At 46.3% G+C, this 235,104-nt stretch overlaps 5 protein-coding genes, 2 non-coding genes and 1 pseudogene across 7 annotated transcripts; 4 read left to right on the forward strand and 4 right to left on the reverse strand.

Annotated features, from left to right (window-relative positions):
* Positions 1–7,140: 7,140 nt before the first annotated feature.
* On the reverse strand, positions 7,141–16,885 carry LOC120850711. The gene is made up of 4 exons (XM_042289698.1): positions 16,540–16,885; positions 15,309–15,407; positions 13,436–13,609; positions 7,141–7,289 (listed from the first exon to the last, which is right to left on the reverse strand). Exons 1-4 carry the CDS (start codon positions 16,883–16,885, stop codon positions 7,141–7,143), a joined length of 768 nt encoding a protein of 255 aa, XP_042145632.1.
* A 39,469-nt stretch (positions 16,886–56,354) lies between these two features.
* LOC8031154 lies at positions 56,355–63,630 on the reverse strand. The gene is made up of 6 exons (XM_040223323.1): positions 63,602–63,630; positions 63,390–63,477; positions 61,631–61,733; positions 61,165–61,250; positions 58,175–58,282; positions 56,355–56,426 (listed from the first exon to the last, which is right to left on the reverse strand). The coding sequence occupies exons 1-6, from the start codon at positions 63,628–63,630 to the stop codon at positions 56,355–56,357; spliced, it is 486 nt and encodes a 161-aa protein (XP_040079257.1).
* A 22,075-nt stretch (positions 63,631–85,705) lies between these two features.
* Trnaw-cca lies at positions 85,706–85,777 on the forward strand. The gene has a single exon. It is a non-coding gene; the product is annotated as a tRNA-Trp (tRNA).
* Positions 85,778–86,087: 310 nt separating this feature from the next.
* LOC8031153 (kxDL motif-containing protein 1) lies at positions 86,088–90,517 on the forward strand. The gene is made up of 4 exons (XM_002404477.4): positions 86,088–86,230; positions 86,723–86,875; positions 88,890–88,936; positions 89,552–90,517. The coding sequence occupies exons 1-4, from the start codon at positions 86,118–86,120 to the stop codon at positions 89,743–89,745; spliced, it is 507 nt and encodes a 168-aa protein (XP_002404521.3). The 5' UTR covers positions 86,088–86,117; the 3' UTR covers positions 89,746–90,517.
* A 1,725-nt stretch (positions 90,518–92,242) lies between these two features.
* LOC8042779 (alpha-1,3-mannosyl-glycoprotein 4-beta-N-acetylglucosaminyltransferase B) lies at positions 92,243–221,395 on the forward strand. Its single transcript, XM_029984268.3, has 12 exons — positions 92,243–92,708; positions 197,783–198,037; positions 199,201–199,334; positions 203,911–203,957; positions 204,356–204,469; positions 206,852–206,927; positions 210,464–210,584; positions 211,235–211,365; positions 213,914–214,021; positions 214,931–215,124; positions 216,063–216,315; positions 218,024–221,395. Exons 1-12 carry the CDS (start codon positions 92,618–92,620, stop codon positions 218,087–218,089), a joined length of 1,590 nt encoding a protein of 529 aa, XP_029840128.1. The 5' UTR covers positions 92,243–92,617; the 3' UTR covers positions 218,090–221,395.
* On the reverse strand, positions 143,010–143,091 carry Trnas-aga. Its single transcript has one exon. It is a non-coding gene; the product is annotated as a tRNA-Ser (tRNA).
* LOC8035849 lies at positions 167,465–182,322 on the reverse strand. Its single transcript, XM_029984269.4, has 6 exons — positions 182,068–182,322; positions 179,703–179,849; positions 174,674–174,925; positions 171,798–172,079; positions 170,076–170,152; positions 167,465–168,980 (listed from the first exon to the last, which is right to left on the reverse strand). Exons 2-6 carry the CDS (start codon positions 179,838–179,840, stop codon positions 168,824–168,826), a joined length of 906 nt encoding a protein of 301 aa, XP_029840129.2. The 5' UTR covers positions 179,841–179,849; positions 182,068–182,322; the 3' UTR covers positions 167,465–168,823.
* Positions 221,396–225,857: 4,462 nt separating the features above from the next.
* On the forward strand, positions 225,858–229,531 carry LOC115323873 (annotated as a pseudogene).
* Positions 229,532–235,104: the final 5,573 nt, after the last annotated feature.

Below are 235,104 nucleotides of genomic sequence, written 5' to 3' on the forward strand. Positions count from 1 at the left end.
GATTACACTAAAGGGAACGAAAGAAGACGGCTCGAGCTTGCTCGCGCATATAATAGACCGATCTCACCAGCCAGTTTAATGACGCCACCGCTGCCGCAATGCATCGAGGGAACTTTAGCCTGGTTCAGACAGTTGCGTTTGACTTCGTTTGACTGTGTTGCGTCAAGAACCGAAAGCGAGTCACCGGCACATGTGTGCTTCGTATGAAGCGTGCAATCCAATTCAAGGAATTATCTTGGCACGCGATATAAGCAGCAGAGATGTCCTGGTTTCTCGCTGCCGCAACGCACTCAAACGCAGTCAAACGCAACTGTCTGAACCAGGCCTGAACCAGGCCGCTGCAGAACCCAGGGATCCTGGGTTCAATCCCCACCCCTGCCCGTTTCGATCTGGATGAGCATCGTACCGGCGTGCGGTCGTGTATCACTACTGCGTGGTGCACGTTAAAGACCCCAGGCTAGCGGTTGTACTGCACTGGCTAAATTGCTCATCTACAGCTGAGAGACTCGTCGCCCCTGTGAGGCAGACCAAGTTCTAGGCTGTATAAACATACACACAACCCACTATTTTTCTGAACAAGGCTTTAGTCTTTCTGCACGTGCTACAACCGCGCTGGAGCTCTGCGCGTGTGGAGCACGATACAGCGCGAGCCCTCTCATGTCCGCGTGCGTGCGCCAAACGCTTAGTGAGATCTGTCTGTTGCTGACGTTATTTTGTCAGCTCTTGTTTTTATAAACGGTTTTTCTTTTTTAAAAGATCGTGTATTGGCGGGTCGGCCGCCTGTCAACAAGTGCCGCTTGCCAACAAGTCAACATTTCCGATACTGAAGTTCGGTATAGGAAATTTGGGTTCATCTTAGAATTACAGGTCATTTAGTGGAAATTTACATTTTAGCAGCTTTCCTACACGAGGGCTGTGTACTTATTCACATAATAGATGGAGCAAAGTTGTATAATAATGGCCAACCTAATTTGTCAGTTTTCTGCAAATCGCGATCCAGAAAAAAAAACACGACCGGATGAGATTAACTTTTATAAAATTCCACCTGTGCCCGGTGGTGTGAATAATGATTCAGCTACTAAGCGACGTATATAAGTATCAATTCGTATCAACATTGTCGAAGTCAAGATATAAAGGTCAGTTAAATGCACAGCCTTTGAAGTTTGTGCCCAGTGCAAATTCTTGCCGAATATTGCACTCAATATCTTAATTACAGGTAACAAAAAAAAAAGAAAAAAGAAAAAAATGACGCTTTTTATTGTCTTTTTTTTGCTACTTCAAATAGGAACCGAAATCCCATGGATAAAGTCGGGAGAAGCGGGGCGGTATTTTGAGTCACGCTGGACTTATGAGCTTTCCTGAGCTCAAGAGTCACGCTAAATCTTCAGGTCTTTCCCGACCAATTTAGCCTCCTATCCGTCTTCGCCTTGCTTGAGACCGCATTAAATTGACCGTTTTCACTTTTCTAAAGAAAAAAAAAATAGTCGAAGTGTAGTACCACTCTTGCGGTAAACTACACGAACTCTGTCTGTCTGTCTGTCTGTCTGTGTGTTGTGCGTGTGTGTGTGCGCGTGCGTGTGTGTGTGTGCGCGTGCGTGTGTGTGTGTGTGTGTGTGTGTGCGCGTGTGCGTGTGCGTGCGTGCGTGCGTGCGTGTGTGTGTGTAAAAGGGTTGATAACTGGGCTAGTTGGTAGTTAGACATATTAACGGCATTAGCGCACACGTATGAGGAAGAGAGAAGGGACAGAAAAGAGCGCTACTCACAACTGTATTTACAAGCTGTAGACTGTGCCATTGTATTTACAAGCTGTAGACTGGGAGCTGTAGACTGTGCCATTGTATTTACAAGCTGTAGACTGGGAGCTGTAGACTGTGCCATTGAAAGGGAGCTTGGAAGTCGAGGAGTTAACAAGGTCGCCCGCTATGTAAATGACTTCCTGGTTGTTCTTCAAGATAACACCGATGTGCACACACAGGTGACCAATATTTTGGCGACCTTCACTGAGTATGGAGGGGGCCTCAGGTTCACGTATGAGGTCCCTCAAGAAAACGTTCTCCAGTTTTTAGACCTTTCGCTTCACTTAGGTGATACGCATGTGTGCTGGACGTACTCTCCACGCTCCAAGAAATGAATTTTGGATTTCAGTTCGGCTCACTCTAAGATCGTCAAGAGGGGCATTGCTCTGGCATGTTTGGGATCCGCGCTCAAGAAATCATGTTGCCACACAATGGAAGCCAGCTTCTCGATGCAGGTTGAAAGACTCAGAAAAGCCAGCTATCCGTTACCACTACTGGCTAATGTAGCGGACACCCTGTTGAAAAGGGCAAAAGGCCTCCAAGCCAACAAACAAGATGTAGGAAAGACAAGACCGGTGGTAATCCCGTACCTTCACAAGACGTCACACAATTTAAAGAACGTGGCAAGTCGGTATGGGGTCCGAGTGGTATTTTCAGCCCCGCAAAAAATGAGCAAAATTTGCTCCATAGTCAACTCGCAAGCCGAAGGTGCCACAAGACACAGGTGCACAAAAAAACATGCTAAACCTTTTGTTCCGTGCACTTCAGGCGTGGTATACCAGATTCCACTCTCGTGCGGCAAGATCTACGTAGGTGAAACAGGCAGGTGTCTTAATGACCGACTTCGCGAGCATGATTATTCTTTGAGAGCCACAGTGGGAGGCCATCTTGCAACACATTGCAAAGAGTGGAATTGTAATCCGCTGTTCGGGGAAACAATAACCCTAGAGAGGCACAAGGATAAAATGACCCGCGAGGTGGTAGAAGCCTTCTACATCATATCCGCAGCTACTAAATGCATTAGTGTTGCATCGGTGGCCTTAACACGCAAGGAGACAGCCTTTTTAACACGGACAATGCAGAACTCGCATGAGTCACGGGTGCCGCGAGACATCAGACACGACGACCCTGCGGCAGCCGACCATGAATGATGTGTTCGTCTTCCCCTCTGACACGGGTGACCAGGCGCGAGCGAAGAGTGATGCAAAGGCACCCTGCACCACGACAACGAAGGCACAGCCAACAAAGGTTTTAGGGTTTAATCAAAGAACCAGTGTATCAAGCCTGTGCGCGCGAGGGTACACCCGACTTTGTGCTTTACATTCCTGTTTTATATTTCCGCTTCCTCTTCTACCTTTTTCATGTTTATGGGGAGCTGGACGATGTTCTTTCTTTTCTTCATCTTTGTAAACACAGTTGTGAGTAGCGCTCTTTTCTGTCCCTTCTCTCTTCCTCATACGTGTGCGCTAATGCCGTTAATATGTGTGTGTGTGTGCGTGTGCGTGTGCGTGTGTGTGTGTGTGTGACAAATGCGGGACAAATCTTCGAAATGTCCCGCATTTGGCACTGTCGTAAAATTCACTCCGCAACTCATGGTTCCGCCGAACAACGGGGAAGCACGGAGGTCGCTAGTAATCGTGTGGATCGAAATGGTACGCCATTTTTTTATCGAAGCATAGCGGGAAGCGACCGTCGTTCTTGCAGAAGTTCCGACGCGCATGCGCCATTGTGCCTTTTCCCTTGGTGGCAAAATATTGTAAGAAAAATTGCTGGTCAAATGTTTAAATATAAAATATTGTAATTATTTTCAAATTGCTCTGTCGATGCGAAAGGGTTTGCTGTGGATTTCTTTTTGGTGAAAACAACGGTCGAAAAAGAACGTAATGTTAAAAATTTGGGTATGACCAAGTTGTAAGCGTTTACAGGAAACATTAGCGCGAAAAAAGTTTTACTATTTTTTTTTTTTATTTTCCTTTGATGCATCGAGTTCTGATACAGTCGATTTTTAAGTTTTCAACTTCGAAACATTTAATAACATATTTGGCATAAAACAAATATATCACTGGGAGTGAAAATTATTTGAACTTAATTGCTGCGATAGAATTAGCAGGTGTATAAACAGCGCAGGATAATAAATGTGTTAACAGAGCCTCGGTTCGTTGTGTGCGTCTTGATAAAATTCCTCTTCCTCTCCGCTCCCCGGCGCCCACGAGTTGATCATGAGCCTTGATTCTTTCGATTCCCGATTCAGCGCACGCGCGAAGTGTTATAAAATCAAGGTCTGTGAGGAAACTTTTAATGGACATTCCATACGAGACGTCATGGCGTCGGTTAAATCCATCGGTGGTCACAGCACAGGATCCACGTGTCTGAATGCACTCGAAAGAGAAAGGGGAAAGAAGAAAAGAAAAAAAATCTATGTTGCCTGGAAAAATGTAGCTGAGAACGCCAGCTTCGCTCAATGTAGCGTAGAACCTCGTGTGAGTTGACGACTAGAACGCAGTAACCGAGCAAACTTTCGCGGAGATATAGTTCTGATGGCGGCAAGCTGGCCATCATGGGGGAGCGCATTAGCTCTGAACCAGGTCAGCGCATGTAACATCTCGTGTGCTAACACGTAAAAAAAAAAAAAAAAAAAAAAAAAATGATGGCGCTTGCGAGAAAATTGTAGAACGAACGTTCCACTCTGTACCTCCAGCTTGTTTAATGATTCTAGCCTCAGGTAGTCTGGTATGTCTGTCTCAATGCGTTGCTGTAGCATGCTACAAGAATAAAAAAAAAAAAAAAAATGGAAAAAGAAAAGTGTATTTACCGCCAAAAACAATTTCTCCAAAAACGTGTTTTTTTTTTTGTTTGCAGTAGGTATTTTAATTGTAGTGGGTCACTTCAAATCCTCGTGCCAGCCCCGAACAGCCACACATCAAGTAAGGACATCCTCGAAAGCTGCCACAGGGCCTGAAAGTCCGAACACCCGGATAGAAAGCCGTAGTGGTGTCTTTCCTGCGTCACCAAATGAGGGCCAACCCGAGTCCCAGATTGCACTCGAGTGCTATCGTCAGCGTTCGGGTGGGACTTGTGTTCAGTCAGTCAGAACAAGAGTACCGGCCGTGCTCCGTGCTGCGCATGCGCGAGGAGCTGTGACGTCACACGGCGCACAGCTGGCGCGCCGAAGCCGCCGCCGCGCGCGCTCCGCCGCCGCCGCGCCCGCCTCGACCGGTCTGCGCATTCCAGAGAAGTGACGTCATAGCCGCGGCAGACGCACTGGCGCCGTCGCGTGCCCAGCTGTGCGCCTCCGTTGCGCAGTAGCCAAGTCTGACGCTGCACCGGAGCCGCTTGATAGCGCCTCTCATTTTGTGCCCATAAGCTCACGCTACGTATATCCTGGCATAGCCGAGCTAAGCTACCACAATTTTTTCACAAATGTTCCGCAACACTTCTTTTTATTCCTCATACGTCCATATTATGGTAGTCCTTGTAAAAATAAAATATTGTATTTAAGAGAAAGAGTGTAGGTGCAGTCCGTTCATCTGTAAGCTGACAAGCCACCGAGGGCTGTAACCACACCCGCCATCCCGCTAGCTTACGGCTTTCGGAAATCATCCCTCGAATAGTGCAGACAAATGTGGCGGTGCGCATGCTCAGTAGCAGCGTCGACCTCTGCCACGGGATGCGGAGCTAAGGAAGTGATCTACTAAAGCACCCCTTTGACTCGGGTGTTTCGCCTGTTATTCACAAGAAACGAAAAACTTGATTCTAACACTACAATGTGTAGCCAATGGAGAAGGCAGGTGTCCCAGCTTACCCTGATGTGCTTTTGTAGATTAGAGTCTTTTGTAGATTAGAGTCTGTAGATTAGAGTCTGTAGATTAGAGTCAATGCCTGTGTGTGTGTGTGTGTGTGTGTGTGTGTGTGTGTGTGTGTGTGTGTGTGTGTGTGTGTGTGTGTGCGTGCGTGCGCGTGCGTGCGTGCGTGCGTGCGTGCGTGCGTGCGTGCGTGCGTGCGTGCGTGCGTGCGTGTGTGCGTGCGTGTGTGTGTGTGTGTGTGTGTGTGTTTGGCAAGCAAAGTACAATTGAAGCTCTAGGTTTCCGTTCACCTTTATGCCATGAATTTTGAACATCTCATTAAGAGATGGCCATGAAGACGGCGGACACTCCATGAACGAAAACTCGACTAGTCGGAGAAAAAGTGGAGGTTACGGGTTATCAATCGTTCATCGGTTCTCACTTTCATGTCAATATTCGTGGAGGCCAGGGGAGGGGAAGACATAGAGAGCGAGAGAAGCGGTGGCCGTCCGTCTCCCAAAACAATAGAAAATCGCACCACTTTTACGCGTTCTCTCCCTCCATCTGAGTCAATTCCTCGCGTGACACACAGAGAGGTGGCGGATACTGACCGGTTGATGATTCTTGTCTCTGGTGTCGTCGATCACCACGGGTCGTCGCCCGGTGTCACGAGGAGTAGTGAAGTGAGCTATGCGATCGAATAATGGCAACAAAACTAATCGCGGTATTACCTGATTAGCAAAGGGTCGACGTACCCCGGGAGTTCTCTAATGGAACGGCACGTTGAAACAGTATGGGGCGTGTTCTTGCCACGCGATGGAACGTACGGGATGTTGTATTTCTTTGCTTCTTTTATTCTTTTTTCTAGGATATTGCACATTATATATGCTTCAAAGGCGCACTTTAATTAAACAACTGCGCGTGAAAAAAAAAAAAAGGCAACATCGTATAAAATAACATTGTTATTGGTCCTCTCGAGGTTTCTGAGAAATGTGTGCGCGACTGCAGAGCAGCACATCTGGCCACCGCCATGCTTTTCTGCTTGTGTGGCCAAACACGCGCAATTCGAAACCCGCTAAAGGTAGGTGTTTGCGCACGTGGGGCACTTTGGAGCTACTAAAGATGCCGTGCTTCAGAGTAACCACCCCCCGCCATCTTAGTGCTTAGAGTCATGATTGCCTGGTGTCTGAAGTTTTATCCGAAATCCAAAAAAACGCTTTTGCGTCCTTCAGAGTCCGGGACGGAGCAAAGCGATATCTACTGTGCCGCCTGGTATCAAACCTAAAATCCAGGGGGTCACATGGCCAGTTGTGCTCGCTCTTCACCTGGCAAGTGTCGATACTCGAAGCTTTTTTTTGGGTCTATGTAAAACAAAGTGTTTTTTTTTTTGTTTTTTTTTTTTAAGTTTGGGGATTGCCGCTGCTGTCTCAATTTATTCCGTGGATGCTAGGAGATAGCTTTATTTTCACATAGGCTAATCTATCGCAACATGATCCCCGATGATTATGTTCTTGTGTAGACGTCCCAGTTCGATCCGACAGGCCTTCCGGTGTGCCAGCTGTTCACTTGCCATATCGCTTTTCAATCTTGCTGTATATTTCGAGGACTTCGACGAACTCCGAAGGCAGCACGTCCCTGTGGTATCCCAGATCCCTGTTGAGAGACAGACAGACGCCGGAATCATCGCGCCAATCGGTTTCTTTGTAAAAACCTGTCATAAACGCCAGGCATTTATAGAGCCAGCTCTTGAGAATTTCCTCTCCGCAGCCGTAGCCTCGATGACGTCACGGCATCCCGTGACGTCATCCGAAAAGGGGCTCTAGATGCGTAGTATTTATACGTCTTACGCGAAGTCACTGACATCGTGACGTCACGCGAGTCTGGCGTCATATGATAATGCTATGACGGTACACGAAACGTCACGTGACACAAGGGCATCACAGTGTTGCTTGACGTCATCCCAAAGTCGCTCTAAGTAATAGTATTTATAGGTCTTATGTACCGTCACGTGATTGTGCCGCCATAGGGTCACATGACGTGACCTGACGCCACGCCATGTGACCTAATGAGGCACCTTGCCGTTCTCATTCTGTTAGTGATCACAGGAAGGTGATTTTAGTGGACGGTTGGTGAAGAATGTTAAGCAAGCTGCTGCTTGTACGGGCGCCCAAACACACTCAAGCTGTCTAGGCCAGCATTTTTCGTCTGGGGGAGGCCCCCAACACTATGCTGGAAGTAAAATTGAATCGGAGGGAATTAACGCAACAGCATTATGGTTTGTAGTTGTAAACATACTCCCTCATAAAGGCAACATCTTTGGCATATTTTGGAACGAAAGGTGATGAACCGATGTGCTCTCATCTTTCAAATGACAACAACAACAAAGAAAAAAAAATCGACTTTAGTTACATTCATTCTTGCTTAAAAACTATTCAATTAGATTAGTACTTGATTACTCGAGACAAAAAGTAATTGGACGTTACTTGAAAAAGTAACAGTTACTTCTCCGGTTACTTCAGATTTTCAGAAGGACACAGTGTTTACGTCCGGTTTGAAAACGGGTGTTTCATACTGTTCATTACTATATTAGAATCATTGAACTGTGAACTACTTATCTTCTTAATTCGCCAATTTTGGTAAGATACTCCTGTTAGATTTGGTTCGATGATTTCGTGGCGGAAAACTTGTACAAACAAAGGTTGCCATTAAAACAGGAGGGAAATATAGTTACGGTTACAAGTAATATTAATATTTCTTAAAGTAATCAGATTACTGCTTCATAATAAATGTAATCAAGTTGTTAGAAGATAACTTTAAAAAGTAATCGATTACAAGTAATTTGCTTCCTTGTAATGAGTGCCGTACAAATCTGTTATGAAGAAATATCCTTTATTTCGAAATGTTCTCCACGTCCTCAACTGTAATGGAATGCAGCGAGCCATGTTGCACAAAATTCACCTAAATATTTCTCAATGTGCACATTTTTTTTAAAGGATTTCTGGCCACAGAATTAGAGGACGAACAACAAAAATTTATGAGCGGTTTCAGAACTGCCTCGAGTAAGTAGATTGTTAGAATTCCATTTCAAAGGAATGACGACCGTTCAGGTAAAGGTGTGACGGGAGCACTATTTGTTTACTTGACCTTTCATTTATTCACACAGGTAATTATTGTACAGTGTACCTGTATACCTTAGATTAAATACTTCGTTTTGTTTTAGAACAGCTATATAAAAATGGAAGGAGATCCAACACTCGGGTATTGGCTCACTGATTCGAAAATAAGGAACGTATGTTCAGAGCGAAACCCACGTTTGCTCACCACAACCCAGGGCTGTGTTCCAAAAGTCACCCAAACCTAGTTAAAAGTAGAGGTTTGCAGCCTTCGCATCCTGAAACCTACCCGTGCCCTGCCTCGCTCGAAATACGTACTTTGCTAGGGAGAATACATACCACTCCGCTGATTTGCATTAGACAGTGCGCCTACAGCGCCAAATACTTCCCCTAGCGGTCACCTCGTGTCCAACAGAACGCATCCGCATCGGGCTGTCCAGGACTATCGCGCAGTCACTGGACGCCGAGGGAGAGGGAAGTCGCTGGCGCACCGAGATACCGGGTTTGCCGAGAAAGCAGAGACGGCTGTCTCGACTGGCTCTCATGATGCCCACGGCGATAGATGGCGGCAGCTACCACTCCCAATTCAAAAGGGAAAACTCAAAGGCTGTGGCACATCCTGCCGTTCCAACTACTCAAAAACCTCTTCCACACAAGACCATTGGATTTGCGCAAAGTGGGACGAATTTCCTCACTAAAACATTTACTTGCTCCATCAGTGTTGTCACGCGATAAGACCCGATAGAGTAAAACGTTTTCTTTCTCTATCAGTGTTGTCACGTGATTAAACCCGGTAAAGTAACTCGTACCTACTCGGGTAACATATAGAACACAACTAGGGGTGTCGCGAACCGGCCGAGGTTCGAGTTCGACTTGTTCGACTTTTTCGAACCTTTAGTGGAAAATTTGACGAACCTTGTATTGAGGTTCGACTCGTGTGCGCATGCGCGACAGGCTTGCCAGTTGGCTTTGAATTGGATGGTGATGGCTAAGGGAGAATTAAGGGCAGCGCTGATTGGTTATTTCAGTTAATGCAGTACAAGAAGATTAAGTTATTAACTTCTTCAGTGATTAGAATTGGTTTCTTTTATTTTCAACTGTTCATAAAATAAAATAACCCTTTGCATAAAAACAAATTCTCCAAACCTAGACATGCTTGTATCAAGGTCTGGCCACAATGTCCACAAAGTCGAACCGGTCGAATCCGGGGAAAAGTTCGAAGGTTCGTCGAACCGGTTCGACTCAGTCGAACCCCGAAAGTTCGACCTAAAAATCTGGTTCGACAAAAGTTCGCGACACCCCTAAACACAACCCTAGCGTATACGCACTGCGCGTGTGCGGGAACCAGTTTGCAAGACGCAAAGCGTTTGGTCACGTGCCGTGGCATAAGCAGCGCCGTTGCTGGCGCATAAAATGAACTGCGTCCTACTTACAGAATCTCGCTGTGATTAACGTGCCACGGGGGGTATCCAAGGAGGGCGTTGGAATTGCCGAAACGGAAGATAATTTCTGGATCCGGCATGCCGTTCGCTTGATCTGCATGGTCAGAAACAAATAAAATATGAAGTACTTAGCGTCCCATTGACAATTGGACTATATGATTCTGTTTTGTAACATCCGCCAGGCCGAAACCTGGAGGAGCATGCAGCAAATATGGAACATGTATGGACGTAACTTATATTTCAGAAGTTTTGTTAAGTGTCGATGTGGCGTCTATGGCTTTCCCTTTTAAGACGTGAAGTTTTGTTTATAGTTTGATACGAAATGTCGACAATTGATGTCACGAATAATTCAGACGTGCACTGGATGTTATTATATGAGGCGTTATGACAAGGTTGAGTTCGCTTTACGTCGTGATTATATCATATATACCACTTACGAAATTCAGTCTGGCCACTTTGATCACTATCATTATTTGAGGAATGGCATATATGTTTCGTACTCATTGGCGGTTTTCTGTTTACTGATGACGTAAGAAGTTGAAGATGCTCCGAAGCAGATGATGCGAGGCCATATACGTTCGAGACGTTAGTGTGATGCGACGCAGGAACTGAATACAAGAACTGCTTAAGCGTTCATTGTTAACTCGGGATCAGTCAGTGTGTAGGCGGTACTTAATTTGCTTCACAGCCTCTTGATGCATATTATTTTATCACGGCTTCAATGTGGGCCGATGCTTCGTCCTTACCGGTTGTATATTTGTCAACATCGAAACCCGAGAGATCCAGAAAGATAAAAACACACTTTCTTGACTGCCGTCGACTAGCGAAAGGGACGGTGTCCGGCAGAACACTACAGAGTGCAGGCCGATTACTGTCATTAGTACAGTAGAAGGTAAACCGCTATTTAAGCCACCAGATTGCAGTGAATTTCGAAAAGGGTCTATTATGTAAGCGTCGAATAATTTTGCATGAACGCTGAACACTTCTAGCGTCTAAAGGACCTTACATCACAACCTTTCAAGTTCCTTTCGGTACGTGGTCACTGAAGTTTCAAGGTATACGGGATGCCTGGATGGCTGCGAACGGGTTTGACAAGAACAGATCTAGCGACAGGTAAGTATTCGTTTTCTGACGGACCCGATCGACACAGCGACAGTGAGCCTATTTCGATATTGGCACCAGGAGACCAGCAAGCGAAACGTCAAGACACGGAAGAGCAAGTCTGCGGTTCACCTGGGTAAGGGCCCGTTCACACTCTTGCGACCTCTTAAAACTGGGTTCCTTAAAACCTCTTACAACGAGAGGACCCACTGGCGCCATCTATTGGGTAGCAGTGTAAACTTGGCGGTCCGGCATATTTTCTATTTCTCTCCCGCATTATCCTTTTTTTTTCTTGGCTCGAAAAACTTTTGTGAACGCTATAAACGAGCCTTTCTTATAGGTATTACGCACATTTGGCCTCGGAAATCCCGCAAAATCTTCGCTCTTGTGAAATGCAGTTCCAGGGTCACCGCATAGATGGCGCCAGCGTGCCAGTGGGGTCTCGTCCTAAGATTTCAAGAGGTTTTAACAAGTCTCGTCTCTCTCGGTCGTGCTCGGTTGCAAGAGTGTGAACGAGCCTTTACCGTCAGACTTAGAGGTCTGCATAAACCGAAACAACACTAATTCATCATCAGACGCAACTGTCACGCGATCACCCACAACGCGACGGTTGTCGCGCTCCACAAAGAGAGCACCTGTTGGCGATGTGCGCGATCGAAAGCATCGCTGTGGTCGGCCTTGCACGATTGGCCAAATGCTGACTATGACGTCAGCAAAGGATTTCTCATCTACGGAAATTAGAGAAATGGAAGAACTTCCATTTTAAGAGCACAATGATTTCAAGCTTCCACCATGCTCCTTACAAACATCATCGAACCATCGAACTTGTGGTTCGCAAGGTAATGACGTCCCGAAAGGTAACCATAGGAGAGCGCCACTAAAACACCTCGCCGCTAATATAGCGCTTCAGTTTTCAGAGACTGGATGCTGAGAGTCAGGGATGTTTCTGAAGGTAGAAAAAACATTTTAAATTTCTTCTTATATATATATATATATATATATATATATATGAACGAATATGTGCAGATGAATGAACCGTACTTAATTTAATGAATCAAAGAATCAAAGAATCAAAAACTGGCTCCGCCAATTTTTGGCTTTCGGCGGGTTCCTGGAAACTTCGATTCTTTGATTCATTAAATTAAGTACGGTTCATTCATCTGCACATATTCGTTCATATCCTCCTCGGAGACCACGTACGATGACGTGAAGTGCCCGTGTTGTATATATATATATATATATATATAAATAAATAAATATATAAAAAAAAAATATATATATATATATATATTTTTTTTAGATCTACGAGGCAGTAGAGGTCCGTCAGCCCTTTTTAGAGCGCAGCTCTTAGGGGCCCGTTCCCGGCTTGAGCGGCGTCGGCGTCGCCGTCGGCGTAACCAAGGTCATCCCAAGGTCACGTGACCCCCAAGGTCACGGGACCCCTCCCAAGGTCATCTCAAGGTCACGTGGGGTCATCTTGGGATCACGTGATCCCCAAGGTCACGTGACCCCTCGAGGTCACGCGACCCCACCCAAGGTCATCTCAGGGTCACGTGACCCTTTGAAGGTCACGTGACCCCCAAGGTCACGTGCCCCCCAAGTCACGTGACGCCTCTGAGGTCACGTGACCCCCGAGGTCACGTGACCCCTCCGAAGGTCATCTCAAGGTCACGTGACCCCAAGGTGACCCCCACGTGACCCCCCAGGTCACGTGACCCCTCTCCCCTCTGAGGTCACGTGACCCCTTTCCTCAGGGAGGGTGTCACGTGACCCCCTCCCCGAAGTCACGTGACACCCCCCCCCCCCCGAGGTCACGTGACCCCCCCCCCCCGGAGCATATTAAAGAATGAGGGGAGGAGGAGGAGAAGGAGGAGGGGTCTACCCTCCCCTCAGTACCCTTCCCTCCCCCTCCTCAAGAGCTGCGCTCCAATTCGGCGTTACAGGGATTTGTAAACGGCTTTCACTTTTTTAGTCATTAACAGCTGAAAAAAAACAGCTAGTACGTGGGGAGGAGCCCTGCGAAACTTAATATCACTGCGCAACCAACGAGATCGATAAACATGCCGAAGAACGTAGCATGAAGTAAGAAGTGTGATCACAGTGACAGCTCCGACAGCTCAAGAACTGCAAGGCCTGCGTTTCTTGAGCTGTCGGAGACCATAGACGTGTCGCGCGTTCAAAGCCCACGCAGAGTCGCTTACTCTTGATGTACTTGTCGACGGTGTCCTGGGTGACGTCTTCGTCCTTGAGCAGTCCGCGCTTGTAGTCCTCGCAGAGTGTTCCGAGCGCGGTGGCTAGACCAGCCCTGCCTGCTTCGGGACCGATGACGTACAGTTTGACCTCGGCTGTGCCGTTTATGTTCTTAGCGTCATCACCTAGAAAAGAAAAAAAAGTGAGTCTGTGGTTATTTTTCTCGCAATTTGCGTACAGTGCCATCCACTATACCGGCATTTATCATCTAGGCAACAAAATATGCCGCGTCACTGGTATGTGGACGCGTGCGCGGCGTCCGATGTTCGACAGCAGAGACCAACTGCGCATGCTCTGAAGACGGTCTACAGCCCACTGGACAAAGATGGCGGCGCGCAGAAGGCGGCGATTGATATTGTATCGACCAACACACTCGCGTTTGCCCACAGAGGATGTGGGGCAATGCGCGTGTGCAGAAACCAGATTCGCCTGATGCCAGAGTTGGATGGATGGATGAATGCTAACGGCTGTACCCTTTATAACGGATGGTAGCTTGCGCCACCTAGCCCCGCGAAACATCTGAGCATGCGCAGTGTCGACAGCTGCGCCACCGCAGTAACGTGAAGCAATGGAAGCGTGACGCAAAACGTCACGTTTGCATTGCTTAATGTTACAACTTAGACTGCGTTTTTTTTTTTATCTAAACACATGTTTCGGCTTCGTGATTCGCTGAGCTGTCTCCGTAGGTTGCGGTGATTGGCTCTCCGAGTGTTGTGCGGGAAAGTAGACGCACGGGCTTTTGTTAGAGTGAGGATCATGCTAACGGATTTCCCAAGAATCCACCAGTAGAACTTCCTGTCATTTCTTTCACCGCTTTTTTGTATTCTGCCTGTCAGAGTACGTCGACCCGCTTGGATACGGTCATCCTTAAAACGAGCGCTCTAATGCTAACGCATTAAAACATTGTTTTATTCTAACGTAAGAAAAATCTTTGAGTGCGCCAGTGTTCTGTGGGACCCAAACGAGCGCTATCGGATCAACAAACTAGAGAAAGCGCAGAGTAGACCAGCCCGATTCGTTACGAGAAATTATAACTACAGAGAAAGTGCAATTCAATTAGACTGGGAACCCTCGTGCACGAGAAGGCGACGTCCGCGGCTGAAATTTCTCCATGCAAAATACCATGATCGCACCGGGATTAGTTAACCGAATTTCATTCAACCACATAACTTCGTCTCTCGCAGATTGGACTCCTCAAAGAAAATGAGAGAATAGGCCTCCCTGGACCAACATTTTTAAATATTTTGTTTCCCTAACACCATAAAAAAGCGGAACGGACTGCCTGACGACACTGTTCCCATCTTATCAGATTCCATCTTTTACAACAGAGAGTTGGGCAGGTTGTCATGACCAATGATAATGATGTCTTGCGTGTGTTCGTCTTTTGTTAAACAAGGTGGTTGCTGCGAGAAATGAGGCTTGTTCTTTTTTTTTCTGTGACACGGTTTTGCTGATGTTTAGCAAGTATTCACCTGTGAGCTTGCGTTTTAGCTTATCTGTGCGTTGTATATGAAACTACACTCTTAGCTTTCATGTAACTTTACTAACCCCCCCCCTTTTTTTTTTGTTGCAATAATGACTCTGGCGTTGCGTGGTAACCTGAAATAAATAAGTGAATAAATAAAGAACCGATTAATGCGGTCGCTTCGAAAGGCCAACGGTTCACTTGACGCACCCTGTAACTGAGTAATACTGCATATTTGAGACGGCGTCTGAAATAAATTGTTTCGTCAAAGAGCAGCTCTGGCGAGTGGAGAAGAGTTCGTATTGTTCAGAGACGGACGCATGGACATGCAGTATAGTTTTTACGTTCAAAATTCTTACTGTTTTGGACGAACTGCACGGCATCCTTGGGACAGCGGGCATCTTGAAGAGCGTCCTTCATGACCGTCTTGAACTGCTCGACCTTTTCCAACACGCTTCCTGCAGTTGCCCGTTCGGCAGCCTTTATCATCGCCGCTAACCCGTAGGAAGTTTAATAATTCAAATGTAATCGGCGATTACGCGCGTACATACGTTAGTGAAAGTCAACTATCTAAATGATATATAATAAAAAATAGAGCCAAACAAAACAAGCTTCTTTGCAGACTTCGATGATATTGTCCGCTCTTGCAGCTATCGAAATTACACCGCTATAAAGTCTAAGATCTCGAAGTCACATGCAAAAAGTACTCGGACAATGTTATTCTGTGTTTCGTACCTACCGAAAATGTTTTGATGCCCGGCTTTAGATACATGACTGAGTTGTTTCGCATTATTTCGTCGAAAGAAGTCGGTATTTCAACGTTCGCATCGTAGCTTAGCGCGAAACTTTCACGTAACTGCTCATTAAAAAACAACTACAACAGCAACTGTACAGTCCCACACACACAAAAAGAAAAACAGTTTTGGCGTGTCCTTCAGATGCCCTACCTTTAGCACGCGCACTTTTATGATTTCCGTTCGTGACGTCAGGACCAAAATTTACCTCGCCGTGACGTCATGAGTTGTATAACATTGACTACTCATCATCATCAGTTGCAAACTGTTACACAAGTTACATGGTATGTGTGTAAAAACAACAGCGAAAGCTCGGAGTCGTCGTATCCTTAAACCAACATCGTCACAATGTACACAATGACATAGCGCCGATTTCCATTGACGAAAAACAAAACAAAAAACGAATGCAAATAAAGCGTTTTGACCAATCGCGAATGCGGAAAGCAAGTTCGTCTGCTTCTTGCACACGGGTTACGATGATGCCAGAACGCCAAGCTTTTATTGGCTAATTGAAAAAAAAACACAAAAAAAAACAGAAAAAACAAAAAAACAGTGGGTAGATTTCAAGGCAAGTCGAACCGAGCTCGCGCCGAACAGTAACGCGACCCCCCCCCCCCCCCCCCCCCCCCTCCCCCCCATCCCCCCCCCCCCCCCCCCCCTCCGCGTCCAACACACGCTCGGGGTGTATATACCCAAACAATGGCGGACTTGGAAACTTGGCGCCCCATCTACTAGATGGCGCTGACTTCTGAAAAGGCTCTATTCAGCCGATAAAACACGAATGATGGACACTTACCGTTGATGTCGTACACCGCGAGAGTCTTGATGCCCACCGCCATGCACCATAGGATGAACCTGGCGACGGCGTGGAGGTCCACCGTCTCCTCGAGAACGGCCATCCCGGCGTCCTTGGGCACTTGTTTCACGTGCCGCACGCACTCCCTGAGCGTCAACAGTCCCGAGTAACCCGTACCACTGTTGAGGTGCGGAAACGTCAGCTTGTGCTTCATCTTCTTGGCGGCCCTGCGGAACGCCAGGAGTGCCAGGAGACCGTACTGCAGGAAGATTAAGATGGCGTAGCCGAACACGGAGGCTACGGCCATGAAGACGGTGCGGAGGACACCGTTGTCTCGGAGCAGCATCTTGCGAGTCGGCAAGGCTGTCTGTCGACTGTCGGGTGAAAGATTCCTTCGGCACGCACTACGGCTCCTCCTCAAAAAACTCACACAAAGGAAAGAGAACGAAAAGCGATGAAGTTTGCCAGTCGCGTTTCCTCCTTCCAGCGATCGAGGAGGCAAATGTCAAACCGTGGAGGATGTGGGTAGGGGTTTGAGAAGGAAATATTTATTTTGCAACGAAGTCGAGCTTTACATGTTGCCTGGTGGGTAGTATATAAGCGTTCGGCCACAGGTGAAACAGGCTGGTTGAGACGAAAAGGCAAGTGAAAGCGTGTTGCCGAGAGATGTCGAGGGAGGCGCGTCCATTGCTGTAATCCGTTTATCCCCAAGCTGACAATACGATGGGAGCTATACGTGTAGGTATGGGTAAGAGAATCGTGATCACCTGGCGACATAAAGGCGCATGATTGCTTAAACGAGCACCTATAGCTTCCGGCGTACCCAGGAACGGAGTACGGGGTGTCGATCTTGAATACCGATCAAACGAGAAGAGCAAGACGCGATGCCCGGTAAACTTGTTTTCCTTGACCTTTTTTTTTATTTTTTTTATTTTTTTTGCGGCACGAGGACGCCGACTGATGCAGCTCGTGTGTAAAGGCTATTTCTCCAAGGATAAAGATTCTTGCGGTCGGGCGAGCTTGGTGTATTTGGTACACTTTACGCGCAATCAACGCCCGGCAGAAGGCGGCTGGCGCGTTTCGTAGGCGCACCGTCTTTTGAGGTGTCCGTGCGTCTTTGTTAAAGTCACAGTGGTTGAAACCGCTAAAAGTTGTAGAAGCGTAGAAATCTTGGCGAGTTGGTGATGCATCCGAATGAAAAAACAGCGCAAACAAAACGACGGACCAGTAAAAGGGTATACACCTTGTCCCTTGTCCCCCCCCCCCCCCTCCCTTGTCTGTGTGTATACTCTTCTACTGGTCCGTCGTTTTGTTTGCGCTGTTTTGTCATTCCGCTGAAAGTTGATTTCGCGTGCAGGGAATGGAAAAAAAAAAAAGGATACCATCCGTGATACCGTACGTTCACATGTAAATTTTGTTGCTCGATGCTTGGAGACGTATACGTTACTGGCGTTGCCGCTGAGCCATTAGCAGTATAGCGAAATTCTTGTCAGACATAGGTATGGAGTTTGCTTTACTGTAATTTCTTTTTTCACAAAAGCATTTTTTTGTGTTTCTTTCACATAAATCCGGTGATGCTCCATTGTGCAATGAACACGTATTGAGAGTAGGATATTAATCTGCTGCGCGTAAACAAAATACACAGGGCTTTACTGCAGTGTGTGGACGCGTCGTTTTGAAGCCTCTCGGATAGGCTGTTACTACAGTGGCCTAGAGAGTTGTAGTGGGCTCACCGGACGGCTCGGCCTGATGCGTTTGATGTCGACGCGGCGGTGGCGCTGTAAGCGTTTCCTCCTGAAACTTTCCAGCGCGCATTGGCCAGACCAGGTCGGCTAGGCGGCTCTTATCGCTCATATCAATCGCGGGCAACGGGCGAGAGAAGTTTCAGGAGGAATCTACTGCAGCGCCTCCGTGGTTTTCGACATCGGCCGCTTCAGCGCAATACACAGGGTAGATAGGGCGGTGAGCCCACTCTAGGGCACTGTTACAAAATGTAGATGTGAGAACGGCAGGGAGGTCCTTCTGGTTTTCCCGTCCCTAGCGCAAGCTTCCTATCGTAACGTTTTGGCGTCTTGTGAGCCTGGACCCTCCATCGTGCACGCGCAGTCAAAGCACGCCGGAAGGCAACCAGCTCGTGCTGAAGGCCGTACATCCGAAAGATACTCTGACATTTTGCCGTTACCGTGCTTGACATTTTTAATCTAACTAATGTTTATACAAAAAAAAAAATATTAAAGGAAACTGAAAAAAAAAAAAGCTTTAATATTAAAAGTTTTGAATGGCGCTTTTATCTTGTAAGTAGGATTGTTTTGAAGCTTTTTATAGATCCGCGTGGGTTTGGAACGCTATCTTAGAAAGATATTTTGTTTTTTGCTTAATTTTTGCATTAAATGTCGGAACAATTAAGATCTCTGTGATTTTCGAGGTGTATCAAACACTTGTCTTCCCTCTCTCAAGTTCTCCTTACATAACCATCTTTTCTTTTTCTTTTTTTCGTTTACGTTACAATTTGCAACTGTTTTCTCTCCGGCTGTGTGTGCCGGAATCAAAATTGATACAAGACATTAAATATCTAAGTTTCTTTCTTCTTGTTTTAATTGATTGTCTTTGAAGCTTGGGCCGGACTCGGCTATAACGAACAGGGCTGTCGCATATACGTCCTTTTTTTTTTTTTTCTTTTCAGCATCCAACGGGTGATGGTTGCCTACAAAGAAAACGTGAAGCACGCAGTCATCAGTGACTTATGCAAAACAGCGGATACCATTCAGCAGCGTCGGGACGCACTAAAGAGACAGACAACAAACACTGCTCGCCAACTTGCAAAAAAAAACTTTTCTATTAACTTTTTTTTTTTTTTTTTAATGTTCGTCCCTTTTAGATTAAGTTGTCAACCGACAACGAAGGACAATGGTTTTGAGCCACCAAACCTGGTTGCGGTGAATAACCACTTTTCACAAGTCCACGAAGCAACACTGCCGCCCGCCATTATTTTGATCATATCCGAACAGGAAGGGTCGTTTAACTGTCTCTCTTTCTCTCTCGTCGATCACGGCAATCTCGAGTGCTCGCGTCCGCCAACCCGCCAATCAGCGCTGACTCTGTTCTACGCTTGCCACGGGACTTTAAAGGGCTGGCAGACGACGCTTCACTTCCTAGTTCGACTTTCCCTTTTTAGCAGCGCTCTGCTATGTGCGGCTCAAACGCTCTTTAAAAAACGTAAAGAAGAAAACAGTGTCGGCGGTAACGAGTTCCCACTAATGGCGTTAACTGTAAAGTGTAAAATTTTTTCCGTAACACAGTAACGTACCCGTTACATATTTTTAAAACATCAACAGATAACGTGCTTGCAGTACGTCATCAGTTACTGTAGTGACATCATTGCCCGTTACCATTAATAAAAGATCTTCCCAAAACTTGAAAGAAAAGCACTTCAAATTTTTTTTTCGTGTTTCTAGGTGACAAGTTATATATGTAAATTATTGCACTCCTACCACATGACGCCAAAATTGTATACCTCTTTTTTCCTCACGCAAACAGTCCTACTTTAGAAAAAACACCGACGCACACGCCCTTTGTCCTGGTGAAAACAGTAAAACGCTCTAACGAATAGATAAGAAGTAACGCAGAAGTAAGGCGCGTTACTTTTGATCCGTAACCATAACGCGTTCCTTTTCTTCTGAAGTAACGTATGTCGGTAACGCGTTCCTTTTATTTGCAAGTAGCGACTAACGTTTTCCTTTGCTTTTTTTCATTTCCGTAACGCCTACTACAATGGAGGAAAATGGCGTGTTGCAGACCGCAGTAAGGGACGCGAAGGACAACCAGAACGTCTTGGTATGTCTACGACTATAATATAGCTGTATTCCCAGCTGTTACCAAGTTCGTTCAAGGACAAAAGTCACCGAACCTGTTTTTCTTTTTTGGCCGATGGCCAGTACTGAGTTTGACCGGTGCGTTGCGAAACATTGATTTGTTAGTTAGGACGGGCGATTGTTTGGAAATGTTCCGTGTCATTAGTCAAACCTAATTTCCAAAAGTCTCACGCAGCAGGCGAAAGACTCGAGATATCTGGTATGTATAATTTCTTACCGGGAGTTTCCGAGGCGCTTGATCCGGGATTTAATGGCGGCCCGTAATCTGGCTCGTAGTCATTTCTTTTTTCCTGCAGGTACGAAGAGCCGATAACGCTCCACGTGCGTGATGAACGCACCTCTCGGAATGTAGAGGGATGCGATAAAATGGGCCATGAGTAAACCGGCGCCATTTAGTTTTATAGCAGGCAGTAACTTTCTAATGTTTGATCAAATCAAGCGGACGGTAACACAACTCGGTTTTTGTAAAGAAAAAGCGATCTTATTCTTTTTTCTCTGTAATCTGACTTGTTTTTTCTGTATATCCCGGGAGCATGCTCTTAATGACATAATATTGTTTTCTTATTACATACATTCACCTAGGGGTTAAATAGATAGGTGTTTGATCGTTGCCCATTCTTGGCCATTTTTTTCTTTAAATTGTTTACTAGTTTTACAAACACGAATGTTAAACCCTTCTGTAATACCCTTCCTGAGGGGATCTTGAAGGTCAATTGAAATAAGTAAATAAATAAATTATGACGCAGACTTCATCCACGTGTTTACGAAAGCACTAAAAGACCCCAAAAAGTTTCAAGGCCAGAGAAGAGAAAAACAAAAAGAGGAAATTGTCTGTGCCCTTTTTTTTCTTTTTTTTTTTGCCTTTTTATTGTTTTAAGTTTAAGCTTCCACAGCCTCAAGGCCCGTTCACACTCTTGCGACCGAGTAAGACCGAGAGAGACCAGACCGGCTTTTAAGCCTCTTGCGATCTCTTAGGACCAGCTCCGATGCCTCGCATCTGGTCCTAAGAAGTTGCAAAAAGCTTGAAAACCGGTCTGGTCGCTCTCAGTCTTACTCGGTCGCAAGAGTGTGAACGGGCCTTTACCATGTAAGCTCATGAAACACCAGCTCGCCTTGTAAAGAAATCGGGCAACGTCGTTCAGAAGTCTAACTTCGTCGAATTTTGCCAAAACCTGTGGGAAGGTTCGGTGTCGAACTTTAGGTTCGGGAAGAGTTGCGTGATATCCCCGATAGGGGACCCTTTTCAAAACCCCATCGAGCAACACTGGCGGTCGCCATTTTTTGTGGCACGAAACATATGATTGGATACGAGTCCTCGCCGAAGGATGACGCAGCACTCGTGTCTAATACATCTATGCCTAGAGTGCGTAGCGAAACAATGGCAGACTCCGGTAATTCGCGCTGCAGCAGGTAGACAGCGCGTGCTCTTCTGAAAAGGGATATTGAAATTCTATTGCTCAGATGCTAGACAGCTATAAAAGGTACAAAATAACGGCAAGTCGCTCCGAAACCGCCTAATGAACGATCAATGCGCGACTATAATTAGCCCCCCCCCCCCCCCCCCCCCCCCCCCCAAATTCCGGTTTGTTTTAACAGGCACTAGATTGAATTAACGTTACAATAAAACTTCATTACTTTTTCAAAGGTGCAAAGTAAATATCTTACCTCCAGATTTCCTGGCTGCAAATTTGACGCAAATTCATTAATAAAATTCTAGTAGTCATTAGCGGTAACGTGTTTTTTTTTTGTACATTTTATTATAACTAACGCGCTTTATATTCGTATAGTGCGTGCAACACATACAACACGAATTCTTGAATGGCTCGTTAATTTCTATCGGTCTATAATATTGTTGATTTTATTTCGAAGAAATGTGTATACCTTTGCGGATTAGTATACGACTTGGAATGGATTTCGGCAACCCTATTTAACGGACTCGAGTGCATTTTGGTTAGTTGAAAATGCCTCATGTATGTTCGCCATTGCTTTTTATCGCTTCTAATATCTAAACTCAAATTCAGCGAAGAAAGTTTTCCGTCAAATTTAGTGAGGCAATTGTTACATTAAGGAGTTTTCGTAAACCGCGTTTTCCCTCTGCGAAGCCCTCCGCAACGAAGAAGCCGCTGCTAGACAACTACATAGTAGACCGTACGCTAAACCTTTGCGTACGCAAAAAGTTGCGGGTCGGCAGTGCTCTAAACGCAATAGAAGGGCTAGCGTATTGCGTACGCACGCACCGCTGGGGATTTTGCGCTGCAGACGACTGGGCTTCGCGGGAAGCTCTCGAGAGATCTCGGGCCCAGCGAGAGCATCAGTTTCAAGATGGCGGTTACCTCGACTGGCGCAGCATGGGCGACGTGGTGTTCGCCAAGTTCAGTGTTACGTGAAATTACGTGGTGTTTAACTCGGCAATTCTTTCCGGGACCTACCGCAATCGAGTCAGATCGCCGTGCGGCTGAGGGAGTGCATAGTGAAAATGTCCACACCTCGCAATGTGCATGAACGCCGCAATCAGCTCAACGCTAAGCCTTTTTGAGCAGTTCATCGCTGACGGACCAACGACTCTTCAGAAAATCGCCCAAGTTATCGCCGTGGACATCAGTAGGTCATGGACACTGATCTCCATGACAATTGCTGGATCGCGTTTGCCCGCTCCGCGAATGCGGCCACTGGCGGCCATCTTTTTCGTAGAGTTATATTACCTCGTACAGCTGCTGCAGCCACTATCATCTATCCATGGCATACAGCGTCAGGGCAGTTGTTGTGGTAGGCTGCCATCAAAATAGCGTGGCTAATATTTCGTGCCTGATTGAAATTATTTGACGAAACATATTTTTGAAACCCGGTTTGAACGGTAGCCTGATCTTTGAGGACCCGGTGAAAGTTTCACGAAATCGCAGCACCGGAGAAAAGCAGCACGGCACTCATCGAAAGTCGCATCGAAAGTCGCATCGAAAGAAGCATCGAAAGCAGACGCCGGTACTGAGTCTGTTTTCGATGCGAGCTGCGCTGCTTTCCCCCGGTGCTGCGCTTTCGTGGAACTTTCGCCGGGTCCTCAAAGATGAGGCTACCGTTCACGCCGGGTTTCAAGAATCTGCTTCGTCGAACAACTTCAATCAAGCACGAAATATCACCCACGGTACAGTGTATTAGATCGACGGCTATTTTATGGCAGCCTGCCGCCATTGCGCTGTCCGCCATATTACTATGATGGCTAGAGATAATATAACTCTACCAAAAAGGTAACCGACCGCGGCCGCACTCCTCTCCATAGGCGGAGCTGGTCAAACGCGATCCAGCAAAGAGACATAGAGATCAGTGGTCATGGGTCTCTTCCCGTGATAGCATTCATAAAAGGTGCCGCTTTCAAGGGACAATTGACAGAGGCTGCATGGTCGAATTTGGCTACGCACTCGTACTCATAGCCTCCATACCCTGCAGAAAGTGCACTTGACCAGGCAGCTGTGGTTTGGCTTAATAATTTGAAATAGAATGCTTAACATTTTAGTTTTTAATATTTCTTTTGTGGAGCATGGTGACACTGTAAGCACGCAGAATCTTACGGCTCTGGCGAATTGAATCAACAAGTTCATGCGAGACGCTAACTCGACAACTTTTACTGAACGCACAACGAAAATCGTTCCTAGCGAGTAGTTTTAGCGTATGCTATACTATTGCGTATTGCGTACGTAAGGGCCAGCAACGTTATACCTAAGCTGTCTACTGCGCCTTCGCGCCGAAGACCTTGACTGCAGAGGTCCGGGTATCGTAGCGGGTTGCGGGAAGCGTTGCGGAACGGCGAAAGCGATCTGCAAAAACTCCCTAATAGGGAGTTTTCGCAGATCGCGAAACTCCCCCCTACTCCGCTACGCTGTCCGCAACGAAGACGCCGCTAGTGCGCGTGCGCGTCGATAGCCTTGACTGTAGAGTACCGGATATCGTAGCGTGTTGCGGAGAGCGTTGCGGGACGGAAGAAACGATCTACGAAAGCTCCCCATCACGTCATGCTTTGACGTCACGGTTTCATGTGACGCTACGATTCCCCGCTAAACCTGGTCAAGAATCTTTTCCCGTTAAATTTTAGCAGTTAAAAATTTCAGCCAAGTTTAGCGGGACACGACGGACGTGACAAACGAACCCCGGGATCCGCCGCGAAGCCTCACCGATAAGGAGTTTTAGTAGCTCGTTCCGATAACGCCGATAACGATACCCGATATATAAGGGAGTTTTAGTAGACTGTGTTTCCCGCTGCGCTAGCCCTCCGCTACGAAGAAACCGCCACTGCGCCTGCGCGCCGATGGCCTTGGCTGTAGAGTTCCGGGAAGCGGAGGGGCTTGGGAAACACGGTCTACTAAAACTCGCTATACTCCGCCGAAACCTTTGCGCGTGCATCGTGTCGTAATCGGGAACCGCTGTCGTGGTTATCGGACTGACCTATACTAAAACTCCCTAATAACGGCTCTCGTCGTTAAAATTCCAGCACTGCACCCCGTCAACGTATGCCTCTAGTGCGCCTAGTGCGCCTCCGACTGCTCGATCGGAGTCAATTGTTTTATTGGCCGCGTCTGCGATACGAGTTGCGAGGAGGTGACGACAGCGTCGGTCGTCCGCAAGCCTCTTCGCTTCTCTGCCCGTTTTCCCCCTCGCCACAAGATAAATCAACGCGTGCGCACTTGCAACCAATCGGTCCAGGAGGCATCCGCTACGCGGAGAGCAAGTCGTCTGCTTCTTGCCCAGGAGTTCCGGTGACGTCAGAGCTCTGATTGGCTTTGATTGTAAGGGTAGCGGGTAGACCTCAATGCTAAATGCCTTGAAATCTACCCGTTTTTTTTTTTTAATTAGTCAATAAGAGTTCGGTGTTCTGTCATCATCGCAACCCCTGTGCAGGAAGCAGACGAAATTGCGCTCCGAAATACTTTAGGAACGCTCTCGATATATTGAGTTTCTCGCTCCCTCTTTAAAACCTAAAGGCTCCCTGTACCTACCTCCGCTTGGCCCAGCGCTGCCGATGGCTGAAAGCGATGATGAATGAAACATAAACACCAGACTTGGTGGGTACCCGACACGGTCGTGCTATTAAATTTGGGATTTTTCCGTATTGATCTAGTCTAGGTTACAAATATTTTTAGCAGATCGTACGCTGCGGAAAGCGGGCCCAGTGGGCGCGTGTTCAATGTGTGCTTCGAAGGAACAGCATGCTCTTCGTTGCGGGGATCGGTGGCCGAGCGGAGCACGTGGAACGAGAGCTCCACGTTGCATTACCCGGGGATCCTGGGTTCCATCCCCACACCCCTGCCCGTTTCGATCTGGACGAGCATTGTACCGGTGTGTCTCTACTGCGTGGTGCACGTTAAAAGACCCCCCCAGGCTGGCAGTGGTACAGCACTGGCTGAATTTCTCATCTACAGCTGAGACACCAGACGCCCACTGAGGCTGAGTAACTTCCGGCTCTCTTAACATACGAACAACACGATTATTCTTACTCTTAGGGCTGATTCACACTGCCCCATTTTCTTACGTTAAGTTACGTGACGAAATGTTACGTTGAAGTGACTGTGACCTCTGTGCTTCATATTAAGCGAGGCTACCAGTTCAAGGAGAAAGCATGATAAACATGTTGAATAACCTGAGACTGGGGCAGAAGTGAACAAATAAGTCAAAGGAACAGAAAAGGTCAGGATGACGTCTCAAACTCAGCTGAGCTGAAAGTAAGCTGAGTTTGAGACGTCGTCCTGTCCTTTTCTGTTCCTTTGACTTATTTGTTCACTTCTGCCCCAGTCTCAGGTTATTCAACATGGTTAACATTCACCAGATCGCCTGCACCCTTACTATATTATCTGAGAAAGCATGACACGCGACAATCGAGACGCGTATGTTTCGGTGATTTATGATTAATGTAAGTTAACGTAAGAACATGGGGCAATGTGAATGAGCCTTTATGCGTTGCCGTTTTCTGCGAACAGAAGACAGAGTGACAATGGAAATATTAGAACATACCGGGAGTCTTAGGACCTTTGCTAGAGGGACCCTTTTTGCTTCCTGTAAATAAAGAGACACATTCGAACAAGATATTAACCTTAATTTATTCTGAAATAATCTCATCAATTTAAGGGGTAGGTTCTTTTGCTGTACCCCATCATCCTTCTGCATGTACGGTTCATGAAATGTTTCGTTAGTTACGGCGATGTGGCGACTGCGAAAGTTTCACCACCATGAGCGGCCATTGTGGTGGTCTTGCTGTGGAGGGCATACCTTTTGCAACATGCATTTTCACCGTTCAGTTCGTTGTTTTGCAAGAGCGTGTGGATGTCACCATCAGCAGGATGCTATAACGTCACGTGCAAGGCATGTATAGACGTGTGCAAGCAATTACGATAGTCTGGCCATCGTGGATGTAAAATGATTTGTTCTTGTGCCAGTCTGGCAATCGTGGGCATGTTTTAAGGAGGCTGGACTTTTAAGGAGCAAAATGGCTGGACACAGAAGCCATACTTGCACTCTTCTATACTAGAGTCACTAAATAAGATACGCTTTAGTGTAACGACACTTCAGCCATTGGGGCTAAAAATCATTGTTGCCAGTTATTTGAAGCTTTAGCTGAAATAAAACAGTTAGCGACATAGCAAAACGATATCACGGGAGCTCCCTAATACCGTATCTAAAACTGAAGAAGTCGCAGTTCTTTCAGTTTTTGATGATCGACAGTAGCGTCTGCCCTGAACTAAGCACCAAGATGGCGGCGCCCACAAGAAAATTGGGGAATGAGCCAAACTGGTTTTCGCAACTCACCCTTTTTGGCCGTCTGGGTTAGGTTCCCAGTTCGCATCATCGTGTACTCGCCTTCTTTCTTGGATTCTGCGAATTAAGTTTCGTCAGTTATCAGCATTGTCGTCGTCATCATCAGGGCTGCCAGACGTTTGCAGACACGTTTGCCAGCAGCCAGGCTTCGAAAGCTTGTCTGGCCACCGTGGTTGGAAGAGGCTTGGTTGGGGCGCCAGTCTGACAACCATGGGCACGCCTTGACCGACACTTTCTAGATAACAAAGCCGAAGTAATGAATTGGACTGGGCACGAGTGCCGCGTTAGGCTTGGACTCGTGTTCTATGCTCGCCGATTGGTCACGATTCCCAGCCAAACGTCGACGTAGCACGCGTGCCCAATCAGCGCTCCGCGTTGACTTTCTTTAGGTGATGCCGACAAATCAGCAGTAATCGAGCCCTCTTCGCTTTTTTTTTTTTTTTTTTTTGAGCACACGAAATAAAGTGGTGTCAATGATGATAATGAACGTGGAGGCGCCCGGAATTCGTACTTGTAAACGTGTAAAAGCAAAGCGTACTAGAGAGGGAAATTTTCTTGACAACGGCCTGGTTCCTATATCAAGCACTGCTTAACTGCGCGTGTAAAAAAATATAATAATAATGTGGCGCCATTGTTGTAGAGTTGTGTTGGCTCAATAACAACAATGCTGTGGATAAAAAAAAAAAACGACTTTGTGTATTGAATTTTTAGCAAATACTCGTTGAAAATGAAAAATGGCAAACAAAAAGCGGTAAAAAAAAATCCACTTGTGTTTCGATTTGGTCCCTTCTATGGAATTTGGAATACATTTTAGCGCTCAAAAAACAGGGACAAAGAGGCGAGAAACAGACAGCACAGTGCGCTACTAACAACTGATTTTATTACGTGAAACAACACTTTTATACCATCCGAGTTTTTGATTTTGCTCCACCACTAGCCAACCCGGTGCCAGGCCGCGTCATTGAGGAACGCACGCTCCTTGTCCAGTAAATCAATTGAGGCCACGCTGACACATGCTGCACCACCCTTCCTAATCTCATCTGCCTCGATTATCTCCCTCACAGTTTTTTCCTTGTGCCGTGCCAGAATCTTGCTCTCGGAAAACAACGGCATACACTTGCACTTTTCACAATGATCAGACAGATGACCGTCCCGATAATTTCCTACTTTAAGTTTGTGCTCCCTCAGCCTATCATTAACACACCTACCTGTCTGACCTATATACTTGTTTCCGCATGATAAGGGGATCTGATATACTACTCCCTCCGCACATTCAACGAAGGGATCCCTGTGTCACTGTGCTGTCTGTTTCTCGCCTCTTTGTCCCTGTTTTTTGAGCGCTAAAATGTATTCCAAATTCCAAAACCAACTAGCCCAACAATCGACTCTACGTTCTATGGAATATGTCCGTTCTCATGCCGATACAGAAGGTGGCGTCGCGGTCGTCTTGTTCGTAAGACGACCGAGGCAAGCTTATCGGAGGAACTCTGGGCGCACTTTCCGCCTATTTTAGTGCGATGATATCATCGCTATAATCGTATGAAAGAAACGCGTTCTTACTGGTTTTCTTGCCGCCCTTGGATGTTGTCCTTGTGGATACGCCTCCTCTCGTCACACGTCTGGTTAGCTCGGCTGCGATCACGTTGTTAAAATATGGTGCCTCGCATAATTAGAAGCCCTCGGCAGATACATTATAGTGACTGACACCTTAAGAAACCCAGGGCGTTGCTTATAGCTGTGGAGCTATAATAAGATGCACGGGCTCTGCCACGCCTCGAGTGTCTTAATTTGTAAGTAACTACTAAATAAACCAGATTTTATTTATCTTTTTGGTTTTAAGTCCACCCGACAGGTGAAGTGGCATTCGCGGTGAAAGTGACTTCGCTGCCCAATTTTACTGCGAGATCATGGTACCACGCACCCAGGTACGAATTTCATTAATGTACATGGGGACGCAATGCCCACTGTACTTACCTTGCATGTTCTCTGGAAAAGATTAAATATATGTGTCACTCTAACTTCTGGCTGGAACCGTACGAGTTGAGGTCGGTCAAAACCAGCCCGTGCCCCGGATAGCAGAAATAGCAGTTTTTTCTTCTTTTTTCTTTCTTTCGTGGTTTCCGCTATTTGTTGTGAGAGGAAATTTTGCGGTAAGCACAGCGAGCTGGCGACGGCCTACTCTGTGGTATGCTCGCTGTTGCTGTGTCTATCTAGAGATGGCGCCACAAGTTAAAGACGTCGCTCACTTGGTCGTCTGCGAACACGACATCTTTTGACCCTAATTGGTAAGATATATTTTTTGTTCTCATTTCTCAGAGGACGGGAGCTGTACAGTTTGCAATTTCACCAAGTGAAATGCAACACTTAAACACAGATTCGGTGAAATTCAGAGCTTCCTATATGTAAGCACCGACTCTTCCGGCTCGTTTTACAGCGATAAAATTAATTGTACACACGCTATGCTGCACGGATGTCATTCGGTCTGCCATGCTTGTGATCTCTCGTCACAATGCGAAAGATATAACAGTGAGCTTATCGTTAACATATATTGCATAATTTGCACTTTGGTCTCATCAGCGGCCATTGCGAAGGACCTTGCTGAAGCGCGCATACTTTCCGCAGCATGCGTTACATGCCGGATTCGATTCTCTCGGCAAGGGCAAGTAGAAATTATCATTGTTATGGTGTGATGATGTCAGGAGCAAGCCTGACGTCATCATACATCTTCTTCGCTACACATTATTCTAGAAACTGTTCAAGGAAGGTAGGTCTCACCTTCATCTTCGTCCGACATGCCGATACCTCCGGAATTTCTCGCCTCGATTCTTGACAATGGCAACAAGGAGTAATCAGTTTCGGGCAATGAAGTTCAGTCCGAAAGGTGCCACCGCTGTCTAGATTTAAGCTGTGCAAGAATTGTCATCGGAAATGGTCGTGCAGGTCCACCGGGAGTTGCGGCCAAAGCACGGTCATGGCATCCCGAAAAAAGAATTTTGAAGAGGACCCTGCTCACGGCTAAGGATCTGGGGGTCCTTGGCCCCGATCGGCCGGATTCGAGTCGTGCGCTTCCTCTTTCTTCTCTTTTTATTGTTGCAATATCCCGCTGAAGTTACCTTCCCGTGCATTCTTTACGCGCTTGCACGCGTGGGGCATGGCACCAGCTGGCGAGGAGATCGAACCTGTTTTCCCCGGCGTTTCTGCGTTTACCAACTCAAGGCATGCGCACTGGATTCATTACTTTATCGTTCTCGACTGAGCGTAGAGCAAAGATTGGTCATGACCTGTGCCCAAGTTTGCTTTTTTCCGGGCTCAGTCGAAAAAGATGAAGTAAACTGCGTACGCGTTCTCCCTCACTGATTGAACACGAGCCTCAGCCGAACGCCGGCGAAACGTTGGGGTATACATGGACCTACATGGACCGACCGCTGCGCCGAAACACAAACTGTTCATCTATATTGTTGTTGTCCCCATCATGGCCTCCGAGATCCTTGGCGGGCAAAACCCAGCCAAAAACCTCGGAGGCCACGTCCCCATCGGCGTACTACTCAATTTAGCCAGCAGGGGCGCCACGGTTGGATCTCCTTAATACGCCGTTTTAACGTTTACAAAGTCCAGTTTGAAAAATAAAATAAAAAAAAGAACATCGGCAGAGACATTTAAGACTGCTTACGAGTAGGAATGCGAAAGCCTTCCTGCACGCAGCTATCGTACAAGCTGCGCGTTACGTCTTCCTTTTTTCACACGCCGCTCCGGCAGTGACGTCACGCTCCCCAACTGCGCAGGCGCGGCGAACCCCGCGGGCTCCACGGCTTCCGCGACGATGCATCTGCGTTGCTGCGCTTTTCTTTGTGTTTTATTTCGGGGACGCGTCTCCTTTCACCTCGAGCGGCCTCGTCTGCTTCCGTGACGATGCATCTGATATGACGCGTTGCAGCCAATGGGACTTTAGGTGCCGTTTTTCGCTGCTACAGACAACGGCAACAGACGCTGTCGACTTCGCTCCATAAAACAGTTCATACTTTCGTAATAAAAAAAAAAATTAGCCCAGCACAGACATGTCTGTCGCTTCGAAGAGCGCGACCAAAGCGTGTACTATACAATACTCGCGAACGCTAAAAATGACATCGGCCAATAGTTCATAAATATGCGTTGTTTTATACTCGCGCACCACCTTATGTGGTTAAGAAGCAAAGAGATCACTTGACTATAGCTTTTTGGCCCTCACGTTTTGTGTGCTGTCTCAGTTGGGCGTCTGATGTCTCCGCTCTTCGTGAAGGATCATCCTTCGCGGTAAGTGCAATGCAGAGTGACGACAGACGACCTTGGAGTAGCTGCCCCGTTGTACTGGCCGAATCGCCAATCGGAAATACCGGACGACGGACGTCCTTGCTCAGCCAGAACGCCATGCTTACAATTACGGTATTTTCCGGACTCTATGTCCGCACTCGATGGATACACCGCAGGGGAATATTTAGGGTCAGAAAGAGAAGTTTTCGCTTAGATACCCAGTGCATAGCCCGAGCAGTTTGCACCCGGTGCCTACTCTGCACGTAAAAGTTGTTTTTTCTCCAGCACAGCACACGTTGACAAATGCCCTGTTTACTAGAGGATACCAGGAAGCTAGACCCTTCCCGGAATTCAGTGCCATCTGGTGACTCAAACGGCAGTTTATCTTTTACTATACTAATATTCTCATAATTCATTACGCGTCGTCATAAAGAATGATCTAGATAAAAATATAATTGCATATTCCGCAGTTGAAGATATTCCGCGCAAACTTGCACATTTCAAACATGTATATATAGTCCTCGGACTATATCTATCTCTCTATCTATCTATCTATATATATATATATATATATATATATATATATATATATATTCGTTTGAGCTGCTAGCCTGGGGTTCTTCGACGTGCATCACGCAGTGTAGTGACACGCCACCGCACGCAGATATACGAACTTACATCGAAACGAGGGAAAGGGGGATTTAACGAATTCCGCAGCGCAAGCTTACCAACTAAAGCCCCTTTCTGTTTCAAAAGTAGCGCAAGGTGCGTCGATGCACGATGCACGTGCAACGTGCAGCCCTTGGGAAGAGCATGGCGGCACAGCGCAGCACTAACCGCTCATTCACACTGGAAGCGGATCCGCGTTCGCAAAGCGGTTGCAAACGCGGTTGTATAAAGATCTGGTACAATGGCACGCACACTCTCTGACTTCAAGTGCGCGTGCAATTGCACAGGATCTTTATACAACCGCTTTCGCAACCGCTTTGCGAACGCGGATCCGGTTCCAGTGTGAATGAGCGGTAAGCGGGATTTCAGACTCCATGTTCTTCACAAAAGTGGCGCGCGGCACGTTCCTCGAGCATTCCCACAACAATGAATGGCGCCACTTTTTCCAGGATAGAGGGGCTCTATTGCCAACGCCTGGCTCGACTCTTGATAGAGAAAAAAAAAGAAGCGGCAAAATTGGGCATCCATTGATGCGAGAAAGGTTCAGCAACCTTGTCGTGTGAGGTTCGGTCGGTGTAACAGCGATGCTGCGCATGGCGTCGTTAGGGCCAGCATGATCTCTCGTCGATCGTCTGCTGCTGACAACAGCTCGGCCCTACAAGAGCAACATGATTGTCGTAAGGCTGTTTACCTCATTTTTCGCCTGTGCAATATTATGGAGCTTTTTTCTTACGTCTCAATTACATTGGACTCGGCTGTTTTTTCACGCCGACTCTCGCGTAAATACGACCCCCCCCCCCCCTCCCCACCCACCCAAGAAAAAAAAATATTGTTAAAATAAATTACGCGTCACCGAGCGTTCATTCTCCGCCCAAATGCAGAACCAGCGGTCTGAAGCAGATGCCAAAGTTCCAACACTAACCGTCATTTTATTTAAAAAGTTATAAGTTACAACTTTTCAATAAAATGACAGTTAGTTTATATGTGAGTTTCCGAAATTTTCGATGGAAAAATGGCGACCGACAGAGTTCTTAGATAACTGGAGCTCTATGGTGCCAGTTACCAAAAAACGGGCAAACATTTTTCTCATCTTCCCCATTGAAATGTTCAGAAAATCTCTTATAGCTTTGGCACGTGCTTGAGACGGCTAGTGCTATACATTTGGGTGGAGAATGAGCGTTCGGCGATACATAATTTATTTTTGCGGTGAAACATACTCTGTAAATAATATTTTAGACACGCTACACATGGAATTTTTTTAATTTATTTATTACATATAATGAAGACCAACAGGTAGTAGCCCAAGCACAAAAGACAAACTAAGAAAAAGAAATACTGCAAGGCCCATACAAGATGCTAGTTTATGATTTCTAATGAGCTTTCATACCATCAGGAAGCGAACTGAATTTAGCTTCATACTAGGAACTTCAGTGACTTCTAAGAAAATATTATTCTCGTAACTCGGGAAATTGAAGTTTGCTTCAAGACAACACGAACAACAGTGTTAGCACGAGACGCGGACTGATGAAAGCACTGCACGACCAAACATTTCGAGAGTACTATGACAGCATCCGGGTTCGATTGCTATCTGATGACCATGGCTGCAGTTGAACTATACACAGCAAAATACATTTCGACACCTGTATATATGGCTTGGGTTTTATATTAGTCACATATGTTTCTTTTCTTTTTAGTAAGTGCTTCAAAAATTAGTTGGACCCCGATCTTGGTTGGTGTACTAATCTTGTACACACGTGGACAGGCACAATTTGCGCGATGCTAAACCACCACATATTTACTAATCACCCGTAGCAGAGAAGGAAATCGTCTGCTAAGAACAATTAATTGGACGTATACGGATAGATCGACGGATGGTCAGACATATCTACACCCTTTTATTAACGCGGCAGCTTGCACCACCTAGGCGTTAAATGCGACGTCCCGCGACGAATTCACGAATCTTTTGTGGAGGCTAGGTGCCCCGAGTATATGCACCAAAGCACTGCTTTACAAACGAGCCCGCGTTTGCCCACATTGCGTGGGAGAAGTGCGCGTATGCAGAAACCAGATTCGTGTGAGAAGAAGCTTTTGCGCATGCGCAGTGGCGGTAGCAGCTCTACCGCAGGTCCGTGACGTCAGAGAGTTGATTTAGTGTATGCGAAGCGCAAGTTCGTCTGCTGCTTTTGCAGGGGTTGCGAGCCCAGCTTGCTTTGAGGTCTACCCACTATCCTTCAATCAGAGAGATTAGACCTTGGCATTCTGACGTCACCACAACCCATGCAAAAGAAGCAGACGAACTTGCGTTCCGCATTGCATTCCCAGCTACACTACGAAGTAACATTATCTGAATCATGTGAAAGTATTTCAAGGCGGAATTTTCTTTCTACCCTCAAACTCAGACCACATAAAAAAAAATTATGCCTTCCGCTATTTTTTACAAAGTACATGGCTTAGCCAATCAATGCTTAGAGACAAAAAAAAAATGCGGTGGCTTAGCTTGGCTATGCCAGGATATACGTAGCGTGAGCTTATGCGCACAAAATGAGAGGCGCTATCAAGCGGCTCCGGTGCAGCGTCAGACTTGGCTACTGCGCAACGGAGGCGCACAGCTGGGCACGCGATGGCGCCAGTGCGTCTGCCGAGGCTATGACGTCACTCCTCTGGAATGCGCAGACCGGCGAGGCGCGCGCGGCGGTGGCGGAGCGCGCGGCGGCGGCGGCTCCGGCGCGCCAGCTGTGCGCCGTGTGACGTCACTGCTCCTCGCGCTTGCGCGGTACGGCTCTTTGACAGCCACGCGAAACTGCTCAACCTCGGCCAGTGTAGCTCACGCTATAGAAAAGAAAATCTGTCTGCCTTGTGACACTGAGTATGAGGTAAGCGCGTGAAACGTCGTGCTTGTAGTGTCACATCGCGGACAGGTTTTTTGGGGGTTCCAAACGGCTTCGTTATTCCGTTATTCGTCAGCGAGCACCTCTCCAAAGATTGCAGCGCTCAGCTGTCCTAAGCGCACCGCTGGAAAGTATAGGCGCACAGATATCTTAGAGAGCACCTGTACTGTGTGTCTGCGCAGCAAGAAAAAAACAAAAAGCGAAAAAAAAAAAGAATTGACATTATACGCATTTTCTGGCCACTTGGTGCAAACTTTGTGGAAGATCGAAAAGCACACCTGTCGATAGACGTAGAAATCGAGAGATTTACAGGCGATTCTACGTCTCAGGACGGGCAATATCGTTGTAGCGCGTTTTACTTGCTTGCTTGCATTCTAACGTCGGTCCGTGCGTGAAGATTCGCCTTCCGCTTTCTCAGGTACCGATCATCTGCGGGCCTCTACCGACGGACTGGATCAAGCAGCTAGTGGGATTTTGTTTGGTGAGCCTGCGCAAGGTGGCAGTTATTCATATCAGTCTCGACGTTAACATTCAAGGCGTTTCCGATCGCTGTTCGGGAGTCAAAACAATTCGCATAACTATTCACCAAAAGAACGAGTTCAATGAAACTTCTTCACAAAGGTGCATTTCGAGATTTCCTTTATCATACTTGATATGTGTAGGTTTCAAAGAACAAAAACTGAAACCAATTTTTTTTTGTTTGTTATGCACGCGGAGGAAAATGGTAAAAACCGCCTGCTGCTGCTCCCAAATAGCACCACATAAAGCAAAGGCTTCAAAGCTTCTTTGCTATGAACCCCGAAAAAAGAAAAAGTTTCGTCTTAACTTTTTTTTTTTATGATACCTACAGCTATGACATTTTAATATAATGAATGCACCATTTAAAAAAGAAACACCTATATAAAAGAGAAGTGAAGTTTCAGTGTGTTCCGCTCACTTTTTCGATGCCTGCCGGATGAGCGAGATAGAGAGGTCACCTCCGTAAAAATAAAGGGGTAGAGGGCGTGGATGGAGGGAGCAACTCAAACCATAGATGGCGTCCTCAATGTAATGGCGGACGCATCCTGCGCGGAGTGGCTGACAGTGCGTTTGCGTGCGTTGTTGAACGACGAGGTGGATAAACGGGGGCGGGGTGGGGTGGGGGAGGAGGGAGGGAGGGAGGGAGGGAGGAAGAGGGGGAGGAGAGGAGAGAGAGGCGAAGTGAGGCGGAGGCACTTGCAGTCGATAGACGCTTTCGACCCCTCCTTAGAGCTTGTATCGCAATCACGGTCCATAAACCACGTAATCTCGATCGAGCGGTTGGGAATACTCTGAATACTAGGCTCACAGTAGTGGGAGCTTACGGTAGAGACAAGAACCAGCAAGCCTGTGTTTCATAGAGAGAGAGGCTAAACGGTTTTCTTGAAGATTTGTCCCTTGTCCGGGTATACTCTTGGCTTGCAATGTTGAGGAGCTTTTGGGGGGTTTTCTTGATACGTCGAAGTAGGGTTCCTCGGTAGACGTCCCGTGGTTCGGGTGGAAGAACGAGTCACTCCTTCCAGGAAGATGCAAGGGGGGGGGGGGGGGGGGGGGGCGATTATACTACAGAGAGGTTCCAACTGCTCGATTGGGTCACGTGGTTTATGGGCCGCATTTGCAATGCGGATCGCAAGTTCATCCGCTTCTTGCACTCGGGTTGCGATGATGTCAGAACGCCGAACTCTTATTGGCTGTTTGAAAAAAAAAAAAGAAAAAAATAGTGGGTAGACTTCGAGGCATCTAGCGTCGAGGTCTGCCCATACTACCCTTTCAATCAAAGCCAATCAGAGCTCAGCGTCATTCTGACGTCACCACAACTCCTGCCAACTTTTGCACAAGACCAAGCAGACGATTGCTCTCCGCATACGAGCTGCGTGGAGGTGCCGAAAACGTTGATCGTCTGCAAACGTCTCCGCCTTTCCGCCTGCTTTCCTCCTCACCATGCAAAAAACGCGGCGCATGCGCACTTGCGACCAATCTCCGTTGGAGGTGCCCGCATAAAATTGCAGACGCTCCCCATAGCAGACGACTTGCTCTTCGCATGGGTTCTCTAGTTCTCGTCTGCCGCTAAACATTTTTTTTTTTTTTTTTTTTTACGGTGGTCAGACGATGTATCTTACGATGAATTGCCAGGCTTTTCTTCGTATAAAGAAGGCTGTGGTTTAACATCGAGACTGATAACAACGGCTCTGAGTTTGACGAGTTCTGTACCGAGTTTCAGATCCATAACCTCATCGTCGTTCTCGAGTGTGTCTACTATCTGGCCGCGGACAGGAATTTCATCGTCCAATTAAAGCCCTTCGCTGCGCCATCCCATGAGGCAGGTAACGAATTTGTTTTGTCTTCATTTTATATATTAAAGTTTGCGCTTTGTTTCGAGCAGTCCGTAATTCGTCCCTTCGTTTTGTTTGATTTTTGTTGTGAATGTTGTTACGAGTCACGGGCACGTTTTAGCGGATGCTAGCGCGTGTCGTACATATAAAAAAAAAAAAAAAGTGGAAGCTGTTTACAATTTCCTGTAACGCCGAATTAGAGCGCAGCTCTTGAGTAGGAGGAGGAGGGAGGGGTACTGAGGAGGGGGTCACGTGACCTCGAGGAGAGAGAGAGAGAGGGCGGGGGGTCACGTGACCTGGGGGTCGCGTGACCCTTCCAGGTCACGTGACCCCCCAGAAAAATGTTTCCGCTAGATTTAGTGGGCAAATTTTTCCGCTAGATTTAGCGGGGAAATTTTTCCGCTAAATCTAGAGGGGGAAATTTTCTGCCAAATTTAGTGTAAAAAATTTTCCGCTAGATTTAGCGGGGAAATTTTTCCGCTAGACTTAGCGGGGAAATTTACCCATAATGCACCGCGCGGTTACGCCGACGGCGACGCCGACGCCGCTCAAGCCGGAAACGGGCGCCTAAGAGCTGCGCTCTAAAATATTACGTGAATTGATGTATGCGAGTAAGTGGTGTCGTTATACTCAATTTCACCCGAAGATAGGCCGAAGCGAACCTTGAAAGCCATCGGTGTCAATGAAGCTCTCGCCTCTAAGATTAAGAGGTTGTGGTTGGACGCGGTGAGCATGAAGTAAGGCGATATGTTCTTAGCGCTGGACTGGCAGAGATGACTTGTAATATCGGTTTCATGAGAACCACAAGGTTCAGTCAAACTAACACGAACCATGGACGCAAACCGAAAAACGTACCAACATACGAGGTCTGAGACACAGCGCTTTGAGACGTTGTATATATCTTGTCCTGTTTCTGCCCTCAGACTTGGAGTTCCGTTCATTATTTTTAAGTTTTCACAACCTCGTTTGCGCGCTTCCATTTAGAAGGCTTAACCATCTTCAGAGTTTCGTTAATTAATTTATTTATCTAAAGTGTGACGTTATTTTTTTTTTTATTTATACAGTAACATTGACATTTGGTAGCTTGAATGTTTACACATGTGTTTCTCATTTTCATTATCGCGATTCCTGGGGGAGTACGAAACCTCTTGGTAACCTTAGAGCGCCAGCCACCATTTCGCCAAGAAACACAGTTTTAGAAATGCACCACCATAGAAATTATCAACCATGTTCGTCTCGAGAATTCCTTAATCGAGAATGAAAGCATTTCTTCTGAAAGACATCCTGACAACATTCGACAACCGACCATTTAGCCAAAAAAACTTGAATCACGGTCCTCAAAGTCCAATGCTGCCAAGGCCTCAAGGGCTCTCTTACGTTTTCTCAAGAGTAGGGGACAGGGGGGCTATGCTGCGCTTTGTGCACTCCCAGGAGACTAGGGAGAAGGAAGTGACGTCAACGACTCAGCAAATGCAGATTGGATGTTGATTTTGTTTTCTTCTGTCAACACCCAATCTGCGTTTGCTCTAGTCGTTGACGTCACTTCCTTCTTCCAAGTCTCCTGGGAGTGCAAAAAGCGCAACATAGCACCCCAGACATCACGACTTTGAATAAAACCCCCCCAGAGTGACCAAAAGTGAAATACAAACTTCTTCCTCTCCTTTACATCCCTGTTCCCCTAACCCAAGTACGGAGTAGCCCGCTTAAGCAACTGGTCCGGGAAAACCTCTTCATTTTTCCTATCACCAGATGTTTGAGATCTGAAGAAAGTACGACCCGATCGACGTGAAGGTAGCGGTTTATCAGAATGAGAACATGACGGGTTTCTTCTGCGCGTGACCCCGTTGCCCACTTCGTCGTCCCGTGTCCATCTTTCAACAATCTAGCTATCACTGCCAGTTTCGCAAAGACTAATTTTTCGAAAAAGCTGTTACTCGAAACGTGAGGCCTTAGTGGTCACTACAGAGTACCTGAAGACGAAGCTGCTGACACTGCGACAGAATTCATCCTCATTACTCGAGTGATAGCTGTATGCCGTGCACGTGGACTGCTGCAAATGCTCTTGTCCATCATGTTAGCAAATTACTTCCATAAAACTCAACTCTTAAAAAAAAAAAAAAAAGAACTTGGCTCGCTTATTTGTTTGTTTGTTTTCACCCTACTTGCGGCTCGCGGTCGGGACTTTCGGGGCGACAGCAATCAATTGTGCATTGCCTGTTAGGGGTACATACCCCAAAATTCCATCCTGTTATCAGCATCACAGACCTCGTGGACTGTATTAGTCATCCCGTGGGTCAGTAGAACAGCTAGACACCGTGTGAGTGCCCGAAATATTACGATGAACGCTATGTTCTACAAGGCACATTAAGACAAAAGAAGTACGACCGCTTAAGGTTTCAAAAGTGTTTGGAACTTGAAACTCAATGCACCAATCTACAAAGACATATAGGTGTCCCGTACTGTCCTACGCTTTCTTGCATCATCCCGCCATCTATTTTATTGTTGTCGCAATCCTTTGATCTCTCTCTTTCATGATGCATTTCTTTTGCCCCTGCCGCTTAACCTTAGCGCAGAGTAACCGGCTTGGACAAGCGTCACAGCTAACCTAGGGTTTTCTTTAGGAAACACCAATCAACAAATAAACCATGTCAATTAATGAATAGTTCAAAGATGCATTCACTAAACTTGTCGCTCTGCGGTTTTCGGGTGGTTTCATTTTAGCTCTTCCGACCAGCATCACACTTTTTGCACACTTCGCAACAGTTTGCGCGAACGAGCCATCGCCGGTTTTCTTGGCTTTTCTGTCGGTGTTGAAGGACTGTCATTAAAACTACTATAGTTTTGGGAAGTTCTCAGTTGGGATACTAACCCAAGTTGTAGAAGTAAACTGCGAAAAATCGCCGAACTGATGTTCGCGTTAACAGTGTCATACAGTGTACTACCTTGTTTAAAGTGTGATATGAGATGTGTCTTCCCGCCACCAACCCGAAATATATTTCCATAATCACGCTTTTCCGTTCCTCTCTTTATCTCTTCCCAATTTGTTTAAATTTTATTTTAATTTGTGTGTGCCCGTGTGAGCGCATGTGTTTGTCTTTCTCTGTGTGTGTGCGTGTCTGTGTCTGTGTGTTAGTTTTCTTTTTTTTTTTTTAGTTTTCCGTAAGATGGGCCTCATACCGTCTTCTTGCTGCAGGGGCTGGGCTCCTGACACCTCTTGTGATTGGCTACCTTGTCTTGATCTGCCTAACGGTTCTCAGCGACGTGTTTTTGCTCTCAAAAATCGACACCGTGAGTTCATCCGATTCGCCCATCCTCGTGTGCATTTCTCTTTGTCTTCATCCCTTGTCCCTCCCCTTCCTCCCCCCCCCCCCCCCCCCCCCATTTCCCCCCCAGAAAAGAATATCAGAACAAGACAAAACCCTCGCATGCAGTTCCTCGCACTAGCGTTGTGTGCAGCCTGTTCTTTTAGCGGCTGGTTAGGGACGCTCAAGCGAAGTTACTATTGGGAAGGCGATCCAACCGTCGTGCCCCTAGTGGCTAAATTAAGAACTGCGCCGATGGGGACAACAACAGCATAATTTATTTGTTTGTGTTTTGACGCATTGCTCCACCCACGCAGCCGACCCTCGCGTCAGCGATCGGCTGCGGCTCGTGTTCAGTCAGCAAAACCGAACGCAGTCGCGGCAAACAACTAAGCAGCGAGTCGGTACCCAATGTTTCCTCCGCGCTCGAATGAGAAAGATGAAGTAAAGCATCCGGTGGACGTGCCTTCTGTTGGTAAACACCAACATTGGTAAACACGGAACTCGAGGGGACAAGTCTACGCGCCATTGCAAGCTTGCCAAAGCTATGTTCCCGCGCACGCTACACACGCTTGCACGCGTCTGGCACCAGTAAGGCGCCATGCTTGCAATTGTCTATGAGGAGAACAAGTCGTCTGTCTGCGTGGACCGTTTGCGCATGCGCCGTGCCGATAGCAGCGCCGCCGCAACGGCGTGACGTCAGGGCCGCGTATTGGTGTATGCGGAGTGCAAGTTCGTCTGATTCTTGCACACTGGTTACGGTGACGTCAGAACGACGCCGAGCTCTGATTGGCTTTGATTATAAAAGCTAGTGGGTAGACCTCAATACTAGCTGCCTCCAGGTCTACCCATTATTTTTTTTTTTTCAATCAGCCAATGAGAGCTCGGCTTTCTGACGTCATCGTAACCAGTGTGCAAGAATCAGACCAACTTGCGCTCCGCATACACCAATACGCGGCCCTGACGTCACGCCGTTGCGGCGGCGCTGCTATCGGCAGGGCGCATGCGCAAACGGTCCACGCGTTCTCGGTCATGTGGGTTTCGTGTCTGGTATGCGGAACGAAAAAAAAAATAATAAAACATTTTGACCTGGAATATGCGAGAAAATGTAAGGGATGCAAAACAAGAATGTGTGGCAACCGCGCACTTTTCCGTAAACATCTTCTAGCGGCGTGGAGAGATCGAAACGTTGTTTTACCGCATACCGGAAGTGACGACATTCAAGGTGACTTCGCCCTTGTGGAAAATGTGTATAGGCAGTATTCACTGGTGGCCATGGCTGTGTGGTCGACTGCTGAGCTTTTGCTGACGGCGGTCTTCCACGGTTCTTTCGCGACGTGCATTTCGCACCATCAAAAGTGCCGGTCTTAGCAGCCTATTAATGTGAGCTCGTTCCGAGCAAGCGCTCTATGAGAGCTAGCGGCGAGATGTTTCGGTGGCGCCCTCGTTCGGTTACCTTTCGGGACGTCATTATTTTGTGAGCAACAAGTTCGATGGTGTTTGCAATGAGCATGGGGAAAACTTGAAATCATGGCGCTCTCAAAGCAACACTGCCGAAACTGTCAAAAATGAAGTTCTTACATTCCTCTTATTTCCGTCGATGAGACATCCTTTGCTGACGTCATAGTTAGCATTCGGCCAATGGTGATGGGCCGACCACAGCGACGCATAGCTGTGTGCGCGAATGCTGAGCGCGTGCTGATGCCGAGCTTCCATAGTTCTTTTGCAAAGTGCATTTCGCATTATCAAGAGTGGCGGTCTTAGCAGCCTATTGATGTGAGCTCGTTCTGAGCATGCGCTCTAAACAGCACCCACAAATATAGCGTCCAGTGAATACTCCCTTTACATCTCCCTCAAATGTGACGTCCAGTAAATACCCTCTAAAGTTCGATCTTCTGCCAATAGACACCGAAAACTCAAGAAACGCGAGGCTTGTCGAGTTCAGAGCATTTTATTATCGCTTCCCAAGCGTTCCTTTAATTGGCATGAAAGAATTTTTCCCCGAGTGCCTTTTTCATGACAAAAACTCAGTCTACGCTAGCCGTCCTAAAAGAAGTCTCAAATTACGATACGATATTAAAAACGCGATCAAAAATTATGTCACGCCTATTTTTTCTGACAAAAACAAAATTTCTGAAAAAAAAAAAAAAAAAAAAAAAAACATTGTGGGTTGCGATCTTTGATCCCCTTTTTAATAGATAAGTTAGACCCTGCATGATTGTAATTTTAGGCTATTTCGAATGTTCAATCGTCGTAGATTGTGTTATCACTATTAGGAAAACGACGAAATCAAAAGCCGCTTAAATATACCCCTGCCAGACAGACAAATTTAGTGTCACTTGAGGCGAGTACACTTCGCCCCTAGTGCCACTCGTGCGGTGCCACGCGGTAGGGTCGCTCACTGAAGAACGCACTCGACATCGATTGTGTTCTGTGAACTCACAACGCTCGATCCAGGAGGCCGAGTGTGTAGCCTCGATAGCACTGTTTCAGGAGAAAAGAGAGTTCCTCGTAGAAAACAATGCATCTGCATAAAAAGCATATTTTTTAGAGAAGTACTACTGGATACGCACTTGTTCTATGCCAACAAGAAGTAATGTATCACGAAAAAACAAACGGCCTACCTAGCATTCAGCCCTTTAGACTTACACATGGCACTTGATTGCGCAACAACGCTCGGCGCCCATTTTTGTTTTTCAAAGACAAGCCGGACATGTTAAGCGCGAAACCGCGAGGAACTTTGGATTGTAGCATAAAGCTTCACTCAGCACCGCGAACCCCAAGTCGCCCGCGGTCCCAATCACGAGACCTTTGCTGTGATGAGACTGTAGGAAAACCCCCTGGAAGTCTTCCGTAGCACGGGTCTTTCAGGTCCGGATATGATATCAGCTTCGTACTTGTCTCGTCTTGTGATGACTCAGTCTATTCATCAAATTGGCGTAAAATAACGGAACAATGCCTGGTAAACTGCTTTTAATAAGGATATAAAAAACTGTTATTGAGAAATCTGGGCGTATATTTTAGTTATTTGCATGATTTTTTACGTTGCCCATTGCCATTGACATCATTTCCGAGTGACACTAAATTTTGCCGTGTAGTACGAGAGAACTTCAAGTGGCATTCGGTGCGGTGAAGTCCACTCACTTGAAGGAACGCTAAATGAGTCCGTGTGACTGGCTACGCGAAAATTCGCCTAAGCCCGACGATTGCTGAAAAAAAAAAAGTGCACTTTAAAAAACAAAAAAAAAAAGAAGAAGAAAGAAAGGTGTAAGTTTAATATTTGTAAATTGCGGAGCTAAAGAATCACAACGAACACTATAATGATTCTAACGAATGACGAAGCTCAAAATGCGATTATAAACAAAATCATACAAGCTTGCTCACAAGGACTGGCAAGCGCAGAATCTGTGATAGGCCTTCTAGGGATGAAGAGAAGGACGTCTGAACGGGACCGCCTGCTGAAGATTCGCTCTCGTCTCTGTCAAAGGCCGTGAACTGACGCACTGTATGACAGGAAACGCCACGAAGCAGACGACCGCGCCTGCTTCGTGGCGTTTCCTGTCATGATTTTTTTTTTTTTTAATTCTGGATTTTTTTATTTTTGATAGCTCAGTCAATGAAAAAAAAATACCCTCGATAATTTAGTTAGCAAAGCACTTTGCTCACAATCTCAATTTAGTAACCGGGGGAACTGATCTTTTTATATGGTTCTCTATGGGCGTAACGCTTTCGGTCTGTTTTTCGTTACAGCCGGGTGTTACAGCTAGCGTTACAGCCAGCTGTTGCAGCTAAACGTTGCAGAACTCCATGCAAATCATCTAATAAAAACATTGTGTTAAAAAAAAAGAAAGCGACGTGCGTGGGGAGAATGCGCATGACGTTCTATTCGCCCACTGTCCTGGCGCACATTGCATTCTTTTAGTTCTAGTCGTATTCTAAGGCGCATAATTGGCTGGGATCCATTACTGTTCTCAGGGATCGGCTGTTTCCGTGTTCTGCGGAAAAGTGAATTCACAAACCCCTTTTCAGAGCGCCGTCACTATCGTGACGCAATGCTCGACGACTACATACTTCACCGCACAAAGCTAACAGGAAAACGAGCTGCTCGAGGAAATTCCTCGTTTACCCGCAGTGACACCCAGGACGTTGACAAATAAAGCCGAGGTTTCGAGCGAAGAGCAAACCACGCGGCCCTCTTCTAAAATAAATAGTGAGGCAAACGGCAGCATAGCTTTGTGTTATTTTTGCTTTAGTATTACTGTATTCATATTATATCGGTGCAAACGACTTGGCGAATTTCTTGTTTAATGGACAGTGTTTGATATTACGTGAAATCTTTAGGACTTAATTAAAAAAAAACTAATTTATGTGGGTTTTTTTTTGTGTGTTTTGTTAGCAAACCGGTCATCTATTTGGTTGTGATTATTTCAAAAAAGAAATGCAAGGGTCCTTGCCGTGTCCTGGATATTAAGTGCGGCCGAGGCACCCCACAACACCATGCAGCGCACAAACTGCACACAATCACATTTCTCACAACCATGACGTCGTGTAACGTCATAGCGTCGCGTGACTTCACAGTGAGACGTGAGATCCTGTTATTATGTGACGTAATAATATCATGTGCGGTGACGTCACAGAGTGTCACTTGAGGGCTGGTACATCACGTGACGCTGTGACCTCATGACATGTACACCAAACACGTCACGGTTTTTGTTTGTTTTTTTTTCTCTCGAAAATTGTGCTTGGCGCTGGGGTCCCACGCACGTGCAGTAAAGAACGCACACACTCTTGCAACATTACACATGTGTCCCATTGCGTACCGTACCCATCTTCTTATGCTCATGATCTGCGTAGCGTAGCGCCTACGAAAAGAAATAGGATAATGTTATGGCTTCCAAACTTGTTGGCATTGTAGACACCCTGACCGTCTGTTCCAGGCACCGCGGACCACCTTAAAACTCTTCCTCACGTGGAATCTGTTCTACATGTTGGCCGATTTCGGCATCGCCCTATTTTTCCTCAATTTGTTCATTCGAAAGGTGAGGACTTTCGGGTTGCGCCCATTGGTTGAGTCGGTCTCACAACTTGACAACGGGAACTGCTTGTCATGCCTTTTTTGTACTAATTAACTTGTTCCTCAGAAAAAAAAAAGGGAGGGGGAGCGAAAAGGGGGGGGGGGGGGGGGGGGGGGGGCAGACGAGAGCTGTGAGCATTCAGTTCTAAAACTGTGTTTCTTCTGCGAAAGACGACCGATGTTGAGTAGCTAATATATGTTCTTATTCCGAATGTCCTCGCACCAGATAGGAATCTAGGCCTCTTAACAGGACGTTTCAACTACCTTGCTCCAATAATTCAAAGAAATTACGCGGGTAGAATTATAGTCCTATTGTGTAAGTCAATATATTATTTTTGCCGTATGCCAAACTGGCGAACTAACACGAATTTAGCTAACTTCTTAAATTCTTTCAGTGCCAACCCTCCTGTGCAAAAGTTGGAGAGCGTGTTCTCATGTATCGTGAGCCTTCGTGCGTCTAATTGTTAATTAATAATAAAAAAAAAAAAAAGATCTTACGTAAAATAAGGACACTCACAACCAGTATCGAAGGCGTTACCGAAAAAACAATAAGGAATTACGTTACTCGTTACTTGCAAAATGAAGGGACGCGTTACAGACCTACGTTACCTCTAAGTAAAAGTAACGCGTTACCGTTACTGCAAAAAAGTAACGCACGTTACTCTCGCGTTACTTTTTATTTATTAATTGACGGTAACAACGTGTTTTTGTTTCTTTTGCGACAACGTTTTTTTGTTTTTCTTTTGCGACTGCGTTTTTTGACACCGGGTCAAAGGGCGTGGGCGTTAAGGTTTTTCTAAAGTGTGACCTTCTGCGTGGAGAGAAGATAGGCAAACTGTTTTAATTATTTTATTCTTCATCCATAACTATGTTACCCGTTACTTGAAATAAGTAATACCGTTCCTTGTAACGCGTTACCGTCAACAGTGCTTACACAACGCAGTTCGTGTGGTCACGTGAGATCTTGTTTTCTTTTTTTTTTTTTTTTTAATCTCGCGCTCATTTTGTCTAAGTCTCGAAACAGTTAGACACACGAAGCTTTCTACCTGAATGGCAACGACAATGTTTGTACTGCAAGATTTGCGCTCAAGTTCATATTTAAGAAGCTAGCTAATTACTGCGCGTTAATTAGTCAGTTTGATAAATAAAAAGACATGTCGCAACTTGCTCAATAGACGCTCTTCCAAAGTCCCGTGCCAATTATGAGACGGTCGGAACCACTGCACGATGGGGGAACAGATGACATCGTGGAACGTGCAACTCATTCCATAAAGTGCGACCAATGGTAGAAGCCGACGTGCCAATCAAACAGAGTCCAAAGTGCAACGTCACTGCGCTCATTGCCTTTTCCTGTGGGTGTGTTTTTGCCTTCTCATCCAACCAAATAACGCAAAACGTGCGCCGTGAAGTTGCGGCTTTATTCCGCCATTGTGCAGGGACTCCACAGCTGCCAACAGAGGGTGGTCTTTTGAAAGGGGTCTATAGACCTTAGCAAAAATCGCCTTCTGCGCGCTTCCATCTTTGTCTCCTGGACTGTAGAAGGCCTTCTTAGCATGCGCTGTTGCTCTGCTGTGACGGTATATCAGGCGCTGCGCCTGCCTTCCACGGCTTAGTGACTCAGCATTTTTCGCTTGGGTGATAAGCGATGCAAAGGTCTATAGGACCGTGACCAAGGGCGCTAATCTGGACACTTGGAGAAGAAGTCGGCGAGAAACCTGGCGACCGTGATTGGCCAACTCCGCACTTGACCTTGGCGCCTGCCAGTCAGAGGCGCTGGATTTCTCGCTTTCTTTTTCGCCAAGTGTCCAGGTTAGGGCCCCAATACTGCGTTGTTTGAACACGCGTGCGCGGTGTGCAGGCCCTTTAGGACTCTTGAAGTGAGGTCAGCCGGAAAAGTAATCGCCTTTTGCACGCTGTCATCTTCGTCTGCTGTAGAACGGGTTCCGACTCCGAGTATATGTGCTCCATCCAGCGTAGTATCAGACTACACACACGCGTCTGCAGCACATTGACTCAGCATTGTTGGCCTGGGTGATAAGCGCTAGAAAAATGTATAGCTTGTCGGTGCCACTTCAGTGAGCTGATAATCGCTCAATTCGGGGATTGTAAGTGTAACCATCTCGATTTCAGCACGGAACAGGAAACGCCTTCGGATCGCGGGACTTCCTCGTGTTCGGCATGCTCATGACTCCGCTCCGGGTAAGCATACACCGCGTATACCAGTGAACCGATGCCCGGTAACGTTGCCGCGAACATACAGGCAGGGGCAAAACGAGCTGGTACAGCGGCGATCACGCCGAAGCGGGTAAAAATGCCGTGCTGCGAGCCCTGGTTGCGTTAAGCTGTTAAAAGAATGGAGGAATGGAGGGACTGTCACGTTCCCTATTGTCGCAGTGTGGCAGTAGGTTCTATTATAACCACTAAATATGGCACGCTTAAAATTAACGACACTCCAGCCATAGGCAACCTGCAGTGCTGTTTGGTTTGGCGCCATCTAGCGACTGAAGCAAGAAATATTGGGTATCCCTGGGAGTGGCGGCTGCAATGTTCAAACGTGAGCTTTTCCTTTGGTGGCGCCGCTTACCTATAGTGTCTGAAGCAAGAAATACTGGGTATAGACCAGGAAGCCGTGATCGCGTAACATGCCAGTACGGCGGAAGCTACAGCCCTGGCGGGCCAATGGGAGCGTGAATGCGTACCACCGGAGCGCGCCTCTATTCCGAAGAAGTATCAGGCTTTTCGCTGCGTCATGCTCCAATATGTGTGCGTTAATGCGCTCGTATATATACGTCGCGCATTTCGAAGCCTTCGGCACGCAATGTGGGGCTTATCGTTCACCCATTGCCAAGTTACAACGAGAAAGTCTGTAACTGTGGCCTCTCACTCTGCCGGCGCCGCCTGGCTGCTGCCGGCTGGCTATAGGATCGATGGATGAAAGGTTATGACTGTACTTTTTGTAACGGGGGGTAGCTGGCGCCACCTGCCTAGAAACCAAAACAAACAAACAAACAAAGTATTACTCTTACTCTTGCCTTTCTAAGCCAACTTTCTTGCCCTCCGCAGGGTATCGCCAGCACGACCTTTAAGGGAGGCGGGGGGCGGGGGTATTAACGCTTAAAATCATTGTTGCCAGCTGCCAGCGCTTTTTTCGTCCTTCAGAAATGTTAAAACAGTCTGAGACAAAGCAAGGCTCTAATTCCTGAGCTTTCTCACGTCGTATCTCTGAAGCTCAGCAAGCCGCATTTTGAAATAGGAATGATTCCCAATTAGACTCTTTTCGAAACCCCATCGAGCAACAATGGCAATCGCCATTGCTTGATGTCCCACACCGCCTGCTGATAGTTACGAAATTGCGGACGGTAAGCAAATTGGCGAAGGAAAGAAATTATACTTTTGGTTCTTAATTTCTAGGCTATGTGGCGCAAACTACCGCCCTTTATAAAGGGTACAGCCGTTTGCATTAGGATGACCACCCGTCCCGCGACTTGCGGGACTGTCCCGCATTGAGGGCTCGTGTCCCGCGTCCCGCGAGAAATTTCCACATCTTCAAAATGTCCCGCATCTCACACTGTCGTAAAATTCACTTTGCAACTCATGGTGCTGCCGAACAACGCGGCACGGGGAAGCGCGGAGGTCGCTGGTAATCGTGTGAATCGCATGGGTACGCCATTTTCTATACAAGCATTGCGGGAAGCAACCGTCATTCTTGCAGTAGAACCGACGCGCTTGGTCCGTTGTGCCTCTCCGTTTGGTGGCAAAATACTGTATTGTAAGAAAACTTGCTCGCCAAAAGTTTAAATATAAAATATCGTATTTATTTTCAAATCGTTGTGTCAATACGAAAGCGTTAAGAGGAAATAACAGTCACAAAGGTCGAAAAAGAACATAGGGAAATGTTAAGAATTTGTGTAGGACTATGTTGATAAAAGTAAGCGTTACAGGAAACAATCACCCGAAAAAGATTTGCTGTTTCGTATTTCCATTTTTTCAACTTCATTTCATTTATTTCATTTCATTTATTATGTCTCTCAGGGTCTGAAGGCATTACAGAGAGGAGTGGGGCACAGTAAATATAATAAAGCAAATAACAATGAAAAGGCAAAAACTACAGTAACTAACTACTAAACATCATTTAACAGGTTTGTAATGGCAATGTACATGGAATAAAACAAATATCAATGAAAAGGCAAACAATACACAAACTTAATACTAAACATCATGTAACGGGTTAGTAATGGCAAATCTGAGGCAGTGTTTGTGACAATGGCTGCGGGAGGGCGGTTCTAGTGAATCGAAGTTTGAGGCAAAAAAGAGGCATTAAAGCTAGATGTGCTGCAATGAGGGATTCCAACTTCAACACATTTAGTAACTGATTTGGCATAAAACAAATATATCACTGGGAGTGAAAATTATTTGAGCTTAATTGCTGCAGTAAAATTAGCAGGTGTATAAACAGCACACGATAATAAATGTGTCAACAGAGCCTGAGGTTGTGTGCGTGTTAAAAAATTTCCTCTACTACCCCCCCCCCCCCCCCCCCCCCCCCCCCCCCCCCCGCGGCGAGCATTACCTGCTAATTTTCAATGCTCCTACCGACGCCCCGTGCGATCGTCGTCGTTGAAGGAGGTCTTTACTGGGTGATTTGTATCTTTGTATCGTCTGCTAACTTCGTTTCATTCGCCGTTGTTCGCGACTGTTCCCCATTTCTTTTTAGTTTCTTCTGGGATGGGGACCCCATCTTCTGCAAAGCTGGGAAAGTGTTTGCATGGTCATTTTTTTTCGTTACTTTTTGTTTTTGTAATGCTGCAGAGACTGGTGCGCTTGCTCTGGTAATTTTAGCATATTGTTTGCGTACGTTTTAATAATCACCTATTCGGGTAAGAAATACCTCTTACTACGTAGTTCGAGTAGCTAAACGCCTTTTTTCCGCTTCCCAGGTGCGCTTCAAACGCGTGTGACCACCCTGCATGGCGTTTGAGACCTATATAAACAAACTGCTGTATCTTAGTTTCTGCGCGCGTTGTTATTTGTTTGTCGTTGCAGTTGCGATCAGTGGATTCCGCTTTGCAAACGGACTGACCGTAATGAATTGTTTCAGCTGTTTGGGTGAAGAAACGGGGCTCGCAAAGCTCTAGGACGTCGCAGAGCCTACACTTTTCCATTGCGTCGTCCGCTTCTGCAAACTCCGAGTCCGCTAGAGGCGCCACTGTCACGTTCGCCGCTGCTCCCATAGATCTTCGTCGGAGGACTTTTCAGTATTGGCGAAGCTATACCATATGTGTTAGCGCTTAGTCTGTTCTGTCACTGTCCTTGTCCTAAAGCGCAATCATGTTTTCTAATGCACAATACCAACTCGCCCAAGAGTCAGCCCTCTCATTTAGATTTGCTGAGTTTGACGTAAAATTGATGTTCGCTCTCGCTTTGCTTTGCAGTTTATAAAGAGATCGTCATTATGCCGTGCATGTGGTCAAACAAACTCCTGTAGCGCAGTTCCAAGTGTTCACAGAGCGATGCCCTTTGGCAAAATGACGCAGGAAGGTCCCTGCCTTCGACTGCTGCGCGCGCATGACTGTGCTACCTTCTGTTTTAGGCTACAAAATAAGTCCCAGAACTTCTTGATCACACCTCGTACATGACGTTTTTGCCCGGTTCATGTAACGCCCCACAAACGAGCCTACGTTTGCTGCTTGGTGTGCACACCTAACAAGACTCGTCTCGCAGGGCATGATTCTGTACAGTTTGTACAAGAGCTACGCGGGTCTCCCGGAAAGCTCCTCCTTCCCTTCATGAACAACGAGCTTCACCGATCAAGCAGGGCAGCGGCGCTCGTGTACGCAGCCATCATTGCAACTATCGTCACAACTGTCGTCACGAATTAAAAAAAAAGGCTAGACGAGAGTTGAACTTCCAAGAATCTTTTAATGCGGCGAATTTTTGTGCCCGAAACTAAAACAAGAAAGGTATACCGTACTAATGGACGAAGAACGTGTTGGTACGGATCAAGGTTCAAAAGAGAATAAACAAAGTAGGACAGAGATAACACAACCACATCTTTCGAAAACCGTTCGTACGTACTGCGACGGCGACGATAGTGCGACAGCCCCGATTTGACAGCTACTGGAGCCCCTGTAAACGGAAAAGTGATGCTATTCCCCCTCTCCCAGCCTCAGTCTCTCCCTGGCTGCACGACGCCATTTTTGAGCGAAGGTACCAGTCGGCGACATCCCGTGCGCACGTCGGGCGTTGTGGAGTGGGACTATTTTTACAGGGATGGTTGTTAGGACCTATTACACCTAACTCGAAATGATATTGTCACGTTACACCGTGACGTCAGAGGCACGTGACATCATGGTGTCATGTGACTCCGCTAGTAGTCACGTGACATCATCTATCTATAGTCGGTGACCGGCTAAGAAACAATACACCGATCGCACCAGCTAGTTTGAGTACGCCACCGGTTCCGCCATGCATCGTGGGAGCTGTAGTCTTTCTGCACGCGCGACAACCCTGCTGGAGGTCTGCGCGAGCAAAGCACGAGGCGGCACGATCTATCTCGTGAACTGGCGTCTGCCTCCTACGAACTACAGTTATGGCGGCGTCACGCATGCGTGGAAAGCTTGGTGAGATCGGTCTATTCACTGCGCACTCCGCCTCCACCATGAGCTTTCTCGCACGCGCAGCTGAAGCCCGGTGAAAGGTAACCAGCGTGTGCTGAAGACGGAGCTTCCACTCAATTCTTATACCCTGTCACCGTATGTGCGCGACCAAAAGCGTCGCTCCGGTCAGCTTTCCCCGATTGGCCAAATTATGGGCATATGAGCATTGTCAGATTGTCAACTTTGACGGTGTTAGTTTCGGATTGCGATGGCTCCTAGCCTTCACTGTGCTTTTTAAACACACCACCGAACTCGGCGTCACACCTGATGGTAAGTAGCCAGGATAACAACTGGTGACGTCACGGTGAGGCAAATCCCAGTCGTGACGTCACGGATGGAAACAGTAAGAGGACGCCACCGAAACATCTCGGCGCTAATAGATAGTTTAACCACTGTAACTATACCGTAAATTCACACAAGTCCGCTTTTCGGTGTGTATGCTTAGATTTCGTGCGCTTTTTGGCCGATTTTTAGCACATGTATTCCAACCTCACCGATGGATACATAAGTCTTTAGTTTTGAATACATCATATTGGTATACTATACCAAAATAATCATAATATGACTGGTTTGCTCCTTTTGATTCTGTGGTCAATCCTTTGAGATTCGGCATGGTAAAGTGGTTCCAATTTCAGGAAGCAATAAAGTAGGATTTATTTCTTCTAACAACAAACAACAGGGTCTTGTAAATTCGTTTTATTGCGCGGCATACGTAATTTTCGGAGCAGACTCCAGCACCTTGACGTACTTCTTTAGACGTAGGATGGTGTATACCTGCAGTGGCGGGCAGTTGAAGCTCGTTACCATGATATCACTATTAGCACAATTAGAAAACACTGGGTGCGCCAATCGTGAATTGAAGGCGGAATAAATATCAGCGGCTTCACATTTACTCGCACATCTTTTCAGTGAGCACTCACCCGTCGTTAACAGAAGGCGAGGGTTAGTCCACCATCATCCTCGTCTCGGTTCTAACTAAGTCTGGGTTGGCTGGTACTTTCGACCGCCAAGTTACTAACGAGAACATGGCGTGCATGTTTTATGTAAGGTTGATTCGCGTGTTTGCGCGTGACTGTGGCCAAGTGCGAATTGTGCGTTCTTGTAACCGCTAACGACGAAGTAAAACGCTGGCCAACTGGCGCCATCCGGCCGGTAGCCGTGGAACAATTTCGATCTGCGTACAGCAAAATTGAAAGTTTTGCAGTACGCAAATCGGTTTCAGATTGCATTACGCAGTATGCAGATATACGCAGATCGGAATTTGTTGCGGGGCTACCTAATAGATGTCGCCAATGTGCCGTCTCGTCGTAAGCGGTCGCAAGCGGTTGGAACGCAGTCGATCACATTCAGAGGCAAAAGTCGGAACCAACCTTCATATGAACATGCCGGTGCGCACTGGACCGATTGAAACTGCATTGGAAGTTTAGAAAATCGTGTAACTTGCTATAGCCAAAGCGGGAAGCGATCATCCAAGAATTTGGTTTTCTCGCCACAGAAAAAAAATTAATATATAACGAGAAAATCCTTTTCGGACGTTGTGAGGGAATTTCTCCACATTATAGGGAGCTGGCATAGGGGAAGTGATGAGTTGAGCTTAGCTGGAATATGTGGAGCTTGAATTCAGATCAATTAGTGAATTGGGATTTTCTTTACTGTGTATGTGTGTACTCTTTATTTCAGACGAAAAAAGCCGGGGAGGGGGGTCCGAAGGAAGGCAAGCAGCGTTCTGACGAAGTCCCAGCCTTGGTTACAGCACTCGGAAACAAAACACAAAAAATATTTACGCTGCAGTTACGAACCGCGCAAAAAGAAACAACGCAATCACACGTTTTAAATCACATTAACATGAAGAATTAATAACTGCAGATCATGAGTAATTTAGTGAGTATTGTACAGTGGTTCTTTTGAATGTAAAAAAAAAATGTTTAAGGAAAAAAGGAAATGTAAGGAGCTATATATACTTAATAAAGCTCTGAGAGAATTTGCTAGTCGCCTTGTAGTCTCGTGAAGGCCAGTGTAAGGCTAGCATTTAGTTTTCTAATGACGCGGTATTTCGTTCACGTTAGCCGCACTTTGAGCGCCAAATATCTGAGCGCGATAAACGTGAACTTTCTGTAAAGTGAAGGCTTTGAATAGCATCAAAATGATTGGGTACGTCTGTTGACTGAACGAAAATGTGAAGAAAAAAAAATTACGGAAGGATTTTTTGTACATAATTGGAAACGTGCCTCCAATAAAACCATTTGTCCGTAACCTAGTTTGATGGCTTGTTTTGATCGTCCTATAAACACGCGCACAAGTAAGATGTGGGCAGCGTGATTGCTCACAGCGCCGAACGTGCCTCAGATATAGAGGTAGACGAAGAAGTAAAGAACAACAGTCAACCCGTAGCCAGACATCAGCAATGATATGCCGTGACTCAACCGTCGCTTTAATATTGTTTTCCTTCGTTCATTAAGCATTTTTATTATTCCACAGTCTCACAAATCATTTCAAGTAGTATTTAAAAGATAGTCACGACGTAACTAAGATAGGGAGTTTTGTAGACTATTCTAATGACATATATACATATAGTAACGATACTCGAGATTTATCCAACGCCTTGCGCAATCATCGTATTGTTATAGATTATCGTTGTCAAATCGCAAAGAAACAAACAAAAAACATATATAAACCTTTTTAATAACGCCCCTACACGTTTTTGAAAAAAAAGAAAAAAAGAAACGGGAGACGATTGACGAGGAAGGGGACAAACACAAAACGCCTCAGGGTTACAGTATTTTTTTCCTTCCGACTTTAAGTTGAACCATAGCCTCCTCTACACTGGCAAAGGCTGGCAGTTCGACGACGGAGCCATAGATCGCCCGGTCGCCGATTTGGAGCGCGAAGATCTGGTAGCACAGATCATCAAAGAGCCATTTCTCGGGGAACCTGGACGTCAGCACACAGCGTTTGCAGCGGCGAAGACTCGAAACAGACTTGTTCGCTCGGGAAAAGTGTGTTTCGGCGTCTCGCCGCAGCGGGGCGCCAGTCACGTGGCTCTCTTCTCATCCGTTGTGTGCCGCTCCACCTTTTCCATTTCGGCGGCCGCTTCTCGTGGCGATCTGCCAGGCTTTGTCAGTATATAGGAGGCCATGGTGTAGCAGACGTAAGCCGCATGTGGGTGGAGCACAGGGTTGTCAAAAACGACACAGAAAAACCGCCGTTTGTTGCAGGCTGGAGTTGTGTATGATATTCCGATGGCCTGTGGGTTCTCTTACTAGACGAAACTGCGCCTAAATGATACGCTTCTTGAGCACATGAGGGCGGTCAAGAACAGGTCCCTGAATTCTGAGATCGCTAAATGTGTGCAGGTATGCAATAATCGTTCGCCTGATTGGGGGAAAACTGTGGTGTGAAGCAAAGAAAAGATTACGCAAAAGTAGTCTCGAAGGAGACAATCAGAATTGAGTCAGTAGGCAATTGTATCAGTCAGCCGTCCATAATAAATTGAGCGACCCAAAAGGTTTTGCTGTTGTAATTCTTTTCTAGTCTTTTTGATGTATGTTGTTTTCTTGTCAGGCGTCAGTGTGAGGCTTGTGCAGGGATGCAGGAAAGTGAGCTTGTTCAGGGCTTTGGGAAGTGCTGCTTTGTTTTGAATTGTTGCCTGTACCATTGTTGTGTACAAAATAATGTCGTTGCTTTGAAATGAGGTGTTGACGAGATATACCGCGGTGGGAAGTCACAAAAGCGTGTGCGAATTCCGGGAGACGTGCGTGTGTGTGAGAGAGGGGATATATACACGGTTGTGCCAACAAAGTTTTGTAGCTCGTTTGAGACGTTTTGTGTTTGTTCCCTTCTTCGTTCGTCGTCCTCGTTTATTTTTTTCCCCTTCAAACTACTAACATCAACCAGCTCGCCTGTCTACTTACTCTTTCTTTAACAAACTTTACTTACTTTAAATGCAACTGCGACCAGGACCAGCAAAGTTGGTACGTAGAAAAACGAGTACTAAAAGGAAAAGAAAAGGTGTAATGTTAGTTAGGTTCAGCTAGAACGTCCCGAACACGATGTCGACATGGTGCACACCAGTTCAAGTCTCTGACGTCAAGCCACTGCGGCGGCGCTGCTGTCGGCATTGCGAATGCGCAGACGTGTCACGCGATTCTGGTTTCTGCGCACGTGCCCACACCCGATGTGGGCAAACGCGAGCTTTATTGTAAACGTCGTGTTGGTGTATACACGAAGAGCAGTAACTGAATATAAATCTGTTCGGTGTGTTTCTTTTTTACTAGTAGGGACAAGTGTGTCAATGGGCCAATGTGTGTGCAGCACAAAGCATGAAAAAAAAATGGATCTTTGGGAAACGCTAACACTGACCCCTTCACCTTTCTGTTTTGGTTTTCTTTTTTCTCCCTTTATTTTTGCTGCCTCTTTTTGGCTTCGTTGCGGGGTCAGTGTTAGCGTCCCCCCCCCCCCCCCCCCCCCCGGCCCGAAAAAGAAAAAAGGGGGGGGGGGGGGCGTGTGTGGTGTTTCCCAAAGGTCATTCTAACGCATTACCTAAGAGCCCATCAATATATCTTTCTTAAATTTTTGCCGCCTTCTTGGACCAGCCCTAGTACTTGGTTCACGCACCATTTTGTAGCACAAACCAAGGCATATACGTGTTCCGCACACCTGCAAGTTCAGACTCGCCCCGGTATCTTCGCGCCCATTGGCTTCCGCCCCGTGACGTCAACTTCCTCTCGCCTATGTCCTTCACTTCTCTCCTCCTCTCTACGCGGCGTGCTTCCCTTCCCACGGTTTTGTCCAGGACTCCACATAAGGACGCCGTTGGCTTTTACCAGTCAAGCGGATATTGAAAGTTGAAACTAACTCATTAAAATACATTAGGGCGGCCGATGGAACCGAGTTATCAAGAGGCGCCGCGTCGCTTTCTCAAGGACTGGTTCGTGAACGGTGTTTCACGCATTCGTAAAACAACGATTGCAGGTATATACTCGTAGTTCTGATAAACGCGACTGTGGAGGAGGCATGCAAGAAAATACTAAAACATCCAATGTATTTTTTTTTTACATGGTTACCGACATGCGAGGTGCACTTTACTTCTTAGGAAAGCCTCGAAGAGACGTTCGCGTTTCTCTGTCTACGGCTACGCATGAGCTGGCGGGCCTTGCTTTATAAAATAAAAGGTGAGCAGGCCTTTACTATCTTACAAACTGCGAGAAATAGAGACGCAAAAATAGTAACACTACGCAGTAAGAAATAAAAACAAAAAAACATGAAGTTTTATTTTTTTTCGTTAAAGATGGCACTGCGATCACCTGTTTTTACATGCCATCAATGAAGAGTAAAGTGCAATGTATTTGTGATAATATCACAAAAGTGATACCACAAAACACTGCACTTCCTCTTTTTTTTTTTTTACGGTCGCCATTTTTATTTATACACAACTGAGAATCGACTGAGTAGGGCACGGGTGCCCTCGTGACTATAGTCTTTGGCAGGATAAGAACGCCAGGGCGCCTCTTTCGAATGTCCGGCCTCTAGCTTGCGCTCGTTGCCCTCCACCGTGCTTTGGCTTCGCGTGCACGCACAGACCCACGACACGCCGAAGCATTATCGAAGGCAGGAAGCTTGCGCTGGAGGCGGGACAGCCGATGCTGCTCCCTCCTGCCACTCCTAGAATGCCTTCATGTGCGCTTCACATGAAAGCTCCCTAGCCACTCCTATCCCGTGTGTGGCTCCGAGAGACTCACGTTGTCTCTGCTGGCCTTCCACGCTAAGAGACCGACCCAGGACAGCACTTCGAAACCGGTGCAGAAGGAGCTCCATCGGATGAACGTACGCAGGGCTGGCTGGCAATTCTGCAAAGGTCACGTGACACCTTGTCACTCGATGAAGGTACAAACAAGAACGACGTACTGCGTCTATTGTTTCAATGTGACGGGCCCTAGTATGCACGTTTTGCACACGCGCCAAATTACATCCGCCATTGCTGACCTTTTCATTTTTTTAGATATTCGCGCCTCCAGCGAACTAGGGGGCGCGCTGGTCAGGCAAAATGGCGGACGAAAGGAGGTCGTTTTCGTCATTCAGCACGCGGACCACCATACATTTCTTGCACAGCTGCAGCGTAAAATCGGTGTTACATATGAAAGCGAAACGATTTTTCGACGGTAAAAACCTTCTAGTCAGTGCGGATGAATAACACGGCGGAAGCATAAAAACAATTACTACTGGAAACTTTGTTTGTTTCTATGCTACCTACGAAAACCAAGCACCGATAGCAGACGTCAGGGCTGAAACGACCTCCTTTCTTGAGCTTCTCGGCATTGCCGCTACGCGGCGTCGATTTCGCTGGGTCGCCAATACCGAGCCAGTGAAACGGGCGTTGACGAGGCTTCACAAAGGCCAATGCTGGGCAGGACACAGTAGAGTCCAAAATGGCAATAACCTGGCTTGCTATGGTAATGATGAACTGAAGTAAACGGAATAAGATGAAACTAGGGTGCTTTCATGTGCGCTTTGTTTAGGGTGATGACATGTCATCATTTTGTTTAAAACGCTTATTTTTATTATATTTTTTTGTTTTGTTCTGGAGCTCGTGAAAGAGCGTGTCCCTGCACGCGCTCTTGGCGTTGGCCGTGCTACGGCGGCATTTTATTTTCCTTTTTCCTATGAGCGCGTGCAGTTGGCATCGGATAGTACAGAGGATGTTATCACCCTAAACAGAAGAACATTGAGGCACCCTATGGACAATTGCAAGCAAGCTCACTGGCCGCCGCCATGTCTCTGCTCGTGCGGACAAGCTTGCCAAAGCTATGTTCACGCGCAAGCTGCACGTGCTTGCACTCATAGGGCACCCGTCGGGAAGTCATTCTTGCGCTTGTCTATAGGGAGTATTCACTGGACGCCATATTTGTGGGTGCTGTTAAGAGCACATGCTCAGAACGAGCTCACATCAATAGGCTGCTAAGATCGGCACTCTTGATGGTGCGGAATGCACGTTGCAAAAGAAACTTTTGGAAGCTCGCCATCAGCACGCGCTCAGCATTCACGCACACAGCTATGGCCGCCAGTGAATACTCCCTCTAGACACTTTTCAAAAGTAAAGATCCATTTATACTGGCAGTCTGGAAAACTCTAATATTGCCGCTCTAATGACGGAAATAGGAGATTAAGCTCGCCCAAATCAAGCAGCCTGGACTTCATGAATCGAAGGAGACATAAAAGGACTTAGTGCTCTTTCCATTTCTGCGTTATGCTTCGGAAGAAGTTGGCTTTTTCTGGTGTGGAGAGATTGTGCCATGGAGGTTGGAAGCTTCTGGATTCGACATGACGCCACCAGAGGTAAAGCCGGGGAAGACTTCATGTTTGGAGGTGCACGCGCCCAACGATGACCAAACACGGACGAAACCAAAAGACGATAATGGACGCGAAGGACACCGTTGGACATTCTTCGAGGCGTTCTGCACCGACCACAACCTCTACTTCGGGCTAAACTTGGCATTGATTTTCTTTTCTGGGTGCCTTGAACCGGTATACGTCGCTTCCTCTTTTTTCCACCCCCATGTGCTGTGCAACACCGTCATTAGAGTGTCGGATTTGGCTCTGCGCAGGGTAAGCAGACCGCCTTTACGAAAGGGTCTATTGGACATATTGGACCGCAAATCTTCGTGTATTTGCGCTAGATCACGAAGTTTTGTATCAAAAGCAAAATTAACTGCGCTGCCAACTTGAAAAAACATATCAACGTTCAGCATGGGAAGTCACAATCATACCTAAAGGGGTCATGAAACGATTTTTCTACTTTCGCTAAATACTACTTAGTTTCTCTTTCTAGGCAATGACAGTCGCCGTACAAATTCGAGAAATATGAGCATCGATCATCCCCTAGAACAAGCGGTCACGTGGCCTGGTGCCTATCCTATGCCGCCAACGTTAATCATAACCTCGCGCTGGAGTTGACAAAGTAGAAAAGGCGTGCTCAGCTCCAGGCATTGTTAGAGTTCAATCATTTCGGCTCTTCTCATCACCGCAGTGGTTGGACACGAGCCAGTATACGGTATACCCAAGTGTCCGCCTAGGCATTGATAGTTACGAGTCAGGATCGAGTGCTCACGCAGTTCTCGTGTCCAATCCATGAGCCACGCTCGACTGTTATCTGGCGTGTGCTTTCGATCCCACAATTACGCCATCGAGCTTTGCGAAGACAAGACTGAAAGGTATAGTTCGTTTATCCTCGCAAATTTACCGCGATAAAGAAGCTTCTGAATCAGTGGTAGTCTGTGCGATTATACTTGGACCAGACTAGGACCACCACGCCTCTTCAAAGTCATTACCATTCCAACGCGATATCGTTTTGACTACTCTTTTAAGTGTAACACGAGACGAAAAAAAAAGTAGCATTTGGACGTATTTTTGACAACTGAATATATAGCTTGTAAATGGATACAAATAAGATGAATGACTCGACGCCAAAGAAACAAGCAAAATGAGAAGCAAATTATCAATATACAACAAGAAAACGTGTCACGCTTTACAGCAAATATTAATTTAACTTCGGTTGTAAATACCGAAACGTAAAAGCGAAAGGCTATTTTGTTTGCACTGGCGCGGAGTAACTTTAAGTCTGTCTTATCTACATTTATTTAAGACATTGTTTTACCTATCTGCCTTTTTGATTAAGATATAAGTAGTACGAAGATAATATATGCGCTTGCTTCAAGTATATTTAGATACTTGCATCTTCGATGGCGATCAGCAGAAAAAGGTCCACCATGATGCTGATGGTGGTGGTCACCACGTAAGGCACGGGAATAGCTGTGATTTCTGTTGACGATAAGACACGGTTAAAGCTTGCAGGGTAGTAAATAATAACATAAACAGCATTCACAAAATAAACGACTTATAGACGATCGTTCAACAACATGACTACCGTCCGTGTCGTTAGATAACGGTGTCCGGAAGTTCAGGTGATATCGTTTTACGGTGCCGCGGACTTTGTTTTAACGTTTCTGGAGGACGCAAAATCGATTCCTGTGAGTTCAGGTCAAGCTTTAGGTAACTGGTAGCAATGATTCAAGCACTAAAATGGCTGATAATCCGTTGCTCTTAACCGTAGCTTATTCGTGGCTTTGGGCGAAACGATTAAACAATAGTAACACTAGTAGCGTGCAAAGAGAAGGACGTTTCGAGCTGCGAAAACTCACGCCCCACGTTGGTGTCGATGCTGTTCAGCTTGAAGAAGACGGTGGCCTCTTCGGGATTGACCACGATGAAGAAGAGGAGCAGCAGCACAAGGGCATTGGATATCTGCGTCGTTGTCACTCACAGTTGTTATACCGTTCGGGCCCACTGATCTCCACTAGGGGGCTGGATGGTGCTTTGAGCAAATTGATATGAAGTTATCGGAAGTGAGCGGTTTGTCCCGGAAGTGGGTGTTCGACAGGCTTTGTAACTCTTCCGAGCATTGGTTTGAACAGTGTCGAAGAGACTAGATATTTTTCTTTTTCTTTCTTTTTATCTAAAGAGAGTCGCCTTGTTGCGCAATAACAGCGCAAGCAGACCCGAGAAGCCTTCTGGGAAGCCATTCGATATGTTAAAATTTCGAGATTCTAGTCGATCAGGTGTGCACGTCCCAGGTTCGAATGCCTTAACTTCGGAATTGAATGCTAACGGGAAATATTAAAAGCCCAATAAAAATGTAAAAAAGCGTGGACCAAATCACTGGCTGAATGCAATAAGAAACTAAGCAGACGCCAGACTTCCGGGACAACCATCGAACTTACGGTGACTTCAATCGCGCCTGGCTCTGAAAGCGGCTACGTGCTATTTAGCTCCCTATAGTACATAAAGATCGGTGATCGAAAAAGCCTCCCGGCATAGATGGTGCTTTAAGATCAAGCGCCATGTAGCTTCTAATCATCAACAACACAAATATTCCCCAAATTGATGACCATACTTGCTGTGTCTGGAGAGACACAGAAAGCAGTCATCCTTTTAACCCACTCCCCTTTGTAATGCCCTCAGGCCCTAAGGGTACAGTAACTAATAAATAAATAAATAAATAAATAAATAAATAAATTATTTTGCCCACTCGAAAAAGAAAAAAAAAAGTTTGTTCGGACAGGAACATGCACAGAAAGACAGAAGGCGTCGTTGAAACGACGCCTTCTGTCTTTCTCTTCGTCCCTTCCACGTTTGGTTCTTCTGGTTCTCTCCCCAGTTTTCTCCCCAGGTGGTTAAAGAAATGGTAGATCTACACCAGCTCGCCTGCGCCATCGCAGCCTTTTCGCATAGTGTTGCCTTTTGGATGCGGCTCTAAGCTTGGTAGGCACTGGCCGCCTTAACTGGGTCTATTTTTGTTGGACGCAGCCTGACAGTGAACTTCAGCGACGTTTGCACATCGCCAAGGCTGTCGTTCTTTCTGGCAGAAATTGGAGGTCGTTTTGAGCTTGCGCTCTGAATTACGGTCTCAAAAATGGGGTCCAGTGGATACTAAATCACTGAACATTCCGTCTTACAAAGGTACAAGCACTTTTTGTTTGCGTCGCGGGCACTCGTATTGGGAGCTGGCGCCATGGCGCATCCTGTAGCTAACGCGCCGCCGGCGGCGCACCCTGCTTGCGGTCAGCGGTGGTGCCCCGCCATTTCTGACTCAACCGCACCCCATCAGGCACCATTTTGGAGGCAAAAAAACAAACAATCACAACAACGTTGTCTTTCCTTTTTTTTTTTTTTTCTCCCCGGTTTGGGCTCCTAATAATAAGAAAGAATGAATCGTGCTGCTTCCAGGATCTCATCAGCCCCACAATTTACCTCGCATCGCGCGAGGTTTCCTAGGATTTTCTGGAAAGGTCTCTTGGTTTCGTTCGAACACGCAGAGCTTCATCAGAGGCGCCAGGTGACACGTTAGAGGAACGAATAGGTTTATGTTTGGTATTTAACGTGGGGAAAGGTTCCGCTTACGAAGCACAGTGCCGCGAATGCCTGGATGCTGGCTCGATCCTCGAGATGGAAGCAGCAGAAGCATACTTTGCACCGCGGCTCCTGGGGTCTGGACAAGAAGAGGCGAACCGAAAACAGACGCGCGGTGGACGATCATTGCTTTGTCCGTGTCGTCCGTGGATCATCAGGTCAGTCCTTCGCTCGTGACAACCGAGTGATATAACTATCCTCACCTTGGATCTTGATTGTTAATCGTGTTCATTGTTCCTTCGTTCTCGTGCTCTGATTCCGGGCGTGCCTGTTTGGATTGTTTGGCTGCTTTGGCTTGGCTTGATGTGGATTCATTATATTTAGAATGTGCATTTTCCGGTTTTAACCGAAAAACACCGATAAACATCCGTCGGTGACGAAAATATAAAATCGGTTAAAACCGAAAAACACCGGTGGTTGGATATTTTCGCCCTGGTTAAAACCGAAAGACACCGGTCGTTGCTAGTTTCCGACCTAGCGAAACCCTTTCCCCGTAGAGGTTCGTCAAACGTGTTATCTCGTGGATCCTGCATTCTTCCAGTGTTTATACAGGGCTTGCAGGTGGCGTCAGTCCGCCCTCCTTTCTGGCGGTCAAAAGCGTCTAGTGAACGCAGTGCAAGCTAAGCTTTCATACGCCTTTCCCCTATTGTGTCCCCCATGGCCCCCTTTTGTGGAAAAATTAACGCAGTGGAGGGTAGGGTCTCACGTGCCTTTTCCTCAATAGGGAGTTTTCGTAGACCGCGCTGCCCCCTCCGCTAAGCGTTCCGCAGCGAAGAAGTTGCTACTGCGCCTGCGCGCCGATAGCCTTGCCTGTGGAGTTCCCGCTATCGTAGCGGGTTGCGAAGGGCCTTGCGGGACGGCGAAAACGATCTAAGAAAACTCCCTATAGTGTGTGGCCAAGTGATGTCGGTGCAAGCCATGTATTCAGAGCTTGCTGTGGTTCCTGGAAGACACTGCTAACGTCCGTGTCGTACAGGAGCGTGCGTTTTCATAATTGCGGGTTAAAGCGCGAAACACATGTACGACGAAACCGTCCGATCCGACGTGCGGACTACCGGAATGACCTTGGGGTGAGAGGGTTTTCGTAGCATCGGAGAGCGTTGAAAACCCTCGCCTCCGACCGTCGTATTGCGCGGTCGGACGTCGGATCGGACAGTTTGGTCGTACATGTGTTTCGCGCTTAAGAACCGCAAGGAACGTGCTGCCATGACGGCAGCACGTTCCTTGCGTGTAGATGCAAGCATGAAAGTATGCTTGCATTTACTATAATAACCAAGTGTGAGAAATAGTTGCTTCCTAGAGAAGAAGTGTATGAACTATGTGAATAAAATTGGAACTTTGTCAGTGATCAATCGCTTTTTTTTTTCACCGATAATCACCGATTCTAGCCTCGACGTGACACGTTCCACCGAAATACACCGGTGTTTTAAAAATAAATAAACACCGAAAAACATCCGCCGATTTTTCTCGCAAATAAACACCGGAAAGTACACATCCTAATTATATTCCAGACAAATCTTCTTTCCCAGTTGTTTTTGAAGCATCGTACCATAAATCTGAAACCCCCGTAACCTTCCTTTTTGGATTCAGGTTCAGGTCCAGAAACCTTCTTTTGAGTTCAAATGGTTCAAAAGTGAAAGGAGGAAGAAACTGCCGGCGATTGACTACTACCATAAAGGCTCGTTCACACAGCCCCGGTTTCTTCAGTTACGTTACGAAAAAAGTCACCGGGAAATTTGTGCTTCGTATTAAGCGTGGCTATCAATTCAAGGAGATAGCCTGGCACGCGACATTCGAGACATGACTGTTTTGGTGACGACGAGCTAGGACAGTGAGTTACCGTGGCAGCCAAGGACACAAGGCTCGTCGGAACGCAAGGAGTTGAGCTTGGTTGAGCTCGTATCAACCTTGCACACAGCACCGTTTTCTTACGTTACGTCTAAGTCACCGAAACATTCGTGTCTCGAATGTCGCGTGACTCCGTTTGACTGCGTTGCGGCTGCGAGAAACCAGGACATCCCTGCGGCTTATATCGCGCGTTTTTGACGATTCCTTGAATTGGATTCCACGCTTCGTACGAAGCACAAATGTGCCGGTGACTCGCTTTCGGTACTCGACGCAACGCAGTCAAACGCACTCAAACGCAAGTTTCTGAACCGGCCTTTAAGGTACCTTTAGCTAAGGGACCTTTATTCTCTGCGGCCAATCATTTAACGATATTCCGCGCGTGGCATGTGCTCGCTACCCAAGAGCACGGGCTGATTCGCCGATAGCAAAGGGACCTATGTCAAAGGTACCGAATGTATACTGATCGTGTGAATGGGGTACCCAGCGTGAAATATATTTTGCCCTTTTCCGTATTTGGCATACGAATGGAACAGTTCCGTATATCGGTAATGGTGTGTTGTGTGTTTGTTTAGACAGTCGAAAGTTAGTTAGCCCCAGTGGGCGCCTGGTGCCTCCACTGCTGATGAAATATTTAGCCGGTGCAGTTCGACTGCAAGCCTGGATACGACAGCACGTTGCTCGTGCAGATCAGAACGGGCAGGGGTTGGGGACAGGTCCGGCAGAATGTCTGGATTCTGCGCGAGCTTCTACTTCACGTGATCCGATCTTCGCTGCGCTAACTCGCTCGGCCACCAATACCCCAATTTCATCGCTCAGATTAATAAAAAAAAGTGCGCAAGTAAAACGTTTTTCCTTCGGTCTGTTCACTGTCAGTTCTTGGGCAAGCAGATGCCATCCGTGAAACGTTTAATGCCCATCTCCCACTAAAGCGACAGACAGAAACAAACGACAGCGACAAGCCTCAAGCCCGAGTCTTTCGCGCTTTGAGAGGGTTTGCAGAATAAAAGAGGGTATGCTCAAAACACGAGCATCATGCGCGCGAGGGCATATTTGGCAGGCTTGCAATCGCTCACGGTTACTTCACGAGCACCGAACGACTAAACGCCTGCCGAAGGTACCATCGCGGGCATCCTGCATGGGTTTGAGGCTTGTCGCTCTCTTTTGTTTCAGTCTGTCGCTCTAGGGGGGCACGGGCATTAGTGACTTCATTTTCCTCTGATTTGTCTTAACGCTACGGATTTTTTTTTTTTATTTGCCTTATTTGATTGTTTATACTGTGGACTCGTGCTTTCCTCCATCCAGGCCACGATCTTGAATGTCGTCACTTCTGGTATGTTGTAAAACGTCGTTTTGATCCCTTCACGCCGCTGGCAGGTGTTTACGAAAAAAGCGTGATTGGCACACATTCTTGTTTGGCCACTCACGGAACCCACGTGACTGAAAATGACAGGAAACAGAAAGCGTCTATACTTATTGTAGTTTAGACCAACGTTACTAGAGGAGTTCGGTTTGGAAACGAGAGGTGATGCTGTGGTCGCCCTAAGATCCATTCTCCGCGACCTCTAATGCTCGTTGTTGCTCCTCGTGTTTTCGTACGTGTCATCGATAATTCGTCGTAAGCTGGCAAGTTTTTTTGTTTGTATTTTTCGCCCCTGTATTTTTCGCCCCTGGAACCCGGCGGTCGCGTCGGGTCCACTTCACAAGCATCGAAAAGTGACAAAAGTCGCAAAGTTCTGTTGTGACAATTAGAGCGATTAAATGAGATACGCTTAGAGTATCGGCACTCTGTTCCAAGGTATTGATATGTGCGTCGCCATTTTGTTGCTTGTGCATAGCAGACACGACTGCCGATCGTCACGATTCAAAAGTGCGACTTCCTCAGCATTACCACGGGCGTTACATTCGGTGTAAGGAAGCTCATGCAATATTGCTTTGCTCTGTCGTGATTTGTTTAAACAGGTGCCTTTTGCCTTTTGTCCTACGTCTCGGGTTTTACGATGTTGAAATTTAATATTTTAGCTGAAGTTGGGAATTTTATTTGTCTATGTATGGTGTTTGTTGTTTTATTTTTGCTAGTTGTTGACGTCTTTTTTCTAATACTGTCGTAATTTGTACGTTTGTATTATTTTCAAGTTTATTTCCGTTTTCTTTTTTATATTATTTGCATAAGCATTTTGGAGACTGACCTCGCAGTTGTGAATATTGTCACCAATGCTTCGAGAGCCTCGATTTGGTTCTTACATATTTCTGAGGCATTATAATTTGCAATAACATAATGTTTGTATGTGAATGTGTGGTATTTGCGCGTGTGAATGGTAGTGTTATATGAACAATATCAAAGTATTCATATATGACTAATTGTCGCCTTTTTATTTGCCTGGCCAACTAAAGTGCATCAACCCACTTATTTCTTGAGCGATCTGGCGTCTTCGATTATATGAACAAATTTATTATTATATACCAAAAATATAAGAATGTGGTACTTTATTGCCCCAAACTGTCAAGTAAATTTAACAAAATTCATAATAGAAAAGTTCAATACGTGTCAGGCACGTAACCAGGGGGGGGGGGGGGGGGGGGGGCGGGGAGGGGGAGGCATAAGGCTCCCCCGACCCGAATCAAAATCCTGGCTACGCGTGCCTGATATGTGACATTTATGCAGCGATGCTTCAGCCTCCTCAAACATTAGTACATGGAATGAGCTAATGTCTTGCATTTTATACAACTCTTTTAAAGTTATATGACCCAAGTCTGGTCGCTCTCAGAAATAAGTAATTGTAAAGTAATTGCATTACTTTTGAAAAGTAATTTGTAATTGTAATGAATTACGTTTGACTTAGTAGTAATTTTAATTGTAGTGAAACTGCGTTTGGAGCAAGGCAATTCTAATTGTACTCAAATTGCATTTGGTAGTAATGTATTCATAAGTTTCTGTGACGAGGGCTGTCATATTCAAGAAAGATTTCTCTCTGGTTGTCAGCACAGGAGAAATGTGTGTGCCAGATGGAAGCAATATGTGGTTTTGAGTGGATACCATATTTGAGGGCGATGTTTAGAGCGCGTGCTCACAACGAACTCACATTCAAGGAATCGTGGAATGAATCTTCCGCTGGGGTAAATTTAGATTCGACTAATCGCATATTGTGTAGTGCACCAAAATATAACTCGCACGAGCGTAAGAAGCTTGCATTTCGGTACGAAAATTTGAAAATGCAGCTCGCAGCACGTGGAGTGAAATCTCGCGCCGCAGAACCCAGGGATTCTGGGTTCAATCCCTACCCCTGCCCGTTTCGATCTGGATAAGCATCGTACCGGCATCTGTTCGTTTAATTGCTACACCGCGGTGCACGTTAAAGACCCCGGGCTATCTGTGGTACTGCACTGGCTAAAGTGCTTATCTACATCTGAGAGACAAGTCGCCCGTTGAGGCAGACTAACTTCAGGCATAAACAAGTCAAAGTCAAATTTGACGTTAAGTGATTTATACAGCGTAAGGTCTGCCAGGACGGGGCGACACTGGCTTACACTGTAGATGAGCAATTCAGCCAGTGCAGTACGACTGCTAACCTGGGGTCTTTCACGTGATCAGGCAGTAGTGATACACGAACCCAGGATCCCTGGGCTCTGCAGCGCGAGCATTCTGGCATAAACGTACACACAACACTAACTCGGAAAGAAGAAGTAGAAGCACAGCAACAACGACCATATTTCGAACCATTCACTGGTATAGCTGAACGGACGACGTGACCGGATACTTGATGCTGAAGAACAAGCCCGGGATTCAGACGATGGCCAGCGTCTGCTTCGTGAGTTCTTGAGCGACCCAAAATAATTGCAGCGAGTCCCCAGATCTGTCCAGATTGCACCTTTTTGTTATGGCAGTGTCTATTCTGCCGGCAGCCGGCAGAATAATTTTTCCGAAATTCTACCGGCAGTCGCCTCCGGCGCGTGTATCAGTGGGGCGCTCGTTAACATAGCCCCCCCCCCCCCTCCCCCTCCTTTAGCGACGACAGTCTGCGGCTGCTCATTAGAAATATATTGACCTATTTGGCCCACCAGTATCACCGCATCGCGACGGCGTGCCGGCCGGCCCAAGCCCCGCTGTCCTCCATTCACCCCCAAAAAGGAAGTGTTTCGTCAACAACATTCGTGTTTTTTTTTTTTTTTTGCGTGTTCTTTTTGTAGTGGTAATTCTAAAAGAGAGATGCCGTAAATATCGCCTAATACCTCAACAAAAAACAAAAGTCCGAAGAAAAAAAAAAAAAAAAAATTTTCTCGGGGGATTGAACTAAGATCCTGCTGTGTACGAAGCGCACATCTTAACCACTGAGCTAATCCACAGCTTAGAATAGGCGTGTTTACAATCCGTTTTATACGAGACCCAATAGGCGACTACTGCCGGCACTTTTTCCCCCCGGTTATTTTGCCGGCTGCCGGCAGAATAGACACTTCCTTTTGTTATTTCGCGCAGCGCAGCAGAGGTTGGTTGCACTATCTCTCTACGGAGCGGGGTGCCGCCGGGGCTGAGATGCGCTCCGATAGCAAACCAAAACTTAAAGGGATACTACAACGAAATTTCGGCGCTCATTTTTCGGTCTATATGTGTTCGAAGGAGCAGCATCGCATCGAACATACCAATATCTTGTTAAAAAAAGTCACGAAAAGGAATTTTAAAACGAATTAAACGATTAGCTAAAAGCACCTGGTGGATGTCGCTAACGCCTCGTTTGTAATGCCCGTCTAGGAACTTTGACAGCTAGTGACGGAGGTTGTCTCGCCTCCGGCCACGACGAGAGAAGAGGGGCAGGAGGAACTCCCCTCTTCCCGAGAATGCCTTTTGTGTGTCGCAGAAGTCGTTATTGTCCCCCTACAAGATTACAGAAGATTAACCCGTAACTCAAAATTTTTACAAAAGCAGCCGCTTCGGTGGCTGGAACGATTAGACCATCCTCTCGACGTCATCCTCGCCGTAGCTTTGCTCGTCCTGAGACGACCTACGTCACGATTGCGTTGGATATCACGTAGTCTCCGTTGGGCCTTCTTCAAGCGCTTGCCAGAGTGGGCCGTTTATAATGAAAAATACAGCCACCAGGCTTAAAATACGAACGTGCGATTGTCATTTACGGATACTGTTGATCATATTCAACCTATTTTTGAACACGACGGGAATATTTAAAATTTCGTTTAAGTATCCCTTTAAAAACCCGTCGATTTTGTGCGGTTTTCAGAAGCCGTAAAATGCTTCGCGTGCCTTCTATCGTTCTGCAATTTGTTGATTTAGTGTTTTTCGATGATGCTGAGCAATTTTCTAATTTAAACCATGCCCTTAAACACAATATTAAAAAAGTTAATTACGCAAAAATAATTAACAACTTAATTATCCAGGACTTTAATAATTTTCCTAAATGGGCCCCTGGCCCAGGCCCAAAATGCCACAAACCTTTTTTGGTTGCGATGAGTAGTTTTCGCAGGAGCGATTTCGCCTGCGTTCTCTGAAACACCTTATATATACATATTTGAAAATTAAGCCATCTTGTTACAGAGCTCAAAATACTGCACAACATTGAGCTGGCTAAACTAGAATCTAACCACTGTTACCTCCAAGTAACTGCAAAACGCCACTTGAAAATTTAGTGTTTTCATCCAATGTTTCAATTCTGCAGACGTTCCACAGCATGTTCTTGACGGCACATCTATTTGCCGTGGTCAGTGCAGACGACGTTTCCATGTACCTTAAACTCAACTCCATCGACACATCGGCTCAAGGTATGCCCATTACGTATTAAAGATATTTCGTTCCCCTCGGCCAACGCTGGTCAACAATATCCGCAGAGATGAAAACGATTTACTACTTGATTTTATTAAGCTAGAGTAATAGCAAGCGAGTCGAAGCGCAAGACACTCGTTTATATTCTTCAATTAAGTAATTATGAGGAAACAAAACTTGTTTTCTCATACAATAAAACTTAGTTTCTGACTCTGTCCTTATGTTTATTGGGTCAGGAGCCGAAGGAAGACACTCCCATGGCTTCTTTGTGATATGGCTTCCATTTTGTGGCTCTTGATAAGCCTCGTTTAGAGGAGGGACCATGACTCGCAGCAATGATGACAACTCCTGGACGAAACGCACATCATCTCACATTACTACTTTTCTTGCTCCAGAATATTAGTCCTCGTAAATTGCAGTAATTTATATGCTAGGGTTTACATTAAAGAGAAATTCATTTTCACATTCCCTTCTTTTTCAATGGTTCCTCGCAGATGTAAGGCTAGTGGCCATAACACGAATGATCATGATGTGTGTCACGATCGTGGTGAGTCTCTTTCTGGTGATCGGAATAGAAGATGTGAGTATGCCTTTTTGTGGTGTGCTTTTTTTTTAATCACTAGTGATCTAGTTTTACTTCAAGGGCATACAAATTATTAGCTTATATCAATTGTTTCGTGTTTTCGAATAAGTCCGAAAAGATCCTAGAAACACTTGCAGATAAGATTTTCGTCAATTCAAATTTATGCGAAAACTCCAAACTTCAAAATCAAAGTGACAAAAAGAAAAAAAAAAAAAGCAAACGACAGCATTTTACAAATAAGTTTGGTCAGGTCACAGGGTCTTTAGGGAATTCCAGATGGGGCACATCAGCGCCTCGAATCTCGGACAATTGACCATAGAAAATGGTCAGTAGTTCAAGACACCAAGATGAACGGTACGCACCGTTCATCATGGTCAAATGCGTTCAGGACAACGGTCACTGTACTTCTGTGTGACGAAAAAAAGCCATTGCTTCAACGCCGATAATAATCCCCGAAGGACGGTGCGCGACCGAAAGTTGGAGTTTTGTGTTTGTCCTTTGTCCAGCTCGCTTGCATCTTCGCATTAATTGGATTATCACCACTGTTTTGATTTACAATTCGGGCCTTATAAACCTTCGCAAAAATCGCCTCCTGCGCGCTGCCATGTTTATTTGCAGGGCTGTGTGGAACGCCATCTGAGCGTGCGCTGTAGCTGTTGTGCGGCGTGTCAGACGCTGCGCATGCGTTCACACCTCAGTGACCCAGCATTTTTCACCCGGGTGATAAATGATGGAAATACTATACCACAGTCGTATCTCGTTCATATGCACGACTCCGTTCCTCAGAAAAGTCGTCCATCATAACGAATCACCACGTGACATCCCTTACTAAAGTACGAGCCCTACGGAAAAAAAAAAGACAACAAACAAACAATATAACTTTTCGCTACCTGGAATATGGAACAGGAAATCCTGTTCCATAATCCAGGTCCCGAATAAACCTGAAGTTTTCTGGGACCTCAAAAATTGGAGCACCTCCTAATGGTGTTTACCATGAAAATAGTCTTATAATGCGAATTTCACGTTTAAACTCGTCGCTGAAAGGTAACGCTGTTATCGTTTAGTCTGGTCTCAGTGTACGGGAACGGTCCAGGTTTCAAGGAGGAGTTTCCCAACTTGGTGTTTGAGTAACGTTGGCCCAGAACTTCTCTCCCGTTGTCCAGACAGTGACGCAGTGAGGTGTCCTAGTCATTAGACAATTGTAGTAGACCGTTTGCGCAGCTCGCAGCCCGGATAGCGCTCCGTAATCCGCCACAAGACCTTGACCTATGCAGACAAGGCTGGCGGCGCGCATACGCAGCTGCGGCGTTTTCTTTACGGATACCGTAGCGGAGGAGAAAAACGATCTACTACAACTCCCTATTCTTCGTGAGCCACCTAAATTCACTGGTAAACGGTAGCTTTATAGAGATAAGATTCCACACACCGGCGAAACAAGCGTACATCTTCGTACCCCCACCACATTCTGTGTCGGTGCTTGGAAGCACTGAAAAATAATTTTACTGTCTTGAAGTACGCAAGAACAACGATATAATTGTAACAGATCTGTGCAGATGGGCATGATTGACAAGTTGATTGGACACACAGTGCCAAAGACGCTTGTGTTGGCGAGGAACGCCTTCAGTACGATGATGCTCCTTGGTGATCTTGGTGCGACTGGATTAAAACGACCCTCTCGAAGCTTCGAAGTTTTAAAGTGGCCGAAATAGCAATTGCCATAGCAACGGAGACCAATCCCAATCGCCTTGGAAGGTTTCAGTCGCTTGTATGTTAGTGTTTGTTTGTGTCCGTCTAGCAGGCAGGGAAGGAATGGCGTATACTTTGGCAGGATAGTAACTTTAGGTTGGACTGGAATACGAATCAAGCAACAAAGAGAAACATAAATTGCATTTTATGCGGAGAACAAGTGGTCTGCTTCTTGCGCAGGAGTTCCGGTGACGTCAGAATGACGCCGAGCTATGATTGGCTTTGATTGGAAGGATAGACATCGGTGCTTGATGCCTTAATGTGTACCCACTATTTTTTTTTTTTTTTTTTTCAATCCGCCAATGAGAGCTGGGCGTTCTGGCATCATCGCAACCGCTGTGCAAGGAGCAGACGAACTTGCGCTCCGCAATGTTGCTTTGCTCAACCGCTGAAACCTTCTTTTATTCGTTGAACACTTAATCTTTGTGTATATTTATGGTAAAAGTAAATACCGAGGTATTTTTCTTTTTATCTTGTCTTCATTCTAGAATTCTTCGACGGCTATGAAACTCTTTTTTGGGTGGAATATTCTCGATATCGTCGTCGATTCGTTGACCGGAGTATTCTTTGTGACGCTTAAAGGCAACATACAAAACGTAAGTTCATCGAGTTTAAGCCGACGGTAGCCATATTTGATCAATCGTGCAATACGAAGGAAGCAGAAAAACACCGAGGAATCTTATATTTTTTGGAGACTATATAGCTGAGACGTCCATAGTCTCTATAGTCTGTTCCGGCTAAAGAGAAGCAGACAAGGCCCTCCCATAACGCCCTCTGCTCGCCGTGATTGGCGGTTTCCTCCTCTCCATCGTTCGCTCTGATAAAGTGGAAAGAGTGGGGTGGGGAAATGAGGGCCTTGCAGGAGGAGTTTGTCTAGCGTTTCTTAGCCGACATGTTGTCTCAAAATAAATTGATTCCAATTCGACAATTCAGATGCATTACTGAGCATATTGAGTATGACGTCATAAGTGTAACCGTTTACCTCGAATACACTGCTGCTATTCTGAGTGTCACCAGAAATTATAGCCTGACCGGAGCGGTTAAAATTCACGTCAGCTACACGGAAACTTTTTCAGGAGCTTCTTTCTTGTCGCGATCGGAGAGACGTTAATAAAAATGTCTTCTTGTTTCCTTGCTCTAGTATCATTTGCTGCTTTCAGCGGGCTTGTGCTATTGCCTGCTGCTCGTGACAAAGGTATGACGCCTCTTGCTAGGACACTTCCATGTGTCATCGGAATAATGATATCAGTATACAGGCTATTGCATCTAAGACTGACAGTATTTTTTTTTTAATGGGAACTTAAAATGAAGAGACGCTTCTTTCGGTATTACGTTGTCTTTTCGCCACGCAAAATTCAAAGTAGACTTTTTTTTTTTTTTAGATAAGTCTATTTATGTTGCCTCAGTAAACCACGGCTTCAAATCTTTAATAGAAACATGCTAGCTAAAACAAAAGGTTAACAATTTAATTATTGATTTTTTTGTTGAGTATTTAATGGACACTTCAACCTCGTGTTTTACGTCCTCCGCCGTGGACGACGTAATCCCGAAGAAATAATGTCTTTAGTTCAAGTTACATAAAAAAAAAATACTATCGCTTTTAAGTGAAACACCATGTGTAGTTGATGACAGGCTAAAAGCCCAGTAGATGCCCCATCTCGAGCGCAAGCTTATGCACTTCGTCATACGCGCATCCAAAGTCTGCTAGAAGGAAACAGTGCGTGCTGGAAACGGAACATCTATACTCGCCTGCTATTAGCGGCGAGATGTTGTGGTGGCGCCCTCGTATGGTTCCTCCTCGTGACGTCATTACCTTGCGAACAACAAGTTAGATGATGTTTGTAATGAACACGGTGAAAGCTTGAAATTAATGCGGTTTGAAACCAAAACTTCCAAAACCGTCAAAATTGGAGTTCTTACATTAATAGTTTTATTTCTTTCGATGAGAAATTATTTGCTGTCGGTCAGCATTCAGCCAATCGGTGAAGGCCAACCACTGCGACGCTTTCGATCGCGCACGTTCCCAATAGAATTTTTGCCCACGAAAGCGTTTCGTTGTCATTCGCGCCATTCGCGTAACCTTAAAGGGGCCATGAAATGATTTTTCTTATTTCGCTAACTACATTTTAGTATCACTCCCTGTCGTTAATAGGAAATAAACTCGCCTTAGTGTTGTCTTTTTTGTCAGTGGCAGTTGTTACAAAAAAATTCTAGAAATATAAGCATCGTTCATCCCATCAACCCGGATCCAGAACAAGCGGCCACGTGGCCTGGTGCCTACCCTATGCCACCAACATTAATCAAAGCCACGCGCTGGGGTTGGCGAAGTAGAAAACTCGCGTTGAGCTCTAATTCACTTCAAAGAGCGTTTATTGATGCCAAAAGCGGGGAAAGGGGTGTGGCAGTGTGTTCAGCTGGTTGTCATCACCGTGACGGTTAGACACGTTCCACTACCCGAGTGTCCGCCGAGACGTCGATTGTTACGAGCCCAAGTCGAGTGCTCGCGCAGTTCTCGTGTCCTATCCACGAGCCGCGCTCGACTGTTGTCAGGCGGGTGGTTTCGATCACAAATTACGTCATCAAGCTTTACGAAGGCAAGACGAAAGAAAGAGTCCCCTTTTCTCCTCGCGATTTCACCTCGATAAAGAAGTTTCTGAATCAGTGGCATTGGCTTACGTGGGATTTACATTTGCACTGTATTTTAAGAAGCAAATTAATATTGCATTGTATTGCATTGTATCGTATTCTATTGTACTGTCTGTGCGAGTACACTTGGGCCAGACTAAAACAAGTACGCCTCTGCAAAGTCGCGAACATTCCAATCCGATATCGTTTCATGACTCATTTCATCGATAGATCAATCGGTGAGATAAAACAAAATGTTATGGGACCCACCGGACTCCTACGTTACTGGGTGTCACATGATACCGTGGCGTCAGTTAAGGGCTTCATGCAGTGGCGTGGAAGACTTCCTCGCTAAATTTAGCCGGAAACAAATCTACGCTCCTTCCGTAACGTTACTTCTGTCCCTGACGTTACACTATAGACCTTTTCACCCTCCGCCGCATGGGCGCTGCCATCTTGGAATCACGTGATGCGGCCGCCATTAGGTTGCTTCAACTTGTTGCTCCGCTCTCCCGTCGGCGCCTTGGCGGATGCGTTGAATTCGTGTTTTTCGTCGCCTTTCACGGCGTCTCTTGCCTTACTCCGTAAAGTGTCGTCCGATACTTATACTTATCATGCAATTGCATTACATCATTATGGGCGCAACTTCTGTAGTTGATTTTGTAACACGTTTTGAATATTTTTTACCGTCGGCGTGCGGGATACGTGTGAAAAGGTTTTATAGGAACAGGAATCAGCGTTATCACTTGCGCACATTGAATACATATATGACTTGAAGAGAGCCTCGAGGGTTCAAATACCAATAACTTATGAGAACTGAGGTTCGGTTACTAATAAGGGCAGAACATTTGCAATAGGAAGCCCAATGTTATTATATATATGAGTGCGCATTGGTGTGAAGAAAGAAAACAAAAACACTCAGCGTAATTAGCCACGTGTTTTTCCTGAAAACATGGTGTTTTGTGGTTACAACAGATCGAAAATAGTTTCTTTTGATTACACTAGAGAACTAGTGGACAAGGCGCGGGAAGAAACATTTAGTTTGAATTCGTTTTTACACTAGAAATAATGGTACCTTAACATTAGGCAACTTGTTTGTTCGCAATATCACACCTATATCTGTTTTACGTTCTTAATCGCGTGTGTGATATAAGCATTCGCTTTATCGGTTTGTTTATGAATTCCACGGAATACTAGATCGTACTTGATCCCATGTCCATAGTCTTTCAGCTGCTTAAGTCATTTTTTAATATAACCATGCAGTTTCAATTAATTTATTTCTACACAAATATTTGACCTCCCCGCGTAAGAAACTGCCACGGACAGCTTGATAGTGCCTATGATTCATAAAATGTGACGCCGAAAAGAATCCTTCTGCATCAAAATCACCCGAGTGCAGCCGGTTGTCGACTTCGAATAGGGAGTTACTTTCAGTAGATGGCGACGTCAAAATGTGCAAAGCGCATCGTTTCAAATCAGTGAACAGCTTTCTACACGGGTCCATTGGGTGGCGCCTGGCGTTCGACTTCAGCCAAACTTATCGGAGGTCATTTCTTTTGCGCTCTTCAATTTCATTCGGCTAATTTTACGGAAGATGAATATCAGACTTTATTTGAAGTCTGGCATTCACTTATCTTACCATTCTCATACCTTGTAAACGTCGTAAGGAAATGTCCATATAACAAGAAGTTTATTTCATAAGGCCAATATGTTGAAATGCTGTTAATGAGAAATTTAGAAAAGAAATTTTCTAGTCAGCCTAGGCTGGTCTATCAAAATATTTCTCGAGCGCTTAATTTCTTTAAATAAAACAGGCCGAGACAATATCACATTTTTATATTATCTACCTGATTATATGAAACTTTTCTAGTCATTATAAAAGACGTTTCCAGTCTCGAAGTTAGAACGGTTGGTGTACGGAAACCAAACATCGAACAGCAAACTTGTCAGTTCATCTGTTCTTGGTGATTCACCAGATTGTTAATCATGTTGTCGACCTGCTTTTTCACTAAGCACTCATGCAATATAGTATGTTGCAATATAAGAGTATCAGTTCAATACCTGACTTGAGCACGAGCTATCTACTTCCGTACCGCTCGGTGCACGCACAGCCAAAGCACGGCGGCTGGCAACGAGCGCACGCTGCAGGCGGAGCTTGTCCTGCTCTTTATTTTTCTTTCTTCTTGAAATTAGTGTCCGCGGGTACGGCCGTGGACAATGGTACTTTTCCCTGTGCATTAGCGCAGTTGTTTCACCGCCGAACCTGGCCGAAATTAATGATGGACGGAATCAGACGCATATAGTGTTAGTAAAAAATGATCGCAATTTAAGCTCGAAACCACTTCGTGGTTTGCCAAGTGGCTCAATACTATTGTTTCATTCGCTGCGTGCCACTAGAAAGAAATACATATCGCAAAATTAATCGAAAGTGGCATGAAATAGCATCACAATCGCGTGTACGTTGAAACCGAAACCGACCAAATTGAAGCAACCTAATGGCGCCGAGTGCGCCAGCGCCCTCTACCCGCCGGTCAGGCAACTACTGAAATGAAAAGGTCTATAGAGTGCCTGGAGCGCGTCTCCGACTGGTGTGTTTAGCGTCCTCTGCCGCCCGTGCATCCAAAGCGGTTCCGAAGTGGCACCAAATGACGTCACTCAAAAGCCGGTGCGTCCCGCTCTCGGCTGTCGCGACCCTGGCGGTTGGTCGTAAGAGTTCCGGCAAAAAACGCGAGCGGACGCGAGTTTCGCTGTCGTTGCAGCGTCTCAACTCCTGGCTGCCGAAGTTTCCGTGGACTGTCAAGCCGGAGAGCAACCTACAGTAGGACACGCGTCTGCCACATCCACCACCACTGCTTTTTTGGCCGCGGTACTTTTTTGGACGCTGTAACTTTTTTGGACGCGAGAAACACGCGAGTCGAAGACCCGTTCCAGGCATCATATTTACGCATTATACGTGACGTTCCCAGGATTAGAACGACAGGAGAAATCTTCATTTGTCCCTCCTCGAGCTCGAACTTCCAAGCGCGTGCGTGACTGGAATGTGACTGGAAGGCAACAAGCGCGCGCCGCACCTTTCCGCTTTGTCAGGGGCTATTCATGACTTGTAGTTAACGTTATTCCTTCATGCTGGTAATCACTACTTTTTGTTCGTGCAAAAAAAAAAAAAAAAAAATCGATGTTGCTTAATGTGTGCTACGTAAGGTATACGTGCTCAGCGACAAGGTCACCACAACGGCGGCTGATGCGACGTCGCGGTACAAGCCATGTATGTGAAACTTATTTTGATGGTGTGGATCATGTCGCAGGGCTTGATCGGCAAGCAGGTGTATAGTTACTGGAGACTCAAGAGCAACTCAGACTCAGTGGATCAAGCTTTCACTGGGGGTTTGGGTCAGGAGAGTACGAGAACGGCGCAGCAGAGCCCCGGGGCCTCCAAGGGAAGCAGCGACATCAAGGACACCACTGCTACGACGGCCGAGGAGAGCGCGTCTGCTGGCCCACGAGGGGTACCGACGCCTCCTGAATGACCATTTCTCTCGGCGTGCCCTTTCGTCTTTGTCCTTGCGTTCTCGCTGCAGCGCTTATCCAACTTTTTCTTTTCTTTCGTTTATACATTAATGTTTGAAGGAATAAATAAACTAGGTTTTCATGTTCTGCTCTCCTTCCTTTCTTCGTTTGATGTAAGTTTCGAAGCTGCGCCGGTAGTGTGCTCCAAGTTTCGTCACTGTTCGCTTTCATTGGAACCCGAGGATAAACGTATATGAATCAACCTTGTTAACTAAAATGAAAAAAAAAAAAAAATCAACAACTTAGTTTGTTTATTTTGGTGAAGAAGGAAGACCAGCGGAGCTGTACAATGGAAAGTAATGGCCGGCCGCAAGTCGGCAAGCCAGAGTGGAAAGGCTGCCGCCATCTATGAACGACGGCGGCAACCAGATACGTGGCTTCCCGCCGTCGCTCATAGATGGTGGCAGGTGTCCAGAGTTCAGTGTCTTCAGTTCTTTGCGGGGGACATGATACTGGGGAAACTAGCCCTTAACAGATCCGCTGTAAAAAGGAGATTCATGTTGGAGACAAACTGTTTCTGATACCCACGGGTACAAAAAAAAAAAATGTAGACAGACGTGCTGCGCAGCACTTCAGTCCATTGATTTCACTTTTGAATCGAGCCGACAGCGCCTGTAACTGACTCTCATTGAAGTCACGTCACCGGCCATTGTGGGGGTCCTTGCTGCTGAACGCGCACCTTCCGTAGACCAACACACCGTTGACAAACATATCCGCGTTTCCAGGTGGGCGCACTGCTTCCTGGATCCGCGTGAAGTGATGCATTTGCGCATGCGCCGCGTCGACAGTGGCGCCACCGCCGCTGCGTGACGTCAGAGCCGCGTGTTGTGCCAAAGGGCAACTGTGACACTCGCGTCCAATCAGCGTCGAGCACGAGTCTTAGCCGAACGCCGAAGCCGCACTCGTGTCCAATCGGTGCCCCGCGCACTCGATCCAAATACAGCAAACGCAGAAAGTCTGTTTTCACCTCAGGAACCGTGAACAAAGTCCGGCATCTTGCGGAGCGTTACTAATTTTCCCGATTTATAAGTAGGAGCATGTTCGATAATATATGCGCAATTTTACGAAGGCGTACATGTTTTGAACGCCAGAAGCATCGCTTCTTTCGCCGACAACGAAATATTGTGAGAACTATACCTCGCGCGGCGTATATTAACAAGGCGCGAACAAGCGGCACTAGAGCCACTAAATAAGCTGCGCTTAGAGTATCGGCACTCCGTTCCCCGGCGTTGTTGTGGGCGCCGACATTTTGGCTCGTATGCAGAACAGACGCAACGGCCGATCGTCATGATTCAAAAGTGCGACTTCCTCAGCATTAGATTCGGTGTTAGGAAGGTCATGTAATATTGCTTTGCTCTGTCGCGAACGGTTTAAACATATGCGGAGGGCAAAAAAGCATTTCCTGTGATTCCAGAAAAAGCTTCAGATAACTGGCAACCATGATTCTACGACACAATATGGCCAAGTGGCGTTACTCTGAAGCGTAGCTTATTTAGTGGCACTAAGCGGCACTATCTGCTCAACGGTTCATCGTCATTACATTCGTTGTCTGCTAATGGGAAAACACATTTCCAACTTAAGAGCTTCATGTTAGAGTTTTAGAATAGGGGGCCCCAAGGCCATTGGGACCCCCTGTTTTAGAACTCTTTTAAAACTATCTTTGTGTCAGCTATTAGCGGCGAGATTAAAGCCCCTCGATATGTTTTCGTTTGTCTTTGCAAGTAGCGCCAAATGCGCGAGCGCACGTGGCCCAAGTCTCGAGCGGCCTTTGGAAGCAAATGGCGGCGTAGCACTGAAATGAGCGGCCCTTGGAAGCGAATGGCGGCGGAGCACCCGCTCGTGGCACGTGTCTTGCGCATTTCCACAACAATGGTTGACGGTACTTGTGAAAACACCTTTATCAAGGGGCTTTAGGCGAGATGTTTTGGTGGCGCCCTCCTGTGGTTTCCTCTCGTGACGTCATTACATTGCGAACAACAAGTTTGACAGTGTTTGTAATGAGCATGGTGGAAGCTTGAAATCATAGAGGTCTGAAACGAACATTGTCAACAGCGTGAAAATTGAAGTTCTTTCATTACTTTTATTTCTGTCGATGAGAAATTCTTCGCTGACGTCATAGTCAGCATTCGGCCAATAGTGGCAGGCCTACCACAGTGACGCTTTTGGTCGTGCACGCCAATACTTCGCCTCATGGACTAACTGCAAAGGCTGTGCACGCGCGAGCGGACAGCCTTGACTGTAGACTCGCTGCGCAAGTGCTGGTGCAGCCGCCGAGGTTTCATCCAAAGCAACTAGCTCGCGCTTTTAGCATGCGGGCTAACAATAGTCTATGCTAAGGTGAGACATTTTTTTTTTCTTATAACCGTGAAATAATTTTGCACTTTCACTTGTCGCCGCACCCTGTTTCTTGTTCGGTGTTGGGTAAACTACGCACAAATATATATATATATATATATATATATATATATATATATATATATATATATATATATATATATATAAAAATTGAAAAAAAAATTTGCTAGATCACGCGGTGAATGGGGCATTTGTATCCGTGCAAATCTAGTGTCTATGCCATCTGCCATTGTGTAAGGATTTCTAGGTGTACCTGAAAAATATTGCGACGAGTGTCTCCGCAGTATGTGACAGTTTTAGAAGTGCTTCACGCACTAATGATTAGCCAGCGTTAGAGCTCTATAGCCAGCGTGACTCAAGGTGCCGGTGAGCCGAATAATCGTGGAATCTCAAAGTCAACGAAGAAAACGACGAGGGACTTCGGTCAAGAGGGAGCACGTATATATTCCATCAACTCAAGAATAACAACGATCTGTTTCATGGCTAGGTGAGTAGTATTTGTTTCAAATTGTTCAGCATCAGCAGGTCCTTAGAATCATGTTGTTGTTGTGGTAATCTATGGTGTGAAAATGAAATATCGTAAATACTGTCAAACCCTGACACAGGAAAGCCTTATATGGGAGAGAGTATAATGGGCGGAGTAGACTAATAATGGTTAGAACAATTTTTAGATACTCGATAATAAATACCATCGTCTCAGCTCAATAAAAAGCACTGCTTGATCCCAGTACTTTATAATATTTCTTGATACTTATTCGCGATTTTCTAAATAGGCTTTGATTATCTGAAAGGACGAGTTCGTTTTAGAACATCGTTTAGGTGATGAAGCGTGCAATGCGACGCTGCACCTAAATTTAATATTTTTATTCTTTGATTATTTTGCAGGCGACATTTTATTTTTTTTTCTATTGAAGAAAAAAAATTCCTTGCTGTAAGTTGTTGCTCTTCGATGGCCGACCGAGTATCCAGGCGATATGGCGAGTGTTTTCTTCGTAAGTGGCAATGCCGTGCCATGGCATCTACATTTCTTAAAAAAAAAAAAAAAAGTGTTTTCGCAGTTTCTGAAATAAAATATGTTTATGTTTCATGAACTCACGAGTAGCTATGAGATGTTTTGAAGCAGAAGGCTCGTGCCAGCCCTCGTTGGCGAGCACGCGCACTCTCTGCCCAAACCTCTCCGGCGATTTCTGAAAACTATTAATGGACTCTTTTTCGAAAGTCAAAGCCGTCTCGTGGGCAGTATTTCCTCTCCAATGGCGATGACTCTCCAAGTCGAGGGTCAATCACCCTCGACTTGGTGAATTGATGGCGGCGTTAAAGGACCACCTTGTAGAGTCAATTGACCGCTTTCTGTTCTGCTTTCGAAGGCTTCCGCTTTTCCTGGGCAGAAAAGCTGCGTAGCCGCCATTCGAACGTCGGGTTTGGCTCTGGACAATATGCATAAGAGTAACCTTCAAAAACGGACTTTCGTCTTTTGAGCTGTAAGCATAGACCGGTAGAAGCTGAATAGCTTCCAAAGAAAAACGAAGTGAGTTTTTGGCGAATGTTTAACCCCGTTTTTAATTCCGTCACGGTGTCCCCCGCTTGTTGCGTGTGACGATGTTACGTGAACGCCGTGAGCAGACATCAACATGACGTCACCATCAAAACTGCATCCCGCAGACAAAAAAAAATAAATAAATAAAACGCCAAACGTTGGACCTATGAATATTTAGAAGGTGAGCCACGAAAAGGTATAGTTGAACGGTCAGAGAGAGAGAGAGCCTGGGAAAGGCGCGAAGGTGCCAACAACTCATTTGATGGCGTCATGGTCTTCTTCGGAAACATGACGCTTGTTCAGTGTTAGGCAAAATACGGGATAAAAGTATTTAAGTAACTAGATATCTGCTTGACAAAGTATTTAAATACTACTCAAGTTTCTTTCGCTGTAAATTATCATGATGTAGAGTACAATTGCTTAGAAATTAAATTAAATTACTTTTGAAGAAACTTCTGCATTGCGTGTTTTGTGTCGACGTCAGTCACAAACACAATTACACTGTCGCGCAAGTCTGGTTTACAAGAATGGTTTATTGAAAAAAAAAAACAAAAAAAACAGCAACAACAACAATAACATTGTAGGGTTATTTTATGAATTCCAACTGTAAGGAGCAGGATATCACTGATAAATGTTACAAAACATCTCTAAGACAAAAAAAAAAAAAAAAAAGAAGAAAATAGTTTGTTTTAGTTATAGTGACATTGCTGAATATCACGTCCTGCGGCGCACCTTAGACGCATCGTTTAACTACAGTCTACAATCCATATTCTCTATATGGGGAGTTCTCTGTGAACGAACTTTGTATACGGAAATAAGTGAATGGATAACGAAGAGAGCCCGCATGATAGCCACGGCACTGGTCACACCATCTTCAAGTGGGTTGCGTTCAGAAAAGCACTCAACTTTGGAGGATGCTAAGTTGGCATTTCGAGAGGTCATCCTGTTTGTAGTTCGTTTCCTGTCCTGTTCTCTGCTTATGAATGTTTGCGTACAGACAGTGTTCGCGAGAGCAGTAAGTGCCGGACTGACGACACAAAGAAAAGAAACAAAAAGAACCTCGACGTTTTGCTGCAGCGTTGTCAAATATACAAAAAAAAAAAAAAAAAAGTAGAAAGGGTAAAAGCACAGGCGAGCTGGTGAAGAACTTCCATCGTAAACCTGAGACACGGAAAAATAAAAAAAAAACGGACAAAACAACCACAAGTCTCAAACACAGCTTCTAGTTTTCAACGTTAGCAGGGTTTGTTGTTTGGGTGCCTGTTATCATGGATTTGAAAGGAGGTCGTCTGGGTCAGTTTTGGTTGGTATGAAAGGAAGGGAGGTAGCATGTGTCATTGGTTCAGTCCGAGATGTCGTTGATGGAGTGGAGAGGACGTGTTTCGACCTTTGGAGTGGAGGGGTGTTCAAATAAACTAGAAGCTGTGTTTGAGACTTGTGGTTGTTTCGTCCGTTTTTTTATTTTTCCGTGTCTCCGGTTTACGATGGAAACATAAAAAAGTGTTTTCTTTTTGTGTCTATTTCTCATTTTCTTCTTTTTATTATTTTCTTGACATTGAAGTCTGCATTGTTGTCATGGGTCGTTTCCCGTTCTGCGTTGCGCCTCAGTGTGGCAACCTTTACTCTCGTAAAAACACCCCTTTGTTTGAGGATCTTTTGGGGGAAACTCTAGGAAACAAAAGGTGCCTTTGAGAAGGCGAGGGGAAAACCTTCATTCTACGAACTTTGGGATGAAATATATCTCACAATCGGCACAAATACGATATTTTGACGAGCTCAATCTAAGTCACCGTAGCTAATAGGAGCTAGAAACATGATGTGGTTACCCGAAAGAATGTTCCCGTTTGCTCGTGCCATGCCGACGCCACTTCGTACCGAAGAACTCGGAAAAAGGCGAAATGTCAAAAATGTATTTCAGATAATGAGTACAAGATACTCGGAAATGTATTTAAAATACAGTATGAAATACTGTACAAGATACCAAGATACTTCAAAAGGTATTTTAAATACAGTATCTTGAGTAGAGCATTGAGATAGGCACAATCTGGTTTAGACAGAAAGGGAGCGAAAGAAAAAGAGGGGAGGGGCCGATGAATCACAATTTAAATAAAGACGGTGCCGGTAAGATATAAAAAAAATCGCACACCACAAAAGAGAAACAAATGAAAAGAAGATGACGAAAGAATAAAATGCAATACTAAAAATAAAAAAAAAGCAATAAAAGTGACAGTAAAAAAGAAATGCCTTATAAAACAACTCTAAATCATAAGTTCCTGTCTGACTCGGTGGCGCAACGGTAGCGCGTCTGACTCCAGATCAGAAGGTTGCGTGTTCGAATCACGTCCGGGTCAATCAATATTTTTTTTCCTCAAAAAGAAAATAGATTTTTTACTTTTTTTTTTGTTTTTGCTTATCTTTTTAGAAAAAGCAATACTGGCAATAAACATGTCCAGCTTAAAATGACTACTTTTCATGTGCTATCCTTCGACGCTTTTTTAATATATATTTTTTGTTTCGCCTTTCTAGTTATAAGTAGCCACTTTGCTACTAGGTAAGTTTAAAAAGGATACTTATTAGAAGATAAAAGCACCATAAACGAAAGTGAGAACGAAAAAGTTATTCGAATAATTGTTCATTTGCCGCAGTGGCTGCAGCGGGTTCATTGACTGCGGGATTGACTTGTAAACAAACATGGCGCACGGCTTTCTGTGTCAGGCTCCCGCTTCTCTTGTCATCGCCGAAGCACTCAGCAACCAAGTAAACCACGCTGACATCGAGTCCATTATACAGTCACAGAAACATGTGTGAGTAAACGAACGTTACAGCGATAAGCCAGCGAAGTGTCGTTCTTAAGCATCCCTCGTTCGCTTTGAACTGCTTTTTCTTGCGTTGTGGCGAGCCCCCAGTATGGATTCGTCATTTGTTTTCAAATGGGGAGGTTTGTTCGTATTGTACTCTCAATCTCTCTCTCTCTCTATATTTTTTTATTATTGCCTACAGTTTAGACTGTCGTATATCTATTTTTGGTGTTTGTTTCTGGAAGCTAAACAGCTGCGACTCCGTGCATCTCTTCTCTTGAGTTTTCATATTACTACACGAAAACAGTGGCGATGTGCCCAGGAAGACGAGGTTTATCTGGTTTTCGTTTTGCTCTCGCTTATTCAGTGTCGCATGTTGAAGTAAACAATGTTGATCGTCAATTCTGGTTACGACGCTTTTGCCTGCTTTTTGGTACGCCTTTTTAAATTCCTCGTTTCTTTCGTCACACATTAATTGTCCGTCTGCGTTGTCTGTAGGTTGGGAAGATTGGAGAAGACCAACGAGATGTTGCTCAACTGCAATTCCCTGTCTGCAACCAGGTTTGCTCTGGCGAATCAGGAGTTGAAAAAGCACACACAGTTGCTCTTCGATCTGAAAAAAGACCTGGATTCTGTATTCCGGCGAATAAGGTGAGTTGCTTCGTCAGTTTTGTTTCTCTTCTAAGCGTTTTTGTTTTATGCGAAATCTCCGACACTGGCCGTACGCATTGTATTCGACCGTGATGTAGTAATCGGGCTGCAGCCCGAAGCAAACACACATTGAAGACGGGCTGCTGTGACATGCGCCAATGTTTCACAGGGCTGCATGCAGTTTGTAGAGCTTCCAGAAGTATGTAAGCTCAGGAAGAAGTTGGAGGTTGAGGGGTGGGGGGTGGGGGTTGAGGTAAGGTGAGGTGAGGTTACACGACACCTCCCAGAATAATTGCAACGTCATCACACCAGGATGGTTGCAACTCGGCAGTTAATCCGGAGCCTGATACCAAGCATCCTTCGATGCATTGTTTGAACACGTGGCCCAGCCTCGTGCCCAATCAATGGGCTTGGATATTCTGTCAATGTTGGGTCGTTCATGAGCCTGCAACAGTTTCTGTTTTGGTGCTGAAGTCAGAAACCGGGCGCTGCCTGTGGGCATGTCGTCGCTGGTCGATCGCTGCGTCTTGTCGTCTTCGACCTTTTTCCGACCTTGCCCGGACTGCCGATGCCGTTTGGAGCCTTTCAACCACGATTGCTTGTTTTGGCCGTAATCCTGACTCGGCATGTCGTGGTTTCACTTGGACATTTGCACGAACTGTCAAAAACGTTTGTGCCGGCGCACCGCGCAATAAGCAAGATTTTTCGCGTATTGACGTGCACTACATATTTTGCTCACAATAAATGAACATGCCGCAGCGACCTTACGACTATGATTCCGTGTTTTCAGGGTTTATTTCTTGAATTTAAAATTCAAAGGGGGTATTTCGTAACTTACTTCTCGCAGACAATTCAGGTTGTATCGGAGTTTATTTTTTTTAGGTTCCCAATTCTCATAAATTTGAAGTTCAATTTTACTCTTCCAGATTTTTCAAAATTAAACATAAAAATGAGTAATATTTATAAATGGACATGCCTTAAATTCGTAAAAACTCGTCTGTTTTGAAAGGTGTTTTTCCAACTGCGTTTGCCATTGGCACCCTTACCATTAGCGATACTAACTGTCCCACAAGAAATCTTGCAAAAAAGTGTGGCTTCCATTAACGTCAATACTCTGAAATAAGTAAGCACCTGGACGTAATTGATGTGGAGCATATAAACTCCAGCTGCCCTGTCCCCGTCCTAAGCAGCATACAGGTTCATTGCTTTCGCTGTTATACAAAAACTACCCTTCCTCCCTCTAAGAAGCATAAATAGTATGCCCCAAACTGGAAAGCCGAACACTGCCTTTTGTAGTGACCCTGAAGTATTTTATGACCCGTTGTTCTGGACAAACCTTGACGAAATAAATGGCAAACCCTCTCTTGCTACAGCTCGAGATTTCAAAGGAAACTGAAGTAACTGGAGTGTTTTACGGGCGATTTATTCGTAAAACACCCTCGTTTTTGCTTTTTATCCGGCCATCGTGACCTCGAAATTTAAAGTTTTATTGGATAAATTTGAATCGCCAAAAAACTTATTGGTGAGTGTTTTTCAGAGTTTTTCGCACATCCGAAAACACGACACTCTACTTGTGACCTACTCGGACAAGTTCACTTCTCTGTATATGGGATTGTGCCGTACGTAATCGAAGCATTACCTTTGATCTGCCATACACATACGTTGCTGTGGAGATCCAGTTCTGGGTTGTTTAGATCCTAACTCATGCAAAATAATAATTTTATTATTGGCACTGGTTTACCTGTTTCTCACATGATAAATAATGCCCCTTTGGTTTATAGCATTTACTACCGATAAGGCCTCTCGGCATGCTGTTAACACACTTCTCAAGTAGCGTAGCTTGAAGCAGCACACGCTCAAGTGAAAGTCGAAATTATTGAGCGTTACTGATTACGGTGCAACGTGATTGCTCGGTCATGTTTCAGATTTATAGATACACTGCTCTGTTTACGGTGCCTGCATTTTACCCTGCTCGCCTTTTTCATTTGCTTCCGTCATTAACTTGTATATGCAGGTTTCTCAAGATGAAGCTCTCGCAACAGTATCCTGCTGCCTTCTCAGGTTGGTGCATGGCATGCATTTTCGAACCGAGCTCACAAACTAAATGATTTCAAAGATGTGACAAAAACAACTCCTCCGTGTCAAATTCATATCAGCCTGACAGCACACCGAGTTATTCTTAACCGGACCAACCTATTTCATCAGGTTCCTACAGCTCAAAGCACGTATATAGAACAGTGTCCAATGTTAATTTCTTCAGTTTTTTTTTTTTCCTTGTTGCTTACCTTACGGAACTTTAGGTGTTTAATCAGCACAGCATTATTATTTTAGGGGAGATAGGGATCACTTGAAGTGATCTCATTACACTTTTTTTTCTTTCTTCGGAAATGCACTTGGGGAGTTCTTTTTTTACGCAGTGAGCTGAGCATTTCTGGTTTTGATCTACTGGGAAGCCTGTAAACTGAAGGTGGCTTTTAAAAGACATATTTCCCAGAGTGATACAAGTTTACTGTGTACAACTATATACTTTTCACTACAGACTCGTGGCAGAGGCAGCACAGAAGGGTACTGCTAGCACATTGTGTTCTGTTGAGGCCCTTCTAGCACTGGTGCGCCATACAATTTTGGCATTGCCTTCATTTAATTTTTTATGTCACTCTCACTTTGTCCGCACAGCTTGCAGCAAGGTTTTCAACGTCCTCGACGAAGAGGACGAACCGGAAGAGAAAGTTATCTCCGCAAAGAAAAAGGCTGTTGAACAGGTGGACATTTTGTGCGACGCAAGCAGCGCTCAAAAGAACACTGAAAGCACCGGAAGCCCGTCCTCGGCGAAGAGTTCTACAACCTCCTACAACAGTGACGATTCCTAAGGCGGCATTTGCTATGGTGACTGGGGCAATTGGTGTGCTTACCCCATCCTCGATTTCTGCCTGTTGATGCCATAGAAGTGTCGTGCTGTTGCCTGCCGGGATGCCATGACAACAGCCAGAGTGGTGTTTTCTCTACCTTTTTGCTTCAACTTCTATGACCAATCGCTATGATCATGACATCCGACAGCATGACACGCCGACTGCTGTTAACACCATTTGTCGCTTTCGATGCATGGGCGTTATGGGACGCTGAGCACACTACAGGAGATGTGTTTCAGAGGCTGTAGTGTTGACACTGGTATCTTATACTATGCTGATTTTCCTAACATTTTCGTCGGTCCGTCACCGCGTGGAAACAGTGAGATGTTATTTAGGTTGAACATATTCGTCGTTTCTTTGTCCGACCACTGGGCCATTCGACCATGTGTCACATGCAACTGACATCTCAGAGATATATTTATATTGAGGATCGGTTTTATGTGAGTAAGTATTGAACCATAGTGTTTGAAGGAGGAGCTTATTTTTGTAGATACTGAAACTATTTCTTGATCATTTTGATGTCTTCAAAGATTATTTTGTGGTTTTTTTCATGAAGTTCGTCAACATTTGGGCGGTTTGAGGGTGCAATACGTTTTCTTGTCTGATTTTGTCTGCCTGCTCAAGTAAAGTAAATTTTTTATTGGATTTGTGTTTTTGTTTTATTTACTTTTAGCTGCGGAAATTAAGCTATCTACTGAAGTATTGGAATATGGTGCATTTAAAGGTATATATTGAATTTCGATACTGTATTATTTTTAAAAAATCGCAAGTTGTGTATCTAGAGGATTTTCCCTGCTTTTATGACACTCAATGAAATCGCTCAATCTTGTTCAGTAGCTACTTCAAGCGTATATTGATAACAGCAAACTGAGCGGGTCTGATCAGAAAGGTAAATGCACCAAGTCTCATCATCATTGAGATATGAAGGAGGATAAAACGAAGCAACGAAGTTCAGTCGCACGCCAGTTATCCAGACGGCGCGAGTTGTTCGTTTTATCTAGAATAACTGCATAGGCTCTGCTTGCAAGCAAAGAATATACAGTTCCTCTAGTTTTATCCTCGTAAATATCATAAATTTAACAAGATATAAGCACCGTTGTTGGTAGTACTAGAGATCAGTGGTAGTACTGATTGTACAGCGTCAACCATAGAGTTATTATAATGTACGCTAGAGGTTCAAGTGGCGCTAGTGTGCTGATGCAAATTGAAGCAGACAGCAACCAGTCTAAAATTGACTTCCCGCAATGCATTTCTATGGGAAAAAGTGAGTGCATTTTCTCTAAGAAAATGCACTCACTTTATTATAAGAGCAAATATCCCGAATAATTCGTACGTGCTAGGTAGGTTGGAACATTTCTCAGTCAGGCCGACGAAATAATTGGTCAGTTACGGTGTTTTTCTTTCAAATTCATCGCATTAAAAACGGTGCTAAAACAGCTTCGTACGTGTATTTATGTGCACTGTCGGACACTGTTAGCGCGAACACAACGTCGGCGCTTTTCAGCGTGGGGGATATACGTGCCAAACGAACGAAGAACATCTGGAAATTAAGAAAGGCGACAAGAACTACGCAGTAACACCGGATCAGTAACTACACGTGCATATACGATCAAAATTAATTGAAGGCCACGTAATCTATTCCTATTTTAAATAAGTAAGTACCGTTTTATTCTTTCTGCTCTGAGCGAAGCTAGCTGCTTGTTCTACGTTCAAAATATCACTGGCACGCTCAAAATCTTTGAGAACAAGTGCCCGATAAAAGCTGCCCGGCAGAGAAAACAATACGAAGAGACAACTTTTATAGCCCACGGACTTTATTCTCTACGTTTTGAACGTTTTTATCCGCTCATGCACGACGGGGTCATTTTTATATAGTGACAGGACTGGCATATTATCAATATATAAGCGTCACCGGATTGCTGGCGAGCCTTGAACACACTCTACATTCCTTTCGATTGTAATTTTGCTTCGAATCGTCGCTTGTTTTTACACACCTGCTGCGGAACACACGTTCGGGACTGAAATGTAGCGAAGTTAAACATCGGTCACTGATGAAGAAAAATGCGCCAACTAAAGCAATTACACTTTTACACTGTTAATCAAGGTACATACTATTCGGTAGGACCCAAATAACCAGAGTGTTCCGTGTTATTTTCCGGCGAAGAGACAAAATGCACGCGCGCTTTCCCATAGGAATACACGGGAAGATTGGAAAAGTAGACTGGTTGCTGTCTGCTTCAATTTGCGTCACGGAAGTCGCATAGACACTAGCGCCAGTTGAACCTCTAGCGTACATTATAATAACTCTATGGCGTCAACAAGATAAAAGAAGCAATAGGTCGGGAAGTGGCGCCATCTAGCGAAGAGCGTTCAAAACGCGCTACCGTCTTGCCATCTATGGAGTGCAAGCTCAACTAAACCGACTCGTGGCCATCACGCGGATCCTCGGGCAACCACCGCATTTTCCGCCGTCAACTCGGAGCTTTCCGAGCCCCAGGTATGCTGCTGCAGCTGCCTGATCCGCCGACTCGTGTTCAAGCCGCACACTTCGCTAACCCGCCGTCATGTCAAAAGCGGCCGGTCTGTTCCGTCCCCGCCGCAGTCTGCCGATGCCTTCGCCGAGCCTGTGATACCCCCAAACGTGTGCGAGTGCGCGGCGGTGCCGCAAAAGTTCTCAACTCGGCCCGACGAAGAAACTTCGCTGCCGCCCCCCTCAGCTAAAACATCCTGGTCGTCGGCTTGTCGGAGAGTAGCCTGTCTCCATCGTCACTCCTCCAAACTGTGATACAAACAAAGACTTTCCCAAGTCTCGCCACTTCCAAGTTCTTCCGACATGATCCTGAGGAGACCGGTGTCCTTCTACTTCGTGCTCATCCTCGTCACGGCACCTTTCTTCACGCTGTTCTTCATGATGCAAAAACCGGGTAAGTCGTGCATCGACCTAACAAAACAAAAAAAAAAGTATCGTCCCGTTCTTTTTAATAAGGTCAAGTAGTAGTGGTAGTAAAGTCGTCAATGACAGCACGAGAGCGGCAAAGGCGCCTCATTTCATTGCACGCGCTCGGTGCCTTCGGCAGTGCTTCGAGTGCGGTTGCACGCTCGAGGTCCCCGCGAGACCCCGAAGAGCTATCGAAGGCAGTAAGCTCGCGCTGGAGGCGGGACATCTACAATACTTCCCTGCCGTTCTGATTCTGTCGGTGGTTATGGTAGGAGTAGAATGCTAGCACTCACGACTTTGGGAAGAGTTTTTCGCGAGTCGCTCCGATGCTACTTTTCATTTTTGTGTATGTGTGTGATTATTATTTTTTTTTTGTTACTTTCTTTGTGCTGTTCCGCGTGGTGGGCTGTGTTACGCAGTACTGTCGCACGCTTGATCGGTTCGCCGCCGTTGATATCGTATTCGTCGTGCGTTTTGTCGGGCGCTGTTGCCTTGCTTCGATCGCTGAGTCCTGGATTCACGGAAGCATTGGCAGTTTTCCACCCGGAAATATATATGTGCCGGTGCGAGTTTGTTTTGCTATTGCGTTTGGCAAGGTGTTGGGATCACGACCTATATTTATCGATTCCCGTTATTAACGTAAAAGTCTGCGAATTTTATATATAACAATACATTGAGTGAGCACGACCAAACTCGGGATATTTGTCGAACGGCGTGGAAAATGATTGCTCAAAGCCACAAACCGTAGGCGGTTTTATTAAGGATGATGGTAACTGAACAGTGGATGGCGAAGGTAAATGTTCAAAAGGTAATATCTGGATAAGACGCTAATGTTTCAATGAAAAGGAAAAAGAAAAGAAAAACAAAAAAAGAAAACCGTTTGAGCAGTAACGCGTAAAGCTTCTAGCTTTCAGTTCATATGAGCCATTTGGGGTCAACCGTGGTATAAGTTGAGCTAAGGAGGATTAAATGAATAAGAGAAGCTCAAGTTTAAAAAAAATTGCAACCGTTTCAGATCAATTTCCATCACAACAGTAAAAAAAAAAAAAAAATAGTTGGGTTATTTTGAAAACATTGAATAAACCAATTTTATTTAATCTAAACACAAATTATTTTTTATAAATAATATTATGTTGATTTAAATCGCTGTAGCTATAAAGTAGTGACTTTTCATAACTATTTATAACCTGGTTGTAACGCTAGACCTGACAGTTTGATTGATCAACCCGTCCAATCACTGAAAACAACGCAGAAGAAGGAATTAGTGTGAATTTAGAGTGCAGCTTAGTTAACAACTTTTTATTGAGTAAGCCCCGACACAGTAGAAAAAGAAGTCAGCTTGACATTTTTAGGTTAGTGAAAAAGGTTTCTTTGGCATTTTCGTTGGCGTTCTGGTTTTCTTTCAACAGGACATTACTTTTCTAGTGTTACATTCTTTCGCGTCCTTATTCACTAGCAAGATGACGTTCTGTAACTGGCGATAAGTGAAATGGTAAAAAGAAAACTCGGGCGTTTCGATTTACAGTGTTTAGCCTGATTAAAATCTTTCTTGGTTTAGGATTCTTTGATTTAAATAGAAAACAAATGCACGTAGAGAGCATCGAATAATAAACAAACGGTACATAATTACAAAAAAAAAAAAGTATTATTTTTGTGGAAGAGGTTCGACATAAATCATGACAGTAAAACCGGTCTGATTGAGTTTCCGATTTAAATCATCTTGACTTTTATTTCCACCCTGGTTTACATCATGTTCTCAAACTTTGGCGTTCTGCCGAACCGCTAGCGTCCCATTCCCGCGGAGTTTGAGCTTTCTGGGATCCATAGTTTATTCGCGTGTGCCGAAAAACACGGTTCATTTTTTTTTTTTTTTTGGGGGGGGGGGGGGGGGGGGGGGGACGTACAACGTCGTGCTTTCCCCTCATTCCGATTATTTCAGAGTTACAAATAGGCAACGGTAACGCGAAAACTGTCTGGATCGCCGACAATTTTATGCAAATGTGATATTTCGTTTAATTCTATACTGAACCGGGTAATGTGCGTGTGTGTGTGTGTGTTTTAGGTTATTTTAGTGAGATGACGAATGTCACGATTGTCGCGCTTTGATGATGTTTGATTAGTCCCATTCGCTCGTGGAGTCGGCTGTAGCGTCAACTTCGGGCGAAACGAAGTATAATAGAAATTTCTCGTCAGTCGCTCTTGCCGGTTGATCGCCGACGTCGTCTAAATTTCTAGACGACGTCTGCGATATCGGGAACAAAAACGTCGCGAGAAAACTGCAAAATAGTGGGATGGGTGGCTCCCGTGATGCGAAAGAACCGGGGTCTTGTAGTCCTGATGAGATAACTCGATAATCGTGTCCGTCGCATGCCTTCGTGTCGTGGCTACAGGGAACCGTGGCACTTAGGCCGCTCGCTTCAACCTTCGCCGTATCCCACGACAGTGCAAGCGTCGAGCTTCGCCGCTTGGCACCGGAGTGCTAGGAGCGGCGGCTGACCTGGGGCGAGTGCCTGGGCTAGCGCGATAGGCTCGGGTATTATGTTTAAAACTATCCCATGTATATTTTCTTCGGTCTTGGTCGTAGGTTAATCTCTCTCTCTCTCTATATATATATATATAGCCAAAAAAGATAAAAAAAAAAAAAAAAAAAAAAAAAACACACCACGGTAGTCACTCTAGTTCCCGTGCAGCTGTCTATCGAAAGACCAGTGGACTTTGAAGAAGTCGAAAAACATGGATGGTGCTATAGAGAATTTGGCAGCCTTGAAATGGCGTCGGCTACTCCAAAGTGGACTTTGACTTAACTCTGCTTGCAGCGCCGCTAAAAAGACGTGTCACCCTTAAATCACCAGTGTATACGCTTTCGTACTATTTGTACGTGGTGGTTTTTGCTGTGTGTGATATTAGAGTCCTGATTTTGGTAGGTTCATAAAACTTGGGGGACGCCTTCTAATTGAGGTGTAAGCGGATATGCAGGTTCTTGTTGGCATTTTTATTAAATTATATTTACAGGCTAAATGAGCTAATGAGTGTAAAATGGGGGAGTGGAGAGAGGTTTTATCCAAACTGAAGGTTTGCGCTGTGCATCCAGTTTCAAAGAGGAACCGTCGATCATTATCATAGTTGAACTCATTTAGAGAGGCAAGTGCTTTTTAATTTTCAATTCAAGTGTTGTGTTGACAGAATGTTGTCATATGATCTCTAAAGCATCAGCGGCTGCTTCAAACCAATATTTTGCCTGCTACAGAACCCGCGACAAAAAGGTCAATTTCCGCTTCCAACACTGCGCTCCGCAAACCATCGTTGTTCTTTCTTTCAAGAAAACGTTTTTATTGAGCGAGAAAGATGGAAAAGAGAGGAATAACATCTTTCACTCTTCTCGTCGTTCGCTATGGTGCCTCCGTGTTTGTATGTTGGTCTGCACAGCGTCCGCGCGCTTGATTTGACGAGTCTGTACGGGGACGCCTATAGATACGCTTTGCCCCAAGAAGTTTCGTAGGCCTTACGGGTCGGACGCGATTTCACGGGGTGACAGCCGAAGCTTGAAGCTCGACGACGAGCCAAATGTCGAGTTAATTAGAATTCAGGACGAACTCTTGTATGAGCTAGAGATATGTATGATCATGTGCTGGTCGTACTCGCCGGCATGGAGCCGTTCCCGCTAAAAACAAATGACAACTCTTCCCGGAATGTTTTTTCGGAGTGCGCCGAAATTTCAAACTCGTAAACGACGTAAATTGGGGATCATTCGCTCCCTTCGATGCTATACGTAAATCAATGTTGGAAGGCTGCTGGAAAACGGGAGTGCGTCAAATCCGTCGAAGCCGGCCGGCGGAGGCTTTGACGAACACAACATTGTGATCTCTTTTTTTTTTTTTTTTTTTTTGCGGACTTTTGTGTGATTTTCGGTAGGAAACAAGTGTTTATTTTCACTTGTTATTCCCAGCATTTGCTTTTTCGTTTCTTTTATGAAACCTATCACGGTGTAACTCCCTGTCCCGAATCGCTGCTTTGATCTTACCGCGCTGGATTCTATGAAGGGGAGCGGCGAAATGGATAGCGAACGCCGGCAAGCGTTGAGTTACAGCCTCCTCGCCTCCTCTATACTGACAAAGCCTGGCAGGTTGCCACGAGAAGCGGCCGTCGAAATGGAAAAGGTGGAGCGGGAGACAACGGATGAGAGGAGAGCCACGTGACTGGCGCCCCGCTGCGGCGAGGCGCCGAAACACACTTTTCCCGAGCGAACAAGTGTGTTTCGAGTCCTCGCCGGTGCCAAAGCTGTGCGCTGACGTCCAGGTTTTCCGAAAAATGGCTCTTTGACGCTCTGCGCTACCAGATCCTCGCGCTCCAAATCTGCGCCCGGGCACTCTATGGTTCCGTCGTCGAACTGCCAGGCTTTGTGAGTAGAGAGGAGGCTAGGGTTGAGTTCACCGATTCCGAAGTATAAACAGCCCGGGTCCATTGGTAACGCCGTTGTGTTCGGGGCCTGGACTGATGAAGATGCAAGGGGCTTTAGCAACGAGGTGATAATGCGAAAAAGAAAATGTGTGGTGTGTATGTTTCTACAGCCTGAAATTAGTCAGCCACAGCGGGTGACTTGCCTCCCAGCTGTAGATGAGCAATTGAGACAGTACAGTACAACCGCTAACCCGGGGTCTTTAACGTGCACCACGCAGTACTAGTGATACACGACCGCGGGCAAGGGTGTGGATTGAATCCAGGATACCCGGGTTCTGCAGCGCGAGATTTCGCGCCTCGTATACTCGGAGCTGGTGTGCGCTAAATAGTGTGTGACAGCCCACGCGGCCACCGATCCCCCCCCCCCCCCCCCCCCCCCCCCTCGACGACAATCCGGACAGCACTGATCTCTATTGTAGTAGGCGGATCGGGAACCCTCGTGTGGCGCCACTGGCGGCCATTATCTGACACCAGGCAATACGCGCAAGTCTATGGGAGAAACACACAAACGTAGTATTATTGAGGCTTGTAAGCTGTGCTTAAAGGCGAGTATTTTGTAATATGCTGCGATCATTATATCGGGTGTTTGGAGGTCGAATAGGTACTGGTCAAGCGTTCGAACGCCCATTAAAACAAATCAGACGTGCCAAAGCACCCACGGCTGAGCTGGCCGGCTTGCTCTCGTGGTGGACTAAACAAAGGAACTTTATGTTAATGAGACCGTCATCTTGGAAGCCCGGAAGTTGATGGATGTCGAAAAACTTCTATCGCGAGAGCGGTTTTCCGGGAGTGAGCGAATTCCGCGTAGCAAAGCCTTCAAGATTGCCGTCTGCTAAACCCTTCTCATCGAAACCGCCACCAACTCCGCGGTAAGCTCTAGTTTCCTCTTGTTTCATTAAGCTGCACTACATTCTTCGCCCAGTGGAATCGTTCTTGACCATAAAACATATATTTATAAGAACTGCGAGGGCTGTCAGTTTTAATGTTTGTGCACAAACTATTTTGACTGGCTTCCCGAAAAGCAGCCAAAAAGTTTCTGTACTGACAACAGCTTAGAAACGGGGAAACGGAGCTTCCTTCTCGTTTCTCCCATAGAGTCCCATGCATTAGCTGGTGTCACGTGATAGTTGCCGGTGGTGCCACTCGTTCCCATGAACACGAGCCTCGATCAGCGATCCAGCCTAGTACATTAGAGATCAGTGACGAACAGGCCCTTGGCACGGCAGCCATGAGCCTAACACGCAGCCAATTTTGGCGAGCCGTTTCGCTCCAACCCTTCATTCATTGAATTTTTTCGACTGTGTCACGCGGCAAAAATGTTGCCTTCTTTTTGTAGTTTTAATTTGCTTATAACTCCAAAAATAATTCAAAATTTCGAAAAAGAAAAAAAATTCCTCCATGTTCTTTCCTACCTTCGATAAAGTTCGTTTCTACGGAAATTTCAAGCCACTTCGAAAATTATATTGATGACCCCTTTACATCCGTATTTTTTTTCTGTGCATAATATCAATTTGAAAGAAACGTTTCACATTATGGGGCATTTTCTGCTCATCAGAAATTTATTTTCTTTTTCTTTTTTTTTTTGCAATGAGAACCTAGTTTAAAAAATGATAAGTATAGCTAGCCGCATTCCTCATTATATTCAGTTGAGAAACCTCCGTTGCAAAGAATACATTGGGCAATCGCTACGCTACCAGTACTCCCTGTGGACCGAAGCGGCGGATTCGCGCGGAACGTTGAACGCACATTGCCTGCGGTTGAGAGGTATTCGATTGCGTTGTTTGCTCTTTGAAACGTCTTTATTTGACGAAATTGGTACGGCTTAGCCGGTTGCAATATAGAAGTGGGTTGCAAAACAAAAGCAAAATCGGTTAAAAAAAAAAAGGGGGGTGGGGGTGTGTAGTACAGGAGGGCCTTCGAAAGGGTCGCGCTGAATGCTGGGATCAGAATGGTCGCCATTTTGGTTCATGGAACGTGCAATTTATCATTGATAGTGTAGTGATTGCGCAGACGAGCTGGTGGATGTTAACCATTTTGTTCTTATGACCTTTCCATTCTTGGTGAGCCGATCTAAATTTGCTGGTGATGGGTAGCTTTATAGAGACATTTCTCGTATACCGAAATGTTGCTGTTCACACATCGGTGGAAAAAAAAAAAAAACGTACATCCTCGTACTGCCACTACATACGGCGTAGGTGCTGGAGGCATTGAACAATAATTTTCGCGTCTTGAAATCCGCTAGAAGAGCAATATATCATTATAAGAGATCAGTGGAGGTCAGCATGACTGATAAGTTGATTGCACGCACAGTGCCAAAAACGCTTACATTGGGGAGGAACGCTTTCAGTACGGTGATGCTCTATTATAGTGATCTTGGCCTACCTTTTTTGCAGTACGATCCTTTCGAAGCTTCGAATATTTTAATGGACCACAATGGCTATTTCCATGGCAACTGAGACAGATCAACCGATCACCTTGCCATGCTTGGTCTTCTGTACATGTTACTATCTGTTTTTGTCCGGCTAGCAGGCAGGGATAAAGTCTCCCAGGATCAAGAGACTTTATCTGCTGCGAGATCCACGAGATCCCAAGCTTGCGGGAACGCTATACGCCTCGCAAGTGGGTTCATTTTCGTCTTTTGCGCATGAGAAAGGAGGTAGCGGTGACGTCAGAACGCCGAGCCCTGATTGGCTGATCGCGACCCCCTATCTCGGCGTCGTCTGCTCCTTTGCAACTTCGTCTGCTCGCAACGTCGTCTGCGTCTGTCTTTCCTGCGACTGACGATTCCTTTGTACCATTGTGAGGTCACGCAACGGTCAGCCATCGACACTTGCGAAAATTTGGCGTGCAGTTTCGTATTAATACTCGTAATTCATTTTACGAATATTGCGGCTTCCTTTAGGGAAATAAAAATCACGCATGACTATCCTAAAGTCCTCCCTACGTGAGCGGCGCAAAATCTTAATAATTTTCGGATATTCGGACAATCAACTTCTAAGATCCCTTTCTTTTTTTTTTTTTTTTCTAGACTCTATGTAGAGATACGTTCAGTTTACTTTCTGTTTCTATGGTCAACTGAAAGTGAGCAGACATTTTCTTGACCCTCTGTTGACATCTTTTTTTTTTTCTTTATTTCACTCCTTGTTGCGCGGTCAGTTAAACATAAACATACATGTTGATTTCCAGACACTATGGCGAATCGAGCGTCAGCACGAACTCGGTTGACCTGATTTAACACTAGAGAGTTTTAGTAAACCGTACGCTGCGGAAACCGGGCCGAGCAGGTGCTCTCTTCGCAATTAAGGTGTTTCCGACATTATGCGCTTTGCCGCTCTTCTTTCTGTTAACCCTAAAAAGAAAGCCCGCGAAAAAAAGACCACGTGACAATGCGCCCGCGCATCGTGCTTGCAGCGCTCTCAGACGTGCTCTGAAGGAACGAAGTCCATCTTATCACTGGCGTGCTGTCCGCAACAGGGCTACAACAGGGCTTCGTGTTGGGGTAGTACCCGAAGATAAGCGGGAGAAGCTTGTGCCGCAAAGCCCTGCCGCTACAACCATCCAATTCACACCTCGACTCTTTTAAACGACTAATTAAAGTAAAATAGCTAATTAGTCTTAATTATAGTCGCACTAAAACGAAATATTGCACTTTGACAAAACGCTTCCGAATAACATACAGTTGGTCTCACTCTCGCAAAGCGCAGTTTTTTTTTTTTTTTGTTGTAATCAGGGTGTCGAACCGGAACCGAACCGAACCGAAAACCGGAACCGAACCGGTATTTTTTCCGGAACTGAACCCGAACCCGAACCGTTATATTGTTATCGCGATGAACCCGAACCGGGACTGAACCGGAAAAAAATAACGGTTACCGGCTCATGTCAAAACGGTTCGGCAACGCGCTGTTGACAATGAATGTGCTATCAATGCCATTTGTTTTTTAAGTGCCGTCAACTGACGCACACCTCGCTTACATATTTTTCTTCTCCACTCAGTCTTAGGAATATAAACGCTGCATCCATGAATCTTGACAAACGCTGCATCCATGAATCTTGACATAGGAACCAGTATTGCGCTCGTCGCGGCTTGCATGGAAAAAAGAGAATTTAAAAGCTGTGCAAAAAAAAAAAAATCGCGTCACGGGATTTTAGTTTCCTACAATCTCGTAAATCGTAAATGCTGCTGTGTGATCATTTCATAACACGTTTCTAGAACGCGCGAGTTCTTGAAGCTTGCTTCCATCGGAATGAGAAAAGAAAAGGCTGTGGAGTTTGATAATAATGCATCCGGTTTCGTGTAGGCACTTAGAAGCTAAAATATTTGTGAGACAGCGAACTCTTCTATTTTAATATTTATCCTATTACGTCCTTCTGGCGTTGCGTTCGGTGAAGTGTTTTTCATATTCCGTGTCTTGTTTAATGAAAACTTCTTTAAGGGTCTAATTTGAGTTGCCGAAGGCTAGTTCAAATAAAGAAAGCTGTATTTTCTCCCCACTGTTCCTTCAATTGCTTACACGCCGAGGTGGCGGGATAGTTAGCGAGTTCTACTTGTAAGTGGGTTTGTAAGGAGGTCGCGGATTTTACAGCTGCTGCGTCGGACTCAATTAGATGAAGTCCGAATGCGTAAACGTCGGTAAGGTAACCTTTGAGTGCATATAAAGAAACCATTCCTGGTAGAAATCCCTGAGCCTTACACTACGACGTATCCCGTTTCGTATGTGCTGATTTCAGATGTTTTATTTGTAATTTATTTTGATGTTGCAATTTGTCATTTATAATTTCCGAACCGGTTCGCGAACCGGTTCAACGCCCCGAACCGGTTCGCGGATCGAATTAATCGAACCGGAACTGAACCGGAACAAAATAAATTTACCTGAACCTGAACCGTAACCGAACCCGTATTTTTTTCGGTTCGACACACTGATTGTAATGTTTGGTGCTATTTGGGACAGCCGGTATATATTTTTTTACTTATAGTGTTATTGTTTGAGGTGCACCAATTTCAAACAGCCAATAAAAGCTCGGCGTTCTGACGTTCGTATCGCAACCCCTGCGCAGGAAGCAGACGAACTTGCACACCGCACAACCCGGTCACAGCGTCCCGTAATTGGAGCAATCACGTGACGGGGTTTGATATATGTTGCCCGCCCCCGAAGGGAGGCCCAAACGGTCCGCGTGGGGCGATGATGGATGCATCGGCGCAGGACGATGTCATCAAACTGGCCGCCACACTCGATGCGATGGCTGCTTCTGCATGGTTTCTAATTTCGGCCGTGCCTATAGGGATATGTCGCGAACTTTTCTTTTTGTTTCGAACCCTGGAGCTTTCAGCAAAATTCGTCCAAGTGCGACATACGAACAGTGTTGCACGACTTCGACACAGGCATTTCGAATTTTGGACGACAGTAATTTGTAATATAGTTTATTTTGTATCCGAGAAAATTAGTGCCAAGGCCTCGCACAAAACGCAGGTGCTGTGATTTTAATTTAAACAGATTTATTACTACAAAATCGTTAAGGTACACGAACGCGGTATGGGCAGGTGAGTTATACGGCCAGGGGGACATTACGTAGGCGGCTAATCTTTGCAACAAGTCTGATAATTAGTTAAATTTCTTAATTAACTTTTTAGTCAATGAAAATGCACGCGTTTGAATTTGAAACTTGCTGAGCGTCATCGGAAACCACAAGGTCGGTCAATTTTAGAACCACTTGAAGCACGTGGGAAACGCAAGGATGCACCAAACTTACCACTAGATTACCATCGGTGTTTCTCCAGCGCTAACTTTATGCCGGCTGCAAAGTCCACCTGTGTCAAAATGTTGTCCTGCTCCTGCCCCAGTCCATAACGTCCTATATACTAACAAACCCTGGCAGATCGCCAAGAGAAGCAGCCGCCGAAATGAAAATGGTGGAGTGGCAGACAACGGATGAGAGGAGAGCCACGTGACTGGCGCCCCGCTGCGGCGAGACGCCGAAACACACTTCTCCCGAGCGAACAAGTGTGTTTCCGGTCCCCGCCGCTGCAAAAGCTGTGCGCTGATGTCCAGGCCCCCCGAGAAATGGCTCTTTGACGTTCTGTGCTATCAGATCCTCGCGCTCCAAATCCGCGACCGGGCACCCTATGGCTCCGTCGTCGAACTGCTATATATGAGGAGGCTATGGTTGAAGTCAGCAGTATGAGAGCGCAGAGGAGATGTCAGAACGCCAATCTCTGGTTGGAACGATTAATGGTAAGACGCCAAGCTGTGGCTGTCTTTGTCTCAACTCGGAGTCCGAATGAGTACGCGAATGCCGCCAATCATTCCATTTTTCGGCGTATTCAACACTATACTAATCCAAACCAGAGCTCGGTGCTATAAAGCCCCCGCGCAACTGTGGGCAGAAGGGATTGCAGCGGAGTTCGCAGCGGCTCGGTTGTCGGCGCGGCTTATTTGCGGAACGCTGCGAGGAACTACCAATTTTAGTATACCGGCTGGAACGCGAGACTCTTATCTTTGTTTGTTTTATCCATCGATGTTCTCCGTGTTGCGGTTGTCTCGTTTTCGTTTTTTGCTTCACCGTTTGTTTTTGTTGCTCAAACTGTCACCGAGACTCCCTCTCGAAAATGGGACAGTCTCCGGAAGGAGAAAAGAAAAGGACACGGGCACTAATTGCAAACGGCCAGTGCCTGGCAGAAAGTGATAAAACCGCGGCACAACAGATAACAAACAGGTGCTATGAGGCAGAGTAAAAAGTCAAAAGCAAACGAGCTCTTTTTTTTTGCCGTTTCTGACTAATTACGGACGCTAACCTACTTACGTTTTGTACAGTTCGTTTCATTTCGGGTGAGATGGTTCTCGTTTCTTCTCTCGATGTGTCCTGCAGACTGATTCTTAAAGTACCCAGGCACATGAGTTGTTGTGAAAATGAGAGATGGTGCTTTTGAGTGTGTTTGTTACAACGAGATGAAGTAAAACAAGTAGATTATATCTTTGTCTTTGTGATACCACCTGCGTGCGTGATAAGTAAATAAAACGGGCTTGTTGACTGTAGTGCCAACTTGTTTTATTTTGCGTTTTTATTCAACAGAGCACCACTACTAGAGAGAAATTGGTTAATTACTTACTCGCCCGCCTAAACATAAACACCGAAAAGTGTCAATGTAATAAATAAATGCAAAAAGAAAAAGTACGCGCCGATTCCGAAAAAAAAATAAACACTGAAAACACGATACCTTAGATTTGGCCTTGAGGGAGGTAAGGAAAACCAAGAGCCGTTGTAGCAGTAAACACATAGGCATACTATGGTACAATAACGAACCCAACTGCCTTATGCAGTTAGGTTTGCGCATGATGACTTTCGTCCTTTCGCGCATAGTCGCCATTGTTGTGCTCTATCACACCATTGTATGCAATAATATACACTTTCGGTTGCGCCCTATTAGCCCTTTCGTCCATGCTGACATTTATGTGCACTGGCGTACATTACACAATACAATAAATGTTAGGTTTATGCATGTCGACCTTAGTCTTTCTGTTCATGCAGCCATTTGTTTTTAAACGCTGTCATGTAACTTCGTACAATAAATGTACGTTTTCGTCTGCTTGTTATGACCTTAGTCTTATATTCATCCATTGCTTGAAGGTTTTTTTTTCTCCCAGCTGCAGCTAACCTTTAGGGCTTTCTTCACGAATAAATTTTCGAGTCTGGGAGGGATTTCCGAAATTTCTTTCTTAATCCAGGGGCAGTTTCGGAAAAACGCACAATTCAACCTCGACACACGTTTTAAAGTACGCGTCTTTCCGAAGCTGTCTTTGGCCGGATCGTGGGCGGAAATTTCGGAATTCCGTCTCAGATTGGAAATTTCTACCTCTACGCATATATTCCGAAGCTTCGAACGAGGGAGCCCGGCTGGTATATAGTAAATACGGGGAAGGCACTTCTTCCCGCGTTGTGGCTGTCCTGGCGACGTGCCCAGTCTCTCTCGTCGGTCGTTCTCCGACACAAGCCGAGCGCGCGGCGTCCGAGTGAATCCTTTTTCTGGGTGACCCCGATCCGCCGATTAGACGGCAGTGAAAACGCGCCAAACCGGTCGTCGCCGACTGCTATTCTGCTGCTGCTGCGAGGAAAGGAAACATGGACCCGCGCACGATGCGCTGCGCGCTCTTGCAGCGCGGCGCGTCTCGGTTTCTGCGTGTTCGTCTGCAGGCAGCGACGCTTCGAAAAGCTGTAGTCTGGCCACCGTGTTTGGAAGACGACTTTATTGGGCACCAGCCTGGCAAGCAACAATGGGCATACCATACCAAGGCTCGACTATCAGATGACTTACCCTCGCCGGCAAAAGCTAGTCCACCGTGGATAACAAAAATGCTTTGTTTGTGCGTCAGCCTGGCAACTGTGGGCATGCCATAGCGTGAGGCCTTTGACAAGCTATAGACGAACTCGTGTTTACAAACAAACCGGAGCTCCCCTAGCAGACGCCACCGGCGCCGCGCATGCGCGGTGAAGTGTGGGCAAGAAGCTCGCCGTCGCCCATAAATAAGCCATTGAAATGCGATGTTGTCGACGTCGGTGTGAGTCCCCGTGCTCTTTTTCGCGTTGGAATTGTTGATTCTACGTCTTCCCGGCGATGTTTGGCTACTTGAGCGGCCTCAGCGAAATTACCGAGGCTCGTTGCACCGCGAAACTTCTCGTGAATAATGTGGAATGTGGCGATTCATTCCGCGTGGTCGCCGCAGTATATGGACGACGCAAGCCTGATTCGCATGATGAGATTCCACTCGCAATTTTCCGTCGCGACGTCGCTCGGGCTGCAAAAGCGTGAACCGTAGCTGAGACAGTCGACGCCGATACCGCAAATCGCAAGCAGAATCGGACCAAGTGAATCAGGCGTTACAAATCGGTGATGGCCACTGGCAACAGTGATCAACATCTTGTATTACTGATTACACCGAGCCTGCTTACCTTAACCTACCTTCAAACTTAAGTCTTTTCAGGCCTGCACTTCTTATCGCAATTACCGGGTCTACGTTTGGTCTACGGGCCGGTGTCGACAGAAATAGCAGACGACAATGAAGAAACGTTTGAAAGAGCTGACGGCAGTTCGAACGATCAGGCGGCCGTTTGAACTTGAACACGCGCTGAACGTAGTCCGGCAAGTGGTCCGTACAACTTGACGGTTTTCCAGCGTTCATGTTGGAACAAAACAAATAATCTGATGACCACAAGTATCCGTAAATTCAACCCAAAGTGCTTCCCGCCCAAGCAGTCGTGGTGGTGGTGGTGGTACCCACGGCGTCTGGTTTTCCCTTTTCACGGCAGATATCTACGTTCTCGGACTTACCGAGCACGTGAGAACTGACCTTCAAAGCTTTCTTCGACTCTTTTGGTACTGTCCCAGTGGCGGCGTTTTGAAGAGAAGGCCAGGCAGGCTTTTGTTATTTTATTTTTTCGTCCCGCATACCAGATACGGAACCCACGTGACTCACGACGCAATTGCTTTACCAGCGCAGGTTTTGTTTCTAACCGCTTCTCTTCCGTTTTGTTAATCCTTGCCTGTGACGATATTGGTGACGGGATGGAAGCTTATTCGACCACGCTCCGGTTTTGTTTCTAATAAAATGTGGCAACATTGGTGATGGATGGACGTCGCGTCGACGCGGAAACCCGGTCACACTGCGGTGCCAAGCTGACAGAGCGGTCAGATGCGCACCCGCCCGTTTCAGATCGATCCCGCGATGCGGGCAACGTTTGTTCTCGCGATGAAAACGTTGTTGTTTCCCGTTTCTTTGACCACCGTGCGAGCGCTCATGCGCGTGGCGCCGCCGTGTGTCAGTTCCGGTTTCTTTTATTTGCTCTCATTGGAACCTCCCCCTCCCACAGGCGCGCTTTCGTGTTTTCGCTCTTGTTCGGTGCGGGCAGCTCGTGTGTTTTTCGTGTCCCGCTTCTTTTTGTCTACGGCTCGCCTTTTGTGCAGCTCGCGCCTTGTGTGGACTCAACGCATGTCCTTCTTCTTTGTGCCAGATACCGCCGCTCAGATGGCTGCTTTTTGTGCCCGTTTTGTGTGTGTACCGCGTTGGCTCGTATACCGCCGCGGCAAAGCGTGTTTGTACATCCGTAATTGGCGTCTGTTTGTTTTCGTCTGCTTGATGTGTCCGGGGAGATACGAGAACACGTGTGAACGAGCGCGCGCGGTCGGAGAGCACGAACTGCACGGCCTGATCGTCAGATGCGGAGAGGCCCCATTGTTTCGGAAAGGTCCCCTCCCACGCGGCGGGTCATGTATTTTCTGTTGGAGCGCTCGGGATCGGAGTGCTCTTCCCGGGTTGCTCCCGGTGCACGACATCGATAGCATCGTTGAAACCATGGAGACGAAAATCACAATGCTTATACATCACAGAAAAAGACGAGGAGTTTTCTCCTCAGACATGATGACAACCTTATCTGCGGAGACGTGCCCAAAGCAAGCTCGAATTATGATTGCTTCGTGCACTTGTTTGCTTAGAACACGTCTGCAGGCAGTTTTTTACGACCAACATGACTAATGTGCGACCGATGTGACATTCCAGTGGTAAAATCGGGTCCGTTTTCGCCCGCTTTCGGTAGCGCCATTCAGCTGTTCCATGTACTCGAGAGCTCGGTCGGCCGCCATTTTCCCTATGAAAAGATTAGACGTTAACCAGTCTCTGTAACGCGAAATTAGAGCGCAGCTCTTGAGGAGGAGGAGGGGAGGGTATGCTCCTTCATTCCCTCTCCTCCTCTGCTCCTCGCCCTCTCCTCGTTTCCTCCACTCCCCTTTTCCCGTCCTCCGCTCCCCTCCTTCCATCCTCCTCTCCCCTCCTCCGTACGGGACGTCAATTTTCCCGCTAAATCTAGCGGAGAAACGGAATTTGTTCATAGGGTACGTGACACCAAGTCATGGGACGTCATTTTCCCCGCTAAGTTTAGCAGGAAAACTGAATTGATGTGGAGGACGGGTGACGTCAATTTTCCCGCTAAATGTAGCGGGGAATTGAATTGCTGTTGAGGTCGCGTGACGTTAATTTTCCCGCTACATCTAGCGGAGAAACTGAATTTGTTCATAGGGTACGTGACACCAAGTCGTGTGACGTCATTTTCCTCGCTAATCGGAAGAGAAAAGGATTACAGTCACAAAGAGGCGATTAGAAGATTGGTGGAAATTATAGAGTAAAAATTAAGTGATGCGCAACTAACTAGCACAGCTGGGGACAGGCGGGGCTGAGAAAAATTGGGACCCCACTACCGCGTGGCTCCGGTCCAAACCCTGTCTCCCAGTGGGTCCAGTGCTGGGGTAACGCCGACAAGGTTTGACCAGAGGAAAATTGGCGACTCTCTCGCTGGGTGGAAGAGGCGGGGGGTGATGTTTTTAGTTTTTTTTTTTTTGCCCGATCCCCCAAAGGTCATCCTGGTGATATCCCACAGTGCCTGGTGATAGTTAGGGGCAGAAAATTGGCTTAGAAGGGCGGGAGCAATCACGTTTGTCTTTTTTAGACTTGGGCTAGGTGGCGCAGGTTACCGCCCCCTTCAACGGTTATAGCTAAGGTGCCTTCATGTGCGCTTCGCATAGAGTGATGCCAACTGCCTGTTTCCCTTTCCCACACCCTCTTCCACCGCCATTTTGTTCCTCTCATTGTTTCCCCGTGCGCCGGAAAGTGGCCTTTGTGTCCATCGGTAATCCCATCCGAGGGGGAAAATGCTAATCCTCCCTCCGTGGGTTCCACAACGCTGCTCCGAACTTGTGAGATAAGGTGCTTGTTTCCGGGAGGGTTATAAGCCCCACGGATTATCGCCGAGGAACAAAATGGCTGCTGGTTTGTCGGCGAGTGGTATTACAAAGGGTGGCATCACCCTAGCAAAGCGCACATGCAGGCTCCCTAGTTATAGCCATTAACAACCACGGGGTGCTGATGGACACGAGTGTTGCATCCGCATTCGGCTGGGTCTCGTGGCCAATCAGCGATGGTGCGAGTTACAGCCGCACTCCGACGCGCAGTGAATACCCTTCGTCGGAAGCCCAGCCACTACGGCCTTGTTTTGTGTAAGAGCTGTTGCGAAAGGCCGCTCGGTGGGGGGATCGGGAGACAAGGCAATGATTTGTCGTATGGACGCCTCCCCAGAAATAGTCCATAATGTGAGTTTCCCATAATGGCGAGACAAAAATACACGTGTTTACCTATACTCGTATTCGCTAAAAAAAAAAACCGGGGTAAAAGAAAAAAAAAAGTGGGGCTTTTTGCAGAGGGTTATTCATAGTAATTTTCCCGTATGTCTGTTGAATTCAGATATATGTAGGTGGCTCCTAGTTTAGCATTATGATATTATATGCAAGCGTACATGCTTCGAATGCCAAAAGCATTTCTTCCTTCGACGACGAAATATTTAAGAACTTATTCGCGCGGCGCCCAAATAATGCGCAAAATGTCTTTTCCTTTTTTTTTTTTTGTCCCGATACTTTTTTTTTATATAACTGGATACCCATATTAACGGGGTCCTTATTAGCGAGGCGTGACTGTAATGAGAAAGATAAATGTAGGCCTAATGAACGATTCTTCTTATGAAAATACGCAGACGCACGTACACACACATGGACAGAAACAAAACAGCGCTTGCAAACAGGAGTTGTCATCTGTACCCGGCTTAATGAGCGTGACGTGTTTATTCAGAGCACTAGTCATAACCAAAACAATAACCTAAAAAAAGAACAAAAAAAAAAACAATTTCGTATTGGAACTTTCTACAGCACGTTCGGCCGCCGCATGAGGCCTGACGCGTCGTATACGGAGTTGTCGCAGCTCACGGTGCCGCGTACAAACCAGTTGTTTCGACATCGATCGAATCTCATCGAACCGTTCATCGAAATCACTGCACGCCCCCCGCCTCTTGTGTCGCGTGGGGGCGCAGCGCGCGAATGACAGGCGTACTCGCCCATAATTAGAGTTGCCTTGGCGTGTCAATCTTTATTCCATCTCTTTGTTGTTGTTGTTTTCTTTCGCTGGCCCCGGCTGGACCGCAGCTGCTGCTGTTTCCACGTGACACACGTCAGTGTTCGTACGTAACTTCGTTGACCCCGTAAGATGACAGTGGGGTGGAAGCTATATACGTGCTCGTTGGACAAGTCGCGCGTATGCGGAGCTCGAGTTCGTCTGCTTCCTTTGCAGGGGTTGCGGTGAAGTCAGATCGCCGACCTCTGATTGGCTCGGATTGGGAGGATGGTGGGTAGACATCGAGGCAGCTAGCGTTGAGGTCTACCCACTATCCTTTCAATCGGAGCCAATCAGAGCTCGGCTTCTTTCTGACGTCACCGCCACCCCCGCGCGACAAGCAGACGAGCTTGCGTTCCGCATAGGAACGCCGCGAATTTGTGTCGAACTTCGAGGTTTCGATTGTTTCGGCGAACCTTCGACCTTTAGGAAAGTTCGACGAAGTTCGACCTGTGGGCAGTGTTGCCCGACTTCTACAATTAGGTTCGAAAAAGAAAAAAGTCGATGGAGTAGTTCCTTTTATGTTTTATAACATTAATACCATCATTTACACGATATAAAACCTAAAAAAAAAATATGTACATCGTGCGTAACTGTTAGCGAGAACACGACTTTAGCGCTTTTCGCATTTTACTTCGAAATGATACTAGCCGGCATTAAAGCTTAGTACCCCGATACTGAGACCAGAAACAAAGTAAAAAGGCTATGGCCTATTCCCGCTAAGTCTCGCGGAGTGGGCGTAGCGCGACACTGTTAACGCGAACAAGTGATTGGCGTTTTCGTGTTTTTTTTTTGTTATTCTTTCATGACTGAAAAACTGTCATCGCGGCAATACTGGTATTCAAAGCGATCACTTGGGACACTAATCTGGAGAGGAATAGCCCCTTTTCAAAAACCCCATTGAGCAAGTGTGGCTGTCGCCATTTCTTGGGTACGAAGCATGTGATTGGATCCGAGTCTCCGCCGAGCGCTGACGCAGCCCTCGGGTCCACTACATGAGTCGAACCTCTCGTCGAACCTTTTGTCGAACCGTCTGTCGACCTTTTCGTGGAACTCTTTATCGAACTTTCTTGTCGAACCTTTCGTCGAACCTTTTGTCGAACCTTTTGTCGAACCTCTTGTCGAACTTTTTGTCGACCCTTTGTGGAACTCTTTGTCGAACCTTTTGTCGACCCTTTTGTCGAACCTTTTATGGACCTTTTCGTGGAACTCTTTGTCGAACCTTTTCCCAACCTTTCGTTGAACTTCGCGTTAAGTCGAATCTGATTGAACTCGAACTTCGGCAGGTTCGCGACATCCCTGTATGGTCGTACGGCTGTCTTTCGCCACCTGATCGCGTTCCTCCCATACCCACGCGCAGAGGCAGAAAGCGTCGGGGTCAGGTGATGTAAGGAGGCGCCTGATTGGTCCGGCGAACGCCTAGTTTACACCGCACTGTCAGCTTAGTGCTGGACGCTGCATATTTTTGTTTCCAGTTGTGTATAGGTAATCTCGAATCAACCTGACGCGAGGAAATTGATACGAGGCCTTAGATTCGGCGTGCACGGCTTTGCCAGCCTTGTGGCGGCGGCGGCGGTTTTTGTACGAACACAGGTCACGCTGATTTCTTCGCTGTCCACCCATGTCGGTCGCGTAGAGTCGCAATCGAAAGGTGCTTGCCACGTGTTTTTCTTTCTTATTTCCTTTAGTTTGTGTACAGTTGTGACTGAAATAAGCTCGAACGGACGAAACTGGTTTCCTCGGTTACATCGAGGTATAACGTCGCTTCACCGAGGTATTTGAAGCTGTAAGGGCCCGTTCACACTCTTGCGACTTCTTAGGACCGAGTGCCTTAAAACCTCTTGAAATCTCTTACGACGAAAGAGCTCACTGGCGCCACCTATCGGGTAGCAGCGGAACACTTGGCAGTCCCATGTATTTTATCTCTTTTTAACGTTCTTTCTTCTTTGCCTGGAAAAACTTTTGTCAATGTTAGAAACGAACATTTCTTATAAGTAGTACGTACATTTGACCTCGCAAACACCGCCAAACCTTCGCTCGAGTGAAATGCAGTTCCAGGGTCACCGCATAGATGGCGCCAGCGTGTCAGCTTGTTCTCTCGTCCTAAGGGATTTTAAGATGTTTTAAGGCACTCGGCTCTAAGAGGAGTCGCAGGTGTGTGAACGGGCCTTCATATGCGAACCCTGCACCGACCTCGCTTGCTAGTGTTGATGATCGCACCGTATCAAGGCCGTGGGAGAGAGTGCTGGCAACAGAGCACTACTATTGGAGTGACGTCACAGCGCGTGCGACCAATGGCGCTGCACCACACGAGCCAGAGGAGGTGGGTAATGGTGCGCTAAAACTTACCTTTAGCCCCCCTCCCCGTCCCCTCTCATGGCGTAGGAACGCGGGCTACGTTGTAGCGTAGGAACTGTGCTTTAGTGCTATCGCACCTCCAATGCCATTTTTATGGGGATATGACGTGCACACGACCTCTACGATCTTTTTTTTCTTTTCCTTCTGGGGTGTCGTGTAGCGATGGGGTGTCGTGTAGCGATGTCTGGAAAGCGAAACGTACGGCGTTTCCAGGAAACAAAACGCAAAAAAAAAAAAAAAGCACGAATAAAAAGTGAGGAAACAATGAAGACAGAAATTTCCCAGCGAGGGATCACGATGAGGATGTTACGTCGGAATGATACCTGCGTGCGATAAAAACGAGGTCAACGGGCTTTCCGAACTTATTTAGTTGTTTCGCGCACTTTTTTTTTTAAAGCAAGAAAGAAAAAATGTTTCAAAGAGAGAAAAAAACGAAAGAAAAAACGATGCGCTATCTCAAGCCTGGTCGTTTGGTAATGCAGTGCACCGTGTACTAAAAAGCGTCGGACTTAGCTTCCATACTCTCGATAGCTCCGAGCCAAGTTGTCCTTCCGAGAGATAGAACACAGTCACAAACGGGAAAAAAAAAAAGGAAATAAAGGAAGAAAAAAAAAAGGGGGGGGGGGGGGAAGGGGGGAGACGCAAAAATGTTGGCGTTCTTCATGCACCCATAAGTTGAACGCGCTGTAGGAGGAGCTACGTGCTTGCCGGACGAATGATTCGCCTCCCTTTCATCACCTGACCTGCTCTCTCGGCCTGGGTGAGAACGCGATCACCTGGCGAAGGATAAGACGTGCCTCTGGTCCGGCGAGCACGTAGTTTCCGCGCTGTCAGCTTAAAAATGAAAGCTGATCAGACAAAAAAAAAAGAAAAAAAAAAAGCATGACTGGCGTTTCTATATTGGGGAGCGGTGAGCGGCGGACATATTCGAGTGCGAGTTTGTTGGCCCGCTCTTTCCTGATAGCAATCACGCTGCGGCGGCGCTTGCCGCAGGTAAAGGGCAGCCGCTTGACATCCGTGCACGGCCGATCGAGACACCGAACATTCTTTGTGGTCCTCCAACGTTGCGTTTTTTTTGTGGTTCCTTGAGGCCGAAGTGCCCGTACGGTCGAGCCAGCCTTTTTTTTTTATTACAGCCGCACGAGCCGCCTCGGTAACGACTCCGAGGCGAAGCGCCGGAAAACGGATCCCAGGTTTGGCGGGTTCGAACCCCAGTTGGCGGGTTCGAACCCCGATTTGTGGGTTCGAACCTTGGTTGGCGAGTTCGAACCCCGGTTGGTGGGATCGAACCCAGGCTACGGTTCCTGGATCATGTCTCCGACTGGTGTGGTCGGCGTCGTCTTCCGTCCATTCATCGAATGTGGTTCCGGAGTGACAACGATAGACCCTTTCACAAATTCATTGCCATTTAGTGGCTCAGATATCTGTCTAAAGTTCTATCGGCTAATGGCGGTTAAACTCTAGCGCCTATTCGCCAACGGCAGGCGCATGCGAAAGTTACGGCGTTCTTCACCGTGCAGTGTGTTCTCTATTTGTTTCAGTTTCGACGGCGTCAAGAAACTACCACTTTTAACAAAATTTGCCACATTTTTTTCGTCACGAGTTGTCCGGGAGCGTGCCGAAGCTGAGCATTCCAGGAATTTGAGTGACATCCTCAAATACGTAGCACATAGACGCTTACAAGTCTCGGCGGTCGGACATGGAACAACGATACCGCGGACTAAAGTCTGGAATGTCCAGGCTCCGCATCGGCGCCTGTCTTCAAATTCTTCCTTCAGCACTCATCGATGATGTACACTCGTATGAAAACAGTTATCGAAGTGGCCAGACTGAATTTCGGAAAGGTATATTGTGACGTCACAAAAGCCGGTGCGTCATAGTGTCGGACGTCGCGATCCTGGCGGTTGGGTGCAGAAGTTCTGGATAAAGGCACGAGAGGGCGCGAGTGTCGCTGTCGTCGCGGCGTCCCAACTCCTGGCGTGCCGAAGCTTCCGTGGACTGTCAAGCTGGAGAACGACCCGGAGCGGAACAGGCGTCTGTCACATTCACGACCGCCACTGTCACACCGCCAGGATCGTGGCCGGCGACTACATGACACGTCTATGACGTCGTAAGGTGGAAAACATCCCAGTCGGAGGAGGACGCGTTCCGGGCGCCATACCCCGGCCAGAGTCCCGACAGTCTGACGGAGATTTCGATGCCGCGTAACCGAGATTTCGATGGCACGTCAAGAAGGTCCCCAGGTGGTTGAACTAATTTCCTTAGTCCTCGTGATGGTCGATCCACGAAGACAGAGAAGAAACAGCGTGGAAGAAAAAGATCAGCGCGAGGGAAGACGCGGTTTTTCAGAAGGGATCGAGAACGGCTCGGACTCGGGAAGCCAAGCCAAGCTGCGAACAGCTGGGCGGACCTCCGTCGACAAGACCAGGCGTCAGAGGCCGGACTACTGTCCCGACCACTTTTCGAGGTGAAGGCGCCGAGCTGACTGAAGCCGACTGGAGTTCGTAAGGCGCGGAGGACAACTCCAGTGACCGGGCACATCAACATCCCCAGGACCAAGACTCTCCAGGCTCCCGACACTTAAGTCTCCGAGCCCGCCATTGAGCCGCCCATCAGCCTTGTTCAGCTGTCCACCCAAGTGTCGTACACGTCTCGACGACGCCACCCCTCAACGTCAACGGGAGAAAACTGTGAGAGAGACGACTCCCAAAATGACTTTCGTTTAAATAGCCCCTGTGCAAATATTTACTTATTTTCTGGTTTATATTGCAATAGGGAAAGATTCCCCGACGCATCCTGCTTCTTTCGTACATTTCATGCGTTAGCATAAGTACCCACGTGACAGACAAAAGCTGACGGCGTACGTCTGAGGACAAAACAGTGGAAAGGGAAGCGCGCGCTTAGGGAGGAGGAGGGTAGTGAAGGTCAAAAGCGAGAGGGCGGCTACGTCACGAGGCGGAAGCCAATGAGCGCGCGGATGCTGGGGCGAGTCTGAACTTGCAGCAGCGTCAGGCAGCGGGTACCGCCGTTAAAGGGCGATTCACACACTTAAGCAACATAATGAAACCGGAGTCACGGAAAACGAAGGACACACGAAACCCCGTATCAGACACAGCTAAAAAGTTTTAATCACAAACTCCCCCCCCCCCCCCCCCCCCCCCCCCCCCCTCTTCATAGCAAGCAATCCTCAGCCGACACGGAAGTGAAAAAACGGCAAACGCTAGTATCAGCAGAAGGGGAACCACCCGTCGCCGATATCTAATCACATGCAACCGACGAAGCCAACCGCAACAGACAATTAACAGGGCAAAAACTAGAAAACTAAAACAGCAAAAACGTGCGCACTTGTTTGCGAAGAACAGCCGAGGTGTTGTTTCTTTCATAACACGTTTAAACGGATCCAGTTCTTTGCAAACTATCTATCAATTTCCACTCGGGAATGCAATTGTTACACTCGTGTAGATGCTTGACTATTTCGGAGTTGAACGACTTTGATAGCACTGCCCTTTTGTACTCCAAGAGCCTTTCATTAACACAACGGCCTGTCTTGCCCACCATAAAAAAAGCCACACTTCATAGGAATTTCAGACACCTTTTTTGCACGCTATATATGGCCGGATCTTTGTGCTTTTTTTCACACTCTTCATGTACTCCCAAGCAGGAAGTCAACCGACTCAAACGAAAGTCGTTTTTGAAAACTACTCCTACACCAAACCACTCTGCCAAACCTTTCAAATTGTGATAGATGGCATGAGAAAACGGAAGGCAGACCCACTTCTCTGACTTCTCTCTTTTTTCTTCTCCTTTCGTTCCAAGGCCACTCAAAAATTTCCTTGCGGCACTCAAAATAAGGCCCAGTTGATACGCTGACCGAACCAAAGCGAGAACTGGACCGAAAAAGTCGTTACCTAAATTACCACAAGACTTTTCCATAGCATTCGGTTTTGGCGAGCCTCTTCCGTAGCGCGAACACAACCCATTACTTTGCGAAAAGTTAGACTTGTTTTTTCGGTAGTTTGGTACTTGCAAATAAGAGGAACGCTGTCGAAGGCTGTAAGACATGCAAACACCGACGCACGTACTCAAGGCGGACGTTATCGGGGACTCACAGCTCTTGATTTGTTGGGCAGAACACGTAGAAAAAGATGACGAACGCCATGACGTTGCACTTTTGACGCTGCCCGACCGGCGCCATGGGGTGATAGCGTCGTACAGGGGGTGTTCACTGCACGCCATATTTGAGGGCGCTGTATTGGCGACGTGAGCGAGCGAAAGCGTCGCTGTGGTCGCCCCACCACAATTGGCCGAATGCTGACTATGACGTCAGCAAAGGATGTCTCATCGGCGGAAATAAGAGGAATGTAAGAACTTCAATTTTGACGGCGTTGGCAGTGTTGCTTTGAGAGCGCTATGATTTCAGGCTTCCACCATGCCCATTACAAACACCATCGAACTTCTTGTTCACAAGTTAATTACGTCACGAAAGGTAATCGAACAAGGGCGCCACCGAAACATCTCGCCGCTAATAGAGCGTATGCTCAGAATGAGCTTACATTAATAGGTTGATCAAGTCGGCAATCTTGATGGTGTGGAATGCACCTTGCAAAAAATAACTGTGGAAGCTCGACATCAGCACGCGCTCAGCATTCATGCACATAGCTATGGTCGCCTGTGAATACTCCCTATTCGTCGGGAGTTAGTCGTGATCAAAATATTTTGTAAAGCAACCCCCCCCCCCCCCCCCTCCCTTTTCTTGCGAATGCTGACATCTGCTGAAAAACAGTCAAGGAATTTTACGTATACAGCGCAATAGACACCCCTTGCGCCAAATAAGATTTTTTAATTATGTATGATTGAGTAACACCTACGAACTCGACAAAGCGCAGACGACCCGGTTTGTGTAGAGATGCCGGAAGCTCGGAAGTGGACCGCGTCTCTTGTTTACTAACGGAGACGGTACTACTTCCGCGGTACGTCGCCGAGGCCATCAAGCACGGTCGTTTGTGCGCACGCGCAGTCGAGGATTGACCTTCGTGTCCACATACCCGGTGTACGGGAGAAAAGAGAACCGCGTTTTCTTCGACCTCAAAATCGAACTATGCGCATCGCTATACTGAATAAATTACGTGGAGAGCTTCGGTAGTCTATTCCGCGACTGTCTCGTGGGCGCGGCCCTTTTGTTTTTGTTTTTAGTGCCGAGCGTTGCGAATCGTTACTATTCGAAACTGCGACTTCCAGTGCTTTAGGTATACGCCAGGAAGCTCAGGTGATATCGTTTTGCTCTGCCGCGAACTCTTTCAGCGTTCCTGGAGGGCGGAAGACTGTTTCCGGCTTTTTCAGATAAAGTGTGTTTCGGCGTCTCGCCGCAGCGGGGCGCCAGTCACGTGGCTCTCCTCTCATCTGTTTCGTCTGGCGCTCCACCTTTTCCATTTCGGCGGCCGCTTCTCCGGGCGACCTGCCAGGCTTTGTCAGTATATAGGAAGCTATGACCCAACACGATAAACCCGCTTCAAAATCCCGTCGAGGGACATATTGGTGGTCGCCATTCGGGCACGAAGGGTGTGATCGGATCCGCGAGCTCTCGCCGAACGCCGACCCGGCTCTCGTGTCCATCGCGCCATTAAAACTCCAATCATCATCATCATTACTTTTATCGACGGGCTTTTCTATAAGGTCCATTGCGCTTCGTCCCACCATTTCTGTGCGGCGTTCGTTAATGTAGAGAGATTCATTTCTTTCCGATGTGCTCTTGGAAACGATGCACTTCGCAGAAACGGGCGTCCCGTTTTCCCGTTTCATTTGAGACAGCGCTCGATTTTTCGGGACACGCTGTCTCGTCTGGACACGCGACGGTTGACCGTTTGTCGTAGCGTTGTCACGCCATGTCGTGCGCTGCCGTCGTGGCGGCCCAGGTCTCCGAGCGCGACCCACCGTTCTTTTCCTCCGCTGTCCGTGCTGCTGCTTTTGTACCTTGCATCGATCCGTTCTCGCGACGATCGTTCGCTGTTCTTCGGCTGTGTCGAGGCTGCTGTCGTCGCCCGCCGTCGATGACTGGCTGCTCCTCTTCGGTTATGCTCCACCAAACCGTCGCGGTATGTGCGGGATATAGCTATAATTAGATGGCGTGTAGTCAATCATTTCCTATATACTTAGCCGCCGCTTGTTGTTTATAATTGATGGTGGTTAAGTCGACGTGGCGTGCGAGGACAAAAAACCCGTTCACACACTATATTTCTTAATTTCAATTAGATATATTCTCACTTTTGGAATGCCGAACCCGTCTGGCCACTTGGCTCTACATTATGATCAAAGTGAGTGTAACCGATATGTTAGTGAAACTACAATAGTGAATAGCGGCGCAACAAAAGTTGCGCGCGAAACTTTCCAGGCTTTTAAGATAAGATTCCATGGCACAATGTCTGTATCAGTACAACACCCCCCCCCCCCCCCCCCCCCCCCCCGTTTTTCCTGATATATAAGGAATATTCATATCTTAGAAATGAATGTGTTACATTGCAAAACGTGCTGCCTTTGATTTCTGTGCTCTGTGATTGTAAGATATTTCCAATGCGCATGCGTACCTTTCCTTGTGTTCGCGTTTGCGTTTTTTTTTTTTTTTCAAGGTAAAGTTTAGTTGAAAGTACGCCTCGTCCTGTCTGCAATCTCTTTTTGGGTCCTTGTTGTTTTTGGCGTTTAACTTTGACAAAGAACCTGGAAAAACTTGTGATTTGTGGCAAGGGTGTTTTTGGAGGCGACGCCATAACATGTAATTTTTTTCAGCAAAATTAAGAATTCGCCCTTTTTTTGCCTGCGCAATTGAGATGAAATATATAGAATACTGAGCACCATTGTTAGTACAGCAGAACCTTGCCTGTGTGTGCCAGAGGTTACCTACACAGTGTCATTTTCATCGCACGACGGTGTTGCCTAATGGTGAAATTCTTCGACAGATTTTGGAAATCTGGTGAAATTCTTAAAGCTTTGGTGTCCTGGTTAAGGAACCATGACACCAGAAATACCTGGTGAAATCTTCGGGGAAAAAAAAAAAAAAGCCTCGCGACCCCAAGCGACGTAAAACAGAAGCTTCATCATGCTGTCGTAGATCGAGGAGAAAAAAAAAAAAAAAAATGTACCAAGCGCCAACTACCACCTCGCAGAACCACTTCGCCGAAATTGACGTCACGTGTGATTTTGATTGCTAAACTTAGCGACGAAATTAGCGTGACGCTTTTTCTTGACGGATCTTTATGGCGGTTTTATGTAGTTCTGCGTTTCACAGCACCTTCGTCTCAGGCAGTTGGATAAGAGAAGGAGGAACTCTCCTCTTCCTTCGAGACTCTTTTGGGTACCCCCCTGTCGCTTTTCGCCTCTTTAGAGAATATCCCGTCAATAAAAGCTAGAAAAAAAGGCCTTTTTTTTTATGGTGCGATAGAGTATAGTTTTGTAGCGTAAAAAGAGGGCGCAGCACGGTGATGCGCTCGTGTGTCAAAGGGTGTGGTTCCGTGAACATTTGGAGTTGCGTCAGTGGAGTTTTTCTGACAGCGTGCGCAAAAACAATGGCGATTCTAGCATTGGCTGCAAACCGGAGTGAGAGCGAACATCAGTTTGTCGTACTCGGCAAATCTCAAACAATCACCTTTGGAATCATTCGGCAGGGTTATGGCGGAGCAGCATGTGAGGGGAGCGATGCGTTTTTGAGCGGCACTCGCGCTTCATGAATGCTAGATCAACATCGGAAGACGAAGAAAGGTCGCAGAACGTCCCCTACCTCTCTTCGTCGTTCTGTGCTTGTGGGTTCTAAATTATGTCCGCGTATCCTGAAATTGACCGAAGGAGAGTTTTGTAAGCGAGTAGTAAAAAAATCTGTAGTGGCTAGTTTTAATGGTTTGTTTGAGAAAAACAAAACAAAAATTACTTCCGCAAAGTTGTTTACCTCAGCCAACAAGGCATGTGCGTGGGACGCGACCGCCGAAAGTGGCACAACGGACGAGAGGAGAGAGTCATGTAACGGGCGCCCCGCTGCGGCGAGACGGCGAAACACACTTCTCCCCAACCATGCACTGTCCGCTCGTGCTCCTCGCGTTCCTCGCACTACCGCTTCTTTTCTCGTCAAGTTTGAAAACCATGTTTCGGGTCCTCGTCACTCCAAAAGCTGGGCACTGAATACCAGCTTCCCCGAGAAATTCTTTCTGCATACCAGACCCTGGCGCTCCAAATCTGCGATCGGGCACTCTATGGCTCTGTCGTCGAACTGCCAGGCTTTGTGAGGATAGAGGAGGCTATGGCACGAGTTATTGCGAGCCTGCCAAAGATACCCTCGCGTGCATGATGCTCGTGTTCGAGTATGGCGTCCTTTATTCTACGAAGCCTGTCAAATCGCGAAAGAATCTGGTTTGATGCTTGTCGCTGTCGGTTGTTTCTGTTTGTCGCTCTAGTGGAACACGGGCATAATACAGATCATACAAACGAGAGCCTGCATACAGATTGGAACGCGAGTCACCGCGAGATCAGTGCTTTGAATGCCGCGTGGCAATGAGTTCGAGAAGACAATTAACTTGGGGCTACGCGGCGTTCAAATCACGGCTATTGCGCTGACTTGCGTTTGCAGACTGTCTTTTTTATGACGCATGAGCGTTGTGACCACGACTTTACTTCCTCTTATATACGTCTTCGCTCCACTTTGTTCATTTCGGCTGCCTGCATAAAAGAAGACAAAACAAAAAAACACTAGAAGTGCCGCCGGAACGGGCATGATACAGAGAGAAACCTGTTCTGGTAATCCAGTTTTTCATCGGCACCCCTGCTTGCCCCCTTCTTGTTTACGTGAAGGATTTTATTTGCGAAATGAGCGGTCGGCATATATGTCGTTCGCAGAAGTCTCCTTTTCCCCCCCAGATCCTGTTCCCAACAACACGGAGCGCGTTTTCCTCTCTCTCTTTCTCTCTGACCAACGTCGCTTTTTCGAGCCCCTCGTCCGGTGCGTGAATGGCGGAATGTCCACTTTCTTGGACATGTTCGTTGACGATATCCACTGCGTCACTAAGCTGTTCGATCGAATGAATTGCGGTCCTAGCGGGGAAACTGCGTAGTTGGGTCACGCAGTTTCCTCGCGTTAGCAACAAATAAAAGTACATAAGCATTAGTTTCTTTCGTAATTTTTGTTGTTGTATATATTAGTTCTTTTTAATTTTTAATAGTGGTTTATCGTGGTTTTGTGTGCGCTTTTATGTAGGGAGACCGGGAAGGAGACACAACGAGCCTTTTGTTTTCTTTGAAAGCGATTGCTCAAACAAAAACAGATTATACGACGTATACCGTTTATTCCCTTTCTTCTCCTTTCCCCCCAAAAAAAAAGTTTGTGCGCATTGTTTATACGCCGCGCAAAGTAGACCTCACAACATTGTCGAAGGAGGAAGAAGCGACGCCTTTGGCGTTTGAAGCGTGAATACGTCCCGATACGATACACGTATCTAATATCGAAGGCGCCTACATAATGCCTTGATTCTCTACGTAAAAGGGGAAATTAGTAATGCTCCGCGTACAACCGGATTTGTTTTTTTTTTCTTCCCTACGTCACTATTTCACTACTAATCAGTATCGAAAGATCGGCACCATATGGCGCCGTCGGACGAGAAAGGGCAGAGCCATATGTAAAGGACAGTCTGGTCAGCTGGCGTGGTCTCGTTGACAGCTCGTCATCTACGTCACTGACACGCCACGCGAACGCCATGGCCACGCCCATTTCGCCATCTTCGAGCCTAACCGACGCCGGGGACCTATGCCGCAGGCGCGTAGCCAGTAGGAGGGGGGGGGGGGGGGGGTGTTCAGGTGTTCAGGTGTCAGAACACCCCTCGAAATTTTACTTATATATGTATATATATATGTATATATGCGTGTGCTTGTGTGCGTGCGTGTATTTGTGTTTGTGTGTGTGTGTGTGTGTGCGTGTGTGTGAGTATGTGTGTGGCAACGTTACTAAAACACTCAGTTGGGAAACTCTCCGTCGGAACCTGGGCCGCTGGCGTCCACCGAGACCGAGCTAAATGCGACAACAGCGCCACTCTTTATCGGTTGTCTGTACTGTGGTCACCTTGAGCTTTTCGAAAGCCTGTTTTTGCGTAAAAACAAACGGAAAAGACTCTTTTTGTATGAAATTGATTGGAGTTTAGTACAAAAAGAGGGGCGCGTTATGTTTTTAAAATCTTTAGTTCGCAGGGTGTTGCGGCACAATTAATATTGTTTTTATACAACCGTGCCTCAGCGGGGCTTTCAGGTAGCGCGTCCCGACCTAGGTGCATTTTAACTTGAATAGTTCGACGCGGCGCGTCCGCCGGGGAGACGGGGGTGGCACCCCTGTAACTTCTTCCGCTGTACCTGTTCTTAAAGCCAAAATAGAAGTCATGTGCAGTTCCTCGAGTGGCCGCTGCGGGATAAATGGTGGCGTTGTGTTCTTCATTAGCTCGGTGTTCGGAGACAGATTGGGGCCACTTTTTCGAAGCTGTCTCTATGGCAGTTTCCCAACTGAGTATTTTAGTAACGTTGGTGTGGGGTGAGAAGGAGAGAGACTGCAGCAACACCCTGAAACAACCCCCCGAATGTATTTTCTGGCTATGCCACTGCTATGCCGTATGCTTAACTCTCGGTTTGCTCCAACGTACGATTGTTTGATTGTGTTTTATGTCATCTGCTAGCAGTATTTTGGCTCTGTCGTGTTTATTCAGGAGAGCCATATCGAGTTGGTTTCCGGTTACCTTGTCTATTCACCTTCCGTCTATTCACCTTCCGTTCGTGCCGCGTCACCAGCCCGTTCATACGCTCCGCGGACGATCGGCGCGTCGGGCGAATTACGCTCGCGGAAATGTCTCAATTCTCGGTTCTTCCAGTTGACACCTCTAGATATTTTAGCAGTGCGCGACGATAACAACTTCTAATCCCCAGCTGAGAGGCTTTCCGTAGAATGTTCTGATAAGCGAACGCATACGAGAACGCCATCGTTGCCCGTGTTTCGAACAAAATAACTTGTTAGATTGTAAAGGGAGCTGAAGCCCTTCATTCGAGAGTTTCCCTGAATTTCGTTCCTTCCTAATTGCCTAATTGCATTTCCTCTTGACTGTGCGTCACAGCGTGTCGAACGAGATGACTTGATCGAAGCGATCGCTACTCCTGACATGGGATGGCCACGCCGTGTATGCATACCGCGTGCCTCCACCGAACTCTCTCAGCAGTGAAACTGTGATCTTGTTCTCCGAACATCTAGGAAGCCGGAAGGTTACGAAGGAAGAAACAAAATAAATTAAGGTTGTGCGAGTTTACTGGCATTAAAAACGGCACCGGCATTATACGTTTGTCGTAACGTTAGAGCCGTCTATTTCGGAAGGGAAGGCTACAAAATAAACATCGATCGACTCAGCGTCAGGCGGCTCTTCGTGAATGGAAAGCTTACTCGCTTTAATAGGTTTAAGTCGATTGATTGGCCGTTCCTAACGGTGCTGAGATCCCAGCATCCATCGTCGTGTCATTTCGTGATAATTAATAAAAAATAGAAAGACAACAAAACTATTTTTCTATTTATTTATTAATACCGTTCACCCTTTTTTCAGGGTGGTTACAGGAGTGGTAAAAGAAAAAATGGCATACCGATACATTTCACAATGTACTTTTTCATACAAAAATAACACAGGGGAAAACGCTTCACAGATGGGACGTTCCTCTCTTGTGCTGCAATTATTCACATTACACATTACGTGCAAGCTTTGTGTAGCAACTAGTTTTAGTTTATTCATTTCATTTTATTTTATTTTTTATTCATTTTTTATTTTATTTTAGTTTATTTTATTCACTCATTTTATAAAAAAGTTCCAAGATTAAACAAGCTTCTTGAGTTTACAGCGCACAAGACAAGTACATAACAAGACACAGATAGGGACAAACACAAGCGCTGACTTACAACTCTTTTGTATTTTTCTTCTATACACTAGCGCTGACTTACAACTCCTTTGTATTCTTCTACTAGAAGAAAAATACAAAGGAGTTGCAAGTCAGCACTTGTGTGTGTCTCTTTCTGTGTCTCTCGTTTTGTCCTGTCTTGTACGCTACATGTAACCTCAAGATGAATCACCAACTCGCCCAAGCTTCCGTGTTAATGAAACAAGCATTCTTACCTCACAAAGACGGGAGCGTTCCATTTTATGCAACCATATTTTGGGACATTTTCCTTTTTTTTTTTTTTGTTAGAATCGTAAGAAGAAACGAAGACCGTGACGGCTGTGATTGGAACATCCAACCGCTCAACAACGGACCATTTTCTCGCCAAGAAACCTAAAAGTAAGGGTGTGTACGCATGATGCCATGCGGCCCTGCATGCTTGGCCTGGGATCGGCAAAGGTGGACAGACCGGCGCCATTTTCCCGGCGTTTCCCGTTGCTAGGCGGTTGCTAGGCCTGACGTTAGTTCTATGAGAGAAGCGAAGGTAGGGCGAGAGCTCACCGCGGACAATAGATGTCCAGACTTGCCGAATTTCGATACGTCACCCACCGAGGACAAACGCGGAGTGGCACGCATTGGGCACGAACGCTACTTCAGCGTTCCGCTGGGGCTCATGCCCTGATTGACAGAAACCGAGTTCCAGCCGACCGCTAATCCCGCGTATTACACGGGCACGCAGTTAAGCGTGACTGAGGCCAAACTTTACTGCGGTTAAAGGGGCCCTATGCCACTTTCTGCGGTATTCTATTTATGGTCCTAAATCTATCTATCTATCTATCTATCTATCTATATCTATCTATCTATCTATCTATCTATCTATCTATCTATCTATCTATCTTATCTATCTTATCTATCTTATCTATCTATCTATCTATCTTATTTATCTATCTATCTTATTTATCTATCTATCTTATCTATCTATCTTATCTATCTATCTTATCTATCTATCTTATCTATCTATCTTATCTATCTATCTTATCTATCTATCTTATCTATCTATCTATCTTATCTATCTATCTATCTTATCTATCTATCTATCTTATCTATCTATCTATCTATCTTATCTATCTATCTATCTTATCTATCTATCTATCTATCTATCTTATCTATCTATTATAAACAAACTCTAAAAATAAAAAAAAAAGGAAAAAGACTTGTGCATGGCCGATTTTCCTACTGCAATTAGTATCGAAAGATCGACACTAGGTGGGGCCATCGAACGAAAAATGGCAGGGCCTCTCCCTTCCTCTTGCGACGACGCTTTCTGATTGCGCGATAGTTCCGAGGTAATCGATACTTTGGTACCGATTTTAGTAGAGAAATCGGCCTCGCATGAATGTAACGTTTGGTTAAAAATTAAAACGGCGCAAGGACAAGGACAAGAATGGATACGGAGAAGGCGCTGACTTACGACTGAAGTTTTTTCGTGCTAACATCAACCTTCTTGTTCTTGTCCTTGCGCTATTTTCGATCATGAAATACCAACTAGCCCAAACTTCTACCTGTGTAATGTTTGGTTTCTTTTTGGGATGCTTAGAGCCCATAGATTGTAGTAGTCTATCTCCTGGATAACTAGGGTATAGTTGGCAGAAACTGCTAACCATATATAATATAGCATATATATGGGTGAATTCATCTCAAAACGTGGAAATATAAAAAAAAAATTTTTTTTGAGTTTACGCAAAAAAAAAAAAAAGTATGCAGTAGGGAATTTTCTACCTAGAAGAACGGTGAAAACATAGGTTCGGATAATGTTTTTGTCCTCGAGTTTTTATGGATCGCAGAAGCGGCCTCATGTTTGACTCGCTCTTCTCCTGTGTTTTTTTTTTCTCTACGTTATTTTTATTTCTGCCTGTAACTCTGTGGCCACCATGAACTGGTCCTAATGTATTAAAATATTTCTAGCATGTCAGGTAAATTTTTTTAGAAGCTTTGACAGGCTGCTATTTTCGACCTGTTTGAGTTTTATTTATAATTTTTGTGTCCATGGAAAGCACAAAAGGAGCTGTGCATAAATACATTACATTACTTCAGCTGTTCTCATAATCTCCTTCATTGTCGTCACTTAAAAACCGTGAAAATGGAAAGGTCGCAAGTTTAAGGATAATGTTCTCAAAAACTTTTATTATTTTAAAGTTTTTGCGTCCTCTTAGAAAAGATAGTTCTTTACCAAGAATCATGGTTTATAAATGTAATACTTTGTGTGGCCTCTATTTAAGCCCCAATATCGTGAAAAGTGTGTTCGTGTTGACAAACATTCAGCCTTATCAAGCTTGGTTGTCTCTGTGATATTCAAATATATATTGGTATATCTCTCGGGCGATACGTCGACGCCCTGGTGGTGAACTCACTGTTAGGCGGTAGGAACAAAACCGAAATGCTATAAATAAAAATAAAAATAAAAAAGGGGCATTGTAAATTGAGGTTTAGGATGCCCGTCGGACGCCCTTAATCGCAGTTAAGTCGAACCTCCGTCGGACTTAACTGCCGTTAATTAAGGGTACCCGCGTAACTAGAGTATTACCCAGTATTCGTGTCAAGTCTGCTCTACGTGGGCATTCTTTAGTGACGCATAAAACTCGGCACTACCGCTTCGTTATCGAGTATAGGTGTTGGTTGAGCCTGCCGGCTAGCAAAACAAAATTCACCACGCCATAAACACATATGGGCGCAGAGAGCACTGTTCGAACGCGGTACAAGTACATGTTCGTGTATATATAGAAAAAAACAAAACAAAAAAAAACTTTAGAGCGCCGGCATCCGGCACAGCGCAAGTGTACTGCCTGCGTCGCATCCAGCAGTCGGTGCAGTATAAACGGAGAATATAGTGTTTACCCGAGTCGGTACTCCTTTACTTATTTATTAAAAAAAGAATTCTGATTGAATTTGTTTTATTTCCCTCAGCTTCGGTATTCGAATAGCCACGCGGAGCTGGGTTGATTTACGACCGTGACTCCCGAGTTTCGGCCGTCGCTCGTAAAACTCCGGGACTGCTTTGAGGTTTGCCGTACGCCCGGTCGGACGTTTCTTCGGCGAAGATCGAGCAAAGTCCCCGCCGCTGAGGCGGTCCGTTTGAAACGCGAGCGAGTTGTGTGTAAGGTTCGCTTAAAACCGCAGCCATATTTATGTATTCATTTATTTATACGTGCCTTCAATGCCTCGGGGGCGTTGTGGAGGGGAGTGGGTCAGTACAAGTGGTTCTGAAGGGCTAGTCGGAATTGCTTGGAGTCGGGAATGGCAAGTATGGGCGTCCGGGATGTCATTCCAGTCCACAACTGCTTCAGGAATGAGGGAATGCTGGTGTGCTTGACTTGATGACTTGGGACGGGCGATCTTGCACGAATGGTCCAGTTTTGATGATATGTACGTGGGCGGGTTTAGAAGAGACGTTTTCAAGAAAGGTGGGTAAGATACTTTTTGAAGAAGAGAAAGACGGGAATTTCGACGGCGGGAGGAAAGTAGAGAAAGGTTAAGACAAGACTTCATTGGTGATACACTTGAAGTACGAGAATAGTCATTAAAAATTAATCGAGCAGCACGGTTCTGAACGGATTCAATGGAGTCTGTTAAATTTTGCTCATGAGGATGCCAGATGCAGGACGCATATTCTAATTTAGGCCGAGCGGTAGTGGTGTACAAAATACGTTTTAGGTTTTCAGGTGAAGATCTAAAGTTTCGGCGAATGTAGTCTAGAGAGCGGTTCGCAGAGGATATAATTGCTTTAATATGAGTATGCCATGATAGATTAGGCGTGAGATGCAAGCCTAAGTATTTGTATTGGTTAGTACGAGGTGATTCAATAAATAAGGTGAATATTTTTGTATAAGGACTTCTAATACAGATAGAAGCTTACTTTTTTTTTTTATTTTTCTACGTAGTCTCCCAGCACTGTCACACACTTTTCCCATCTGTGCACAAGCTTCCTTATTCCCTCAGCGTAAAAATCTTTAGACTGATGTCTCAGCCAGTCGCTCACAACACTTTTGACTTCATCGTCACTTTCAAACTTCGTGCCTCTCGTGAACGCTTTCAAGGGACCAAACAGGTGAAAGTCCGAAGGGGCAAGGTCTGGGCTATAAGGGGGATGAGGGAGCAATTCCCAGCCGAGCTCGTTGATGGTCTGCACCGTTAAGGCTGCTGTGTGAGGCCTTGCGTTGTCATGATGCAAGATGACTCCTTTTGACTGATGACCTCTGCGTTTGTTCTTCATGTCTTTCTTGACCTGCCTCAGCAGTTCACAGTAGTTGGCACTGTTCACAGTGTTTCCTTTTTCAAGGAATGAAATGGTGATTGGGCCTTGCATATCCCAAAAAACGGTGAGCATCACCTTCCTAGTGGACCGCTGGGACTTGAACTTCTTCACTGGAGAGCCTGCGTGCTTCCACTCCATGGACTGTCGTTTCGACTCAGGCTCATAGTGCCAAACCCATGTCTCGTCAAATGTGACCACCTTCTGCAGAAACTCATCACCATCCTTCTCATAGCGGGGAAGACACTGCTGGGACAACTCGACCCTCCTCTGTTTGTGCTCCTCAGTAAGCATCTTTGGCACCCATCTGCTGCTGACCTTCGAGTAGCCAAGGTCATCATGGACAATTTTGTTTGCTGTCCCCACAGATAAGCTCAAAGTCCTTGCAATGCCATCCACTGTCACCCTTCTGTCAGACTGAATGAGGTCATTGACTGATTCGATCACCTCAGGAGATCTCACTTCTGTAGGCCTCCGAGGCCTGTCTTCATCCTCAACACTGCTCCGTCCTTCTTTAAACAATTTAGCCCACTTGTAGACATTTTTCTGGGTGAAACATGTGGCACCATGCGCAGTTGACATTCTTCTATGAATTTCGACGGGTTTGCACCCTTCAGCAACCAAAAACTTGATAACTGACCGCTGTTCAATCCTGGAGCATGCTTCTTGGTCAGCCATCTTTGTTACTCGGTTAAATTCTCACAGTGTTGTTTGTAATCTGCATAAGAAATTAAATCCACGTGGAAAAGAAGTAAAACAATAAAAATAACTAAAAAGTAAGCTTCTATGTGTATTAGAAGTCCTTATACAAAAAAAAAAATTCACCTTATTTATTGAATCACCCTCGTATAATCAATGGGGACAGTGTTCAAAAGAGGTACAGGATAGGTAATCGACAATGAACGAGAAAAGCCCATGCATTGACATTTGTTCGGATTTAAGGACATGCGCCTTGTGTTGCACCATTCGGAAAGTTTAGAGATGTCGTCCTGAAGCTTTACAATATCATCAGTAAAGGTTATCTTACGGAACCTGATAACCGGGTAAGCTGTGCTTTAGGGAACCGTTTTTCCACTTCCGATAGCAGACGATGGGCCCTCGGTACGCACTGCGCATGTGCGCGTCTTCTGTGTTAGCGCATGCGCAGCTCGTTCCGGAGGGCCCACCGTGGCCGTATCGGATGCGCTAAAACGGTTCCCTAAAGCACAGCTTATCCGACTTTCCGGCGTTGCTTGGGCACTCACACTTTGAGTTTCTATTGAACACGAGCGCTGCGCCAGCGTTCGGCGAGATCTCGGATCCAATCACACGCTTCGTGCCCTAAAGAAAATGGCGACCGCCAATGTTGCCCGACCGAGTTTCGAAAAAGGGTCTATTCCGTCTTCAGAGAGTGAAACGTAACGGGTGTAGCGTATCTAACTTTCAAAGTGTAGGAAAATAAATAAATTAGCCGTTAGAAGTGTAGACGTTTCGTCTGCCAGAATGGGGCGGCAGTGTTGCTCGCTGTAAATAGAAGATTTAGCTAGTGCAGTTCGATTGACTTTAGTCTGAGGTCTTTGACCATGCATCGCGTAGTCGTGGCACACGCCGGCTCGCCGGTACACTGCACATTCAGATCGAAACGGACAAGGGTGGGAATGGCACCCAGAATCCTTGAAGTTCTAAAAAAAAATATACTTACAAAAAAAAAAAAAAAAAAAAAATATATGAAAGGGAATAATGAATTTTATCGATGAGGGTTTGCTACAAAGTGCGCGTTCGGTTTTTAAGGTGATTAGCTTACCCTGGCCACTCAATTTATCCACGATAAAAAAAGAATGAAAGGAATAGAGACGGCTGGAAACTGTGCAGCTACTTTGCAGCGAGATGACTTATTGTTTCATTGTTATGCCGCAAGAAATGAATTTTCACGGATGATATGTGCCGCTGGCCTCGGGAAGAAAAAAATCGGCAAAAAAGCTAAAAAATAGCCTTAAAACAATCCAATATCGAGGGACGGATTTCGCATCGTAGTTCTCCATCTATCATGGAATCGATCCTCGAACTGATTTCCCTATCGCTTCTATGTAGCTTCTAGTTCATTACGAATTCAGCTGATTAACCTAAATCAAACTGTTATCAGCGTTTTTCTTTTTCTTTTTGGTGAGCTAGTGGTAGCATGAAAAGTTTGGATCGAATATGATGATATGTTTTTCGGGGTCGATTCGGACGCAAACAACGTGAAGATTGTTTCTGGCCCGTTTAAAATTTTCATCAAATGATATCGGTCGCGGGTCAGAAGCAAATTTTTCGTAAGCTCGAACTTTTTTTTTTTTTTTTTTTTCAAGCCTGAAATAGAGAAATTGAAATCTGCATACATATTGTGAAATTCCAACTCGATAAGTTTTTATTTGTCGACGATGTACTTTCCGGCGTTGTTTTCGTGAGAAAATGTGACGCAACGCCGTAACAAAACTCAGTTTGAAAGAGATGAATTCGGACATAACGATCATATCCGAACCTTCTACACCGAAAAGAAGCGGGAAGAGCGAATGCTTTGCAGAAAGAAGCCGATCGCATTAAAGAAACATTTCCTCCATTCCCACAACAATGCACCTTACCGATCGGCGACGTGTCCGACCAAACCTGTCGCTGTGGTCGGCGGCGGTCGCGAGTGGCCGAACGTTTCCCACGACGTGTTTATTTGTATGAATTTCGCATTCATCGACGGAAGCAAGCGGCAATATCCTTCTGGCAACTTTGACGGTGTTACTGTAAGGATGCGATTATTCCGTGCTTCCGTCGAGTTTCTTTTTCACGCCAACCGACGATAGGTGATCGGGATTACGACTTGTGACGTCACGCCGACGTAAATCCTGGTCGTGGCGTTGTGGACCGGGCCCATAAGAGGGCGCCACCGAAAGACTTTCGGCGCTAATAGTCACCGACCGGATGAGGGCGGCAGGGAGGAGTTTCAGTAGTCCCGCCTCTGCCGCGAGCTTCCACGAGAAGCGGCCGTTGAAATGGCCGCCTCCAGAAAAGGCACGTGCTGCGCGCCTTTTCTAGGAAATTTACGGGGTCTGAAATCATGCTCAGCGCTGCGAGCGCTGCGCTGTGCCGCCATGATCTTCCCAAGGGCTGCACGTTGCACGTGCCTCGTGCATCGACGAACCTTGCGCTACTTTTGAAACATGAAGGGGCTTTAGGAATCGGTGGCCGAGTGGGCTGGAGCGCACACCAGCTCGGAGCACGTGGAGCGAAAGCTCGCGCTGCAGAACCCAGGGTGTACCTGCAGGAGTCCGCTCAATCCGCGCCCCTGAATCGATCTGAGCATCGTACCGGCGTGCGGTCGTGTACTACTACTGCGTGGTGCACGTTAAAGACCCCTTGCTAGCGGTTGCCCTGACTGGCGAAATTGCTCATCTACAGCGAGTGACTCGTCGCAGCTTTGAAATGGCTGACACACTGTCTAAATATCCCCACAACCCCAGTTATTGTTGTATTCGAGGATGTCAGGCTGGATAATAATTGTTCTCTGATATAGAAAGTATTCACTGGCGGCCATAGCTGTGTGCGCGACTGCTGAGCGCGTGCTGATGGCGAGCTCCCACAGTTCTTTTGTAACGTGCATTCCGCACCACCAAGATTGCCGGTCTTAGCAGCCTATTAATGTGGGCTCGTTCTGAGCATGCGCTCTAAACAGCACCCACAAATATGGCGCCCAGTAAATACTTCTCATAGGTTCGGCGGTTGCCATGGGTTTTCGCAATAAATCTTACCAAGAAGGAATCAATAGACCTATCACTATATTACCCAAGCATCAAGGAGAATGCAGGGATTGGTGTTCCACGCGCCACACGCGCACGCCTTCCCCGCATAAAAGATTCGAAGTAAACAACCAAAATAAAGCGTCCACGAACGCGCGTGCACGATGCAATTTGTTTTAGGCCTTTGCTTTAGAAAAGTTACTACTACTGAGGCCAGCACGTGCGGGGCGTGGAACACCAATCCCAGCATTCTCCTTGATACTTGGGTAATTTCGCAATAGGTCTATTGTTGATTGACGTGTCGATAATCTGTCAATGAAAAATTCTTCTGCAGGAATGCACGCTCAGTAGACTCAATATTGCAAGACACCGGTGGAAGCTGACGTCTAGTAAAGTGCTTCGCGATTTACGGTACTTACCTGACCACTATAAGGGCGACTAAAAAATGAAGTCACGAAATCTTGTTTCACGCGATCCTGGAGAAGTTGTAAAGGTTATTTATTACATTATAGATTCCAGAAAACAAACACCGTTACAATATTTTCGGAGGTACCGACAGACACAATGGTGTAATACAGCTTATGAGGAATATGATGAAAAGTATCAATAAATAGGAAGGCGCTTATTTGCAATGAAGATGCTATGAATGAGCGGCGTTTAGCGACGGCAAGCGATGAGCGTTCAGGAATTTAAAAGTTCACATAATTGCTAACTATGTACAAAAAGACTAAGTCTTCACCGAGTCCAGCGCCGTCATGAACAGCAACTAAAAACGATCCACTATTCAGTCGGTGGGTGGCGAAACGTATCCGCATCTGCGGAGTCATGGTCGATGCGTACTCTAAGTGGTTGGTAGTGTAGACGATGCATGCCACGACGTTTTAACGCGTCATTGACGTTCTACGCTCTCTTTTCACTACTTTTGGCACTGCAGAACCCAGGATCCTGGGTTCAATCCCCATCCTTGCCCGTTTCGATCTGGATGAGCATCGTACCGGCGTGCGATCGTTTATCACTACCGCGTGATGCACGTTAAAGACCCCGGGCTAACGGTTCTACTGCACTGGCTAAATCGCTCATCTACAGCTGGGAGACTCGTCGCCCGTTGAGGCATGCCAAGTTCTAGGCTGTATAAACATACACACAACCCAATTTTTACAAAAGGTTACCGCCATATTACAACCAAGAATTGAAAAATTAAGTCGTTCATACCATTCATTTGTCGGTAGTAAATCTTCCAATATATCTTCGAAATGTGAAGGTAAAAAGGCCTGGACACTAATGATGATACAGACTCCAACGCCGCCCTCGACGATTTCCTGAACGTTAGATCCGGCAGGTAGCGCAAACAAACACCCAAAACCTTTTTATTGTTTTTAAAATTAGATAAGGTCTCCACCTATCAAAACCAAAGCAAGATCATCGCGAGAGTCTAATACATCGCAATGTTTATGTATTTCTTACACAAGATGTTATTAGATGCCAATAAATCTGTTTGATGTCCATAAAAGAAATGCGTCAAAACAGTGAAGTTTGAAGGGTTCCTGAAAAATTATAACTTTAAAAATGAAAAAAAAAAAAAATCCGTCGTCTACTTTTTGGCTAACCATTGTGGTTCTAAATGTTATAAAATATTTTATCGTACTTTAATTATTTCCCCGGCGACATTCGAAGCACCGTGACTCGAGTAATAAAAAAGTTGCTGTTTCATATGGAATATCTAAACAAAAAGTTTTTACACAACATTAAATCTTTGTATGCATAGTACCAATTCTAAGCACTGCGTCTGTAGTTAATTTCATTACCCTAGTGCATGCCATTAAAAACATAATTGAGCTGAAAAATTACCATTTTAGGACAATGTTTGGAGAGATGAACAAAACAAAGTAGTGAAAAAAACCAAAAAAGTATATCGTTACATTCTGCTTCGACATCATCTTAACAAAACTACTCCATTGGAACCGTGTTATCTTTAATGGATCGTTCATGAAATATGAACTAGGGGAGCAAGTAAGGGTCCGCGCCATCGTATTCGCAATGCTACAAATGCGCATGAATAATATAAACCAATATATACATAATATCAAATGAAGGAGGAGTGCATTGCCTTTCGAACGACACCAATCACACAAAACAGTATTCAAAAGAAGATGAGTAATAAATGACCTGCTAAAAAGTACCTCGAATGCCACATTCAGTGGGACCATGGCCTTAAGGGTAGACACCTGGGCCGGCTTGCTCGAAGCAGAGTCTCAGTTGAGACTGCTCAAAGAAAGCACTGTCAAGGCTAGCGCTCGAGCTTAAGCCGAGTCTCAACTGAGACTCTGCTTCGAGCAAGCCGGCCCTGGTTTACCTTGTCTCACGTTCTTTTTTCAAATAGCCACATTAATTGACCGACTTAATTCGCTGAGTCATCCTTCTCAATGTGCTGAGTCATTCTTCTGAATGTGCTGAGTCTTCCACTTAATTCGCTTTAAATCCTCTTAATTAGTTTGTCGTTCTTTTTAATTAGCTTTGATTACTGTGTTTCTTTACTTCCTCTTAATTAACTTGAATTCCTCTTAATTTACTTTGATTCTTCTTTATTCGCTTTATAATCCTAATTCCCATTCATTACTCTTACTTCTCTTTAATTTCACATAATTCCCTTTAATTCCTCTTAATTCACTTTGATTCCTCTTAATTCGCTTTGTAATTTTTCTTAATTTTACTGAACGATTAGGGCTTTCGCCTTAATAAACGCTCCGGCGTACTCACCTCGTCGGTGACCACCGAGCTTCTTTGCTCACAGGCCGTGATCACACGTCTCGAGTTACGTATATCGGTGGAGGTTTGAACATTACGCGGAGAGAAATTGAAAGAGAGGATGTTAGGTGAGAGTCTGCGGTCACGCCGGAACGCAGGCTTTGATTGGAAGGATTAGGGGGGGGGGGGGGGGGGGGTAGGCGAGAAGGCTAGGCTAGAAAGTAAACATTAGAGAGAAATCTCTGTGGTTGAGAACACGAGAAATGAGAGACGACAAACGCTAGCTGCCTGTCTCTCCACTCATTGTTCGAATGCGAGAGCGACTGTGCTAGCACTGTTCGAATGCGAGAGTGGCTGTGCTAGCACTGTTCGAATGCGAGAGTGACTGTGCTAGCACTGTTCGAATGCGAGAGTGACTGTGCTAGCACTGTTCGAATGCGAGAGTGGCTGTGCTAGCACTGTTCGAATGCGAGAGTGACTGTGCTAGCACTGTTCGAATGCGAGAGTGACTGTGCTAGCACTGTTCGAATGCGAGAGTGACTGTGCTAGCACTGTTCGAATGCGAGAGTGGCTGTGCTAGCACTGTTCGAATGCGAGAGTGACTGTGCTAGCACTAGCACAGTCACGCTCGCATTCGAACAATGAGTGGAGAGAAAGACAGCTAGCGTTTGTCATCCCTCATTTCTCGTGTTCTCAACCAGGACGACGTTCTTCTTTGCCCTGTTTGGAGGGAGGTCGCGTGCAGAGTCACATGGCAGCTGGCCTCACGTTTACCCACTCGGAGCTCGCCGCTCTGACTTGTCCTTCGCTCCCTCTGTGTTTTCCGGGTTTAATTTTCTTTCAATTCGATAATAATTTTTTTTTTTAGGGGGCGTTATGTTTCCCATAGATTCGGTGATTTTCGGTGTCAATTTTTGGTGTCCTACAGACTGTCGGTGTTTATCTGTGCATTGTGTCGAAGAGAGCAGGTCACCTCGGCGTGGGAGATTCCCCAACCTCCAGTGCACACGCGCACCTGGCCCGAATTCTCACTTGGAAACCGCCCAGGTGTGGATAAGAGGGGGGAAAATGAGAGATAACGGGTGTGGTCCCCTAAGAAAGAAGCAGCCTCGCTGACAGCTCAGCGTGGGCTGCGTTCCGGCTCAACGCACTATAAAGCTACAGATAAAGATTTCTTCCCGCGAAGCGAGAGTTCTATTTTTTTCTTTAATTTTATCATTTCATGACATTTCTAAGTAGGCGCTTGTCGGTTTTCTCGGATTTTGATAAAAACGAGATCGTGGGTAAGTAGACATTTTCGGAAAGTGCGCTCTATCTGGAGCCTGCCGGCAGAGGCCACCACAGGTGTGGGCACGGCTGCTGAGCGCGTGCTCATGGCGAGCTTCTACAGTTCTTCTGCAACGTGCATTCTTCGCCATCAAGATGGCCGCTCTTAGCAGCCTGTTATTTCGAGCTCGTTCTGAGCATGCGCTCTAAACAACGCCCTCAAATATGGCGTCGACTGAATACCCCCAATAGCGCAGACGATATGAGACAGGATGACCGTTCCAGTATACTTTGTCTTCTTCCGTGTATCATTGTCGGAATCGCCACCCCCCCCCCCCCCCCCCCTTTTTTCTCAGAAAAAAAAAAAATAAATAAAGAACGAATGAAAAAAAAAAAACGGGTTCCAGCATTCTATCCGCATCATTATGCCCCTCTCCCCGGTATAGTAACTTTAACTAAAGTGGAATATCCGAAAATGCAAGCTTGGTCGTGACAGGATGTCGGGAAGCCGAAAGCGAAACTTAGTGGCCAACTAGCAGTCAAGGTGCTTTGCGCGGCATTACATAAGGGGGGAAAATTAGTAACTTAAACGCCTCACTAATTAGCTAATGAGAAAGGAGTCTGACTCCTTTTTTATTACTGTTTTTCAGGCGAATACTAGTATAGACATCTGCGAACGTGGGTTCCCGACTGGTGCCCCATCCATTCAAGCGCATGCAGCATGCGAGTGAAGCTAGCTCTGGCAGGCTTGAACTTTCCCGTCCTTGCTCAGTGTTCCCACGAGCAAGAACATGGCGTTGGCCAGATGCCTTGTTTGCGACCGTCTATTGGCGACGTGCGCGACCGAAAGCGTCGCTGTGGTCGGCCTTCCACGATTGGCCGAACGCTGACTTATGACGTCAGAAAAGGATCTATCATCGACAAAAATAAGAGGAATGAAGGAACTTTAATTTTGACGATGTTTGTAGTGTTCCTTTGAGAGCGCAATGATTTCAGGCTTCCACCATGCTATTTACAAACACCATCGAACTTGTTGTTTGCAAGGTAATGACGTCACAAGGGGGAACCATAAAAGGGCGCCACCAAAACATCTCGCCGCTAATAGACCCAAGAGAACGGGATGTTAGCTATAGCGTGCGTGCAGCTGTGTTGGCGAATCTAATCTACGATATTATGAGAGAGAAAAAAAAAATAGAACGTAACCGATGCACTCCCGCGAGAGGGTCACGTGATCGCGAAATAACATGGTATATGTTATTTCGTTTCCATACTCACAAAGCCTGGCAGTTCGATGTCGAGGCCCTAGAGTGGGCCCGGTCGCAGATTTGGAGCGCGACGATATGGTAGCAGAGGTCATTTCTGGTATTCAGCGCACAGCTTCTGCAGTGGTGAGGACCCGAAACATGGTTTTCAAATCCGTCGAGAATAGAAACGGTAGCGCGAGGAACGCGAGGAGCACGAGCGGACATTCCATCGCTCGGGAGAAGTGCGTTTCAGCGTCTCGCCGCAGCGGGGCGCCCGTTACATGACTCTCCTCTCATCCATTGTCTGCCGCTCTACCTTTTCAATTTCGGCGGCCGCGCCTCGTGGTGGTCTGCCAGGCTTTTTCGGTATATACGAGACTATGGATATATTCACAGCCCTGCGTTGACTAGAATGGTTTGTAGCCTCTACTGCGGTTTGTCGGTCGTTAGCTGGAAACGGAGGCTAGTAGGTCCTGGGAGCGAAGTTGCGACAAGGGCGCACGCGGAGCGTTGCGACCCTCGTTTCATTGTCTTAATTTTTTTTTTTTTTTTATTTCAGCGAAAATTGTAAGCTTGTTTGCGCTTCTCGACGTTTGCCAGCTCCTGCTAACGTTCGCCAAGTTATCTCTTCTTTAATTGTCTCTAAAAAGAAAAAAAGAAAAAGGTCGCATACGCTTTCATTGACGTCGCAGCGGCGGGCATTCTCACGGTTTTGCTGTTGAGCGCATACATTCTACGACACCCTTTCCGCAACGCCGATTTCTGCGATTTAACATCAAGAAATCGCCGCCACCCGCGCGCTGTGCGCTGACGTCACGGGCAAGCCGTTATTGCGGGGCCTCTATATCCTGTTGTGGCAGGGAGTGTTTGCCGTCTTTCGCTTCGACAAAGCGGGAGAGGCGGCGTGAAATGGTGCCTCACTCGTGTAAGTGGAAAGATGAATGTCGGTACCATACAATCGAATGAAAATGAAATAAAAATGGGGTGTTTATGGCGCAACGTAAGAATAGTTCTCGTATGCTTTCACTACCGAGACTAAGTGTGAATGTGAATAAAATACGAGCTTTGTATTAAAAGAAAAAAGAACGAACTTGAACTGAGTGAATTAATCTTTTGCACACTACAGTGCGAAAATGCCTCGATGCCGTGTTCGCGCTAACTACGCGGGTTGTTGAGATTCAATGTCTGAATACTCTAAACGAAACATCTTGAGGATTCAATTGTTGCCTATATCGCATTAAAAAAGAAAAAGAAACGACAATCGCGTGGTAGGGGTCGCAATTTTGCGTGTCATGCTTGGCCGTAGCGCACCCATGTGCTAAGTTGAAAGCTCTCCTCCAGAGCGGGAATTTGCGCGAGGTTTTCTGATATAAAGCTGCGCCCATTATACATCGTCGTCACGAATGACCATTGATGAGGCGACGAATGACCGAGGGCAACTCAACGTTTAACGGGAGCGACCTTGTGCCCTAAACAAAATAGAAGGAGGATAACATCGCAGGCGTCGATTTCAAGCCTTCTCTATAGGAGCGAGCGAGACGGTTTTCCGTCTCGTTCGCTCCTATGGAAGGCTTGAAAGCTTAGGCTATTCAAGCGAGACGGTTTTCCGATTTTCTATAATTTTCTGCTGATATAAAAGAAGGAAAAAGGGCATGCAGGGCCGGGAATCGAACCTGAGCCATCTGCCTGTGAGCCCGACGCACTACCGACTCGGTTACGTGAGCGCTCGGCAATGTAATAGACTACGATATTCTGACGATATTTTTTTCACATTCGAGATGGATCGAAGATGCTTGAATATTTGGAAAAATAAAACATTTATGGACCGCTTTATATGTTTATTGTTTTTTAATGTCAACTCTCGTTTAGTTATTACCTTTAATTATATGGGTTTCATTCCTTCGATGGCGGAGTAAATATGTTACAGCAAATTAATACTAGATTAGCTGTAGCAGTAAATGCAAGCCTGAAAATACCGTGAACGTTTTCTGTTAACTTTTTTATCTTCTTTTTTAAGAAAACTTGTTTATCGTTTAGGGGCTGATGTTTGTTACGAAGTTGTTACGGAATGTCATTCTTGTTTATAATAAAACGACAAGAGCTTTGTTTTCTATCTAATTTAGGAACTGCAGTTTTATTACAACCATTAGAACTTGACGAAGCCGCCACTTTTTGTGCTCGGAATTATAATATTATTTCAGTGACTAAGCGACTTCTCACATTCTGGAAAGTTATATCGCTAAGATAATAAAAAAAATTTTCTGATAATTTTTTTTTAAATTTAATGAACATGAGTACGTGTCCAGAAAGGGAGAGAGTACAATCGTGTTGCTTGAAGGTTTCGCTGATATTGTGAACAAAACTCTCGGTCAAAATAACATTAGTTTCGTTTTGTTTTTAGATTTATCGAAGGTTTCTGATATAATTCACTACTCAAAATTGTTTGATTACTTATATGTGCATTAGGTTTCAGGGATATTTTGTTCAATTCTTTAGAAACTATTTACGAGATAGGACACAAACAGTAAAAATAAAACATAATCAAGGTAGCGCTGTAAAAATTATGTATGGTATTCCGCAGGGATCATTAGTGACTCCACTGTTATTTAATATATGGGTGATATCATCTCAAATCGTGCAAGAAAAAAATTAAATTTCTCAGGAAATATATGTCGGTGGAAACTGTGACTAGAACAAACCTGCAAATGAGAACTGCAGAACATTTTTCTTCTTTTTTTTTTTTTGTATTTGAGTTTTGGGCTGCGAAAGGGCGGAAGGCAGGTTGTCATTTTTGCAGTTTTCACGAGTGGCACATTTTGGAGTCTCGAACCTTTGACTCTTTTTTCACTAGAATTATAACTTTTCTTACTGCTTTAAGTCTTCGTACAAAAGGGTTAAACTTCTCCAGAAGTGTGAATTTTTTAAAATTTTATTTTAGAAAGTGTAAAAACAAAACAAATTGAATCTTGCATTTTTGGCATTAATGGACCAAGTTTGCACCGAGCTAGCTCTTTATGTACAATTATTTAAGGCACAAAAAACATGTCAAGTGAAAGCTTGTATCAAAGCCTATTTAAAAGTATGATATAGTTAATATAAATAATGCTAAGGATACAAAATTCAACGTCATAAAAAATACGTATTTTAAATTTTTTCCAATGCTTTATATGAAAAGATTTTTTTCGCGTGTTTTTATATATGAAATAAAATTTCTTTGACTTATATGGTCTCGCTATATTAAGGAGAGCGTTTGAAAAGAAGACATATTTGTAGAAAGAAGATTTGTGGTGCAAACTAACTAGTAAACGTTCATAAAAAAAAAAAGACAGGCAAAGGAAAGGACAAACGCAATGAAGTCTCATACTTCGTTGTGTTTGTCCCTTCTTTTTCCCCTGTCTCAGGAGTTCTTTTTTGAACGTTTACTGGTCAGTTTGCGCCACAACTCTTATTTCAGTAATTCTACCTAATGGAGGTTTTGAGTCACGTTCAGGCTCTTTAATTTGAGTCTTTATTGTGTTTGTCCCCTTTTTCGTGTCTTCTTTTTTTTTAAGTTATGGACATATTTGTATTTTTGTTATAAGATGAAAAGATATGGTCTGATGCCAAATCTTTTTCGTGATCATTTTATATATGGTTCGGACGTGACCATGGTATTTATGATATTTAAGCTCATGTACCAAAAATGAAGCACCACTGGTATGATTTAAAAAAGAAAAAAAGTGCATGTTCAGTTTACTGAAAAAGTCTCAATATTCATAACTTCAAATAAACTTATTGAAACTTTGTTTCTTTTTTTATTTAACAAGCATAAAAATTAAGTTTCACAAACCTTTGTCTCAGGCAATAAAAGGGCGAGATCAATTATTTTCAGAAACCCACCGGGCCGAGTGAGAAATTTTACTTCTTTCATGCGGCCGCGGATTTTCACGAATACTGGCGCGAGGCTCGTTCAAAACTTCTATACTTTCTTGTTTGAGGAAATAGCAAAAATACAGCTAAATGGGGGAAACGAATAACATTACATAGCATCTTTAGTATTATAAGCCCATAGTAACGCTTATTGTGATGAAAGAAAAAGTGCTTTTAAGTGAGGTTAACACTGCTCTTGAGGATACACATTTTTTTTCTTTTTGCACATCCTTGAAAGAGTTGTCTCTAATTTGAGCCTTCATCCACAAGTGGCAAGGTTGAACGTTTTTTCACTAGACTGAAAGAATTTTATTCTATTTTCATTGTGTTACGGTATTGGGCTAGGCATGCTGCTTCACTTGTGAGGGGTACAATTGTCTGGCAGGTTTTTTTCTTTTTTTTTGTCTCCTCGTGTATTCAATCCACACCCCCTTGATATATAGTCAGAATTTGAAGCTCTCTTTAGTTACACGGAAAAAGAAGCGCGTGCGCAGTGTGTTCTGCTCTTATTTTTGTTTTCATTGTCTGGCAGGGTCTTTTGTCTCCCCGTGTATGCAGTCCACAGCCTCTTGACCTATAGTCAGAATTTAAAGCTCTCTTTAGTTGTGGAGACGAAAAAAGCAACGTATTCCACTTACGCTTCTATTCGATGCTGAATTGTGCAGTGTTCAGAAGCCTGGATTATTCGCTTCTCGATATTGCGACGAGCCCATTTGCAACTTTCATCTGTAGGGGTGCCCGCTGGCGCCTATCAAAATAGCCAACTACAGATGTGGAAACAAATAATGAAGGTTTACAGAAAAAAAAAAAAAAAAATCAAGGAATGAATTTCTACGTTGCCACTTCGCAGACGATGCACGCGTAGAGAGAAGTGGTGCCGACAGATGGCGTGCGCCGCGTCGAGGGAGCGCCGTCTGATTCGGGTTGATAGCAGACGATCTCGCAAAAGAACCCGAATTGTCCGGCGCTCCCTCGACGCGGCTTACGCCATCTGTCGGCACCACTTCTTTCTACGCGTGCATCATCTGCGATGTGGCGGCGTAATAGCTCAGAACATTTTTTTTAATATTTTTTTTGAACGAGCTAAGTTCTTTTTTTTTTTTTTTTAGTTTTTAACTGTAAACTTTTACCAACTGCTTGCACCTCTGTAGTAAATTGCAGGGCGTTGCGTCCAGAAACAGATTTTAGGGGCGAAGCTCCTTAGGGTCTAGCCTTGTCCGTCCGGCGTCCGTGCTCACATCGATCTTGCTGGTGCTCGTGAGCTCACGTGCTCACGAGAACGTGAGCACGTGCCTCACGTGCTCGTGTAGAGCTAAATAAAGAATGATGAAAAAAAAAAAATGTTTGCGCAGTCGACAGGATTCGAACCTGTGCGGGGAGACCCCAATGGATTTCTAGTCCATCGCCTTAACCACTCGGCCACGACTGCGGGACGAGGAAGGGGCTCTGAGATGTGGTAGTAACTCAAGAGCTGGGGATGTCATGGATGAAACGTTGCATGTAGCCGCTCAACGTCTATACAGGAGAGGGCGCTACGGTCAAATGCGTTTATAATCGTGTTAAACTTTGCATGCATTGGCTCAACGTTTATAGACGAGAGGGCGCTGCAGTCAAATGCTCAAATGCGCATATAATCACGTTCTATACCACACATTCTCTTTCTGACATGGATGAAAACGAACGAAAGACTCGGCATGCTGCGGCTCAGCGTCTACGCAGACAAGCGCCACAAGGGCTTCGCCCCAATCAACATCATTCACCACGTGGAGATGCGGTCATTTTTGCGAGTCGTCTGTCTAACGTGTCGTAGAAATGTGAGTTTACATGCCGTAAAAATCTAGAAAAAAAGTAGAAAGAAACACATGCATGATAATACTGTCAAAGAGCGGGATGCACAAAATGTCTTTAGCGCAAACCATCAATTTTCCCGCGAAATTTAGCGGGGAAATTGACGTCAAATGACGGGATCGCGTGCCGTGGTTATGCTTTAGCAGGTAAATTGACGTCACGTGACAATAAGTGTCCCGCTTCCTTTAGCGAGGAAATCGACTTGACGGTCCCTCGTAACGCTCCTTCGTAATAATTATTAACGGCGCAAAAAAAAAAAAAAAAAAAAGACTCAGGAAAGATTTACGTATAGTTCAAGGGGCACCAAATCACTTCTGCGATAATCTATTTATGGTCATCATAACTCAGTCTATGTGCTGTAAGTATTCTAAATACATAGTACATCTATGTTAGCCCCTAGAACATGGCGTGGCGCCACCTGACGGGCCTATCGTCGTCACGTAAAATGGGGGAATCACGTGACCGTTTCCTGCACTCTGCGTCAAGGGTGTAGTGTCTCGGTCTTCTCTTTTTTTATATATACTACGGGTGTTTAAGGCTTCTTTTAACACGATGTTTCGTTTCACTACTCGACCCAGTCAAGTTCCTGAATCGGCTACCGTACGAATGCTTCCGGGGAGCGGGTTGCAGGCGAGCAGGGAAACGGTCGCTTCATGGAAGCGCGGCGGCGTCAACTTGAGGGTACGGGCCAGCTTGTCGTCGTTCTCGGCGGAGCTGTCTCGCGCGCCGCAATGGATGCTTACGAAGTGTGACCTACCGTTGAAGGTAGGCGAATTTTCGTTTAAACTACTGTTCGACCGGGCACTTCGTTTCAACTGTCTACCCCTTTTCAGTTGTGCTGTCTGTGAGCAGCATAAATGCAGTCGTGGACAAGGCCCACGAAACATCTCGGCTGTTGTTTGAGGGCGAAAGTGTTCTTGAAGCGGACCCACGTGTTCTCCTGTAGTATCAAGAAGTTGGATACGGATTGCTACACGTTTATTGGATTCGTTCTCCAAACGTCGGCACTCGCTTTGTAGCCGCACGAGCTGGAGATAACACTGAATGGAAGAAACGTCGGTGACACATCGTGCTCCTGCAAAGCATGGGTGAAAGAACATGCTGTGCATCGTTACTTAGTTGGGTGGTATGTACCCAGCGGCCGGCGTGCTGTGAAATTGATCGAGGAGCTCGTTCTCTTTGGACTGGTAGCCTCGCTTAATATGTAACACAGGTGACTTCAACTTAATATTTCGTAACGTAACTTAACGTAAGAAAATGGGGCAGTGTGAATGAGTAGTATCAGCAGATTGCGATTTGGGACGAATGGTGAAGTGCGGCGCCTTTTTTTTTTTTTTTTTTTTTTTTCAAATATAATCGGTTGTGTTTCCTTGTTCTCGTGGGTCAGAAATAACGAAAAAAAGAAAATATCGTGGCTCAGTGGTAACGTGCTCGTTTCCCCAGTCGCGAGTCGCACGGTCGATATATATATATATATATATATATATATATATATATATATACCGGGTGTTTCTGCGAAGACTTTCAAAAATCCTAAAAATTAAAGCGTCAAAAAAAAAAAAAAAGCTTTTTTCGGGAACAAATTACCAGCCACGGCGGACGTCAGGAATTGCCAAAAACATGGTAATTAGCCAACTGATTATTTAAAATTTGTTAATTAACTTTTTAATTAGTGGAAATAGACATATGGTTCTAATTAGAAAGTTGCTGAGCGTTATCGAAAACCACTAAATCAGTCATTTTCAAAAAGACTTTCGGCGCTTGAGAAGAGTGGTAGCGCACTAAAATTACCACTCGTGGAGCAGGTACAAGGCTGGGGCTAGATAAGAGACGGAAAAATCGCGCGGGCGCCTTATTGCAACCGCTAGCTTTGTACCTGCTCAAAGAGCGGTAACTTTAGTGCACTACTACGCTTCTCACGCGCTCAAAGTCTTTCTGAAAACGACTGATCTAGTGGTTTTCAATAACGTTCAGCAACTTTCTAATTGGAACCATATGTTTATTTCCCCTAACTAAAAAGTTAATTAACAAATTTTAATTAATTAGCTGGCTGATTAGTATGTTTTGGCAATCCCTGACGTCCGCCGTGGCTGGTTGTTTGTTTCCGAAGACAGTTTCTTCTTTTTTCAAACGCCCCAATTTTTAGGATTTTTTAAAGTCTTCGCAGAAACACCCGGTATATATAGATATAAAACAAAATTGAAAAAAAAATTGCTAGATCACGCGGAGAATGGGGCATTTGTATCCGTGCAAATCTAGCACAGGATTTGTAACTTTTCTGCGATGTCGGAATTTTAGAGCGACATACATTAAAAATTGTTGATCATATTTAATTTCATAAACTAATACCGGATCATTCAAGGGCCAGTGACAGCTGTTTATGTACAGCATTGCTGTTTTTCTTTCTCCTGTAAAAAAAAAAAAATATATATATATATATATATATATATATATATATATATATATATATATATATATATATATATATATATTATGCAAATAAACTTGTAGCTAGGTATATTAGAGTTGTAGAAGTTGTAGAATTGTTTTCTTTAAGGCCCCTACAAGATAAGCAGATGGGTTGCAAAAAGAAAAATACTACATGCTGATACGAGTGCAGCTACTTGTATCAGCAACCTTTAAATTAGAATAAACGGAGCCACATAACATTCTCACATTTATGCAGCTGCTGGTTGCGTAAATACCACTAAGCTGTGAGTGATGTTCGCATTAAAATAGTCAGTGAAATTATATCTTTTTTTACCCTCTGTAAATTACTCTTTCAAGCCTATTAGCACTCAGCTCTACTTACATTGCGTGCTGCCAACTTGTACACACACTTTTAACCCCGTTGTTCAAATGATAATGAAGCTGTATGAGAAAGATACTGCAATGCAGGGTGAGACTGTTCACCTTTTATGAATCATATCGGAATGCTTCTCCTTGGGGTAGATGTGGAAGCTGATGTTTGGGTCGGTCGCGTAACTGTTGCATCGGGGCACCGAAGAGTACTTTACCATTGCTCATCAGAATTCAAGAACTCGTCAGAATTCAAACGCAGAAAAAATGCGAAAGTACTGAGCGAACGATTTCCGAAGACCCCGACCAAAGCAAGGCAGAATAGCTGGCCTTATCACGTGATCCCCCATCCTACGTCACGGTCCAGCGATCGCAGCGCTCCAATCGGTCCCGCTCGGGGCCAGGGTGTTCCACATGGTGTTGTGCGGAACGGCGTTCCTGGAACGCGTTGCTTGTAGGGCGAACGAGGGAACGCCGCCGTTCTATTTTGCATAAATGGAACTGGAACAGGAACTCGTTACATTTATACTGGAACGATAAAAAGAACGGCGTTCCTTTTTTTTTTTTCGTCCTGTGGGGTAATTTTTATTTTATTTCTAAGAAGGAAATTCAAAAAGTATAAAATCGTTAACTTTACGAAGATCAGGATCTCGTTAACCTTTTAGTTACTTATCTAAGGGTTAATTTTTTATGGTCCTCGCTTGATAAGAGTCGGGTTCAGGAGAGCTAGTGGATATCGATTGTTTTTTCAGTGCCCGAGACTGCGCTACAAAAAACGAGCCTTTTAGTCGAAGGAAAAAGACAGAACGAGGGATGCTTCAAACTCGGCTACTTTCTTTGCTTCCACGAACCCTCATACACCCAGAAATCTAAAGCTGTAAACCCTAACCCCGTTTGGTATGAACATTTCAAAAGGAAACCTATATAGGTTGTTGCAAGTTTTTAGTTTTTAATCTTTTTGTATACTACGGGCAAACCACCTCCCTCATCGCAGAGGAGAGCGGGGGAGAGAGAAAGCTCTTTGAGGGGAGAACTAAAAACATTGGGATGTGGGGAGGACGTCGCCCGCTAACTTCCCTATTTATTTTTTTTCGGGGCGGGGGGTGAGTTCGAGCTGGGAGGCGTTTTAAAGGCCGACGACCAGACTCAAGATTCTGCAAGGCAGAATATCCTCCTCTCCATGGGGGAGGAGGAAACAGGCAACGGTGGACAGGGTAGAAGGGGGAGAGGAGGAAGCGAGGGAAAACTGGAAAGCGCGAACTGGTTGATCGGTCTTTAAGGGGTGAATGTGTGAGGTTGTTGTAAAACGCTCGTGCGATGTAGGGTTTGGATGTAGCGTCTGACTGGCCCGCCACAATCATGAATATGGTTAAAAACCGGGATTTTAAAGGTGAATATATCTACAAATAAAACCCTGCTTTCGTTTGTTTTCTTTTCCTGGTGCCCTTCCATCACGTCATTCAAAGGCGTACGTTCTTAATGAGATAGATAAAAAGAAAAGAACTTCTAAATGACTAAATATGGTAAGCAACTAAATACAAATATAACTGTACGTTTCATTTTTTTAACTGTAACGGGAACGAGTTCTTTTTTTAGACGTAACTTGTAACGAGAACGCGTTCAAAAAATCAGAAGGAACGATCGAGAAACGATCTTTCGTTCCTTTTTTTTTTTTTTTGAGGAACGCGTACAACACTGGTTCCACGTAACTTTAGCCAAGCTTTAAAAATATTTTGGTGTATCTTAGGAAGATGATACCAAGGTTGTTTATTGTTTGGAGCAAGTTAGGCTATTTTTTTATTCTGCCCAATTACCTGTTTAATTCAGGTTAGTTAATTAGCTTTTGAAATAATCAATTTAGAGCATAATTTCAATGACAAAGTTGCAGAGCGTGCTCAGAAACATTCAATTCAGTGGTTTCTATCAAGAAACCTTAACACGGTTCTTTTGTCTGGAACTAAAAAAACAACAAAAAAACACGCTAATTATGAAAAAGAAAAATAATAATAAAAAAAAAACGTGAATCTGTCAGCAGTAATTTATCCAGCATGCGGTCCTAGTTTATTCTAGTTTATTCGACCCACGGCTGAGAGCGCTGCAATACAAGGCACGCAAGCACCAAATCACGTGTTTTTTTTTTTTCGTAATTGGTGGGCTTTTTTTTTTTGTAAAGTTGAGAAAAAAAGAACGGTGTTGAGGTTTTTTGGTAAACACCACTGAGTTGGATGTTTCTGAGGACGCTATACAACTTTGTCATTGGAACTTTTTCTCCAAGTTGAATATTTCAAAAGTTCATCAATTAATCTTAATTAGGTAATTGAGAAAAATAAAAAAAGGTAGCCTGACTTGCTCCATACAAGCTGCGGCTAGCGAGCCGCATGCGGCTCTTTGCGTGTTAAAGTGCGGCTCGCGGCACCGTCCCCTAACCCCCCCCCCCCCCCACACACACACACACACACATACCCATTCCCCCGCCTTCCTCCCGGTCCCCAAAAAGAGAAATGAAACGCGTTTTAAATCGAAAGACAGGTTGTTGTTTGGTAGTCTTGTGCTACTGCTATCTTACGTACAGTTAAGGCCCGTTCAGTCTTGCGACTGAGTACGACCGAGAGAGACCAGACCGGTTTTGAAGCCTCTTGCGATCTCTTAGGACCAGCTCGGCAGCATCGCATCCGGTCCTAAGAAGTCGCAAGAGGCTTAAAAACCGGTCTCGTCTCTCTCGGTCTTAAGGCCCGTTCACACTCTTGCGACCGAGTACGACTGAGAGAGACAAGATCTTTTAAAACTTCTTAAATGTTTTTAAAATGAGGGAACACACTGGCATTGCGGCGCCATCTATGCGGTGACCCTGGAACTGCATTTCACAAGGGCGAAGGTTTTGCGGGATTTCCGAGGTCAAATGCGCGTAATACGCCTCGCAAGTGGCCTCATTTTCGTCTTCTGCGCATGAGAAAGGAAGTAGCGGTGACGTCAAAACGCCGAGCCCTGATTGGCTGATTGCGACCCCCTATCTCAGCGTCGTCTGCTCCTTTGGAACGTTGTCTGCACGCAACATCGTCTGCGTCTGTGTAAGCTTTTATGCGACTTTCGGAAGTGCAGGTCTTTACGAGCGAGCTTGACTTCGCCTTTCAGAGAGGGCAGAGAAATAACTCGAGCGGTACGTTGTTTTTGTCTAACAACTAGCAGACGCGCATCAAGGAGTGAAGTGAAAGGACTCACTGGCGAGGTGTCCCGAGGCGCCGAGGTTTGCTTGCTAAGAACCGAGAGGTGGGCGTGTTAGTGTCCGCAAGTTCCCTCCCAAATACGTTTTCCCTCCTTTCGTGCATGTGCGGCGAGACCCCTCACTCTTTGACGGCGTCGGCGGGTTGGCGCAGTTAACGTCGTCTGCTTTACGTCTGCTAGTCAAAGCGATGGCTGCTTTACCTTTCCTGCCTCTGTCGGAGATTCACTGCTTTTTCACCGGCGAGAGTCACCGTTGCCTCGGGAAACAAGGAGATAACAAGAGGAAGAAATTGACCTCTTAATCTAAAATTGAGGTCAGTGATCAAAGTATAATACGGGAAGGGTTCACAAGGGTCGCGCGGGCATATTCCATTCAGCACGCCAGCCGGTCGTGGGCAGACGGTCGCCGAGTCGCGGAGTGCCTGCTAGGCCTAACTGCCGCGCTCACTTGGTCGCGTTCGGTGGAATCGTGGCCGTTGGAGCTTTTCCCGGGTGTTGTGGATCCAGCGTCCTTGTTTGTCGTGGTCTGTTTAAAGTACGTTTTACTTTTTTCTTGCTGCTTGAAGTCGGGACGCGTCAGAAGCGCACGTAGAAAAATAAACGTTCGCGGGTCGTCGCGACCGCGACGCTGTCGGCCATGCTGATCTGATCGTAAGAAGTGCGTAAGACAGCTTCGGAGCTGCCGTAGGATTTCGTCGTAACCTGCGCAAGACTTACGAAAATTTCGTTTCGTGGATACGAATTTGTTCTTAAGTTTTGTGTTACGCACATTTTTGGCGTAAGATTGTTTTTGTGAATCTGGGCTCTGCACTTTCGAAAGTCGCAGGAAAGGTAAGACAGACGCAGACGACGTTGCGAGCAGATGACGTTGCAAAGGAGCAGACGACGCTCAGATAGGGGGTCGCGATCAGCCAATGAGGGCTCGGCGTTCTGACGTCACCGCTACCCCCTGCGCAAGGAGCAGACGAACTTGCTCTCCGCATACCCATAGAAAGGCTCGTTTATAAAACTGACAGAAGATTTTCGAGCCAAGAAAGAAAGGATAATGCGCGAGAAATAAAAAAAAAAAAATATGCCGGACCGCCGAGTTTACACTGCTTCCGAATAGATGGCGCCAGTGTGTTCTCTGGTTTATGAAGTTTTAAGGAACCCAGGTTTAAGAGGTCGCAAGAGTGTGAACGGGCCTTTACTCGGTCGCAAGAGTTTCGTTGATTTCTCCAAGCAAACGTCCCCCCCCTCTCCGGGGCTCTTGAAAGTTTCGTGGTTTCGTTTGCCGCTCTTGGGCCGGGTCAGCCTGACCATTCCACTAGGGAGAGTGGAGAGAGAAAAAATGCCCTCTCCCTCTCACCCCGCGGGTCGTCTGCTCCGCCGAGTGGGCTGTACCTAATATCCGGCTGGCGCAGAAACTCGGTTTAAAATCGCATAATTTTAGAAATTTCAAACGCAGATGCGCGAATTTTGATATGCAAGTTGTCGTGTAACGCTATGCTCGATAAAAGGACTAACCGGGTACAATTGCGCTGTTAATTGCGTGCAAATAAAGAAAAGAAATGCGTCAAATGTGTCCGAGTGGCCGGTCTCTCCGGCGAAAAGTAAATCCGGTTGCTGTAGCTTTTTCCTGTAGAAAGTTCGTGCTGGGTACAGGCCTTTAGCGACAATGAGTGGGAGTTTCGAATATTAAATAGAAACGTGCTCTTCTGGCGCAATACACGCAGTACTTGAGTTGCCGGCTGACTCCACTGCTATTCAAGTATGGGAACTATGATACGCTAGTTGATCATTTTCTGAAATAAAACAACACGACGCTATAGAATGATTTTGGAGTAGCCGAAGATATGCTAAGAACGCGAACCACTTCACAACGACAGCCACGAGCGAGAGTTTGATGTTCGGTACGGCCCGCCGGTACAGCCCAAAGATGGAGAACGGCAACCTCACGGTTTGTCGTCTGCTAGCGGAATCGGGCGCGTGCCTTCTCTCTCTTATTTTATCCCGCCGAACCTGCTGAACTTACCGGATGTCTGGAGAGGGCGCTGCGGCCGAACAAAATGGCGCCGCCCTGAGGGCCCTAAATGGAATGGTGTGCCAATCAGACGCCTTTCGTTATCAGACGGCCGCCATAAATAAGAATGTCGTTTTCTTTTTTGGGTTTTTTGTTTGTTTTGGGGTTTGGGACAGGGGGGGGGGGGGCGGTGTAAGTTCGTTCAGTGAAACGCTTATACGTCCGCGTATTTATAAAATCTTAGCTCAATACGTGCACAAACCGATTTTTACGGCCCCTTATTTCAAACAGTACAAGTTTCCTAAACTTACTTGAAGTATAGTGTTTTAAATACAATGTGCAGCTGTCCTCCCGTATTTCTTTTTCCTGAATGAAGTTTTACGTTTTGTTTTCGTGGGAACGTGCGTGCATATTGTAGAAGTCAGTGCTAAACGAGCTGAAGAAATTTAGAATAGATAATTCTTTAAAAAGAAATAAATATTCTATATAAACATGTTACCTCCCATAGAATACAGGTAGTGGTATTTCTGTAATTACATCTGTGAATACGTTGTGTTGGCACAAACGTATGTTCGGGGCACTACTTAATATTACTATATTTGGTATGCCGGGGACAGGTGACTTGCGGTGACTTCACACGCGATCGAAAGCGGTTAAGCGTTAATCGTGAAAATATGGTATCGTCGCGACCGCATAAGTTGCGGCGAGTATAGGTGCTGTGTAAATACAGTCTTCTTTTTTTTTTTTCTATACATATTTCGAGTTTTTTTTTTTTTTTTTTTTTTTTTTTTGTAAAGCTGCCACGTGTGGCGACAATTATATATATTTTTTCTATGCGCCTGCCCTTAGCGAACTTTCGATTGTTTCAAACTGCCAGCTGCTTCCGCTTGGCAGCCAACGTGAATTTGCCATATCTGCTACCGCTGCAAGCATTCCATTGTTTACCTCTCTTTTATTTCACGGCAAAGTTGTCGGAAAGTCTGCGCTGTATGTACATTTCGAGACGTTCGCCTTTTAGTACAACCCACGCTCAGTTTGTTTTAACCATCCGGATTCATTTGCTAGCCGGGGGAGCTTCACTCTCAGTTCCGCAAACACGTCACGATAGGTAAACTGAATGCTTCTTGTCTGCGCAAGATGGCGACGTGGACCGGACGCTATGTGCGAAGCCGGAGCGTCAGATATCGCTCCAACAGCAGCGCAATAATGACGTCAAGCACGCAAGTCGACGGATGTCATCTGGCGCCCGATGTTATGCTGAGATAAATAATGCAGCGCCATGATGCTTTCTCTTTTATACTATACGACTTTGCTCTGGAACCACTTTACCGGATATTGCCTTTGTATTAAAAAAAATGTATGTCAACCTAACGTTCACCATCGTGTAATAAGTCTAAAGCCATCCTGGCGTCTATCGACATTGCCAGCTGTTTTCTGCCAGTATGGGTACTATTTGGTTATTTCTTTTTTTAATGCGTAGAGGTTCGTGGTACTCACTGCACAGTTCACGCTCTACGGCTCGCCGCCTAAAGGAACGAAAGCTGGCTCTGCAATCTTGTGACGTCGTCAGTTTAAATCGTTTCCAACGGATTCTGTCTGTATTTGCGTTGTACTGACGGGGGAAAAATGAAATACCAACAGAGGAGCCCGTGGCTCGCGGTACAGGCTGCGCCGCCTGGTAGTGAGCCGGTTTCCACACGAAAGTTTCGAATTTTTTGGATACAAATAATTTAGAAAGTTTATCTTATATATTTAAAAAAATTGATGATTAATGTTTACACGACATCACAGCGAGGAATAGGTCCTTTTAATACTCTTCGTTAGTAATGTGAACCAGTGAAGCAATATACACCCAGCAAATATTGCACTTTTCCTCCGCCAGGTTGTGTCAGCTGGTTATCAAATTTTCGCGCTTGCGCACAAAAGTCAGAGTTCGAAAAATTGTCACTTCGCCACATAGTGAGAACTTGGCACCATGCGTATAAGCCAACGTTATTAGATTAGCTCAGTTACTACGGCACTGCTCATAGGCGCCTGCATGCACGAGCAGTACCCCCCCCCCCCCCCCCCCCCTCACTCCACCACGACTCGACTCCATTCTTTTGACGCGCCGGACGGCTGCTATGGTAACTGCAGTGTTTTCTATTGAGTACGTATACGTTTCGAAGCGCAGCGTCTAGATGGCGTTCCGCTGTATTCTACGGAACAGACAGGTATGAAACGAATATCTAGATGGCGCCTCAAACGACGGGAGGCGCACTGAGGTAAGGAGGGGTACCCCCTTCTGCGGGAGTTCCACAACTGGGGTAATGTACTGGATGATTCAAGGAACGGCCAGACTCTTTAAATCGACCGCAAAATTCGGTTTAACCTATCGCGCTACGACTTTGTGCAGCGTTTCCCACAGATGGTGCATTTTTTTTTTTGTAAAATTTGCAAAGAGCGAACTTACCCGAGGAAAAAGTAAAGAAAGAAAAAGGCTTAGCTCCTATGGAAACGCAGCGAAGCCACCGGTCTTCAAACAACACGGCGCCGTTTCGCACGGGAGACAAGAGATGGCGCAAGCGGTCGCTACGCCAACTGCCGCCAACGAACGAGCATACGGCGCCCGGAGCCGACGTCTTTAGCAGACGATCTTTTCGACTCAAATGCGGCGCGCGTTCCGCAGGCGGCGACAGTCGCAGAAACAAAAAAACAGGCGCGGTAACCACAATGTACTGCAAAACAGACGACGTAAGTACGACGAAAAACAAAAAAAAAAGTCAAAATAACTCGACAAATTATTTTAGAGCGCAGCTCTTAGGGGCCCGTTCCCGGCTTGAGCGGCGTCGCCGTCGGCGTCGCCGTTGGCGTCGCCGTTGCCGTCGGCGTCGGCGTAACCAAGGTCATCCCAAGGTCACGTGACCCCCAAGGTCACGTGACCCCTCCCAAGGTCATCTCAAGGTCACGTGACCCCCTGAAGGTCACGTGACCCCTTCCAAGGTCATCTCAAGGTCACGTGACCCCAAGATGACCCCACGTGACCCTTTGAAGGTCACGTGACCCCCAAGTCACGTGACCCCTCTGAGGTCACGTGTCCCCCGAGGTCACGTGGTCGCCTCCCCAAGGTCACGTGACCCCCAAGGTCACGTGACCCCTTCCAAGATCATCTCAAGGTCACGTGACCCCCAGGTCACGTGACCCCTCTGAGGTCACGTGACCCCCCGAGGTCACGTGACCCTCCAGGTCACGTGACCCCCAAGGTCACGTGGGGGTCACCTTTGGGGTCACGTGGCCTTGAGGTCACCCCCAGGTCACGCCTCCCCGAGGTCACGTGACCCCCTCCCCGAAGTCACGTGACACCCCCCCCCCCCCCCGGAGCATATTAAAGAATGAGGGGAAGAGGAGGAGAAGGGGGAGGGGTCTACCCTCCCCTCAGTACCCTTCACTCCTCCTCCTCAAGAGCTGCGCTCCAATTCGGCGTTACAGGGATTTGTAAACGGCTTTCACTTTTAGTGCTGCGCGCATTGTGCCTTGATATAACGGGTGTTTGCGAGAGATCCGAACCCAACTTTTCGCACCGCAAAAATAAACTAGACATCTCGGGGAGCTCAAACTCATTCAGAATGTAGCCCCAGCCGTTGGAGCAACATGCCAAAGTTTCAGCACCAACCGTTATCTCATTTAAAAGTTACAAGTGATGTTTCAAAATTTCAATCGAAAGATGGGCCCATTTTCGCCCACTTTCGGTTTCTGGCGCCGTAGAGCTCCATGTATTCGAGAGCTCCGTGGGCCGCCATTTTTTAAATCGATTATGTGTCCTCATTGTGTTTTATTAGTAGCGATGATAAAATAATGCATTTGAAACTGATATCAGAAAAGCTCGCGCTGCTTTTGAGTCGAAAAGATCGTCTGTTAAAGACGCTGGCTCTCGGCGGTGTATGCTCGTTCACTGGCGGCAGTTGGCGTCGCGACCGCTTGCGCCATCTCTTGTCTCCCGTGCGAAACAGCGCCATATCGTTTGAAGACCGATCACTTCGCTGCGTTTCCATAGGATCTAAGCCTTTTTCTTTCTTTACTTTTTCCTCGGGCAAATCCGCTCTTTGAAAATTTTACAAAAAGTTGTGAATGCGTTGGGTTGTGAATGCGAAAGCATGCTTGTTCCTCCGCATCGGCCCTAATTGCGTCGGCCGATCGCGTGCTCTCCCAGGTCTCCTTGCGGCTCTAACGGACACGCAGGCGCCATGGGGTGGCGGTCGTTGAAACTGAGGCGCAGCGGCCAACGGAAGCCTCGTAGACGCGCGCCAGCCAATGGGACCGAAACCGAAATCCATCACCTTTAGTTTGCTCTTTTGGGATCGGGTAAACTAGGTGCCGCTTGGCTGAGCTTCTAGCGTGGTTTCACAGCTGAGAGCTGGCTTCATTTGGAGAAAGGATTTAAGGTGCCGTTTGGCGCTGCTTCAAAGCTGATGACGTGGACTCGCTCCATGGGGCAGTTAATGCTTTCGCATCAACACTTTGGGATGACGTGTCGTTGATGAAGTGAGTATAGGAGGGAGCTTGCGGCGACATAAGAGCGCCGAACTCTGGTTGTCCAACCAGTCCTCACGAGGTGTGGGCAATTAAACGCACAGTTTCTGCACGATGTGTGGTCACTGGGCGTGCGCAGAAACGAGATTTGCGTAAAGTGGAACGTCGGGGCATGCGCCCAACCAATAGTAGCGCCACCGCTGCGAGCGAACGAGAGCGTCGTCTGCTACTCGCGGAGTGTCTCGCCTTCGAACGTGGTACTTCGGCGTTCGGCACTCGAGCGCGTTCAATCAGTAAGTAGAAACAGGGGAAGCTCGTATACACCCACGATCCTTCCTATTAAAGATCGCCGCTCTGATGTTACCGCACTCTCTCATCCCCTCCTCTCCCTGGGTGTCTCTCCGTATAGAAGGTTCTATACCCGTTTTCACCTCAAGAAAAAAAGTAAGTTTTGTGCATTGTTCATACGCGGCGCGAAGTAGTTCTTACGAGATTTGGTTATGGAAGGAAAAAGCGATGCTTTTGGCGTTTGGAACCTGTACGTCTTGGTAAGGTAGCACACAGTCGAGCCCGGCTATATCACACTCGGGTATTTCGAATTATTGTTTATATCAGACAGTCCAAACATCCCCTCGAAAATCACATGTGATATAGCATAGGCGCGCTGTCTTTTTGTATCGAACTCCCATGGCGGGGACACTCGATATAGCGAACGAAGCCCGGCCGCTCGCTGCTTTTCGCGCGATCCGATTGCGCCGGTGGCAATCACATCGCTTGTCTTGCGTGGCATGGCGTACCGCCAAGCATACACGCTGGAAGGGGTCCATATCACATGAGCCAATCACGTTTTAGCGAACAGCCAGATTTGAGCGAATCAACGTTTTAGCGAATAACGGGAGCGCGTGTTAAACCCCCCCCCCCCCCCCCCCCCCCCCCCACTTCCCGCGCTGCCCTTACGCCGCTTCGCGGCGACAGTCACACTTGGCCCACCCGTAAACGCCGCTTCGCGGCGGCCGACTATTCGCTAAAGCGTCGTTCGGTGAAACGTGGGCGTTCGCTAAAACCACTCTCGAAGATACGCAACGAAAGAGCAGTTGTAAAAACAGAAAGATAATGAACCGTAAAAAAAAAAAGTGGAGGATTACAATAGCAAGGGGAAGGGCTCGTGCGCGCGTGTAGGAAGAGCAGGGAGTGTCCGCTGTAGGAACGGTAGCCTGCGCCTTTTCCCCGAACACTGTTGATGCTGCCTGACTAAACTTGCCAATAAGTTGACTCCTCCATTCACCACTGTCAGTAAACGTCTTTTTGCTCACTCACTTCCTAACCCCTCAAAAAACAAAAAAAAAAAAAAAAGCAAAAAAAAAAAAAAAAACGAACGTTTTTGGCATGTTGAGTGTGCCCACAACAGCGGTTGTGCAATCGCACTTTTAAATAAATAAATAAATAAAAAAAAACGGGCTCAGTAACGGCAATAAAGGGGGGGGGGGGGGGTTGCCCCCCCCCCCCCCCTTTATTGCCGTTATTGCTTTGCCCGTTTTTTTTTTCTGCTTGAATTTAGTGAGCTTTGTTGTTTGCTAAACTTTTTTCTGTGGACCAAGAAATTTTTTTATGCGTCTCGTTTTTGCGTTTTTCTTTCATCATTTTTGTAAATAGTTTTGCCGTTTACGCTGTGTGGAGGCCTCGCCCAGGCGCGCGTGTAAACTCGCCGGTGTTTGCGGTCTCTGTCAGCCACGCTCTACTCTGTTTAGCGGCTCTCGGATGCTCTCTTTGGTAAACTCCCGTTTGTCGCGACCTTCAATATCCGTAACTTTCAGCGATGGTGGTACCGCGGTGTGAGAGTCGCACTCCTTATTTCCTGGACGATCGGCTTCACAAGAAAAGTGCTTGCCTACTCCTTCCTGGCGGGAAAAAATAAACTAAGGCCCTAATACAGCTTATATATAGCAAAACTGAAATTACTCGCGCATCGCAGACCCAGCCTCGTACAGTCTCCGGCAATATGAAAGACCCACTGGGAGCGCGTGGCCGAGGCGGTGGCTGGCGGGGGCGCTGCGAGCGCTCCGGGCAATTCCATTCTGCTTCGAGGAAAGGACACTCACTCGGGCTCAGCTAAAGCGAAACGCGCTTATCAGATTGTGCTGAGCCCCAAGTGAGCGTCCTCCCCTCGAAGGAGAATGGAATTGCCCGGAGCGCTCGCAGCGCCCCCGCCAGCCACCGCCTCGGCCACGCGCTCCCGGTGGGTCTTTCATATTGCCGGAGACTGTACTGCTGTTCTACGACGATCATCCAGATGACAGCCATTTTGATAGGCACCAGTGCGCCCCCTATAGGTCGTGCAAGTTGCGAGCTTAATTTAACATATTTTTGTATATAAAATTATTGATACTATGTATCGAACTATTTTACGATCCCCTTTGAATTCGATATATCCGGGTTCGGCTGTTTATCTAATCTAAGATTCACCTGCATATATCTTAATTATCCACATAAAGAGGGAAATTAGTAATGCTCCGCGGCGAGCCGGACTCTTTTTTTACTAGGGTTCTTGAGTTGAAAATGGTAGATTCGGGTCTGACATGAAATGTCGAGGGCATGGAATGTCCCCTTCTTAAAACGAAGGTTGATGAAACACCTGCATATGGAACGCCTTTGTATGAAGTGTCCGCAACATAGAGTTACTATAATGTACGCTAGAGGTTCAACTGGCGCCAGTGTCTACGCGACTTCCGGGAGGCAAACTGAAGCAGACGACAACCAGTCTAGTTTTGCTGTGCTTCTGCGCCTTCTTATGGGAAAAACGCACGTGCATTTTGTCTCTTCGCCGGAAAATAACATGGAACAGTTTTGTTATTTGGATCGCACTGAATAGAATGTACCTTATTAACATTGGGAAAGTGCAATTCTAAGCAAACTCAAAGTTGAAAGGAATATAGAGCGTGTTCAAGGCTCTTCAGCATTGCGGTGACGCTTAGTCTTGTCACTATATGAAAATGACTCTATCTTGCATCTTTGCGAGCGGTTAAAAACTTTCAAAACGTAAAGAATAAAGTACCTGGGCTATGAAAAGCTTTCTCTGTTGGGCAGCCTTTATCGGGCACTTGTTCTCGAAGATTTCGAGCGTGCGGTTGATGTTTTGAACGTAGAACAAGCTTCTTCGCACAAAGCAGAAAGAATAAACTACTACTTACTAATTCAAAATCGGACTATATCACGTGGCCTTGAATTTATTTTGATCGTACATGTACCGTACAGGGAGTTACTGATCCAGTGTTACTGCGTAGTTGTTGCCCGACAGTCATGGCTGCCAACCCGAGGAAAATTTTCCAGATGAAGGTAATATTCGGGTCTATAGGGGTAATAAGGGAAATCTTGCTAGTTCGAGGGAAATTTTGGGCACCCTATATATCTAGAATTTTCTAGGTCAATTATGATTTTATTTCGAGATAAGATGGAATTTTAGCGGCTCTGGCTATATTTAGGCTATTCTCTCCAACCGCGTGGCGGTTTGTTGTGCGACTATCTACGAACACTAAGGAGCGCTCGAACAACGTTTTTTGTTTTTTGGCAAAATCAATTTTCATCCGTTTTTATCGTCCCCGTGAAAGCTATTGGGAGGAAGGGATCGGCCAAGTGCAAGCTTCTGAGAGCGCCGCCGTGGCTTCTCAAAAAAGAAAGCCTGAGTACAAGAAGAAATACTGCGATGTCTGGAGATAACAGATTTACCATGGCTAATCATATTTCGTGAAGTCCCGTGCACGAAATGGTAGTTACTGTGTGTCGTGTTCCCTGTGCTCGAGTTCGAGAACTCTGGTTTGTGTTACATCTTTTGTTTTGGATTGACTATTATGAAAAGCGCTATAGAACTTATTAAGCAGTACAATGCTCTGATAGCGTGCATGATATCTAAGGTGAAGATAGGGTTTCATTCGTCAGTTTGAATACACTTCTCGTCAGACTTATTTTGGCCGCGGTTTTGGCCCGATGAACTCATTTTCGCGAAACGTACGCGAGACGTAAAGGTCACATAATATATCTCTCATAATAAAAATAAAAGTGATGCAGAAAGAAAAAAAGAAAAGGACGCGGACATTTAGTATTATTTAATTATTTGGGCAAGCGAGGGGAATTTTCGCGGAAATGGGGAAATTTCAGGCGCTCGCTAGGGAATATCTCAATTTGCGTGTTGGCAGTAGGGATGTCGCGAACCGGTCGAGGTTCAAGTTCGACCAGGTCCCACTTTTTAGAACTTCTTGCGAAAAGTTTGACAAAGGTTTGACTCGGGTTCGACTACTATGCGCATACGCGGAAGGGCGGGCCCGTTGGCTTCGGATTGGATGGTGATGGCTAAGGGATGGATTAAGGGCAACACTGATTGGTTATTTCAGTTCCCATGCAGTACCAAAAAATTAAGTTAACTTCTTCAGTGATTAGAATTAATTTCTGTTAATTGCAGCTGTTCGTAAAATAAAAAATAGCCCTTTGCATGAAAAAGAAATACTCTCCAAACCTAGACATGCTTGTATCAAGGTCTGGCCACACTGTCCACAAAGTCGAACCTGGTGAAAAGTTCGAAGGTTCGTCGAACCGTTCGAATGTTCGTCGAACCAGTCGGACCGTGAAAGTTCGACCTAAAAATTCGGTTCGACAGAAGTTCGCGACATCCTTAGTTGGCAGCCTTGCCGACAGTGCACATCAATTCATTTACAAAGCCGGTTTAGCACCGTTTTTAATGCAATAAATAAAACAAAACGCCCTAATTAACCAGTTATTTTGTTTTCTAGGCTGAGAAATGTTCCAAGCTACCTGGTACGTACGAATTAAGGCCCGTTCACACTTTTGCAACCGAGTACGACCGAGAGAGACCTGTTGAAACCTCTTAAAATTTCTTAGGACGAGGGAACACACTGGCACGCTGGTGCCATCTATGCGGTGACCCTGGAACTGCATTTCACAAGATCGAAGGTTTTGCGAGATTTCCGAGGTGAATTGTGCGTAATACCTATAAGAAAAGCTCGTTGATAACGTTGTGCAAAAGTTTTTCGAGCCAAGAAAGAAAGGATAATGCGCGAGAGGAACTGAAAATATACCGGGCCGCCAAGTTTACACTGTTCCCCAATAGATGGCGCCAGTGTGTCCTCTTGTTGTAAAAGGTTTCAAGGAACCCAGTTCTAAGAGGTCGCGAGAGTGTGAACGGGCCTTTGTTCGGGATATTTTCTCTTATGATCGAGCGCAGGGTGAAAATGCCCTCACTTTTTTCCCTAGAAGCGCATTACCAAAAGTCCTCTTTCGACTGGTTTCTGTCCGCTTCAATTTCCCCAGCACACTAGCGCCAGCTGACCATCTAGCGTACATTATAACAACTCAATGGTCCGCAATAAACAGTCTCCTCTACCTCCACCTGACGTCATTATGGTCGGGCGGCGCCAACTCGTCGATCGGGCCCGAGCCCGACCGTCCATCGACGCGTTCATTGGACACGAGGTTGAGCCGAACGCTGACGCGGCACTCGCGTCGGGTCTCCCGTGCCCCGTGCTCGAAAGAGGCAGATGACATAAGGAACCCCGTCGACGGGTCTTGTGTTGTGGGTAAACATGGAGCTTTGTTGGAAACAAGCCATCTTCTCGGGGGCAAAATATTTGCGGAAATTGACTCGAAATCGGAAGCCAAATTGAAACTTACAACGGACTTCGTTCGGGGGGGCTTTATTACATGCGTTTGCGTTGTTTCTATCGGAATGGCTACCGGACGCGTTATAGCAGACGATCGCATACGTGCACGGTCTCGCGTGACGCCTAAGCGTCGTCTGCAAACGAAGAGAGAGAGAGAGAAAAAAAAGCATTTCTATTTAATTTTTTTTGTCCCCTTTCTGCACGAAAAATGAGTTAGAGGAGCGCTGGCCGGAACGCTGCAAAACAAACGTTTAAAAAAACGCACACAAAAAAAAAAAAAAAAACGCTGAGGTGGCCGGAAACTTGGAAAAGCAAACAGATCGCAGACGATTGCACCCACCCACAGCCGCGCTTTGACGTGAGGCAAATCGCCCTTTTGCGCAGCAATATCGCGCTCGACAGTATAGCCCCTCCTCCCCCCCCCCCCTTTTTTTTCTATTTTCTTACTATTTTTTTTTTCAATTTTACAATTACTTTTTGTTATGTTATTTTCATTTGTCTATAGAATGATAGCTCCGGTTCCGATACAATTCATTCCGGCAGCGAGTCCGGAAGCATGAAAATAAAAATATGCGACACAATACTATATCGGTTTTTTTTTCTTTCTCTTACTTTTTTTCAATTTATTTATTTTGTTTCCACGGGGGCGTGGCGGTTGCATTCGGAATATTTGCGGCCCTGCAGGACGGCACAGCGCTCCGTGAATCAGAGCAGATATTTTAATCCCGCGTGTTTACGTTGCACGTTGCGGGTGTTTACACCTGTAGGCACCTTAGCCGCGTGTGTACCGTTCATGTTCATTCGCGCGACGTTTCATTATGCGGCTTTTCGGATGTCGGCTCTCGTTCGACAGCGACCTTTTGCATTTAGAAATCGTTGTTTGCCGCGTAGACCGAATCGATGTTCGTCGAGGACCGTTTCCGTTGTGAGTCAGTCGCTCGTCTAGAAAGCACACTGCTCCCACACCGTACGAAAACAACGACACTGTGTTTGGTGCGAACATGATTACGAAATTGACCAAATTGCAGAGGGTAACCAAATTGGCCAAGGCATGAAATCATACTGATGGTTCTTCATTTCTACGCTAGGTGGCGCAAGCTAGCGCCCTTTATTAAAGGGTACAGCCGTTAGTTACCATCCATCCATCCGTGATGATAGAATTATTTTGCTGACACGCCTGTGTCAGCAAAATTGCAAAATCAGCAAAATTGCGGGATTTTTAGGGAACCGTTTTTGCACATCCGATGCGGTGCGATGGAACCTCCGGTACGAACTGCGCATGCGCTGTCGCAGAAGGCTCGCGCATGCGCAAATCGCATCAAAGGACCCTTCGTACCGCATCGGAAGTGCAAATACGGTTCCCTAAAACTCCCCAGTGCCTGCGACTGTCTTTTGTGGGATGTAGTAGCGGGGTGACCGCAACATTAAGGGGCGACAAAACTCGTCTGCTCTTTGCCATTCGCAGCTTTCAGCGGTACCGGGGTGTGACACCCGCGCTCAAACTTCATGGATCATTGATGGGGCGCAGCCATTTTGACAGGGCTCTATTTTGGTAGAGGCCAGCGGTGCGCGTCCTTAATATACTTTTGTCATGGCAAACGCCATCAGGCGTTTGCCATGACAGTCTTTGTGGTGTTCCGGAGAACTTCCGGTTCCTAAAAAAGTGAACGAAGCCCACCTTAACACCGCTGCTTAAAATGAAACGTTTATAACCACCATTTCTCTAGGTGAACGGCAAAAAAAAAAAAGCGGCAAAGCGCGAGATGGGTTTGATTTCTTTTTTTTTTTTTTGTCGAATGTTTTTTTGTAAACGAACCAGTGAACAAGACGTTAAAATTGTACAGCCAAAGGCCCTTGTTAAATCTCCTAACTGTGTTGTCGGCCGTAGCATGATAGTGCTTTCTAGCATGTTATAAGCAAGCTCGTCATGCTTGCAAAGGCGGAGCGACCGGAAGTCGCTTGTGACGCGAGCGGCGGTTCATTTTTGCAAACAGTAAAAACGACTTTGGGTGCGGCGGCTACTTTCCACACGAGGAGCTCCTTCCCCACAAACGTCTACAGTGCAGACATTTGTGAGGAAGGAGCTCACGTTCTGGTTGGAATGATTAGTCGGTGGGCTGCGGAACGGCCGGCAGCGGAGACAAAGAGACAAAGGCTGCTAGCTCGGCATCTACCCGCCATAGTCAGGTAAAGGTTAAGAAATGTTTTTGAGAGAAAGAAGGGTTAGGGAGGAGGAAGCGAGCGGATTGCCGGATAAGAGAGGAGGAGCCTCCTCCCCTCTCCAGCGTTCTGCCTAGAGAGGGGAGGAGGTTCCTCCTTTCCCCCAGTGTCTGCCCGCACAGCTCAGCAGAATGCTTTGTTTGTACGTGAACCCGCGCTTAGAGGGGCGCCTTCCAAAGCCACGCGCTCGCGTCTGTGCCTTTGTTAGCACTGTAGATGTTCGTAAGATGGAGTATAAAAAGTAACTATAAAAATTTAGCGTCAGCTCGTTTCGCGACATTTTCAAGGTTAGGGTGCCTCAATGTCTTTCCGCTTAGGTTGATGACATTCTTTCCTGATGCCGACCAACGCCTCGTACATAAGAGCAAGGCCTAAGAGCTGAATGTCTGACGTCACCTATACAAGAGGCCAACGCGGGGCAGGGATTGGACGCGCGTGCTGCGTCAGCATTCGGCTAGGACTCAGTCAGTGAGGGCACGAGTCTCAACCAAACACTGACGTCAGAGCACTCGTGTCCAATCCGTGCTTCAAGTTGGCTTCTTTAGGGGACGTTTCCGGGGCAACGTCACCTATACTAGATCTCAGAAGCTGTGTGCAGCAAAGGTCAGAGGCGCTGGCACATGGCTTTCAGATTTGCTTTCCTGTCGCGAGTGCTCGTAAAAAAAAAAAAGGCAAATCTGAAAGCCACGCGCTCGCGCCTGTGCTATTGCCTCTGCTGCGCGAAAGTAGGTAATGCGATGGATTATAAAGAGGCGAACGCGATGCTGGTCATTCTAGGCACGAAAAGGCGCCAAGACTTCTAGGAAGATAGTTAACCGACTTTAATCCATATTTCGTTTCAGCTTTAGTCCAGACGTAGTCGACGCTACGAGCTAATGGGACCAATCAAGCAGCGTCAAAAGCGCAAGTCACTAGGCCTTTTTAGTTCATGATTGGTTCAGCCTTAGCCTCCTATATGCTGACAAAGCCTGGCAGATCGCCGCAAGAAGCGGCCGCCGAAATGGAAAAGGCGGAGCGGCAGACGACGGATAAGAGGAGAGCCACGTGACTGGTGCCCCGCTGCGGCGAGACGCCGAAACACGTTTCTCCCGAGCGAACAAGTGTGTTTCGGGTCCTCGCGGCTGCAAAAGCTGTGCGCTGACGTCCAGGTTCGCCGAGAAATGGCTCTTTGATGCTCTGTGCTACCAGATCCTCGCGCTCCAAATCTGCGACCGGGCACTTTATGGTTCCGTCGTCGAACTGCCAGGCTTCGTGAGTATAGAGGAGGGTATGGTTTAGCGATATGATATAGAACACGCACAGAGACATGAACACCCAGATGGTGCGCTTTTGACGCTGTCTGATTGGCACCATCAGCACATCGACGTGGTGCGTCTGGTCTTACAAAGTATAGTAACGTTGGTCGGCACTAACGTTACTATAGTCGGATGCAACCTAAGAACAATCTTTTAGCTCCACCCACAAGCGCATTGCGCCCATCTGAAGTGCCTCCGCCGTCGAGAAAGTAGTTCGCTAGCAACGTTGCTTTTTCTTCCTCCAGGAAACGTGTCTTAAACTTCTACAATATTTATTTAATTCATTCAGGACATTTAAATAAGTTAGAACACGTTTTTTTGTCAACGAAATAGCTGTTTAGTAAAGAAAGAAAGTCATGTTCAATGTACCGTCTTCCCAATTCATTTTCTGTCCAAGATACTGTCTAACATACCGTCTAACATACCTCTCAGCAGTGCTAAGCCTCGCGCCCGCTTCGAAATTTTCGTTGGCGATAGCGTCGCTGGATTCTCACGTTGTCGCGCAAAAACTGCTGCAAACGCAAGCCGATACCATTAAGATTTCGTGGCGTAACCACGGGCACGTAAAACACGGTGCAAAAAAGCAGAATAATTGTCACGAGAACCTAGCGTCGCGTTGCTAAGGCCAGCAGCCATGTTGAGCTTTTTTTTTTCTTCAAAAGGATCGCGATTGGTCCACGGAATCGTGACGTCATGAAAACGATTGGCTGGCGTTTCTCGGCGTAGGATTACATTTTCCTCTGAGAGGCATTTCCGGTTTTTTCTTAGCTTGCAACCGACTATAGACCAGCCACTTTACAACTAGCTTGCTAACGCTTAACGCCTTTTTGGGGCGCCAGGCGAATTAGGAAGCTAGAACGTTTTACTGGTGGAACCGGTGGAACGTCGTAGTACGGGTTCTTTCGCTCGGTCACCTTGTGCCGTCCGGGTCGCCATGTCCGGATGGGGTGACGGACTTCGGAAGCTGGGCGGGTCTTGCCGGAGACGAAGTTGCTTCCCTTGGCCGTCGACGACTAATTCGGTGGAACTTGGGAATTACTTTTCAAGAAACAATTTAATACTTTGTAGCGAATGGAAATACAGAGGGAGATAATGCTGCGAAATGATAACTTCCCTTGGACGGGGTTGGGAAGGAGGTGGTCGGGTGTTAGCTTCTCCAAGCTCGGGGGTTGGCTGGCTTGTGGGATTACGTCCCGATTACGGGGACAAAAGTCCCTCGGAATCCCTCGACCTGACTCAGTTCCGGAGCGATAGCTCTCGAGCCCCAGCACAAGCTAAACTCACTTGCTGAGTTTCCCATCAGAGTCACTCGTTGGTCCGTCCCCTTTTAGTGGACCGGCGAATCCTCGACGCGTCGTGAGACAGGCGTTCCCCACTGCCAACCAATCGGCTCACTTTCTCGCCACGTGGCAACTGCTTATATTCCTGGGTGGGAACCCACGGTCTGCGCACATCTCACGGTCAAAGGTCTGGCTGGTTCGGATGCAAGCAAAACAATTTCTCGCAAGGCGAAGGCGACAACCGACCCCGGTGTGGATAGCGCCAACCAAGTGAGCCATCTCGTAATTCATTCTGCAAGACGCGGTCTGACGTCGCCGTTCTGTCGCGACCCCCTACACTCGGGCGAGAAAGACTAAACCGATGTAAACGCGCCGTGTAAACAGCGCCGGCCGGAGCCACTGCATGCGTTCTCCCGGCCCGGAACGCACGCTCCTATTCTTTCGGCAGAAAACGCGCGTTCCGAACCTCGCGTCGTAAAGTACGCCTGTCCCTCGAGGTCGCCGGCCACTGGCAGTGTTTACACCAACGCTTTCCCCCCAGCCAAATCTCCCTGGTGCTAGAGGCTCACCCGCGGAGCCCTCGTCGGTCATTGCAGTCGTATATGCACATTGCCTGTTGTGGAAGCGGATTTATTATGTTTTCTACGCTAAACGTAAATTTTGCGCTGAAATTTGCGCAAGAAGAGTGTCGTTCGAAAACGGTCTTTTTCTCGTTGCCCGTGGAAGCTTTTCCTGCTAGTGGCGCTAGGAACGTTATCCGCCTTCCGCTTGTACTTGTTCGCGTGCTGACAACAAAGAAGAACTGTTTTCGAACGACGCTGTTCCATGGAGTCTCTCAACTGAGACATCTAAGAAGGTTCGTTTCAAGGGCCACTCATTTCAGTGTAGCACCTCCATTTGCTTCCAAGGGCCGCTCGGGACACGGGCCTCGCGCATCGGCGTATTTTGACGCTTCTTGTAATACCAACGCAAACACGTCAAAGGACTTTACTTCAAGACTTCCAAGGGTACGCGTTTCGGGAAGATCTCTTCCGAACCAGTCAGCCACCTGTGCTGTCACATGGTTTCGGCATGGAAGAATACAGTTCGCAGTACAGTCGTGGAGCACAGAGTTCTGTTATACGCATAACGAACGCGGATAATAAATAATGACGGTACAGTTGGCGCGTGCGTGCTTTGTGCTTCGTGGTAGCCGATGATGTGTTGTGCACAGTCGGTGGAGGTTCGTCTTCAGTCTTGTCTCGCCAGCTACGATCGCCGACATGGTGGGGGACCGGTATTCAAGCGGCGCATGCCCAGTCACGTCTTTACCGTCAGCTGTCTATCACACTGTGGCGCAGACAAGGACTTGGATTCCTGATGATGTGAGAAGTTCACGAGGAGGATTCTAACCTGCTTTCTCTAGTTGTGGTTGATGAAGTTCCGAAACTGTGGTTTCTGCCGGTGACCACATTCTTTCCTCGTTGTGTGCATAGTGTAGTGTCGATGCAAAGGAAGCTAAGATGACGATGATGTACTTTGTCGGTACATCTGCATACAGCTGAAGCAAGTGCTATAGCTATGTGATGATACAAATGGCGACTTTATGGAAGCACGGACGACATCATTGCTGTCCAGGGTGCTTTGCTTGTGGCCACCCAGTGGACATAAGAGCTCTCCACAATCCACAAGTCGCACCGAAAATTGCATTGATCGTTGTCTTGCACCAAGTAGAGGGGAAGGGCCATGGTATATTTGTTATGGCATCACGACTTCACATGCACAATTTCATGTTCGTGTTCATCATTGTCCACTATGTTGCCAGATGATGGGTAAACTAAAAAAAAAAAAAGAACAACAAAAAACGTCCTCAAGGGCGCGCTCCTGATAAATAACTGAAGTGAAAAGTCTGGACCACACGCGTAGCACTAATTCTTCTGCTACCTTGATGGTCACGATCGAGCGCACAAAGTGTGCGTAGTATGTCGTTAGGAGCTTATACACCATACGTCATCACGTCGCTACCAGGGGAAAAGAAAAAGCTAGGGGAACGACGTTGAAAAGTCTTCATGGCTTAGCGTTGGTGCCAATTGTAACCTTCTTGTTGGAGACGGTCCGTGAGTATGGGCACAGTCCTGAATCGCCGTCAGCATGCATATTGTCCTGTTTCTGTCCAACTTGGCATAGAAGGAGGAAGGGCTAAAGTGGCGTGACGTCACTCCGCGGCGCATGCGTAGTTCCGCGCTTGTCCCCGATTGGTGAAACGCAGCGATTCTTGCTCGCCGAGGACATGTGGCGTTGAATTTTGTGTTCGTTGAAACAGCTTCGGCTCAGAGCATCACTGGGGTGTGTGAGCCGGGAACGGAGCCGCCGTGGCTTGGGCGTCGAAGATAAGCTTGAGTATTTGGAGCTTGAGGCCCCCCACGACCTCTTCGTCTGCGATCCGACGTAGCTCGGTTCCGATGTAACTTGTGAACGAGTCAATGTGGTCGCCCCTGGAATGAAGAGACAGCATGGGAATTAAACGCCGGTTCAGTTTTATTTTCTTCAAAAATTCAGCTGGCGTTTGAAAGTCAGAAGCACGGCCAGAATTCACATTATAATTTTGACCAGACTGTCGCAGTCTCCTTCACAAGTGTGAAACGTGGCAGTTATAAATGTGGGAGAGGTTTTGGCGCCGCCATTTTGTGCTTTGTACTGTGAGGTCGCGGTTCGGATTTCTTTAGTTCAAAGGAATAATAGTAACACACACCTAAACACGCACAAACACACACGCACATTCAAAGGAAGGTTGTGGACAGCCATTCTTTTTCAGTTACAAGCAGCGCATTTTGTGTTTTCTTGTTTTTCAAGTTTAAATAGTCATTTTTATAGCCCAATTTTGTCTCGGTGCTTATGATTCCCGGCTACGAGTTATCGGATGACAGCTTGGGCGGTCTGTGGCACGATGAGATATTGCTGGTTATCGCGTGTTCAACAGAAACCCAACCGGACTTGTAAATTGAAAAAAAAAAAAAAAAAACGAATTTATTACATTTTTTTTTTTTTTCAATACGAGCATTTTGTTTTGGCGATATGAGTCGGACGATTTCATAAACGATGCTTTGTTAGTTCATGGAATGATACAAGCGTTTTCTTCCTTCGACTGCTCTGTCTTGACCGTCGTAACTTGCATCTTTAGGCTGTTATACCCGATCAACGTAATACACTAGAAAAACTGTCAGTATCGATGAATCGGTGAATTAATGAATGCTCTGAGCGGGCACGCAGTGACTTCCATTGCCGAAAGCAGACGATGTGCTGAAGACGCAATTTGGTTAGTTCTGAACTCATCGTGATCGACCGTCAACAGCATCGTGCCAGATAGCGTATTTCGTTTGCTGCAGAGACCAAATTTCTGTATCCGTACTTGAAGGCATACGAAGTTAACGTATCCGCACTGAAGGTATCTGCAATTCACAACTTCAGCGGAGACGACGCCACCTAGCGGGAAGGATGTAATGGAGAGGAGCGGGAAGTCAACGCTAATGTGTTCGGCGAAAAGTGGCTCCGCCTGGCGGTTGAAACGCGATTCGAGTTGCCATGCGTACCTGGGAAGGTCGGCGTATCTCTCGGCCTGGAACGGGTACGACATCCTGTAGTCCTGGTGGCTGTACTCGTCCTCGATCTGAAGGCGAAGGTTACCGTGAATATCGCAAAATGCAACGCCCCGACGCAGACTTCAAACAATTTCAGTCAGAAATTTTAGATCCCGAGTCTACGAGCATCCCAGAGATGGCGGCCCGTACTCAGGATATTCTGGACGGGCTTACTAGAAACAGCGTCTCAGCCGATATCGTGCGGAAGAAAGCATGCCAAGCACGTTCCACTCAGCTCGTGCTCCAACTTTGGCAGTGCCTTCCTTTATACAATTAATTTTAGCTAAAACTATTTCTTCAAAAGGATAAAGAAAAATATCTCGTTGATTATAGGAATCGGGTCAAGCATAGACGTTTTGTGAATTTAAAGGCTTGTCAACGAGTTATACGTAACTTGGCATGGGGAAGTTTTTCGACAGATTGCGAGAAGTTTCGGAACATTTCGTCCCTCCGTTGCTCCGCGTGCAAGACCGCGCTAATCTTGATCGAATAAATCGCGAACTTTCGGTTCTCTCGGTTTACTAGCGGGTCTTGCACCTCGATAGCTCAGCTCTCCTGCGCTGAGCGAAGAGAGAGGCATACGTTGTTGCGCTCTAGTCACGTAAATTCTTGCGGCGTTTTGTTAAACGTGAAAATTTGGGTTTCCATATGTGCGTGCTGGGAAATTTGACACACGACCTTCGTATTCCCAACCGCTTTCTTTTTCTTTTCTTTTTAACTACGGCAAACGGAAAGTTTCCTCTTAAAATTGGCGGAGCGGGGGATTCGGTGATTACGTTAACAGACGGCGGTACTTGGAAGGGCTCTGACAGATCAAATTCATTTTTTTAGAGCGCAGTTCTTAGGCGCCCGTTTCCGGGTTGAGCGGCGTCGGCGTAAGCGCGCGTTGCATTATGGGAGGATAAAAAGCCAGGAGGTTACATCATTCGCGGACTTCGATTTTCGATGTTTCAAAAAGAAAAGACCGTGTGCGTCCGCAACTGCGTTAAAAAAAAAAAAAACACATAAATGTCGCGTACAAAGCTTCACAGTTTCACTGTCGGTTACGTCAGAGATAAAAAAGAAGCGAACAGGTGAAAAAAAAATAAAAGGAGAGGAATAGCAGAAAAAAAAAGCGCGATTTCTTGTTTTGCGTTTTTTTTTTGCGTGTCTATCGTTACAACTTGCATCGTTTTAGACATAAACAAATAAAAACGACCTTTAGAGGTGTCAGTGCCCCTTTAAGGACAGCAAGCTATATATAACGACGCATTTGACGTCAGCACGTTAGCAGACGCGAACAGTTTGAGTGAGGGTTTCTCCTGTTGCGTCACGACCCTAAAAAGAACGCCGAATGATAGCACGACGATAGTCAACAAGACCAAATGTTTACGCACATAACAAAACCTTACATACTAACGACAGTTGTTACGTGGCGTCATAACCCTAAAGCCGCCGTCACACTGCGTCATACAAAAGACAGTTCAGAGATAATTCCGTCACCATGTCCGCGGAGAAACTCCGCGGACTTTTTATGACGTACGAGCAGTCTGACTGCGACTTTCAGGACGACGAATGATAGCGGACGGTAGTCAGCCCGAGTGAGGCTTTGTTCTGTTTGCGTTGTGACTCTAGATGACAACTACTAATGGCGGAGGACGGACGATCATCCGAACAAGGTGTAATTGGTCTCACCTGGATGGTCCTTCTCTCGCTGGAGGAAGGTTCCTCGAGAGTCACCTCTGGCGACAGGACGAGCGAGTTACTGGACTGGGACAGTTCCAGGTCCTCGGTGTCTCCGGCGTCGGTCGCCACAAGTGCCGCGTTGTCGTCCTGCGGGCAGTCGTCTTTGGGCGCCTCGAAGTCCACACCCAGCTCGCCTGCAGGGGGTGCAGGTTCGTGGCCGGGGGCTACGGCGCTGCATGACGCGGCCATTTTGAGTCCTTCCTGGAAGACTCGCGTTGGCACAGGACCGGGCTGTGAAAAGAAACGGAGTCAGTGGAAACTGTCGGCATTGCCAGGAAGCGCTTCGCATTTGGTGACTTCGATCGAGCTTAAAGACCGACGACCAGTTCGCGCGTTCCACTTTTCCCCCGGTTCCTCCTCTCCCCTTCTACCCTGTCCACCGTTGCCTGTTTCCTCCTCCCGCATGGTGACGAGGATCTTCTGCCTTGCAGAATCTCGAGTGTGGTCGTCGACCTTTAACTTTCACACAAAGGGAGCAGGTCGGTGACGGTCTGTCTTGGGGCGGAATCTATGCGTACTTGCTGGCCCAATCAGCTGTTGTTCTCGAGTCACGTGATCGTGATTTTTACCTTCGGACATCATTTCCTCAGACATCAGAGTAACCCTCGGACATCACTTCGATATTTGCGTTACTGCGTCCTACAGGCTGCCTCCGCAACGGTACAGTATGTCATACACCGCGGTTATAGGCACCACGAAAGGCTCGTTCACACATTTGCGTTTGAGTGCGATCGAGTTTGTTGCAGCAAACTGGCGCCATCTATGAAGTGACCCTAGAACTCTTCTGATCTGGGTATAACGAGACTGAAGGTTTTTCACTATTTGCGACACCAAATCTACGCAGTATCTATTACAAATGGTCGCTAATACCATTGTCAGAATTTTTTCAAGCAAATGGTGAAAGAATGATGCGTAAAATATACGCAGATCGGAAGTATTCCCGGGACACCCGAGAGATGGCGCCAGTCTGTTCTGTTGTCGTAAGGTGTCACATGCGTTCGTAACGCGCTTGATCACGTCCGAACGCAAAGCGACTTTATCTCAGCAACACTGGCACTTTGGTTGACCGATCCACTCGCGTCATCACACGGACTGCCCTTACGTGGCGGAAGGCCGATGACTGATTTGTCTCTCCGGTACACATCAATTTTGATTTGGCAAATGTTCTCTATGGTCTATAATGTCTCGGTGCAAGACCGATGACTGATTTGTCTGGCAAGTATACACATCAACTTTTATTCGGCAAATGTTCTCTATGGTCCACGATGCCTCGGTGTAAGACCGATGATATGTCTGGCAGGCAGAGGTCGGCATTTTAGGTCGCCCTCACTCACCCTCACCCTCACAGCCACACTCACCTAAGCCCCTCACTCACCCTCACCCTCACAACTACACTCACCTTGAGCCCCTCACTCACCCTCACCCTCACAGTCACAATCACCTTCAGCCCTTCACTCACCCTCACTGAACCTCACGCACTCACCGCCCTCACGCCCCTCACGGCCCTCACGGCCCTCACGCCCCTCACCGCGCTCACAGCCCTCACGCCTCTCACTCACTCATGGCCCTCACGAAACTCACCGCCCTCACGCCACTCACCGCCCTCACGGCCCTCACCGCCCTCACGGCCCTCACCGCCCTCACGGCCCTCACGCACTCATAGCCCTCACGCCACTCACCGCCCTCACGGCCCTCACGGCCGTCACGGCCCTCACGGCCCTCACCGCCCTCACGGCCCTCACGCCACTCACCGGCGTCACCGCCCTCACGCCACTCACCGCTTATTAAGAATACTAATGCACCTTTCTGAAACAGTTTATTTACAAAAAAACGATCGATTTCAAACCAGAACCAAGTCTTTCGGTGTCATCATCACCGGCACGAGGTATCACGTGAAAATTTTGCGTCCCTGATTGGATGCAGCCGCTTCAAACGTATTCGAATTGCTCCGAGTTGCTGGCTTATTTCGAGCCGGACCCGATCTCAGCAATTCGTGTCGATCTAGGGAAAGCTAGAGAACAACCCGTCATTAACAACAAAATTGCTGAGAAAGATGCTCGATCTGAAGGGGGCCTCACGCACTCACCGCCCTCACGCACTCATGGCCCTCACACCACCTTATGCACTCGCCGCCCTCACGGCCCTCACGCCTCTCATGCCACTCACTGCTCTCACGCACTCATGGCCCTCACACCCCTCACGCACTCACCACCCTCACACCACTCACGCGCTCATGGCCCTCACGCCACTCACCGCCCTCACGCCCCTCACGCACACACGGCCCTCATACCCCTTACCGCCCTCACCACCCTCATGGCCCTCACGGCCCTCACGGCCCTCACGGCCCTCACCGCCCTCACGGCCCTCACCGCCCTCATGGCCCTCACGGCCCTCACCGCCCTCAAAGCCCTCACGGCCCTCACCGCCCTCACAGCCCTCACCGCGCTCACCGCCCTTACAGCCCTCACAGCCCTCACCGCCCTCACAGCCCTCACGGCCCTCACTCACCCTCACACTCATGAATTTTCCTGGGTCAGAAACTCACTCACCCTCACCTCACCTGTGAGGATGAGGGTGAGTGAGGGTGAGTGAGGGCCCTCATGAGTGAGGTTTGCCGAGGTATGCTGGCAGGTACACATAAACTTTGATTCGGCAAATGTTTTCTATGGCCCATGATGTCTCGGTGTAAGACCGATGACTGATTTGTCTGGCAAGTATACACATCAACTTTGATACGGCAAATGTTATCTATGGTGCGTGATGTTTCGGTACAAGGTTAAGCGGATTCACATCGGCTTATTTGCTAAGTTCTTGACGTGTCGTACCTGGCCTTGCTGACCCATGCCCAGGTGGATGGGCGCCCTGGGCTTTCTTGGCAGCACGACGTCCTTGAGGAAGGTGAGGGACTTGTAGAAGGCCCACTTGGTCCGATAGGGCCTCTCGGCATCCCGGCTCCGGTCCATCTTCTGCCACTCGTTGGTGAACTGGTTGCGCAGGTTGATGAGCTTTTTGCGCACCGCCTCCACCGGGTAGCCGGTCTCTCGCGAGAACTGGGACAGGGCACGCTCCTTGGCCGCCTGCAGGACACCGGGTCGGCCATTTCATTGGTCGTCGCGAAGTTACACGTTTGGCCATCGAGTAATCAGATCGTTACGTATCGTTTACGTATATAGTCGGTTACAGGTTAAAAAGGTAGCGGCAAATGCCCCTCAAAGGGTATAATATATCCCTCCGCCACCTCCGTATCCAATAGCGTCCCATCATTTCCGTGACGTCGCGGTGAACGCGCGAGGAGGGTCTTGCCTTTTGTACATGTTTGCTTTGTCTTTCGACTTTGACTTAGCATTGTTGAAGCCACGAGAGGGAGATTAGTTTTCCCCTAGAGGGGATATAGAGACTTTTTAGTGTTGTGTCGTTTACCCGCAGTCTCGGGCTTTTTTCAACCCTAGTTTTTCCCCCTCCGATGGAAACAAACACGCCTTTCGGGGATTAGCTTCCCCCTCCGATGGATACAAAGGCTGCTTTCAGGGGCTCGGTTCCCCCTCCAATGAATACAAAGGTCGCTTTCTTAAAAAGTGGGATCGGAGACAAGTGGGAATCCATTGAAGCGGAACAAGGAGCGTTTCCAGTGAACTCTTCTTTCGACTGCGGAGAGATTTGAAATGGGCGCATCACGCTTGTGGGAGGAGCTTCTCCTACCTCCTTAACTTGTAACCGACTTTAGCCTCAAACAGTGTGAACGACCCAGTCAATGAGGCAGTTGCAGGCGCCAGTGCAGAACTGAATGAATTAATATTAGTTTTATTCCCTCTCTCAAAAGTAAGTGCCTCTGGCGAACGTGCACTTGGCAGTGCCGCATATAAACTGCCTCGGCGAATGGGACTTTCGTGTTGTGGAAGACATTACGCTGTTTTGTGAAGAGTATGAACCAGCTGCGCGGGTGGCTCAGCGGTTAGCGTGTGCATTTGTAATCATGGTAACGTGGAAATTGGTACGTGATTATGCACCGATTTCAGCGGCCTCTATCGTATGATCGCTAATTTAGGGGTTGCCCTCCCTCCCTAAACATAGCGGGAAAAACGCGTCTCTCAATTTAGGAGGAAAGGTCGAAGGTGACGTAACTACCTAAGCTGCGGGCCATGAACATAATCTACGGTAATGCGATTACGCGTGATGCGCGGAGCGGGTCAGTCGACGTCATAAACGAATTAAGAAATCGCCGAAACCGAGAGGTTCACGCTGTTGAAGACAATTAAGCGGAAGAATAAAACGTTCACGGATGTGGCACCAATTAGCATCGGCACCTACTTGAACTAAGTACGATTGCGACGAACTGAGAAAAAAAGATCATTTGCTCTTCATTATCGGGAAACGTGCTCAGGAACAAGAAAAGGACCCAAGAACTTTTAAAAAAAAGGGGCAAAGGCCGACGATACATATTAAGCGGAGTGAAATGGTGAAATTTGCAGAGAAACGAACTAGAATGACAGCCACATAAAAATACGCCGCGGAAACGGAGTCAGGAATTTAGTCCTTCAGCCCCGGTCGAAGAGCGTGCATTTTAATTAATTCTTAATCCCGAAGGCGTATGTTTGCAGAGGAGAATGGGTATTTTCTTTTAGGCTTTACTATAGCCTGAGGACTTCAGACCTATCAGTCACTTGTTACGAGCTTTTAAAAGAGCTCGTGACATTAAAGAAAGGAATAAAAAAAAAATATTTCCCGCGACTAAAGCGGGAAGCAGATGCGAGCAAACACCGAGCGTGGCCGAGCGGCGTAGCCATAGCAACCGCCGCCGGATCAAACCGAGTTGGACATTTTCTCGCCGTGGAGTGACGCGATGAGAGACGAAAGAACATGGCGCCCATTTGTTTACAAACCGAGGGGGGGGGGGGGGGGGTTATTTGGCCTTTGTGCAGCTGTTGCCTTTTAGAAGGTGAGCTACATGGTACTGTGAGTGAGGAATGTGATTGTGTTACGACGAGGTAGAGGGGCCTAGAGCTTACAAGAATGGACAGTTGAGCTGATTGGTAAACGTTCATAAAAAAAAAAAAAAAAAAAAAAAAAAAAAAAAAAAAACAGCGCGAAACACAGGGACACGTAGGAGAGAAAAACATACAGGACAAGGCGCTGAGTATCAACTTTCTTATTTTGAAAACACGCAGGTGTGAGGTCTTTTTTTTTTTTTCTTTCACTGTAATGTCGCTTCTTTTGTTTATTATTTTTTTTTGTTTGTGGGGTCGTTTTTTTACTGCTCCTGAGGCCTCAGGGACAGTGAGATGGCCTTTTTGGACTTTGGATAACGTCTGATACGAAGAAAACGAAAAAGAGGCGACCCCACAGTGAAAGAAACGACACCAAAGTGAAAGAAAAAGCCCCCGTACCCGCGTGTTTTCAAAATAGGGAAGTTGATAGTCAGCGCCTTGGCCCTGTATGTGTTTCGCGCTGTTTTTTTATCATGAAGTGCTTAGAGCGATAAACTGGTATCCCGTTCACCAGGCAAAAGTGACACCACTTGGCTGCCGCCATGTTGTACAATTTGGACCTCTAGACACGTGACCGTACCAAACGATGAGGCTTTTAAGCAAAACTGAGCCGAGATGTGTATTGCGGTCGCTTTAAACACAGGATAAACTCTTTTTTTTTTTTTTTTTCAATATTGTTAGCCTTAAAGATCAGTGTCTAGCTCCGATAAAAACCCAAAATGCAGCACCGCGGCTGATGGCCTGCATCTAGAGGAGGCATTGCGAAGCTGCTCGAGTTTTTGTCGCATAAAAGCACATTTGGGACTTAAAACAAACGAAACATAACTTATCTCGTCGGTGCGGTTATTAAAGATCAATAGGCAATTATTTGTGCGCGGTGCTTCATTTAAATCTAGACGTGAAACTATACGGTCACGTGTCTAGTGGTCAAAAATATGCAATATGGCGGCGGCCAATCGGGGTTCACTTTCAGCTGCCAGTTTATCGCTCAAAGGCCCTCTATACCTCGTTGTTGTCTTAAGGCATCAACCTAGGGAGCCTTCATGTGCGCTTTGCTAGGGTGATGCCACCCTTTGTAATACCACTCGCCGACAAACCGGCAGCCATTTTGTTCCTCGGCGATAATCCGTGGGGCTTCTAACCCTCCCGGAAACAAGCACCTTATCTCAGAAGTTCGGAGCAGCGTTGTGGAACCCACGGAGGGGGAGGATTAGCATTTTCCCCCTCGGATGGGATTACCGATGGACACAAAGGCCACTTTCCGGCGCACGGGGAAACAATGAGAGAAACAAAATGGCGATGGAAGAGGGTGTGGGAAAGGGAAACAGGCAGTTGGCATCACTCTATGCGAAGCGCACATGAAGGCACTCTACATCAACCACGGCCGGACTACTGAGGACTGGCGTCCTGCCTTGGGTGCGCCCCTTGACTTAATGTATCTCTCTAATCGCCAGTAAATTTTTGCGAGCTCGTGGAACGGGTCAGTATGGCGAGCAGTTCACCGTTCAACCGTAAAGAATTGCTTGGTTTATGTGCCCCTGGATTGTCGAATGCTTTGTTTTAAGTAGTTGCACGATGAAGCTTCATGCACGCTCTTGTCTATGCAAGCTGTCACAAAGGGATGAAACAAAAATAATTCGCTTCATTGACGAGCTAGGAATCACAAGCTCTTGTTATAACAGCTCAGTTTTACATGTATACACTCGATTAACTAGCTATCGATTTTGCTTCTTCCATTTTACGTGGATCATCGAAGCGTCACATTCGAAACTAAAAAGAAATACTTGCACGGCCTGAAAATGGACTTGTATATAATCTGGGGATGTACAGTCTGGGACAACATTTTTCCGGACCCCGGGAATGGTGGCTGATATGCCGCACGCCCTCCGATGGCGCGACACCTGCTGTCGAGACCGGCAGTTGGCGCGTGTGCGTCCTTCCATACTCGCTGGGATGCCGATTCTTTCGTTTCCGGCGGAAAAGAAGTATTCGCCGACCTTGGAAGCGGCGGCTCGCGCCCGATGCTCATGAAAGGCATGTCGCGTCGAGAATATTGCGCAATATTGTAAAATGCCAGGAGCCGAGTCGTTCAAGCTTTCTGATGCTGAATAATCGTTCACTTTGACCTTTGCGAAATCGCAAGAGTTGGATATTATACTCGATAAAGACAAAGTGCTTTTGCCAATTGTTGAAAGGCGTTCTTGAGAACGAAAGGCCGGTAGCACGGCCGAAGCTCCATGAGTGGCAATGTTGCCTCCTTCACATTGGTGGTTGAACCGCATTTGCGTCATCAAATCGACTTATTTGCGTGGATTTGATGACGAAAACGAGCGAACCCGCTTCGCGGCTGCGATGTGTGAAACCAGCATAAAAGAAGAGTGGGAAACTCTCTGCACGACCCTAGTTGGCGATGTCCTTTTACGAGTCCCTAAGTCAGCTAACGGAAGCAAATGCTTTATGCATTTTTTAATGTGAATAAATAAAGCAATTTTGGGGTCGGAGTCGGGAGAAGAGAGTTGCCGCAAAATGCGGCGCGGAGATCGGCGAATCCTCCTGTCCGCTGATTGACAGGCGCCGCCTGCCAGGCCAGCCGGCCAGCGCGGCTTAATAAGGCGTGTGGATGCTTCCGACGCGGCGCCACGCGGCAAGTTATCGAGAATCGCAGCGCGGCTGCCGGAAACGAAAGAATCGGCATCCCTGCGAGTGTGCATGGAAGGACGAGCACGCGCTGTAGGGGCCGCGGTTTCGACAGCAGGCGCCGCGCCATCAGAGGGCGTTGCAATGCATATCGGACACCGCTCCAGTGGTCTGGAAACTTTTGTCCCCGACTCTAAAAGAGCTGCCTCTTCAGCTGGAGCCTGTCACGGACCTTGTCGCTGTAGTCTCTGTGGGAGTGGTCCCAAAGGCACGGCGTGGTGCGGTAGAACTTGACCAGGTAGCAGGTGACGTTGTGAGGCCAGTGGATCTTCTGGCTCACGCAAAGGCCCAGGGCGTCGCTGGAGGACATGCTTTCCGTCTGCAATGGACGAACAAGGGCGATAATAGCGCTCTCTCACGCCTCTTTGCACCAGTTCGAGGCCTTGAAGGGGACAGCTTCACTGCCGAACACTCAATGCCGCCTGCTCTGGAGTGATATTTGTCTATATGGTCAGGATGTGGGCGCAGCAGTACGTCTCTCTTCAGTATCCACCCACCCCGACCCCTTCGCTGCGCAGTCTTGTACTACGCGTTGTTAAAAAAGAATGTATTGGATTGCAATTACTTTTGCTTAAATGATGTTTTTAATGAGATTACATGATTACTTTTAAAAAAAGTACTTGGCCGCTTTTTTTTTTTTGTAAGCAATGTTGATATTTTGCTATTACTTAGTATTTTAATGTGCCATATGGAACTGTAAGAGAGCAGGGGGCTCCGTGAAGCCGTTAAACAGCTTATTCCCCCTGATTTTTTCATTCCTGTATTGAAGGGGGAATAAACTTTATTAGCATTACTACTTGGAAAGGTAACCGTTATTGTTCGAATGCTAAAGATTTTACGCACACAAAAAAAAAAAAAAAAAAAAAAAAACGAGTTGTTTTTTTGTCGGGTTTAAAACGGGCCTTTTGTACCGTCCATTATTGGACTAGGATCACCGAATTATAAGATATCTATACCATCCTCCTGTCAAAAACTTGGTTCGAGGATTTTCTTGATAGGAAACAAAGAAACAAGGGATGCCATGAGAAAGGGGGAAGAAAAAATAGCAAATGTAGGTAAGTTAAGTAAGCTAAGAACAAAGGAAAATGTCGAATAAGCTAAAAACAAAAGAAGGTGTCCTGGCGGAGTTGCCGAACTGGTACAACCTACGATAGCCATCCATATACAACACCAAGAACAAGAGGCCCGATCTTTGTAACATTTAACCAGAGATAGAATTTGGAGCAAAATATGAAGAAGTGCCAACGTTTCTCGACCGTAGATGACGCAAGCTACCGCCCGATACAAAGGGTTTATAGCCAGTACCATCCATTAAAACGGACTTCCCGCACCACGGCAGAATTAGAGCAATTCAACAGAAAAGGAGGGCTCTAAGCGGTTCAAGGTATGGGAATGTGGAAAGACTCCGCACACAGGACCTCTGGAAACAAAAGCATTGAAAATAAAACCTGGCTACTCATAAACCGGATAGCAAACCTGTTTGGTCGTCGTTCCTTTTTCTTTCGGAAAACTGACTCCTATTCCGAACACTTCTTTTTGTATGAACAAAACGACAGGAGGAGTCTCGTTCTTTGCAGTTGCGTAATTTCAGCGAGTCTCTTTCCAACTCCGCCTCAAACTTTGGGCTGCATCGATCATAACAACTGCAAAACGCCAATTTAAGACTCGCGCTCACCTGTTTATGCAGTTGGATCTAGACTTCTACGAAGATACGTATGGCAAACAAACGGCAACGGAGGTCTGTAAAACAAAGAGCGACAGACATCTTGGAAATATAAGAGAAATAAAGGTCATGGCCTTCTGAAGTCGCCCCATCGAAACTTAGAAAGATGAAATATATAGAAGACAACAGCGAATAGTGATCATACGATGGTCAAAATTCTGAATGCCCTAAAAGGAACCATTAAAACTTTGGTTTGGGCTAGTTGGTCCATGGTAGGTATAAGGTTTAAAAGCGCAAACAGACGGGGGCAATAGAAAATAACACAAAAGACAGGGACACGCCTTGTCCCTGTCGTTTGTGTTATTCTCTATTGACCCCGTCTGTTTGCGGTTTTGAACCTTATAACTAAAAGGAAGTTTGACCTACTCTCATACACATGTTAAAGAAATTGGATTGACCCTTCGAGGTAAGAATTACTGCCGATTTTAACACCGTGAAAAGTAAGTTACTCAAAGGCAATCTAAGAAAACAATTATAAGCTCACTAACGAAACTAACTCGTAACAATAGTAGCCTTACTAGTCGCAATCGGGCTAGTTTTGGAATTATGCTACGGTTCATCTCTGTAAATATCTAATGTTTTAGAATATAACGGTATTGATAGTGCAGTATAAAACGTTTAAGTTTAAGTTGTCACGTGCATCAGCTTTAGGAGCAATCTCGCCAAAACAGAAACGCAGGAAGTCCAAACGCACCGCCCCCGGCGCCACCGCGAACGTCACCAGACGAACCCGTGACGTCACTTCCGGGAAGCGCCGAAGCGTTATTATTCAAAACACCGATACGTGCTGGGGTGCACCGCAGTCACTACTCACCGTTTCCGGCCTTCTCGCACCTGCAAACAAATCGCGAAGCAGCGACACACGCCAAAAAGTCCTTCCCCGGTGCCGCGTCTTCTTCGCCCCCGAAAAGCAGACGACGACGACGACCGCCGCCAGCCAAACTAGAAGCCAGACAAAATGGCGGCTCTTTTCGACGCGAGAGGAAATATAATGTTGGCCGACGAACCCGGCCAGGCTAGCCTCCTCGACAGCCGGCGCGTCCTCTGCACGAGAATAATTTTTAGCCGGCGCAAAAAAAGAATGTTAGCGCGGTCCCGCTCCACCAATCGGGGACCCGGGATCGGGGTCAGCTGACCGGCCCACCCCCACCTCCTCCCCTATTATTTTGGCGAGAGAGAAGCCGGGCGAGGGGGAAACACAAATATCCGGAGTGCGCTGCTCGAGCCGCTTCCCTCTCCCGTTTCCATCTTTGGAACTCTCTCCCTCCTTCTCAACTTCGGACCCACGCTACTACCGCTCTAACACATGGTGGGGGGAGAAAATATTTTTACAGCCGGATTTCTGTGAACGGCCGGCCCGGGTAGTGGCCCGCCTGTCTCTCTCTCTCCCGCGTGGTGCTCTTTCCCTCCCTACTAGCCTGGATCGATGTTGGGGCAATAAACCTGCTTTATTGGTCAGCCGGGGAGGGTCCCCCCACCCTGCTATATTGCAAAAGTCTTCTGTCCGTCGGAAATCCTATTTTTGATTAAAAAGCTCCCCCCCTCCTTCCAATCAACTTTGGCTCTGCGCCATGTTTGTTATTGTGGGCGAGTGTTACGAAACTTGGACGTTTTAATTTCGCGGCCGGTACCGACATTGTTGTCTCTTTGAGTTGAGATGGACAGCACGCGATCTACTTAGTTTTACCTTGAGATCTCTACCCCGAGTATCATAGCAACTACTATGATATCTCTATTTAAAACGTAGCTCCCCCTCCCCCCCCCCCCCCCCCCCCTCTTTCCCATCGATCATATCGTGCAAAAATCTGCGTATTTTAAAATGAAAAATGGATTACCAGTGTTTCGACCGTCTTTGTATTATGCGCCCGAAAATACGAAAACTACATATATATATAAATATGAAAGAAAACAACGTTTCCAGACAGCAATGGCTGTTTTGAAACGTTAAAATTAATTCGTCTCTTTTTGTGTGTGGTCTGTGTGTGCGACTTTCGATTGTTTTTCTTTTTGTTATGAATTCTGCATATTTTTTTCCTTTTTTTTTTTTTACCGCTGAAGTCAAAATTATTGAGAAACCGGCTAATCGAGGTTATGCCAAAAACCAGCGTCAAAATTTTCCTGCGCTCTCGAGTGGGATAACGTCACTTGTTTTATAATTAGGCTCCCGTGTTCTCGGAGTTTATTTCTGTCCAAGTTCAGAGGGTGTTTTTTGGGGTTCATTTTTTTGCCGAAAATGCTGAGTTTATCGGAGTTTCTTTTTGTTTGATCCCCAATTCTCCGAAAATCTGAGTTTAATTTCGCGGTGTTTCTTATTAAAAATAAATAAATATCCAAATGTAAACGTACGCTGGACAAAAAACGAAAAAAAAAAAAAACGCGATTGTATCAATTAATGTTTTCTTCAGTTGTATTTGGCGTTGGTGCCATTACTACTGGCAATACTAAGTTGTCCTACGACCAAATTGCACACAAGTGTTGCTACCATAAATGTCGATTCCTTAAAATCGAGAAACTCCTTGAGGTAGTCGCTGGGAAGCTTATATTCATTCCATACTATTCCATCAACCTGCCGTGCGGCCGCGCGAAGTATAGTGGTAACGGATGTAATAGGGAGTATTCACTGGCGGCCATAGCTGTGTGCGCGAATGCTGAGCGCGTGCTGATGGCGAGCTTCCACAGTTCTTTTACAACGTGCATTCCGCACCATCAAGGGTACCGGTCTTAGCAGCGTATTGATGTGGGCTCGTTCTGAGCAAGCGCTCTAAGCAGCACCCACAAATATCGCTTCCAGTGAATAGTCCTTATAGAGGAGTTTCAACTGTCCCTCTTCCCCACTTCATGCGATCTCTGTGGTTCGCAGCTTTTCCCCAGTGTTACCAAAATACAACCTCTCCTTCCCCTAGAGTACGAATAGTATGACCCAAACTAGAAACATAAACAGTGACGTTTGTCGGGACCCGAAAGTACAATGACCTGATTTGAAACAAAGGTGTGGTGGCATTTTCCCAGGACCATTGACTCTACGCGCTGATCAAACCATTAATTGTAAAGTACTTTTGTGTGTGTGTGGGAGGAGGAGGACGAGGAGGAGGAGATTGGCACATCGAAAATTGGTCTTTATATTGCCCAAAATTTTACCGGCGGGTGTTTTTCGGGGTTTTTCGGGTTTATCCGAAAACACGGAACGCTATTTATAACTTGCCAGTCGAGCAGGCAGTCTGAGAAAACACGGTGTTTTGAGCGTGTTTTTGTTTTGTTTCGGAGGTGTGGCCTTTCCCGCCATTTGTTTCACACCATCACACTTCTTGCAAGCCATCGGGAAAAATAGGCTGTAATGGGCCATTTTAGAAGCAACATCCTGCTGACTCTATTGAGTGGATTTGTACAATATTAAGGAATCAAATGAATTGCATTCCATTACTTTTTTTGTAGTAATTTTATAATTGTCTGATTACATTTATTAAGAAGTCATCGCCATAGGGGTACGATTACATTTGTTAGGAAATACTGAAATTACTTGCAACCTCTACTTTTTTCCCCTCTCATTTCTATTGGCGGCCTTTGTTAAATCATACTCTGACAGGAGTATGATTTACCGAAATTGGTGGATTAAGATTCTGCGTTGTGCATAATTAGGCGATTCTAGTCCGATAATGAACAGTGTAAAAAACCCGTTTTCAAAACCGGCAGAAAAAAAAATCTGTCGTTTCGAAAAATCTCAAGTAACCGTTGAAGTAACGGTTGCTTTTTCAAGTACTTTTCGTCTCGAGTAATTATTATATAATGGAATACTTTTTTAAGTAAGAGTAATTAGAATATGTAATCGATTACCTGTTTAGAGTAACCTGTATAAGGGTGCTTTGCGGAAAGCAAGTCGTCTGCTTCTTGTACAGCAGTTGGCAGGAGTTACAGTGACGTAAGAATGACGCCGAGCTGTGATTGGCTTTGATTGAAAGGATAGTGGGTAGACCTCAATGCTAGATGCCTTCAGGTCTACCCACTATTTCTTTTCAATTAGCCAACAAGACGTCACTGTAACTCCTGAGCAAGGAGCGGAAGCGCAAATGTTGCGCCAAAACTAACCGATATTTTTTTTAAAGCTATTTATTGATGTGATCGTGTCAATGTCAAAGCAGGTTACTCTCTTTTGATGAAAACAGGCGCCAAGTGCCTATTTTCATCTAACGAGAATGATTGTGGTTTATTTCGGACCAGGTAAATAGACGGCGTTCCGTTTCGTTTCGTGGTCTCACGAGCCGTCGAGTGACCGCACGAGGGGAGGACACCGCGCGGGTTGGTTGTTCAAGTTGTCCGTTTCGAACGCGAGGTAAAGTATAAATGCTTTGATTGTTGTTCGGAAATATATACCGTATTTGGACGAATGTGAACAACACGTACAAGGAAAGTCGTGGGTTTATTTCTGTTCCCCGTACCAGTGTCTTCGAAGCACTTGTTTGGGAGCCTTGCTTTGTGCCGTCAGTGCCACAGCTCAGCCAACAACGGCGTGTGGGTGTCATGATCTCCGAAAATGGGGCATAGGACATGGCGCTTTCTCAGATCTACTAAAACATCAGTTCGTCCTTCACTTTTTTTTTCTTCTTTTTTTGAGGGGAGAGGGGGGGGGGGTGCACAGTGCGAAATATGCGCGCTATAAACCGCGTATGCCGTAAAGTCTCGTATGAACACCCGCCCCCGATAAACCACCCATCCCGTTTTTTGGGGCTGAGTACTCCTAACATAAAATTGCGAAACATCAATGACCCCCCCCCCCCCCCCCCCTCGAATCCCGCCGGATATCGATGACGCAATGTCCGACGGGGAATGACGTCTGCGGTATCGGTGCATAGAGTGTTCGCCGCGGGTTCCGCCGTGCTTATCGCAACGTAGCGTGCGAATCTGTAGCGTCCGCAGTCTGCGACATCCATATTCCTGACTCATTCCCACTTTGTTGTCTACATTTTTTTTTTTTTTTTTTTTTGCCCGCGCGATATTGGCTTTTCCGCGCACTTATCGCACCGTGGAACGCGCATTCGCCGTGTCTGCGGTCAGTGAGCATAGAGGTGAGGTAGTGATAGATTATTATGATGTATGAAAACTTAGACTATAGGGGGGGGGGGGGGGGGGGGGATAGTTAACTTTGAAATCGCAGAGGTCGTTTCACGAAACTTGTGAAACTTGTAAAGTGGAGGTATGGGAGGTATGAAAGTTAGTCGCGCTTAAAGCATTAATTGATTAATCGGTAGGTTAATCGATCGAATGCCGAGCACTATAAATAAGCCCCCCCCCCCCCCCCCTCTTCCAAAAAAGGAAAAAGGAAGGGGACAGTTTAGTTTTTGCATTTCTAACATTTGATGTGTACTCCACCCAGCTTGCCTCATAATATTGTTTATTTACAGCAGAGCTGTTAAGGGCTAGTTTCCCCAGCATCTTGTCCGTCAGCAAACAAATGATGACACGAAACTCTGGACAGTAGCTGTCCAGAGTTTCGTGATAGCCATCTATATATATATATATATGAGCGACGGCGGCAACCAGACAATCGGATTGCCGGTTGTCTGGTTGACGCCGTCGCTCGTAGATGGCGCGACCTTTCCACCCTTTCCCCTCTGGCTTGCCGGCTTGCGGCGGGCCCTTACTTCATTTCCACCATAGTACAGCTTGGCTAATCTACCTCCTTCACAAAAACAAAAAACAACAACTATACCTCTTTTTTTTTTATGCATTAGGCATTGATAGTTTTATTTGGCACTCGCGGCGCGGTTTGAAGAACGCCTCTAGTTGTACCGGCGTATTCAGTAAGCGAAGAGTCTGCGGACTGTCTGGCAATATTCCCCCTGAGCTTCATTTGTTTAATAAGAGTACATGCGTGATGTCCTTTGCCCATGTCTGTATCGTTAGCCCAAAGAGGGACTTCTCCATACTTCTCCACTTTTTCTTGCTGTTGGGAATGAACTCGTCGCTTGGATGCTGACTGACTTTCTCTGTAAAATCGTTGAGTTTATTTGCAAGGCTTTTGAGTGCATTCTTCGCGGTAGTCCGAAGACTTGGGCTGCGGCATGAGTACACTGGCGCTGCTGGTGCACACTTTGAAGGGCATTCTTCATGCCATTGTGGCACCATGAAGCTTGGACTGTTTTTCTTCTGTACGTCTGGACCATCTTCAACAATAACAAAGAAAGAGAGAGAGAGAAAAAAAAAAAAAAGACTAACCCGGGAGCAAACACTGACCCCGCCAAAAGTCAGTTTACGCCTGGATAGCGATATTGTCGCGTTTTGTCCCCGCTTATACGCTCTTATGTAAATAATTATATCGCTGTAACAATCGAGACCTGGAGCTTGTTGGTTTGTTCGGTGTTGTCCAGAGAGAAGGGGATAGCCGGGGAGGGGGGTGACAACCCGGAGCGATCAAATTTCATACCCAGTTATATAACGAAAGGACAAATGAGATTAGGGCTTATCTTGGTACGGTATCTTTTACAAACTCGGCAGCACGCGTCTAGAAGAACGCAAGTGCAGAATTTCAGAATTTGACGGTTCGTCGACCCACGAACAATAACTGCAAACTATTTTTCTTGTTGTTTTTTTTTTCCGCCACTGTGTTACTTTTAATCGCGGACGATTGTTTGTGAAGTAAAGCGGACAAGTGCTGGCACGTGTCATATCGTAAGATTCGCGTACATATGGCACTCAGCTCAAATTGTCGCACTTTGTCCTGTGTCTCAGTTCGCTTCACCTTACCATATAGCGTGGTTTCGTTTGGCTTAAAACAGTTGAATTCCATCTTTTTTTTCTTTTTTTAGCCTTTCTTTAATTGTGTGTATGTTGTGTCGTACACCGCACGAAAGACAGCGCTTCTTATTTGAAAGTCCGATTACGTTTAGTTTTACACAAGTCTGAAAGAGCAGAGAAAGACGGCAGGGTTTTGACAATTGCCGTCTGTGACATCTTTGATTCCCACTTGAGAGGGAGAAGTGTTGAAAGGAATGGAAGCCTGGAACTTATTAACCACACCGTCGATCTGGCTTGCCCCCAATCGACGGTGTGGTTAATAAGTTCCAGGATTCCTTTCCTTTCAACACTTCTATCTCTCTCTCTTGATCCCAAAGTGTTAGCGACAGATCCTCGATACTCTACCAAGGTAATCTATGTGTACTCTAGCAAGACAACATTTGCATTTATGTTTAGTGTTTCTAGATAGCCTAGATTTTTATAAAATTCGGATACATGCCCTGCGGTGAACTTTGCCCAAAACTTGTATATTTTTCCCGAGCAGAGTTTTGAGAGTATCACATTCAAATTGATGTCCCCTACAACACGTATCATTGTCTTCGATGCGATGTAAAGGTTTCTGTTTTAATTGTTGAGTAATACCAAGAAATAAATTATGGAAAATTCATGTTTTCAGATGTTCAAATTTAGCACAATTTAAAAGGAAAACGGTTTTTTTATCGCTTTTTTTATGCCTTTCATTTAGACCGCACAGAGTGCTCAAGGAGTGAATGCTTAGACCGTGGGTTCCACCTTGGCAATGCGGGGGCAGAGTTAGCAAAGATAGAAGGCAAAGCGTGGGCATGGCCAACTTGAACTACCTGTACAACTTCCAAAACGGCACTTTCCGCTAATATATTGAGAATATTTATTGCACGTTCTGGAAATTCAACGTAAGCGATCGGCTTCATTTACTACCAAATCACCGAGGATTGTAATTTTAGACGTGAGCGAGAAATTTTAGACTCGCGAAACTTTATTACTAACTTACTACTCAGCGTCTATGTTGAGAAGGCCGTTTTACGCGGAGTGAATTTTTTTTTACGCTGGGTTCTGCAGCGCGGGCTTTCGCTCCACGTGCTCCGAGCTGGTGTGCGCCAGCCCACTCGGCCACCGATTCCCGTCCTGTCGCGCTTCAGGCATCGTACCTATTGAACGAAGCTCAACCGATATCCTCCTGTAGGCCTTCGTTGTGACCTTTCCCATGGGGCTCCTATAGAGCCGACCTGCCTATGCCACGCTGTTTGAGCTCTAATCCTGACTGTACTTCCGGCGTCAGGCACGAGAAAGTATTTTCAAATGTTAAGCCTGGCACCATACCCCTTTCCAGATACTTCTCGCTACCTGATATCTAGCGCCATCGTTGTGGAGTAAACGGGCTTTCAAATACGCGATGGAAGGAAACAATCTACTGAGACTTCACCACACTAACTGAGCGTGTTTCACATGCAGCGATTTTGGCCCTAAAGCGGCGCGATTTCTGCCGTCGCGGCGCTCGTGCCGCAGAATTGCTGGTGCTGGCCAGAGCGCCGCGACGGCAGAAATCGCGCCGCTCTAGGGCCAAAACCGCTGCATGTGAACTAGGCTTAATGAACACTCAAGCTTAAGAAATGTTCGGACCTTCGTCAAATTACATTGTTCGCCACCGCGCCGACAACACGTCTCCGCGAAAGCCATCAGAGACGCCGAGGGGCGCAAAGCGACCTGTTCCGGCTGGTTCCCGGTTTTCCCGCTTGGTGGCGTTCGTTTTGCTGGAGTCGCGAATACGCCAGGGAAGGACCATGGCACGGCACGCGTAATCTCAAACCCGCAGTCAGGACCAGGGTTGCCAGGTTGGGCTATAAATAGCCAAATTGGGCTAGTTTTATTTGCAGTTGGCGGGAAAAAATGGTAGTTGGCTATTTGGCTAGTATTGGGCTATTTCTAACCTGTGCATTGGGCTATTTCTGAACTGTGCATTGGGCAGTTTCTGACCTGTGCTGGAACCAAAATGCCTGAAAGCACTTGGGTTTATAGTTTCGAATGTATTATTAGAGTAAAGGCCCGTTCACACTCTTGCGACTGCTTGCGACCTCTTAAACCTGGGTTCCTTAAAACTTCTTAAACCAGAGAACACACTGGCGCCATCTATTGGGAAGCAGTGTAAACTCGGCGGTCCGGCATATATTTTTTTATTTCTCGCGCAATATCCTTTCTTTTTTGGCTCGAAAAACTTTTGTCAATGTTATAAACGAGCCTTTCTATGGGTATTACGCACATTTGACCTCGGAAATCCCGCAAAACCTTCGCTTTTGTGAAATGCAGTTCTAGGGTCACCGCATAGATGGCGCCACAATGTCAGTGTGTTCCCTCATTCTAGAAACATTTAAGAAGTTGTAAGAGATCTCGTCTCTCTCAGTCGTACTCGGTCGCAAGAGTGTGAACGGGCCTTAAGGTACGCGAACATTTCGCGCTTCAGTCCCTTAACCCTGATAAGTTTGCCACAGCAAACAAATTCGTCTTCTTTTTGCGCGCCTTCTGCAATTGTTTACCTCCGAATTTTGTCCGAATGCCAAGCATCTGCTGTTATTCCTCCATCTCAACAAGTGACGGCGCGATTCCTTGCGGCCTTAACAGCACCTGGGGCCAGATTCACGAAGAGCTTCTTAGTTTACGACAACTTAGCTAAGAAGTTCGTAAGTTAAGAACATCGTAAGAAGAGGAGAAATCGGTATTCACGAACGCGTTCTTAAGTGAGAGGAGGAAAGCGACGTTGTCGTACGGAGAAACTAAAACTTACCGGTGCTGTTGCTATGGCGACGGCGTCTTCGGCAGCACGAACAACCAATCGGAGAGCTCGGCATTTGTTCGGAGCCGTTCGGAGCCGTTCGGAGCACGTGGATTTTTCATAACACAGGCGGCCTTTCTGCCACCGCTTGTCTGGGGTTCGTATCCGTGCAGTGATATGTCGACGCTAACACGATTTAAACTGGCCCGAATGCCGAGGCCGGGATGCGTAACCACCCCCATTGACTGCTACGAACTCGATCGCTACCAAGTCAACACAACTGTCATCGTTGGTAAAAGACGGCCCGCAGTCGTTTGCAAAGCGACGTAGATGGGAACGAATTGCCGCGGCGTTTTTTTGCGGCCTCGGAGATGCGGGAGCGAGTCGACGTTAAAAAAGATACGTTTGAACTACGACAGTGTAAGCAAGAGCCACGTAAATGTTTGTTTACACTACGGAGCGGACGCGCGCGTTTGATCGAAGTGCTGGATTTGCGCTGTTGGACCGTGAATTGATAAGCGCTTCGGGACCGATCCTTTACAATTGCAACTCGATGCTGACGTGACACCCGGCGAAGAAAGGTTGGACCGGCATTGCGACCCACGAACTGTTACAGCGATCGACAGTGAGGTGCAGTCGTGTCAGAATAAAATGGAATACTAATAACAAAGTGTACATACCATGTTGCGAAGGTAATCCACACGGCGTTTATTTGAGCTTGATATCACACAAAACAGAGATAGAATTGATGAGAGCCCCTTTTCGACGACAGCGTTCGTCACCGTTGCCTCGGAAAACAAGGAGATGAAAAGAGGAAGAGATTGATCTCTCAATCTAGAATTGAGGTCAGCGATCAAACTATAATACGGGAAGGGTTCACAAGGGTCGCGCGGGCCTATTCCATTCAGCACGCCGGCCGGTCGTGGGCAGACGGTCTGCGCCGAGTCGGAGTGCCTGCTAGGCCTATCTGCCGATCGGTCGTGGGCAGACGGCTGCGCCGAGTCGGAGTGCCTGCTAGGCCTATCTGCCGATCGGTCGGAGTCCGTACTCGTGGCCCTTGGAGTTTTTCCCGGGTGTCTGTGGATCCAGCGTTCTTGTTCGTTCGTCGTGGTCTGTTTCAAGTACTTTTTACTTGATTCTTGCTGCTTGAAGTCGGGACTCGTGAGAAGCGCACGTAGAAAAATAAACATCCGTTGGCTGTCGCGACCAACAGAGCGACGCTGTCGGCCATGCTGATTTGATCGTAAGAAGTGCGTAAGACAGCTTCGGAGCTGTCGTAGGATTTCGTCGTAACCTGCGCAAAACTTACGAAAATTTCGTTTCGTGAATACGGATTTGTACTTAAGTTTTGTCTTACGCACATTTTTGGCGTAAGATCGTTTCGTGAATCTGGCCTCTGTTCTGCGCATTCTTTAGGTTGTCTGAATTCTGCATAGCTCTCCCGTGACGTCATTCTGGTCACCGGTACGGCTTCAGGGCGCGGCCATCTTGCTTGGCTGGGGTGCGCTTGGACGAGCCATAACCCGATTACAAAGCCTTGCTAAGGCGTCGTAATCGGATTAAGGCCGCGCCCAAGAGCGCACCCCACTGAGAAAGATGGCGGCGCCCTGAGACCGGACGTCCCAATCAACGTTACTAAAACACTCAGTTGGGAAACTTGCCGTCGTAACCTGGGCCGCTGGCGTCCACCGAGACCGAGCTAAATGCGACAACAGCGCCACTCTTTATCGTTTGTCTGTACTGTGGTCACCTTGAGCTTTTGGAAAGCCTGTTTTTGCGTAAAAAAACAACGGAAAAGACTTTTTGTATGAAATTTATTGGAGTTTAGTACAAATAGAGGGGCGATTATGCTTTTAAAATCTTTAGTTTGCAGGGTTTTGCGGCACAATTAATATTGTTTTTATACAACCATGCCTCAGCGGTCCTTTCAGGTAGCGCGTCCCGGCCTAGGTGCATTTTAACTTCGGTAGGTCGACGCGGCGCGTCCGCCGGGGAGACGGGGGTGGCACCCATGTAACCTCTTCCGCTGTATCTGTTCTTAAAGCCAAAATAGAAGTCACGTGCAGTTCCTCGAGTGGCCGCTGCGGGAGAAATGGTGGCGTTGTGTTCGTCATTAGCTTGGTGCTCGGAGACAGATTGGGGCCACTTTTTCAAAGCTGTCTCTATGGGAGTTTCTCAACTGAGTGTTTTAGTAACGTTGGTCCCAATACAGTGGAAGGTATGTTGTCATGCGCTTGTACGAGCGTTTCAGGAAGTTCGCCGAACGTGCAAGGGACGCCATTTCTGGGGCATTTGATGGATAAAAATGCATTATGTGTCTTTTCTGCTCAAAATAAACGCTTCAAATGATAAGTTTTTTTGGGCTATTTTTGGGCTATTTTGCGGGATCGACATTTGGCTATTTTTGGGCTATATCTCGTAGACGTTTGGCGGGTTGGAGTTCAAACACCTGGCAACCCTGGTCAGGACAGCAAACATCGGAAGGTGCGCCAAGGAAGGTCCATGGCACGGCACGCTCCCGCTCTCATCGTCCGCGATGGCGCGTGTGTCCGTGACCTTGATCGCCGCCGTATAATATACCATTTGCATGAAAACTTCCGGCCAGATTACGCTGCGTGGCGTCTGCAAAACGGGTGGCGGGTCGTTACGGTAGTCTGTGTATACCGCGTCATCCGGAAACGCTTACGCTGATCGCCGTGGTCAGCTGCTACTGGTCTCGGACTCGTCCGAGCGTTCCGCGCACTGGACTAGGCGTCGCGCAGAGTTTCTCCGTCGTGACGCCAATGCCTGATAAGTCTATATATTGGCCCCGTAGATAAGTGGCCGGACGTCCACCCGCGCTGCGTCGAGCGTGTTTGTTCTGCTTGGCGTTCTCGCGCGTGGCGCTCTCGTTTAGGATGCACGGGAGAAGGCTGGCCGCTTCATGAAGTCCGCGAGTGTGCTCCGTCCAATCTCCGAGCTGACAGTGCGGTGGAAGCTACGTGCTCCTTTGGACCAATGATACGTCTATCGTTCGACACGTGATCGCGCGCGCGGCCCGCAACCGCCCGTGTACCCACGCGCTCAGAGTGCTGGGCGAACGTGCGCGATTCAGTACGTCGGCTTGAAATGTTTTTGTGTGTCCCTTGTCTCCCTTTGCGTTTGCATACCTAGAGGAACTAACTATCGACGCTCGTTGCTTCGTCAAAGTAATGAAGATGTGTTCACTTGTTCCCTGTCTGAGAAATATGCTGGGTCGTTACTGCGAAGATGCGTTAGTTGTACTGCGTTACGTACAAGTCGGGCGGTGGCGTCGGGCCATGGAAGGGGGGCGGTCGGGTGGTCCGCCGAGCCCGTATACAGTTCGCGCCGCACTGTCAGCTTGGGGAGTGGACGAGGTGTAGTGGCGAGGGGCTGGTGGCTTGGGTGTGACGTCGAAAGGGTGTCGTTTGTGACGTCATAGCGAGCCTCGGCGGAGAGGCGCAAATGGACTCCGAATCTCGTTATGGGGCGAGAGATTAGCGATGTGTGCGCTCTGCCGTGAAGTCGACCGTGAAGAAAGGTTGTGGCTTGACGCTTTTTATCGCTTCACGTCAACTGCATACCTTATGAGGTGTTCATTTTATTTTTATTTTTTTAGGGGCCGCTTGGGCTATTTTTATACCACTTCCGTTCGGGAGTTAAATTGCCCGAGTGGCACTTGATAGTGCAGCACACCCTAGAAGTGCAGTTCTAAAAAGTGAGTTTTAGTAGATCGTTTTTTTCTTCTTCTCGCTTTGATAACGTTACGCGGTCAGTACTACCCAGGAACCATTGCTCACGCAGCGCCCATTGCCCGTGCAGGTAGTGTACATCGTGGGTAGTTCATTTCATTTCATTTATTTTCACCTTAAAGGGGTCATGAAGCGATTTTCCTACTTCTTCCTCCTTAGCTGTAATCCTCAACTCAAATGCGAATTGTGAAATCACGTGGTCGTGACATTCCTTCGGCACCGGTGCGATGACTCCTAGCTTCCACCGTGCTTTATATGCACACCATAGAACTTGTCATTCCCTAGTGACAGTAAGTTCCGTCAGGGCACTCATTGGCCACGAACGCGAATCCAAATATTCGTCGACGGATTTGATTGTTGACGAGCGCGTACGTCCGAGTGACGCAGTTCTCGTGTCCAATGCGTGAGCTGGGCTCTACTGACGTCAGTTTGGCGCCGGTGCCGCGCTTTTGGAACCGCGGATGTATCATAGTGAAAAGGCGAAGAGCTTTCGAAGGCAAGAAGGTACAAAATAATCCGCTAATTCGCAAAATTCGTTTCATGGTCCCTTTAAGGGCCCGGTTAGGGCATTACATGAGGGGGGATATATACATGTTACACAAACAAGAAAAGGAAGAAACACAAGCTAATTAATACATCCAGGTCAAGCTCATTAATCGTACATACTGGCAAAAATACTAATAACATGAAAAATGAATACGTAAGCTTGATACAAAAATTACCGCATCTCCACGTGGTGAATGATCTTGATTGGGGCGAAGCTCGGGTGGTGTTGATGATACTGACTTTGGTCATCGGTAGTGCTGATGGTGCGGTTTTCATTCATGTCAGTAGAATAATGTGTGGTTTTCTTCTTTTTCTTTTTGTAAGAAGACAGATGGGATGGCAACTCAGAACCCCCTATTCTTTTTTTCTTCTTTTTCTTGATACTGATTTTGGTCGTAGGTAGTGCTGATGGTGCCGTTTTCATTCATGTCAGTAGAAGAATGTGTGATTTTCTTCTTTTTCTTTTTTTAAGAAGACAGATAAGATGGCATCTCAAAGCCCCCTGTTTTTTTTTTTTTTTTTTTTTTTTTTGCTCTCGCTGCTGAATTTACGAGCAGGGGCACGCCGGACGGCGGACAGGCATACGGGCATGGCTAGCCTCTAAGGAACTTCGCCCCTAATACTTCTGGGTCCACGATGGTGGCGATGGAGGATGGTCTTGGGATGGTAGGCTGCTCCAGTCGGAGATGACTTGAGGAAGGAAAGACTGATTGAATGCGTTTGTGGAACCGGAAACACGTTTGATTGTGCAGGAGTTGTTAAGACGAGAGGATGTTCTGTCAGGAGGTGATAACAAAGAGTTCTTGAGGTCGGGGCAATGATAGTAGACTTTATGAGGAAGACAGAGGCGAGAGAGTTTTCTGCGGAGCTGCAAAGAAGACCGGGTTAGTTGACTTTTTAACGCGGATATACTGACAGAAAAATCGTAAGTGGACAAGATGAAATGATTGGAATGCAAAAGCAGCCTACTATAAAACTGCCTTATCTACGCAATCGCGGACAGTTATCAACGTACTGCTTCGTTTCGCCCTAAGTCCATCGGCTAGCAGCCGACGGACAGTCGAAACTACACGAAAAACGCAAGAAAAAAAAAACTTTAAAAAATTTTGCATGGGTTTTAGCGTGAAACTGTTTATCGTATTGCATTCATTTTAGCGGTTGTATCAAAATGTGTGCTGGTTTCAACGAGCTTACATGTTTCCCTCTCACAGTGTCATGACATGGCCAACTCAAGACAGAGGACGCGTAAGCATTAAACCTATACTTAGGACGGATTTATAGAATCCTTACTGCGATTACATTTCAGATGATTGTTGTTTCGGGTGTTCAGAGACATCATACCGTTGGGCTGTGTGTGACACACGCCAGGACATCGCAGTTGCGAGAAACATCGGCTGTCTCTCCCAACGAGCGGAAACGAATCATTAATTCATCATTTCGTCCGATTATCTATGGTCTTTGACACGATGAGGACGGCGGCGGGGAAGCCCTTCGGTTGTCCCATCCCCAGTGCCCGAGCTTCGTCCTATATCTTCGATAGACACTTCGACGTGGACTTGGAGCGCACACGCTCAGCTGGTTCGCGGCGGACGGCGTCTAACGCGTGCTGGAAGTCGGGTATCCAAAAAGGAGACGCCTGGCCGTTTTCGCCCTACCAGTGGCTAATTATAAATTATACATGGGTAATTTCATCCTAAAATTGTGCCGACAAAAAAAGTCAAACTTCTAATTTTGACGAAAACAAAATCTCGCAAGGAATGTTTCTACGTACTGGAAGAATGGCGAAAGCGGCAAGATGTCAGATTATAATATATATATATATATTTTGTTTTTGTTTTTTTCCTGAGTATTTGAACGCAGAAGCGACCGCGGTGGAAATAGCGCTTTTCCTAGCTGTCGAAGGTCGCATGCTCGACTCACTCTCCTCTCGTGGTGTTTGCATCTACGTTACTTTCAGTTTTGACTTTTATATATGTGCACCGTTAAGAGGTCTTAATGTATTTAAATATTTCTAAGCATTTTACTTTTTTTTTAATAAATGACCATACTCGATGGTGCTATGTCTGTGAACGTTATATTTATAGTTTTTATGTCGACGGAAAGCGCGAAAGAAGCTCGTTATAATAATGTGTCTCGTTCATTTGTTATCGTTATCTTTTTCAATAACGTCAATTGAAAATCGTAAAAAATCATAAAGTGTCAAGTTTAATTTATTGTTTTTAAAACCCAGTTTTTTATGCTTTTGGTTTCTTCTTTTGGGCTAGTTTCCCCAGTTTCGTGTTGGTCACCCAATAAATGTCGACACAAAACTCTGGACAGCTACCGCTAATATTTTGGTCCCTTTGGCACCGACCACTACGTCCTTGGACAGGGGCTTGGAGCATGCTCATCACATGGTTCCGCTCTGATGACTGTCGTCAACTGTTCTCACTCCCCAATCTCCCAAAAACACTGAAGGGAAGGAGACGACTGCAAAGTGGCGAGGAGCAAAGTCCTGCTGTTTGCGTAATGTCCTGCCTGAAAACGTACGCGGGCACCGGGTCTTTACGCTTTTCAGAAAAAGCCCACCGTTTTTTTTTTTTTTGTGTGTTTTGTGCATGGCATTGGTTGTGTTCTGTTTGGACAGCCCTTGAAACGTTCTTTGCGCAGCCAAGGATGTTCCCCAAAGATGACCTCGAATATGTCTGTCTTTGCAGACATGTCGCAAGAGATGGTCCTTGTCCAACGGCTCGCTGAACTCCAGGAGCGTCTGAAGCACGCCGAGATGCTGAACCACCAGCGCTGGGAGGACGTACTCAGTCTCCAGCGGGACCTGGGCAACCGCAACGGCACCGGGGAAGGGACCCTGCTGGACCTTCAGCTGCCCGCCATCTACAACTTCTTGCCGCACCTGGCCAATGGACCGGACGCCATCAGGCCCGCCCTGAAGGTGTCCAAGGGCCGTACCGGAGGTAAACGACTGGGACGTGGCTGAGCCTCTATAATCTTTAGCATCGCCTGGATGGTGGTTCGGTGCTGCCAGGAGGAGGTCGCCGGGCCGCCCGATTGCCGTTGCCAAACTCCTTCTGGCAGTGCATTATGACGTCCGTTTTGTGCCATGGCCACCGGGATGTCATATTGTTTCTACCGAGATGCCTTTGGCAGTGCATTGTGAAGTGGGAATAGGCTTTATTAAGATGTTGTAATACTGTGCAGTGGAGGTGGTCATAAATATAGGATGTGGCAGACTTCTGTCAAACCTTCAGGTCCAACTCAGTGTCCGAATCTTTACAGTTTTGGCTAAAGTCGACGAAGTTCGATTTTTGAGCTGTGCAAAGTTAGGCTGGAACATAGTTACGAAATTGTTTTTATAGTTGAAGTGAGCCAAGGAGGGAGGTTACATAGTTTGATGATTTCGACTGTAGTTACTAAGAATATGAAAGCTCAACACAAAGGATAGGGACGGGTACCTGTCTCTTTCTGACCTTCCTTTAGGTTTAGCTTTCATATTCTTACGTTCCTTGTTTCTTTGCAATACAAAAACATGTTTACTAAAGCCACCGGGAAAAAATACCTTCCTATTTAGTTATGTTTAGCGAATGGACGAATCTACATATTTTTAAAATATTTAAAACTAATTCTGGTTCTGTAGAGGTGGTTCTGTTGTATTTCGTATACGAGTAACATAATAATGATCTTCAGTTCATAATTAGAAGAAAAACCTATAATCAAGTGTCATTATTTTTTTAATATGGCTATTATATTTTTTTGTCACGGTATGAACAGAAACAGTGTAACCTTAAACCCCATCCAGCAGCATGCACTCTGGAAGAACATTAAAATTCCCTGCTAATATTATGTTGATTAGCATATTTTGGTGGCGGTTTGTGAACAATGCTCCATCACTAATCACTTCAAGGAGGACATTCGGTAGGGTGTTCTTTTTTTGTATGCACCAACACGCTGGTATGTGGTATGACGTCACACCGCAGCGGTGGCGTTGCTTTCGGCATGGCGCATGAGCAGTGGCCACTCCTGGTGTCACGTGGGCAAACGCGAGCCTGTTTCTAAACAGCAGCACGTTGGCCTTCCGACGTTTCCTCAAACTTGCACACGCCCTCTGATTCGCTTGCAGCGACAATGGTATTAGGCATCCCCACCGTGAAGCGGGAGGTGCAGAGCTACCTGATGGGAACGCTGCACAACCTCATCGCCAACATGAACCCCAACGAGAGGGAGACGTCGCTGATTGTCGTCCTCATCGCTGAGGTGCGGCCGCCTCTTTTGTTCCTTCACCGCGTTCTCGTTAGCGGAGCGTAATTGGGCAACACCTCCTAGGTAACAAAGCCGTGGTGCCGATAGAGATGTCGTCATCAGCGAAGGTTAACGCTGATCACCGATTGGACACGACGATTGCGTCAACGTTCGGCTCAAACTCGATTCGAAGCCGAGCGCTGACGCAGCACTCGTTTCCAATCGGCGTCCAACGTGGGCCTTTGCTGGTGACGCAAAAATGTCGGCACTACGGCCTTGTCTTCTAGGCGATGTTAATAAGGGCCGGGGTCACACTGCTTGTACATTGCACAAAAGACAGTCTGCGTACAGCTTCGAACGCGAGTCACCGCGCGAGGTCTTGCGCTTCGAATGCCGCATGGCAATGAGTTCAAAGAGGATACTATGGACACGCGGCATTCGGACCACGGATATTGCGGTGATTTGTGTTTTGCAGACTGTCTTCTGCATGATGGGTATGGGCAGCGTGATCCCGGCTTCGGGGCCGGTTCACACGTACTATCGGGGAAAAATGAAATGCGAACAGAGGAGCGCGTGGCTCGCGGTACAGGCTGCGCCGCCTGGAAGTGAGCCTAGGGGCGAGGGTGCGTGGCCTACTCCGATGTGTTCACGCCCCTCAATTGGCGCTCCCCCAGCTTCGGCAGTGCGCCTCTCAGTGCGCTGAAAGCTGTCACCGCTATCTTTGCCTGCTCGGCGAGTGCGGCAAGCTTCTTTGCACCGCACGCGCAGAGCCAGCGAAGATAACGGTGATAGCTTTCAGCGCACTAAAAGGCGCACTGCTGAAGCTTGGGGAGCGCAGAGGGAGGGGCCTGAACACGTCGGAGTAGGCCACGCACCCTCGCCCCTAGGCTCACTTCCAGGCGGCGCAGCCTGTACCGCGAGCCACGCGCTCCTCTGTTCGCATTTCATTTTTCCCCGATAGTACATCGCAGCGCCAATTCAAAGCCGACGCGACGAACCGACGGAGCCTATCAAGCAACGTCAAAAATGCATCGTCATGGCGCTCATCGCATCCGTGCGTTTGCTATGACGGGCCACGCGCAGTTTTCAGCCGCTATACTGCGCTTTCTTTTTTGTTCTGTGCGTGACTGGTTTAGCGGGTGACAGCAAGCCCACAAAGACTACGAGTACCATGACAATGTAGTTTGGGCACCGCTTGTTTGGCTCCATTCGATCATGGCGTCGGCTGCGGTCAGACTTGACAGTGAAACGGAATATGCAGCGCTGACTTGAACGTACTGAGCACTGATGCAGCGCTGCAGCGCTGTACCATCGGTGTATCTCTCATCTAGCGCGGGGCTCTGCATCGGCCAGGCAGCGCGTTTCTAGGGCTGGGGTGTATGTGCCGACAGGCCTTTAGGCTTTAGACTGATATTGCAACAGCAAAAATGGGGTGGTGCAACACATGAAGATTCGAGAGCGTCGTCTGTTTATCAGAAAGTGGTGCCGGGGATTGTTGCTGATTGAGTCGACAATGCTAAGAAACAGATTTCACTAACGAAACAACGGAGATGACATCCGTCGCCCTACGTGTTTCCTTTTTTAAAGCGGTAGTATATTGGCCCAACCACACTCAAAGTTATGTCCTCGTCCTCAAGGTCATGTCGTCATGGTCATGTACTCAAGGTCACGCAATGCCGCGGCTGAAGTGCAAGGTCACGTAAGCGCCGGTGGCTGAGGCTATCGCGACCTGACGCCCTTGAGATCGTAGTAGTGGTCGTTCTTGACGTCGTCCTCTAGGACGCTATCCTCGACGTCGTCCTGAGCCTAAGCCAGCCGGCTACAGCCAGGAGGCGCTAGAAGAGTGAGAGCCCACGGTTATACCCTGTCTTGTTGTAACTTGCAAATGTTAAAAGACAAGCCCCACATCGCGTGCCGACGGCTTCGATGTGTGCTACGTACATACCAGCGCAACGCACACATATTAGAGCATGACGCAGCGAAAAGCCTGATACTTCTTCGCAGTAAAAGCGCACTCTGGAGATACATTGTCGCGTTACAATTGGCTCGCCGTACTGGCATGTCATGCGATCACGACTTCCTGGCCTACCCAGTATTTCTTGCTTCAGACGCTAGGCCAAGCGGCGCCAGCAGAGTAATAGCTCACGTTTGAACAATACAACCGCCACCACCTGGCATACCCAATGGTTTTTTTTTTTTTTTTTGCTTCATAGCGCCAAATCAAACAGCATTGCTGGATGCCTATACAGGAACTTGACGTCGTCCTCGACGGCGTCTTTGAGGTTGTATTAGCGGTCGTCTGAGACGCTGCCGTTGAAGTCGTCCTCGACGTTGTCCTTGAGGTCGCCCTAGGCGTCGTTCTTGAGGTCATCCTAGACGCCTCCCTTGAAATCGTCCTAGAGGTCGTCCTAGGCGTCGGTCTTCAGGTCGTCTTCGATGTGTGCACGGCATATTACAACCATTTCATCACCACGCCAACCACTTCCTCTCCTAATTGTTTTCACTAACGACGTTCCTGGAAAGCTACCACATTTTATCGCAATTGGTCGAATGAGTGTGCCTGTAATTTTTGCGAATGTAGGGGCTGTTTCTTCATGTTTGAAAGCAATGAAACAGTGAAGGTTATTAACTAAGATATCATTTCGAAAGAATTGCGGTTTTGTCCTTCCGGATCTAGCGTTCGTAGTTGCCGTTTGGAAGCCTGCTCCTCGAGGTAATATCAGAAAAGTTTGTAGCCCTGTGAGAGGAAGTTTGAAAGGCTAACACATTTAAAAATACTCGCGTTGTAAAAAGTTTGGGTCGAACCACTACGAGAGGTTCCCGACGAGGCGCAAACTCGCCGCGACGTGACTTCCTTTTTTTTTTTTTTTTTTGACTATAACCTTCTAGGGTTTGCACTGTAGTTGCAGTAATTGCTAGAGTTGGCAGCATAGGCATTAACTGTATTGTAAATGCCTCTTCCCCCCCATTTCTGAAACTTGTCTGTTGAATGCCATGCAAGTTTTATGTTATCTGGACACAGTTTGTAAGAACTAGTCTTAAAAGAGCGCTGAAATAATTTTAGAGGTGTTTTAATAGACATTTCAGAAAAAGGGGCAAGTAATGAAAACCTGGTAATTATGCCCTATTAAAAATGCCACCAAAAATCGCTACACAATAGTCTTGTGCGAATAGTGGATTTTGAGTTCGAAGCGAATTCGAAGCAAATAGTGGTTTTGTCCGAATATTTTTTATTCAAATATCAGATAGTTTTTCTACGCCTTTCACTACCATTGCATAATACTTAGACGAAAACCCAGCTAAATTTGTGAAGGTTGTTCCACTTGCTTATTTATAAACCAAGTTTAATCTATCTATATTAATGAACTGTAACCTCAGAAGGTCTGGTGTCTTGGAATGGCAAGCAAACGACGGATTTGGCATAAAATGAATCCTGTAGAGATGGCCAACTATACCCAAAGGAGTGAATTTACAAATCTTCCTATATAAAATATTCTTTCTTTAATCTCGAGTTAAAAAAGAATAAATCATGCATGATGAACGCAGGTTGTAAGGGCATCCCTGCCTAACAGTATACTCTTGCATAACAGTTTAATTTTGAAACTTTTACTACAATGTAGATACACACATTCACAAAGTTTTCATTTATTTTCGAATACAGTCGGCACAGGTGCACCATCCAACTTTGAGTGTATGCTTTACTTCCAAGCACGCAATTACAATATTCATACTTTTCCAAGTGTTTATCGCGGCGGGTTACCCCATTGAGTGCGCTTCTCGCCAAGCACCGGTGCGCTGCGCAGAAGCAACACCCGCGGAGTTCGCTTCCGCGGGTATTGCTTCTCCGCAGCGCACCAGTGCTTGGTGAGAAGCGCACTCAACAGGGCTAACTCGCCGCAATGAACACTTCGAAAAACCCGAATAGTGTATTATTCGGAACTACTATACGAAATTTCGAATATTCGCACAACCCTACTACACAACCTTTCTTTGGAGATATCTCAAAGATGAGGGTGTGCCACGATGCTTGGTCGCGTTTTTCTCGAAAGGGGGGCGAGTCGCGGTGTTTGGTTGTGTTTTCTAAAAAAAAGTGTAGTGTCAAAATGTTTGGTTGTGTTTATGTAAAAAAAGAGGGGGGCGTGTCATGATGTTTGCTCGCGTTTTTAACAGAGAAGAAAGCCATTTAAATCATAATTTGATGGATATTTTAGGATGCTTAGGCTGCATAGACTGTCAAAAAACAAATATAAACTCCAAATTTTTGCGTTCCTTTGAACTCACAATCATAAATTTGTTTGCTTGGAGTCCCTTTAGTGAAAGAGCTGGTGGCATCTGGGCCAATTTTGAGGAAAGTACTGTGTTCCTGTCCTGTTTTATGTGCCTTTCTTTAACTAAAGAAACTGAATATATATAAGGGCCTAACTTCAATCAATCTGTCCACAACACTCAATAGAAATAAGAAATTATATATGACTAAGATTGACAAAATATGTAAAGAGATAGTAGAGAGTGCCTTCAGATAAAACATGTATGTATATATGTTGTAATTTGTGTTTAATTAACATTTAAAATGCATCTTTTTTTCTGACAGACTGACTTGGAGTTTGTTAACAAGCAAGCAGCTGAGATACAAGAAGAGTAAGTCTTTTCAGAAGATTGAATGAGAACAAGAGTTGTAAAAAGAAAAAAAAAAGAAGTTAAGGATCTGAAATCATTTTCAAAAACCAACTGGATATAACATGCTGTATTCCTTTCACAGATGTTTTCTACTAATTTAAGGGCACTAGTAGTGTTTCAAATATCAGCCCCTTGTGGATAAGAAATAGATTCATTAGGTTTCTAACACTTTGGAGCCTGATACCAGTGGTGTCGTTGATGAGAGGCACTGCCAAATGGTTTAACTTGTTAGGTGCTCGGTTCTGCAGTTGATTTCTGCAAACATTTTTATTTGTTCCTACATCATTCGTTTTTATCAGCTGATATAAAGAAAACAAACATTGGAGTAAACTTCGCCATTTTGATTTTTTTCAATACAGACTTCATGAGCACACGGAAAGTGGTCTGCTCGAGATTGTGGCGCCACCTGCGTCCTACTATCCAGACATGGATCGTCTAAGGGAGACCCTGGGCGATCCCTTGCAGCGTGTGAAGTGAGTATACTGCCGTCCTGTTTTTGTTGCCTGCGCAGATCCTCGTCTGCTGAATCGGTTCTCGTGTGCTGACCTGGTTCTCATTTCCAGAACTATAGTTGGTGACAGGTTGAGGGTTTAGGGAAAGCTCCTTGTACCTCTTTTTACTTTAGCAGAGTGAATGCTTGGAGGAGGTGACCTTTCGTCGAGCATTCAAAGTGGAAAGGGATGAAGGTTTTCCTGAAGTCTTAACCTGTCACCAACTATTGTTCCCATGTGCTGAGCTGGTTCTCATTTACTGGGCTCTTTTTTTATTTTTTTGCTGAACTTGTTTTTATTAGCTAAACTGGTTCTCATTTGCTGAACCAGTCCCCATTTGCACTGAACTGGTTCTTGTTTGCCAAACTGATTTTCACAAGCTGGGCTGGTTTCTACTTGCTCAACTGGGCCCATGTTCTCCATGTACTGAACTAACTCTCATTTGATGAGTGTGTTTTATTTTTTTACTGCACTGGTTTTCCCCTCATGAAATCATTCTTTTTTTAATCATTGATGAACTAATTCTCACTTTCTGATCTTGTTCTTCCGACATTTTGAAGAATAAAAGAAATGGGGGGCCAATTCCTATGGCCGTGGTATTATTTCTTTTGGATTTAGAGGGCGGTGCTATTGGTTTATTTGCTGCAGTCTGGTTTATTTTGTCAAATCTGCAGAAGGGTTGAAGAGTTGGAGTTGAGCCTTTTTTCTTTCACGAATGCTCGAGCTCAGAATTGCACTCGTTCTACTAGAGGCAGTTCTCAGTTGGCTATGTTTGATCAAATTTCAGTTGTTGTTGAAAACTTGTCTAATCTCTTTGTGTTTGATGAAAGAAACAAGGCACTGAATATTACGGCACAAAATTGTTAATAAACTAATAAAAATTGGGCTAGGAGGATTTAAAAATAATATATTAATTCTTGATTCTTGATATGTCACGCTATCTCTTCTTCTCAAAACTGGACTCGGAAATGAAGAAAGCCTGCAGCGATAATTTATATTAATACAAACTTCTGTTTGTATCTGCTCAAGCATATATCAACTAAACATTTTTGCACTGTTAGGTACAAAAAGTATAAAATTACTATTTATAAAACAAAACATGAGGTATAACTAGGCTGTGCGTTTTCCGGTTTCAGCCAAAAAAAAAATTGATAAACATTCAGCAGTGACGAAAATATGAAATCGGTTAAAACCGAAAAACATTGATGGTTGAATGTTTTTGCCTCTATTAGAACTGAAAAACACTGGTTGTCGAATGTTTCTGCCGTAGCGACAGCTATTTTTTTTTAAAGGTTCTTCCCCCGTAGGAGGTTCGTCAATCAAATTATCTCGTAGATCCTGCATCCCTCCTGTGTCTATTTAGAGGTCGCTGTGGTTCTCTGAAGACACTACCATCATCAGTGTAGTTCAGGGCCACTGACCTTGAAAAACGCATCTCTTCACCTGGGGGAGGGATAACAGCGTTCACTGTTATCTATTTTAGTTTTCACAGGCTTCCGGGGCTACGGGTTCGGTTTAATGTCACCCCCCTGTCTTGGATTCGCTAGAACTGTTCCACTTTTTTGGATGTGTGTTGACAGGTGCATGCCTTCTTATATGGTCTCAACCTCAAGGTCATTTCCACCAACGCAAAAGGACAAAGTCTATACAGTTTAAGTGCCACAGTCTCCATCACGCAATGCAAGGATGTGGACAACCTTACAGGTCGGCGCAATAAGGAACATCCATCCTCCTTCTAACTTGAACAAAAGGATCTCTTCCCCATCTATTCTAAGCACAGTTAGAATTCCCACATCTGATTAAAAAAACGTTTAGTACGTTCTGTCCATCTCGCAGTCGTGGAAGGTGCCCTAAAACTCCTGCCTAGTTTCCCAGTAATATGCAGATTCGGTGCGTCCTTTTGCAGGTTTCGATAACAAAGACTGAACTTAGAAACAAGATGAAGCTGTGCGTCTTTTTGGCAATTCTGAGACTGAAGTTAGTGCTGCGGCTACAGAAAAACCATCTGCAACATTTGACGTGCCCCTTGAGCTCTTTTGAAATATTGAACTTCAATTACTTTCGCTGTGGGAGCATGTATTCAAGTTGACTCAGGGTGTACAGGGCCTCACTTTTTTCACCGATAATCACAGTTTTAGCCTTGCCTCGAGTCATCAAACTGAGATATACACTGGTGTTTAAAAAATAAATAAACACTGAGAAACATATGCCGATTTTTCTATACACACCCTAGATATAACTATAACTTCAGGGTTCTTTTTTTACTTTCTGTGCGTGACTGTGTTACGTTGCAAGTGACTTTCTGGCAATTCTGCCTGCGCTCTTCACTCAAGCTTGGCGTCTTTTCGGTTGCATCTTCTTCAGATGGAGGGCAAAGCAGACTTTGGACTTTGCATATCTTATGATGTATGCTCAGAGCAGGGGAACATTTTATGTGCAGGTAAGTCTGAGCGGGAAAGCAAACATGCGATATAAAGTCTGCAATATGTGCCAAGTAGCTGTACCTGTTAGATGCCAGTTAATTGCACATGCATTATGGTACAATTCCTAATAACATTGGTTGAGTGCTATGCCATTAATATAGTACAAGGTGATTCGAAAGTCTTTGTACGTGTCTAATCAGTCTTCAATTGGAATGGTGTGCATTGTACTCAGCTGCTACTTTCCTACTGCTTGCAAATCCTACCAAAGGATAATATTTATGCACTTTTCTTCAGGTAAGCCAAAGGGGATTTTCACTCGCTACCTCCAAGAAAAGTACATGTCATTTTTTTTTTATTTATGGAGGCTTTTGAATCAGTGGTTTAAGCTGGCAACTTGGTGTGAACAACTAGTAGCTTAACAATGAAATGTTCATTTGTCGAAGACGTCACGGGTCGCAGTTCACGGAAGACTTGCCAAATTAATTTCTCAGTTTGCCTTTCCAAACACAAGAAGGAGACAAGGTCTGTTCTTCTTCAGAGACGTGTGCAGTCTCTGGCAGTGTTGACATGACAGAAAGGTCTTCTAGTCTCCCTGCCTAAACCATTGGCGTTCTGTGTTCGGGCATCGTTTGAGCTTTTAACTCTTTCCTGACCATGGGAGAAGTATTGATTTTCAAAGGATCTGTGCAAACGCTTATATTTTATGAACTAATTCGTGTATGGAGCTATATGACACATCAAAATGTGGCCACTTAGTTATTTAAAAAAAGCAAAGGTTGGTAAATGTGGGGAAATTATTTAAAAATTTGATTTCTTGAAAATACAATGTACGTGCAGAAGGTGTATAGAAGCTGAAACTTCTACAGCTATGTCAATATACCGTAAATGACAAAAAAAGAAAATTCAGAATATTTGCGTCTCCAGCGAACTATAAGGGGCGTGCTGGTCAGACAAAATGGCGGATGAAAGGAGGTCGTTTTCGTTGTTCAGCACGTGAACCACCATACATTTCTTACACTGTAGTGTACAATCGTTACATATGAAAGCATAGCGATTTTTCGACGGTAGAAACCTTCTTCTAGTCACCGTGTAGGAATGACACAGTGAAAGCATAAAAATAATTACTGGAAACAATGTTTGTTTCTGTGCTGCCTACGAGAATCAGGCAGCGATAGCAGACAACAGAGTCGAAACGACCTCCTCTTCTGAGCTTCTCGGCGTTGCTGCCACGTGGCGTTGATTTCGCTGGAATCGCCAATACAAAATGTGTTCCACACCGATGGGTATTATTTCTGAAAGTTACTGTACTCTTTTTGTGGTTCGTTGGATAGTTAGCCTCCGTAACGTGTTGTGCTTTTCAATGAAGGAATGCTTACATTGGTGAAACGCAGAAAATGCACCTCACACTCCCAGCAGAATGCTTTTTGTGTTCTACCTTGGTTTTGCCATAGCCTTGATTGCAGTTTCTTCATAATTACCTATTTTGTCCACCTTGTTGGGAACATAAAACATGTTACGAAGACTGATGCAAGCAGTTAGCTATGTTAGACGAGTGCAACCACCGTTCCCAGGGCTATTTTTAACAACCAACCAGCTTGTGATCAAGCTCAAACCTACCTTGAAACTGAAACTACTGTTTCTCGGCTATTGGCGACAAGATGTTTTGGTGGCGCCACCTCGCAGGCCTCCTGTGAAGCAGCTGGTGGGATGCGAGCAGACGATGAGTGGCTACGTTAGTTTGCATCTATGCCGAATAAAGACAGTTTATTTAATAGAGAAATCTGTGTAACAGTTTTGTGAGTGATCGTTCTAATGAATAACAGCACCTCGAAGGTGCTTTTTATTGTAGAAAAACTTTAAAATGTTCAAAAACAAGCCTGGAGCCTCGCATTACAGCTTGCACAGTGTGCGTCGGGGCTATTCACAGCCTTTCTGTTTCTTGTTTTTTTTTAATCTGTGGAGGCTGCTGTAGGAAAAGGTTTTGCATTCACCAGAGTAAATGACATCCTGTCCTAGCTGTGCACGTGAGGCGCCTTGCGCACAGTTGTGTTGCGAAGCGCTGCACACTTGTTTTATCTACACCGAGCTTGCCGATACCGACGCTGCTATCGAAGTGTGACTCGACAGTGGCTGCCAAGCAAATGCTTGTCAGCAACTGACGGTCAGCCCCCCCCGAATCGAATATGTGGCAAAGAAGTGTGTCACATCCCACCTTCTGCTCGAAAGGAAAGCAGAAATTTTCATAAATTCTTAAATTGTCGGCCATGGCCTGGCAAATCCAGGTGATTCATTAATTTGTTCTATTCTATTTTTACTCAGGATTGTTTACAAATATAAAGTCGCTTGGCTGAGAACTGCATACGCATTTTTGCACATTTGGGTCCGCAAAAATTAAACATACAAATGGTAGTAATTCGGAGCGAGTGTGTACTTCATTTTTTGGGACGCTCAATTTTCACTGACTTGTTATGTTCAAGTCTTCGATCGCGAGGGGGTCTTGATCTTCCTGCATCGAACAGGTGAATAAGCAGGGATTTAGTCGATCCTACTCCGGAACCCAGCCACCGCTTCTTCCCGGCAGTTATTTTGAGGAAATGTTCGTTTACTAGTTTCTGAAATTCAAGAGGAATCAATTCTAAACTAATCGGAGACCAGCACTCAGAGAACACATTGAAACCAACAGGATACACGGAGTCGCTTTCACTGAAATGTTTACTACACACACAAGAGGTTCTCGAATTTCGCTTTCCTGTTTTCAATTTGATGAGACATTCCTTTCTTACAGTATACCAACCAACCAGGCCAACAACTTGCCAACCATGCCAACAACAAGTTTTAATTCCTTTCTTAGTTTTATTTTTTCCTCATCGTAATAGAAAATACACCCTACTCGCTGCGGTAGATGTTGCATTGGGATAAAGTGCTGAATATTCTATTTTCGTCCTCCAGCTTTTTGTACTGGGGGTAGAGAACAGGGGGGCACACCACCATCTGGGGGCTTTGACACCTCGGCACCAAATGTGCTTGTTGCCACGACTATGCGTGCCACGTGTGGAACTTTGGTAAAATGTCCCACTACAAATATCACTTCACCAAATAAACATAACGCGTGAAACGCTTTGCCACGCGGTGCCCAAACAGTGCATGAAGCGAGCTGACGAGCCGAGCGATCCAGGATCTGCGGGTCTGTCCCAGTCTGTCCTACCCGTGATGTCACAAACGATGATGATGATGGCTAGAGAAGTGCTTCGTGTAGTTCGCGCACACCGCCAATCCACGAGATTGGGGAACATAATTCTCCAGCCTAAATTTAATTTTTTTATGGCGCTTGGGAACCATCGATTACCGTTGTTCGATGGACTATGGGCGCGGTCAGGAAAGAGTTAAACATGCACGCACGTGCACCCAAGAACAGTCGTATGGTTGTGCACTTGTATCGGAATTAGGACAACCAGACCTCCTTGTACTGCTTGTCGTGCGAGTGGCTGACATCTTGATCCTTCAGCTTTGGCAGAGGCCAATTGATGCAACAAGGTTTCTTTCGTTGTCCCAGCTTGAGGATGACATCCTGAGCAAACCGGGCTACATCAGCAAGATGCGTGAGAGCGCCTACAAGCAAGTCAGCCTGAAGAGGCACTGGCTGATCCTCGACTTTTGCCAGCTTGGATTCATAGGCAAGCGGTCTATTTATCTACCTATCTGTCTCTCTTTCTTGCCACAAGACTCGAGTATGACAGTTCTCAGCAGGAGGGCACAGTGCCTGCATGATCTGTGATGATAGGCCAAGCAAAAGGATTGGCTTTTAATGAGATGTTTAGGGCGTGACAGTTTCAAGTGTGGTAGCATTTCCGAGCAAGCCCTATGCACTTTTGCACGCGTGGTTTGGTTTGTGGCCAACGAAGCGGGCAGCACGCATCTGTTGCACAGCTGTTACATAACCCAACATCAGCTTTTACATAACCCAACAATGTTAATATACCTAGTACATTAGGTTCTGAATGGCAAATACAGTTACGAAGGGTCCTATAATGTTCACATACATATTATATTTGTATCAGTATATAATAAGAGAGAAACATTTGAATGGCCGTAATGCTACAAGAAACATTGCTGGCTGGTCTTGGGAAGCCCGCCTGCGGGAAGTAGACATTGTTGACATTCTAGGGATGGAAATCGTTCCTCGTATTTTCACCGCAGTTCATGTAGTAGGCAGTTTGATAAAGATATGTTTACGCAGTACAAGACATTGCAAAATGCTATTTTGAGTGGCAATCTGTGCTGCGATTTTGAAAAAACTTTCTTTTTCCTTGTGCACTTGTTCTAGGCAAGATGTTCAAGTGTGTGGACCTGTCCAAGTTCGTGGCCTTCTTTCTCATCTTCTACAACGACAAGCCGGTCGATTGGTTGCTTGACAACATGATGATCACCACGGTGTGCCGCAGTGATAAAGATCAGGTGAGCGATGTCTCTGTAAAACACAAATGATCACTGTACCCTGTATCACCTTGCGATAGACCGAAGCCAGTGACATATCCAGGGAGGCTTATGGTGCTTCAGCCCCCCCCACAAAATATCCAGCCGACCCTATAATGTACACATGCACTTTGACCCTTTCCCAAAAAAAATTCCTGGCTGCACCACTTGCTGCAGCAGATGGCATGAGCCATCCCAGTCAATTCAGTGCTGTGAACGTACCACATGCACACGCCCCGCACATTGCTGCATCCCATCTGAAGGTCAAGGGACACTCTTACGGCACTGGGTTGTCTTCTATGGCTTGTATTGCCCTCCACGGCTCATCGTAAGGTGAAAATGAATATAGTAACACTGATACCTAATTAATGAATTCCCTTGAGCTTTTGCTGGCTGCACTTGCACTTAAGGGGTGTTTTGCTATCTCCGGAAAGATCTAGCTTCAACTGCCTGGTAAACCACCAGGCAGACGAAGCTAGATCTTTCCGGAGATAGCAAGACACCACTCAAGTGCAAGCGACAAAGTCTCCTTCTTGAGACTTCGATATCTATATAAGAAAAGCGTTGCAAGATAGTGCGTTGCATAGATTGAGCTGTATGGGAAACTCGTTAAATAACCAGTACATACTTTGCTAGAATAAATGGCACAGTGCTTCAACACGGTCGTGCACTGGTCTGTGCTTTATGGCAGATTAAGTTTCAAGATGGAGGCTATCATATTGGATGGACAGATGGTATTGGCTGTACCCTTTTCATGGGGTGGTAAGTTGTGCCACCTAGCACCTTTACACCCCTCCCCATTAAATATATTGCTCTAAATTCGGTATTTTTTTAGATTGTCTACCCCACCAATTTCGTGTATTATCACACTTCTCTAGACCTTTTCCATCAATTTTCTAACCTCTTCTTTGTGATTGTAATTCTTTTTTCGTTCATTCTTTCGTGCTCGCCTGCAAAATCCAGCACTCCTGCCAAATTCATTACCTCGCGGAGAAGTGTTCCCAGCCTTTAGCACTACGAGTTAATTTTTATCTATTGAACATATTTATTTATCAATCTAGCAAAATACTCGGAATATCCTGCTCATATTTTTTTTTTGTTTCAACAGAGATAGTTAGTGCCATACATTTGGTTTTAACGTTTGTTCAAAGGTTCAGCACCTTGTGACATTCATAAGTCAAAAACAAAAATATTATTGGGGTTTCTTTGTTTTTATTATATACTTGACACAAGTTGTGACCATTATACAGTAGACTTTCATTGTTTCAAACTCCAAAAAGTCGCGAATTTTGTTTGAATTACCAGAAATTTATTTAAAGGGACACTACAGTGTTTATATGCTTGCCAAGGTTTTTATTTGTACACTACACGCGAAAGCCCAACTACCCAGAACACAATGTGCAGCTCAAAATTTGTTTGCTTTCCGCCTGAAAACTGCCAATCGAGAACTGGCCGGTTTGAGTCGTGCTCACTCTGTTCTCCGTGGTTACGTGCCGTTTTTTATGGTTTAGAAACAACCACCAAATATAATTAAAGCCATGGGTCACTGAAGGCACACACTCAAGATTAAATATAGAAAAGGAAATGATACCCGTATTTGCGCCTTCGAAAGAACTGCAAAAACGTTGATTAAAAAAAAATAGTTGCGCAGTTACCTGATTTTCAGCCATGCTCTCTTTCAATACACTTCTTCTTCCTCCTCAGTCTAGTTTCGGTTTCAGTTTTGAGCAATTGCGTTTTTTTTTTACTTTATTAAAAATAAATGTGACACTGTAGCAAAATATGATTGGGTAGTCTTCTGACGCCATGTTGAATCGCCTGGCAAAATAATAAAAAAACATTTTTGGGGGTGTCAGTGTCCCTTTAAGGATGATGCAAGATAAAATTATGATACATGAGACAATGTTGAAATGCATGAGATAAAGTTGCCTGCTGTTAGCAACAGCCAACTTTATTGCCTGTTGTTAAGCCCTGCTCGGTAAGAAGCCCCGTGAGGCGCGCTTCTTACCGAGCACCGGTGCACCGCAGAAAAGCAATGCCCAGCGATGCGAGCTCGCGGGTGGTGCTTCTCCGCAGTGCACTGGTGCTCGGAAAGAAGCGCGCCAACGGGGCCCCGAGAACAGAAGGTAGAAATAGCCTACACAAAAACGCCGTTCAAATTAAAGAGCTTATGATTACATTGAAAGCGTAGCGGGGCAACCAAAATTTCAAAATTTGTTTGACTTAACCAAAAGTATGAAATATTAGGGTTTGATATCTAGCGAGCCTACTGTACTCTTTTCAAAAGTACACACCTTCTCATAGCTCCTACACCAATCATCCCGACCCTCCATGGTTTGGTCACTTGCATCGAGTCTGCATTGGACGCGAGTGTTAGTGTTTGATGTGAACTTTCATCCAATCGTAAGCTTCCTGCCCAAGAAATAGCAACCTCCAGCGTTGCTCGACGGGGTATTGAAGAGTGTCTAGTGAATGTGTGTGAGGTATGGATGAATCTGATTGCATTTCTTGTTGCATTCTGGAATTGCAGAAAGACTGTAGGAAGAGGATAGAGAATGTCTGGATCCACTACAAGCCGTCTTTGTTCCAGCATGTGGGCATGCATTCCTCTCTGAAGGGCAAAGTGCAGAAGTTGAAGGTATGCCCTAGCGTGTTCGTTTGGGCTTGTCCGACGATTGTTGGCAATGGAAGGTTGCCGGTGGATTGAACGTGTCAAAGGCAGCCAAGGCGGTCTATGAAAAGCGTGTTTACTGCCACATCATTTAGAAGGGCATAGACACCCCCTTCTGAAGCCCAATATAATTTTGTTAGGAAAAAGGTCAAGCTGTGGAGTGTAGCTCTAATGCTATACTCTGTTCCAGCTTCAGTCCGAGCGCAGTAGACGCCACGAACTATCCCAGCCGATACAGCGCCGGGAGAAAATCGCGTGACCTGCCGGTTGGGCGGAGCGACGCAGGGACCTCAAGGTCACATAACACTCCCTCCACACTGGATTGGCTGGGATGGCTCCTAGCGTCCGCTGCGCTCGGACTGAAAGTGAAACGGAGTATAGTTTACTGATTTTTTTAGCTTGTTTACTGAAAGAAGTGTACTGTACATTTTTTGTTGAAAAGGTTACACTGTCTATGAACATATTGCCTAAAAGGGGACGAGTAAAACCATAAATCTTTCCACAGCAAAGATTTCTTTATATGCATTCGAGCAAAATGAATAAGAACAAGAATTTTGCACATGTAGTGTCTGTGAATTCTAGTAAAACAACTTGGTGTAATACCCCCAGTGGACCTGCGGCTCTAAAATGAACTACCATGACCCATCTTAACCGCCATCGCATCTGTAGGCTGCTGCTCCATTGTTTATTGCACTGTGATTCACTGCTCTAATAATGTACTACACTGTCATTGTAGGTTCTGTCATTCACTGCTCCACCATTAGCAGTTTGTACAGCCAGTGTTTTGCAATTTGCTCATCATCATCTACTGATTTGTTCTTCTGTTCATTGGTGCACGTGAATTAACGCTTCAACTCACGGCTTTCTTCGTTCCAGGACCACCAGTTTGGGAAACTGGCGATGTTTGTGGCCCACCAGAACCCAGAAGCTCGCGTGAGCACCACACTCAAGTCGTACAGGACATTTACCATCACGAGGGCCTACAAGGGAATCTCTTACTTCTGGAGTTTGGGGCCTCAAAAGGGAGACAACATCACGTTCCAGTTCACGCCTCCGGTGCAGATCGAGAGGTAAGTGCCACTCTGGCTACCTTCAAACCAAATCTGAAGGCTAGCTGCAACAAAAAGATTTATTCTGGTTTCTTCATGAGTGGCATTCAACTGTCATACAAGATGGGAGTCATATAAGCCCACAGTCATATAAGCCCTAGGTCGCCAGACTTTGAGGGAATTCCACCAATATTGGCCAGATCTCCCAACTGTCTGGCAATATTTCCTCTACTTAGACTTGTGCGGCAAACAGAAATCACTGACGGCACTGTGCCGGTGTTTGCACCTCCAACGGCGACGTGTGAACGGTGCAGGGTTCAGGGGATTGGCAGCAGCGTGGAGCAGAAGAGGGGGGGGGGGGGGGGGGGGTGTAAATTAGAGGGTGGGGGGGGTGGAAAAAAAGGAGTCGTTTGAATTTAAAAAACAAAATGCAAAAACTGTGGAAGGGGCACGCTTTTTTCTGGAGAGCTACATCGCCTCTGCTGTGAAGAGCTTATCCGTTAATGGGGTACTCCGGTGCCTTGCTCATTCTCTTTACTTCTACATTTATTGAAATATTTTCATGAGTAAAAATAAAAGGAAAAAAGCATACAGAAACACCAATGTATTTATTTCTTTATTTATTTGTGCATAGTATAGTAGAAAACGCCAGGAGGGATTTTCAGTTGTCACACAGCGTGAGTGTCCTGCCTTTTAAAAATACCCTTAGCGTCTTGTGAACCACAGGTGTGCATGCACAGCTAAAGCACGGCCAAAGGCAACGAGCGTCTGCTGCAGGCTGGGCGTCTGAATGAGACGGCCTGCCGGTTTGATTTTGTCGGCGACTCTAGTGGCTACATGCCACCTGGCATCCAACCGTGGGAGGCCTCCTTTGTACAGGAAGGCGCGCTTCTTGCGACTTGCCACATACTCGCGAAGACCCAACGCGTCCCAACATGCTCCTACTTTTTTCCGCGCAGTTTCCTGTTCCGCAGTGGAAACCCCGAGCACCCGAAGGACAGGTTCTTCAACACGACGGTGGAGGTGCGGCTGGACTACGAGCCCCTCCTCCTGTCCGCGTTTCCGAGGACGGCCGATGGCTTTTACGTCGTCGGCAGCTTCAAGGAGTCCAACGGTGTCGCGGAGCGCGTGTTGCCAGCGGACCTGGGCGCCGTGAGCGTCCTCCGGCTGAATGTCCAGTCCGACTCGGATCACTGGGCCATCCTCAGCGAGGTAAGTGCACCGACCTTTACCGTCACGTTAGCGCCGGTTCGCGCGGTATTTCCCAATTTGTTTCTGCTTCATTCTCTCACTGCTTGAAGCAATTCTACAATGTTCCAAGCGACCATTCCTAATATATTGCGGATGGATTTGACCTAGCAAATACTGCTGAACCTTGTATGCAGTCGGGCAGCCCTGGAAGTTTTCTTGGGCTACCTGAAAAACGGCGCCACCGTACCAGAGTGCTCGGTCATCGTAAGTGAAACGAGCGAGCGCAACGGATTTAATCCTACTCAAACGCAGATGTGTGAACCAGCCTTTATTTGTGCAATGCGGGATATGGGTCGACATTTTCACGAAAGAGCCTTTAGCCTGTTAAGTACAGCTCCAGTGCCTGAAACGCATCTTCGACTGGTCTGTACAGCGTCTCACGCTGCCCATGCATCGAAAGTGGTTCCTAAGTGGCAGCCGATTACGTCACCAGAACCGGCGAATCGTGCTGTCGAATGCGGCGATCTGGTTGATCGCAAAAGTTCCGGCAAAGACGACGGGTGAATGCAATTGTCGCCATCTTCATGGCGTCCCAACCCCTGGCAGCTGAAGTTTCTGGGGAGACCCTCGAGCTGAAGAGTGACCTCCGGGCGTCTGCTAGCTGCGTCGCCGTCGCCGCCGTGAAATGAGGACGCAGTAAATGCAGCATTTTGAGCCGTGTTCTAGGCATCGTGTTTAGAGCTTGAGAACAACTGGAAAGGCTCCGCCGTCAAATCCTCGCAGAGAAATGGCATCGGTGTGCCGCTCGGTACGAACACGTCATTTTTCTGACGCTGCTCAAAGAAAGGAGCATCTGTTGGTGCCTGGTGCACATCGCCGCATTGGGTATTAGGCTGAGCATTGCTCCCTGTGGGTGTAGCCTCCTGCCATTCTCGTGTCGGGGTTAATGTCCAATATTCCCAGTGTGCGAAGAGCTGAGAAACAACTCCGGATACCTGCAAGAAAGTGAGCGGTAGATGTCTGATATTTATTCTGTATTTTTTCATGTGACCGGACCGAAATTGGTGCATTCACGAGTATGCTAGCATGCTTGCCTCTTATCTGGGAGTCTTGGGATCAATTCTGGGCAGTGGTTGTTACCCTTGTTCTTTTCTAACTACAACTTGGGAGTGTTCCAGCATGATTGCCATCTCTGGTTTAGACGTATCTGTCACACAATCATTGACACCTCCGATGACACTGATCGACTATCGCAAAGTCTTTTATTTGTAGGCGCTCATTTGCCTCATTAGACCTTTGGGTTTTCTCAGTGTGCCAGTGTCTTGTCACTCATGACAGTGTGGCCTTGAGTTGCCTGTGATATTGATCTGAATAATCTGGTATGGTTAGACTTGACAAGACCAGGGGCTGGTCTGATCCTTACTAAATCTGGTTGTATCTGGTTTCTTCTCTCCGAATCTGAAGTGAACAAAATTTAGGTGTGTCTGGTATGATTCAGATTGGTGCTTAAGTTGATATTTCCTGATACAATCTGATTAGATAAGCATCAGATACGACACAAGAGTGGCCTGGACTATACCATGAACATAGCCTCAATCTGAAACCAACCAATATTATGAGACCAAATTAGACACTTGTCTCGCCTTGATGATCTAATGGTTTAATCACATTTTACCCTTGTCTGTTCAGGTGAAGTTTTCTGACTGCCACCAACTTGTTGCTTTTTCAGATCTGGATAAAAGTCTTCAAAAATGGCCAGAACGACACAAACCTATCCCTGAAGCCCGTGCGGTGATGTCACACGGTTCTGGGATGAAAGCGGGACTTCAATCTTAATTTTTATTCTCCTGTGAAGTGCCCTAGGGACCGTGCAATAATTTACTCATTGTGAGGCATGGTGACAGTGAGCAGAGTCACCAGCAGCATAGGTGCCTTCCCTGCTTGTCACCACAGAGAGACGATAGCTTGACTGCAATCGACACTTCAGGCCCCGAGTGATTCATGTGGGTACTGCGGCAGAACGCACTGCGCAGTGTCATCCGAACCACTAGTGACTTTACGGTGACTAAGCTCGACGACTAGGAAGAGTGAACAGCCTCGAATTCAGAAATCACACCGGCACTGTGTATTCTTTCCAGCATATCTGCGCCGCTAAACAGTCGTGGTGCCTGGTGTGGATCGTCTTTCGTGAAGTGACGTGTGACTCCATCGAATATTGGTCGCTTGTTTGAACGACCTGACTCGTTTATGCGTCTTTTCTATTGCTTTTTGTTTTCTGGTCAACCGCTTAGCTTAATATAATGGTTGCTAAGAAATAGTATACCACAGCCACAAAAGCTCTTTACTGGCTGTATAAAATTGCAGATCGTTATCGAGGCTGGAAGGCACATTTTCGAAGGAGACCAATCTGTCTAAAAATGCCTTTAGTGAATGCTTGGTTCACCGTGAACATAGCTAGAGCACAGCTCGAAATAATGTAGCTTTTGGTTTTAACTTTAGGCTTCCTGATGGCAGGACAGGAAACAATGCATCTCATATAGCCAGGGCACCATTCATCACCATCCATCGCTGTAGCTACCAGAAATCAAATGTTTTCTGCTGGACGTATTGTTTACTTCCAGTAGCTCATAGCAGCAGGATAGGCCTTTAATTGAACGGTTGGTCTGAGATACTGGCAGCGTATTGCCTTTGTCCGTTTGTGCCTAGTCACAAATGACTGGCAGCGTAACGTTTGCTAGGAAAAGGGGATCGAGTCTATGCGATGGACGAATGCAGTATGGTTTCTGTTTTGGTGCGAAAGGTGTGGGTGCAGTCAGAGCACCGGAGGGCTTCTATGCAATGCATATCTTGGACTGTGGCAGCATGCAGTTGATACAGCTGCACGTTGTGTAGGCGATGAGGCATGTTACTTAAGTTTTTATGCATGAAAGTGAAGTGTCCAGTTTGTTTCAGGCATTCCAGCATGTGGTTCTGATTGCCAAGTGTGTGAAAGATAACTCTGTTTTTTTAGAGTAATCTTTAATGCTGCTTTTTTTACCTCCCAGAATGTCAGGCGTCAGTTGCTCGCGGCTAAAATTTGCAGTTTTAATATTTAGAGCTCAAGGGTCGGCGTACACTTCATCCTTTTCGCTTTTTTCTTTCCTTCTTTCAGAAATCCTTACTTTGCTTTTCCTTTCTGCGTATATGTTCTGCCTCGCAGAAGGTAGAGTTTGTGCCTCGGCCTAATAACCAATCGGGTAATGTTTGGCCGTAATTGGAATGTCCAGTTTCATAGTGTGCCTAGTCAAATTTACTATTCAGAATGAAACACTATATTGCACCTAGACTTCTACAGTATGAAATAGATATATGAAAACTTTGTACAGTTAGGAATTTCTCTTGCAGCTTTTAGCATGTTTTGACGGCACGGCATCGGACAGTATGCAGGTTTTAAGTTTTATTTTTAAAATGTAAAAGTGTTCAACGTTTTAAGGCTAATGCTGTGTTTTCTTACTGGAAATTGGCTATCGTCAATGTATACCACACTGGCTGTCCTATGTTGAGGTGCTGACTATACTGGAGATAACATTATTTTACAGAACAGAGTATGCTCGCGCCTTGTTTACCAACTCTGGTTCGCTTTAGGTGCTAGCAGAGTTAAAGTTGCAAGCACTAGCATTTTGCCAAGAACAATGCTTGCATTGTATGAGCGCACATGCTAGATGCTTGGCAGGGGCACTGAAAGCCTGTTGTAGGTTCTGCTGTGTTCACACTAAAAGGGAAACAGGGTGGGGTATATACAAGTTATTCAAAGGTGGCCGTCTCAGAATTGTTTTGGCTGGCATCACTGCTAGTTAATCTCTGGAACACTGGCACTGCCCGTGTGTTTATTAGTGTGAATACCTTATCTGAAGCCTTGAAAACTGGCAGTTCAAGGACGTGCGTCTGTGCTGGGCTTTGAAATGCCGGAGATATTTTGGAAGATCTGATGCCTTCGTTCTTTGTAAGCGTTCCACTTCCTCCTTTCTTTCTAGGGCGTTTGCAATTACAGATGAGAACACGTCGCAACACGTTTCTAGATGAAGCGTCGTGTCTAACTCGCACGGATTGGTGTGCACGTTCGCAGGTCTAGAACGTTAGCTACATAATGAGCCATTTCAAAGTGCCTTCGACCAAACTAGCACTCTTTAAGGTTGCACTAAGCTGGAGCCTTGTTCCTTCGGTACAAAATGCAGTGATGCGCACATTGCTGTTTTATCCTTTCACATTACACCTGTGCTTCGAGGCTCGCCTAGTTTCTATGGATTTGATCATTCACACCATACACTAGAGTGCAACTCAAAAAATTTATCTTTTTACAGTTAGTGGCTTAGAAAGTCTAAAATTTTCACACTTATATTTAAAGCATGAGCATAAAAAGTTATCAGATATTGCAGTAATTTCCATTACAAGTTATGGTTACTTCCCATTTCGGTACTTGGCAATACGTACAATTATCTCCCTGCTGAGGCATCAGAACTCTTGTGTAGTTATATGCATTTGCTCTATGTTGATGCTTGGTTAGGTGTTGCATGCACTGCTTTCTGATTCAGTTTATGTTAGCTTAGCCGAATGTTTGATTTGGAAAAGCTCTATTGAAGGTTCAGCAAGATCAAGTGTTTCAAAATCCCGTGTTAGGTTTCTCAATGTGTTAGTGCTGAGTTCAGTCGCCGAACGTGACTGGTTCTATTGGGCATGCATTAGGAAGCTGTGGTCAGAATTATATTTATTACAAGGCTGCTGTTGTGTTTCAGTATCAAAGGATAAGGATAAGCTTTCCTTATGCTTAAAGACTCCCTGACATAATTTGCAAAAATGTCTTTGAACAATGTTTTTCGTAGGGAGCAAGTCTGGTGGTTTGTGCAGTGTGTGAGGTGCTGCTTAAAAGTGTTTGTGTGAGATGAAATCTTCAAAAAGGACTACCAAAGAAATGTTTGTTTATTGTAACGAGGGCCGGTACTTAATAGTGCAGAAAAGATACATTTTAACTAGATTTCTTTATGCAAATGAGTATTGCGGTTTCCATGACAGCGCTGCTATAGCTGAAGTACAGTTTGGTTATTAAATGCAAAAATTTATTGAAGCTCTATCTACTTGACGTTTATTGAGGGATTTTTTATTAAAGGGATACTGAACCGAAATTTGGATTTCACAAATTAAGGCTGCAGAAGTGTTGAACGGGACGTTACGAACCCCAAAACATCACTCGTACATCGATATCTCAAAAGGGTGGCCGTACTTTTGGAAAAGAAGGGCGCGATCAAGCGAGTTCTTTGACGTAATTGTCCTCCGGGAGAATTTGAGAATGAGGAGGAGCGGCCTCGCTTCTCTCCTCCTCGCTTCGGTTCACCAGCTTGACGGGACGTAGCGAGGAGGAGAGGGAATGGGAATCGTGACGTGCCTTGTCTCGTCGGCCTCGTCGGTCGGGTTCAATCGCGCACTTCTTTTCCAAAAAAAAATACGGCGATCCGTTAGATATATCGCCGTATAAGTGATATTTTTTGGTCTTCCAGCTTCCTGCCTATACGCCCGGCCTTGTTTAGTGACCTCGAAATTTCGGTTCAGTATCCCTTTAAGCTCTCCTTTGCACCTGTGTGTCTTCACTTTCTTCATGAAAGTGAAGGATTGGTACCCAAGCGTGCGAAGGCAGAGACGTAGCACGTCGGTGTGCCAAGGCATGTGCTTTGATGGTGGTGCGAGACTTGCGTTCGACGAGTTGTGCCTTTTTCCTGCGGTGCTGCACTTTTGTAAAAATTTCCAGGTTTTCTCAAAAGCAACTTACGACTTTTTACACAAGGTTTTAAAGAACTTCTTCGGGGAATGACAGTGACCGAGCAGAAAACATGTCTTCAGCACTCCACCGCCCAGCCTCTGGAATGCTCCAAGCGATCGACTTCCGGTACCTCGGAGATGGCAGTCCTGTGGTCAGTGGTCCCAACGCCCCCTCTATTTTTAGATGCCTGTCACACAAACGCTTTTTGCCCAAGTGATTTCTTTCCCAGTTACCCTCTCCCATTTGCAAGAGCTGGCCGCTCGTGGCGCTGCCAGCTGCCACCCCGCGATTGGCCAATGGGTGGAGCAAAGGCCGCCGCCAGCGCCGAATGTTCCCCCCGCGGTTGGAGCGTAAACTTAAAGTGCGGCACAGCGTCGACCAATCAGCAGACCGCGACGTCATAACATTGGAGACATTTAAAGCATAAAAGAGAAGCGTCCAATATCGACGTCTCGTTGACAGTTTCCTCTGGGCCGGCTTGATAGAACTCTGAAAGAAAACAGTGCAAAGGGTGGGGCACGCGAGCGTCTTGAGACGCGGCTCGAGTCTCGCTCAGCTTGTGCGCTTCCTTTCCCCCAGTCTCAGCTGAGACACTGTTTCTAGCAAGTCAGCCCTGGTTTGGCACGCAGGTTCTTTTAGTCCACTGCTAAATATGGACGTGACGAAAACCTCACACGCGCCAGGTTTTCAGTCACCAAGAGTTATACCTTTTAGGGGCGAAGCTCCTTAGGGTCTAGCCTTGTCCGTCCGGCGTCCGTGCTCACATCGATCTTGCTGGTGCTCGTGCTCGTGAGCTCACGTGCTCGTGTAAAGCAAAAACAAAAATGTTTGCGGAATCGACAGGATTTGAACCTATGCGGGGAGACCCCTATGGATTTCTAGTCCATCGCCTTAACCACTAACTCAAGAGCTGGAGATGTCATGGATGAAACGTTGCATGTATGCAGTCAAATGCGTATTAATCGCGTTAAACTTTGTATGCATTGGCTCAAGGTTTATAGACGAGAGGGCGCTGCGGTCAAATGTGTATATAACCTCGTTCCATACCACACATTCTCTTTCTGACATGGATGAAAACGAGCGAAAGGCTCGGCGTGCTGCGGCTGGGTCTCTACGCAGACAAGCACCACAGGAACCTCGCCCCAATCAACATCAGTCACCACGTGGAGATACGGTCAATTTTTACTCGAGTAACGCTAAATCGGCTTAAATTAGTCGAGTTGCATTTTTAGAGCTTATGATCACAGCTAGGGGCTGTTACGTGGCCTGTGGTTGGCCGCGAGATGCTCGCCTATTCAAACCAGCGTATGCCACTCCGGTACCACTCCATTTACCACGCCGCTTCGCTTGCCAGAGGCATTCTGCCTGGCTACCGGTAAGTCTGCTAAAACTCAGTTTATTTTTAGATATCCAGCGTTTTACGAGTCGCGGTAGTACATAAGTGGAAGGCACTGCTGCAACGCAAGACGAGGAGGACGCGGGCTCCTTCCAGTGCCGAACCGTTGGCCGAACACACCACCACCGTCGCGTGATGTTTTTGTGTTTTGAGTGAACAGACCTAGCGAATTTGCCGTGCGCGATTGCTGCGTGCCGCTGTGCACGCAAAGCACTAGGAAGAAGGATCCTGTGGTTTCTTTCCACGAGATTCCGGCCGCCCTCCTGGTGCGTGAGCAGCTTTTAAAGGTCATATCCTGCAAGGACTGGGAGCCAAATTCTACGTAGAATTACTCCGTCGACAGTAGCAAGCATTTCGTTGCTTCCGACTTTAGAGAGAACACGAAGATTCACCAAATCAAGAAAGGAGCGGTGCCTAGTGTATTTGTGGGAAATCCCTCATATGACCCCTGCTCCTCCTGAGGTACAATGAGACGCAAGCTTCCGCAAGCGCGCACTGGAGCTCGGTTTTTCCAAGAGCAGAACTGAAAGGAAACAGTTTAAAACGGGGAGAAGCGAAAACACAGGCGACGTACGTGCAGCCTGTCGGCAGCACTGTGGACTCTGCTAGTGTTCCAGTTTGTGACCATGTAGAAGTTGCCGCTACACCAGGCTGTGCCCTTCCAGCTTAAACCTGCGATACAAGCGTGAGCAGGGCAGCCAAGAAACAACACCTGTGAGTACCATTAGTGGTGGAAGCACACCTGAGTTGGCGAAACGAGCTTTTGCGGCACAAACGGAGAAAGCAAAGACAAGCTGCAGGCGTTTTGTTTTTAGACGAAAATGGAGAGTCAAAAAGCAAGCTCTCCGGCTAAAGATAGCAAAGCTGAAACAAACAGTCGACAAACACAAGGGGGAGCTTTAGCTGAAAGAGGACTATTATGTCAGTGCTTTCTTAGATGTTGCTGCAGACAGTGACCAGAAGAATGTGTAGGCTACATTAATTCTAGACCAGGTGACCGATTACAAGAGAAAACGACCGACATGGACTGAAGCAACTGTGGGGTACAGTATTATATTCAGGATCCTGTGTACGAAACCCTATGAGTATATTCGTTCTTAACAGCTCCTGTGCTTGCCATCAGGAACACTTTACAGAAGTACACTGGCACTACAGCCGGCGAGGTCGGCTTCAACTCCCTAGTTTGGTGTAGGCTGGAAACAGCTTCAAGGTCTAACTGCACCTCAGCCAAGAGTGTGCAGCTTGGTGGTGGATGAGATGCACATTAGGCAAAAAGTGGAATACCATAAACAGCGAGACTCCTTTATTATAGACGTCGAAATAAGCCCGAATTCGAATCACTTGATGTAAGCTAACGGTGATAACCTATCAAATTCATTGCTTTGCTTTCTGCTGTGTGGGTGGGCTGTGCGCTTTAAATTACCTGTCGGGTGCTTTTTACCAAGGCCTGTACTTAGGGTGACCACCTTTTTGCTAGCGAAATGCGGGACACACGTGGCAGGGGGGCGGTTGAGGAAATTTATTAACACGCAAACCACGAACCGAGGATCTGTTAACAGATTTAATATGCTGGTGCTGTGGATACACCTGCAAATTGTTTAGCAGCAATTAAGTTCAAATAATTTTCACTCCCAGGGATATATTTTAATGCTAAGTATGTTATTAAATGTGTCGAAGTTGAAAACATAAAACTCGACTGCAGTAGAACTCAATGAATCAAATGCAAACAAGAAACAGTAAATCTTTTCCCGGTTATTGTTTCCTTTCAACGCTACTTTCATCCACATGGTTCTACACAAAGTTTTAACATTAAGTTGTTGTTTTTTTTCGACCGTTGTGAGTCGCAGGCTTTTTGCCTTGTATGGCTGTCTTCACTAAAAACATTCTTCCACAGCAACCTTTTCACATTGACACAGCAATTTGAAAATAATTACAATAATTTATATTTAAACTTTTGGAGTACAATTTTCTCTTACAATATTTTGCCACCAAGGGGAGAGGCACAACGGCGCATGCGCATCGGTGCTCCTGCAAGAACGACGGTCGCTTCCCGCAATGCTTGTACACGATTACCAACAACCTCCGCGCTTCCCCGTGTTCCGTTTTTCGGCAGCACCATGAGTTACAGAGTGAAATTTACGACAGTGAAAGGCGGGACAGTTTGAAGATTCAGGGATTTCACGCAGGACGCGGGACACGAGCCCTCAATGCGGGATAGTCCCGCGAGTCGCGGGACGGGTGGTCACCCTACCTGTACTGGGAGGCTGTACTGGGGTTGAACTTGCTGAAACTGTTGTTAATGTGATCAAGAAAACTGGACAGCTTGGGTTTGAGGTTGCATGATTGGTCACAGATAATCACTAAATTAATGTTGCCGCAATGGGCATTCTCTGCACAGAGCAGGTGACAACATTGGCTCCGCAACCAGTGGATCCTTGTTCAAGGCTTCCTTTTGTGCTTTCGACCAGTGCCACATAATCAAAAATATCAGATCGCAGTTCCTTGCACAGAACACGGGCGGTTGCAAAGAAACCGCAGACCCCCTGAAAGAGCTGTACAAGATGCAGCAAGGATCTTCCGTAAAACCCATTAGATTTCCAGTGATGTGATTGCTGCGCCAATTGCGCCAAACTGCGCCAAGGGGCTAACCCTGCTACATCCTGCTACATTTTGCCAAAATATGGGTAATCTGCGCCAAACCTGCGCCAAAGGACCAGTTTTGGTCGCCTTTCAAAACCGAAACTAAACTGAGTACCGTAATTGAGCCTGCGTGAGCTAGGTGGCGCAAGCGGCCACCCGACATCACAAAGTACCCTGCATCAATCGTGACATTGTAACCCTGGAGCCGGGGAAAAGAAGGGACGTAGGGCAGGCACAAAACTCCAATGTCATTATTGAAGCAGCTCGCCTGCACCCTTGCTTTAGTTACATCAATCGTCCATCCGGTCTCGCATAATTTTTCCCGCCGTCTCTTCTTTCGCGCTCTCGTCGTCTCGTAAATCTCGTCTCGCGTGTACTTTTTTTTTTTTTTTTTTTTGGAACGATACATGCGGGCGAGTGCGGACACTCCGACGCTAACGTGCTGGGTACCAGCCATGCCGTCACACTGTGAAACGAAATTACGTTTTTGCGCGGCGGGAGTTACTTTTTGAGCTTGAAGCACTCGCTTCTGAAAGCAACGGCCGTGGGAAAATTGTATTTGGTCCCTGCCTGGCCAGTCCGCGCGTCGCTACGGATACGGAGCTTCCTCAACTGAAACATAAGGACGCCGCATGTTCATCAACATTTCTGTTCTTGTTTAAAACATACGCTTCTACAAAAATCCCTTTTTTAACTCAAAGACTGCTGGGTGGAAGTATAGATTACCTGGGTTTCTCTTGGTTGGCTTTTTTTCGAGAGGGACCCCGCTACATGAAAAATCTGTCACGCAAGAAAGTTGGTGAAGAGAAGTGAGCTAAAGTAAAGAAGGTAATGTCTGCACGCTGAACCCGCACAGCGCGCTTGTTTGTCTTGAGTTCAGTTGTTGCACAAAGCGCTCCAAGAACGTTTTGACCCTGACTTGTCCCGCGTCGATGCGCTCAGGTTATTTTTTTCTGTATGTTTAGCTTGTACCTCGCCTGCCGGCCTTGCAAGCACGCGCCGCTGGACTGTTTTTTGTCGCATGCTGGGCAGTTACACTTTACATACATTTTTGGAAACCAGCTGGCGACGGAGCGGAGAGACATATGGTCTCGGTTTCGATCGAACAGCCGTCTCCGCTCGCGCGACGAAGCACGTGCAGCTGCAAGCCTGCCGAAGTTGCCCTGACGTGCATGCGAACATGATTGCACGACAGAGGCACCAGCCTGGACGCTTGCAATCCACTATTTCACGTTTACATTTGACGAAAATCTGGCACGTCGGGAATCAGAAAACCGGTGGCAAGCGCTTTTTCAGAATTTCTCGGCAACGCATACATCACTGTACACTTTTGGGATGTCCCAATATCTCTTTGGAGACATTGAAAGTGGACATTCTTTACTAGCCTAAGCCAAAGCGGGAGACATTGAAAGTGGACATTCTTTACTAGCCTAAGCCGAAGCGAAGCTTTGCAGAAAGTTTTGAAAAGCAAAAAGTACTTGCTAGTTGTAATGCACATTTTTCTTGTGTGCAATCTCGCATTGCACTGCAGTAGCTATGTGTTTCATCAGTCGGGGACTGCTTCCATTTATTATTTTATATCAATAGTCAACCTAATGCTGTGATATTTACTACTAAACTGGTCATTTTCAAATAAATTTTAATAAGTGAAGTTTGGTTTTCAAATAAATTTGAATATGTGAGGTTTGGTTCTTATCTATCTATAGTGGGTACATATATATGTATCATTTAACTGAAGCATTGCAAAATGTGTCATGTCATTGACATTTCAGTTACATCTTGAAAGACTCCTAGGTGGTCGAACTTGACCATAATTCGTTTATTTCGGCGAGCAAAGTGGCCTTCGTTTGTCCAGCACCTAAAACGCATATTTTTATTTTTCAAAGATTATCTGCTCCGAAAGCCACTTTTGGTGCTCCGAAACACTGTTTTGGCTGCTCCAAAAGCCACTTTTGCTGCTCCAAAACACTGTTTTGGCTGCTCCAAAAGGTGCTCCAAAACGGCTTAGGCCAATCACATCACTGGATTTCCCACCCGAAAGCACCTCTATCCCTCAAACATCGAGAAGATGAGTGTGTGACCTGCTGTCCAGATTTTTTCACCACCAGTCCCATCTGCACTACAGTACCTGTAAGACAAGGCAGGTCACTCATGTGACATAGTTTTTGCATCTGTGCGCCCTCTTGTTGATTTCATGATGATGATTCACTAAATGGTTCACTACAATGGATGTCAGCAGCACTCATCAGCAGTACGTCCACAAGAATGACAAAGACACCCGGCATTTTAGCGACACCGATGATGCAAGGCTGACATGGCTTGAGACCACGTTCCTCAAGTATGTCGGGAATTAAGCTCAGGAAAGAAAGCCAGCCGAAAAACTTATTGAGCAAGGAAACGTACCACACACTGGTTCTAACGACGACGACGACGAGTGTCGAGTGCGTCCGTTATCTCCTCGATGAGAAGTTCAACTTCGTCTTGACACAAGTTTTCGAGCGACTTCATCAAAGCATTGTTTGGCTTCCTTCGCCAAATGGCCGGCTGCAACGGTGTGATGGACGTGAAAAGTTTGCTGTGCGGACTGGAGAAAATGTTAGACCGATATTGTGTCTTCGTCAGTGCAAAGCAATGTTAACTGTTCAATGTCGTTTGCTTGCTCCTCAGCACTCTCTCCCAACAGTATCCGCAATGACAGCTGGCGAACCAAAGAGTTCTTCCCATCGGCAGCAGATGCGAGACTGCGAGAGCTGTGCACGACACTAGGGCAGTGGCTACCCCACCCTGTGGCTGCGAGCATCGCTCTGATAGGGGGCTATCTGGCTCGTGTAGTGACGGAGAAACTGAGCTGCCAGGGAGGCTATGTTCGACGAATGTATCGTTTCTCCTAAAAAGAAACGGAAGCTACGATATCGCGTCTGATTGGCTAGAGGCTCAAAGGACGAAAGAGGGAACTTTCGTCATTTGAGCCTTTAACCAATCAGACGCGATATCGTCACTTCCGTTTCTTTTTAGAAGAAATAAAACATTTGTCGAACCTAGCCCCCCCCCCCCCCCCCCCCCCCCCTTCCCCAGGACTGCACCGACCTTGTCGAAAACCCGAAGAGCAACGCTCCTGTGGATGGCCTCATCGCCTATCAGGAACGAGAAACTAGTTCCCTAGGGGACTAGTTTCTTTTTTGAGGACCATTGCCAAGTCGCTCGAGGCCAGTGTGGAACATGCAGTTGGGGTTCTTACGGACGTCCCAATTTTGGTGTGCCCAAATCAAGACCCAGGACACAGGAAGATGTTCCTTGATCTTTTGTGTCGGAAGTTCATCAAGCCTCTTCTAAGCAACCATGCCCTAAACGTCACAGACAAAATCTATTGCAAAGATAAATGCATGTCGCGTAAGTTGTTGAAGTTGTAAAGAGATGCATGTATACATATCCTACATAGATCCTGTCTTAGTTTTAGATAGACAAATGTGCATATCCTGTTTGTGTTGGAAATAGATGCATGTAAATATCATGTTTTAGTTGGGATAAATATTGTAAATAAGCATCCCTATTCACGAATTATCTCCTGGTGAAATACATTGCAAACCTCATATTTTCGAGCTTGGCAGCAAATAAATATTTAAATTTGCGGCAAGACTTAGAACATCCTTCGCCCCCCCCCCCCCCCCCTCCCCAAGAGAAAAAAAAACGGGTGAATGGGCGAATGTACATATATTATAATTTTAACAAAAGAGAGACATACACAGAAGCTCGACCTGAGCGTATTGTCTGAGTCGTCCTTCCGTGCACGTTTTGCTTGTTCATATATGAATTTGTTATCAACACGCTCAACTCTAAATGCACCTCAGTTTCTAGTAATTTAGTGAATGTCTCAGCATAATTATTTTCATTTTACATTTCGCTGCATCCTAATGTTTGTGAACCCAAAATGATAAGCAGTTCACTACGCGAATCTCGAATCTATGGCCCATATGTTTCCTAGACTCTCATAACCTCCTTTTTAAGCACCAGCACGGATTTCGCAAGTCCTACTCATGCGAAACTCAGCTAACAGCATTTCTAACTGACGTTTACTCAAATTTCGATTCCAATGTTCAAACTGACGCCATCTTTATTGACTTTTCCAAAGCATTTGACAGGGTCCCTCATCAACGTCTTTTAATGAAACTAAGAAATATTAATCTTCACCCCTCAGTAGTCAATTGGATTTCTGAATTCCTTACTAATCGCACACAGTACACTTCTATTAACAATATAAAATCTACCACAAGCGCTGTAACGTCTGGCGTCCCTCAGGGAAGCGTTCTTGGCCCCCTTCTTTTTTTAATCTACATTAATGATCTCCATCATTGCATCACTTCTGAAGTACGTTTGTTCGCCGATGACTGTGTCATATATAGACCCATTCATTCACGCCACGATCAGCTAACCTTGCAAAACGATCTCCAACTTATAATTCAGTGGTGTCATAAATGGCAAATGGCTTTAAACTATAATAAATGTAAATCGCTATCTTTTTCCCGCAGTTCACATGTTCTATCCTCCTCTTACCACTTTTCTGGCATCCCAGTAACTGCTTGTTCATCGTATAAATATCTAGGAATTCATCTGACATCTGACCTGTCATGGACCACTCATATAACAACTGTCATCGCCGATGCTAACCGCACTCTCGGATTTCTTCGCCGTAACCTCAGACAAGCTACATCCCCCGTAAAACAACTAGCTTATACTACCTTGGTCAGAACTAAACTAGAATTCGCTTCTTCCATATGGTCACCGTGGCAGGCATACCTAACTAACAACCTGGAATCCGTTCAAAGCAGGGCCCTCCGTTTTATTCATTCCGACTATTCCCCATACGCAAGCATATCAGGACTTCGCCAATCAGCTAACCTTGACACTCTTTCTCACCGCCGCAGGGTGTCTCGTCTTTCTCTTCTTCATCGGAACTTTTATTACAACAGTCATCTCAGACAAAGTTTGTTATCACCTCCTTACCGCATTTTCCCTCGTCTCGACCATTCTTGTAAACTCCGTCCGATTTCATCGTCAACCGTCACTCACCAAATGTCTACTTTACCATTGGCCATTGACGACTGGAACTCACTGCCTGACGTAATTGTTACCTTATCTGATACTAAGAAATTTTCTGCAGCCATTAGCTTATTTTTTCTAACCCATAACTAGATTACAGCGTGTTTTTGTAGATAAATTGTTTTGTTACTTGTTTGTTTTTTAAGTGTTCACTCCCTTGTGTAATGCCCCCTGGGCCTTCAAGGAATAATAAATGATGATGATGATGATGATATGTCGGAACCCAGTCGCCTATCAGGCACTGCGCTGGCTTATCACCCATCAGGGCATATTTTCAAAACGCGCAAGTCCGCAGAGTCGCAAAATAATAAACCCTCGAATAGTTTTCCGTAAGCATATTCGGCGAGCTAAATAGCCAGCATTATGATCTAGCAGTGGCGGAACGCGATGACAATCTATAATCATCCGCGTTTCGCCACTGCTGGCTTTGCGCCTGCTGCACGAGCGGTACCTTTCGTGCGTCCCCGAGTTTCCCACGAACTTCAAGTCGTTCTAAAAAGAGTTGATTTAGTGATTTTTGATGACGCTCAGTAAATCTCTAATTGGAACCATGTCCATATTTTGGATAATCAATCAATAAATTAATTTTATTTACATCATCATCAGATAGTGATGTTGGTTGCAGAGGCAAAAGAAAAAAAAGTTTTGTCGTGGCTAAGCGTCGTCTGCTGCGGGCCGACTACTTATTACATGAATGGAAGTTTGTGTTCAAACGTCGAGAAAATTTCATTCGTTGGCTTTTTAACCCACCGAGGAATAACAGTATATAATTTTCTTGCCAGAGACAGCGATATAAAATGAAATAACCGAAATTTGGATGCCGATCCCGTGCACTCCACCGGGCGAATGAATGAAAATGGCGGCCCTACCCGCTGAGCTGGGAGCTGCCGAGAGTTCACCCGCACGCGCTCATGCCTCTCACTATGCGCCGCGGTCTAATTGGCTCACTCGGGACGGGGTGCGCTACGGCGGCGAGATCATAAACTGGCCAAGCTCTCCCAATATACGGCTCTGCTGAGGTGTGACGCGCAATTGTTATAATGTAGTAAGTTGTCGAAAAGTGCCACTATGGGCTCAGTCTAATGCTATATTTTATAAATATTGTCGTTTCAACATGAGTAAGTGCGTCAAAAACCTAATATCATCGACAAAGCTGTACTATTCATTTTTGGCTGCCCGAGGTGAAAACAAACTGTTCCTCCCTTGAGCCTCATCCCGCTGTGCTACTACGCCCGAATTTCCTTACGGAAAGGCAAGCGCTTTGTTCTTCCCCTCTCCCCCCCCCCTCCCTCCCCACATCTTTCACCTCTCCACATTCCCCGCAGGGGGCACCTGAGAAAGCAGGTGTTTGGAGAGTGGCGTCTCCACGGACCCCGAGCCCCGCAGGGGGTGCCTGCACCTTAGGTGCAATGGTGAGTAGCGTCACCACGGACCCCAGCCACGTGGGCCACCATACCCGCACGCAGGGGGCACCTACTCTAGTAAATGCTTGGAGAGTGGCGTCACTACGAACCCCGAGCCATGTGGGTTCGCCCACCCACATGTGGCTGTGCGTGGCGTACCCGTGTCCTGGGAAAAGGGGATCCTTGCGGTTGAGCTGAGCCCGGGGTACGTTTGGATTCTTCGGGGCCCCCCGGGCGAGGAAATACACCGCTTCGGCCCCTACTTCTCGTAGACAAATGTCCTGGCTTGGGCCGACCAGGATGATTCAGTCAGTCGCCTTTCTTTACCTCTCCTTTCTATACCTTTCCTTCTTATTTCACCTTCTTTGGCGGCAAGGGCTAACCTTGGGTGCTGACACATACCCTCGTCCAGATCCACACTTGGATATAGTTTCCCGGCAGCACTGTTAGCGTAACGTCTTCAGCCGAGCCCTTCTTGTTATGGTGCGTTACCTAACCCCTTGTTGGGCTCGGTGGTGGGTGGTGCACCGCAGATTCTGAACACTTTCCGCCTCTCTGTCTAAACCCGGTTCCAGGCAGCAATCTAAACGGCACTGCCCGAACCAAGTCATGGCCAAAGCACCAGAAGTATAACACTCTGTCAAGTTTTTTGTAGTTCATTCTGAAGACGATCAACGCCCTGTCGCCAAGCTGTCTCTATTCATCGTTGCCAAAGTCCTTGAGCACTTGATCAGACACTCCTACCAAGCAAAAAAGCTGCATTCTGGGGACCTTCTTGTAGAGGTCACCACACAAGCGCAAAGTGTGGCCATTCAAAAGATGAAAAGCATCGTCGATACCTCCGTCACGGTAATGCGCGCACAGGACGTTGAACACTGTGCGTGGAGTCATCTCTGAAGAAGACCTCCTAGGTGTAAGCGAGGATGAGATCCCTGAAGGCCTACAAAATTTGGGTGTCACTGCAGTAAGCGGATTATACTTCACCGCGGGGGTCAGGAGATACCCTCAAAACATCTTATTCTTTCTTTTGAACGGCATAGTCTTCCAGCAACAGTAAAGGCAGGCTATCAGAACTGTCGTGTCCGTCCTTATGTGCCGAACCCCCAAAGGTGTTTCAAGTGCCAACGGTTCGGGCAGGGGTTTAGGAGCTGCCGTGGAAGAAAGATCTGCGCCAAGTGTGGCAGCAACGAACATGTCGCAGACATCTGTGAAAACGCTGTGTGCTGCTCCAACTGCAAAGACACCCATGCAGCGTACTCCCGTGTTTGTCCCCTGTGGTAGTATAGAGAAAGAGATCTTGAGCTTGAAGGCTAAAGAGAACATTACATACCTTGAGGCCAAGAAACGCTGGTCCTTTCTTGCACAAGGCATATCACCAGCAATGCACTCAGCTGTCATAATGGGAGCTGACACGCAGATTTAAATTGTATCTACTAAATAAATACACTTTTTTTTTTCTTTTTCTTTTTTTAGAACGACGTAAGGAGATTGGAACTGCATGGTGTTTAATGTTGTGATATGTATGGCGCCATTAGCTGCAGGCTAACCGTTTTGACAGTACCCACTTCGTGTTATCTGTGCTTCCGTGCCTGTTTCAGAGTTAACCAAAGCTTTGGTTCAATGCTTATTGAAAAAAGCCCTCACTTCAAATGTTTCGCCATGTGACCGATATTTTTTGCATGTTTTATCTTCTAACGTCGGAGACGTGAATGTGTTTAGCGAACGCCTGAAGAACGTGAAGTTTAATCACTATTCCTTACTGGAGTCCTGGGCACGGTATGATTACGCTACACAAGGTCGCGTGCGCGCTCACTCTCTTTTGGTTAAGAGCATAATGTTCCGCGCCGTCAGATTGAGGATCCGGCCACCTGACACGGGGGATTCGCGTCATATGAGGTTCTGAAACTGCGGCTTTTGAAAGGGGTGTGTCTCAAAACGCGCCATTCGCGTTTGAACCTTGCGCATTTCGTCTGCCGTGGCCAACACCTTCTAGAAGCTAAAACCTCCGCGCTTCATTTTGTTACGTCAGCTACGTCACTGCTCCTATACTTCGTTCACCCACTGATCTCTACTATTCGCGACTCCAGCGACCTATAGACGCTTTACACACGCGCCAAATTACAGCCGCCATAGCTGACCTTCTGTTGTCTCACCGAGATGCCGAGCAGCTGAAACGGTAGTTGACGATACTGTACAAAGGCCGATGCTTTAGAAAAGGACACAGTTGAATCTAATATGGCAATAACCTGGCCTGCTATGGTAATGATAAAGCGAAATAAACGTAATAAGAGGAAACAAAACTGAAGGTCAGTTATGGCGGCGTCCATGCACAGCTGCTGCAAAGCGTCTATAGGGGGCGCCACCACCAAACAAACATGGCGGCTGAGTCCAGGTCGCGGCGGCTCGGCCGGGCCGCCTGAACAGGTGGCGCGTTCAATTTAACAGATTTTCTTTTGTTTAATGCCCTATTTTATAGGCATTTG

Source organism: Ixodes scapularis, unplaced genomic scaffold (genome assembly GCF_016920785.2).
Source record: "Ixodes scapularis isolate PalLabHiFi unplaced genomic scaffold, ASM1692078v2 PGA_scaffold13__105_contigs__length_92229423, whole genome shotgun sequence".
Taxonomy (NCBI): Eukaryota; Metazoa; Arthropoda; class Arachnida; order Ixodida; family Ixodidae; genus Ixodes; species Ixodes scapularis.

Coding starts and splice junctions, on each gene's coding strand:
- LOC8031153 (XM_002404477.4), top strand. CDS start 86,118: ATGGCGCACGGCTTTCTGTGTCAGGCTCCCGCTTCTCTTGTCATCGCC. Junction 86,231..86,722: donor ATACAGTCACAGAAACATGT/GTGAGTAAACGA, acceptor CGTTGTCTGTAG/GTTGGGAAGATTGGAGAAGA. Junction 86,876..88,889: donor TCTGTATTCCGGCGAATAAG/GTGAGTTGCTTC, acceptor TTGTATATGCAG/GTTTCTCAAGATGAAGCTCT.
- LOC8042779 (XM_029984268.3), top strand. CDS start 92,618: ATGATCCTGAGGAGACCGGTGTCCTTCTACTTCGTGCTCATCCTCGTC. Junction 210,585..211,234: donor TTGCCAGCTTGGATTCATAG/GCAAGCGGTCTA, acceptor CACTTGTTCTAG/GCAAGATGTTCAAGTGTGTG. Junction 214,022..214,930: donor GCAAAGTGCAGAAGTTGAAG/GTATGCCCTAGC, acceptor TCTTCGTTCCAG/GACCACCAGTTTGGGAAACT.
- LOC8035849 (XM_029984269.4), bottom strand. CDS start 179,840: ATGTCCTCCAGCGACGCCCTGGGCCTTTGCGTGAGCCAGAAGATCCAC. Junction 172,080..174,673: donor GCATGGGTCAGCAAGGCCAG/GTACGACACGTC, acceptor TTCTTTTCACAG/CCCGGTCCTGTGCCAACGCG. Junction 170,153..171,797: donor GCGAGAGAAGGACCATCCAG/GTGAGACCAATT, acceptor CTTCGCCTTCAG/ATCGAGGACGAGTACAGCCA.
- LOC8031154 (XM_040223323.1), bottom strand. CDS start 63,630: ATGAACACGATTAACAATCAAGATCCAAG. Junction 58,283..61,164: donor TGCTGATCGCCATCGAAGAT/GCAAGTATCTAA, acceptor TGACCTTTGCAG/AATTGCCAGCCAGCCCTGCG. Junction 56,427..58,174: donor GGAAGGCCAGCAGAGACAAC/GTGAGTCTCTCG, acceptor TTTTCCTTTTAG/TACTCGTTTTTCTACGTACC.
- LOC120850711 (XM_042289698.1), bottom strand. CDS start 16,885: ATGCTGCTCCGAGACAACGGTGTCCTCCGCACCGTCTTCATGGCCGTA. Junction 15,408..16,539: donor CGCGGTGTACGACATCAACG/GTAAGTGTCCAT, acceptor GGGCAACTGCAG/GAAGCGTGTTGGAAAAGGTC. Junction 7,290..13,435: donor CGTCGACAAGTACATCAAGA/GTAAGCGACTCT, acceptor CGTTTATGACAG/GTTTTTACAAAGAAACCGAT.